We start from the raw sequence: 223,030 nt of genomic DNA, 5'->3' as shown, positions 1-223,030 counted from the left end.
GAAACGGAAGTCTCTTCCTTTTAAAGGCACTGGTCTGAATCCAGCCCAAGCTAATAATGACAAGCAGTTGGTCAATGGGAAGTTAGTCAGTAGGGTCAGCCCTGTTCTTAGTGGAGAAAAATTCAGATCACAAGAGCCATCACACTTAGCTCCATTGTCAGCTATCTCTAAACAGGCATGGAGATTTACCTTCCTTGACCTTTCTAGAGGTGATCGCATGAGCTGAGCTTTGACCCCCTACTCGTGTAGCTATATCCATGCTAACTCACTAAAACATAGCAGGATAGCTGGGGGAGCACAGGCGGTGACTCAGGCTTGACACTCAAGTACACACCCACCCAGACACTCTGGGTATGTCATGAGGTGGCTAGCCTGAGGCACCATCCGTGTTACCCCTGCTACATCTATGCATGCACACCTACCAGCTAAAATGCAGAGGTACCCAGAGTGAGGATGGCAGTCTGCATTGTTTTTATGCACAAGGAACTCCAGTATCTTTTGACGATTGTTTCTTACACAAAAGCAAGTGATTTCTATTCTCGTTTATGTTTAACAAAGAGCTAGGAAAGAGCTGTACAAAGATGACCAGAAAAGCAATGGGGTTAATCACCACACAGTTGTCAGATGAAGCCAAACATGCTCATAATTTACACAAATACCATAAAGCTAATCTTAAAGTCAAGTATTTTGCAGCTGCATGAAGTCTATGAAACAAGATAATCAAATATGTCTCACTCTCAAGTGAATCGGCAGCTTTTGCCTCTAACTGAGGCCTTGTGAAATAATCAACCATGCATTATACGCTCAGTCATTAAACATTTTACAAAATGCCCATGCTTCTCATTCAGTTTTTCAGCAAAACTGCAGACTAGCACTTCATGGCACTATGCTGCCTGCAAATAAAAGCCGCAGGCATCATTTTTAGCATGCGCTACCTAGCCACACTCATCCTTAGATGCCAACTGTACTGCCACTCACAAATCTATTCTTACTTACACACCTCACAACTGCAGCAAGGGGGAATAGAATCGAGGAGCTTGTCTTTGATGTTGTGCCCTTTGTGTGAGGGCTCCCCAACCCAGGTTTGAAATACTCTGACCCAACATTTGATTTCAGTTGCAATTTATTTGTTTGGACTTCACTTCGGAATAACATCAGGCCTTCCAGTACCTTAAAGTGTGCTTTCTATCCAGCTGTAAGACCTGGAGGGATTCCAGCTTTAGGTAGCTTCACAAGTGCATCAAAGCTATTTACATTAAATCAAGAATAATTAGCTGAGATGCAGTAATGCAGATTTATTTAGTATTCATATTACAAAATAATTGGTACAGCTTTACATACCAGAGAATGCTCCAAGAATGAAACAAGTCTGTAAAATACACATTCCATAGGAATAAATATACACCTTGAAAAACCAGATACCAGCATTACAGGAGTTAGAGAAACAATTCAGATGGGTGCTGACAATTTAAGATGAAGGCAATGACTGCTGCTAGCTCCTCTCTGAAGATGTCTGGTAATACTAATCTATCAAGGCACAGTACCACCTTTTAGCGTTTATCCTAGCAACAACCCACAGATTCTAAGGTCAGAAGGGACCATTGTGATCATCTGATTTCCTGTATAACACGGCTGGAGAATTTCACCTAGTAATTCTGGCATTAAGCCAAATAATTTGCGGTTGGCCAAGAGCACATATTTTAGAAAGACATCCAGGTCCAGATTCTTAGCTGGTGCAAACTGTCTTAGTTCCATTGATTTCAGAGCTATAATAATTTACACCAGCTGAGAATCTGTCTCTTAAATCTTGATTTAAAGACTTCAAGTGATGGGGTCTCCATCACATCCCTTGGAAAGTTGTTCTAATAGCTAATTACCCTCACTTAAAAAAGTGTGTCACTTCCAGTTTGAATTTGTCCAGCTTCAACTTCCAGCCATTGGACCTTGTTATGCTCCTATCCGCCAAATTTAAGAGTCCTCCACAATCAGACATCTTCTCCCATGTTGAAGGAAAAACTAATCAAAATCTGGAAGGAGAAAAAAACAAAACAAAAGACAACATACGAGACGTATTAAGATGACTGAATAACCTCCTAAGGAGGCAGCATTAACCATGTCACTTAAGGCAGAAGGAGAAGCTTTCCCAAAATAGGCCTTCTAAATGACTGCTGGCTTCCATCCAGACACAGGTGTTCTCCTTGTCCTAGGCTCGAATGATGCCACTCACCACTAACAGCTTTACATCCTAAGGAGTCTTTCATCCAGATCTACTTTCTTGCACCATCCGTGTATTCTTTAGTCCACAGCAATCAAGAACCTGGCCCAGAACATATTCCAGCTGGTAAGCAGTCATCAGAGTCCATAACACTTCCCTACCTCCCCAGGATTCATCTTTGTGAGGGGCTCAGATTGCTCTGGCAATGGGGGCCTGGGGAAGAACAGTACCTAGGTCATTGTGTTGCTTGCTTTATGACTCTGCAGGATGGAGCAAGCCTGCTGGTTTACTATTGAATTGGATGCTGAGCACAATAAGATTCTGTGTTCACTATAGGGGATGGCACACGACTGGCAAAGACAGCCACAGAAACATCTAAAAAAGAACAAATACACAGCAATTAGCTACCAGGTTACCAACAACAGAGGAGATGAACTTGCTGAGTTTTGCTTAATAAAAACGTCAGCGGGTGGCTGTAGCCCAAGCATCTTTCTCAGGAATCCAAAGCTTGTTGCTTGCTTAAATATTTATAAAGCAGAAGAAGAGGCAGAAGCAACCTGAGTTTTTTAAAACCAGCTGTCACTATGAGTAATCTTTAAACACGTCCCTCTGTATTTAAGACACCATTTCCATTACAAGATCTATTGAGCTCTAGGAAGTTTCACCAGCCCAGAGTTTTTGCACATGTGCTCGCTGCAGAAGAGACAGTTCAGTGCATCTTTACACAAGATAATGAGGGCCCGCCCCCCTACAGACTGAAACCTGCATTTGAAAATAATGGATGAGGTTCCCACTGGAGCTAGAATGGGTTTTTACTTGTTAACCATGGCAGTCCCACAGAAGACTAATAACACTGCCATTCAGGTTTATTTGGTAGAAGAATGGTACTGTTAGAACATTTGCTTACTTATTGATTTAAGTGCCCGAACCATTCCTTTGGGCAGGAAGATTATTTGAATAAAGCAAAACCAATTCTCCCCTCTGGACTGGCTAATGAAAGTTTGGCTCACTGTCAGAATAGCCAATGTAAAAGAACACCAGCAAATTTAAAACAAGCCGTGCTTCTCTCTGAAAACGGCTTGCTCACTTCTCTTACATCACCACCCAAGGCTAATATCTCCTGAGCTACGTCGGTATTTTCTTTATAGCCTCAATTTACTTTGTGCATTTGACAGCACAAAACCAAATTCATCCTCACACAAGTGCAGCACTGAAGGACGGTGGTTTGTGCCCTTCCTGTTTAGGAGATGGTGCAGCCCCCCGCATAGGCTAAGCTCAACCCCAAAGGCTACCCTAACTTGTATTCCCGGTAATATAGCAGGAAGGAATTGCCAGCGTGTACAACCACCCCAGCTCTTCCCACCTCTGACCTGCCCCAGATCCACCCCAGAATGTCCCTGGACTGGGAACTTCTTCCAGGGAAGCCCAAAGGCTCCTGTGCTGGTGCTGTTTACCAGGGGCAAGAGGTACAGCCCCTTTGGGCAAGCATAGCAGCTGCAAAAGACTGTAGGACAACACTGACTGTGGCCCTTTATGGCTAGGAAGTGTCACTGTATACTCAGTTAGCTTCCCCTTTTGGTTCATGAGGGGGTCTCTGCAGAGCAAGAGGGAAGGAAAAAACCCATTTTGATGAGCAGGAAAATGACAGTAAGGCCACAAACCCTGGCAGGAGGCTGAGAAACAGGGATAATACCCAAAGCTACTCCTTTATTCTTTAATTGACTAGATTACAAGCTTCCCGTAATTGCTAAAGAGCAGGCTGGATTCATTCTCGCTTTAAATGCAATAAATGCTCTGTTGAGCACATGACTCTCTGGGTCGGTATTTGGACTAAATTTGTGTTAGGAATTTAGAGAATGTCAAAATAATTTTACTTTTTAGATTTCTCTTCACAGTTCTTCACAGGGATATTTTACTCTATTACTCTAGAATGACAAGGATGTGATCAACAATATGGGATTAGGTTACTGAGAAAGCATATTTATAACCAACAGATGGAGGGGGATCTCTTTTCTAAAAATCTATCCCCTGAAGTGGCTCAATTTTTTTTTTAATAGCACCTCCTCATCATTGTAATATTTGAGTACTTCACACATATTAACAAATTTACCCCCACACTACCCTCCATGGTAAGGTAAGACCAACACCACTTTGCAGATGGGAAAACCGAGATACACAGAGGTCCTAGGCATTACAATAATACAAATAATAATGATAAATAAGTTACCCAGGGTCATACAGGGAGTCTATGGCAGAGCAGGGGATTAACTCCAGATCTCACGAATCTCAGAACAGTGCCTTAACTGCAAGAGTCTCCTTCCTCCCTGATTGAGCACACTAAGAGTATGTCTTCACTACCCATCTAGACATGATAAATCGACCCCCCTGAGCGCTTCTCCCGTTGACTCCTGTACTCCAGTGCCGCGAGAGGCGCAGGCAGAGTCAACAGGGAGCGGCTGCAGTCGACTCAGGGTAGTGGAGACACCACGGTAAGTCGATCTAAGTATGTCGACTTCAGCTACGGTATTCACATAGCTGAAGTTGCCTAACTTAGATCAACCCCCCCGTGTAGACCAGGGTTAAGGCGCTAGGTATTTTTGTTACCAATGGTACCAAATATTTAGTGCCAGTCAATCTACAGTAACTGTTGCTATTTCATCTGAATTGTCCACTGCTAATTCAAAGCACCAGTACACAATGTCGCTTGAGGGCATCAAATGATGCTGTTTTAAAAGACTGCATTTTGTGGACACGCAGCACGAATCTCAAATCCAAGAGACAGTCACTAACCAAGGCTACTAAGGAAACAATTACAGCTTGCAACTGGTTAACAATCTTTTTTCCATCCCATTTCTGTCACCATCCAGTCAGACGAGGAGCCTGGATTAAAGGGCTCTAGAATGCTACAAGCAAACAAATCCAGGTTACACAACATACAAAAGGCCAATAGTGTAAATTTAACAACGTGTAATGTGACAGGCTTAAAACACAATGCCACTGGTGAAAGGTAAATGGAATTTTAAAATTCCTTCTGTTTTAACAAGATAATTAGTTCTTACAGACACACACAAGGGCACTTTCTTTACAATACTTGATGTTTTACTTGGCAGCATCGCTTTAACTGCCATAAGAATTTCCAAAATAAAGTGAACAGTCACTGTTGGTAGCTTAAGTAGGTCCTGACTCCATCTCCGAGACAGGCCCTGTTCTTCTACCATTTGATTTAGGAGGATAGTATCAGTAGAGTCAACATGACTTCACTGGCTCTACTTTCTTAGTCCTCCCAGTGAACATCAGTAAAACTCCTCAGAGCAAATCCAGGAATTGAATCCAGCTCTCCTGCATCAGAGGCCAGCGCCATAACTCACTTGCCTTCCACACTCCCCTTGGGAGCTGCTGCTTAACCCTCCTTTTTTCTATAAAAGAATCAATAGGTTTGAAGCCCATAGGCATTTTTATACTCACTTGATCAATAATATTTACCTCTGATAACCATATTACAGTATTATGCTTTGGAGAGATATATTAAAACAGACATAAACTGTGCAGAAGGCACCATAGTAATGGAACAAACTCTTATTTAATATTCAGATTTAACCCATAGTCTGCATCCCACTAACAGCTGACCACATAAATTTCACTGAACTGGTTTCACGGTCATTGGAAAGGCCCCGTCTACACAGAAGTTTTTGCCCTCTTACAGTTGAATTAACACTAGCGTAGCTCCACTGGTGCTAGAAGGAGTGTATACAGGGCTCAGGTGTTTTCCCTACTGCATCACCAACACATGCTGTAGGAGTTATAGCCATGGTTATGGTGGTTAAACCTCCACTGGCCGGTTTTTACTAGTGCACTGCATTGCTACCACAAGTGGAGCTGGAATGGAGCTAGTCCTATAGCATGAGAGTTTCACAAAAGCCTGTGTGGACACAAGCGTGAACTTAGTGTGAACTGTAACACCTGAGACGGTGCAGTGATGGCTGCATGGACACCAAGCCAGTCTGAGCGTCCCCTTGACATTGCTTCGGTCTTTATGAGTGCTTTTCTGGACCAATGCACCCCCAACAGCAAGAACCCAATAGACATTATGAAGAATAATTGGCTCCTGCAGCACTTACCTTTCCAATTTGAGAAAACAGTGAGGTCAGAGAAGCTTCTATACTAGCTGGCAAGGGGCCCAGTGCAGCCACTGTTGGAAGCAATGCAGAGACATTGAAGTGACAGAAGGGATTTCTCCAGCGTGTCTACAAGTCATATGGGCAGATCGCATCAATTGATGCGCCTAGAATGAATGTATACCATAAAGACAGACAGTTACAAATAAGAAGGTATTCTAAGTCTTACTATACAGCAAACTTAACAATCACACAATCACACACAGCCTCTTTACCACACAAGAGGGTGCTAGAGACTGAGCAGCAGTCACCATCTGTCTCAAGATGAATGCAGTTTTATTGCTATTAAAAGGCCAAACCTTTAAGCAAAATTAATTTGACTTACAAAGCGTGGTTCTTTTTCAAGCTCTTTTATGGTGGTAGACCGACTTGCAAAACTGCATTTATTTCTGTAGCTCATACAGGGATTAGTTTTGCTAGCAGAGAGTGATGGGTGGATAAGTTCAAAAGAGGCATATTCATCCCTGTGCTGGAAGGGACAGAATGAGATGGTTTGCACCACCCTTATTCTATAGCTGGGGGGCTGGTCCATCTCTCAGTTGAGCTCCTCCTTCAATGGTCCCTCTGTGACTTTGCAAGGTGCAGAATTGTTGAGGTGCAGGCCCCGCCCATGCCTCTTCCTTCCTCTAATCTGCCCATAATTCACTTCTGCCTGGGAAAAATGAAGAGAGCCCACAATTTTTACTGTGTTGCTGTGCGCCTGCTATTACTTTCCTGTGGACCTTCCCCAGGTGACAGAAGTTGCTCGGCAGAAGATTCAAGGCTGCTTCTTGTCATCACTATCTTTAAGGTCATTTTATTTCTAGCCAGTTTCAGTCATGCTTAAGGAAAACATACACATTTTGTTGGTTTTTGATAGAAAGAAGAGTTTAAAAAAAAAATCCTGACCAAGTTTATTTTTCCCTGTACCAGGATAAGACAGTAATTACTGGGATGATCCTCTATGTGCCTTGCTGCCCTATTAATTTTCTAGTAAAATTAGCACAAAATGTTTCCTATGATCAGTTTATGCCCAGGTTGCTGAGACTACCCCCATAATTAAACCCACTCCATGCCTGATAAATCCTACACGTTTTTGTTATGGATAGGCAATCACCTGGAACAAGAGATTACGCCACCTCTGCAGAGTTAAGACAGATGCTGTTGTGACATAAGGTAACATTTTCTGTGATTTAGGAGCATAAGTCTTACTGAAAGTCAGTGGGACTCAGGCTCCCAAGTGACATCTGAAAATACGAATTAGGCACCTAAGTCACTTAGGCACTTCTCAAAATTATACTCTTTGGCCGGAACACACAATTTCTTAAATATGCGCCTTTAATAGGACAAACAGAACTACATATTAGAATATAGATGCACCTATGCATGCTAGATAGCCATACACTGCCATCATCAGACTTGTGGTGAAGCAGAGCCCAGTCTTTTCATTGCTTATTTCAAAATCTAAAAAAACAACAACAAAGAACACCCACACATTTCTGGACCTTCTGGTTGCGTGCATGACTTCATTCAAACCCTAACTCAAGACAGTGTCTGGCTGCAGATTACAAAGACTGGCTCAAACAGGAACACTTATTCACACTTTCACTCAGCACTTTTCAGCTGAGATTCCATGCTGGTCTTTCCAGGAGTCGCAGTCCAGGGGGCCTCCAGGATTGTGAGCTGCTGTACCAGAGCGCCCACCTTTATACTACGTCCAGTGTCCACTGACGGTAAATTCTAGGGAAGAAAACCCCAGTGAAGACAAGGCCTGAGTGTCACTGTGAAACTAAGAGCATGGACAAAAAAAAATTTAAAAAATAAGACAAGACCCCGTGAAAGCTACACACAGAACTACCACGATCCAGGTAGATTTCCCGCCTCCCTAGCAACTGTCTACACCGTCAAATTAACCGTTTCAAGGGCCCACATTAAGCAATACTGCCCTGACCTCTGCGAGCACAACACCAGCTAGAACCACGCTACTGAACGGCGCGCAGCCACGGGAGGGCCAGGCCGCCCCAGCCCGCTCACATGGCCGCCCCCCAAGGCGAGAAGGCTCCGTTACGCCAGGGCCGAGCTGCAAGGGCCAGGCGGCTCCTCCAGCCAGCCGGCCGGCGGCCTCCGAGCTCACCCAGCGAAGGGGGCAGCTGCTCTCCAGCGGATAAAATACCAGCGACCTAACGCCCAGCACATGCGAGGCCAAAAATACCCCCCTGCGCAGAGGTGGGGCCACGCTTTCGCCCCCGTCGGTGTCGATCTCCGGGGCAGCCCCCCGGCCGGTCCCTCCCGTACCTCGATCCCGCCTGGCCTCGGGTCTGCGGGAGCCTGGGGCCCGAGGCCTCCCCTCGTGGCCAGGGGCAGAGGCGAGGCCTTTGTGGAGCTGCGCAGAGCGGGAGGCCCAGGACTGAGCTGCAGCGCGGCCTGGCACCCGGGGAGCGGGGGGGGGGTCCGGAGCCACCGCCACGGGCGCTCCGCGGGGGCGGGGGGGGTGGCTCCCGTGCCGGGGCGGAGACGCGCAGCCCCGCGGATCCAGAGCGCGGCCGGGCCGGAGCCCGTCCCTGCTGCCGCCGCCCCGTCACCGCCGCCGGTGGGGGAGACGCGGGGGCGAGGAGGCCGCGGGGGCCCTTACGGGGGCCGGCTCCGCTCGCTCCTGCACGCGCGGCCGGTTGCAAAGGCGCCGCGCGCTGCAGCGACTTCCGGCTTCCCGCCGCCGGGCCTCGCGCGCTCGCCCGGCAGCCGCCCCCCAGCAGCGGCGGAGCCCAGGCGGGAGCCGCACGCGGCCGCTCCCGGGGCGGGGAGGGGGGATGCGAGAGAGCCTTGACTCGGGGCGTGACCCATTCCCCACCCCTGCCTGCAACAGCCTGGTCCGCCAAGCCGCGACTGGCCCTCGGGAGGGGGGTGGGGAACGTCTTTTGTGAACCCCCCCGCAGCAGCCTGTTGCCTGCCGGAGCGCTAGGGCCCGTGGGAATTTGGTCCCTAAAGCCCCCCAGGGCCGAGGCCGCGTGCGGGGCGCTGTTTGGGTTGGCGCGTTAGCCGTGATCCCGGGTGTGGGGGGAGCTGTTTTTGTTCGTTTTACACACTGTGGTGACTTTAAAAAGTGCAGCTTCTCGGGGTTGTGTTCGGGTTAGCTGTAAATCACTGTAAATGCCTGCACCGCCGCCAAGATTTCTAAACTTGAGTGCCGCCGGAAATTTTTCAAAGGTGCTGACCACACACAGCTGTGATTAACTTCCAGGGGAACTGCATACGCAGCCCTTTGAGAAACGGGCCCTTGGTCTAGGTTCCTCAGGCCCGGATGCGACAAACCCCGAAAACACACGTTTAATTTTATGCAAGTGCAAAATAAACAGGCTAGAGGAGACTTAAATACGGATTGAGGGCACATTTTTCAAAACGCACCTAGGGATTTAGGATGTTACAATTAGAGAGCCACATGGGCCTTGTTAAGGACCCACCCTCTGCAAATCAGCATCTTTTGAGGTGTTTCAGGTTAGACACCCAACATCACTACTCACCTTTGAAAATGTTGGCCTAGGAGCCTAATTTTAGGGACCCAGGTTTGACATTTTTGCTCTAGATAAATAGAGCTGGGTGGGAAGGGTGCTCAGATGGACAGCAGTAGATGGACCTGGGTAGCTAGATCGTTTTCATTCTCACCTTTGCTGCTGCAGTTTGTCTGGCCAGGGCAAAGGTAGAACAGTTTACACTGAGCATTTGATTAAACTTAATACAGGAGCTTAGATTTTGTCAGAAGAGCCTATCTTTTTGGCAGCCACAATTTCCTTGTATGGTTCTTTTGGTGTTTTAGCCCTTTGTCTACAAACCTCACAGGGGCTTAACCGTAGTTAATGAGATCCTGTCGTGGGAAGGAACATTACAACTGCTGCTCACATGTATTTTCAGAGAAAGGCATCCGTACGGCCCCATAACTAAAGTAAAACATTCCCCAAGACAGGATAATTATACATTTCATGCCAATTCTCAATGGTGGCACCGTCACTGGCTTTCTGATAAGCATCTGCTTAGATCTCACTCCTTCCTCCTTTATCACATTCTGTGGGAGGCTGCCAGGGCCCACGTAACAAATTGCTACTGTTCAGACACCACAACCAGTAATTAGAAAAGTTGATTTACAGTGGAGCACAGCGGCAATCTCTGACTGCAAAGGAAGAGGCAGCTAAGTTTAGAATTTGGAGAAAGCCAAAGGGCAGTCACACAGACAGTTCTTCAAGGATAGTGCAGGTTCGAGCAGAGAGGGAACTATGAGTTAGACAAATCCAGATTCTTATTTCTGCACCTACTGGTAGAGTTCCTGATCTTCGTTTCCCTGGCAGGCCAAGCTTTTTGTTGCTTCAAAACCAGTAACTACAGCGTCCAAGACTGCTGACAGTTTCAGGTGGATTGGGTGCTAAAGACCATTTTGATTTTGTTTTTAAACTTTGGGTAACTTTTCTTTTGTGAATACACCCACAAACCTTTCTTTTCAAGATACTTTTAGATCCCTAGAGAATAATTCCCTTATTTTATTTACAGTATTTTCTTTGTCATAAAATTGCAGAGAGTCACTTTAAATCTTTGCTTTGATGCTGAACTGCACGTAGATGGCAGCAATAAATCCATTCATATATTGTGCTGGTGCAGAGTCAGAAATATTTCATGATTTCCTATGTTATAAAACTCTTGTTCAAATAAATATGTCCCATAAGCATTGTGCTTGTCTATTTATAGTCTGGATTTGTAAAACTTCCTTTTAGTAGGGGTCAGTAGCAGAGCTGCTCTTCCCAGTTCTCCTGTGCTGTTTTATTCTGCCACCAGCTCCACTACAAAGAGAAATTCATGAACACAGAAAGTTTCATTTTGAAATCCGCTGGGCAGTGCAGAGCCAACTGAAGCAAACAGTGAAAGGGAGGAGGGCGTAGTGCTTAGATAAATCTGAACAGACTGAGCCTTGGGGGTACGTCTTCACTAGCTGGCCCAGGTGGGAATACGGGTTAGAACCCCAGTTCTGCTTTCATTTGGGCTAGTAACTTGCCCACCTTGGAATGAGGATGCAGGCTAAATCACTTGAGTGCTGATACTCCTTCAGTGTCTTCCCACAATTCCCTGTGTGCCCAGAGGACAAACAAGTGCTCCCACAGTTCACTAGAAAAGAATCAAAGGGCAGGTCAGCTTAATGAGCACAAAACACTATGAGATATACCCAGTGGTGAGCTGGAGCTGGTTGTTAAATTTAGAAGCCCTTTTAGAACCTGTTGTCCTGCGAGGGACAACCTGTTCTAAAAAGGCTTCTAAATTTAACAACCGTCCAAAAGTGGCGCCTTAGGCCCCACCTCCGTGGGTGCTCCGGGGCTGGAGCACCCACGGGGAGAATTTGGTGGGTGCAGAGCACCCACCGACAGCTCCTCGCCTGGCCCCAGCTCACCTCCGCTCCGCCTCTGCCTTCTCCCCTGAACGCACCACCCCACTCTGCTTCTCTGCCTGCCGCCCCCCCCCCCACTTCCTGTGAATCAGCTGTTTGTGCGGAAAGTCTGGGAGGGCTGAGAAGCAAGCGGCAGCTTCACACTCAGGCCCAGGGAGGAGGAGGCAGAGCAGAGGGGGGCGAGGGGGCGCGAGGAGGGCCGTCTGCGCCGGAGCAGGTAACCAGGGGGGTGCGCAGGGCAACCGCTCTGTGCCCTAGCTCACCTCCGCCGCCCTGGGCCTAAGCGCGAAGCCACCACTTGCTTCTCAGCCCTCGCAGGCTTCCCGCCAAACAGCTGATTTGCGAGAAACTGGGGGGGTCGGGGCAGGCGCGTTCAGGGGAGGAGGTGGAGCAGAGGTGAGCTGGGGCCAGGCACAGGGCGGGGAACTGCCGGTGGGTGCTCTGTTTAATCAAATTTTCCCTGTGGGTGCTCCATCCCTGGAGCGCCCACGGAGTTGGTGCCTAAGGTGCCACTTTTGATGTGATCGGTGGGGGGAGCGGCTGCTCCCCCACCCCTAGGAGCCAGAGGGTCCTGCCGGATGTTTCCTGGGAGCCACCCCAGGTAAGCACCGCTGGGACTCCCCACCTCGCCCCCCGACAGGTCCCTCTGGCTCTTAGGGGTAGGGCGTGATGGGCACCCACTACGGTGGCCCACGAGACCCTCCTGCCTGGTTCTGGGGGCAGTAAGGAGACAGGGGTGGGAGTGGATGTGGCAGAGGTCCCAGGGGGTGGGCCACGACCCCCTCCTGGGGTGAAGAGGGAACCGGTTGTTAAGATTTTGACAGCTCATCACTGGATATACCCCCTGAAGTCCTACTGACACACACAGGTGAGTGCAGCACCAGTGTGTACAGAGTAACTTCAGTGAGCTAGGCTAACTTAGGTTCTGTGCCGATTGCCCCAGTCCCTGGTATAAGCAAATTGCACCTGCAGAAAAGGAGAATTGGCCATCAGCCTTCTGGAAAATGACTATTGCTCCAAATGCTGCTGAAACCTGATACAATAAACACTTTGCTTCCCACCCCACATGCTAGGCTATCAAAGAGCAAAGGCTCTTTCAAGCCTGTGCTAACTATTGACTGTTCTATTATTAACTTGCGGCAATTTGAGGGGGGTGGGCAGGGGCTTTGACTGCTCTGATATTAAAGCTTTAAAGAAGAGAAAGAGGCCACAGTATTGACCGGTGATGACGCTGCTTGCAGATAAAATCTGTCCGTTTTGTCTGCAGACCCTCAATGTAACTTCAGTGGCCTGACTTCACTGAAGCTTAAGTCTGATTTATGAGTTACAGCTTTTTCCACTCTGATCCCTCAGAGCTTGAACTTTGTTCTTCAGCAACACCCCCTCATGAGCATGGGGGAAAAGGTCACTTCTCTCCCATTCCCTTACATGGAAGTGCAGGGCCTACAATGATTTTTATGCCAATTCCACTAAGCCCCAATCTTCTGAGCATGCTCAGAGAGCTCACTCACATCGACACATGAGAAAGGGCTCTCAGATGCAGTCTAACTTCCTTACAGTCCATCAGTCTTAGAAGAAAACTTGTTTCTGGCTCATGTCTACCAGAATTTTACAAGCACCATTTTCTAGACCTAGCATCGTGATGGCTGCAACCTGCTCTCTTGCTCTGCAGGCATCTCTATATTAACCCTCGATTTAATACATATTCTTAAATATGCCCATCAGGCAAAAGGGGCACCCCCTCATATAGATCAATCTATTTTATCTAGCAATAGATGTAGACTTTTTAGCTTTTTCCATGTGTGACAAAGGCATCACACACCCGATTTCTGAGGCTGTTATGTCTCTTTGATTGGTTGCCTTCTTTATGATGCCAGTATGTCTTGAGTGAAACTGTGTAACTGACTTGGGATTCAGATCTTCCCAGTGCCTTGACATGACTTTACTCCAGTGTCCAAGGCCAGTGTTTGGATCCCTAACATAATAGCCTTTTCGGTTATGGGTGAAATAATAGCTGTATTTCAAGCTCTCGTAGAAGGCTCTAACTGCTGTCACCTTTATTTGTAGCAAGAGCAAAGAGTTAAACTTGTATATACACATGTACTTTTATAGACAATTTTGGAGAAAAACGATACCTTATTATTTATATACCGTAGCACCTAGAAGCCCTAGTCATAAGCCCTGTTGCTGCCCCTTTGTTTTGTTTGTTGATATTAATTATTGCCACATAACATGCATTTTAAATGGCTCACCAAAGGTAACATGCATTAGACAGAACGGTTCCAGAAGATGGGGGCGGCAGATCGGGGAGCATTTAAACATTAACTGGATGGGAGCCAATAGAAAAATGAAAAGGTCAGATTGTGCATGGTAAAAGGCCTTAGGTGAGAAGAAGGAAGATTAATATTAATTGGAGGACTGGCCTAACCTTTGGACAGTCAAAAGCAAGCATTGCATGGGGGTAATAACAGCATGAAAAGTACATTCCTAGGTAGAAACTTTCCTGGTTCTGAGACAGTCTCTCGAGCACTGTGGTCTACCCCTGTTTGGGGTACAAAAAACTTGACAACTAGTTTATTGTGGAAAATAGTGTCTTGTTGATGTGAAACCATCTCAAAATTTCCATAGTCTCAGGGATGTGTTATAACACACAGATGATATGATCACAGTGCCCTTTTTGTATGATAAGAAGTGAGGAGCTAATTCTCAAATGAAAAGCAAACACAAAAACCAACCAACAAAATAAGGCACCTTTTGTAAAAGGACCTTATCTGCCATAGGAAAAGTTAGACCAATATTTCACAATTGGTGCAGCTCCACCAGCAATATCAGTGTTGGAAGTGCCAGAGTAGAAAGAGCACAGGTGTTTGTACCATTGTAACGCTGCAGGGTTAGACCAACAGCAGTAAATACACTTCTGGCCTGTCTGTGCTTGGTCTCACACCATTGCTATCACCAGAGGAGCTGCACCAATGGTTAAAAAAGGTCCACTAGCTGCTAGTGTAGACATACCACAGAGGCAACTGACAGTCAAGTAAAGCTACACATATCCTAGGTACTTTGTTTTTGAAGGTGAAGCCATTGTCTTAGAAAATCTGCATAATTTCAGCTAGACCAGGCTTCATAGTTCCTTTATGGCCTTTCTTCTCTAGAAAGTGTCCCACAGTTCTGAGACCAGGTATGTGCAAGACACACCTAATGAGTTCCCAATAGGACTGATTCGAGAAACACCAATTCTGAAATCTGGGAACACAAACCTTAAGACATAGAAGTTAACTGGAATGTATGGGATGGGTCTGAACTTTACTCAGCCTTGACATTTGCAGGCTCAGGACAGAGCTATGTAAATGTAGAGTCTGTGTGTCAGAGATCCGTCTAATGGCAGATTTACCCTAGGAAGCCAAAAAGACCGAAGAGATGGATCTGTTAGTAAGTAACAATGCCCATTGAATCAGATTCTGAGCTCAGCTAAAATCGCTGTAAAAGTGGAGGCCATGTTAGTCTGTATCCGCAAAAAGAAAAGGAGGACTTGTGGCACCTTAGAGACTAACAAATTTATTTGAGCATAAGCTTTCGTGAGTGAAAGGTGCCACAGGTCCTCCTTTTCTTTTTGTAAAAGTGGAGTATCTATGTTAAAATCAGTGGAGTTAACCCCCAAGTGACTGAGCTCAGAATATGGTCTGATATAATTGGAAAGGTATTTTGCTTAGGGAAATTGGGGATTGTATGTGTACTTCTAAGGTTGATCTAACTTTTTCAACCCCTCAGCTAGGAACACAACAGCCTCTGGTTTCAGCAGGGGCAACACAAATATTACATTGTTAAGATTTACTGAGCCAGCATTAAATATGTCACTGATGTTTAACTAACTAAACACAGTTAGACATATACTCTGATGATACTCTGATGTGGTTCAAAGAACATTTGCTATTAAACAGCTTATTTTAAAATACATACATGTTTTTTTCCTTTCTGCCTGTGATGATAGAGTGGGGAGAGCTTTCTGAATTTGGCTTGTCAGATTTTTGTCATAACACAGGACAGTACATTCACACTGATAGTGCCAGTGATTTTGTGGTGAGCAAAATTTCAATCGGTAGTGATATTTCACAGGAAACTTTCTATTCGGACACATGGATTTTTCTTTCTCTGAAAGTAACATCAAAAGCCAGTTCTTCTGATGTACTGTACTTCACAGAAATACCGTCTAGGTTGAGCTGCCTGCTTCTGTTCCTGATATCTGTACTCACAGGTACATTATTACAGTCTCGTTTTCTCATAAATTTAAAGCCAGAAGGGAACACTATCATCTCCTGCATCACACAGGCCAGAGAATTTCACCAAATGAATCTTGCAGCATGTCCACATCTGCTGTTTGAGCTACAGCATAACTTAAACAACACAAAAAAAACAACGAAAACATTTGTAAACAGAATACTTAAAGGCACTCCCTCCGCAGTTAAGGTTATCTCCATGCTAAATTTCAGCATTCAATCCCAGCTGTTTTAGCTATTGAACTGTTTAAACATAGTTACAAGAACTTTTTCATTACCAAAGCATTCCTGTCCCCCACCTTAAGGTAAAAAATGGTTAAAACATTTTTTCTCAATACTTCCCCCCAAAAAATCAACAAACAAAGGTAAATAGCTTGTTTGAAAACCTGGAAGGGATATAAAACCTCATGCTTCAGGGCATATACCAGACTCTTTTTGATGGGGTCAGGAAGAAATTTTCCCAAGGGTCAGGCTGATCAATAATTGTAAATTTTGGGCTTTCTTTCATCTCATTCTGAAATAGCTGGTGCTGCCCACTGCTGCAGATAAGATACAGGGCTAGATGGGCCCCTTATGGGTTTTGGGGAGGCAATTCTGATGCTTCCAAAATTCTTGTTGTAGATAATATTGGCTGCAGGAAGGACCATTTGTTTCTCTGCAGCTTTTACCATAGCTTTGTAATGCTGTTGTGACAAACAATATGAAATTAATGGTCTTATAAAACTCTTCTCCCTCTTTCTTCATGAGGCAACATGGCTTGGTGAAGAACACACTGGGCTGTCTCTGCCGTTAACTCACTGTGTGAATTCAGGCAAGACACTTCACTTCTCTGTTTCTCCATTTCCCCATCTGTAAAATGGGGATAACACTGCTTACCCACCTGAAGATTGCTATATAATTGCTAACGCTCAGAACAATCTGCAGAAGGCAGAGCCATGTGTTTCTAGGCATATAATACTTTCCCAGCTGCAGTAAGAGACTGATATTCCGAGTGCATTTTATGCTTTTACCAATAAGGAAAGCCAGTCTGACAGATTTTTATGGCTGAAGACACAATATGCCACCTTCTAGGAGCTAGAAAACTGTGTGAGGACTAGGATGACATCATTCCACTTGTACTCCAGGCTGAAACTTGGCATTCAGCGTATTGGACAAGTAGCAAGCTGAGCTGAGAACAGTTTATGTAATGAACACCATTGAAAGATTTACATGAAATACCATTTTGGAATATTAAAGCGAGACCAGACCAAATTCTCACTTGAACATTTACTAAGCTCCCTCTTTGGTTTCCAATGGAGGTGGCAAACTTTTTCATTTCTTGTCCTTAACTGTTCAATATCATTGTTGAGAGATGATGCAGTCCATTCCAGAAGAAATGTGTTTGATTGGTGGTCGAAGTGATGCCTGTTAATTACTGTGGAATGAAAGCTAAATTATCTTATTACTAGCAGTAATAGTTACATTGAGCCTTCCCCTTATAAAGCTAGTGGGGAAGAGAGGAAATCAAACTACGACAGAATCAGACTTCAGCAAGTGTCCATGGTTCACAATATTTGTTAATATTCCCCATTATCCCCTCAATCACATTATCATAAAGGATCAGTATACACAACTCACTCAGATTTACCTCCATGAATCCAATACACAAGGATAGTTTAAAAGACTCTCCCACTCTCCACCCCAACATACACACGGACCAATGACAATAAACTGCTCATGAGTTGCCCTTCCCCCCCAGATTCCAGGTTTAAGGGTCCCACCCAGTACATGGCATTTCTCCATCCTTACTATAGCTTGGACATAAAAACCAAAAACCCAACACACTTGTGCCAGCCTATTTGGTAACTGACTTCCCCAGACACACAGCAGGGTGTGCCACATACTGGATGGCAGGATTCAGACCCAAGATAACGCCAGGGTATTTGAGCTTTGACTAGCTCCCATTGGAGTTAATGGGAGTCTTTCCCCAGAGTTGAATCAGGTCATATAAGCAAAAATAGCAAGCAGAGAAGCTGAGGGAGAAATTTGTTCCTGAGGCACAGGTTGGAAAGTCAGAAGACCTGGGTTCTGTCTCTGGCTCCGCCTGAGTCACTCGGCCCACTCACTCAAAGATATTTAGGTGCTATCTCCCACTGAAATCCACTTTCTGTATCCCAGATGCTCCACTTGTAAACTAGGGAAATAATACATATCTACCTGATAAGGGTGCTGACAGGCTAAATTCAGTAAGGTTTACCAGCCGTTTTGAACGTCTCAGATGGAAGATGATAAATAAGGGCAAAATATTCATATTAATTTGATGGAGATGCTTTGTACTTATAACATTCAGTACAGGTAGCTGCAGATACCAATCAGTGGAGTTACACCAGGGATGTGTTTGGCCCACAGCTTCAGCAAGACAAAACCATCTGAAACCCTCTGAAATCCTTTTTCCAACAGCATAGGCCACACAGAAGCGCAGCACCAACGTAAAAGCTTGTTTTCTGCCCCCAAACGTTGTCAGAATGAAATGCAATAGTTCCTGGGATCGTTTAACAGGAGCCCCTGGGATCGCCATACCTGGGAGGCATGATGTCACACATCAGCAAAGAGATTATTTGTTTTCAGTTTGTCACTAGCTCTGAGACTTTGTTTCACAGTGCACCTCACAGAATGAATCAAACCCTCCGACCCTCAAAAGAAGAGCATGACTGGCTGCAGATTCTCTTGCAGATTTCTTTCTCTGCCACCCCCCCTCCCCCAAATGCATTGGTGGATTAGTAGATAGAAGAAAACATAATAATTAACTTTTTCTTATAGAAGAGCAGCATCATTTTTGCTTGAATTCCTTCTTGCTCACGCTACGTCTCCCCGAACGTAGTAACACTGATGTCTATTAAGACAAGTAGAACATACACAGAAAGGCAATGGAGCAAAACCAGGCATCCATTCCATTTCAGGTGATTTTTATTTTATGTTCAACCACTGAAAAATTGTTGCACGAAGGACTGTTTTGTCCATAATGAAGAGTTTGGTTGGACAGCTTCTGCCTTGTTTCTTTTGTTGTAAGAAACAAATTTACTTCTCACTGTACTACATCTGTCTACTGATAAGTCTGAGATTTTCCTCTAGGCTGGCTCATTGATGGATACAATATTTTTGCTACGTAAGATGGAAGATCATAATAGTTTCTCCTGTTCTGCCTTATTATCCTCCGGTATCTTAAGTGGCTCGTCAAAGTTAACACAGGCGTAAGCAGCCGTGTTGTTAGACTGGAAAGCTGCATCCTGCAAGCTGAGCAAATCATTCTTAAGGGGTGAGTTATTCACTGAATTTTTGTGCTGCATCCTGTTTAAAGACATGAAACCCTGAAGATATAAAAAGAACCCTTCATTGTTCTGTCTACATTAACATTTAGTTGTGTTTATTAACATGTGCTAAACCATGGATAAAAATTCAATGTAGACAGACTCTGCATTATTTAAACTTGCTCAGAGCAGGCCTAGCCATAGTTGGGAATAATTTCAAACAAGTTCTTGAATTTATTCCAATGTAGATACATGCCCGTGGCAGATAAAAACACCAACAGTCAGCTGGAGCCTTGCCACACCAGCATCTTTCCTGCCACCAGTGGAGAAGCATCAGTGCAAGCATCAATGGCAAAGTACTCAGGAAAGAGAATGGTGGCGTCACAGCCGAAAAGGTGTCCAGAAGCCAGGGAGTTTGCAATGACGTTGTATAATCTGGGAAATCCACAAAAGCAACTGGATGGCTCAGGAACTGGCATTGGGATGCAGAGCTTTTCACCTGTAGGTCACTGGTTCTAGACCAGTTGAGTGTGACTGGAAGTTATCACCCGCTGGAGATTTCACATGGAGGACTTCCAACTGCATGTCAGCCTGGAGTCTCCCCAGCACAAAATCCCATCTTTTTCTTCCAATAAGGAATAAGACACGGACATTTGTCAGAAAGCGCTTTACACAATGTATGTTTCACACATCCCTCTGAGCCTCAACCTGCTTCCCCAGCAGCAAACACATGATGTAACTCTCAGAAGTCTTTTCTGTGAAAGTTTGTCCCTGGATGCAGAGGCTTATGGGACAGTAGGTTTGTCTTTGGTTTTCTGATAGGAACGTATTGTTTGTTTGAGTGGAACTGAAGTTAAAGTTGTCTGGATTTAATTGTTTTTTCCCTTTGTGAAAGGAGTTTGGCATTGTGTGGCTTAAACTGCAGAACCAGAAAGAAATGGAGATAGTGGGAAAAGTGAAGCACTACAAGGAGATGCCAAAAAGACAGAGGCTGAGACTAGGAAGATGCTGATTTTACCCCAACTCTTTTAAAAATTAAAATAAAATTGGCCCCGTGGCCCCTTCTGAATCCAGGTTTTTTTATTCAACAAAAAAAAACCAACAACACCTTCCTCTGTGCCCCTCCAGAGCTAACCAATCGCTATCTTCTGCCCTGCATTTACAAAACTGCTATAGAATCAGTTAGGATCATCTATTCTTTTCTAATACAACTAAGGGCCCCATCTCTGATCTTGGGCTTTCCTGATCACTTAGCTGCAGACAAGGGAGAAAATCCCTGGGTGGAGGTTGAAGAGGGAAGGGGCAGAGAGCTGGCAGCAATGGGCTGAAAGATAGAAATAGTCTCAATTCATAGGCCCCGATTCTTGGGTCTGGCTGAGTTGTGCTTGCCACAAGTTCTGAAAGGAGGTGTGGGACGTGGTGGATAAATGCAGCTTTGTGCTATCTTCGCATCTCTTTGATCCTGGGGCTCCTGGCACAACTTTAGAGCAGCCTCAGGACGGCATTAAGTTTTGCTGAGCTTCATATGGCTCCAAGAGATCATTCCAGAAGCTGGGGATTGCTGGAGTGCAGTAGCATTCTAGCTGCATCCCCCTGCACTGAAGGAAGCTTTCGACATCTGGTCTTTAGGACTGAGATGGCTGTAGGGCTAGGGAGGAAAGAGGAGTGGGTACTGCAGAAACAGAGTGAAAGAGAATCTTGCGGTTGACGGAGAGAAGGCGTGAACTGCCAGGCTGGCGAGGAAAGGAGACTATATTCAGTGGGTGCCTGGGGTGGGAAGATGTTTTAGGAGAGGGGTCAGACACAGTGGTGGCTGTGGGTCACATTTAGCTGTAACCTACTCCTGGTGACAGTAAGTCTTAGATGGGAAAAGGCAGGAACAGACCTGCATTCAGTGGCTGCAAATTAGGTGATTATGAAGGATTGTTTTATATCAGATTAAATTATTGTACATCAGTATGGCTGTAAATCTGTCTGGTCCGGTAGGCTGGTTAGCATGGCTCCATGCACGATGGTAATGGTGTTAATGACTCAGTGTGAATTTCAGGGAATTAAATGTATTGATCAGATCATTTCAGTGATGATGCCTCATACATTTATAACAGGAAAGCAAATTAATCATTTTTACCAAACGTTAATACAACTCAGTGCCTTAACTATGCTTATGAAGAAATACTGACCCTTAGATGTTAAGATGCTGTTGACCCAGGTGTTGTTCTTGTTATTACACTGCAATTACTCCCTCCACATCGTATGCTTTCCACTGCAGACGATCTGATGAAGCCATTATCAATCTTTTTGCTCATGTAGTCAGCATGAACCTTTTTGCTGAATCACCCACATGAGCCCCTATGTAATGGGAGGGCCGTGAACAAACCACAACAGAATCAAAAGAAACCTTTATATGAAAAAAAAGACACAATATTACCAGGAAAACAAGTAATCTGGCAGCTGAATGGCCGCCTTCTCTTCCAGGCCTTCTATGCAAAAGTAGATGATGAATGGGGTTGCAGATGTCTTGGTTCCTGACAAAAATAAGAGGCACAACTCCTGATCCCTCTGCAGGAAGCATCCCTGTCCCTTAAACTGGAATCATCAGCAAGTTTTACAAGGACCGGAATCACTCAACACTATTATTATTAGCATCTAGGAACCCCAGTCAAGATTCAGGGCCCTCCTGGTACTAGGCACTGTACAAGCATATAACAAAGAAGACAATCCCTGCACCAGACAGCTCACAATCTACACATGCAACGGGTGGACAACACACATAGGCAGGGGTAGGCTGGGAGGAAGATGTGACAATGATGCAGAGTTTAGCAGCAAAGCAGAAGTCACAGCTCTTCCTTGGCCTAGCCAGTGCCTGAGGGTAGTGACCTGTAGGCATCACAGCAAAGGCAGGTTTTAAGGTGGAATTTAACAAAGAACAAGGTGGAGGCGCTATGAATGTTCATGGGAGTTTTCCTCATGCATGTGGGATGGCACAGGAGAATGTGGGCCATCAAGGACAATGGCTCGATAAGTTAATATGTCTTAGGTAGGATGGAGCTAGCTGGCAAAGGGCCTTAAAGGCAAAGACCAGGAACTTGTGTTTGATTCGGGGGGGGGGGGGGCAGGGGGGAGCAGCAGCAACATACAAATGGGTGCGTGATGTGGTTGGAGCAGCGAGCCAGATCCCTCCTTTATACTTCTCTGCAGCTCAAAATATCCCACCTCAAAAGCATATGTGAACAGGAGCCTTTCCCAACCTGTTCCAAAATAGAGTCCACCCACACTGTGGGCAGGGTCAAATCTCACCCCCTCCCTGGGCAGTGACTGTAGTAACTAAAACACAAAGTCACCAATAACATAACAAAATTCAGCTCAAACCCCTCCCTCTCAGGGCTGGCTGCTCCCAGGATGCCACCCTCAGGACTGCTCAGCCCACGCTCTCCAGCATCACTCCTGCCTCCATTACCTCAGGCAGGGTAGGAGCTGCCTCAGTCAGCAGAACCTGATTAACTCTTGCCTGCCAAATGAACACCTGCTAACGGAGTGTTCCAGGCCAATTCTACCCACCTCTTACCCTTCCTCACCTGAAATAGGCAACTACAGCATCTTAAACCAACCATCAACAGCAATAGCCAATTAGCAATATATCCTATATCCGGCACCAGGATCAAAAGGCACCCCGCCACCCTCGCCCGCAGACTGAACACATGTACACCAAGCATTTCTGGTTTGGGCTACGTGCCCACTGCAGACTGTATTGATGTAAGTCACAGCCTCCGGTACCAAAGCTTGGCTGTCTGCCTGGGCATAAATTGCTGCAACTCCTGCTATCTCCTTTCTCCATGGCATATTCAACACCTCACCCCTGCTTTCACCGATAATATCCACACTATTGCTCATAGCATCCCAACAGACAGCACCTTGTCACCTTCAGCCACTCGAAACAAACCCGAGCAGAATTGAACCTGGATCTTCTATTGCCCAAGTGAGCACCCAGAACAGGGGACAATCCGTCCTCTGCAGGGACAGAGCAACTGATGTGCACAACATGTGTTCTCAGAAAGCTGTGATGGGCACAGCTCAGTCACACAGTTCTCGATGGCAAATTCTGACTCTAGATGGCAAGCCAAAAACAAAACAAAACAAAACAAAACAAAACACGCCCCCCCAAACCCAGCAAGTGATACTTTTAAAAGAAATTGTTTAGTTTCACATATCTACCTGATAGTGTGCAAATTAAAAAGAAAGAAAGAAAGAAAATATTTCAAATAAAATTGCTAGAACTTTGACACTTCTTAAAATATACATTTTATTATTTTCTGGTGTTTGCTGTGAATGTTTCATTCAAATGGTGAAGGTATACAACCTTTACAAACTTCTGGAGTTAAAGTTTTGGGTTTTTTTTTCACCGCAGAGGAAAATATATTGGCTATAAAAGGTTTAAATTCATTAAATATTTAGTTTTACCCCCCTCATCTATGCTGTGGAATGCTTTGTAGAAATACTGTATAAAATAAGGCAGACTTTTGATAGGGATTTTAATTAGAAAATTACAGGGAAGAAAAAAAAATTAACATCCCAACTTATTATTATTATTATTATTATTATTATTATTATTTTACCAAGAATAGCAACTTTGGGAAGATCTTGTGGTCACTAGTAGGGAGTGAGAGAGAACTGCTGGAGTTCTGGTGCTTATACAGTATGCATTTCTTGTTTATTTTACTACTCTCCAGTGAGACCTTTTAATAAAACTTATTTTAATTAACATAAAATCAGACAATATTTAAACATACACATCTATCCTTACAGTGCAATAAAAATGTGTCATTGTATAGTATTTTGTATTTGAATTATGAAAATAAAAGGTCTGTACATCAATTAAATGTATATTGATGAGTATGAATCATGTAAATTTGTAATGCATCTAAAGTTGGCTTTGGCTTTTAAGTATTTATAAATTCATAGAAAATATTGAACATCTAACAAAATAAATAAAACATATTTTAATAATAGATGCTAACGATCAACTTCAAAAATTCTTGTGTTATTTTTTACATTTGCTACTAAATTTCTTTAAGAGAACTCACTTTCAGTAGTGCTCAGAAGTGAATGATTGCACCTTCTGTGATGTGAAAAAATAGAGTACATCTATTTTTCATAGATCAAAAACTCCTTCATGAAGAGTTGCATTTTAAATGTCCGACTGGTATATGTAACTGTTCTTAAGTGCTTATAAAAAGCATGGAGCTTTCTCATAAAAGCTGTGAGTCACTATTAACAGATACTTCTCCTTCACTTGCAGATTTGAGGACTAAGCAAAATCTTCTATAGGACACCCCTTTTCATGAGGATATCTTCAAGCTTCACGTACTGGTATGAAGATAATGCAAAAATATGTTCACTAGTAGACCCTCTTCAGTACAGGTACTGCAGCAATCCAGTGTAATTCAGCTTGATAAGTTCATTTCATTTGAGTCCATACACGGCAGTTTGCAGGAGTCAGCTGCTGACCTCATGTTCTCTTGAATGTGAAAGGTCCATAAGCACATGGGTTAGCCTTACTGTAATACTGAAGGGATCAAAACTAATTTGAAATCACATGAACAAAAGTGAGCTTGAGTAAATAGGCATCTGGACAGGTAAGTTACACTCTGTGGTCTAATTGCTCTTCAGGTGGTGGTCGAACGCTCCGTAGCTTTTTGTCATCTAGACCTTTCCAGTATTTAAAGTTATTGTCCAGATGCTGCAGCAAATTTGGTAGGTCTGCAAATGCTAGGAAAGAAAAGACACAATGTAGTCAGCCAGCAGAACTGAAATGGTTCCATGATTCTACTTGCTTAAATATAATTTGAAATATGTGAGGAACTGTATTAAGTGGGATGGTTTAAATCTGTTACATTGATATTGAAATGGTTCTTGTCTTAAGCTCTCATCATTACTTCTGCATCTTCCCAGGAGAGTTACAACAATACTATAAGTATATTTAGCAATTGTATTGCAATCAGGAAAGCACCAATTTTCTATCAAGGACATAGTTACTGTGACTGTAACTATTATGCTTAATAAAATTCCAGTTACATGCACAGCTGATTTGCCATTTATGAGGCCTGATCTACGCCGGGGGGGGGGGGAAGGGGGAATCGATCTAAGTTACACAATTTCAGCTACATGAATAACGTAGCTGAAGTCGAAGTACTTAGATCTACTTACCACGGTGTCTTCACTGTGGTAAGTTGACTGCTGACGCTCCCCCGTTGATTCCACCAGCGCCTCTCGCTCCGGTGGGGTACTGGAGTCAACGGGAGAGCGCTCGGCAGTTGATTTATCGTGTCTTCACTAGTCGCGATAAATTGACCCCTGCTGGATCGATCGCTCCGGAGGTAAGTGTAGACATGCCCTGAGTGTGTCATAATTCTGACTACTTTTAATCACTAATGACAGCAATGGAGAAGAAATGGTTGATATACTGTAAGCAGTTCTCAAAAGGAATTCAACCTGTTTTTTCTATAGCATTTTCAAGCATTAGAAAATTGTTAAAAATAATTCAAAAAAATATGTGGGTCAGGTGAATATGCATAGTGTGGTAACAAAGTGAGCTCACTTAACATGCCCTGTTCCTTTATGGAAAGCAAGCTAGCCATTTAATAACTGAGAAGAAACTAAATTTTGCCTGAAGTTCACCTATTAAATGAAGTCATAAGAATTATTCATAGCAATGTCAAAATACATGTTAGCATTAATTAAGCTATTGGGTTTACTTGAAATGTAGCAAATTTCCATATTTTTTTTCCATTGGAGTCACAATGCAGCAGTTTTATCTCATAGTACTCTCAAAGGCTTATGATACAAAATATATTGTAGAAGCTTGCTTACCATCCCAAGCATCAAACATATCTGTGATGAAGTAATCAATGAAGGATATTTGGGATTTGGGGATGCTACAAGTATTTCTGTCAAAAACAGGCATCACCACAGGTAAACTCTGTCTTTTTTCTTCATCAGTCTGCAAAGAAAAGATTTTGTGATTATTTGGCTGACAAGTTATACAAGTGAACTCCTGCTAGCAGCAGACTGCTGGCCACCAACTAGTGCATGCAGCTGCTTAATAAAAGGAGTAGCATCGTATGAACAGACTCAATCTAACCACGTATATGTTCAGGAGCAACAGAACACTGAACAATGCCTCCTATTGGCTCCCACAAAGTGACACAGTTACCACCTTCCAGATCTATACACAAAGCTAGTTTTGTGGCACTTTGAAACTTTTTTTTAAAACTATGACTGTTTTGGAGCCAAAGATGCTCCATAATTGCCAGTCTCCACCAGAAATGGAGTTTCAAACTTACCATAAGGCAGGAAAATATCTTACAAAACATTTCTTTTACTTCTGAGGAACACAGGCCTCAATTCTGTAATGACAGAAGACCAGACAATCCCCACCAAAACCTCAGCCTCCTAAGGGCTTGCTCCAACATGACTTTATTCCTTGCTGTCTCCTTATGTGCTCCCTCACTAACACTTGTACTCTATCATAATATCCATGAGATAGAGCCCCGCATAAGGCCCTTTTCCTCCACAAGCCACGAATGGAGTGCATTTTTAGGCAAAACAAATTGCAAATTGAAGAATCTAGAAACTTAATTTTTTTCAGATTATACTGCAGTGCAGTCAGCTTCCATATGTTCACAGATATGGGGCCCTGCGTTAATGTATATTGGTGAGCAACTAATATAAAATATAAACAAATTAATAGTGTAGCCTTAAGATCTTGTTTGGATATAAGTAGAGTCAGTTTACTGATTCCTCCCATCCTATCAAAAGAAGTGCTCAGGTAGAATTTCTAGCCTTCTCCAGCTATCTTACCTGTGCAAAGTACTCCTCAGAGATGCGACCAGCCCACTCAATGCACTGCTCTAGAGGTCTGCATGGATTGGAAATGTCAGCGCACTTTATCAACATACGTTTGATAAGTATGCGATTTTCAGGAGACGTGAGAACGTTTTTGACTGAATCTCCATCACCATTATTACTCTGCAACATTTCAAAATAAAAAACAACAAATCAGCATTTTCTGTAAACAGACATTAAAACATTTTCTACTTCACGAATGTTTCCAGTGTATACCACAGGGACCCAGTCCTGCATTCCTTTCATGCTTCACTGAAGACAATTCCGGGTGCTCAAATGCATCAAATCAAGAGGAAGGATGGTTGTGTGGTTAAGGCACTGGACTGGGACTCTGGAGCTCTAGGTTCCATTCCTGGCACTGTCACAGACCTAGTATGTGAGCTTGGATAAGTCACTGAGTCTCTCTGTGGCTCCAGTCCCATCTCAGGAGTGCTGTGAGGATAAATTCATTAATGTGCAGATAGTACAAAGGCCATGTAACTACATAGACAGATGTATATCATTTTCCATTGCAGGATTAAGATGATAATTGAAAAAACCTCCACAAAAACACACAGAGTTACATGTTAGCAGTGGAGCAACCAACTGTTTAGGAAAAGGCGAGGATTAGATGCATGCCCGTTCAGTGCTAGCAGGTCTCATTATCATGAGTACAAACTACGGTGACAGCAGTACTGAGCCCAGGGGCCAGCTCCCACTTCCCATCCCATGCACCTTCCGCCTCCCTCCAGTCAGCCCTCCAGTCCCTGGCTTGCTTGGCCAATAATGCAAATTATCTGCTTTTTGATTTCATCGCTATCAGATAAATTAATTAAGAAATGCTGCTTTTGATTAGCTTTTTCCTACCCTGCAGTTACGGCAAGAGTGGCTAAGGGACACTTGCTTGGAATATGTGCATAGCCTGCACTATGTATGTTTCTGTCCTGTGGGACAGTTCACACAATTGACAGCTGCAAGACTGGTTCGGCCTTTTATGAGCTGGGGCTGAAGCTACCTTTACTGTGGAGCTCTGATTAAAATTGTTTCTAGGAGTAGGGTATCAAGGCTGAGATGCCTAAAAATCCACCTAAAAGAGCACAGCATAGCTTGAGCTGTTGCCTGGTGGTAAGTCTACACTGCAAAAAAAAAAAAAAATACTCGCAGCAGTGAATCTCAGAGCCCAGGTCAACTGACTTGGGCTGGCACTGCTGGGCTAAAAATAGCAGTGTAGACCTTCAGGCTTTGTCTGGAGCCCAAACGTCTACATTGCAATGTTTAGCCCTGTAACGCTAGCCCATGTCAGTTAACTCAGGTTCTGAGACTCACCGTTGTGGGTCTTTTTTATTTTTTGCAGTGTAGACGTACCCTGGGTTAGCTGCGGATAATGGATTAAAATGTCGTGCCATCAATAATAATAATAATATTTAGCTATCACTTCCCATGCATAAATCTCCAAGTGCTTCACAAAGGAAGGGACGTCACAGTATTTTCCATTGATAGCTGGGGAAATTAAGGCTCAGAAAGGTGAAGTGACTTGCCCAAGGTGACACAGCAGAACTGGGAATAGAACCAAGTTATCATAGGTCCTAGGCCAGAGTCAGATTCACTTGTCCACCATGTCTCCCAAGAAACAAGCTTTTGTTCTGTTTTCCTAATTTTGTACCTTGCCCTCATTTGATCTCCATTGATCTTTAAACACAAAGTGTGGCTGCTGCATATGGAGTAGTCACTTCAGCTGTTCCTTCACTGATCTAACTCTACTTTGGGCCCACTCCAACCCCTGCTGAAGTGAGTGGAAAAACTGCCATTGACTTCAGCTGGAGTTGGATGAGGCCCTTTGTGAGGAATGCAAATGTGAAGCATGGTAGCACATCTTCCTTCACATCCCTCTTTAATTCTCTCCTTTGCTGAGATGCCTACAAAATACTTGACAATGGCTAGGCTGCTAGTGTGCTAAGACGATAGCCTATCATGTTGACCAACATTGTTTCCTTCTACTTCTCTGTCTATCTGCATCCATCTGTTATATCTTACCTTATATTTTGATTGTAAGCTCTCTGGAGCAGGGACCATCTTTTTTTCTATGTTTGCACAGTGCCTAACACAATGGGGTTCTGGTCCACTCCTGGGGCTTCTAGCATTATGGTAATTGTGACAATTAAACACTAATAATTCAGCCAGCTCCTACATCTATTTGTACAAGAGGTACCAACTAGGCAGAATTCCACACTCCATTGCACAAAAGTAAACACCATGTTGAGGTCAGCCAGGGTGAAATCTGAATTTCCCACTGTTCTGATCTTTTACTAGTGCACATTGTTAATTACAGGGAAGAAAGTTCTTCCTGCAGGGCCACACTGATAAACCACAACAAAACCAAATTAGACACTGGTGCTTTTAAAAAAATGTTAACTCCTGAAAACGATTAGAGATCATTCAGTAAATGACAGCAGAGATCAATAGGTACATCTCCAGGAGCTGAGAAAGGATTTTTGCTTCTATGATCTGGAACCTGTCCAAACCAAAGCTATGGTTCTACTCAGAGGATGCGGCTGTCTTGGGAATAGATTCTGCTAACAGAGCTCAGTTCCAGCGTCCTGCTGAGAGAACAGAGGTGTCTCTGCAGGCTAGATCTAGGCTTCCTGTCACAAGCTTAAGTGACATCATAAAGGGAAATAGGAGGATAAAGGATGCTGGAGCTGAGATGGATTTTGTCAGTTTATGACACAAAAGAAGACAGGAAGCAAACCTAACAAGTTCTCATCATGGCCCATTGAACAAACACGTACAGAAAGGACTACAAAAGGGGAACTGTCCCATATGGAACAAACAGTTGGCAGCTCGCCAACAAACATTCCCTTGAGTCACAGCTGTGATCCAAAGCCAAGCTCAGAGAATCACGCTGCCATTGCTACCAAATACAGGACCAAACTCAAGAGAAGATCTGCTGGAGTGTAGTGTCCTGCCAATAACAAGCCCTGCACATGAGTGGTTTTACCCACTCAAACATCGCAAATGTTTTTACAGGAGTCTGCAGGATGGAGAAATGCACAGCTTGAATGAGGGAAACACTTTGATTTGATTATTTAAGTAAAACAGCTGATTAAGCCCTATTTTTCTCCAGAAAATGTGCATGCAGGTCAAACTGCTAGGAATGAGACCAGACCCTTTGGCACAGGTTTTGCCCCTGAAATCAATGAGGCTGCACAGGATGTAAGCTAGGGCAGCATTTAGACTTGGTTTGACCTCAGTCTAACCTATATGTGTGTAGGGCTTGTCACTGCTGCCATTTGATCTCACAGAGGTGTGTGATATTGTAAGCCCCTTCCCCCCACCCAGACAACTTTCTTCCCAGCTCAGACTGTGACTGTCGCTGCAGAAGCGGTGAGTGAAGTGGAGCCCTAGCTCTGCCCTCCTTGCTGCTGGGCGAGGCTCACAGGAAGGAATAAGCTGCTCCATGCAGAGGTGTGAAGTACTTTACTCCTCCTCAGAGCAAAGGAGCAGCAGCCTGGGAGGAATTGTGACTGTCGAGTCCGTTCGTACTCTGCTCTGCTCCCGGGACCGTGCAGCTGTGCGCTACACTTTCCTTTCTCAGAGCAGCTTGAAAACCTCAGACTAGCCCTTAACCTCATTACATTTCTGTTGCATTCGTGGATGCTAAGCTAATATAACACCTGGACATTGTGTAGCCTAACAGATAAAGGGCCTGGCTTATATTTCACAGGTGTTTATTTAACATCCACTTGGGGGTTGTGTTATTATTTTAAAAATTCTTTATCTTTTTATTTGTAGTGTCAAAAGGATCCTATGTTCCAAGCACTACTTATAATTACCTTTATTATCCAAAAATACTCCGCAATTACCCAAAACATGTTAATAATCCCTTTATTGGAGGAACAAAATAATATTCAGTATCTAGTCTGTGCTGTACAACAATTTGCAGAAGTGTGTTTTTGCAGCTTGATGCTTCTTTTATCAAAAGTTTTGACTGTTTTGACTTCTGTAACTCTGCCAGAGGTTCTGGGTATATTACAGGAGTGGGTGGGCAAGTTTCTCTGGCCTGCAATGTGCAAGAACTAAGACTAGATGATCACGATGGTCCCTTCTGGCCATAAAGTCTATGGAAGTTATTTTTTCATGTTCATTAAATTCCTGGAATTGAATAGATTGGGTTTTAGCCTAAAAATTCTCTATCGGTTTTACTGGCCATATATGTCTATTAAAGTATCTATCAGCATTTTCCAAATAAAAACAATTAAAGAGAGTTTGATTATTTCTTACCACAGTTCCTAAGTAAAATATAAGTTCTGATAAAAAACACTGTGCAAAACATAAATTACTAAATAAATTACAAAAAAGGCAAAATGGAAGAGAGACTGTTTGATAGTTTAAAGATATAATTTTAGCCTGGGCTGGTACTGCTGCCCATTATTAAGATTGCCTGACGCTATCTATTATAAGACCCTGTGTTTTCAGTTGCTTGTAACTTTGCCAAACTTTAATCGTTTGGTCTGAAATATTTCCTAGCTGGTGTATGGTTCAGGCTGAAATGTTTTGGAAAATTCCAGCCATTTCTAAAAACAAGGTAAAGGAAAAAAATGTTGGTTTTGCCAGTATTCAAAAATTCTGGCAACCTTTTCTTTGAGAAGCTCTAGTTCCCCCATGCTTTGGAGCAGGGATTTGAAATTTGGCAAGAGGTGGCCTTTGAGTCAAGGATATGCCTTTGCCATCCCTGTGAAAATCCGCCCAAATTTGGCCAAGTTGTAAGCATTTGAAAAAAATCACTGTTCACACAAGCTCAGTAGAGACTTGCTAGAGCTTCACAGCTTAATTCCTCACAGACTCTGTCTACGCTGATCTTGCTCCAGCCTAGGGCTGAGCAGGTCTTTCCTTGTAATTGAAGTTCCTGGCTGCTCTGGGCCATGCCAAGTCCAAGTCCAGAGCTGACAGCAGGGAGCCTGCCTCTCCCCTGCTATCAATGACACCCCAACTCCTCACCCCTGCTGGGCCGTGCAGAGGAGAAAGCTGCATGATTTAAATGCAGAGTGGACAAGAGCCAGGTCTGGGATCGGGTAGGCAGGTTATGCTTGGACAAGATCCAGGGTGTTTATGCTTGGGACTGCAGGTTGAGGGAGAGGGAAACTGGGACAGGGAGTTTATGGGGGAGACTGGGACTCGCTGAACAAGGCGATTGGACTGGGAGCTACGGTAGGGCAGAGGAGATTGGAACTGGTTGGGCAAGGAAACTGGGACTGAGAACCAGTGATGGAGTGAAAACAAGTGAGCAGCGAGGGAAGATAAATCTTATGAGGAGACAGGATGCGGGGTGAGGGAAGAATTGAGACTGGCTGGGCAAAGAGGCTAGGACCAGGAGCCCGGTGGTGGAGGAACACTAATTGGATGAAAAAACCCCACCAGTATGTGATTATGTAAATAAAGACCATATCACAGCGTAAAAGGGTCGCATGTGTGAATTCAGGTTGTACATGTCATGGCATTCTGGTAGTTCTTAACTTTTGAATACTTGACTTTGCAACCTTAATAATGTTCTTCTAATGCAGTTTGTGTGTGTGATATATCTATAGAAGCAGCCATATTACAAAATATTTAGTTACTGAAATGATCAAACTAAATACACAAAATTATGTGAACTTGGCCCCCTTGAGATACATCTGTGAGCTAGTTTTGTTCTTTTCTTGGGTCTGGTAGCAGGAGACAGGCATCTTGATACACATGGCTCATGGACAGTCAACTTGTTAAGTACATAAGGCCTGATCCAATGCCCACTGAAATCACTAGGTGTCTTTCTATGACTTCAGTAGGAAACGGATCAAGCCCACCATTGATCGGAGTAAGCTGGCTGGGAATAATACCGATTTACCAGCATTTCTCCTGCTTTATTCAGGACAGCAGTATACTACAGAGACTTTGGCTTCACACTAAAAATTCACCCAGTTCCATTTGCATCATTAGGATGCCAAGAGCAGAGCTAACTCCCACATGACAAAGCTTGCTCTCTTCCCCCTTGCTCCAAATACCTTGAGAGAGAGCATGACTGTACAGATAGCATATGGGTGAATACCAGACCTGTGTCTCCCCTAATCATAGAATATCAGGGTTGGAAGGGACCTCAGGAGGTCATCTAGTCCAACCCCCTGCTCAAAAGCAGGACCCACCCCCAATTATATCATCCCAGCCAAGGCTTTGTCAAGCCTGACCTTAAAAACTTCTAAGGAAGGAGATTCCACCACCTCCCTAGGCAACGCATTCCAGTGTTTCACCACCCTCCTAGTGAAAAAGTTTTTCCTAATATCCAACCTAAACCTCCCCCACTGCAACTTGAGACCATTACTCCTTGTCCTGTCCTCTTCCACCACTGAGAATAGTCTAGAACCATCCTCTCTGGAACTACCTCTCAGGTAGTTGAAAGCAGCTATCAAATCCCCCCTCATTCTTCTCTTCTGCAGACTAATCTCTTATGCCACAGAAGCACTGCACCCACTGTTCAGCACAGAGGTCACAGCTACGGCTTTATAAAAACTGCTCTGACTACATCAGGAAAACATGTTTAAAACCATTTCAGCTACTGTAATGGGGCTTTGCCAGCTGTGCTGTTGGGGTATAAACTTTGATATAAGAGCTTTTGAAACTCTTCTCTTTGCAAAAACCATTCCAACAAAATTGCACTCCGCACACCCTGGCAACAGAACGACTAGCTGCAGCTGTTATTCAGACTGGTTTGTTTGTTTTTGTTTTTTAAAGAATGATTTCCTAACAGGCAATTTTGTAGAGTCCACAGGATTCTAGTTGGCTACTGATTGTGCCTATATGATACTCAATGCCACAATCGTATCTTCTGCCCACTTTCTTTTAAAAAAAAATCTTTAAAAGACTCAACACTGCTGCCAGACTGACAGCACTGAAAACGGCTGTCTTTTATCTACAGAGCACGTGCCATGTGGTCAGCTCAGCATACACATCCCCACACTGCTCCACAATGGGCCCACATCCTGACCCTGAGCATCCAACTCTTAAGAATGTAATTCAATCTCTGTTCCCACTCAGTCCTTGGCAGGGCCAGATTTACACCTTGGGCGCCCCTAGGTGCAGGGGCTCAGAGCCCCACCCCACCGCCTGCGGCAGCTCGGAGCAGCAGGGTTACCTTGCTGCCCACAGCAACTTGGAGCTCTGGGGGTCCCTGCTGCCCACAGCGTCTCAGAGCTCCTAACCGCTGCAGGCAGTGGTGGTACCCCGACACTTTTAACTTTTAGGTACTCCGCTGCTCACAGAACCCCAACTGCCCAGCACCCTCACACAGCCCCACTACAACTTCCCAGTGCCCCACACAGATCCCCCACTGCCCAGCACCCCGCACCCCCTCACTGCCTGGAGTCCCCCCCCGCCAAGCCCCCCCCAGAGACCCACTCTCCCAAGTCATGCCCCCGGGCCGCACTCAATTGGCCCCACTCTGTCCGTCGGGCTGAGTGAGGAGCACTTCAGCTGGGCTACATGGGGCTGTCTCCCCCTCAACAGGCCCCACCCACTGCTGGGACCCGGGAGCAGCAAAATTTGAAATTTTAGGTGCCCCTAGAATGCTGGCGCCCCATGGCACATGCCCACTGTGCCTAATGGGAAATCCGGCCCTGGTCCTTGGCCCCTTTGCAGAAAAGGCCAACAGTGATACCAGTCACTGCCAACTGTGATGATGGGACACTTGCCATCTTTTCAGAAGGGACACTTGCCATCTCCTCTGGGTGCTGGAGGGGGACCCACACTATATCTCATAAAGCAGGGGCTCCAGGCCGGGGGGGTGTGGAAGGGGATCCTGGGGCATAGGCATAGTTTTACTTCTATTTTGGGCGGGGCAAGGGCTGTCAGGGCTCGAGCCACCTCCGCACAGCAGGGTCCAGGGAAGCAGTGCCACCTACACCCCCTGACTCACTCAGGAGGCCACCCAGCCTGTCTGGGCTACGGGGGGACACAACCAAAAAATACTCAAAGCGGGGACTCAGTTCAAAAAGTTTGAAAACGGCTCAGGGTGCAGGGAGGGGGTAGCTAGGGGCTGTGTACAGGCAGGGGGGCTCCCACTGTAGCTCCCACCTTCAGCAGGCAGGTGGGGGTGCTGGGGGTCCCGGCTTCAGTCCCCTGCTGCTCCTAGCTTGGGGAAGGGAGGTTTGCCGGCTTCAGCCCCACGTCACTCCTGGCTTTGGGGGCTTGGGGATGGGGGTCCGCCTTCAGCCCCACACCACTCCCGGCTGGGGAAGGGGGAGGTGCCGGCTTCAGCCCCGCGCCGCTCTCGGCCTCAGAGCACCGGATTTCAGCTGCAGGGCTCTGCGGCCCCCCCGAAAGGGCTTGCAGACCCCCAGGGGGCCACAGACCCCTGGCTGAGAACCGCTGTCATAAAGGTTACTACGCAATCATCAAATGTTAGTAGCCAAAAGGTGTTTGGATTACCACCCATTTCACTTTTTCTGGAATCATCCCATTTTTAACAAGAAAATCTGTTTCCTATAAGCACTCTGATGCATTAATGGGTCCCAAACACACTGCTGGCTCTGAGAAAACATCACCATATTGCAGTGTAAGTGATGTCCAAATTAGTCCCATTAACCTGCAAAAATGTGATGACTGGGCTAGACTTTTGTGCATTCAGACCAGTGACTTAGAGGTGAAAGACTCTCTCTGTATTTCCAGTGGGCCAATCACCATACTGTCTAGGTCAGAGGTGGGCAAACTTTTTGGCCCAAGGGCCACATCGGGGTTGCAAAAATGTATGTAGGGCTGGGTAGGGAAAACTGTGCCTCCCCAAACAGCCTGGCCCCCGCCCCCTATCTGCCCTCTGACTGCCCCCCTCAGAATGCCCGACCCATCCAACCGCCCTGCTCCTTGTCCCCTGATTGCCCCCTCCCGGGACCCCCCCGCCCCTAACCACTCCCTCGGGACCTCACCCCCTATCCAACCCCCCCTGCTCCCTGTCCCCTGACTGCCCCGACCCCTATCCACACCCCTGCCCCCTGACAGGCCTCCTGGGACTCCCATGTCTATCCAACCCCCCTGCTCCCGTCCCCTGACCAACCCCCCCCGAACCTTTGCCCCATCCAACCACCCCGTCCCCTGACTGCCCCTGGGACCCCCTGCCCCTTATCCAACCCCCCACCCCCACCCCGCTCTCTTACCATGCCGCTCAGAGCAGCAGGAGCTCACAGCCCCGCTGGAGCCAGCCACGCTGCCGCGCTGCCTGGCAGAAGCGGTGGGCCAGAGTGCCGGTGGCGTAGTGCGGTGAGGCGAGGCTGCGGAGGAGGGGGGCAGGGGTTAGCCTCCCCGGCCGGGAGCTCAAGGGCCGGGCAGGACGGTCCCGCAGGCCGGATGTGGCCCGCTGGCCGTAGTTTGCCCACCTCTGGTCTAGGTACATCCTGTTACCAGTAGCTCGAGTGCCTCAAATCCCTTTTGTCTGCCTGTTAATTAAAGGAGAATTTGTCGTTTTACTTACCCCATTTTCTTCTAGTGCTGCCAAGGGTTTATTAATGCTGTTGACAAATTTGTTGACATGCTCAAAGTGCTTTGTCATTTCTGTTGCTAGGACCATGTCAATAATGGCTTGACGTAGGGTTCGATATTCATTCCTGTTTAAAAAAGGAAACAATTAGACATGAGGACTCATTCACTAAGGGCTGCTTGCTTAAACTAACCGAATCCCTCTGAAAAAAATACTATAGAGCAAATATACCAGAGACGGGTAGGGGAAGGGAGAGACAGAGAGAAGGGGCTGGTAAGCTGAATCTGTGCTATACAAATGCATTCCTTTTGTACAGTGGTGCGCAGTGAATTATATACCATAGGGGACAGTTTTGTCTCTCTAAGAGCTGCACATGCTGGATGGGAGAGGAGAAGCCAACTCCTCAGCAGCGCTGCCAGGAGACACTATGTCTGCACATGCCTCCCATGGTGTTCTGGCAGCACACTTAGCAGAGGGTCTTGCTTCAGCCAAGCTTCCCCCATCACTTTCTTGCTAACACAGCTAGATGAGTAGGAAGAGTGGAGCTATGGCCATGCTCCCACCCCAAAATGCAGCAGCCTCTACATTTAGCCATCAGCCAGCCATATTACACCTGCCAACTGGTCTGGTGTGCTGAGGGGAAGGGGCTCCCCTTTCCACCCAGCTACGAGCACAGGTCAGCCATTGCTTGACCCTAGATGTAGAATGACATAAAATGGGTTTTAAAAGGGGCACTGACACCAATTTACAAGCAACCAGATTCGCCCTTATTTTAAGGCTATAAAAACAACGAAAAGTGTTCATATTGAGAGTGACATTGTAAGCTCCTTGTTCTGTGTTTGGGCAGTGCCTCGGACAGTGAGGTCTTGGTCCATGCCTAGGGCTCCTAGGTTCTGTGGCAATACAAATCATCATCAACAACATTATCATTTAGATTTTGGCATTCTCTGCGGTATGAGAGAGATCGGTATTGTTTCATGAGCAAACCGATCAAGGGGCTAACTCCACCCTCCAGAAGCTGTGATTTTCCTCTGGCATTTTTTTATGTTGCCGTAAGATATGTAGAATAAGAATATTGTGGTTAATGGACTGATAAATGTCCCATATTTTCAACTCACCTCTCCATGTTTTTAAAGATATTGCATTTATCATCCCGTGTGGTGAGCTGGAAAGCCAATGCGGCATGATGGCTCTCTAGCACCGCGGTGTCATTGTACAGGATTGCTAGTTCACTCCCCGCATTGCACAGGAAGGAGTTTGTTCTTCCTGGGTGATCCACGTCATGGACAGTGGCAGCAATGAGAGCAGCAACCTCATCAATTGGATCCAGAGTTTGCTGAAAAGAGAAGCCGGGGACATTTAGGTTTCCTGGAAGAATCACTAGAAATCCTGCACTGGTCCTTAAAGGTTAAACTGAACTGCTTAGAGACAAAAGGCAGGATTCTGCAGATTGCTTAGGGATAGATGTTCTAAAGAGCCATGGAAAGTTCATTGTATGCTTCATGCAACTTTGCATGACATTTTTGGACATTTTGTGCCCTCCAGATCTTACTTTATTCACAATTTGGACAAAATGCATCAAACTTGGAAAACTGAGATTCCATGTTCTGCCATGGCAGAAACCACCTTCACTAAAAAATGAGTATTCTGACCTGGAAAAAGGTCTGTTGCTGCTCAAAAATAGTTCGGTTTTGACAAAAAACAGGCCCATTTTTGGCAAACAAACAAACAAACAAATAATCATGTACTATAGGCCCATTTTTGCTGAGTTCAGAATCAGCTATGGCAGATGGGTTCTGCAGGATGAGTGAAGATGTACTTTCCTGTCTAAGAGAAGTCTCAGTCCCATGGCCGGGCCAGCAGCCTGACTAAGTGGCAGGCTATGCAGTGCAATAGTTATCTCTGTTAATTTTGACTACTGGAGATAATTACTTTCTCAATGATGCTTTGAGCCCATTCCCATGGCCCAGGTGCAAGACATTCCTTATTTTCTGGTGGAGCCTCAATCCTTCTCACTGGCTCTGGGGCTGAATTTTCTGGAGTTAATATGTTCTGATCTTTTTCCTACTGTAAGGCTGGGGGGTTTGGGTCTCTTTACATCTGCAAGCTTCTTGGGATGCACCATCCACTGTGCTTTATGTCTAAAATTGTGCAGCTTTTGTTTCAGCCTTAGAAGGTCTTTAGTAGCAGAGAGCAGGAAATCTGCATGTTCTCAGCACTGCCCTCTTTCATATGGTACAGCAGTCACTTTGACCCATTTTGGGCATTTATGGGAAGTGTGAGTATCTACAATTCACTCAGTTCTCTTACTTCAATGGAAGTTCAGCCTGAATAGAGACTTCAGGATTTGGTCCTAAAAATTAGCCATCAAAGCAATGCATTGAATTATCCACCAATATACAACAGTCCTCCATAAAAAAGCCACAATTTCCCAAAGAAATATGCACTCCATTAAATGTGGTTCTATTGACAGCTACACAAGCATGTGTTAACTTGGGGTTTGTCTATATGGCCCTGGTGTGCAGACTACAGGAGTGAGAGCTGCAGTGTGCAATAAAGTTTTGTGCTGTAAACTGCCCTGCATGGACACGGTTTCAAACAGGACTATGTTAGCATGAATTAGGTGCTAGCAGGGTCTACAGGGGTAGTTACAGCGCAACACTCTAGTGTGAGCTGCAACTTACACTGTAGGGCCATATAGACAAGCCCTCAGTTGTAGCAGGTCCACTTGCATTGCTAGCGTTAACGGGTCCTTCTACGACACACACCAATTGTAGAGGTTAATTAGTACTTGCATCAGCAACCTATGGAAACCAACAAACCAACCACATTGGGGCCATCAGGAACAGCTTATAAACTCCAGCTTTATTTGGATTATCAAAATTTCAGATCAACAAACCAGCACCTGCTTGCAATACTTCTTTCATGATACCTGGACATACAGCGAGAAGAAGAACAGTGTAGCCAGGGCTGACACAGTCCAGGTGGAAATCCAGGATGCTTTCTTTATCTATGTACTGTCCCTTATAGACACTATGGGGCAACAGCAATGTGTCCCAGGCTTATTCCCTTTGTTTGATGAGATCGCTATGCTCTGTCCAGTTTTGGATGAATTTACAGTCCATCATACATTGATGTCACATTGCTAATCTTAGTTCTATCATGCTAAACCCTACTGCACACCAATGAAAACACAGTTCTACAAACACTGTTTCATTATTTTGGGGCTCAGATATGACTTTTCTTAATGCTCAATCAAGAATCTGGCCCAGAAATACTGCAGTAAAGTGACAACCCTTATTCACACATGACTTGGCATGTAGACCCAATAGGTCTATTCAAGGAGTAAGATATTACTCAGTGTGAGTACGGGTGTCAGAATCCGGCATTCTTCTACTAGGTTAAGCTTGAATTGCTGTTAACAAAACTGGGCAGCCTGTAACTGCTCAGATACATGCAGTATCTCCTTTGCTTTTGTTTATTACAATTTTTCTTTTCCTGTGCATCCTGCAGATGAATAAAAAACTTTTTCAAAAAGGGAAGGGCAGTCACACTTCTTTGTCATTGGAACGATTCCAGATCACATCTGTTTGTCACAGATATTCACGGGAAGGCAACCAAACCTTTGGCAACTTGAGGATTGAAAACTTCCAGTGAAATTCTCTCTCCTCCTTGGGGTATATTGCCTCAGAGTTGGCCTCTGGAGAGCAGGTTAATGAACTACAGCTCCAGGTTATAATACATGCACCAGTTTTAATGAGAGGTTAGAAATTTGTTTACCATCACAAATGATGCCCCTTTGAGCAAGGTTCCACCGCTAACAATAGGCTCAGGGAGACCAATTCAGGATAGGAAGTTTGGTCCAAAGCTGTGGCAGAGAAGCACCCAAAGCCACAGGGCATGTGTATGTAAGTGTGGCTGTAGTTTACCTTTGCACTCCCCAGATCCCAGGCCAGCTGTATGCCAGTCTGTTCCCCCAGTATATTTTAGAGCAGTTCTAAAATATTGCACTAGCAGCCAATGGTCTTGTAAAGGATTCTCTCACCGCAGGAGCACCTCTGCTGGCTGGACATGGCACAGCGGCTGTCTCCCTGTAAGGTGCACCCTGCTGATAGTTGCTCTGTTGTTGTGGTGGTCTCTCTTCCCGCAACTTGTCCCTCCAGCCAGGTTATACTTTAGTCCACCCCTTCTGGTGTAACAAAGAGTCCAACCCAGCTGCAGTCCAGTGACCTTGCAGCAGGTCTTCCGCCTGTCTCTGGGCTTCACAGTCCTTACACCCATTACTTCAGGAGGTTTCACCTCATCTTATTCAGTGGCTAGTAGGGGAATCCAGGCCCACCCTCTACTCTGGGCTCCAGCCCAGGGACCCTGTAACTGGAAGTCAAGGTCTTCTCCCTCAGACTTCTTGCTGCCTCCTTGTACTGCTGCCTACCTCTTCTGTTCCCCCAGAGAGTGACTGCAGACTCTCTCTCCACAGCCCCTTTCTGCTGCAAACATCCTGGCTTCATAGTCACTAGCTCCTGCCCAGCTGATCTTCACGTTCAGTTAAGCCTGGCTTTCCCTCCACATGCAGCCAGGCTCGTCTAAGGCCCACACAAACCCTGTCAGACATACCCAATCACAGGCCCCAGTGGATCAATATGATCACAGGGCATAAAGAAACCCCAGACATGTTTCCTTTTTTGCTGCCACACCACTCATGTTCGCAATAGCAAAGGGCCAGGTTTGGCATTGGAGCTGCTATGCTTTCTCCATGACACCTGGGTATCCCCTAGATGGGGGTGATCCTCCTGGGAAAGGACAGACAGGGAACAAGGCTGCTTTGTTCTGATGGTGTGGTGCAAAGCAGCCTTAAATGGGCTTATATTTTAAAGACCTATTGGAGAGTGTATTCCCAATGGGAAAATGTTGCTCACCCATTTGACTTTCACACTGCTGGGGTGACTGTAACGGATGGTTTTCTTTTAAAAGAAGGCTCTCTCTACCTCCTTCCAAGTACAGCCCAGCTCTGTGGTGCTAGAAACTACTACCAGACATAATTTCTCATCTAATATAATACAGGTCAGCTCCTCAGCTGGTGTAAATCCACATAGCTTCCTTGACTTCACAAGTGCTATGCTGATTTACATCAGCTGAAGACCTGGCCCTGTATATCAGTTATTAGGGTTGATTTCTGCTAATGTTCCCACCACTCATGTATTTTCCACCTCTACTGTATTTCTTATAACCCTAAACTTACCTTTACCCTTTCTTTGGATAAGAAATAGGCAGTGGCATGCAGGACATCTGCAGAATGAGTAGAATTATGATAGGAGTTGGAGGAATGGTAGTTGGCTTCAATAACTTGTAACCACGACCTCAGAGTTGATTCTGAACAGTTTAGGAATTCACAGATTCCAAAGCGAGCAAACATTTTGAGACCAAGATAAACCAAAGGCCTGGAGAGAAAAACAAACAGAAAGTTTTAAAACAAATGAGTTAGATAGAAGGAAAACTAGACAGAGCAAATGAGACTAGCAGAGAAAGCATTTTTAAACTGTTGATATGTCAGATTAAGTATAAAAGTTCAACTGTTCATAAAAATATACTCAAGATTTGTAGAAAGCTTCCGCCTAACCACAATGTTTGGGACTGATACTTCTGGAAGTTCCTGAGAATTATTAAAATACTGAACAGGTTCTATCCTCCTGGTAAATCCATTTGCAATTTTTGTTTCAGGGGGTCTTCTGCCTCTCTCAGGGCTCTGTACCCCCCCGCCAGCCTACCCTCAAGATTCCATGGCTCATCAAACTTCCTGCAGTAGAGAGAGACTAGAGGTGATGCAGTGCTTGCTGCTCAGGGAGAAGAGGCGCTACTCATGCCCCTCCAGTCTATTCACATTGTTCTTCAAATATCCCACCGTTGCTGTATCAGGGTTACAGCTCCACCAGAAGGAGTGCTAGAGCCCGCCAGTCAGTGGTACCTGGCTTCTGTTAGAGCTCCCACTCTTGCTAATGTTGGGGGAGCTGCAGCAGTGGTAGTGCAAAGGTGGGACATTTGGAAGATCGAGATTAAAACTAACACCACAGTGCAGACAAGGTCAGAGTGTCAGCACGCTCTCTCCAGCACTCCTTGCTCATGCCAGCTCAGGAAGCAACAGCTGGAATGCAGGAATCAAGCCCCACATTGTACTAGAGAACAAAAATCACAGGGCAATTAAAGCAGCCTGGAATAATGTCTAATCCCAAAGCAGAGAGCAAGCAGTATTTTCGATCCAAGAGAGAGGAAATATTGGTATAGAGGTGTACAGCCTGTTCAGGAAGGCCAGACAGAGAATGAAGGGAGGAGGTGTTGCATTATACATCAAGAATATATATACAGGGCTGTCCCTACCCATACGCAAAGTACGCAGCTGCGTGCTGCTCCAGACCCCTGCTCTGCCTCTTCCCCATGGCCCGCACCCCTGCTCCACCCCCACCCTGCCTCTCCCCACCCCTGCTCCGCCCCAGCCCTGCCCCCACCCCCCTGAGGACTGCAGCAGGGTCGGGCTGCACTCACTGGCTGTGGGAAGTGCAGCGACCCGGACCTGGCCCCAGCCCCCTCTGCGCCACCGGTGAGTGCTGGGGGGCGGTTTACCCTTGCCCCCCCAGTCTCAAGGCTGGGAGCCAGGGGAGTAGAGTGGAGCAGGTTGGGGCCGGGTCGCTCCACTTCCCGCTGCCCCGTGAGTGCAGGGACCCTGCACTCATGGGGCGGTGGGAAGTGGAGCGACCCGGCCCCAACCTACTCCACTCTGCCAGCTCATGCTGGGGGGCGGTTTCCCCCTGCCTCCAAAGCCTGCTCCTGCCCCCCGCAGAGGCTGGGGGCTGCGTAGGGCACCAAAATGGCTAGGGATGGCCCTGAATATATACACATGTTCTGAGGTCCAAAAGAAGGTGAGAGGCAAACCAGCTGAAATTCTCTAGGTAAAGATAAAAAGGGAAACAAAATAGGGGTGATGTCATGGGTAGGGTCTATTACAGACTACCAAATCAAGAAGAGGAGGTGGATGAAGCCTTTCTAGAACAAAAAGAAAGAGCCAAAACACAAGACCTGATAGTAATGGGGGCCATTATCTATACTGATATCTGTTGGAAAAATAATATGGCAAAACACGAAATTTCCAATACGTTCTTGGAATGTATCAGGGACAAATTTTTTTTTCAGAAAATGGAGGAAGTAACCGGGGGGGGGGGCGGGGGGGAGACTTTTGAGACTTGATTCTAACCAACAGAGAGGAATTGGTTCCGAATTTCAAGGTGGAAGGCACTTTGGGTAAAAGTGACCATGAAATGATAGATTTCATGATTCTAAGCAAAGGAAGGAATCGGAGAATCAGAATACAAAGAATAGCAGACTTCAAAAAACAGACTTCAATGAACTCAGAGAACTGGCAGGTAAGGTCCTCTGGGAAGAAAATCTCAGCGATAAAGAAGTTCAGGAGAACTGGCAATTTCCCAAGGACATAATATTAAAGGCAGAACTACACACTATCATGATCTGAAAGAAAGACAGGAAGAACAGTAAGAGGCCAATATGGCTCAATCAGGTGCTCTTTAATGACCTGAAAATCAAAAAGGAATCCTACAAAAAGGGGAAACATGGATGAATTGCTAAGGAGGCATATAAAAGAATAGCACAAGCGTGTAGGGACAAAATCAGAAAGGCTAAGCCACAAAATGGCAAGGGACATAAAAGGCAATAAGAAGAGGTTCTTTAAATACATTAGGAGCAGGAGGAAGATGAAGAAAAGTGCAGGTCCACTGCTTAGCAGGGAAGGAGAGCTAATAACTGATGACATCAAGAAGGCTGAGGTGTTTAATGCCTATTTTGCTTTAGTCTTCACTAAAAAGGTTAATGATGACCGGATACTCAGTAGAATTAACATTAACAAGGGGAAGGAACACAAACCAAAATAGAGAAAGAACAAATTAAAGACTATTTAGATAAATTAGACGTATTCCAGTTGGCAGGGCCTTATGAAATTCATCCTAAGATACTTAAGGAACAGGCTGAAGCAATCTTGGAACTATTAGCAACTATATTCACAAACTTATGGAGGAATGGTGAAGTCCCAGAGGACTGGAGAAGGGCAAACATTGTACCTGCAGCATTAAAAAGGGGAACAAAGAGGACCCGGAGAATTATAGACCTGTCAGCCTAACTTTAATACCCGGAGAAATACTGGAAACACTCATCTGTGACAGGTTTCAGAGTAGCAGCCGTGTTAGTCTGTATCTGCAAAAGGAAAAGGAGGACTTGTGGCACCTTAGAGACTAACAAATTTATTTGAGCATAAGCTTTCATGAGCAACAGCTCACTTCCTGTAGCTCACGAAAGCTTATACTCAAATAAATTGTTAGTCTCTAAGGTGCCACAAGTCCTCCTTTTCTTTTTACTCATTTGTGAGTACCTAGATCAGTGGTTCTCAACCTATTTACCATTGTGGGCTGCATATGCAGCTCTCTGTGTGTTATGTGGGCCGCATCCACACAATATATATACTACCTGCACATCTACAAAAAAACCCCAACATTTAATATTTGTCATATGACAATAATATGGTTCAAATCGATATAGCACCTTTCATTTCAACACTGGCAAATGTCTACCACAAGCATTTTAAATGAGCAAAATAAGTCAAAACGTTACCTGTTAAAATGAATTAGTTTATTGTGAGGGTGGTATGGCATATTGCCACCCTCGCTTCTGCGCTGCTGTTGGGCTGAGTGCCTGGAGAGCACAGCTTCAGAACCCGCCTGCCAAGTGGGGGTACTCTCCCAGCCAGAGACTGACCCTGCGCACCCAGTCCCCACCATGCATCCAGCTCCCCATGAACCCAGGGACTGTTCCCCACCTCCACCCCAACCCCCCCCTCCCCCTCCAGCCAGGGAATTCCCCCAATCACGCAACCTCACTGGGACTGTCCCCCCGGCATCCAGACCGGCCCCAACACTGGGCTGGCACACTTGCCTTTCCTGCAGAAATAGGGTGCTCTGACCAAGGCAGAATGGCTCCCTCAGAGACTGTCCCCTCCAGCATCCAGTCCGCCACCTAGGAATTGCTCCCCATGCACCCAGTATCCCCCTCAAGGACTGCCCCCCAGCACTCAATGCCCCCATCCAGGGAGTGTGCCCCAGTTTCTAACCCCCTATCCAAATCCCTTGCATTTGCTGTGATGCTGGGAGCATCTTTCCCAGACCTGAAGAAGAGCTCTGTATGGCTCGAAAGCTTGTCTCTCTCACCAACGGTAGGCATGTTTGAAAGTTTTGGTCTACTTAAATACTATCACCATAACATGCTACAACATCTGGCCTTTAAATCAAACTATCCTCACATGTGTGGAAGCTAGGAGAGTTATTACTATATAGCATTAGTAGGCAGAGAGCTCACTATGCTTCTGTATCAGGGAACTGTCACTCTTACAGCACTGAGTTTAGATTTAATGAGCTTTTTGTCTTGGCACCACTTCCATATGACTACTTGGACTTGAAAAAGAGCACTAATAACTTATTCACAGCTGTGATTCACAGAACGCTCACTTGAATTTTCTTAACAAATGGTTAGCTTTTATTTAAACGTAGAAAGGATATGAAAGAACATGTGAGCAATCTAAATTATAATTCTTTTAATTAGAGAAAGCTGCAACAATCTATCACCTTTTGCCTTTTCCCAGTAGAAACACAGAAACTACCTAAAAAGAAAAGGAGTACTTGTGGCACCTTAGAGACTAATACATTTGTTAGTTTCTAAGGTGCCACAAGTACTCCTTTTCTTTTTGCGGATACAGAGTAACACGGCTGCTACTCTGAAACCAGAAACTACCTAGTTAGCCTATACATATTGACGGTGACATAATTAACTCTTCATTAACTGCAAAGTTCACATGTAACACATTAATTCACATCGACTGACTACCATTTGTTTAAAAGTATTTGTATCTGTAACCTCTTTACTTATGGAAACATAAGGCAAAGGAAAAGGCATAACATTTTGGACATAAGTTTCTCCATTTGCAATAAAATATAAAGTTACAATGTCATTTTAAGGAATAATAAAACATCAGATTTTTTCCAAATGCATATGTTTGTTTTTTGGTGTTGTTTTTTTTTTGGGGAGGAGGTGGATTTTGTTGTGATGTGTTTTGGGGGATTTTTTTGTGTGTGGCTTATGCAGAAAAGAGCTCAAATAAACCTGGGTAAAGATAAAGGGCTTCAACCTGAAAGTAAGATAATCAGTACTTTGCAGGATCTAGCCCCTAAATTATAATCTTTTGGAATCTCAAATCACATCAGAAGAAACATAGAACAGATGTAATAGATTTCCAAAAGTATATTTCACCTTTAGGCCAAGACAAAGCATAGAAAATTTCAGCCCCACAGGGAAATTTTAACAGGTATCAACAAGTAAAAACAGAGATTTATAATGAAGTTATAGGGTTAATTATTGCATTTGCTGCTACTGAAGTATATTAGAATCTGTTACAACTCTTGCAATGACAGATAAGGAGTCTGTACGTTGCAGTATGAACAAAAGTGTAGTTTGTTGAGTTTATAGAATTGGGGCCCTTCTTCTACTCCCAGTTGAAGTCAACGTTTTTAGAAATAGATACACTCTGGCTACAAGGAACAGAAATAAGGTGTGATCTATCAACCCTTTCTGTAAGCTCAGTAAACTGACACTGCACGTAGTTTGTAGTTCAAATGGATATAATTTGGATCCCCAGACTCCAACAGCCAGATCTGTCAAGATTTTTTCTAATAATGTGAAAAGAAAGGGACGTTGCCTTTTTTCAAAGCCTCATCAAAAGATATATGAGGGCTTCAGATCCAGCCAGTATTTCTCTGTAGAAATCTTCAGAAAATAAATTTGTGATAATGCACAAGGTACTTAAAAGTATGGGAAGCAAGTAAGAAGGCAAGAGACATGCGCAAATGAGGAAGTTACACACGTTCTCCTTTTGAAAAAAGGGATCCCAATTTGAAAAGTAGAGAAAAAGAAATTAAAATGCTGAGTATGATGATGAAGCAGCAGCTAATTCTTGGTAGCTTTAACTGGCAATTCTTTTGCCTTACTAACCTTTTATGGGTTGCAGCCTCCAGTTCAAAGATATCAAAGTCCCAGTATTCTTCATTTTCCATTGCTTGTGCTATCCGTGGTGGGATGTCATTAAGGGAGATAGGGGAGATCAAACTGCCAGGAACCTGATGAGTTTCTGTTAAGGAATATATTTGGGGAATAAAATTAATTTACTATGATACAACTTTTACTAAACACTGTGGCTTCTCTTCTCTGAAAAACCTTAAACATTCTGAGCAATTCCGCTGCTGCTGTTTGTAATGCAGTAGAAAATTGCGTATAAATAAAAAAATAAAAAGTCCTTGGAACATTTGATCAAACCATTTGCTATGTTTCTGAAATCTGTTAGATCACAATTTTTAGCATCCCCAAAACTGCAAAGAGAAAACTTACGTTTTGCTGACAATATGTATTCATTCCCTGATAATCTTCGTAAACCATCCTGTTAAATAAAAATTGATTAATCAAAAAAGTTCTCATGTACTCTCTGTTCCAAATGTAAAGTACTGTTATCTAACATGGCACTAAGTAATAGTGCAACGATTCTACATAAGCTTGACTATGTCCTGTTTCAGCCTTAGAAGCTATCTTATCTGTCTTTGTCTAGATCAAAATGTTTTAGATATGCCTATACAAATACTTCGCCACCTTGGTAGATCATAATGGAAGGAAGATAGCAAGATGCAGATCACAAAATTAACTAGGTTCTATCTGAGCAGTAATTTCTTAAGCCCGGTATTGTGGTTTCAGACAATATGCCCAAAGCAAAAAATCTGCTTCCATCTTTTTGTATGTGCTATCTGGACCTTGGGTCTGGATGTGTCCACGCACTTCCTGTAGAGCAAGTGGGTGAGCAGTAGTAGGAAACAGGCAGAGGGTTGGCTCCACCCACCTCTCCTGGAAGCCCAGTACAGTGGCTCTTGTGACTTGCTGCTAGTTCAGGCCAGCAACATTTTACTGTGGGCAAGGAGAAAGCAGGAAGGAAATGTGCCTCAGAGATATATACCTGAGTGTCAGTGCCTCCCTTGTTTAATTCTGGGGTGGTATTTAAAGACACAATCTTGCCCTTAGTGGTTAAAATAAACAGAATTATGTATTTGATATTTACCCTTAAACTCATCAGTTTAACAATATTGGATCAATTCCTGCTTGCTTCACAGATGCAAGCAGGATTTAGCCCAACATCTTTTAGATGTAGTGAATTAATGTTGGCCCTGTATGTATAAACTAGTTGTTAAAAAAAACCCTTTATAAACACACCTTTCTAACTTACTAATAACATTATATGACTAGTGTACAACAGAGGCAAATCTAGATGCCATATCTGACCTGTGTAATGTCTGCACTTATAAGAATTATTACATCTAGTTTCTATTTTAAGGTTTGTAAGTAAATTAGTCTGGAGTTTTGTGACTTATGGGGAAGGCTGTCCTGCTGTTAAAGCAAGTTAAACATTTCTTCAATAGCACTGCTGTGACACAAATATTCAAGACACCAGACTCAGAGTGTCCTTGAGAATAAAGGGCTAGATTTTGTTACAGTTGAGATACCAGATCCGATTACAGCTGGCAAATCTATGTTCTGATTTTGAATGCCATTCCCACATTGAGTTTAATAACATCCAAATAATAATAGCCTAAATGACACACAGAGACAGTCTCTTGTACATGAGATCATCATCATATTCCTATTATGCCTCTGGCATTTAGGGCAGTGACGAAGCTCCTCCACTCCTGTCTGTTTCTGGCAAGTCTTTCAATGGTTCCCCAGCTGTGCCCCAGGTTTTTCAGCTCGGCTTCCACAGCTCTTTGCCATGTCGTTTTCCGGCAGCCTCGTTTTTCACTTGCCTTCAGGTGTCCATCTTATTGCTACTCTAGTGATGGAATCAGTTTCCATCCGAAGCACATGACCAATCCATCTCCAATGACTCCTGGCAACGATGGTGCTCAGATCCTCTTGGCTGCACTGTGTCAATAGATCTAGGTTTGAGATTGTTCTGGTCCAAAAGATACGGAGGATTTTTCGGAGGCAGGTTGTATGGAATGAAGACAGTTTGGACATGTCATATTTTCTCATTCCCCAGCATTCTGCACTATAACGTAGTGTTGAAAGTACGCAGCTCTGATAAATCTTGAGTTTGGTTCTGGTGTTGTATTTTGCTGATTTCCAGACTGTATTTAAACTCCTGAAGGCATTCCTGGCTTTACTGATTTTGTTCCGGATGTCCTAGCTTATTCCACCTTCCTGGCTGATGGTGCTGCCCAAGTATGTGAATGTTTCTACATTGGTGAGAACATAGTTCTCTATCTGTACTGGTGATAGTGAGGCAATATTAAAGGTCATGATATCTGTCTTATTGCGATTGATGTTCAGTCCAATTTGCTGGCTGAATGGGTTGAGTCAAGGTGTTTTTTCTTGTATATCATGTTGGGTATGTGATAGAAGAGCAAAGTCCAGGTCTTCAAGGGATGAGAAGAGTGTCCATTTAATGCCTCTTGCCATGTCTTCTGTTGTACACCGCATTACCCAGTCGATGGCAATATTGAAAGGATTGCAGACATGACACACCCCTGACGTACTCCTGTTTTGACTTCAAAACTGAGCTCACTGCGATCAACACTGCATGTAAAGTTGAAATAGAAGCTTTTGATGACATTGATTATATGGAAAGGAATTCCGTATGCCTGCAGAATGAACCATAGGCTGGTCCTGTGAATGCTATCAAAAGCCTTCTCGAAGTCTATGAAATGTATGTAGAGTTGCTGTTGCCATTCTAAGCACTGTTCTATTTATGCTTCGTAGAGTGAAGATCTTGTCTGTGCATCCACGCCCTTTCTGAAAACCAGCTTGCTCTTTTCTGAGAACACTATCAACTGCCTATAATATATGCTGGACTACGATCTTACACCAGGGATCGGCAACCTTTGGCATGCGGCCCATCCGGAAAATCCGCTGGCAGGCCGGGATGGTTTGTTTACCTGCAGCGTCTGCAGGTTTGGCCAATCGCAGCTCCCACTGGCTGTGATTCACCGTACCAAGCCAATGGGGGCTGCGGGAAGTGGCGTGGGCTGAGGGATATGCTGGCTACCACTTCCCGCATGGCCAGTGGGAGCTGTGATCGGCCGAACCTGCGGACGCTGCGGGTAAACAAACCGGCCCAGCCCGCCAGTGGATTTCCCTGACAGGCTGCGTGCCAAAGGTTGCCGATCCATCTTACAACCATACTTCGCTTGGCAGAGATAAAAGTGTGATACCACGCTAGTTATTACAATCACTGAGAGTTCCTTTCTTTGGCATTTTCACTATAACCCCATTGGTCCACTCATCTGGCACTTTTTCCCTTTCCCAGACTGATGTAAATAGAGGGACCAGGATAGATACTGCTAATTTAGGATTTACCTTGAACAATTCTGCATTCAAGTTATCCTTGCCAGGAGCTTTCCTATTTTTTAAGGATCTGATGGCTTGAATAATCTCTTTCTTAGTTGGGGTGTCTGTGTTGATATCAAGATCTTCTTCTGCCTCCTGGATGTTTGCTTCCTCTTTAGGCGACTCCCTGTTCAGCAATTCTTTGAAATGCTCTGTCCAGCACATTTCTTGTTCTTCTTTGGTTATTAGTAGGTGTCCTTGTTTGTTCCTGATGAGAGAGTTTGTTGGTGTCTGCCATTTACCATGGATAAGCCGTGTCATTTTGTAGATGGTTCCTTGTTCACCATGAGCAGCTGCATCCTCTGCTTGTGTTGCCAGATTATCAATATAATGCCGTTTGTACATGAGATGGAATAATTTAATCTTTCATCTTCAACTCCTTTGCTGAACAAATGTTTCTTGTAGATCATTTTCAAAATCAATATATACTATACATTCATCCTCTGAAACATCCCTTCTCTGACGCTCCCTTTGCCTTGTAAAAGTTTTTGTTCTATATCCAGTGAGGATTTTGTATATTATGGTACACTAACTTTCTGTGAATCCTTATGCCATATGATCATGGACTGACGTTGAGGGTTGTGTGGGATCAGAACACACATTTGCAGAGGTTGGTTCAGATGGAATGAAGTGAGCAATGAGTCAGTGATATGTACCAATTCAAAGAGTAGATGCAAAGGCCACTTAAGCTGTAGGCAAACTAGACAACTGCCTCAGGGTGGCAGATTTCTGGGAGAAGCAATTTTACATGGGGATGCAGACTGGTCTACAGGGGCACGAAGTGCAGAGAGCACTAACGTGTGGTGCTCTAATGCCCCATATAGATCCTGCTGGTGCGAGCTACACTGATGTAGTCTGTTCAGGTCAGGCAGGCCGCAGGGCAGCTGGGCTCAGAGAGACCTCTGTGCGTGTGCACTACAGGAGAGCCAGACTTGACAGTGGAAAGCAGCCTCCTGTCTCACTGGGCTTGGCAGGGAAGATGTGGGGTTGACTGGGCACCAGCCATCTGGCCCCGACAGGGAGTGAGAGTGAACTGGGGGCACCCCTGCCTTCCAACCTCCTGCAGGCAGCCACTACTCCTCCCCAACCTCCCTCACAACCCCCCTCCCCCGACCTCTGTAGGCACCTGCACCCACCCTATGCCTCCCCCAGAAGCCTGCCCCCTCCACCTCCTGCACAATCTCCCCTGCCTCCCATGCGTGCATCATATGATAAAGTTTGGGCTCCCAACTTACGCACAGAACTTTAATACGTATACTTGAGTAGTCCATTAATAAAAAGAATCAAGGGACCTGATCCTCCTTTCACTTGTAACAGTGTAAATCAGGAGTGATTCCATTCAAATCAATGGAGTTACACTGATGTAAACTGAAGTAAGTGCACGGAGAATCCAGGCCCCAGCATTTATGTCAGCAATTGTTTGCCATCATATGTACTCACTGTCATTAATCCTCCAACGAGATCATTCGTATGTGGATCTTCATCTTTTGTCCCAAGTTGTGGAGAGTATAACTCAGTGGTTCTTAGAATCTCCAACACTCGATCTAAAGCTTCTGCGACAGGCATGGGACTGCTTTCTTGTGCAGCATTGATAATATTTATTACCTAGGTTAATATAAGAAACTCTTGAAATTTAGAAGTGATTGAAGAAAAGAGAGATTCTCAGTGACTAATATGAGAAGTCATCGCTACTAAACATAGCAGTATTTAATCCAGATCGTGTAGAACTACTGTGAAATCTCTAGGGGATCAATAGTGAAACACTGAGTTTTTTTATTGACTTTGGGAGCAGGATCAAGGTTTTAAAGAGGCCATTCTTATTAGGCAACTTCCTGTCTTAAGATACTGGCCCAAAGTATCTCCAAACAGACCCAGTACAATCCTCTTCTATCTTTATCAGAAAGTCACTTTATTAAGCAACTGATATTTGTTGGTCTCTTGAGTGGTTTCTTGAGATACAGAGTCAGTGCCTGTGTTGTAATGTGGGTGCTCCGGGGCTCGAACATCCACAGGAAAAAAATAGTGGGTGCTCAGCACCAATCAGCTGTTTGGTGGCTGGGGGAGGGCAGAGAGCAGGGAGTGTCAGGCAGGTGAGGGCCTCAGGGGAGGGGTTGGAGTGGAGTGGGAAGAGGCAGAGTGAGAGTGGGGCCTCGGGAGAGGGGGCAGAGTGGGGGCAGGACCTGAGGCAGAGCACCCCCAGGGAAAAATAAAAGTCAGCCCCTATGCATTACAATGAATATGTATGTAAGGGAAATCCAGTCCCTTCCTTTGCATGGGCAGAGTGCTTCCAGGCAACAGAACCAGTGTGACTGTGCTAAAGTGGGAGCTGAATGTGGAGAGAGATGCAGAGGGTGCACACCCCTATGTGGCAGGCAGAGGGGACAGGCAGGGGACAGTATGGGCAGGCAAGGGTGGATTGGGAACAGAGCATTTGCCACTTCCTGGATCTTCCCAGTCACTCACTGTGGGAGATGGGAGGAAGGGAAGACATGGTGTAAGGGCCAGCATAAGCTTCTACAGCCATTGCATGTGGCCCAGCTACTCAGGCCAGGTGTTGTGCAGAGGGTTTCTGCCATAGTATTTCAGAAAAAAAATCCAAGTAAATTCTGATTGTCTGACTTCATGAACACCAGCAATGGTGCATTACCTTGGTGATGGGTGCTTCAATAGTCATGGAATGTATCCTGGCCATTGAGGAGTGTCGCCTCTGTGAACTGCCTGTGCAGAAAACAAAGCAAAATGAGCACCCTGATTGAAATGACAATGCATGACATCCAGAGTTAGCCAAGAATTCCTCATTTGCCATGACCTTCAGGACCACCTATAACAGCATGCATATGCACACATGCCCTGCTATGCTGATTAGGATGCCCACATAGATGCACGCTGAATCACCAACAAAACAGAACAGAGATAAGTAGCCATAATGGCCTGGCAAGATAGTTGCTGTTTTTATATTTTAAATATTTTATAAAATGTTCAGCCACAAGCGCCATATGTACGTTGCTTTTGGGGGGGCGAGGAGGGGCCTGTAATACTACAAGGGTGTAATACATGACAAGACACAATGAGTCAGATCATCAACTGGTGTAAATCAGTGTAGGTTCTTTGAACTTAATGCAGTGATGAGGAGCTATGCCAACTGAGATTCTAGCCCGTAACAACCGATGTTATTAATCAGGGACTGGAAAACATACATCTTTTGTGTCAATTAGCAATTTTTGGCAGCAAAGGCCAATCTAGGCTACTTCCTGTTTTGTAACCTGTAAGATGTGGCTACTTCTCTGCTACTCTTTGTGCTGAGCACATCTTCAGCATCAGAATCCAGGCTATTTTTGTAGCAATGGTCAAAGTCTGGTGAAAATTAGAAGTAAATCTGTTACTTCAAATTTTCACCAGACTTTGACCGTTGCCTAGAATGTACTGATACACGTTTTAACAGAAGCTTTATAAACACCAGCAAAACCCTGCAGTATGTGAAGGGTAAAATGCCATGATGAAGTGTAACTCCCTGATGTATGACACAACACAGTGCAAATAAAGCAAACAAAAAATAAGAAGAAATTTAACTTTGACTTTCATGGGAAGAATAAGTAGGGAAACTAGAACAAACCCCAATACTTGTGGGGGCCCCAGAATCTGCTACCTTTACTAATGATGAAGAGTAACTTACTTTGTGAGTAGCTCTATGAATTCTATGGGATTACTCATGACAGTAAGTGCTACCCAACGTTAGTAAGGGTGGCGGAATCTGGCCTTTCGTTTCTAAAGGTTTCAAAAAAGTAGTATAAAAAATATTGTTCAGAGGCAAAACACATGGGGTAGTTGCATAAATATGAAATATTCATGGCTTGGGGGTTTTTAAAAGCCATGTGAAAAATATACAAACATCCACTTATCTAACATACCATCACTTCCTCTTGAGGTTGTGGATCTGACATCGAGCGATCCTTTCCTCCTATCTTTGTGTCGGCAAGTCTGAATATCTGTGGAGACATCAATGTTATACAATGACTGCAACAAAGGCTCTTCCCAGATTATATGTTAAAGGAAACTAAAGACAGGTAAAAGCTTGGTAGCAGCGGAACAACATGCATAATGCTACAGTTGGTTGGAAAACAGCTTCTTAGAACTGTATTCACACTGGTCTTGCCATGGATACTCCCACGTCATAGTCTCTGAATGCTGCTCTTGCCTCAAGCAAAGACGCAAAAGTATATGGCCTTTGTGTAGAGGATCAAAGAGCACCGAGAGTCCTCTCTTAACCCACTGCATTGGTGCAGAATGGTGTTCAGCCACAGCACTGCCAGTAATAGAGCTGCAGAAGTCAGAGGGACCCTGAAAATCCATTACGGATCTAGAGAGACAAGGTGGGTGAGGTAATACATTCTACCGGACCAACTTCTGTTGGTGAGAGAGACAAGCTTCCGAACTACACAGAGCTCCTCCTTAGGTCCTATGGGTTTACACAGTGGTGAAGCTGATGATCATTTCCCTATCCCACCCCTACCAACCCCTCAAACTCCGGGCGGAGTCTGCATTGTCTTTAAGGCTACCCCCTGAACTAGATGTGTTTCATGCCAGAGGCAGAAAGCATTTGGCTCTAAGGCAAGATAGAAACTTCAGTAGACAAGAGTTCTCTGATGTCTGAATATTCCACATCTTAGAAAATCACCACTAAATGGCTTCATGCAAGAGTTGTTGGACTGTACAAATAATAATACTTAGTAAGCCAACCTTGACATATGTATAGACATTACCTACTTAATCCTCAGAACAGCCTATGGGAGGGAGTCTGTTCTCCCTGTTTTACAGATGGGGGAACTGAAAGGCAGATACAGTGACGTAAGTCAATAGGGCAATTTCTGAGCTCATTTAGGCCCACACAGTCCCATTGCATGTGGGTTAATTAGCACAGTCCCATTGCATGTGGGTTAATTAGCACAGAAAGTGGTTACACAAGGATAACTGAGGACAGGGTTTGGCCCATTGCTTGTTTTTTAGTTTTAATTGACTCATACCAGTTAAATGTTTGTCTGTGAGCTGAGATTGCCTAAGGCAGGGGATGGGGGCATTACTGCTGAGTACAACAAGGAGCAGACAGAGAGTTGCAGTTTAGGACTCTAAGTGTGGGTGGACATACTCCTTCATCCCTTCAAAGGAACTAGTTTAGGCTGGGAAGATCAAAAGGGGAGCTGAATTATAAGCAGAGCCCAAGGGCTTGGCAGAGAGGAGAGGATGAACAAAGGATTTATTTTAAGTCCTCTAAAGTGCCAATACTGGAGGGGCAAATCCCAGCACTGATGGGGTATGTGTGTCTGAAGACCGCCAGGCAGGAGAGAGTAGAGTTAGACAGCAAAATCCCCTGTGGCTGCTTGTACAGAACGCCCTGGAGTGCTAGGGTGTTGCTTTCTTCTGATTTACTCCCTAAGCTACCTCATTGTTCCCCCACACCCTCCAATGGAAGATGGCTTCCACCAGAGGCACATGAGGAATGTGGGTTTGATCCCTCTGCTTTTCTGTTTGTAGCAGAAAGTGGAATAGCATAACTTGGTCCCACACACCTCCTGCTTCAGGTGGAAAGGAGGCTAGAGGCACACGGGCTATATGGGTACCTTTGTTAAAATGTACTGCTGTCTCCTGCAGCACTGCCCCAGATCCTGAAGTGGCATTACTGGAAGCTGTAATGTTTGGGGCAAATCCTGCTAGAATACTTCAGTATTTTTTTTAAAGGGGAGGAGGCAGTTATCTGGGTTTTAATTTAAATTAAATAAAAAACCAACTGGGAGTTTCCTAATCATAATTGTTCAGAATATAAACAGATTGATTTGGGATTGAAACCACCCTGTAAACTCTGGAACTCTAAGGCCCATAGAAGCCCAGGCGAGTTTTGCCATGAACTTCAATGGGAGCAGGACCAAGCCCTAAATGATGTGCATTCATCATCATATCCATCCATGTGCAATATCCCAAAATAGCAAAAGCAACAGATCTTTAATAAAGAAGCAAAAGGTGCATGCCATGAATTATATTAGCCATGACGTAATTCCATCTCGATGGTGTCCTTGACATTTCTAATCTAGTCATAGAGATTGCATCAACTACACTACCTACGATTGGAATGTGAAATAGAGCCAAATGTGGTACCCACTCTTGGTTCTAACACAGACACATTACATTTTCAAGGTTTGTTTGATTTATGTTACTGCTGAAACAAATTTGCCTGGCATAGATAACTCGCATTTATTTTGTCTCCCCCAGGAATACATTTTATTGCTATCTAAATATTATTGTTTTCACTGCGCTTTGTAACCCGTGTTTGAGTCTGATCTTAGCGAATCTATCTAATCTTTTCCTGCATACATCCCATGCTTCTTGTGACAAAAATGCAATCACGTACCTGTCTGAGATTCAGCCTGAACACGTTCACATATTCTTTCTGCCTACAAATCAATATAAGAAAATCCAGTTAATCAATTTCCTGATCACGCTGTGATATTTTCTGCTTAAACTAAAATGGACAAGTCACCTTTTTTCTTACCTTATTGTTGTCATTGCACAGTCTACTAATTGACACATAGTGTCTAATCTTTCTGTAGGCAAAAAACAATGCGTTATTGTCGCACCAATTCCCAGCTCTGATTCACATCTAGCGGCATTTTAAATTTACAAGATCCATACTAGCAATAAATCCATCCAGAACAAATCGTACTCTGTGAGGGCATGGAACCAATGCAGTTCAGCTGCACGGGAGGGCAGGAGGGAGGGAGGGTGGGTGGGATGTGTGTGCTGTATAGCCATGCTATGTGGGCTCATTCTCTGCTGCTGCTGGGGGAAGTTTAGGTGTATGATGTGGCTGGTGCATCTGCAATGATGTAGGTCCAGACAGACAGATTATAGGGATTAGGGGTGGAGCAGTCACCTAGGCTAGTACCATCCTAAATGCCTCCAGATCGGCATGACACTCCCTGTGCCAACCACATTTGCTTTGTACTCAGGTAATGTATACATGAGTATGGGTCCATCTCCTTTGCTTTGTATCACAAGCTGCCAGATGCTTTTGCTCCACTGATGGAGAATAGAGAGTATGAATTACTACCGAGGGATGCCAGCAATTTAAAACATCCCACTTCTTCTGCCTATAAAGAGTGGAGTTTCCACTGCTCACTTAATTAACCTATAATGTTTGTTGGATAGGAAAGAAGTTGCATATAACCTTTCCTTCATGGTAAGACAGATCAACTGAGAAGGGAGGGACATACAAAACTGGGGGTTTCCGGAGGAACGTGTACTCTTATATCATCAAGCCCATATTATTTTAATAACTCTGCATGTTTTCCACTGGCATCACCTAGGAAGAAGCATCACAACTAGCAAGTGATGATAATCAATGGAGGAACTGGACTGCCTGATGCTTCAGTAGAATAGGAGGAACTAAGGCATAAGGTAAGGTGCATGTTTGGAAAATTCCCAGAGAGTTTGGGGATTGCTACAATATGTGCCAGCTGGTCCCCCTTTCTTTATTGAAATTGCATAGGTGGACTTACCATAAATGTTCTAATAATCAATATTTACCATTCTGCTCTAAACGTCTCAGTCAATGGCCGAATGGAAGTGCTGGAAAACGGGAATTTTGCCTGAGTAAGGAATGTTAGCTCCCTTTGGGCCAAGTTCACCTGGGATGTAAGTGTAAAGGACCTACACAGATCCAGTCGCTGCACCACAGAACCAGTCTGCACACCAGCCTTGCATAGGCCAGCATGGATGGAGATGATGGGAGGGAACACAGGCTCTAGGTTTATGTGGCCCCTCCAGTGGCCTCAACACAAGGCATAATGGGAGCACGCACCACTCTATCCCGCAGGCTGGAATAATAGTCACAGGGAGTTTGGCCCAAACCCTGGCTCTGCACTGGGGCTTGGATTTCACTTCCCTTGCATACAGTGCAATTAGCAGAGCATTATGTGAGTAAAGTGGATTTTACCCTGAGAACTTAAGTGGTGGATCTGTCCCACTGCAAGCTTCCAGCTCTGCAGGGATGAATTTCACTTAGAAAGCAATAAAGACTGATGCAAGACCCACTGAAGCCAATGGGAGTTTCTGACTTCATTGAGCATTGTATCATACCTCAAATACATATTGACAAGGTACTTAACTTTTGCACTTACCCTCCCTGTCCGATGACAGGTATTATCTTCACATTTTGTTGTATGCTATCTCCATTTTTCTTTTTGGCGTAATACATTCCTTGCCATTCCTGCAAAAGTAGTCCAAGGATAATTACATTCAATTAAGTAATTAACAAACATAAGGCTATTTTTTACAAATTCCTCTTCATTTATTACTGCCAAGAGAGTCAGGAAAAAAATAAAAACAAATCTAAATTTGATATATTTTCATTTAAATCTGCTTTGCAATCCCAGACCTAGACATTCATTCTTGGGGGTCGTAGAGGCAATGCATGTGTCAGAGAAACATGGACGCAAAAAGAAGAAATATGAAAGAAGAGGAACTGAAGATGCAACTGGGGCTGAGGGTTCTCACTCCACTTACAAATGACTCATTCTTTTAGCTCATTGGAGAAATTATCCACCTCTCCAGAAAACTCAGACAGCCTCTCCCTTTGCCCAAGTATGTTATTTATAAAAACAAATTTAAGAAAATTAAACTCCAAAATAATTTCACACAATTTTGAAGCTGAATTCCAAAGACAGAAAACATGAGACATTTTTTGTATATATAATAGCACACTGACCAGTGAACTGGTTGATGGGCTCCAGAGGAGTCCAACTCTGGAGGGGTTGAAACATGCTTACTTCTTGATCTCTGAAGTTAGCATTGTAGTTATAATAGATCCACACTCTTGGGTTTCAGGCTAATGGGTGAGTAGAGCTTCTCAGAAAATGCCTGGGTTTTTTTCTGCCAAACATTTCAACTTTTTGTCAAAAATCCAAAAAATGGAAAGCTTTTGGTTTTCAGGATTTGTTGTTGTTTTTTTTAAATAATAGTCAAAAATTTCTATGGAAAGCAGAAACTTCTAGTGAAGGTTGCAGTTACTTGAAAACCCAATTTTCTGTCAAAAAATAGCTTAGATGTAAAATTTTTGGTCAGCCCTGGATACAATTTTCAGAAACTGACTATTTGCCCTCCTGTTTTAAACCTATATTTTTAAAGGACATCCTGTTAAAAAAATCTTTTTTTATTCATTGATTCTAAAGACAGAAGGGACCATTATCTGATCTCCTGTATAACAGGTGGCAGATTTCACCCAGTTACTCCTATTATTATTATTTTCATATATCTAACTCAGCAACTTCTACTTAAAGCAGAGGCTGTTCTATGTATTGGGGAATAGAAGAAACTCCACAAGTGAGACTGGCACAAACAGATGTTGTACATCCCATATTTGTCCAGTAGAATTCTTTTTCTTTCTCTGTAGCTTTCATCAGTCTTCTCCCACAATCCTGTCCCCATTCTGTCTGCTTTCTGTTCCACTGTTCACTTGACTTCTCTCCCACTCTCCTCTTTTAGTTCCTTTTTCCATAGCGTAATGCAAAACCAGTAACATTCAGTATGAAGCAGTCTGTGGACCCATGATATCTGAGTGGATTCAAAGTCATAACGACAAGTTTGTCCATCCTAGCATAAATTTAAAGAGAAAAAGAGTCTAGAAAATCTGGGTCCAAGAGCGTCCAACAATGAACTGATCATAATGGTCCCTTCTGACCTAAATATCTATGAATCTATGAACAACAATTTGACTGCTTACTGTATATGGGCGTCATCCAAAGCCCAGTGAAGTCACAGGGAGTCTTTTAATTGATCAGGTTTTCTATGCATATGTGTATCCATGTTAGGGTGACCAGATAGCAAGTGTGAAAAATTTGGACCGGGGGGGGGGTAATAGGAGCTATATAAGAAAAAGACCTAAAAATCGGGACTGTCCCTATAAAATCGGGACACCTGGTCACCCTAATCCATGTGCACATACACACAGTACAGAATACTGTATATACACACCTACATTTATCCTTATATCGGAGAGAAACCAATAGACAGATGGGCCAAGACTGCACAGGCATAACTGAGGGTAGAATTTGCCCTACATTTTAATGCACTTTGCACTGGGGAGGGAGAACCAACAAGTAACGAATCCAGCATGCATAAGGACTGCATAATGACAAGCAGTGTGGGGAGGAAGTTGAGGAATGAAAAAAAAACAAAACAAAAACCAAACCTGAAAGGTTTTTCCATGCCTCTCTCTGAGAAAAGAACCGTGCACAACAAATTGGGAATCAAGCATAATATCTTCTCCCATATGTTGCATGAGGAATATAAATGAGGACTAAGCAAACATTACACAGTTCTATGCTCTTGGAATTAAAATGATACATAGCAATAGTTCCCTGACAACCAGGATAAGGGAGAGAAGAGTAATCAATCTCTAAACCCAGATAATAAGGTCAGAATATGCATAAAGGGATGAAGTCATAATGCATGGATTGAATAATTGTAGAGTTGCAAGTGCCTTCCCCTCATGTCAGAATAGAAGTAGTCACTAATGGATTTTGCTTCATATTTAAGAGGCAAAATTCACAGTTGTAATGTCTGAAAAAAACAAGAAAACCTTGAAAGGTAACATGTGGAGGAGAAGGGTCAGAAGAATTCAGTTCTGGTCTAAGACAAACACCAGCCATTAGGTAAAGTTCTTATAAGGATATTACATAAACATATTTTAAGAACTCCATATGCTTTCTCCAAGAACCTCTGTCAGCCAGCTAAATAGAGAATATGTACCTCTCGACATATGCCTTCAACTGAGCTCATCCTTATGAATGAATTACTGTCCTAGAAATACGGTGTCACAGTCACTTCAGCGTGGCCTAATGTTCTGGTGTTAAAATAAAGACTAAGAATGTCTGGTGTAAGTAGAAAAGAAAGGATCAATAACATCCTTGATATGATAATCTGCTGCTCTACTGATACCTTTGGAAGGCAATGCTTCATTACCCAGTAAGACACCAAAGCTCATTGTAAACCAAAGCTCAATGTCAAGCACAAAATCTTCCACAATGTGATCTGAGTCCAGGGAAGGGCCACTGAGTTTGGTTCATTTTTCATATAAAATTGCACACAGTGTGCACCCTTACAAACTACTCACTTGCCTTAGACAACTAAATAACTTCCCCTATAGTTTGCAGGATATATATTCCTCTGTGGAGTAACTTCCAAGCAGTGAGAGAAATTGGGTGCCTTGTCTGAATTATCAAAAGGTATCTCATGAGGGCTGGTCTACACTACCGCTTAAGTCAATGTAACTTACGTCACTCAGGGGTGTGAAAAAGACATCCCTCTGAGCAACGTAAGTTACATCAATCTAAGCGCTGTCCACAGGGACACTATGTCGGTGGGAAATACTCTCGCTGTGGTGTAGATTTGTCCTCACTTTATGAAAAGTGAAACTATCTCAAATAAAGATTTTTTTGTCCCAGATCATAGGGATCAGATGCAGCAAAACTTCTAGTCAGATGTGATCAGCTGGTTCAGATTTCACCTCAGTGAATCTAATTTGATTCATTCAACGAGTTAAGAATATGCAAGTGTTGTGTCTTAATTTCTTAAATTCGAACAGAAGGAAAATGCCCTTTGATAGCGCTGGTCTCTTGTGAGTACAGCCAGCATATGTTAATCAAAGACATCTTTTTACTTGGCTCTACAATATCCTTCCTGATCATTGTATACTACATGGATTGTCCAAGTCCATTCGCTAAAACATCCCTTGCTTTACTGTGTAAAATGCCAATCAAATACTGTTTGAAGATGCTAAACTTGGCCACAGATTAATGTTTCTCAACAAAGGAGTTAAAATGCTACAGGTGTGGATGAACAGGCATAGATCCATCTTGGATCCCATTGTACAACTAGAAACATTTTCCCCAAATCTCTGGCGCAGCTCTATCAAAAATTCTGGTTTGTTACTGTGTTTGTTATGATACCATACCACGTAGTCTCAAACTGGGAAGGGTTCGTCTCATCATGAGATAAGAACTCCTACTGTGTGCTGGATGATCAGAAAACATCAGAGCACGGGTTTTTGTCTGGGCTAGAGAAATTGCTTGGTATATTGTAAGCTAGTGTAATCAAGTTACAGTGCTCACATATTTGGTTGCTAACGGGAAGCAGTCTTTTTTCATATGTACAAAGAAATCACAAACATGGAGGGAGACAGATAAATCAAATCAGATTTATCTTGACACAACCAAAACTTTTTGGAGAATGTTATTCCTTCCGGACACAAGTTTGTTTCAAATTCTCCTGGAACAATTCAGTATAAAAACACTTTCAAAGTATTGTGATCTTTCAAACGTTGAACCACACAGTAAAATTGCATCCGCAAATGTTGTCTGGAAGAACTCTTTTTGTGTTAATAGGTAAAATTCTACATTTTTACAATCTCTATAGATTACAATCTGTTAAGTGTCCCAATGGCAAAGAAGAAGACATATGTAACAAATACAGATCTACATCGAGGAGAGTTCAAGACCTTCCAGAAATGCAGGCTTTAAAGTTTAATATCTCATTAATATTCACAGAGGGGTGTCCTGAAATCAGTATACTAAAACATGAAAATCTTGACAGCTCCATACTTAGAGGAAAATATTACTCAGTATTAGTTGTTGTTTTTTTACCATGAGTAGTCTAAAAATACATTTCTGTTAGAGGCATTTTTGTTATTACATTAAAAATAATTGAAAATGTGATAATTGGATATCTTGAATAGTAGATGCTGTAGTCATGCGGCCCAATAGAACTAACTGATCTGTATTCTTAACTTAATGACCACCACATAATGGTATCAGACCTGTACCACGTGCCTTTATTTGGATGCACCTTCACAGAGGCAACGGAACTGTGAAGTACCATCATTTTAGCCCTTGGATGTCTCTTGGATCCGTTCCAGCACTCCAGTCAATATCCAGACACTTGACAGTTTCATGTTCAGATGCACATTCCATCTGCACAGAGACACATCATTGCCTTTCTAGACAAATACTCATGTTACTACCTTGATGTACACAGTGTGACTAATCACATCTTTGTGCTGGTGTCTTGATGCATCAATGCCTAGATGTAAATAACACTAGTAATTCATTTTAACATCTCACCACACTGTCAATAATGTGGTGTTTCCCAGCAGACAGCTAGTGTGACCCAATTAGCTACCCTGACTCAGCCTTGTGTATATGCCATGGCACATCTTTGCAAATGCATCTGATTCAGAAAATTCCTCATGTTATCACCATGAACAGTGTCTCCTTAGACAGGGTACCATGACATATCTTTTCACTGGCCTCAGAAGGCATTTAGGCTTTGCTGTCAAGATGCAAATGTCAGCTCCGAGACATGCTAGGATGCACACTCACATAGTGCCACAACAATAATACAGTCAAAGGAACACCATAATGCTATGAGGCAGTCTGCAAAATCTCTGGTATCAACCTCCATATCTGGACTTTGAAGCCATCTGACTTCCCTGCACTTCCTTGGTGCAACAAATATTTCTAATGGAAATCCACTAGCGAGTTCCTTAGTCATTAGAGAACTACCTCTCTTGGGTAAGAAAAGAGCCTAGCAGTTGGAAGCTGATATGTCCCTTTAGGGTGATAGCAATTACATGCCTCTCTCCCAAGGTTTCTAAATTCTGAGCTTGCTAATCAGCTACAATGTATCATGTTGAAAATGGAGTGTGGTTCTGTTCTAATCTACCGGCCACTGGACAACTTGTTCTTTCATATCAAGTTACCTGATTTTCCTTATTCTCCACCTCCCTTTTAGGTTTTCACACCTTTTGGTGCATGCAGCATATGCCCCAAATATGTAAAGCGAGTAATACACATACATGTAACACACGCTACATAGAAACAACACAGGAGAGTGTTTTACTCTCTTACTTTTCCATGCAACTTAACTGAAAGTAACCTTTACAAAAAGGAAAATGTAATTCTTGATGAGATCCAAACCTCTTTAAACTCAGTTCAGTTCCCATTCTAGAAATGCATTACTCCATCTTATCACTTTCTTACACTATACATTACACAGCTTTATGTTTTGACAATGTCAAAAACATTTTTTTACTGCTGATAAGAATTTTCCCACCAACATAGAATATTTATTGTTCTCAGAGATTTCTTTTAATTGTTTTTCACCATTATTAAGCATACCAAATATGGGATACAATGAAGGGGCGCATGGGCACATATGTACTCGCACAAACACACCTACACAAATTGAATGAGAAGATTTAAATCATGTGGGATTCATTTCTTTAGCATCAGTAAGATTGTCCACACCCTCAGACCCACAATTTAAAGCATTTGGAGTTACAACAATGAGAGTGAGATAACACACAAGATTGGTTTTCAACGCAAGTAAAATAGAATCTACAGTAAGGAGCAGCGCTCCAAGACCCAGTGCAGCAAAGTACCAATGGGAGTTGAGGAGTATGTGGCTCTCCTCTGTACCTTGCAGGATTGAGCCCATAATTATTGCAGTTGAGAGGACTAGACTAAGCCTGCTCCCACTGAAGTCAATAAGATGAATGCGATTGACTTCAGTGGGAAGAGGATTGGACCCCAGGTTAGTATGTTAGTGCCAAATCCTGCTAGTCACAACTAGTCTCATTGACTTCAACGGGATTACTTGCGTGAGTAAGCAAACAACACAGGTTACATACCTGTAAACTCCTTGTTGTGTTTTATGCATGGACAATTATCACTCATACAGGCAGTGTGTAATAATATCATGGAATGATAAATGATATTATACGGCTACTTACCTTTCCTATCTTTATGCAGGAATTAATAGTATCTAGGAAATCAGCTTTTTTTTCATTTATAGGCACTTCAGTTAATTCCTTTCCTATTAATTCACCTATCTGATAGCCCATCGCTGTTTCAAATGCAGGATTTACGTACTGTGAAATAAAACCAAAGCTCATTAAACACAATACTTAAAGGAAGAAAGTCAAGACAGACCTGCATTTTGACCTACCTTGTTAATACCTAGTGGTATGTTTACTAAGCTGAAATAAACGTCTTTGTATGTATTATTCATAAAACATACACTTCAATTTTTTTAGCACAACAAAACAAAAATCCAGTCCAGAAGCCTGGCGCTCTTACAAAACAAGCCTGTGTGCGCACATGAGCAGAGAGAGGGGGAAATATATTTTGTTATGGAAATACAACATAGTTTTGCATTTCTAAGAAGTTATTATAGACAACAAATACTCTTGAAAAATTAATCCTTTCAAACTGAGACCAATCTCAGTGTTGTGAAAGACACAAACAGGATGACGAGATTTTGTAGGGCAGAGGAGTATTAACCAGTAATGTTGCTAAATTCTGTCTTTTCTTTATATGAACCAGCTAAGGACTGGGGGGGGGGTCTCTGGGCCCCACACAAAGCTCAAGAAAATGGGCTGTGTGAAGGGGAATCTAAGAGTGCTGGGAGGCAGGAATCCTTCTCCATAAACTGAAGGTGCTTGATGATGGGCGGGGGGCACAATTTAAAGGTTTGGCCCCATCCAACAGCTTGAGTCATGTCTCCCCAAGCACCCACCCCCTCTTACCCTCAGCGGCCCTTCCCTGCAGCTCCCAGATATTAGCTCTGCATGGAGAGGTACTGGCAAACAGCTGGGAGCTGCAGGGCAGGGCTGCTGCTTTAGCTCTACAGGGAGAGGCAAAAGCAGCGGCTCTCCCTGCAGCTCCCAACTTGCTGGTTTGAGCCCCAGTGTGTACAGAGGGATGGATTCAAGTCTTCAAGGACAATGAGCTTCAAGGAAATGAGTTTTGTGATTTTATTCTAGTCACTTGGGGACATTTGCTGAAACTTGACTAAAACTTACACTCAGGGGCCTTGCTGCACTTGGAATTAGCTTCGCTTGCCGTTAGGTTTTAAAGAAAAATTAAATTAATTTACAACACTTTAGGAAAAGAAAGTTTATAAAACCGTGGCTGTGTTCACCAGCAGTTATCAGCAGCATATGAAATGAGCATCACAAAAAGACTGAGAGCCAGATCTGCAGCATAACCGCAAAGATTACTTATTTTTTAAAATGTACTTGGTTTATACAGGATATTTTAAACTGAGGAAATTGTACATGAGAGCTGAATTCGTCTCATCTGTTTAGAACTATTAGGTCATATGCTTGAACCTCTTTTAAAGAAAGGGTACATATCATTGTGGATGAAATAAAATTTAGTGAACCCACAGAACAATATTTTATGCTTATAAAAATAACTAGAACAAACCTGTATCACATGGTCTTCACTTGTGATCTCAATGGCTTCTTGACTTTTTTCGAGTGCTGTAAATATTGAATTACAAGCCCTTGTAGACAGAAAAAAACCCAATGAATTAGATTTAATTTACGTGTCTCTTATAATCTATATAAAATATCATACAAAGAAAAAACACAAATTCTGGCAGGAGTTTGTGCTTTAGGGATTAATAGGGACATACTTCTTTGGCTAACTAACTTTCTGTAATGAGCATCCATACAGTAAGAAGAAATCTTCTTTTTTGGATGAGAATAAATTTGGCCTTTTTTATTGTTGATGTTTTCTCGAAATTGGTACAATTACCTTAGTTTAAATTGTGCCCGCACTTCTCCAAATTCCAGCTGAATTAGCTCATTGTAACAGGCCATGATATTGGAATTTTCTACATATCTCTGTAAATGAAAAGTTAGAAAGTTGACTTTTCTGTCAATAAAGATATGCTGTTTTAAAGAAAAAAGAAATTATGAATGACAGCAGGGATGCATAAAATTAACACATTCACAAGTAAAGAGCTCTAGAAACTTTTATCAGGGATTTAACACTAACATTAACATTTCCTCCAGGTGTTACAGTTTGAAAAAAGCAATAGAAAATAAAATGTAACAACAAGATAAAAACAGCATGCTGTGTCAATGTGACTATCAACAAAGTTAATAAACAGGATCAAACTAATTTCTGTTAAAATTATTTGTCTTCATGCTGTTTAATTTAAATAACAATTAAATCATATTGTTAATAAAAAAAAGTCAAATTTCAACACTAAGTTTACATGGTGTTTAGCTTTCTAGGTCATAATTTCCTGGATAGAAACAAACAATGTTACAAACAAACAAACAAACTGTTACATGACAAGATATTAGCCCTTGCCTAGTGTGTATTCATTTTGGGCCTGAAGCAAGGCCTAAGGAAGTCAACAGAAAGACTCCCATTGACTTTGGTGGGTTTTGATTCAGACTCTTTATGTGTTTGGCCAAAGGGCTTTTCTACACATGAAGCTGTTCCTGATTAACTGTTCCCAGATAACTCCATGGGTGGACACATATTCTGTAATAAAAGTGCCATCTTCCTATTTAATTTAACCAAAGTGGGTTAAACTAAACAGGTACAAGGAACTCTTATTCCAGAATAAGCCTGTCCATGCATGGAGTTATGGCACTTCAAATACATCCCCTACGTTAATCAGAAACAACTTCCAAGTGCAGACAAGCCCTTTGAATCTTCATTCGTGCTAAAGTGCCATGGACTTCAAGGGGAGTTGATGAGGAGTAAGAATTGCAGGAATGGGTTCTAGAAAGATAATGCCAAGGCTGTCAAGCCCCTAATCCTGAAAATACTTAAGCACTCTGCATAACTTTACTTATCTGAGTAGTCCCTCTGAAGTCACTGGATCTACTCAGATGCATAAAATTACTCCCATCCTTTAGCATTTGCAGCATTGAGGTCTAACTACAAATAAGGACAGGGATGCAAAAGCGCTATGACAGAGTAGTAAACAAACTAGTGAACATGCACCATGCATCTTACTATAAATCATGCACTTTTTGTTCCATTGTCAGCTTAATGTACTGAAGAATCCACCTAACTTACACACTAATAAGCACCAAGCCTGCTTAATTGGGATAGTTGCCAGGGAACAGATTCAGTGTAATGCATTCCAGATGACTCTAAACCAGTGGTTCCCAAACTTGTTCTGCCGCTTGTGCAGGGAAAGCCCCTGGCAGGCCGGGCCAGTTTGTTTACCTGCCGCATCCACAGGTTCGGCCGATCGCAGCTTCCACTGGCCGCGGTTCGCTGCTCCAGGCCAATGGGAGCTGCTGGAAGCGGCGGCCAGTACGTCCCTCAGCCCGTGCTGCTTCCAGCAGCTCCCATTGGCCTGGAGCAGCAAACTACTGCTCTAAACAATAGATAAGAGCACCTGACAATGTTTGAACCCAGTTTACAGGTGAGAATTTGTATTTGATAGCATCAATTTCCCATAGGATGTTCTATGTTCACTACAAGTTACTTCCCTGCTCTGTTACCGTATGGCTACTAATGGGTCAGTCTGGCCCATATATACTTATGAAATGAAGTGTAATGCTTTTAAATTTCTTTTAAAATCAGCATATAAAAAGTCTCTGATAGTTAGGATGATCTTGGAAGTGGTCATGTTTCTGTTTCCATTGGGATATGCTAGCTCAGGAGGAGACAATATAGAACAATGGACTAGAGAAGGTGAGGCTTTGCAGACTGGACTACTGACAAACTGGACCACTGAAAACCAAACCGCAACACAGCTTCTCATATTACATCATAGTTCACACATTACAGAACGATCCAGGGGATGACAATACATACGCACCCTTGTGAAGCCTGCTGCAATCAGTGGCAATATTGATGACTCCTCCCGATCACTATGTCTGTCAAAACAGAATGACAAAGTCAGAAATGCTTCTTTTGCTGATTCAGTCTTGGTCCCACAAAGAATCCTTAGCAGGATTGGGGCCTAAAACACACACTATGTAGCCAAGCATTACAGTTTTGTTATTGTAAATCAAATACACTTCTTGTGCTTTGATAAACATCTTGAATGTTAAGTTTAATTTTCAGTAAATGTTACATCAAAATTATCATTTCCATTTTCAAGTATGCTCCCTAACTTTTTTGCAACACAAAAATCAATGCTTCATGCCAACAGACTTAAGAAATCGCTTGACTAGTCCATGTTTTTCTATACTCGACTCTTTACTGTTGTTGCTACCCTTGGCTAATGGAAAATATGGGGAAATTGAAAGTTGACATGGCCAACTGGTTTCAAAAGGTGACTAGTGATTTTGGGTGCCTCAAATCTTGGATGTCTAACTTGGGACATTCAGTAGGGCCTGGTTTTCCAAAGTCAGGTGCTCAGCACTTTCTGAATATCAGGACTCTTTAAGGTGTGACAAGGTGGATACCCATAAAAAGAGGCACCAAAATCACTCATTATTTTTGAAAATCTTGGCCATATTATCTTTCAATATTTAAAAAAATATGTGTATATCTTGGGATGGGAGAAGTTGGAGGAATGGCAATTGTTTTAGGTTTGGTTAAAAAGTATATCAGAGGTAAGGGAGGCTGGTGAAGCAGGTGATGTAATTGCTTGCATTTAAATAGTTCTTCTGATTTGAAAACCTCAGGGCACTCTAAGTGGGTATAATTCCTCTCTTTTACAGATGGGAAAACTGAGGCATAGCAAAATTAAGGGACTTGCCCAAGGTGAGACAGAGTCAGTGGCAGATTAGAGAATAGATCTAGGTATCTTAGCTTCCAGTGAGACAGCTGCTGGAATAATGTGCTCAGTTCTGGTGCCCAGAATTCAAGAAGGATGCTGATAAATTGGAGGGGGTTCATTGGCACAAAAATGGTTTTTCTACAGTAAGATAATTGACACATGATCAATAGCTCCCAGTAAAATCCTAAATGGACATAAGGCATTTGCATTTACCGTCAGGTTGCTAGGCGAAGTCAAGCACTATACTCCCTGCCTGTGGCTGGCTCACTTTGTTTATCTTGCGCTAAAAGTCCAGTGCCTTGTCTTGCCACGTTCTTACGGTGGGATAGCTAACATGTGTTAGTTATACCATGGTAAAAACACACCTTTATCTTTGGTCAGTGAAGACACAGCCGTACAATGTACTATTCAGTAGAAAATCGGTCCCATGGCATGTCTACACTGCAATAGGAGGTGATCCGCAGCTTGGGAAGGCATATCCACGCTTGCTTTCATCTAGCTAGCATGGCTAAAAATAGCAGTGAAGACCTGGCAGCACAGGCTTCAGCATGGTCTGTATAAGCCTGCCCCACACCCTGGATATGTATTTTGCATTGCTAGCCTGTGCAAGGGTCCATGCTGCTGCAACATCCCTGCTAGTTTTAGCTGGGCTTCCTAGATTAAACCTTGCACAGGTACATAGGCACCGACTCCAGGCATGCTCCGGGGCTGGAGCACCCATGGGGAAAAAATTAGTGGGTGCTCTACACCCACTGGCACCCAAGCTCCCCTCCCCACCCTGCCCCACCTCACCTCCTCCTCCGCCACCTCCTCCCCTGAGCGCTCCGCATCCCCGCTCCTTCACCTACCTCCCAGCGCTTGCCGCCGCCAAACAGCTATAGCAAGCCCCAGGAGGGACGGGGGAGGAGCAGGAAAGAGGCGGGGCTGGAGTGGGGATTTGGGGAAGGAGTCGGAATAGGGGCAGGGAGGGGTCGGAGTTGGGGCGGGGACTTTGAGGAAGGGGTTAGAATGGGGGTGGGAGGAGCTGGGGCAGGGGTGGAGTCGGGGTGGGGCCAGGGGCAGAGAGGGGTCGAGCACCTCTCTCTCTCTCTCTCTCCCTCCCTTATTTTCTTTTTTCCCCTTTAAATTACTCGCATAAAAGCCAATCCAGCTTTAAGGACTGCCATGGCTGTGTATGTGACCTAGTTGTCACAGTCATAAGATTTGCCAGCAGCTTCCTTTGCCGTGGCCTAAAGTGCCACCTGCCAGCTTATTTTTCTTTTGGCCAATGCTTCTTTCTGCTAAGATTGTACTCCAAACACAGTGCAGTGGAATCAAACAAGAGAAAAAGAGGAGGAAGTAGTCAAGATCAAGACTGTCTAAGTGGGGGGGTGATTCATTAGGCCGGGACAGAGGCAGCCATTGGGCCTGACTTCAGCAGAAAGGTAAGGAATACTAACAGAGCTGGATCTGTAGTGGAGAGGAGGAGTTGGAGAGACTAGAACAGAGGGTGGGTAAAGGTGGCTGGACAACCCTCCCAGAGGCTTTCACTGAAACAGCAACAAAACTAGTTTCAGGAGAACAAGCAAGACTAGCAGGACAGGACTTCAGTACAGGGGTAATCCTAGCAAACTAGGACAAATGGTCTCCCTAGACAGCAGTGAACAAAGCATCCACTCAAAGAGGTCATGGAGAAGGGATGAGAGGTGACAGGCCTACTGGGCAGTTTAGTATCTAGGGATACTGACAGCTACAAGGAGGGTCTTCCATGAGTTGTAAAACATTCAGCCTTGAGAAGGATCCACAGCTTGGCACACAGTGCTATGTTTTTTGGTCAAATCATGTTCTTAAAAGTTTCAGTGATATGGGGGTGGGGGGAGGGAATATCTCGTGCAATGCAGAAATCAAAAGGCAAGGCTACACCCCTCCTGCAGCAGAGGATGGTGAACACAGTACCCAGTAGAAATATAGTGTCACCAACACAATAAAGTGTTCTAATTTAGAGCTATTGTTCTAGTATTTACAATGATTAGATTCACATTCATTTGATTGTTTATGTTGGAAAATAAAGATATTTGCAATTTACCTTCGTACTACACCAATTATGACTGTATTTTCTGAGGCTTTAGTTGTTCTGATAGACCTTAAAATAAAGAAACAAGATCACTTAACATTTCTGTAGTTCATCTTCAATAAATCCTACAGTGTCTTTAGAAAATCCCTTTCTTAAATGCTTAATTCTAAAAAAACCAAAACCAAATCAAAACTGAGTCCCCAGCTTGTTTGGTAATTACAAAAGAAGACTATGTTGAGCAGTTTATGAGTATCAGTGGAAAAAACAACATGCAAATTGTAGATTAGTCCAGATTTTGGCCAAGCCCTGGTGAGGAAATAGCAAATATATTCCCCTCACAAATGACATGAAACCCATATCGACACTACATTCACAATGCTCCATTCCAAAAGAAGCCATGCAGTTATGCATGTTTCAGACTTGTCCTCGATCAGTTATTGAGCATTTTACTCTGCTGAAGAATTGAGTGGTAAAAATTTAACCAAGGGAACATCAGTGCTCTCCTGCCTTCTCCTGACAGATCTTAAACTAATTCCTTTATTTTAACAAGAAGTAAAGCATTTGTCCCAGTGCCCTGACCCCACTGCACTCACCTGCAGTCAGAACTCTGACCCCTGCACCCCCATCCCTATCAGATATTTAGTCTAGACATGCTCCCAGGGAGTATTTCACTAGAAAGTCAGTGAAAACAAGACACTGCTGCATTTTCAGACCTTGAAGAGCTATGAAAGAATATTTCTCCCCCTATTCATGTGCTATAGTAGTTGGTGGGGGTTGTTTTGGAGTAAATTTGTAATACAAGACTTTTGAGAAAGATTATGTATTTCAGGCCAGATTTGCAAACACTGTAGGTGTGCAATTGTGCACACAAAATATTGCCTCATTTGCACATGTAGTTGCATGGGAAATTTCAAGAAATTGAGCATACAAACAGAGGTGCTGGAACAATTTTTATAGAGGGGGTGCAGAGAGCCATTGAATCAAACTGAACATCCAGTATATAATGGAAATCACTTTAAGCCAAGGGGTGTGGCAGCACCGCCAGTTCCAGCACCTAGGCATATAAATGGCTAATTAAATGAATTTATGTATGGAATTCCCAGATTTCTGTGTACAAATTAGGCATGCAACTGTGGGTCTAAGCGTTTGAAACTCCAGCACTTCAGCCTCACTTTGTCTATAAAGTCTCAGCAGTTGTTTATTGCTTTGCAAATGACAAATCAATTGTGTACACCCCTCAGGTATCATTGCTTTTTGCACCTTTCTAAATTTTTATCAAAAAGCTAATATATAAATGACAAATTTGTGGTGACAGATTCACTATAATTTTATACATTCTTCCTGCCTAAAATCACATTCTGAGTTTTCCATCTATTCCTTTATAATAAAAACACTATTTTTCAAATTCCATTGTTATGGAACTTACCTGCATAGAGCTTCTGCATCAAAATATCTGGAATGTCTATGGTCGATAATAATAATTTCATGCTGTTTATCCAGAAAACATTCCAGTGCAGATTCAGGTGTCCTGGCAATATTACACCGAAACCCAGCCTTCTCACAGGCCCAACAGAACCCGTTACTCTGGTTATCTTCTTTGGCAAACACTAAAAGTACCTGAGTCAAAGAAACAGAGTGAATCACGTTTAAAAGATCTTTAAATATACAGTACAGCTGCTATTTCTACAAGTCCTAAACCACTTTATGAAAACTTTAGTGAAGTCCATTTAGAAGATTTATGTACAATATTTAATAAGATTGTTTTTGATAGAGCCAAAGGAATATTTTAATGGGAACACTATTAAAACTAGAATACAGTTTGTGTAATAAGACTAAACATATGGTTTATCATAGAAATAGTCTGTGATATGCCCTTTTACAGATATACAAGTAACTTTCATTCATTTTGCTTGCTTTGACCCCGTTCCAGCAAAGTAGTTAAAATGGGTGTCATTGTAAGCATGTGAGCAGTCCCAGGCACATGCTTAAGGGCTTTGCTGGACTGGGCCTTAGTACAGGATGTCCACTTGCTAACACTGCTGGAATCACAGACTAAATAATTTGTGGGGAAATCTGCACAGATGCTGCAGTGGCATGATGGAAAACAAGCTGTGCCTTCCATCTCATCCTGACTCCCCTAAAATATTGTGACTAGCAAGAACTATGGGAGTCCTGGTGAGCTCATGGGGTTCTGAGGTCAAGGACGGTATTCCTATGCATGCAGCTTGCCCCAGCTATGACTCTTAGGCAGCATCTGCCTTGCAATTCATTCCAAAGGGAGTGTGCTGTGGTTAAAATAAAAATCTGAGAGTCAGGAATTCTGGGACCTAGGGCTGGCTTGGTCACAAACTCATGCCGTAACCTTTGGCAAGGTTAGTGTCTCTGTGCTTCAGTTTCTTTTTTCTTTGAAATGGGGATAAGAATGCTTACCCACTTCATATGGGTGTGGGGAGGCTTAATTCCTTCATGTTTGTATGGTGTTCGGATAACCACGATGGAAGGTGCTATAGAAGTTGAAGAGGGCCAGATCCAAAGGTCATTAAAGTCTACAGAAAAACTGCCATTGACTGAAACAGGCTTTGCATCAGGATGACACTGTGTAGGGAGTGAGGAAGAGGCTTTATTTGGGCTGTTTGCAGACAGAATACAGGCCTTTAATTAATGCTGCTTTTGCAGATAATACAACGTGTGTGTCCATTTTTGGAAAGGGGCAATAAAGTCACTTTCAGAATTTGGCTATTGTCACACAACACCAAAACTTTCAGTAATTTAATCAAACTACAGTAAGATATGTATACTCTGGTCAAACAATAATGTATAGCTTCTGTAACTCACACCACATCCTGCTGAACTTTATACTTCTGGGCTATTTTAAGAATTCCAGCAGTAGTTACACTTTGGACCCAGTTGGCGGAATGTCTATCAATAAATCTTAACAGTTACATGTAGTGCATATTTTTGTAAGAGTGAAGGACTTTGTGTTCATTTAACTCAGATTCCTTTTATAGCAACCAATAGTAGTTTATGCTAAACTCTCTGTAAAAACATGTAATAGTTTGGGCTATTTTTAGTGAAAGTTAATTTATAACAATCTTAAGAAAGGAAGGATCATTTTGTAGCAAAAAGCACAGAACAGCCATCAGCAGATCTGGGTTGTATTCCTGGCTCTGCCATAGATTTGAAGTCGTTTAACCTCTCTATACCTCAGTATCCCTATCTGTAAAATGCGGATAATAATATTTAGCTACCTCCCCTGGGTATTATGAGGCTTGATTTATTGAACCATTACTAGATGGAAATGGTAGAATTGTCAACAATAATGCAGAAAAGATGGACGTGTGCAAGAAATATTTCTGCCCTCGTTTGGGGCAAAAGCAGGATGATGTATTCAGTCATATGATGATGAAATACTCTCCAGTCCAACTGTAACCAGCAAGGGTGTTAAACAGCAGCTACTGAACATTAGACATTTTAAAATCTGCACGTCCAGCTAACTTGCATCCAAGCATTTTAAAAGAGATGGCTGAAGAGCTCTCTGGACCATTAATGCAGATTTGCAACAAGTCTTGGAACAGTGAGGAAGTTGCAGGGGACTGGAAGAAAGCTAACGTAGTGCCAATATTTAAGAGAGATCAATGGGACAACCTGGGCAGTAGTTCTGTCAGCGTGACATTGATCCTGCGCAAAATAATAAGACAGCTGATATAGGATTTGATCAATAAAGAATTAAAGGAGTGTAATATAATTATTGCCTATTAGCATGAGTTTGTAGAAAACAGATCATGTCAAACTAACTTGATAACTTTTTTTGGTGAGATTATTAATTGGATTGAAAAAGGTAATAGTGTTGATGTAATATATTTCGATTTCTGTAAAGCATTTGACTTCATACCACACAGCATTTTAATTAAGAAACTAGGAAGATACAAAATCAACATGACACATATTAAATTAATTAAAAACTAGCTAACTGATAGGTCTCAAAATGTTATCGGAAATGAAGAATCATTATCAAGAGTATGTATTTCTAGTGGGATCTCAAAGGAAGCACTTTTTGGCCCCACACACTAACATATCTATCAATGACTCTGGAAGAAACTAGAACATCATTACTGATAAAAACTGCAGATATACAAAGATTGAGGGAGTGGTGAATAATGAAGAGGACAGGTCACTGATACCGATCGATCTGGATCACTTTGTAAGAGGGACACAAGCAAACAATATGTGTTTTAATAAAGCTAAATGTACGTGTATACATCTAAGAACTAAGAATGCAGGTAATACTTACAGGATGGGGGACTCTATCCTGGAAAATGGTGACCCACAAGTCTTTTTCAGACTCATGATGGCTTGACGGCTAATCAGTTGAACATGAGCTCCCATTGCAATGCCGTGGCCAAAACAGCTACTGTGATCCATTGGATATATAACAACAGGGGAATACTGACTAGAAGTAGAGAGGTTACATTACCTCTGTATTTGGCACTGATGTGACCAGTACGGGAATAATGTGTCCAGTTGTGGAATCATAGTTCAAGAAATACTGGAGAGTTTTAGAGAAGAGCCATGGCAATGATTAAAGGATAGAAGAACATGACATCCAAGATACGGTTACGGGGAACTTGATCAAAGTCTATAAGTACCTATGCGGGAAACAGAAATCTGATAATGGAGGGCTCTTCACTCTAGAAGATAAAACTATAACAGGATTCAATGGCTGTAAATTGAAGCTAAGCAAATTCAAACTTGAAACAAGGTGTAAAATTTTAAAATGAGGGTAATTAACCAATGCTGTGGTGGATTGCCCATCACTGGAAATTTTTCAGTCAAGATTGGATTTTTTTTTTTCTAAAAGAGATGATCTCATTCAAAGAGTAATTAATACAGGGAAGTCCTATAAGAGTCCTGGGTTATGCAAGAGGTCAGATTAGATGATCACAATGGTCCTTTCTGGCCTTATGAGCTATGAATGAATCTATAAATGAATCTGTGCAGCAAGAGAGGTAGTGGACTCCAGGATGACACTAGGTTATAGGCTTGAGTTACAAGGAGAACTGTGGTGTTGTCAATGGTGACAGAGAAATAGGGAGTAGGAAGGACTTGGGAAGATGAGTTCAGCCTTTGCCATATTATTAAGTATAAACTGATACCATCTGAATGGATAATATTACTTAGAGATGGGGTGTAGAGGGAGAAGATGCGTGGAGCATTGATGGACCCCTATGGGATACCCATGGAAAGGGTGAGGGGGTGAAGAGGTGGATTCACCAAGAGAAGTACTGATGGAACAACCAGAGCAGCAGGAGGAGAACCAAGGGAGGATGGAGTTGCAGAAGCTGAGAGAGGATGAGGCATCAGGAAGGAGGCTATGCTCAGCAGTATTAAGTGCAGTCGAAAGCTCAAAGAGGATGAAGGATGGGGCAGAGGGTCTGAGATTTGTCCATTTGGATTATTAAAGAGCAACCTTGTTCAGAGCAGTTTCAGGAGAGTGAAGTGTAGTGGTTGAGAACCAGATTGGACTGGAATATAGGTGGAAGTGGAGAACAGAAACGAGGAGAAATAGTTGTAGATATCATGTCAGTAAGTTGAGAGATGCCGGGGAGAAGGGAGAGAGGCTGGAAATAGGGTGGGGATTTATTTTAGGATGGGAAAACTTACAGAGTGCTGTATCTGTTAGATAACATGCTTGTTGCCTGGCACGCCAAAATGCCCTGGGGAAGGGTTGTGCGCACAAAATGGATCCAGTCACAAACATTACCCTGCTGAAAATTTGGTCTTTGGTTTGAGCTGTGAAATATTTATTTGAACATCAATGTGCATACCATAAATTACAGGACAAATGCAGTGTGATAATCATGAAACTTCACCTTAGTTTCAGCATTTCCTAAAGTGTTACCTGAAGTTGATCTTGGTGGAGTCTCATAGGGCCAAACTGCACATCTGTCACTGCTGCCTACAAAAAAGAAGAGAATTTTTTAACACGTACCTGCTCATGGAGGAAGGAAAATCAGCTCTCTAAAAGAAGAGCTCTCTTATTTACCACTGGGTCACAAATATATTGCTATCATTATCAGCCCATCTGTCTATAAGGGTTTTGTGTTGCTTTTAGAAATTCCTATTCAGTGTAACAACAACAAGGTTACAAATCAACGAGCAGGTTACAGTCACTTTCTTATTGTCATCTGAAACATAAAGCTGTGTATTAGTCTTGTGCGTATGCTAGACAGCTCATTAATTTTCTGTATTCTCAGTATTATTTAAGCTGTTCCACAACACAGGCAAATGTTTAGAAAAAGCTTTCTTTTAAAAATGTAAATAAGCATTTAATTCACAAAAGAAAAGTAAAAGTATGTAACTGGGTGATGGGTGTCCACCCCACACAGGACTGGAAGGGGTTCAGAAGACCAGGCAGGCCAATTAACTGCACAGACTGCACCTGGAGGGAGAGCTAGAGGGCAGGGAACTGATAGAAAGCAGGCTCAGCTGGGCAGGAACAGGCAGGGCCTATAAAGCCAGGAAGCTGGCAACAGACAAGGGCTGCTGAGAAAGAGCAATCACTCCTTGGGTAGAGGGAAGAAGGTTTGGAGCAAGTACACCCAGAGATCGTGGTGGGAAATGAGTGGTAGGAAGCAGTCCAGGGAAGGAGCAATGAGGGCTGGGAGAATAAAGCCCAGAACTGCTCAGTTGAGGCAGTGAATGGGAATACTGCATAGGGCTGCTGAAGGAAAGACTTTGATATATCCCAGTAAGGGGAAAAAATGCTGAGCGACCTGCCCAGAGGGCTGAGTCATGAGGAGGACGCTGTGCTTCCTGGGACAAGAGAGGAGCTGCAGACCTGAGAGAGAGGGAGTGTGACTGGGTACGACCGTGGTGATGGGCATTGACCTGATGAGCTAATCCCCAGAGCACCCAGGAGGAGGTGCCAGACTAGTGGTGAGTGGTGTGGCCCATCACACTCTGCTTTAGAAACCTTATCAGTAATGGATTTCACTACAAAATGAGGAGAGCTTGAAAGCTGTACAAATAAATATGCACACTTCACTTCCCAAAGTATGCTCTGATGCATTATTTCCCAAGGCCATGCTGGTGGAGACCATGAGAGCCTTCAGAAACTGAAGGCTGCAGAACTCTGAGATAAGTATTTAAAGGCACGTATGTTTAAAATTCACTTCTACTCTGAAAAGTGATTGTAAAATGCCACTGCGGTGTGCTATGTACACTGTGTGTCAGTGATTTCCATATTGAGTGTACATGGATTACACATGAAAAGAATAATTTTCTAAGTGCCAATTTAGCTTGGGATCCGAGAGTCAAGCTAGGATCTTTCCTTCTCTTGCATCATTACAAGTAATGATGATCAGGTGTGTCTGCTGCTCTTACTAGCTCTACCTACTAACTAACTGTCTTTGATACTATAGACTATTAGCAAAAAGAAAAGGAGAACTTGTGGCACCTTAGAGACTAACCAATTTATTTGAGCATGAGCTTTCGTGAGCTACAGCTCACTTCATCGGATGCATACCGTGCAGTTTCCACGGCATGCATCCGATGAAGTGAGCTGTAGCTCACGAAAGCTCATGCTCAAATAAATTGGTTAGTCTCTAAGGTGCCACAAGTTCTCCTTTTCTTTTTGCGAATACAGACTAACACGGCTGCTACTCTGAAACCTGTCATTATGCAAGGCACTGCATTTAGCCGTATGGAGTGGAAATCTATCAACTGCATGAAAAAACTTGTACAGATACAGACAGACATCATCTTCCTTTCCAAAGGCAGTTTCCACGGCATGCATCCGATGAAGTGAGCTGTAGCTCACGAAAGCTCATGCTCAAATAAATTGGTTAGTCTCTAAGGTGCCACAAGTACTCCTTTTCTTTTTGCGAATACAGACTAACACGGCTGTTACTCTGAAACCTATAGACTATTAGGCATTATTGCCTGAAGACGGGAACAGGAGTAAATGGAATGGCTCTTAAGTGGCTTTGGGCTAGATTTTCAAAGGTATTTAGGTGCCTAAAGATGTACATAGGTGCCTAGTGGGATTTTCAGATGTGCTTATGCACCTATCTGCATCTTGAAGGGCCAAAATACCTTTAAAAATCTGGCCTTTTGTATTTTTGGTCTCTGAGGGTGCATCTACACAGCAAAACCAAAACATAGCAGCAGCAAGTCTCAGCGCCGGGGTGAACTGACTCGGGCTCTCGCTGAGGGACTAAAAACAGCAGTGTAGATGTTTGGGCTCAGGCTGGAACCTGGTCTGCAAGACCCATCCTCTCCCCCTCCTGCAGTTTCAGAGCCTGGTCTCCAGCCTGAGCCATTTTTAGCTCTGCAGTGCAAGCCCAAGTCAGTTCACCCAGGCTCTGAGACTTACTGTCGCACGGTTGTTGTTGGGCTTTTTTTGGCTGTTGATGATGTATCCTGAGAGAGAGAACACAAACAATTAATAAAGAATTCTCTTGATATAAAAGGGGAACTAAAGTCCAGCTGGTTCTTGCTTAGCTGCCGAGCTAACTGGGGTAAAAAAGCAGAAGAAACTTATTTTTGGCAATGTAGTAAACAAAGAGGACTTGGGATCATATACACCCAAGGAACAGATCTGTTGAGTACAGAGGTGGCATTTTTACATTGTTTTTTTTTTTTCAGAGTAAAACCACACTTTAAGATCAGATTTAATCCTTTGCAGTCTAGAATTTTTCCAATAAGTAATTTTAAAGAACCATCATTACATCCCATATACCACATAAAAACCTTTTAAAATTACATGCTCTTTTCTCTCTATGACCTTATTGCTCCATTGCATAGCCTGTAAGGCTCTTCATGTGTGCTTTTATTTATCAATTTGGAAATCACCAATATAAATGTAAATGAGAGAGAAATATGAGGCGAGGAAAATGCCAGTGCAACACCTGAGAAAACAATACAGGAACAGTTTATGCCTTTGTTATTAAAGTGGGGCTTTAACAGTGACTGTAAAATCGACATAGAGAGGGTTCCAGATTTACTTTCTCAATAACTTCCAGATCAGATTTATTCACTTTAAACACTCCCGAAAGGTGATTCTTCTCATTGCAAACACTGAAAATTCTTCCTGGGATGTGAAAAATCAAGCTGGTTTGTTCTGCTTCTCACCTCATCACCACTTAACGATTTTACACTAAGAAATTAGCTGGTACTGTAGTTGTTAATGCATGAGGCAGATGCAAATCCATCTTTCTGTGCCATCGTTTTATTGGCTTTGTGGTGCTAACAGCCGTAACTGTGGTGCTAATCAGTAAACTCAGCAGAAATGCCTGGAGGACATACAGGGAGAATATCTATAGAGGAAGAGTTGCCATATTTACAGTCACTTTTCTGAGCATAACCACACTTTACATTACATTTTGAAAGATTTATTTTTGTGCATTCAGGCTGCCAGCAGAAAGTGTTTTCAATTTTAACTAACAACGGCTTTGAGCTGTAAGGTTCAGACCAGAGCTGAACTTTCCCAAAGTTTACAGGTATTTAGAACCCATGCCAAGTCTAATATTAAACAGTAAGATACAATTACTGCTGCCAGCTATTGCTTTCATTTGCTCCTTTCTTCTACAAGTTTGAGTAAATTTAATGCTCATAGAAGCATTAAAAGACCAACAGTCTGATCCTGCATGGAATCAGGCACACTCAACTTCCGTTGACTTCTGTGGGGGTTAAAGAAGCCCAGCATCTCTCAGGAGGTGTTCTGCACTTAGCAGGATTGGGTCCTAATAGCAATGGTTGGAGCCCGGCACAGTCAGAACTGTGTTGGCAGGCTCTGTGCAGTTTTTCCCATACAGATCTCCCAATCCATCACCTCAATTTCACCTGAAACTCCTGATTATTTCAGGCCAGAACTTCCCTTAAGTAGACACTATCAACCACGATCAGTTATGTCCTATTTCACCGTAGTTTTGAAATGGGCATGCATGGAACGAATTCCTGTTCACTCTGCTCGAACAGATAGTCTCATGAGAACAATGGAACTAGTCACTACAATAAGCCAAGCAGGAGTTGTCCAACAGGGAGTTAGCGGAGTCTACAAAATACCTTTTTTGCCAAACTGATGTTTAAGCTCCACTTACAGACACCACCTGCATGTGATAAACTATCTTGTTACATGTTAACTTTCTGTCCCAGGTGGAAGAAAAATCCTCTTCTGCATCTCAGCTGGAAAATTTTGGCGCAGCCTGGTTAATTCTTAATCTGGTTGAAATCTGTTCAAATAACTTGATTAATCATTTCAATTCATTAAAACCAGTGAGAGTCTTTCAATCGACTTTAGTGGGAACTAGACTGAGGGCTCTGTGCCTTACAAAGCACTATGCTTGCTATGGAGGGTTTGCAAAATCTGGACCCTAAATTGCTGTCACTGAAATTGCTGGTAAAATAATTCAGAAATAAGTGAATGTTCGGTAAACACACAACTGAAATAAGCTTAAAACAGACTGGCCCAAACAACTGTGACTGCTCTGATTAAAGTACAACCAACTAGATGGTGACCTGATGTAACCTATTAAAACATTTCAGATTTCTTCTTACTATGAGTCCTCCTTCACAACTCTGCCAGAGCAGAATCTACAGGGAAGACCTACTCATGTTTTTTCATTCCTACAGAGAGAAAACCCTAATATGAACTTGCTCATGGAATACTTCTCGTAAAGAACAAAGAGCAGAAATGGCAGGATAACTCTATGTGCTAGTTATGGTGATATACTACTTGGTTAGAATGTAGGACACATCAAAAGTGCCTACATGCCGTAGGGTTCCTGCTTACCAGATTTCTCATATCTTGGCTGAGTCTAAAATACCTCTGTTGCCATTCCTAATTGGAGGGCAGAGCTAACCCTCAAAAGAGGCAGAGTCAGCTGGAATAAAAGCCTTTGGCTATTAACTACCAAACAGTATTCACGTTAAAGAGACGCAACTATATTATTTCTGCAGGCTGATTTTTTTTTAAAATATTTTCTGAAGTTTTTGTGTGATGCTTTAATCCAGGCCCCTGGCTCGCCCAATGTATCCATGGCCTTCAGAGGCATGGCTGCCGCCTCTGCTACAGACCAACCTGTTCAGGAGAGGGAATATTGGAGCAGCGGAGTAGTAGGGAGAAAAAGTGCTCATAAAAATGAATCCGCCACAATCTGCAACTACTCTATCACTTCCTTTCAGACTCTCCACCAACAACTGGCTGCACATTCAATGGAAGTTACTTTTTGCCCCCACACAGTCCCTGTGGACCACATAGGCCCACCAGTAATCTCTCCTCCCTACTCATCTCTGCAGGAGTCTCCAGACTGCTGCTGATCTCCCCCTCCTCAAAGGTCACAGCTTTCATGAGGACACATGGGAAGCCGCAGGGTTTGGTACTAGATGATTACCTTTATTGAGAATTTTGCTGTCTACTTACGTGAATAAAGAAGTGAGACACACTTGCTCGATATTATCAACCGTGCAGCCACTTTTATTAAATGGACTACATATGGGCAGTGCTTACAGGGAACCTAGGGTTTAGGATTCAGCCAATAATGAGGATATTTCTGATAACAGTTTAGCACTAAGTAACTGTTGGTTCATCTAAGCTTTACTACAAGTCTCAAGCCTAACATTTGTTCCCATTAAAATGTCTGATAGTGATACAATAATGAGTGGTATTTTAGTACTAAACCATAATATATTAATTGTATAATATGCCCAACTAACAAGTAGTCTTTCCTAAATACAGCACTATGACAAATTAGAACCATAGAATCATAGAATAACAGAGTTGGAAGGGACCTCTGGAGGCCATCTAGTCCAACCTGCTGCCCAGAGCAGGACCAATCCCAACTAAATCATCCCAGCCAGGGCTTTGTCAAGCCTAACCTTAAAAACTTCTAAGGAAGGGGATTCCACCTTAAAAGACCAACAGTCTTTTGAATGGTAACGCATTCCAGTGTTTCACCACCCTCCTAGTGAAAAAGTTTTTCCTAATATCCAACCTAAATCTCCCCCACTGTAACTTGAGACCATTCATTATTCCTTGTACTGTCATCTGCTATCACTGAGAATAGTCTAGATCCATCCACTTTGGATCCACCTTTCAGGTAGTTAAAAGCAGCTATCAAATCCCCCCTCCTTCTTCTCTTCCATAGACTAAACAGTTCCCTCAGCCTCTCTTCATAAGTCATGTGTTCCAGACCCCTAATCATTTTTGTTGCCCTTCGCTGGACTCTCTCCAATTTCTCCACATCCTTCTTGTAGTGTGGGGCCCAAAACTGGACACAGTACTGCAGATGAGGCCTCACCAGTGTCGAATAGAGGGGAACAATCACGTCCCTTGATCTGCTGGCAATGCCCCTACTTATACACCCCAAAATGCCATTGGCCTTCTTGGCAACAAGGGCACACTGCTGACTCATATCCAGCTTCTCGTCCACTGTCACCCCTAGGTCCTTCTCTGCAGAACTGCTGCCTAGCCATTCGGTCCCTAGTCTGTAGCGGTGCATTGGATTCTTCCGTCCTAAGTGCAGAACTCTGCACTTGTCCTTGTTGAACCTCATCAGATTTCTTTTGGCTCAATCCTCCAATTTGTCTAGGTCCCTCTGTATCCTATCCCTACCCTCCAGGGTATCTACCACTCCTTCCAGTTTAGTGTCATCCGCAAACTTGCTGAGGGTGCAATCCACACCATCCTCCATATCATTAATGAAGAAATTGAACAAAACCGGCCCCAGGACCGACCCTTGGGGCACTCCGCTAGATACCGGCTGCCAACTAGACATGGAGCCATTGATCACTACCCGTTGAGCCCGACAATCTAACCAACTTTCTACCCACCTTGTAGTGCATCCATCCAGCCCATACTACTTTAACTTGCTGACAAGAATACTGTGGGAGACTGTGTCAAAAGCTTTGCTAAAGTCGCAGAATAACAACTCCACTGCTTTCCCTTCATCCGCAGAACCAGTTATCTCATCATAGAAGGCAATTAGATTAGTCAGGCATGAATTTCCCTTGGTGAATCCATGCTGACTGTTCCTGATCACTTTCCTCTCCTATAAGTGCTTCAGGATTGATTCCTTAAGGACATGCTCCACGATTTTTCCAGGTACTGAGGTGAGGCTGACTGGCCTGTAGTTCCCAGGATCCTCCTTCTTCCATTTTTTAAAGATTGGAACTACATTAGCCTTTTTCCAGTCTTCTGGGACTTCCCCTGATCGCCATGAGTTTTCAAAGATAATGGCCAATGGCTCTGCAATCACATCTGCCAACTCCTTTAGCACTCTCGGATGCAACGCATCCGGCCCCATGGACTTGTGCAGGTCCAGTTTTTCTAAATAGTCCCAAACCACTTCTTTCTCCACAGAGGGCTGGCCACCTCCTCCCCATGCTGTGCTGCCCAGTGCAGTAGTCTGGGAGCTGACCTTGTTTGTGAAGACAGAGGCAAAAAAAGCATTGAGTACATTAGCTTTTTCCACATCCTCTGTCACTAGGTTGCCTCCCTCATTCAGTAAGGGGCTCACACTTTCCTTGGCTTTCTTCTTATTGCTAACATACCTGAAAAAACCCTTCTTGTTACTCCTAACATCTCTTGCTAGCTGCAGCTCCAGGTGTGATTTGGCCTTCCTGGTTTCACTCCTGCAAGCCCAAGCAATATTTTTATACCCATCCCTGGTCATTTGTCCAATCTTCCACTTCCTGTAAGCCTCTTTTTTGTGTTTAAGATCAGCAAGGATTTCACTGTTAAGCCAAGCTGGTCGCCTGCCATATTTACTATTCTTCCTACACATCGGAATGGTTTGTCCCTGTAACCTCAATAAGGATTCTTTAAAATACAGCCAGCTCTCCTGGACTCTATTCTCCCAGGGGATCTTGCCCATCAGTTCCCTGAGGGAGTCAAAGTCTGCTTTTCTGAAGTCCAGGGTCCGTATTCTGCTGCTTTCCTTTCTTCCTTGTTCCAATTATTCCAATGCTTAAAAGCAAGTATGTTCTGAATATAAATACTTCATCATGCATGTGTTGTTTTTACCAGACTTGCTCTAGCAAAATTGAAATATAGTTTATTAATGGAGCACAATAGGCTATACTACCTCATACACAAACATAGCAATGCTGTGAGTAAACTTACCAAACTGGATGTACAGGGTTACTAGTGGAGAGTTTTAAAATGTATCCAAAATGACTGTATATTAAGTCAGTGGGCTTGCAATATCAGAACTTATTCATCACATATAACATTTCTTCTTTATAGTCTTAATAGTCTATTGCCAGCAATATTAATCATTTTACTGATATTTTAAAATTGTATAAATATATTTTAATTTAATTTTGAAATATACTCTTGAATATTGCCTCTGTGTATATGTACATTATTAATCATCACAAATAAGAATTGACTAATTTCATCTAAATTTATAAATATTCAATCCCAAAATTAAGATGTAAGCATATGGGCCAGTTCAAATGTTCCAAATTTGGTTTTTCGATTTAAAAACCTGGATTAATTTTACATGAACTCTTTACATTTTATTTTAAACCGGCTTTAGTAAGCTTAAACATACCCATCCCATCAAGCAAAAGCCCAAGTGAACAGACAGACTTCAGGTCACACCCTGACAGCCAACTGATCCAGGATCAATCAACTCAAGAGGGTGAAATGAATTCCAAAGACAAGAGCTGTCCCCCCAAAAATCTCAGCCAACACTTTCAGCATCATGGGTCTGTTCACATGAGTAGCCCTCCTGGATCTCAACTGACAAGACAGTATATTAGAGAGCTCTCGAGACAGCTAAGATCCACACTACATAGGACACCAGTATATGGATTTTACCTGCAAGTGGAAAAGGCGTTATGCTGTCTGTGGCTAACACCTCCAGGCAAGCAGTTCTCCATGGTCAATACCAGCTGTAGCTTCTGACTACTGGATTTTAATCCATTTTTTTCCTGTATAACATAACCTTCTCACCTTCTGAAACCTATGTACACTGCTCGTATCCTGAACTCTGCACATTTACACATTCCTTGCAAAATTCCCATTGAACTTGAATGTGTAGGGACTTTAAGATTTGTCCTATTATTTTCTGTACTCATTCTAAGTATTTAACATCAATATTGTGCATTGTAGTACATGATATCTTTTTAATATAACAATACAAAATATTAGTAAAAGCTGCACGCCAACTCTGGCGGAGTTGATGTTCTCAAACACCATCATTAGTGCTTAACAACATAAAAGGAGCCTTACAATACATTGGCTGAATTCTGCAGTGTAAATCCAGAATAACTTCATGGACTAAAATGAAATCACTCTAGAGTACAGTGTAAATCTAGATTTACACCACTGTAAAAATGAGGTCAGAATCTGGCCCCCATGCACATATTCTCTTTGTTATTTTGAGGCAACAGTATTCATAAGAGAGAACAAAAAGGGAACAAAAAGTCCCAGGTTGTTTTACCTTAGCTCAACAGATTCAAGGACCAAGATAAGAAGAACCCTTGGAGTTAAGATGAATGCTGTCAGTTATTCTTAATAGAATTCCAGAGACACAGCCCTGAGAGGCAATTAGTTTACAGAAAACTTCTGTTCAATGTAGATCAAGTGTGTTAATTTCAGCACTTAATTTAACTTTCTTACATGTATCTTTCACAAAAGACCTAGACAAATGATAAAGAATCTCAAATATTCAGACTGTATATTTTTGACCCAATACAATTTGCTTTGATAAAATCTAGAATTTACATTAGCTTGGTCAGTTCCCTATCTGGTCTATGTTGGCGCTGCTCCATCAAAAGAACAATGACAATTAAAACCAGCTGAATATCTGAGGATCAGCTGAGGATCTGGTCCAATGTCTTTTCACTTTAATATACCATATATTTTAAATCTTTCTTAATTTAACATTCTGATACTAGTGTTTAGCAACATAAACGACAATGTAGGCAGGGTGATGCATGAGCCAACTGAATAATATGGGCCTAGATGAGGAGTTATTCCCAATTAACTATTCCTGATTAACTGTGTGTGTGGACATTCAGCGTGGATTAAGCTAATTTGGAATAAGGCACTCTTATTCTGGAATAAGAGTGTCCACACATGGAGTTAATCAGAAATAATTAATCCACTTTAAAATAATACATACCTTATTCCAGATTAATTTTCATGTGTAGACAAGCCCTTGATTTAATTTTCACTACTGTTCACTTACTCCATTTTTAAAATGTTATGTACAATTCAGAGACCCTTTTAGTTTTGTATAGATCAAGAGGGCCAAAGTCTGGCCTCAGATCAACACACTAGTACATCATTAACAGTAAGTGATATGGCAAACAGAAACAGAGCTTTGTTGAATGTCCCAAGAGGGAATACTGAGTGGGAGTCATGTGCATGGATATGAGGCAAGAATTTGGCCCTAAATGATTTAAGAAGCCTATTTAACAGATATTTATTAATAAATTGTGGACAGTCCAATTGAAAGTCTTTAGTAAGTCAATGCTTGTACATCACATTCCATATGTAAAGCATTTTATGCATTCTAACTATTATAAGTTTTCTGTTTGTTTTTAAATATTCTGTGACTGATTCCAGGTTGCACTACTCCAGTTTAACACCAGTGTCACTCCAATGAGATCAGCAGTGTTACAGTAGCCCAAAGTTGGAGTCATGCAATGGTAAATCAGGGTCTTGTACACTTCTTGTACACTTTTGGGAAACTGAGAATGCTGAATTTGTTCCTTATACATTTCCTCCGTGTGGATTCAGGAACTTTCTCTTTATAGCATTGTAAGCTTGGAGCTAATAGAAATGAATCATTCCATTTTTGTCAGGAAAAGTTAATTATGCTATCCAAACTGACTTATTATTTGTAATGTGATAGCACTTAGGGTCCCAGTCATGGATCAATGGCTCATTATGCTAGGTGCTGACCAGACACGCTTCATAAAGACAGTCAAAGTTTATTATTTAAAGGTAAGAACTGTTTCACAAAGCAGGCTAGAAGGTTTCTAGAAAGCCAATTACTTGTAAAGTTGTGCAGCAGAATACTTCATAAAATAAAATGCAACAAAAGAACACTTAGCACCTCTACAGCACTCTTTATCCATAGATGTCACAGATGATATTTATGTGTCTATACACAGCATCACCAAAATGTTTCTGTTGTAACTAGGTATTTGTCCTGTAGCAAGGTGACTAGGTCTCTTTCATGCTAATGTACCCCATGGATGGAATAATTATTCATAATGTACAAGCCAGAAAAAATCATCCATTAATAAATCTAAGTGAAAATCTGACAGGCACTTGTCTGATCAACTGCACCTCCCTTTCCACCACAACCCTTTATTGGAGAGGTTATTCAAATGGAAACCCCACCTTTGCGTTATTATTCACCTTAGCCATATTCTTAAACTCCACAGAAAGTCTGAGAAGATAGTTGCTGTATCACTGTGCTTTCAAACTCGAAGGGTTACGAAAGCTCATGCTCAAATAAATTGGTTAGTCTCTAAGGTGCCACAAGTACTCCTTTTCTTTTTGTGAATACAGACTAACACGGCTGTTCCTCTGAAAACTGTGCTTTTAGCCTCAGCCTTGCCCAAGGGGGTGGTGCACAGAATGCTCTGGGGAAGCACAGTTCCCTCCCTGTTAGTCTTTAAGGTGCCATCAGACTCCTAGTTCCCTCCCGGTTTCCCCCTTGGAATGGTGCTGCTGACCTATACCACAAATTATGACATCCCCTGCACGGACTCAGCTCAGGAGTCTAGTAAATTGAGGGCGTGCAGCCATGGACCTGCTCCTTTCCACATTTCTGCTCCAGTGACGGTTAAGCAGGCACACAGCACTGCTTACTCCTGTGCTCCAGGACCCAAGATTCAGGTAGCCCACACAACACTGGTGGGAACTCTGACTCTCCCTTACTATATGTGGGCATGTAGCCAAAGCCACAAGGTAGCCCTAAGGAATAACACTGATTTTCTCTCTATATAACAGCAAGGATGTTGAGCAGCGAATAGCATGCTCGCAAAAAGCAGCGTTCAAATCAAATGTTGGATTTGCTTCAACATCTGCCCAACCTGGAAGCCCTTTACTGATCTGTATACAACACTCCACTAAACATTAGCACTTTGCATTTAAAGCAAGAGAAACATGAAACAAAAGCTAGCTCACACTTCTAGAGATCTGACCATCTTTTGGGCTGCCTTCTTAGGCAAGTTAACATTGTTGCATTTAAAGTAGAAACAGGCCTGACATGCAACATTCAGATCTGGATCTGAACAACCCAAAAGTTTGGGGTCTTAATTCAGGATCCCACTGAGAAGTGTGTGTGTGTGTGAGAGACAGAGAGAGAGAGACACACACACACACACACACAGGGGTGTGAACTTTGTACATTCTGGATCCCTGGAATACTTAGTACACTGTGGCCACATATTTCTATGTGGTCAGGCCACGCTGAAAAGCATTTGGAGTTAAATCCTGCACTAAAGAGAGAAACAGCAGCTCAATGACCTGTCTTGTATTTTAGAAGAAAATTTAAAACCCTATAATAATGGTTTTCTATACATAGGCTGCAGAAATAGCTGTCACTATCAATGCAAAAACAGCCTTAAGGACACTTTTAGCTCTACAGAGTTCTGCAAAGTCAAGTACACTTCAGGGTATAACTTCTGAAGAAATATCTCTGAAGACTCTAGAAAGCTGTAAGGGCAACATGAACAAACAATGCACACTACATAGAAATGTAATTATTTTAAATGAGAAAAGGACATTTATGGGAAGGAGTGCCTGCCCCTTATTTAGATCACATTGAAAGAATGCCAGATAGGAATGCGCCAGATTAGTTCTATTTTATAATCGTGCTCATCTCCATAGCATCTAGGCATCTTTGGTGAATAGGGGCTGCTTGCAGGAGCAAATCATAGCTGTTGACCGTTATCATGAGGTCATCTTTTACAAGCTGCATACCAGTGTCTCGCTGGAAAACCTGCCTAGCTCTCTGAGAACTCTATTCTCTTATTTTCCCGGAACTCAGAGCCCTTCTCTGTTTTTTTCTTTGCATGCTGGATCAAGAGCTCTCCAGCTGTCTGAGTGTCACACAATGCTTCAGAGGCAGCTGGATAACGGTGTGTGGCTAGAAATTCCCATAGGCATCTAAGGCCTACTTCCTTCTCTCTTTTTCCTCCTCATCTGACAAGGCTAGAGCTGCTCAAGGCTCCCACTAGGTGAAGGCACACATAACTGAGCTCTGGAAGCTAGCAAACCCTTATATATGGAGGATGACATCACTAAAAAGTTTCAAAATACTGTCCTTCTGTCTCCATCTGCTGGCGAGGAGGAACTATACCCAACTATCTGGACAGGAATAGAAGACTGAAGAGAGATTAGTGTTTAGTTTTGGCTGGTGATGAACCAAGAAACCTTTAAATATAGGGTATTAAAGATGTTTGGGACCATGGCATTCTGAACAGTGGAGAATAAATCCAGTGAGAGTTTTCTCAACTTTTGTCTAACTGGAACAGTACTTTTCATTCACCTTCCACTGCCTTAGGTGTATTAATTTTACAGGCAGATTGAGAACTGCCCTTTCCTTCTTCTTTTGCAGACCCTCAGTACAAACAGTACATTCTTTTGGCCCTGAGGAAAATTCTTGCTGCTTGCATTTTAACAGTTGCACTGCACTGCACTCTGGAAGATTTAAATATGTCACAGTAGTTCTATTGTTTAATAGTATTAAAACTGTTTATCCTCTTGTAATTCTGCAGATGCCTAAAGATCCTGGAGTACAACAACAAGCTCTAATTTGTTTCAGATCCACCTACTATATTTCTTCTTTCTACTGGGGACCACTTGCTAGCTCTGTTTTGAAGGTGATCACAGAGTTGCCAGGATGCAAAAGACCTCTGCTACCATCCTGGTGAGTTTTAAGGTATTCATTTATTATTTTTTATATGCATTTCTATGGCATTCACTGTCATAGCACTTGTACTTGAATGGGCTTCACTGACTACAAAAGACATTTTCAAGTCTATGAGGGAAATTTACAGTTATTTTTCTATGCCAGGTATATTTTTCATGCCTTAATGCATCAATAGTGCAATAATCATAAATGAACCAGGAAAAAGAAAGAAAGATAGACATAGCTCCTACGCAGAAATAGCAAATACTGGTCAAAGCTGACTGTGAGTCAGCCAGGCTCTTTTGCTGTTTTTTAGTTTGTCCTAAACTAGGAAGCTTTTCTTATTTAAGGAACAAACCTGATTCCCAAGGTGCTGAGTACCCATTGAAGTAAATGGGTACTTGGCATATCTGAAAAGCAGGTAAACAGTACATTTAAAAAAAAACATAGGTATGTCCATATATAGAAAAAACAGGTCTAACACAAACTGCCCCAGGTGGGGGACTATTGGGGCCAGAGCTCTTTTGGGGCTTGCAGGCCGCTGATCAGATGGCACTGGTGGCCAGGGGATCTGTACACCCCTGACAATACTTCATGGGGAATCACCATGAGGAAATCTTTGAAAATTTCTTCATAAAAATTCACCTCCTGAGGCTTTGACTGTGGGAGGACACAATCCGGGCCAATGTCTAAACCTGAATGTTTTCTACATGATGGTATATGGCACCATAAGGCCACAGCTTTGGGAACAGAATTCATTTTCTGACCAATTGGTAAAGGCCTGCTGCAAACTGTAATCTGCTAATAGCCAGGCAGGTGGCTTGCTGAGATCGCTGGTCCTGACTGGCTGAGAACAGCACAAAACCTATGATTATTGTTACCTCCTCGCTGGCTCACTTGTTTTGTCTCACCCACCTATACCTTGACTTTTAAACTGTAAGCTCCTTAGGGCAGGGATTGTCAGCTGTGCATGTAAAACACCTAACCAAACAGAGCCCAGATCTCCTTGGCCTCTAGGTACTACCACAATGCAAATGTTAAATAGCGATAATAAACACTTCAAACTTCAGGATTTTTGTTTAATTAAACCCTACCTTTTCTGTCCTAAGCACAACATATAATTGCTTATTTACTTTGGAAAATAAAGAATACTTTAAAGAGTAGATTTATTATCCTCTAGAACTACGGCTTTTTAAAGAAGCATATAATAAAAAGTTGAGAATTATTTGTACTTCTGAATTGTCCTTTCATTCAAAAATAGGCAGATCTTTTCTGTTTGCAGCAGTGTTGTTCTACCACAGGCAAATCCAGATGGGGCATTGTTGTTAGAAAGAAGATAGACAGGGATCTCTTCCTCCCTTGAATGGCTAGAGGCTCATTCTCTAACCAGGGGAAAGAGGTCAGATTTTTAAAGGTATTTAGGCATTGCCAAACTCAGTATGGCAATGCCTTACTGATGTAGCAGGCTACATCAGTTCAGCATTACAATGTTGAGCACAGCAATGCCTAAATACCTTTAAAAATCTGTGTCTGAGTTACTAGCTTCACCTTATGCAGATGCTTGTTCATTTCTGTGGACTACAGGGGAGTTTGAAACAGGACACTGGTCTTGTACTCAAGTCTGATACAGTAGCACACAATGCCTCTGCCAGCCCACAGAGCTGGTTAAATATTACATTCTGAATAAATGGGATCAAAACCTTCAGTAAAGTATAATGATACCATTTTCAGTTATGTCAATCCTCCTGCACTCTAAGGGAAGGTTCACTATAATTAGAATTGCAGTCAGCATAGTTCAATACATTAAAGCAACTTGAGATTTTCCTTCTACTGCTCTTATAAACAGAATTTTACTCTATTTGAGTTTGTCGTAGGCATACTCTACTTTTAAACTAAAAAAGCCTTTGCTGAAGAAATGCTTTAGCTATGTAGCTTTTGACTCTTAACTAGTTTATGTACATTCTGTATACAAGAGATGTTCTGGTACAAAAAAATTGCTGGCTCCGCAGAAGAAGTGGCTATTCATGTAAGATGATGCATTATTCAGCATGTTTCTTTCTAATAAACAGAAATTCCTACCTGGCCAATATGTTACCATCCTCCTGGTGAAGCCTCACAGAAGGACTTGTATCTATAACAACTCAGCTCTCAGCAGACTTAGTTTCCCTCTAGACCTCTCCTTCTACTAAACAAGTCATCAGCAACTTAAAACACTACATACTGGTACTCCGAAAAACAAGTTCAGCTAATAAGATTGAATAGTACCAAATAGACATCAGTAAAGATTATGGGTGAAATACTGGCACCATTGATTAATAGCAAAACTTCCATTGACTGCAATAGGACCAGGATTTCCCCATACGTGTTACTGCTGTGTTTTCCGTGGTAAATACATGCAATAAGTGTATAAATAATATAGATATGCTGAACGCTACTGATATAACTTATCAGCTACACCATTATATAACATCACATTGAGGCATGAAGGAAAGAGAGGTCAGTTTTCCAGCCTGAATAATTTGGAGGTATCTTTACTGATGAGATGCTTATATAACCACCCATTATACTTTCAGGACTGCCTCTAGTGTGGGGCCAGAACCTTCATAAAGACTCTTGGTGCAGGTGGGAAGATCCCATTCAAAAATGTTAAAGGAAATAAAATAAAACAAGAGGGTGCAGAAACCTGCCACAGGCCCTGCACATGAAGAAGTGTAGAGCATCTTCACTGGGATGAACTGATTGTATGGATTACTGAATTTAGAGATTTTTAGTTGCATCCATGTAAACTGCACAGGTATACAGGTGTGCAAAATATCTAGCATGTGTTTGTGTGCAGGGTAGCCAGGTAAATGCAGGATCCATTTGTGTAATTTACACAGCTACATTTGAAATGGTTCCTTCAGGTACTTTATCAGCTTTTCCAAGCTGTGAGTCCACCTGAACCATCCAGAGGTTCTTTTCAAAACAAACTGGCTGAGTTAAATCCTACACACTGTTCATTTTTATAAAATGGGCCTTTTCTGTCCCCGTGGGAGGGCTGTAATATTTGTACTTAACTAGACTAAACTTGTGCAGCAAGGCAGCTTTTTAAAGTTATTACTACCTACTGCTTTCAGCACAATCTTCCACGGCATGCATCCGATGAAGTGAGCTGTAGCTCACGAAAGCCTATGCTCAGATAAATGTGTTAGTCTCTAAGGTGCCACAAATCCGCCTGTTCTTTTTGCGGATACAGACTGACAGTGCTGCTACTCTGAAACCAGCACAATTTTGTCAATCTTGTCCATAAGATCATTTGCTGAGAAACAAGAATTCTGTTCTGTGAAAAAGTTCAAGGTTTTGGAATTTGTTTTCATTCCACATCAGGATGAAAGTGAGACCTTTTGAATTTTTTTTGCAACAAAACAAGAAAGAGAAAGCTATTTGCCCCAGAATAACAAACGGCCCAGTGCTTAGGGCACTCACCTGGGAGGTGGAACCACATTCATTTCTTTACTCTGCCTGATTCGGAGTGGGGAATACAACCCTCATTCCAAGTGAGTGCCCTAAACAACTGGCCATTCTGAGTTCAAGCTCTCTCTCTGACCAGAAACTGCCTCCTGGACCTGAGAAACCTTCCCTACTAAAGTTTAGTCAAAACCAATGTGTCTGTGAAAAGTTTCAGTTTTGACAAATCAGCATTTTCTAACTAAAACTATAACATTTTGACAAAAAATTCATGACCACTTTTACTAAATTTGCAAAGTTGGGTCTTATGCTGTTTTTACATAATAGGAGACTTTGGAAGCAAGCTCCTGTGCATGCAATAGCTAAAAAACCTGAAGAACTCACACACTGCAGAGTTCACACTGCAGATTTAACAATGTGCTAGGAAAAGTCTATGCAATTCTGTCATGTCCTAAAGAACTCCGTACTACCATGTAGCCTAACAATGAAGTTTTAATTAGCACAAATAATGGTAAATGAGGAGGAGAAGAAGCCATTAGAGAGAGAGAGAGGCTTCAGCACACAGAGTATCATAAAATGGTGCTAACATAACACATGCAATGCATGTCTAGCTTCGGCGACAGAGGGCCACTGCCCAGCAACCATCTCCTTTGAGGCACATATTCTGATAAGATGGAAGAACTTTGAATCAGTTGTGAGACAATCCAAAATATTTTTCCAAACTGATCATTACTGTCTCACTTTGCTGATTTTTTTCAAAGTCAGGATGCAGTGGGTCTAAGAATACTACTGGAAGTGGGAAAGAATGACACCAAAGTATGAGAATAAACAAGAGAAAATAGACTTTAAAGTCCCGTCTGGTGACACCATTAACAAGTTCACAGGCACCATTTCCTCCTTCCTCTCCTGCACCAAGTGTTTCTTCCTAGACAGTGATCCAGACTGCTGATAGCTTTGGAAGGGAGCTTTTACCAGAAATTTTAGCAGGAAACGTTTCACTGTAAGCCTCAGTGTCTTCCCTTGGGCAAGACAGAAGTTATATCTGCCCAACTGAACATAGGAGACTCAAAGCAGCTCACATCTGCCTGCAACAAAAGGAGAAACTTTCAGATCTCTCTCTAGCAATGCTGAGTAAGATAACAGCTGTACTGATTTCTGTCTTTTAAAGCAATGGTATATTACAGCAATGTGTAGAGCACCCAGCAATTCTGTTCCCAAAATATCCAGGCTATTGGAGTTCTCTTGGGTAATGAAGAATTAGACCTGATTTCACATACTGCTGTTATAACCATACAGCTAAGGGTAGCCTACAATTCCTCCTTACCTGTAAGGGGTTAAGAAGCTCAAATAATCTGGCTGGCACCTGACCAAAAGGACCAATGGGGAAAGAAGATACTTTCAAATCTTGGGGGGAGGTTTTGTTGTGTGTGTTCTCTTGGGAAGCAGAGAAGCATCAGGTCAGAAAACTTCTTCTCCTATAAACCATCCTAAAAGTCTCTCATATTACAAAAATTGTAAGTAAAAGCCAGGCAAGGCGTGTGAGATTATCTTTTGTTCTGCTTGTGAATTTTTTCTCTGCTGGAGGGAGGTTTATTCCTGGTTTTTGAAATTTTGAAACTAAGCCTAGAGGAAGTTCTGCTGTGTTTTTGAATCTTTTGTTACCCTATAAAGTTATTTTCCACCCTGATTTTACAGAGGTGATTTTTACCTTTTTTTTTAAATTAAATAAAATCCTTCTTTTAAGAACCTGACTGATTTCTCTATTGTCCTAAGACCCAGGGGTTTGGGTATGTGATCACTTTGTAACCCATTGGTTAGGATATTATTCTCAAGCCTCCCCAGGAAAGGGGGTGTAAAGGCTTGGGGGGATATTTTGGGGGAATAGGAACTCCAAGTGGTCCTTTCCCTGATTCTTTGTTAAATCACTTGGTGGTGGCAGCGTACCCTCCAAGGGCAAAGAATTTGTGCCTTGGGGAAGTTTTAACCTAAGCTGCTAGAAATAAGCTTAGGGGGTCTTTCATGCGGGTCCCCACATCTGTACCCTAGAGTTCAGAGTGGGGAGGGAACCCTGACAACGGCAAAACCTAATGTGACATTTCTTCAGCTGGATATAGAAAAGGAAGCCCATTAGTGTACATTAGTTTTAGTAAAAATATTACTGCATTCCTATAAGCCAATTTAATGGGAAAAGAAGCCTGCGGGAAACGGTAATTATAACATGAAAGAACTACCCAGATATTAGGGAGAAATAAAGAGTTTTCTTTCTTGAATGAAGTCCAATGTCACAAGTCAAGGAACAGAAAAACTGGGACAGACTAAGGAGTCTATCACCAGTTCCAATAAGGGTTGAGGCTGCCCAGCTCCCGTGCTGTTTTGAAGAATTAAAAGAAAAATGTATCTACAAACCTGTTGAGGAATTACCTAGATTAGACTCTTAGGAAGTTATTCTGCTTAGATGGGTCACCAGCTCATCTCTTTTTCTTCTGCTGCTAGGAGTTTTAAACATAAGGCTGTAATAGTTATCACAGCCAGAGGAGAGAAACAGTGTTTTGGTTGTGAAAGTTTTTTTTTTTTCAATCACAGGAAATTTCATTTAATATGTTTTATGCACTTGTATGTTTCTTTGAGCCAGGAGAAATGTCCTGACCCCAATGATATTGGCAGTTTTTTCTTGATCTCTCTGTCCTTCTTACCCAAGACAAAACAGATGGTGTTCTGCTGAACGGTTTTGTTTTCCGTTCTGTAGTGCTACATTGCATCAGTCAGATATTTTGACTAACTATTAGAATCAGTAATGTGTATGGTCTACACAGCTGCCCTGAAACTTTAGGAACAACAGACATTTGCATTGAGCACAAATTGACTGAGAGTTTGGGATTTGGACGTTCTCTGCACTTTTACTACTTTTTCATTTTTCCTGTTTAATTAGAGCCAATATGTCATACTCTGGGTGACTTCAAAATATGTTATGAAATGCATCATTTCATCCAGTTATTCTCTGTAACGTAAATTTGTTAAAAAGCAATGAATGGCTTGTTTAAATACACTACCTCCTGTAAGATTGTAGAAAAAATTAGGGGTGGCACCAAATAACCACCCATTACACACAACTTGCTCACATGGTGTTCTTAACAAAACAAATCAACAAAATCTGCAGGCCATATAATAAGGGTGTCTGCAGAAATACTTTCTGGCTGAAGCAAGTATGGTTTTCTGTGGTTTTGCCATATGTTCAACCATTTCATTCTTTTGCATGGCTACTTAGCAGCCATGGACCAGAGAGATTATCAAGAGCACTTCGTGCACTAATTCTGTCTCCATGTGTTCATCCTCCTTTTCCTTAGCTTAGTCAAAATAAAAAATGTTGAAAAAGACCCTAAGCGAATTTGGCTGCACATTTCCTTCCATCACCACTCTGAGTTTATAGTCTCCATTCTGTAAAACTGGTTTTGAATGCTGAATCAACAAGCCATAAATGGGTAATTTTTTCAGGTAACTGGAAGTACTAAAACATGAAATGTATTTTGGATACCAGGTGTGTTAGGTATTTCCATCTCACGGACCCTTCTCATTATGCAATCCTGCTACCATGGAATAAGGTATTACGCAATGTGAGGGGGGCAGAGATGGGTCCTAAATTAATATAGTTTATGCCAGTTAAGACTGATTTTTATATTTTAAAAAATCACATCCTAAGTTTGAGAATATTTTTGATACCATAATATAGACATATAGGATCTCTATTCATATACCAAAAACTTAATTTTACATTTAAACAAAAAGTAAAACATAGCAATGTTTTTATATGTCCACTATGTACAGTGTATGACATTACAATTTCTCATGTTATGATCAATTAATAATTTGAACAATCAAAGATTCTGTTTTTTATTTTCAGACCATCCTTCTGATAAAATATTGGATTAGTGAGTATAGGATTTATGGCTTCATGATTTTTTAAATTAAGAATTAAAGTAGAATTAGCATTGTAAAAAATAAGCACCATAAAACTAAAAATAAATCCGTCTGAAACTAATGAAAAAATGTGTTTTGTTGCTCAGAATTTGACAACTAAATTCTCATCTAGATTTTTAGATAATTAACTCTATTCAAGGTAAAGTACTCCAACTCAGAAGAAGTACAGGAAACCAAACTCTAAAAAGTACAGACCCATTTTTTAAAAGTACATTATTCTACATTTTTCATTATGACACGATCCATTATTTCTAACATAAGATGTGAGTATATTTTTACTCTTTCTAACTTAGTTCTCCCTGTCCCCTCACACTGCAATATGAATGAACTATTTTCTTGACAGATGACTCCCACGGTCTATATTTTACCAGGTTGGGCAAAAACAGGCCTACTCTTTCAACTGTGTTCCTTTGACTGCTGATTACCAGTGGTGGTGGTATTCTTCATTTTAGTCTCTACTCTGTCGTCTAGCACAAGATTGAACAACTATAGCCTCAAGCGTTATTTGGCAGCTCCAGTATACAGAGGACAACATTTAGAATGTATTTGTCAGAAATAAAATAAACCATCTCTTTTTAACAATTTTAGTATGCACTTGTGTATATATGAATCTCTTCCATGAGGTCAGGTTGTGAATAAATTTAATTATAAGGGCTAAATTGAGCATTTAGGCAATGGGGTCCCCGTAGGGACTGTACCTCAAAAGACACAGTCCAGAGCACCCCTTTGCCAATGGAGGAGGGAAGTACGTTGTCTCAGCCCTTGTGGGGCTCAGCATTTTGTACAGCCAGCTCTGCTGACCAGTGGAGGGTGGGGTAAAATAGCTCTGGCTCAGCTCACTTCCCATCCCCTCACTCATGGGGAGTTGTGAGACAACTTTTGACCCCCATGTCCCTTGTCTGGTGGGGTGAAGAGGGAGCTTTATCCTCCACGCTGACACACAGGGGCAAAATCTAGCCATAAGTTCTTTTTAAAAAAATACAAAAGTGCAATACTCAAATACTCAAGCTACAGCAGAAGAGGTGGAACAAGAACAGAAATGGGGAATCACAGCAGACAAAAGGGGAGAGCTGTCCAGCACAGGAAAAAAGAATCCCCTCCCACCCCACCCTATTATCTGATGGGAGAAGCCACAGGGAAGAAGAAGAAGAAAAATATGGAGAAGGGAAAAAAATACCGCAATCTCTCCAAAATGCAAGGCAAAAGGTAAGGTTCTGTGGTACAGACAGATATCCACTAGGAACTAGGGTTAGATCATCCAGCATATTTTCACTTGTGACCTATGCAAGGTATCCTAGTATAATTTTAATTAATTACACTAAGTTGAATTTCTCTGAAGAACCAAGCTTTAGCCAGGCAGCCTATATCAGAGAGCATTCCATGTAGGGATTGATCCAAAGCTTATTGAAATCAGTGGACATACTCCTTGATATCAATGGGCTTTGTATAAGGCCCTTAATGAAGAGAGTCTACTGAATGATAGTTATGAAACAACACCATATTTACTTGTGCATAGAGGCATAGATGAAGATCAAAAGCAACAGAAAATGAGGAGCAATAAAGTTTTCCCATTTTTGTTCTGATTTGACTTGGCCATGTGTTTCTCTGTGGCCTATGGATGCCTGTGATCACTTGGATATTGTGCCAAGTACATTCTTGTGTGCTTGCCAAATTGGGTGCAAGTAGTCCAGGAAGCCTAAAGGGGAAGGGGGCCAGTTAATTTATTTTCTTCCCTTGGGAGGGTGCTAGTCAAAGGGAATCAACGTTTTCTGTCTCTGCCTCATCCAAATGAAAGGGTTAGTCCATCATTACAATGAGGTGAACACCACAAGATTTTAGAGAGGCAGTGTGGGTGAGGTAATATCTTCTGTGGGTGAAAGAGATGACCTTTGAGCTTACACAGCACTCTTCCTCAGATCTGGGAAAGGTACTCAGGGGATTTTAGAACATACTTCAGGCTCAGTCTGTAATTCACTAATGCTGAAAATCCCACTCACTAAAACCACTACTGAGTCAATGTGACATAGTTGTAAGTCTAGAAGAAGTAGGCAAAGAAGAGGAGAAGAAAACCAACATGTTAGTTTTCCATGAGCTGCTCTTTCTATTCCTTAACACAGAATTAAGCAAAACAAGAAAAAACAAACGTGACTAATGTACAGTCTCTAAAATGCTGAAGACGGTTCAACTCCCTCATGCCACTTAAAGTAGCGTTGGCCTAATCCTCATCTGCACTCCAATTACTTTCTTACTGCAACTCAGGGCAACTTCACGTATTTCAAACATTTTTTTGGTCTTTTTTTCTTTTTATAGAAAGGGCTTTAAAATACTCCTCACAAAAACTGCTTTCATGAAGTGATGAGCTGCTCTGAGCAGAATACAGAAGCTGTTTTGGAGGAAGGAAAAAACAGGATATGGGAGGGCAGAGTAACGGTGGGGGAAGAGCTGGCTTGAGCAAAAGACATGTGCAGCAGAGACAGGGACGCATGAACCAGATCCACAGTCGAGTCTATTGAGTGCTTTATTTTTGCAGAGGGGTATTTTTCCAAAAGGAACTGCCTTTCATGGTGGATTTCAGAGGGCTAATACGATGACATTGTTAATATTACTGATGTGGGGTTGCTGCCACATTCTCTTTTGGAGAACACGTTGAACCAAAGTCTGTTCTGCTCATTCCTGGTTGCTAACCAAGAGGAAGTTAATAATCGCATGGCATTGGCCAAAAAAAAGAGAGGGGGATAAGACCCCAGGCAATGTTCCAGCGTTCCCACTCTCAGTACGACAGGCTCTATTGTTCAAGTCAGTGCGTGAGATATTGATTACTGCAATATGGCTGTTCCACTGTCAACAAAATCCCATTGTCTACAAAACTATGGCACTTCCAGTATTTCTGTAATGCCTTGATATAGGTGGCATTATACAAAACCAAACTGTAATGTATTCCAAATTATATTAGAAAGAAATCTGCTGACAAGATTTAAAGAGAAACTTCATTAATAAAAGAAAAACAGAAGCAGTTTATATTTCTGATTTACAAAAAAATCAATGAAACAAACGTGGGTTTTTTATGACCCGGTTCAATGTTTAAAGCTGTCAGTTTTATCCTCATGGTAAGCAGACAACTATAGTTCACATCTGAACACCTACTTTATTTACTTAGCTATGCTGCATTTAACCTTACATCCTGTCTGCTGGGTGCATCCGGCTCCATGGATCTCCATGCAGCGAAGCCTTCGCATAAGGTGGGGGAGCTACTTTCCACAGGCCAAAAAACAGGAAATTTGATGACATTGTTCAGTGAGCAGACGTCAGCAGAGAGTGATACAAAGAGTAAACAACTTCCTAGCAGCAGCAGACAAATGGCCCGGAACTACTGGAATCCTGTGATGTCTGGTGCGTTTTGCATGAAAATTTGTGTCTCAGTGATATAAGGCTAGATCCTGAGCCTGTGTACACTGGAGCAGCTCCACTGAAATCAGTGAAGCTATGCTGATTTACACTGCTGGAGGAGCCAGCCCCAAATATTTAAATTTAAACAAATACATTTCATTTGACTAGAAAGTGATTTAATTGTAAATTCCAATCAGTGCACGTATAGCAATGCCAGGAATGTAGGTTTCATTTCAATATGATCACATCATATAGTGTCAATCTTAAAAAATATGACAGTAAAATATTTTAATATCAAACAAGACCAGCACTGTGACTGTGCGATAGTGCAGCAGGTCAGAACGATTTCTCTCTGGATTCCAATGTTTGTTTTGTAAAATCTGCTTTAATATCTTTCAGCTGTAGGCAAATGACAGATAGGCCCTGAAAAAATAACCTGTTAACTAGACGTTGGGATGACTCAAATCCAGGTTCTGCTAGGCAGGCAGAGGCAATATGTAGCACAGAATTTTTGTTCCAATGGAACGCCAGGCTGCACTTGTCAAAGCAGCTTAGACAACGTGTAACTGTAAAGAGTAAAAATTGAGCATAAAGACAGAGCTTTATTCCCGCTTCCCAAGCGTCATGTTTCAATAAAAGGCGCCCCCCTTTGAACAAAGGCATCCTCCTCCTATCTCTTCCTTTGCCCTGCAAAACAAGCTAATGGTCGGTAAAGAGGTTGCTGGATCTAGTCCTTTCTTCTGCCTTGTTAGCTACCACTGAGCTATATCTGCCCAACAAATATAGAGAAGTGATTGACTATTTGTTATAAGATTTAATCTGTCAAACTGATACAGACCTGGAAGCTATGATCTCTTTGGGAATCTCAGAGCAAACACCTAGGGACCTTTCCCAAAAGGCTAAGGATTCAATGAGTACAATTTCAGGCCTCTCCTGTCATCTAGGTATTCCTTTTAGCCAGTGCTGACAAGAATGAGGAAAGGGACCTCCCGCACAAACATCTGTAACTGCGGTGAAATGTAGGGGCAGTGAACACGATATACCAGGGCCTTAAATTTCTCTCGACAGGCCTGCTCATAGCCACAGTCTAAGGAGAACAAACGCTTAATTAAGACAAAAATCAGCAGCTAAATTTGGAACAGTCCAGAAAATCATCTTACTTTTAATAAAAGAAAAGGGAACAACAGGAAAGAGCCAGATGCTCTTCAGATCTCCTGGCCAAACTCTTCCTCCACTGAGAGAGGAAAAATGTAATATAAGATCTAGGGAGAAAAACAGTCCAACAGCCATGTTAACACTGCATTCAAGCAACAAGGCAAACACATTGGGCCCAAAGCATCTTTGATGTAACTCTAGTGACTTCAATTGACTTTGTTCTTCTTAATGCTGGCAAGCAGCTACAGGACAACAAATAGCTAGACAATAAGAACACCCAAAGACCAACATATGCCTGCCCCTTCACGAATAAATAAATACAAATTGCCACTCATCCCTTACCCCCCCCCCCCTTGGAATTATCTTATTTCCATTAATTTGTGGTTTCAATGGAGTTACACCACCAATAAAAATAGATGTTTTGCCAGATTAAGAGGGAGGGAAGATTATGCCCCCCCATCCACTTCTACAATCCAACACACCAGCATAGGAAGATATACTATGAGTTCATGGCTCCATCTGAATTTGGAGGCTGGGGCAGGATGTGGGGGAAGCTGTGGAAGATTGCTCTCCTGCAGACCATTTGGATACCTATTTGGCATTCAGACCTAGGGTGACCGGATGTCCTGTTTTTTATAGGGACAATCCAGTTTTTTGGGACTTTTTCTTATATAGGCACCTGTTTCCCCCCCACCCCCTGTCCCGTTTTTTCACAGTTGCTATCTGGTCACCCTATTCAGATCTGGAGTTAACACAATAGTTCAAGCACAATTCAGTCTTGCTAGCTCTCCTCCCTAGATGCTATGTAGCTATTAGGGGAAGCAACCAACAGTAAGGAGAGTGGGGGCACCAGGGAAGCTTCACAGAAGTATTTGGAAATGTGCTGGCTTGGGAGCCAAGTTAGAAGACCTCTGACAACATGGTATGTTCTAACCAGATTGCAGATGTTTAAGCTTCCTCACACCATCCAACCTGCTCTGGAGGTAGTTTAATTTCTATACTCATTCAAGTCTTAGGTCTTGTCTACACTACACAGTTTTGTTGACAAAACAGTAGAGGTGTACATACTAAAATGCTACTTCTGCCGACAAAACTGTCCTGCTTTGTCAACAAAATAAAACCACCTCGACAAGAGGTGTAGAGTTTTTGCAGCAAAGTTATATCGACAAAGTGTCAGTGTAGGCACCGTGCTTGGTTATGTCCCTGCAAATGGCCTCCAGGAGGTGTCCCACAATGCCCATCCTGAACACTCTGGTCAGCAGTTTGAACTCTGCTGCCCTGCACCCAGGTACACAAGCATCTACCCCTCCACCATTAAAGGCCCGTGAATTTTTGAAATTCCACTTCCTGTTTGCTCGGCATGGACAGCTCACATCGCATCTCCCCAGCTGACCACGGCAGCTCCATGCAGCAAGCACTCTCTGCTTGGAGCACACCTGAGTTGTCGTATCTGCTGGCGCCGGGGAGAGGAGGCTGTGCAGTCTCAGCTCCGCTCCAGCTGTAGGAACTGAGATACCTACGGTCAGATTTCTCGTGGCACGCTGGAGAAGGGCTACGAATGGGGGACACATCAGTGCTGTGCAAAGATAAAGGAGCTGAGATAGGCATACCAGAAGGCAGGGGAGGCAAACCGTTGCTCTGGTGCTGCGCCGAAGACGTGCCGCTTCTATAAGGAGCTGGACACTATCCACAGCGGCGACCCCACCTGTACCGCCAAGAACTCCGTGGATACTTCTGCAGGGCTGGAGACGACAGACAGTGGACTCAAGCCTGAGGACAAAGTCATGGACGAGGAGGTCAAGTTGGAGGATGATGTGGAGCACACGGCAGGGTCATCCGGTGGCACAGAGAGTCAGGACCTATTTTCCATTCCAAAGGGATCTAGCCAGTCTCTGGCACACATGATGCAGGAGAGGAGAGCCCTGGTAAGCGAACTTTTTTAGTTGATGCTGCTCGGTCATGAGGCAGAGCTGTCCTTTGCTCTGTATATTGCAGAAGTGGGTGAAGGGATAGAAAGGTACAAGACCAGCTGTGTTTGTGTGTGCTCCACATTGCCCTGTGCAGCTAAGCGGTGCAGCGGAACAGTGTGTTACTGCACACCAAGATTTCACAGGAATCCTTCAGAGAGATTTTTAGGAAACTTTCCTGCAGGTACAGTACTCGCAAATCCTCTGCCGAAGGTTCCTTTGAAAAGCTGCTTTGTTCCTTCCCGCATTGTAGGAAACTTTCCTTCACCAGTTGTCCACCGTTTGTCATCCCAGACCTGCAGAACAATGCGATCCTACCACTCAGAGCTCAAAAGCAACGGTCCACCGTGTCCAGCTGCTCTATGAATGCCAAAAGTAATCTGGTGTTGTTTCTTTCCAGGATGCTCAGCAGGTCAGGCAACTCTGATTTCTGTTCAGATTGGGATTTCATGATATACTGCATGACCAGCTATCACATGCTCATAACAGTGGCCACAACAGTAGAGAACAGTGAGGGATCCACCCTTTCAGATGATGGGCACACAGTAAACACGGGCCATAGAAAAATGCCAAGAAACACAGTCAGAAGCCCATGGAATGATGGGGTAGAAAAAACTGCATCATGGGATGTTGAGCCTGCACCCAGGATGCACTGCAATCTACTCTGTCTTCCCAAAACTCCTAGCTGCAGAAGGTAGCGAGTAGCACAGTGGGATAACTACCCACAATGACGACGTCAATGCTAGAGCAGCGTTTCTCAAATGCAGCCACTGTGCCCGCATGCAGCCACCAGGGGCTTTTCTTGCGGCCACAGCCTCCTAGGCGGTGATGGGGTGGGGGGGGCAAAGCAGCAGCCCCTCCCCAGGGGCAACCAGGAGTGGTTGGACCTTGACCCCCTCTGGAGAGAGACAAGCTGGAGGAACAGGCAGCCAGTGAGTTCCCTACCTTTCTGGGGGCAGTGGGATCAGGCTTCAGCCCTTGGGTGACAGGCTCCAGCCACGGGGCTTTGGGCTCTGTCCCCTGGGTGTGGGGCTTCAAGCTCCATTCCCTGGCTCCATGGTGACGGGCTCTGGCCCCAAGCCCACCCCGCCATCACCTCTGCCCCCTACTGTCTCCCCCAGTGCCCTATCACCACTGGCCCCTGCTGTCTCTGTATCTACCTCCCCATCCAGGGCTTAATTTGTCTCTGGGGCTTGCCAGGACTGAGTAAGTCTGTGGTGAAAAGTGATACTTGTATGTTTGTTAATATCACTTTTCACAGCAAACTTACTAGCTAGCAAGTCTTTAAAAAAACAACCAGAAACATCAAAAGAAACCATAAGAAAAATGAAAAGCACTTTATTTGTGTTTCTATTCTGTTTAGGTCCAATAAACAATAGAGACAACTGTACACTATATATATTACTGAGTCTGGAAAAAATCCCTACATAGATAGATTACAATGTATCTGTGCATATTTATTTGTTTTTCCTAAATTTAATTAAGTATTTTAGGAAAAATTGTCAGAGCGGCCACCAGCAAGTGTTGGTGGCCGCACTCTGAGGCCACCAAAAATTTGTCGTGAGAACCCCTGTGCTAGAGCACAAACTGTGGACGTGTCCTGCTGACAGAAGACGTGTTATGTGAACATGCACAAGCGATGTAATTATACCAGTTTTTGATTGTGGGCATAACTTGCACTGACAATACTCAGTAGCGCAGACAAGGCCTTAGCTTCTCTGCCGAGTCTGCTAACAAGGGTGCTGGCTGTTTCATGCAAACCAAGGTAGAAGTTTGATGGTACAGCGGGGCAATAATTTACTATGAATCAGAACAAGAACCCCCAACGCATTTTATATTGAGCACTGAATAGTCAAACAGAAAAAAGTTTTGGCTACTACTGAGCTGGGTCAGATCTGAAGAGGACCTAGACATGTAAGTGGGAGACGATTCAGGCTCTGTTTTCATATTTTCTCTCAGTCATACCCAGGTGTTAGTTTCTAACAGCAATAATAGCATCACTGATTTTTAAAAAATCCCTGAATTTAACACAGGCCTCATATATAAAGCTGGAAATGCCAGGCATGTTGTTCTTGTGTTGATGTTTTTTCCAATTTTATTAAAAATGCAAGAATTCTCCCATATTTGAGGGTGGGTAATAAAGTCTGTGTGGGCTATGTAACAAAAAGCCCATATTAGTTTCATTGGTGGAGCTAAATCTTAAGTATGACATGGACATCTGTATGTATAAACATAACATTCTCAAGGCCAAAATCCTCTGATGGTATAAATCAGTGATTCTCAAACTGTGGGTCGTGACCACATTTTAATGGGGTCGCCAGGGCCAGCATTAGACTTGCTGGGACCCAGGGCTGAGCCTGAGCTTCGCCCCCACCTGGGGTAATGGGGATCAGACTGCAGCACCCTCCCCGCCCCCTCCCAGGGCAGCAGGGCTCAGGCTATGACCCTCCCCAAACACACACACACCCCAGGGGTCATGTAGTAACTTTATTGTCAGAAGGGGAGTCACAGTGCAATGAAGTTTAAGAACCCCTGGTATAAATTAACATAGCTCCACTAAAGTCTTCTGAGTTCTATCAGTTTACATCAAATGTGGAGTTAGCTCTCATTTATCTTTTTGAGTATAACAAAGAAAGAGCACTCTAAATTAAGGGCATGCTCTCATGACATGTTGAGTGCCCTAAACCCTCCTTTCACTTTGGAGACATCATAAAATTCCACAAAATATTGCTAGCTGATCTTCCAATAATAAGCAGATTATCCTGGAGAAACTCCAAAATATTTACCAGAGAATAATATTAATGTGGGTGTGTCAACCAGTCTAATAAATTAATCTGTTTTATCAGAAGTCTGACTTTTTGCAAAACTTTTGTATCTGCCATCTTATCACCATTCTTTGCTAGCATAGTCCTTTTATTTTCAGGCTTTTAAGCTCTGGTGTTTTAATATATGGATAGTGAAAGAAGTTGTGCTCTGATCTGATGGCTTTATAAAACTACTGGATTTTAGATGACCATAGATCTCTTATCTATTTTTGTGTATTTATTTAGGGCCTTCCATTGTCTCTTAGCAACCACCAAACTCTAATTTATTTCAATGGCCGTTGCACATGGTGACTATGGCCAGGCAGTGTATCACCTTAAATATGAGGGAAGCTGCTGAATCCTATTGTTTGACAGCACAAAGGCCAGCATAGCAAAGGAAGGGTGGGTGGCTGGGTTGACCAATCTGTTGATAAGAGTTTACTCTTTTATTTTTAATATTTCTTGTCAGAACTATTATGAGGGACCTTCCTTCCCCCACCTCCCCTCTTTAAATTTCTGCAAACTGAACCCTTATAGAAGCATCTCAGTTGAAGGAGTGGAGATAGCTATAATCGGAGGAAAGTTCCTGGAAAACGGCTTTCAAATTTTCCCTTCCACTTAAGAAAAAAAAAAAAACATCCTTTTTCTTGTGCGCTGGTATTGCAGATGTTGTGATCCAGTGGTGGGAGAAGAGGAAACTGTGCCAAGGTTCTATTCCTAGACAGGCTCTGACAGTTACTTGTTTTGTGACCTTGAGCATGTCACTCGATCATTTTTAGCCTCAGACTAAGATCTGTAAAATGGTGGGAACACACACCTACCCACGTACAGCGGTGTTGTGAGGCTGATTTAACGTTTCTAAGGCACTTTGAAATCCTTGGCTGGAAGATGCGATATAAAATGAAAAGCACATGGTCAAGCATTTTCCAATTTTCTGTACAGTAGCAGAGCAGTGAGATACACGTTGTAAACAAGATTGCTATATCTCCCCACATCTTATTTCCAAATAGGCTATTATGGATTCCTCTTTTCTAATTTATTATATATAGATGTTTGTCATTCTCACTTATATTATTTTGAAAATTTTATATACAAATATTTTATTTCATTGATTATTCTGAAATCTTTACAGGTTTCATTGCTTGTCCATGTAATGGATTTAAATAATCAGAGAGAATCTAAGATGAAGTTTCATAAAGCCATCCACCAATCTGGAGGAAAATGAATATTTTGTGTTTTTTTTTTTTAAATTACACATTCTTAGATCATATTACATTAGATTAGCCAACTGGCCAAAACCAAAAATCTCAGCTTTACCATCGTAAAAACAAATTAAAAAGGAAAAGAATGTTTTCTGATGTTAAAAAAAAAAAAGTACTTGTCTGGAAAAAAATAAATCTAAAGCTCCAAAGATTAGATGCACCTACTACTAGCCCATCTACAAAGGGGAATGTGTTTCTTATGGGATCACTACACAGTAGTAAGCTTTGTTTCCATAGAGATTTTGACATATGGCCGAAGTTAGACCTTAAATTAGAATATTCCTCTTTGAATTGAGAAATGATCTTTTTGTGTAAATGAATAGTGTATTCAATGTGAATAAAGCTTCTGCTATTGCATAGTTCATCTTATCTACTGATGTCATTTCCTCTTTCTTGCTTCTGTAATGATTAATAATCACCGTATAGCCAAAGAGGTCATAAAATAAGAATGTATACTTTGAAATTCTTCATTTCAGAAGTGCTTGGAAATGTTGAAAACAATGCAGTGTATTTCTACTGGCTGGGTGGATAGAATTGCCTATTAGGAAATAATTGTAGGTTATCTGAAGGTGGGGATGGAAACATCTAGATAAATGGGGAGAATTACCCCAGATTATGAGAGGAATGCAGAAAACTGAAGAAGGAAAGGAGGGAATGGAAAATCATTAATGAAACAACGAAACTTATGAAACTTACATTTCATAATCAGCAAAGAATCATGAACCAAGTAACAGTGTTAACGTAATCAAAGGATCACACAAAATAATGCACACTTGTTTTTACGGGTGTTAAGGAGAGACCCGATGCAATTCTCGATAAGATTCTTCTTGGTCTAAACTGATTCTTAAGAGTGACTACTTTGTTCCTTCCAGTGCAAGAATGCTGCCTAGGTAGCAAAATTTCAAACAGCCAAATATGGAAGGCAAAGACATCTTCTAAAGAGAAGCAGAACTTCTAAAATATTGGGAAGTCTGTCTTGTGATGAGTACTATGAGTGACAGGTCTGCAGCTGTCTCCATTTCCTACGAGGAAAGACCACTGCACACGCGCGTGTGAGAAAATGTATTCCCATTTCTTGAGATGTTTTATACGCAATTCATGGATTTAACAAGCTTTTACTTATTAAATTATTGTTAATGAATCCAAAGAAGATCTTAAGGGCTGGAGAGCAGTTTTAATCCCTCAAAACATATAGGCCAAATCTTCAAATCTGTCCCAAATTTAGGGCTTGTCTACACTACCACATGGGGTCGATCTAAGATACGCAACTTCAGTTACGTGAATAGCGTAATTTACTGCGGTGTCTTTACTGAGGTAAGTCAAGAGCTAACGTTCTCCCTTCAACTCCGCTTGCACTCCTCATTCTGGTGGAGTACCAGAGTCGACGGGACAGCAATCGGCGGTCAATTTATCGCGTCTACACTACCCCGCGGGATCGATCGCTGCCCGCCAATCCAGTGGGTAGTGTAGACAAGCTCTTAGGCACACACATATCCTGATGTGTGTGTCCACGTTGGAATTTTTGCATACACATAGCACTGTGTGCACATATAATTCAGTTGCCATGCAGCAGGGTATGGTTATAAACTACTTGTGAGGTGCTTACAGAATACTGCGTGTGTGTGATATAAACTCCCAGATAAATGAATGAGAAAATACCAAGATCTGTAAAAAGTTAAAAGTTAAGTATATGCTTAAGTGCTTTTCTCAGTTGGAGCTTATGTGCCACAAGGATGATACTACATATTCATATTTAGTAAAATCAGCTCAGGTTTATAGGAGTACATCTCGCCTTTAAGACAACAATAGGACTGGCTTTGACAGACAGCCTTTAAAAGAGAATTGAAATATAGGTTTAGTTCGTATTAACTAAGTACTGTATTAGAGACACCAGAGATCTGAGGACGAGAGGGTTTCTGTATAATTATATTCCACATGGATAGGAGAGCATGAAATACAAGTCAAAACCAACCCTTAGTGATACCTCTAGAGAATATAAGCTTGTTAAAGAAGTTTGCAAAGATTAGCAAAAGAAAAAAAATGTTTACTTCAGAACTGAAAAGAAAACAATAAACTAGCTGCACTTATTTTATTTAACTTGAATGAGGCTCTGGCAGACCAAAAAGCAAAAAGGAAATTGTTGTGTAATGCCTAATGATTGCTTAGAATGGAAAACTGCTTCTCCTTTTATCTTGGCTTGTTACAGGGGCATGGCTCATAGTATGACACAGCTTAAATAGCAAATTAGGCCCATAGTCAACTAAACATTTTAAAAGCTTTGTGCACATACTGTACAATATCAGCTAAGCCGTTAACCATTCTGAAAACAGAATTTCCTTTTTTGGTGGAAACATTGTGGCACAAAAGTAATTAACTGTGTATTAAATCTTGTTTACTTTCAAGTAAGTCAAGGGAATCAGAGTCAGTGTCCTAATGGGACTAGGAAACTAACAGAGCAAAAGCAACTCTGATAACTGCAAATTCATATGCCATCTCCTTTCTCTCTTGCTTTCCATGCAATAGCAAATCTGTTGCATTAATAAGGAAATAGGGATTATAGTAAACACAATCATGGCAACTTTGTTGTTTTTAAAATTCACACTATAAAATTCCATACAGAAAAAAAGTTATTTTCTTAATTGTTGTTTAAACAAACCATTTGTTAATTTCACTTTGAACACACAATAAGACCATGAAACAAAAATTCCTACCCAATGGCTCAAGATGCCCTAAGAGATGGGACTGAAATCACAGCCCATAAAAACAGTAGCAACAACAGACCAGAGACCAAACCTCACCAGCAAAACAACTAGTGTCTGGTCTTATAACCAAAACCACCCAATCTCAGATACCACAGAACTACTAAACCCCACTGAGACCCTAAATTGAAATTTAAAATAAATAAATAAAAGCTTCCCATCTCACTTATCACAACCCCATCCCCCTCAACTGCTGAAATACATGGGCCTTTTCGCACATCCTGAAGGCCAGCAAACATGGGCTATTTCCTACCAAGTGAAATCTAAAGTTGAGAGATCCTCCTGGGCAATATTTTGCCAGCACCTTCCTCTCTTATAAAGGCAGCTCAAAATTCTGCCCTAACTCAACAAAAGTGTATTGGTTGGAGGAGTGTGGGGAAGATGCCATGGTAAGCATCTTTTAAATCACCTCAAGTTTCTGCACATACATGTGCATGAATATATGGAACATGAAAGTCTGTGGAGAAGGGGCTTATTAGCCTCAACCTCACTCAGGAGATTTGGTACATAGATTGTTTCTCTTGGCAGCTTCTTCAGGTGTTCAAATGGATAATTTGAACAAAACAAAAGAAACAAAGAGCCACATTCAGTCCTGGCATCAACAGGCACCACTCCCACAAACTTCAGTGACAGATGCACTCTTTCCACCAATGATGAATTTGCACTATAGTCTATACTGTTAAAAACAGACCATTTATTTGGAAAAACGATGCTAATTTTTCCATTTTAACATTATACCATGTATTAAGGAACCAGTTATTAAAGGTGGAAGGTAGTGGGTTACGTCCAGGCTCTTAAAATTGTATATTTGCCTCCCAAGAACACCATCTTAAGGGGCTTTTAAATCTTGTTATCTTGAATTTCTGGATAATTTAATCTCAGTGTCATCTCTTACAGATAGTAAACTGTAGATACACCAGAAGTTACTTTCTGTTATTACCTTAATCCAAATGGCCAGTATCCGGAGCCAGTATCACGTTATGGACCAGATCCTCAGCTGGTGGAAACCAGCGTTGCTCCTCTGGAATGGATCTAAGCCAGTTGGCACCAACTGAAAAGCTGGCCCTTTATGTTCTATTCCATAGAGAGTTACAATTTTCCCAGCAGTGCTTATTTGAATAAATTCCATTGCCCACATCTCTGTAGGTGTATTAGAAAACCAAATAAATTCCTATCCAATAGTTCAAGGTTCTCATAGAAGGAATTAAAACAACACCCATCTCAATAGATTTCCCAAGCATTTCCCACAAACTGTTGACAATGTCTGGCGGAACTAGGCAAACAACTTATACTAGGAATCAGATTCTTAGTGTAGAGGCACTGAAGTCAATCAAGCTGCACTGATTTACACCAGCAGAGGTTCTGCCCTTATGTATTTAGCATCCTTTTCTGTTCATCGAAGATGTCTGTGGGCACATTTTCTTATTTTCATAGAATCATAGAATATCAGGGTTGGAAGGGACCCCAGAAGGTCATCTAGTCCAACCCCCTGCTCGAAGCAGGACCAATTCCCAGTTAAATCATCCCAGCCAGGGCTTTGTCAAGCCTGACGTTAAAAACCTCTAAGGAAGGAGATTCTACCACCTCCCTAGGTAACGCATTCCAGTGTTTCACCACCCTCTTAGTGAAAAAGTTTTTCCTAATATCCAATCTAAACCTTCCCCACTGCAACTTGAGACCATTACTCCTCGTTCTGTCATCTGCTACCATTGAGAACAGTCTAGAGCCATCCTCTTTGGAACCCCCTTTCAGGTAGTTGAAAGCAGCTATCAAATCCCCCCTCATTCTTCTCTTCTGCAGGCTAAACAATCCCAGCTCCCTCAGCCTCTCCTCATAAGTCATGTGTTCTAGACCGCTAATCATTTTTGTTGCCCTTCGCTGGACTCTCTCCAATTTATCCACATCCTTCTTGTAGTGTGGGGCCCAAAACTGGACACAGTACTCCAGATGAGGCCTCACCAATGTCGAATAGAGGGGAACGATCACGTCCCTCGATCTGCTCGCTATGCCCCTACTTATACATCCCAAAATGCCATTGGCCTTCTTGGCAACAAGGGCACACTGCTGACTCATATCCAGCTTCTCATCCACTGTCACCCCTAGGTCCTTTTCCGCAGAACTGCTGCCTAGCCATTCGGCCCCTAGTCTGTAGCGGTGCATTGGATTCTTTCGTCCTAAGTGCAGGACCCTGCACTTATCCTTATTGAACCTCATCAGATTTCTTTTGGCCCAATCCTCCAATTTGTCTAGGTCCTTCTGTATCCTATCCCTCCCCTCCAACGTATCTACCACTCCTCCCAGTTTAGTATCATCCGCAAATTTGCTGAGAGTGCAATCCACACCATCCTCCATATCATTAATGAAGATATTGAACAACACCGGCCCCAGGACCGACCCCTGGGGCACTCCACTTGACACCGGCTGCCAACTAGACATGGAGCCATTGATCACTACCCGTTGAGCCCGACAATCTAGCCAGCTTTCTACCCACCTTATAGTGCATTCATCCAGCCCATACTTCCTTAACTTGCTGACAAGAATACTGTGGGAGACCGTGTCAAAAGCTTTGCTAAAGTCAAGAAACAATACATCCACTGCTTTCCCTTCATCCACAGAACCAGTAATCTCATCATAAAAGGCGATTAGATTAGTCAGGCATGACCTTCCCTTGGTGAATCCATGCTGGCTGTTCCTGATCACTTTCCTCTCATGCAAGTGCTTCAGGATGGATTCTTTGAGGACCTGCTCCATGATTTTTCCAGGGACTGAGGTGAGGCTGACTGGCCTGTAGTTCCCAGGATCCTCCTTCTTCCCTTTTTTAAAGATTGGCACTACATTAGCCTTTTTCCAGTCATCCGGGACTTCCCCCGTTCGCCACGAGTTTTCAAAGATAATGGCCAATGGCTCTGCAATCACAGCCGCCAATTCGTTCAGCACTCTCGGATGCAACTCGTCCGGCCCCATGGACTTGTGCATGTCCAGCTTTTCTAAATAGTCCCTAACCACCTCTATCTCCACAGAGGGCTGGCCATCTCTTCCCCATTTTGTGATGCCCAGCGCAGCAGTCTGGGAGCTGACCTGGGAGAAGACAGAGGCAAAAAAAGCATTGAGTACATTAGCTTTTTCCACATCCTCTGTCACTAGGTTGCCTCCCTCATTCAGTAAGGGGCCCACATTTTCCTTGGCTTTCTTCTTGTTGCCAACATACCTGAAGAAACCCTTCTTGTTACTCTTGACATCTCTTGCTAGCTGCAGCTCCAGGTGCGATTTGGCCCTCCTGATATCATTCCTACATGCCCGAGCAATATTTTTATACTCTTCCCTGGTCATATGTCCAACCTTCCACTTCTTGTAAGCTTCTTTTTTATGTTTAAGATCCGCTAGGATTTCACCATTAAGCCAAGCTGGTCGCCTGCCATATTTACTATTCTTTCAACTCATTGGGATGGTTTGTCCCTGTAACCTCAACAGGGATTCCTTGAAATACAGCCAGCTCTCCTGGACTCCTTTCCCCTTCATGTTAGTCCCCCAGGGGATCCTGGCCATCCGTTCCCTGAGGGAGTCGAAGTCTGCTTTCCTGAAGTCCAGGGTCCGTATCCTGCTGCTTACCTTTCTTCCCTGCGTCAGGATCCTGAACTCAACCAACTCATGGTCACTGTCTCCCAGATTCCCATCCACTTTTGCTTCCCCCACTAATTCTACCTGGTTTGTGAGCAGCAGGTCAAGAAAAGCGCCCCCCCCAGTTGGCTCCTCTAGCACTCACTCCATAAGGTGTTCTTTTTTAAACTCTTATTATTTAACATTTATATTGCAGAGGCCAAACAGGTTGAGGTCCCATTGTGTGAGGCACTGTACAAACTGTACACTGTATAAATGAAAGTCCCTGCCCCAAAGTGCTTACTCTGTGGATTGATTGTGAATGTGTGAGTATTAGAGAGTTCACCAGTAGTGAACTGTATGGTTTGACTGTGATTAGTCTCATTGTATTGTTTCTGGTCTTGGTTGGAGGAGTGTAACAACCTCAGAATGAGAGCTTGAAAAAGCTACTGGGGCACTGAATCTCTAAGGGCAGTGGAGCAGCGAGGGAAATTAATCAGGTAAACAGAATTAGGGAGTTAAATTCCCGCAAAAATTTCACAGAAGACAAACAATTCCTAGTGAAAGGCTGCTTGTTGGGCAAAGAAGCTCAGACTACAAAAGAGGCTAATTCTGATCACTTCTGGGTCTTTATTCCAAAATTTTGCATAGTTCTTTGCAAGGCCCCAATGCTTTTACACAGGATACATGAGACTAAGGCTGCCACTGAGGTGATCCATCCTCTTGCTCATGCGGTATATCTCTTCCTGGACATTGTTCTGTGAAAGAAGGAATCCCTCCCTTTCTTTTGTTTCAACAACAAACTTACACAGAGTCAAAATGTGTTCTCTGTAACAATTCCTTATGGTTATTGCTCATTTATACTGTTTATATTTTTGTTGCCATAGTAATAATGCAGACAGTTAAAAAGGAACTTGCATGAAATAAATCAATGAAGTCTGTTGACTTGAAAAAGTACTTACTCAATTAAACAATGGTTTGTGTGGAGGGGAGAAGGGTGGAAACCAAACTTGTAACTGCATGATGATTGGACAGTTTTTAATCATTACTAGCTAGCTGGTAACTGATGAGAAAATTGACTGGTCTGGTACAACGTAAAACACATACAGGAAAGATGACCTGAACAAGGTGACTATTATTATTCATTACTCTTGTAACATATTCATTTGTTAAGTGCTGACGCTGTGTACAAACTACAGAAAACCCAGTCCCTGTCACAAAGATTCTGCAGTCTACAGTCCTGCAATCCTTATTCACCCAAGTAGTCCCACTGAAACTACAAGTAAGGATCACAAGATCAAGCCCCAAAGAGACAGTTAACACAGAAGATCCAGAAGAAGATTCTGTCTTAATGGTAATCAGCAAAGGATTTTCCAAGATTGGTATTGTGCTCTTTATTCCTGTTTCCAATATATAAAGAAGACCTGGTAGGTTTTTTCAAATATCAGGAATGTCAAACCTGGTCTTCCCTCATTTTACTAGAAGTTTCAAAGCATATTTAATTGAATGTTTAACCTTAATTGAAAGGATGGGGCAATTAAAATGATAACAAAGAAGTTTGCTCTCCAAACTGTTAATTGGACACTGAAGTTAAATGCGTGTTAACAAAAATACAACAAAACCAAAGTGTTTTAAACAATCTATCTAAAAATCCCTCCATTCCTTAGCTGTCCAGCTTTGTCACTTCTCTCTTGTGATGTCATCATTCCTCTAGTGCTCCTGTCATCTAATGCCTTGTCCACAGTCGGCTTTACTCTGAAAATATAGTGCAACCACATCATTGGTATCAACACTGGGAACACTAGCTCTCCTAGAGTCAGCAGCCACTGGCTTTCGTATCACCATAGCATGTAGACTTCCTCTGAGCACCTTGTCCACACCAGCTCGCACACCACTGGTATTTATTATTATTATTATTTATTATTTGTATTGCAGTAGCACCTAACAGCACCTGCCACGGACCAGGACCCGACTGAGGTAGGCGTTGTACAAATAAAAAGATGATTCCTGCCCACAAAGCTTCTAAACTAAGCGTAAGACAAGAGATGGAGAAAGACAGATGGGGATACAAGAAAACAATGGGAAGATACCGGTCAGTATGATAGGCAGGGGACTCAGCACACTAGCTGCCTCACCACTGTCAAGTTTGTCTAGCATTCCTACCACCAGTGGAACTGCACCAATAATAGCATCACTGGGGAAAAAAAATCAGAAAAAAAAATTGTCTAGGGTGGATAAAACCACTCCTAGCATGGAGTCCCCAGTGGCAATCCAAATGTGAATTTCTAATTTGAAAAAATAACTCTTGTCTGGGGAGAGAAGGTATTAAAAAAAGAGGGGAAAAACTTTCAGATCTTCTTTATATATCATAAAGAAGCAAAAAAAGCCCATTTTGTTTTTCCTTTGCATGAGTGTGTGTCTTCAGCTTCTTCTTTTCTATAATTAGCCAGTGGGGTAGTCGGATAGACTTCATGAAAAAGTATTAGTACACTAAAAAAAGTATTTAATAAAAAAATCTAGAAGTCAGGATATCAAAACTAATGTGCAGTTTAACTTTCTTATTCTACCATTTCTAACTCAGAATCAAAACAAATGCAAGAGTGATTGAAGAATCAAGTCTTCTGGTTTCATGTTTGGCATTAAACAGGTCATAAAAGTTATTGACTTTGGCTCTTTAGGCCTTTAATACGTTAAAAATAATTACAAACATGCCTGGACTGAAAGGCAGTCTCAAAAGTCTACATGTGAGTTTTGGGCCTTGAAAAAAGTGACTACTTTCCCCAGAAAAGGTGCATACCTTGAAGCACAGCATGGTACTATAGTTTCTCTCCTCTCTCACACGTCTGCATTCTGTACAGAAAAGCAAAGAGTTTGCAATCACAAGGTTGGGGGGGGGTTGATTTTCAGTAAAATAGGAGACAAGTGTCAGCCGGCACTATGGTCTCAGAGTTGTATGTGCAAAAATGTAGGGAAAGGACAAATCACCTACAGTTTTTACAGAACTGAGTTTTTTACAGTTCTGCTTTTTCTAATTCTCTTTCCCTAACAAATGCAGAGTTCAGGGCTATACTGAAAGGTGAGCTTAGAACAGAGGTGGGCAAACTATGGCCCGCGGGCCCCATCCAGCCTCCAGGACTGTCCTGCCTGGCCCCTGAGCTCCCGCCAGGGAGGCTAGCCCCCATCCCTCCCCCACTGTTCCCCCTCCCCTGCAATCACACCACCAAGCGGGAAGCGCTCTGGCCCACTGCTCCTGTCGGGCAGTGCGGCAGTGTAGTTGGCTCTGGTATGGTAAGGGGGCCCTGAAGGGCAGTCAGGGAACAGGGGGAGCTGGACAGGGGGTGGGGTCCTGGGTGGCGGTTAGGGGCGGGGGTGTGGATGGGGTCGTGGCAGTCGAGGGACAGGGAGCGGGGGGCGTTGGATAGGGGGTGGGATCCTTGGGGGTGGTTAGGGACCAGGGTCCCGGGAAGGTTGGGCCGGGGACAAGGAGCATTGGATGGGTTGGGGGTTCTGAGAGGGGGGGCGGGAAGTGGGAAGGGGTGTATACGGGGTGGGGGCCAGGCTGTTTGGTGAGGCACAGCCTTCCCTACCTGGCCCTCCATACAGTTGCGCAACCCAGATGTGGTCCTTGGCCCAAAAAGTTTGCCCACCAGTGGCTTAGAAGAACGGAAGTGATTAGTTAGGCATTAGGGGACACATTTTTGAAGATGACCTTTAATTCTTGGTCCCTTGGTGTTTGGGTACCCAACGTGCACAATTAAAGCTTGATTTTCAAAGATGTTGTGCACCTACTGTTTGCTGCTCACCCACACAACAGACTAAAATTGTTGTGATCCTTGTAAATGTCCCTGTCTCCGGGGTACTCAACAGCTGCAGTGAAAGTGGACAAGAATCTGGTCACTTTTCACGGTGCTGCATCATGGGATTTAGATTCTGCAGAAGTTGATGACTTTGGGCCTTTCATTTACCACGGAAAGCTTCCTGTTTATAACTAGCAAGTGAGTATTATATAACATTTCAAACCCAAGTGCCCAAAGTTAGGCTCCAAAATCCATATTTAGGCACTCAACTAAGAGTGAGTTGATTTTCAAAGGTGATAAGTACCCAGGTTTCCATTGATGTCAGTGGGAATGTGGGTACTCAGCACCTCTGAAAATCAGACCAAATTATTTATGGGTAAAATTTTCAGAAAAGTGCCTTAGTCCCATTTTCAAAAGCACCTAATTCACTCAGCAGCCTAAGTCTTGACTTAGTGTGCTTTAAAAATGTGTACCTATGCAACTAAATATGCAATTAGGAGCTTTCCTGTGGGCATCCAGTTTTGAAAATTTTGGTCTTTTTTTAAAAAAACACTGTCGTTTATCTAGCAACCCTCTTTGGATGTGTCACATACACAGGGCCATGCAACTCTCTGCTCCGGTTCAGGGATTTGTGATCTCCTCTTGTGCAAGAGAACTTGGACTTTTGGCAGGTAAGGGGAAAAGGAACTGATTTTCAAATACTTTAAAATCCAAATACATTTCTGACCTTCAGCCTACATGTAGTTCCCAATTTAGTTTGTGATTTGGGATTTTAAAGGTGTTTTCTATTAAATTTAATTTAACTTTAATTATGAAAAAAATCACTCTTTACCTTGAATGTTATTTTCTTGTGTCTTTCTGGGCGTTATTACCCAGACTATAAAATGACTAAGCAAATGAAGCAATACATTTGGCAACGATACCCATCCATGCAATTCTTTCTTTGTAACTGTATAAATATAATTACATTAACCTTATCACAGTGTTACCACATCAAAGGCATTCATTTATTATCAACATAGAAAAGCACTGAAACATTTGGTTTTTACTAAGCACAGATATAAACAAACATTCATATGAATTAATAATCAACATTTCAGTGCAATAAGTTGAAGTAGTGGAACTACCGATAACAGTGCTTTGCTGAGGAGAATATGGACAATTAAGATTGTGGACATTTTTTTTGTCATGCACCCTCACGTTTGGAACATGTGCATGATCATACCACAGCCAAGCAGAGCTCCATCTAGTCTGGTATCCTGTCTCCAGTGGTAGCAAATACCTGACATTTCAGAGAAGGGTGAAAAACCCCTCAGTGCACATTATGCCTTGCATAGCATATTTAAATTATGGCTAAATGAAGACAAGATATCTTATGCACCTCCCTAATACTACAGCCAGCTCTTAGCACCTCAGGCTAGGAATGAAGGGAGAGGAATCCTTTCTAAACGAAATTATTGGTTCCTCAGAAACTGTACTTCAAGAAAATCTTGAACTGGGACGCACTACACGTGGGTTCAATTCCAGACTCTGTCACAAACTCCCAGTGGGACTCTGACTGAGGTACTAAATCTCTGGTTTCAGAGGAACAGCCGTGTTAGTCTGTATTCGCAAAAAGAAAAGGAGTACTTGTGGCACCTTAGAGACTAACCAATTTATTTGAGCATGAGCTTTCGTGAGCTACAGCTCACTTCATCAGATGTTTACCGTGGAAACTGCAGCAGACTTTATATACACACAGAAATCATGAAACAATACCTCCTCCCACCCCACTGTCCTGCTGGTAATAGCTTATCTAAAGTGATCAACAGGTGGGCCATTTCCAGTCTTGGGAGACAGGCCAGTCCTTGCCTACAGACAGCCCCGCAACCTGAAGCAAATACTCACCAACAACCACATACCACACAACAGAACCACTAACCCAGGAACTTATCCTTGCAACAAAGCCCGTTGCCAATTGTGCCCACATATCTATTCAGGGGACACCATCACAGGGCCTAATAACATCAGCCACACTATCAGAGGCTCGTTCACCTGCACATCCACCAATGTGATCTATGCCATCATGTGCCAGCAATGCCCCTCTGCCATGTACATTGGTCAAACTGGACAGTCTCTACGTAAAAGAATAAATGGACACAAATCAGATGTCAAGAATTATAACATTCATAAACCAGTCGGAGAACACTTCAATCTCTCTGGTCACGCAATCACAGACATGAAGGTCGCTATCTTAAAACAAAAAAACTTCAAATCCAGACTCCAGCGAGAAACTGCTGAATTGGAATTCATTTGCAAATTGGATACTATTAATTTAGGCTTAAATAGAGACTGGGAGTGGCTAAGTCATTATGCAAGGTAGCCTGTTTCCTCTTGCTTTTTCCTACCCCCCCCCCCCAGATGTTCTGGTTTAACTTGGATTTAAACCTGGAGAATGGTCAGTTTAGATGAGCTATTACCAGCAGGAGAGTGAGTTTGTGTGTGTATGGGGGTGGGGGGGATGTGAGAAAACCTTGATCTATGCAGGAAATAGCCCGACTTGATTATGTAAAGAGTTGTCACTTTGGATGGGCTAGCACCAGCAGGAGAGTGAATTTGTGTGGGGGGGTGGAGGGTGAGAAAACCTGGATTTGTGCTGGAAATGGCCCACCTGTTGATCACTTTAGATAAGCTATTACCAGCAGGACAGTGGGGTGGGAGGAGGTATTGTTTCATGATTTCTGTGTGTATATAAAGTCTGCTGCAGTTTCCACGGTAAACATCTGATGAAGTGAGCTGTAGCTCACGAAAGCTCATGCTCAAATAAATTGGTTAGTCTCTAAGGTGCCACAAGTACTCCTTTTCTTTTTACTAAATCTCTGTGACTCACTTCTCAACCTTCTTCTTCTCTGTCATATACCCTTCGTCTGTCTTGTATATATCTAGGTTGTAAGATCTTCAGGGAAGGAGCTGTTTCTTACTATATAGGCTATGTCTACACTACGAAATTAGATCAAATTTACAGAAGTCGGTTTTGTAGAAAGCGTTTTTATACTGTCAATTGTGTGTGTTCCCACAGAAATGCTCTAAGTGCATTTAGTCGGCGGAGTGCATCCACAGTACCGAGGCAACCGCTGACTTCCGGAGCGTTGCACTGTGGGTAGCTATCCCACAGTTCCCGCAGTCTCCGCCACCCATTTAAATTCTGGGTAGAAATCCCAATGCCTGATGGGGCAAAAACATTATCACGGGTGGTTCTGGGTACATATCATCAGGCACCCCCTTCCCTCCCTTTCTCCATGAAAGCAATGGCAGACAATCGTTTCATGCCTTTTTTCCTGGGTTACCCGTGCACACGCTATACCACGGCAAGCATGGAGCCCGCTCAGCTCACCGTCACCGTATGTCTCCTGGGTGCTGGCAGATGCAGTATTGCATTGTCTTTTGGCAGCAGACAGTGCAGTATGACTGGTAGCCATCGTTGACATACTCCAGGGTGCTCTTTTAACCAACCTCGGTGAGGTCGGTCAGGGGCGCCTGGGCAAACATGGGAGTGACTCAACCAGGTCATTTCCCTTTTAAGTTTCGTCTCATGGCGATTCAGTCCTGCCAGCAGTCCTACTGCACCGTCTTCTAATGAGAAGCCAGGAGACGACGATGGCCAGCAGTCATACCGTCTTCTGCCGAGCACCCTGAAGATGACAATGGTCAGCAGTCGTAATGCACCGTCTGCTGCCAGCAAGATGTATAAAGATAGATAAAGTGGATCAAAACAAGAAATAGACCAGAGTTGTTTTGTATTCATTTTCTCCTCCCTTCCTCCGTGAAATCAATGGCCTGCTAAACCTAGGGTTTTGAGTTCTATCCTTGAGGGGGCCATTCTGTTTCTCCTTGACGCAAAGCCACCCCCTATCTTGATTTTAATTCACTGTAAGCCAACCCTGTAAGCCATGTTGTCAGTCACCCCTCCCTCCATCAGAGCAACGGCAGACAATCGTTTCGTGCCTTTTTTCAGTGCAGATGCCATAGCACTGGGAACATGGAGCCCACTCAGATCACCGCGGCAATTATGAGCATTATAAACACTGCGTGCATTATCCAGCAGGATATGCAGAACCATAACCTGCAAGAAAAGTGAAACCAGGCGAGGAGGAGGCAACTGCAGTGTGGTGACGAGAGTGATGAGGACGTGGACATAGACTTCTCACAAAGTACAGGCCCCTGCAATGTGCACATCATGGTGTCAATTGGGCAGGTTCATGGCGTGGAACGCCAATTCTGGGCCCGGGAAACAAGCACAGACTGGTGGGACCGCATAGTGCTGCAGGTCTGGGACGATTCCTAGTGGCTACGAAACTTTCACATGCGTAAGGACAATTTCATGGAACTTTGTGACTTGCTTTCCCCTGCCCTGAAGCACAAGAATACCAAGATGAGAGCAGCCCTCACAGTTCAGAAGCGAGTGGCAATAGCCCTGTGGAAGCTTGCAATGCCAGACAGCTACCGGTCAGTCGGGAATCAATTTGGAGTGGGCAAATCTACTTTGGGGGCTGCTGTGATCCAAGCAGCCAGCGCGATCACCGAGCTACTGATATCAAGGGTAGTGACTCTGGAAAATGTGCAGGTCATAGTGGATGGCTTTGCTGCAATGGGATTCCCTAACTGTGGTGGAGCGATAGACGGAACCCATATCCCTATCTTGGCACCGGAGCACCAAGCTGGCGAGTACATAAACCGCAAGGGGTACTTTTCAATGGTGCTGCAAGCACTGGTGGATCACAAGGGACGTTTCACTAACATCGACGTGGGATGGCCGGGAAAGGTACATGACACTTGCATCTTCAGGATCTCTCGTCTGTTTGAACAGCTGCAGCAAGGGACTTACTTTCCAGACCAGAAAATAACCTGTTGGGGATGTTGAAATGCCTATAGTTATCCTTGGGGACCCAGGTGCTGGCAGATGCCTTGGCTCATGAAGCCGTACCCAGGAACCCTGGACAGGAGCTGTTCACCTATAGGCTGAGCAAGTGCAGAATGGTGATAGAATGTGCATTTGGGTGCTTAAAAGCACGCTGCGCAGTTTACTGATTCGGTTAGACCTCAGCAAAACCAATATTCCCATTGTTATTCCTGCTTGCTGTGCGCTCCACAATATCTGTGAGAGTAAGGGAGACACGTTTATGGTGGGGTATGAGGTTGAGGAAAATCACCTGGCCGCTGATTACGTGCAGCCAGACACCAGGGCGGTTAGAAGAGCACAGGAGGGCATGGTATGCATCAGAGAAGCTTTGAAAACCAGTTTCAGGAATGGCCAGGCTATGGTGTGAAAGTTCTGTTTGTTTCTCCTTGATGGAAACTCCCCTCCCTGCCGGTTTCACTCTACTTTCCTGTTAGCTAAGCACCCTCCCCTCCCCCCTTCAATCACTACTTGCAGAGGCAACAAAGTCATTGTTGCTTCACATTCATGCATTCTTTATTTATTCATCACACAAATAGGGGGATAACTGCCAACGTAGCCCGGTAGGGGTGGAGGAGGAGGAAAGGACAAGGCCAGACAGCACTTTAAAACTTATTGAATGCCAGCCTTCTGTTGCTCTGGGGTGGAGTGGCTGGGTGGCCAGAGGCCCCCACACTGCGTTCTTGGGCGTCTGGGTGAGGAGGCTATGGAACTTGGGGAGGAGGGTGGTTGGTTACACAGGGGCTGTAGCGGCGGTCTGTGCTCCTGCTGCCTTTCCTACAGCTCAACCTTACAGTGGAGCATATGAGTTTGATCCTCCAGCAGCCCGAGCACTGACTCCTGCCTTCTTTCAGCAAGCTGACGCCACCTTCCATCTTCAGCCCGCCACCTCTCCGCACAATCATATTGTGTTTTCCTGCACTCTGAGATTGTCTGCCTCCACGTATTTTACTGTGCTCTGTCAGTGTGGGAGGACAGCATGAGGTTAGAGAACATTTCATCACGAGTGCATTTTTTTCGCCTTCTAATCTCCTTTGCTCTGGGAAGGAGAAACATATGCAGTTGGTGGAGGGAAAAGAAAGGGAGAGTGGTAGTTAAAAAGACACATTTTATAGAACAATGGGTACACTCTTTCACGGTAAACCTTACTGTTAACATTACATAGCACAGGTGCTTTCATTACAAGGTTGCATTTTGCCTCTTATTGAGGGTATGCTGGTTTGGTGTGAGAGATCACTCACGCAAGGCCAGGCAGCAGAATTTGGCTTGCAGGCAGCCATGGTAAGCCAGTCTTTTGGCTTCTTTAACCTTCATAACATGTGGGAATGGTTTCAAACAGCAGCGCCATCATTTCCTATACAAAGTAGCCGTTGGGTTGGCCATTAAAAATGGGTTGGCAATTTAAAAGGAGGGGCTGCAGTTTCCGGGTTCACGTGCAGCAGAAACCCAAATACTGCCCCCCCCCCACGTGCACACACACAATTCCCTGGGATGATGGCTTCACCCCTTCCCCTCCCCGTGTGGCTAACAGCGGGGAAGATTTCTGTTCAGCCGCAAGCAAACAGCCCAGCAGGAATGGACACCTCTGAATGCTTACTAAAACCACCCTATTTCAACCAGGGGACCATGAATGATATCACTCTCCTGAGGGTAACACAGAGAGATAAAGAACAGATGTTGTTTGAATGCCAGCAAACACCGGGACCATACGCTGCAATGCTTCGTTCTGCAATGCTTCCCAACTATTTGCTCCTGGCCTGGCGTGGTAAAAAGTGTCCTATCATGGAGGACAGAATAAGGCTGCCCTCCCCAGAAACCTTTTGCAAAGGCTTTGGGAGTACATCCAGGAGAGCTTTATGGAGATGTCCCTGGAGGATTTCCGCTCCATCCCCAGACACATTAACAGACTTTTCCAGTAGCTGTACTGGCCGCAAATGCCAGGGCAAATTAATCATTAAACATGCTTGCTTTTAAACCATGTATAAGATTTACAAAGGTACACTCACCAGAGGTCCCTTCTCCGCCTTCAGGGTCCGGGAGCCCACCTTGGGTGGGTTCGGGGGGTACTGGGTCCAGGTCCAGGGTGATAAACAGATCCTGGCTGTTGGGAAAACCGGTTTCTCCACTTCCTTGATGTGAGCTATCATCATCTTCCTTGCCCCCAAAACCCGCTTCCGTGTTGCCTCCCACTCCTTGGACGGAGTCAAAGCACAGGGTTGGGGTAGTGGTGGCTGCACCCCCTAGAATGACATGCAGCTCATCATAGAAGCAGCATGTCTGGGCTCTAAACGAGAGCGGCTGTTTGCCTCTCTGGTTTTTTGGTAGGCTTGCCTGAGCTCCTTAATTTTCATGCGGCACTGCTGCGGGTCCCTGTTATAGCCTCTGTCCTTCATGCCATTGGAGATTTTTTCAAATATTTTGGCATTTCATCTTTTTGAACGGAGTTCTGCCAGCACGGATTCGTCTCCCCATGCAGCGATCAGATCCCGTACCTCCCGTTCAGTCCATGCTGGAGCTCTTCAGTGATTCTGGGACTGCATGGTCTCCTGTGATGATGAGCTCTGCACGGTGACCTGTGCTGGTGAGCTTGCCATGCTGGCCAAACAGGAAATGAGATTCAAAAGTTTGCGGGCCTTTTCCTGTCTACCTGGCCAGTGCATCTGAGTTGAGAGTGCTGTCCAGAGCGGTCACAATGGAGCACTCTGGGATAGCTCCCGGAGGCCAATACCATCGAATTGTGTCCACAGTACCCCAAATTCGACCCGGCAAGGCCGATTTCAGCGCTAATCCCCTCGTCAGTGGTGGAGTAAAGACATCGATTTTAAGAGTCCTTTAAGTCGAAAAAAGGGCTTTGTCGTGTGGACGGGTGCAGGGTTAAATCGAGAGAACGCTGCTAAATTCGACCTAAACTCGTAGTGTAGACCAGGCCTACGTGTATGTGCAACACCTAGCACAATGGGGCTCTGATGTTGGTAGGGGCCCCCAAGCGCTACTGCAACACAAATAATAATAAAAATTAATATTCTCTCTTTTGATTCTCCAAATCTACTAATGTCTCTCCTGTAGGCCATTGCACTCTTATGTGTGTATAGTTTGTGTTGCTTTAAACTCCTCTAGTCCTAGCAGCACTCTGACCCCAAGCCATTAAAAACAAGGTCCCCCAGACCCATTGCTTCTTTTCTCCCACTCTAGCTTTGGAGAAGTTTCACTCAGCATCCAATCTACCACAGCGGAACTCTCCCTATTAGCCCTTTAAATGCTTCCCTCCCCACCCAATCCACCTAGACAGCCCCAAAGGGCTTACCTTCCTCTTGATTTTGTCCCACCTGAAAACTGATTTTCTGCTAATTCTGCTAAAGGGTTAAAGATTCCTTGCCAGCAGAGGAGAGATGACTCAGAGGCTTAGGTACAGTTTGTGCTGCTTTTTCACCCTTTCTTGGGTCTGAATAACTCCGTATCTCTATTCACTTTAATCAAGTTGACTCAAAGCTGGTTATCTTTACCCTCTTGCATTATTAATTATTATTAGTAGTATTTAAAACGAGGAACTGTTCCCCAGGTCAGCAGCATACAGTCCAAATACTGTGTCCCTACAGAAAGCGTGTTCCTAGTTTAGTGCTGGAAACTAATTTACAGTGGAGGATGAAATTCCCTTTACTGCAGCATAAGTTAAACACTGAAGTCTCTAGAATCTAAAGAAAACCTGATTGTGTGATACAAACAGCAGGCCATACAGATAACGCCATACAGGACTCTCCTACTTCCTCACTGGTCAGAAACAGACACCCAATTAATAGTCTCTGGCAAAGTATGGACAGAGCGCCACGTTGCAGTTTTACATAGATTATGTTATTGTTTAGCCAAGCTTTCAATGGACTATTAGATTATTTTTAATGAGCAGGAAGCAAGGGGCAGTTTGTTATTGGATTTTATTTTGAAAGACTTTTTTGTTAAACACAGTGGTAGTTTTAATTGGCAAAAGGCACTCAAGTGCCCAGGCACTGAGCATAGTGCTAGTTACACCTCTTTAACTAACTAACATGAAGGTTTGGTGTTCGAAGGGTCACATTTTCAAGACGTGCACGTGGAGTCCTTTCCCTGGAGGCTGCAGAGCTAATAAGGTATCAGAAATAAGAACAACCGTGTATTCTGAGGTCAAGACAAGCCCATGGGAGACACAGGCATGTGCTGTGGGGTCCAGCTTTGAAAAGTTAATGATGAAAGGTCGTCAGTCAGAGCCATGGTCCTGCAAGCCCCACTGACAATGGGAAACCAGTGTGTTGAAATATGGGGGAAGGAGGAGGAATTCTCCAGAGCCAGCCAGGGTAAGGAGAAGAGCCAATAGCAATCCCAGCAAAGTCCATGCTGCCAGAACCTTTCCCAAGGCCAAAAGACAAATGGGAGGAAACTGACATAAGCATACAGGGAGGTTGGGAACTTTCTAATGCCTATGGACTCTAAAACCTCTTGCAAAATCTTTTAAAGCCATGGAAACCAGTTTCAATATTTGAAAAGCAAGTTCTTTGGATCCAATTCACACCTAACTCCAGTGCACTCAAGGGGGTCACAGCAGGGATGAGCGTGGCCTTTTGTATGTATGTGCTTGTTTACTGAGCATGATGCTCTACAGACTATATATTTGACACATATATAGTCCCCCGGATCATTTTTCAGCAACCTAAGCCACACCTATCATTTCTATTTTATGAAAAAACAAACAACCTAAGCTTTAATCCAAAGGATTTGACCATTTTTAAATTGTAGAACACAGGAAACTGACACATGAGAAATCCTAAGGCACTGTCACGAGGTGAGAGGTTGGTTCTTTAAGAAAGAAAAAGGAAGTATGCGGCCATGGAATGCTGACTGTCTTGGCAGCCCTCACACCCCTGCACATACTGAGACAGAGGGAGTGGAATAGTCAAAGTGAGAAGGCAGATATCTTGTGCTCATTTTTGTCCTCGGTTCATTGGGAGCAGATCATTGGGAGCTGTTTTGATGGGGGTCAGAGAGGACTTTTTTAGCAGGCCCAAGGAGTGAAATCAGAATGACCACTCCTCCCTCTCATTGTGGTCTATACTTAAGTTTCCTCTTTTCCTCACTGCCTCTGACCTTTTCTCCCTTTTCCTGCCTCGTGCTTCAATCTTCTTCCTCCTTTCATCTTCCCTCCCTTGCTCTCACCTTCTTATCTCCCCCTGAGGCTCTCTGCCTCACTTATTCATTCCTCATAGTTCTTCATTTCCACTCTTTGCTCCCTTTTGTTCCCATACTCCCTCTCTGCCCTACTGCAGTCAGCACCCACCTGGGGCAGATGAGAGCTGGACAGAAGGATGGATGAAAGTCCAAGCTGGACCGGTAGCTAGTAGTGGTCCAGCTGAGTAGCCTGCAGGCTTTCCGCTCACAGGACTGCCAAGAGTTTCTGACTACCCACGGGGGTGGTCCTTAAAGTTATTCTATAACATCGACAGTCACCTTTGCCCCCAATCCCTGATGGCTGTGGAGCTCACCAGCGCATACTGAGGAGAATGTAGTCAGCTTGAAGAATCAGGAAGAGCTGGCCTTCACGGCATGCTCCCTTCAAAGCCTGTTGTGACTTACAATGCATTTTAGTTATCCATCCACAGAGACTTGTAAGACTTCCATTATTTAGCATGGTGCATTACATTACCACAACTTAGGAGTAGTCCTAACTCCCGCTCCATGCATGTCCCCATGCCCCCACTCCCCATATTGCAGAGGGAACGCCTGCAATCAGGGGAGTTCAGATGAGACAAGAGAAGTGCCACAGGGCAGGGCAGAGGTTAGAAGTGCACAGGTGGGGTCTGACTGTTTGCAAAGCCAGACAGAGTTCACCGGGGATTCCCCCTGTCTGATCGGCAGCAGACTGCCACTGACACGATAGCTATCTAACTGCCCCCATTTTCTGTTCCTTTCAGCATGATTTGGCCCTCTATTTATAATCCCTCTGCTTGAGAGCTAAACAGCATCTCTGCCTCTGGGAATAACAAACAATACCATTTCGCGTATATACCCAAACTGGTGTAAAGCTTACATCTCTACCTCAAAACTTTTAATACATTATAAATCATTTTTAACAGCCTATACATTATTATTGATATTTGTACAGTCCCCAGGCTCCACAATCACAGAAATGTTTCATAGCTCTTCAATTGACTCTTTGGCCTTTTTCTTTAACAGGAATGAACACAGGATAATGTGAACGAAACATTGCTCCTATCATTATAACTAAATTTTCAATAAAAAATATTTTCTGCAACCTACCAAAGCAAAGGGTTGTGTTTTTTCCTCCTTGAAAGATATGAATGCTGGGATTTGTTATGGAAGAATTAAACACAAGCAACAACATTTTCACCTTGTATCTTGGATGCTGTGGACTACACTGAAATCCTAAAAGATTTGAGGCTAATAATAGAAAATGGATCTAGATTGAGAACTCTCTCTGTTTAGGTTAAACATGAAATTCCAGTCTGGCTGAATGCTACAGCTTTCCAGTTTTCTCCATATCTAGATCACATTTGTTCTGGGGGCCCTCAATTCAAGTCACTGAGACAAAGGGAGCTTTGCTCTGGTGGCACAAAGTACTTGTGGTGTCACAGTGGTAAATAACCACTATGAAGTCAGACTAAGCTGTGACTTAGCACACTGGGTCTTTTTTCACTGCCTAGCACTTTCACAAATTGCCACATGATAACCTGATTTCACTTAGCTAACTTTGCCTCGCTGTTTATGGATTTATTTAGAAAATCATAAACAGCAATAATTATCTATAAACCCTGGGTATGTGAAGAAAGCTGCATCAGAAATGCATGGCCTATTTTCACACATTCAGACTGTCTCTGCTCCCTAGCATATGGATTCTGAAAACCTCTGCCATTCGGTTTAATTTGTCCAGCAGAACCTGTTTCGTTGACCCTCAGGGCAGGTTGCAGGGCCTGTTTTCTCAGACTCTCTGAGGGGTGGGGTAGGCAGGGTGGAGTGGAGAATGTCTTATTTTCTGTGCCTTGGGAAGAAGGAGGGGAGGGGGTTACTTATTGCAGACATGAGGTCAACTTGAAATCTATAATAAATGCAGTTTTGCGAACAGCATTATTCATGTTTTTTGTCTGAAGTGGTCACAATGTAGCAGCTGGGCAAAAGAGAGAGAGAGCAGACTGCGAGGTCACATAAAACTGGATTATGACAGTGAATCAACCAGCATTAGGAATAAGCTAATTAGAAAGGAAGAAGCTGCTTGTACACGCGTCTTGCTAATCAGTGATTATGGGAATGAAAATGTGGAGAAAATACATGACAGCTAAATGGGGTTTTAATAAAATATTAAAGAGACTAATCATCCCTTCCGCCAAGGAGCACAGGATCAAATGAGTACAAATACTGGCCAGATATAGCTAGTGAGCACAGTCCCCATGCCTGCAGAGGGTCCTTTGTGAGAACATAGCACGGTGGGCTCCTGTGGGGTCTGGGTGGGACTGATGGGCTAGACCGTCAGAGCCAGGGAACAGCCACTTAACGTGTCACTGCTCCCTGGGAAATCTGCACTATTCTGGGTGCAGTTCCCATCAGAGGACATTGACAGAAAGAGCAGCAATGACTTCCAGTCCATAACGGATGTCCCTGGGGAGGGCTAGCGATCCACCAGCAAATTCCAGAGAGCCAATGGGAGCCCAGCCTGAGAGAGCCATCCTGTCAAATTTAAGGAGAGGAGCAGGGGGATTAGTTCTCTGCACAGATGTCCCAACCACAGGGAGGATGGATCCAGATTTCCCCGAGTCTTGGGACATTTATGCAATTGTTATTTTGGCCTCTATCCTTTCAATATGGCTACAAACCTCTCCCCTAAGGGAATGATGCCTTAGAAACAGCATGCAGTAAATTGTAAAAATGTCCCCTTCATGAGTGTGTTTTTCAGTGGAAGGGCGTGGGAGGACCTAAAGTGATATTCTAAAGTGAGGTCCTGTTTCTTTAAAGATTTCTCCCAAGCTGTAATACAAAGGATAGATCTAATGCCATGTCCGTGGATATGACAGTATTTGACCACCTAACAAGAACAGAATTCAAACCTCTATTAAATATAATCCAGTAATAACATGTTGTTGGCATCAGCAAAGGTAGTAAAACTTACAGTGAAAATTAAATGGTTCAAGTTAATTTTAAAGTTGAGCATTCAAAGCTAGATGTCTGAGAGTTCAGTTTGTATACCCTTTCTCACCAATAACAAGCACTGGCCACGGAGAGAACTCATGCCGGCAGTTCTGATGCTGTTCACAAACCACTTTAGCCACACTCATAGTTTACAACGTCAGCCCAGGCCCATGAGTGTATCCACTCCAGGGGACATCTGTTATCCTTTGTGTAACAGCCATTGTTAACTCATTGTCACTGGGAAATCATTTACTTAATAATATCTTTAGCTGGCTATCATCACTGGGCAAAAAGAAAATTGGTCCTTAAACATAAGAGTGTTTCCAAAGATTGATTACTCTACCCCTTGCCTTCCAATCTATTCTATTTATGATTTAAAAAGAGGGGTGAAATCTGTTTCTAGTCCTCAATAGGCTTGTTTATGGCTTTTTAATAGTCTTAGCAAAAACAAAATACTCTGGATTGGTAAAAGTATAAAATCAGTCTTTCCTGAACTCTGATCACAGTGGCCAGGAAAGTTAAAAACACAGCCACACTATATACATATTTGGAATAAGTGCTCTCTTATTTACTGTACATCTTCATTACCCCACTGAAAAACGTTCAAGATTATTGTAACCATTCTGATCTTGGCATACTTGATTATATTCGATGGCCCTGATCCTGCAAACACTTACATATGTGAGCAGCCCTATTTGTTTTAGTACAACTACCTCACACGCAGGACCAGAGACATAGATATAAGATGCCTTTGGAATATATAAGTTGCGAAAATGAGAAGTCACAGGGTCAACAAAAGCTCAAGTTCGATTGACTCCTGTCAGTTATTGGTTGAACTATATGTCACTAAAGGAGTATGAGATGATGCACAAACTACATTTCCACTAACATACAGAAGTGTTTGCAAATAAAAAGGTACAACAGCAATATCTGGTTAAAATGTAACTGAGATTCCCCAGCACCCATCAAAAACAAACAAACAAACAGACAAAACAAAGCAAAATATTAATTTAAGCTGACCTTGCAGTATTCGACTTGCTTTCAAAACCATTTTGTGTTTTTAGAAAATACTGCGGGTTCTGTACTTTCTGTGGTATTTCCAGCGGACACAGTTCTTCCTGTGGTATTAGACCTGGCACTGCCACAAGAACATTGCCCCTGATTGTCTCAAGGAAAACACCACAAAAAGGAACACTTTCCACAACTGACTGAAAACATCTAAAAGAAAAAAAGGATCAGAATGAAAAGGAGAGAAAGAAAGCCTAGAAAAACTGGAAATAAAGAAAGGGGTGGTTAAAAAAAAATAAAAAGAATTTTGGGAAGGATTTTTGTTTGTTTGTTTTTTTAAGAGAGATTCCAGTCAGACTCAAAAGCTTTGCTCATTTTTAGCTAGTGGATTCAAGCCAGAGCCTGGCCTTGGCTCTGGCTCAATTCTTCTCTATAGCTTTGATTCATTAAAATCTCATTCGAAACGGGGAGGAGTGAAATGTTGACATTGCTGCCGGAGGGGTGATGAGGAGAAGAAGGGTTGGTCATGCCCACCTCTTCCCTCTCATCCATTTTTTGGGTGGAGGGTCTCTTGTTCTTGGAATCCATTCAGATTTCTTTCTTCCCAGAGAGAGTTATCAGCTCCTGCAGCCTTTTCAGTTTTGGGGATTTTTTTTTTTTGATGTACAAATGTAGAGTCAAGGGGGAAAAACTAGATCATATATAGATTATGTATACTACAAATAATACATAGACATCATAAATGTTCATAGATAACGTTCCATCAGAATCTAATGTTCAGACATGGATATATTCTGTTCATTTAAAGGAAATTAAGTACTCATTTACATTTCCAGTTTGACAGAAGAGAGACTGACATTTTCTATCGATCCACACAGCCAGTACAGTATGAGTGTTGGCAGTGCACGCTTCCCAGCACTGCTCTGGCAATGTGCCGCAACCCAGCCCCATAGGGGCCACCTCTAGAGATGAGAGGGTTGCTCAGTTCCCAAACAGTCAACCATGGACCTCTATGCGGAGACTCAACAGAGCTAATGCTGATGGTGGATGACCTGCCTTATAGGAACTGGTCTGATTTATTGCACATATGCTATACGAATCAGGCGATAATGTGCTCCTAAACTGAGCTAGATCTAAAGCAATGATCTAAAGACAGCACCTTCCATTAATCAAATTAATTACCTGAGTTCCCCAACCCCTCTGACTAGGAATTAAAAAAAAAAAAAAAAGAGGCAGAATTTTTGCACACAAAGGGTGGGTCTCAAGAAGACCACATTCAGAGTGGCAGGGGAAACGAGACAGCTAGGAAAGATGGATAACGTGAGCTGCTGTGATCATTTTACTAATACAAAACAAGTGTTCTCAAGCAACATACTTCTGGGAAACCTATATTGATTTCCCGAACAATGCTAGAAGGTCTTGTGGCTAAAAGTTGTCAGTATAGTACTGGCAGGATGGAGTGGAACTTGCCATAATCCACTAGCTGCACCCAGTGACAAGAATATTGCTGCGCCCGTTAAGTTAGAGACTGTGGGTTAGAGCCCCAGATAGGCTCATATCTGCTTGGCAGGCCTGAAAGAGGGAAAAGTCCCCAACTTTCCACCCCTTCGATCAAGAAGCAATGGAAAGCCAGTTTGGCCAGTGCAACCATAGGGCTGCTCTAATTCGCACTACCCTGAGCATTGGCCCAGATTACCACAATGTAGCATGCTCTGGCTATCTCTCTCTCTCCCCCTCCCCCCACCTCTGGCACATTACTTCCACAGGAAGCCAGAGGTGGGAATGGATGACACAGAATCATCTATACTGACCATATACATCTGGGGATTTCCCCATGCAAGGAAATTCCCTGTTAGAGCAGCTTTCCTTCTGCCTTTATGCTGTGGGTGCAGTGCAAAACGGGTAGAGCTAGGAGCCACACACATGGAGGATGTCTTCTCTTCCCTTAAGACAAATGATTTATAAATCTTTTCAGCCTCATTCCTCACCACATGAATAAATAAACTGACCTGTATTTTGCTGCTCTCTGGAGTAAGCGTCATTGCCGTTCAAAATCTGGTAAAGCTCCTTCCGCTCATGTCAGTCTTGGGCTTCCCAAACTAAATGTCTTGCAGAGGATTGGTGTTTGTCATTTGCTTTTCCTCCTCTTTATACTGGTTCAAAGGAGTTGACTTCTGACACCATGTCGCAGGACAATGGCGAAGAACCACAGAAAACAACTTTCACACTGAGCAAGGGATTTTATCAGAATAATACCATTATCCCTAAACCTATGGCAACCCATTGCTCTGCTTCACTGTACAGCTTCTATATAAAACTTTCCACAGCCCCTCTCTGACCTGCCTTCCTGCTATATTTTTAAAGAAACAGTACTCATATTCCCCACTCCTGGAGAGTAAAATATTCCAAGAGTGTCTGTATAAAAGACTAGTGAGTAAAAATAACAAATGCAACGATCAGATTACAGAGTAGCAAAATGGTGAGAAACTACCACACTGAAGAGGTAACTAAGCGACAACCTTTTTGTTTTGAAATCTATGAGGAATAAAAATATCACAAACCAATAAATGAGTATAAAGTCAACCTAGACAAAAATTAATTATCTAGTTTGAAGGAGAGCTAGGGCACACTCAACCCGGAAAGAAGTTTTCAAACACCATTTAGACAAAAGTTGATTCACACTTCAAACTTATATTACAAGTAGCAGCCCTTTGTAAAGATGTGTTAGGAACCCCATATTATTACCCTGCTAATCTCCTGAATGAAAAAAAAAGGTCTGAGGTTGGCAACAGATGCCAGCATACCACTGTATGTTACAACGATAGTGTGTGCATTAGTATGACTTTGAAGCTGCAGTCCTGCACCAATAGAGAAACACTGAGAAAGGTATTCAGCCAGCCATTTAAACAGCTTCTTTGGAGATACAGTAGCTCAAGCTACCAGGGTCAAAAGAAACAAAGCTAGATGCACCTCCAGAGCCGGTGCTAGCCCATTGGAGACCCTAAGTAGGAATATTTGCCCTCTCCCCATCTAAAATAGGCAAGTGCTGATAATAAAAAGCGAATAGGGAGCCCCCCTTGAGCTGCTTGGGGACCTAAGCAATTGCTTAGTTGGTTTATGCCTAGCACCGGCTTCAGGGTAGATAAAAATCAATGATTTAAAAAAAATTGATTTTTTTAATTTAAATTGGATTTTTTTATAAAATGCTTTTTGAGGAAAAAACCTATCTAAACCATAGTTTTAATTAAGATACTTTATAGCTCAAAGATATCTCATTATGGAATAGGGATTATAAATTCTAATTCTATAGTATGAGACAATATATTCATGTAATGTTTAAGAAAAGTTTTGTAAATAAGTTGCAATAGTTCATGGATTAGGGACCCAGTTTTATAGGGTTCCAGGGGCTTCTGTATAGATTATTTAGGTTAATCTTTCTATCTACCCACTGGGACTCAGTGCTCAGTCTAGACGATACCATCAGAGATGTTTAGTTTCGCAGTTCTCAAACTGTGGATTTGTGTCTCCAGAGGTAACATGCTTGTTAACAGCAAAAATGTTTTAAATAAATAATTATATAGAGGTAAGACACAACACAGACCTCTACTCTATTGTCCCTCTGCAAATTTGTGTACACAGAGTCAATACCTTACCTCTCTCTAAAAGTGCAAAGTTTCAAAAAGTTCAATGAATAGGAGATTGTTGGGGGCGGAACAGATCTGGACAAGGAGAAGAAGTCTGGAGATAAATGTAAGAAGCGAAGGACATATGCTTGTTTTGTTAAAATATTATATGTTTGCCGTTGAAGAAAAAAATCCAAAATACTTAACGTTGTTGTTTTAATTAAATAAAACAATTTAAATGTCTGTCTGGTGATGCTCTCCTCCTAATACAGCATGGCAAGAAAATCCTCCAAATATTAATTATTAACCTGTTGAATTGGAGATAGTTCACCTCCCAATGACTTCATAAATATCTGCTTCAATTACCTTTGGTAAATGAAATAACCAATCATTCATTTTCTGATATAGCTGTAAAACTAATCTGAAAAGTTTTCAAAATAAATCACTGTTTAAAAATATATAGTGTGTACCTTCTAAAAATGAAACCTACATCTATCTCTGAGTTGAGAAGAACATGTATTAAGGTTATAACAACAAGAATGTAGTTTTATGTGGAAAACCATGATTAAATCGAGTCTCCTTGACTAGTGATTTAAAAACTAGCTCTGCACCTCCTAAGGAGAACTGTACAAATAATAAGTTTTTTGGTTTAGTGGCCCAACCAATATAATCAGGGGAAAAACCGACCATTCATTTAAGGGGTTTTTTTAATTTATTTTTTTTAAAAAACAACATTTAAGGAAATTTCTAAACAAAACCTCTTTCTGAAATTAAGTGTAAATGTTTCATTTCAGTAATGCCAAAGCAAACAATTTCAACATTAGCAATTTAAAAAAATTATTATTTGACCAAAGTCGCAAACTGTTTCAGTCAACCAAAATCTGCATTTTTCAGTTAAAAAATTATTTGCATGAAAATTTTGCATAGTTCTATTCTTAAGATCCTCCAACTGCTTTGTCAAAAAGCCAAAGGATCAAAAATTTACAAGATGATTAATTAAATAAGGCGGAATCCAGACAGCATGTTTATGCAGAATAGGAAGTTTTCTTAGGTAGGGTGACCACCCCACCCTCAAAAAACCTCAATGTAGGGTTAATTAACCTTAGAGCCTTGAGCTCATTCACTCCCAGAAACACCTTCCATGGAAGAAATCTGAGGTTAACAGGACGTTTTTATCAACTTCATTAGTTCTACATTAACATCCTATTAAACTAGGGGCTTCTTCATGAAGAGGAAAGGGATCGCTTTCGTTAACCTGATTTTCAGGGTTGAGCAGAAGCCAGTCTACCTTCATGTTCCTGAGAAGCCAAGATAAATTAGCAGCCAAATGAATTCTGAAGGATGACGTTAGTAAGACAGACAGAGATAGGAGAAGAAGGTAGTTATGATGTTCGTGTATGGAACAAGTGAAAGGAGCTACTTGGGCAACAGACAACAAACCTTTAACATTTACAGTTATATATCTTTCCTGAACATCTAGGAAGACTCGGAATACTACATACTTCTGTAGTGCAGAATGTCACAGCTACCACCACCACCACCTCTTGATCATTACTGGAGTTTGAAAAAGGTTTCAGGAGATTGTTCATAATTATTTTTCTTATATTCATTGAAATTTCATTTGGATGGAAATGTTCTGACCAGATCTGCTATTGCAGAAGCCATTCTGAAAGCAAACAATTCCCAAGATCTGGGCCTAAAGGTGCTCCGGAGCTGTATGATGCAAATGCAATGAGACCCTCAGTGTTGGATTTAGCCACTGCCACCTCCAACAAGAGTCAGATATGCCTCAGGCAATAAGAGACTCTTAGGATCAAGGATAGCAGAGGGAATGAGGGAAAGGTATGCACAAAAGTCCTTCCTTGGGGAAATGGAGAAGGCATCAGTCATCACCACAGCTTGAGTGCAGTTTATTATGAACTTTGTATTCAGAGGTGTGTCAAAGACGGCCATATGGAACATGTCCCCATTCAAAACATTAGTGACTCTGCATCACCATCTGCTTCCTACTCTGCTCCAGGGACAACACACCACCACAATACCCTTGCTCAGGGCTCATTGTAAAACCACGGAGGGTAAATTAAGGCTTCATGAATCACTGAATCCAACCTGTATTATGTGACAGCAGACTACTGCTTCAAAAACAAACAAACAAAACCGCAAACACACACACACACACCCACAGCCTGACACGGCTGAAGGTAGAAAAGGTAAAAGAGGAAAAGCTTGAGAAAACCAGCCAGTAGCTGGATATGGACTTTGAGTGACACACAGGAGTGCTAGGCAGAGACGAGCTCCACCTAACGAAGAGAGGGAAGAGCATCTTCGCAAGCAGGCTGGCTAACCTAGTGAGGAGGGCTTTAAACTAGGTTCACCGGGGGAAGGAGACCAAAGCCCTGAGGTAAGTGGGGAAGTGGGATACCGGGAGGAGGCACAAGCAGGAGCGCATGAGAGGGGAGGGCTCCTGCCTCATATTGAGAAAGAGGGGCGATCAGTGCCTATATACAAATGCACGAAGCCTGGGAAACAAGCAGGGAGAACTGGAAGTCCTGGCACAGTCAAGGAATTATGATGTGATTGGAATAACAGAGACTTGGTGGGATAACTCACATGACTGGAGTACTGTCATGGATGGATATAAGCTGTTCAGGAAGGACAGGAAGGGCAGAAAAGGTGGGGGAGTTGCACTGTATGTAAGAGAGCAGTATGACTGCTCAGAGCTCAAGTATGAAACTGCAAAAAAACCTGAGAGTCTCTGGATTAAGTTTAGAAGTGTGAGAAACAAGGGTGATGTGGTGGTGGGAGTCTACTATAGACCACCAGACCAGGGGGATGAGGTGGACGAGGCTTTCTTCCGGCAACTCACAGAAGTTACTAGATCGCAAGCCCTGGTTCTCACGGGAGACTTCAATCACCCTGATATCTGCTGGGAAAGCAATACAGCAGTGCAAAGGCAATCCAGGAAGTGTTTGGAAAATGTAGGGGACAATTTCCTGGTGCAAGTGCTGGAGGAACCAACTAGGGGCAGACCTGCTGCTTGACCTGCTGCTCACAAACCGGGAAGAATTAGTAGGAGAAGCAAAAGTGGATGGGAACCTGGGAGGCAGTGACCATGAAATGGTCGAGTTCAGGATCCTAACACAAGGAAGAAAGGAGAGCAGCAGAATACAGACCCTGGACTTCAGAAAAGCAGACTTAGACTCCCTCAGGGAACTGATGGGCAAGATCCCCTGGGAGAATAACATGAGGGGGAAAGGAGTCCAGGAGAGCTGGCTGTATTTTAAAGAATCCTTATTGAGGTTACAGGGACAAACCATCCCGATGTGTAGAAAGAATAGTAAATATGGCAGGCGACCAGCTTGGCTTAACAGTGAAATCCTTGCTGCTCTTAAATACAAAAAAGAAGCTTACAAGAAGTGGAAGATTGGACAAATGACCAGGGATGAGTATAAAAATATTGCTCGGGCTTGCAGGAGTGAAATCAGGAAGGCCAAATTGCACCTGGAGTTGCAGCTAGCAAGAGATGTTAAGAGTAACAAGAAGGGTTTCTTCAGGTATGTTAGCAACAAGAAGAAAGTCAAGGAAAGTGTGGGCCCCTTACTGAATGAGGGAGGCAACCTAGTGACAGAGGATGTGGAAAAAGCTAATGTACTCAATGCTTTTTTTGCCTCTGTCTTCTCCCAGGTCAGCTCCCAGACTGCTGCGCTGGGCATCACAAAATGGGGAAGAGATGGCCAGCCCTCTGTGGAGATAGAGGTGGTTAGGGACTATTTAGAAAAGCTGGACATGCACAAGTCCATGGGGCCGGACGAGTTGCATCCGAGAGTGCTGAACGAATTGGCGGCTGTGATTGCAGAGCCATTGGCCATTATCTTTGAAAACTCGTGGCGAACGGGGGAAGTCCCGGATGACTGGAAAAAGGCTAATGTAGTGCCCATCTTTAAAAAAGGGAAGAAGGAGGATCCTGGGAACTACAGACCAGTCAGCCTCACCTCAGTACCTGGAAAAATCATGGAGCATGTCCTCAAGGAGTCAATTCTGAAGCACTTATAGGAGAGGAAAGTGATCAGGAACAGTCAGCATGGATTCACCAAGGGCAAGTCATGCCTGACTAATCTAATTGCCTTCTATGACGAGATAACTGGTTCTGTGGATGAAGGAAAAGCAGTGGACATGTTGTTTCTTGACTTTAGCAAAGCTTTTGACACGGTCTCCCACAGTATTCTTGCCAGCAAGTTAAAGAAGTATGGGCTGGATGAATGGACTATAAGGTGGATAGAAAGCTGGCTAGATTGTCGGGCTCAACGGGTAGTGATCAATGGCTCCAGGTCTAGTTGGCAGCCGGTATCAAGTGGAGTGCCCCAAGGGTCGGGCCTGGGGCCGGTTTTGTTCAATATCTTCATAAATGATCTGGAGGATGGTGTGGATTGCACCCTCAGCAAGTTTGCGGATGACACTAAACTGGAAGGAGTGGTAGATATGCTGGAGGGTAGGGATAGGATACAGAGGGACCTAGACAAATTGGAGGATTGGGCCAAAAGAAATCTGATGAGGTTCAACAAGGACAAGTGCAGCGTCCTGCACTTAGGATGAAAGAATCCCATGCACCGCTACAGACTAGGGACTGAATGGCTAGGCAGCAGTTCTGCAGAAAAGGACCTAGGGGTTACAGTGGACGAGAAGTTGGATATGAGTCAACAGTGTGCCCTTGTTGCCAAGAAGGCCAATAGCATTTTGGGATGTATAAGTAGGGGCATTGCCAGCAGATCGAGGGACGTGATCATTCCCCTACATTCAGCATTGGTGAGGCCTCATCTGGAATACTGTGTCCAGTTTTGGGCCCCACACTACAAGAAGGATGTGGAAAAATTGGAAAGAGTCCAGCGGAGGGCAACAAAAATGATTAGGGGACTGGAACACATGACTTATGAGGAGAGGCTGAGGGAACTGGGGATGTTTAGTCTACAGAAGAGAAGAATGAGGGGGGATTTGATAGCTGCTTTCAACTACCTGAAAGGGGGTTCCAAAGAGGATGGCTCTAGACTGTTCTCAGTGGTAGCAGATGACAGAACAAGGAGTAATGGTCTCAAGTTGCAGTTGGGGAGATTTAGGTTGGATATTAGGAAAAACTTTTTCACTAGGAGGGTGGTGAAACACTGGAATGCGTTACCTAGGGAGGTGGTGGAATCTCCTTCCCTAGAAGTTTTTAAGATCAGGCTTGACAAAGCCCTGGCTGGGATGATTTAGTTGGGGATCGGTCCTGCTTTGAGCAGGGGTTTGGACTAGATGACCTCCTGAGGTCCCTTCCAACCCTGATATTCTATGATTCTATGATTCACAGGCAGTGATGAACTGGAAATCCTCCCTGATATTTGGAGTGAAAAAGTGACATGACAAAACAGATGGTAAAGGCTGCTATACTCAGTTTGACGGTGAAGTGCTTGGAACCTCTGAAGCCATGAAAGTTCCTTCCAGACACACAACAAAAACCCAGCAGTTGGAGCTCTTTTATAATGAGAAGAATGATTTTAACCTGGCCACAACAAATCCCAGGCTCTACCACTATTAACTAGCATCTAGACTTGGTGAAGAGACTCCACTTACTGTTTTTCAGAAGCCTGTACTCCAGCTATTGAACTACCTGTACCTCTTGACATCTTCACTTTGCAGTGACCGTGGCTATATATTCTGTACAAGCACCAATTGTATACAATCCCACCAATCCCCTTTGTGGATGAAGTGGAGTTATTTAATGATTAATGTCCTTGATAGCGTATAAGAAATATTAAGTGATTGTTACAGTTATTAAAAACACCACAAACTATTGCAAGAAAAAAATCAGTTGAAATTCCTATGTACCATGTATGACAATACAGAAGATGACTCAGTAAAACATAATACTCAAGAGAAAGAACTGTTTTTGTCCTACCAACGCCTGAATTGTCTTTGTTGTTTACTCAGAATTTGTACTGATGTTAGCTTAGGATATGTCTCCACTGCAGCTGTACTGCACTGTACAGTGTACTGCACTACACTGCACTGTAGACACACACACATTAGCGTGCTAAAAAAATAGCAGTGGGGACCTCAGCAAGGGCAGGCCAGCTGCCTGAGCATGGGCACCAGGGGTTGGATGGGCTTGTATTCAGGCAGCTAGTCTGTACTATCCACACTGCTATTTTTAGCACACTAGCTTGATCAGAGCCACCATGTGTATACACGGGCTGGGAGGCTTGCTCCCAGCTGCAGTACAGACATGACGTTAGATTCAAGGCTTGGGTGAATTTAGGGCTGATTCAAAAGTGAATAACATCTAAGCCATATAACTGGAATGACCTAACTGAACATATATAGGGCCAGACTTTTAAAGGCATTTAAGCGTAGAAAGACATTTTAAAAAGTGCCTAAGCACCTAAATCCCATGGGCGGTGCCTATGTACCAGATAGGCACTTTTGAAAATCCTATTAGGTCTCCATCTGCATTTTAGGCATCTAAATACCTTTCAATATCTGGACCTTAGTGCCTCCAAGCATTAAAATGTAATTGGAGAAAGGATGTTTGATTTCTGTGTTTCAACTGACTGAAATCCTTTTCTTGTTCTCTGATGATGAAAATCCTAATTGAAACTTATACATTAAAAAACCCAAAGAAGGAATTCTATTGACATCAGTCAAACGAGAGGCGAATATGGCCTGGTATCTAGAGATAGAATTCTCTGCCTGTCATAAGAACAGCAATATCTTATGGCACACTTTGGTTAACATTTCTGAAATATGTTTAGTTCTATTTTAAAATCCATCAGAGAGTCCTTCCCATCAGCTCAAGAACACAAGAACGGCTATACTGGGTAAGACCAAAGGTCCATCTAGCCCAGTATCCTGTCTTCCAACAGATGGCCAATGCCAGTATCCTGTCTTCCAACAAAGTGGCCAATGCCAGGTGCCCCAGAGGGAATGAACAGAACAGGTAATCATCAAGTGATCCATCCCCTGTCGCCCACTCCCAGCTTCTGGGAAATAGGGACACCATCGTCACCCATCCTGGCTAATAGCCATTGATGGACCTATCCTCCATGAATTTATCTAATTCTTTTTTGAATCCTGTTACAGTCTTGGCCTTCACAACATCCTCTGGCAAAGAGTTCCACAGGTTGACTGTGCATTGTGTGAAAAAAATACTTCCTTTTGTTTGTTTTAAACCTGCTGCCTATTAATTTCATTTGGTGACCCCCTAGATCTTGTGTTATGAGAAGGAGTAAATAACACCTCCTTATTTACTTTCTCCAAACCAGTCATGATTTTATAGACCTCTATCATATCCCCCCTTAGTTGTCTTTTTTCCAAGCTGAAAAGTCCCAATCTTATTAATCTCTCCTCATATGGGAGACACTACATGCCACTAATCATTTTTGTTGCCCTTTTCTGAACCTTTTTCAATTCCAATAATCTTTTTGAGATGGGGTGACCACATCTGAACACAGTATTCAAGATGTGGGCATATCATGGATTTATACAGAGGCAACATGATATTTTCTTATTATCTATCCCTTTCCTAATGATTCCCAACATTCTGTTAACTTTTTTAACTGCTGCTACACATTGAGTGGATGTTTTCAGAGAACTATCCACAATGACTCCAAGATCTCTTTCTTGGGTAGTAACAGCTAATTTAGACCCCATCATTTCACATGTATAGTTGGGATTGTGTTTTCCCACGTGCATTACTTTGCATTTATCAACATTGAATTTCATCTGCCATTTTGTTGCCCAGTCACCCAGTTTTGAGAGAGCCTTTTGTAGCTCTTCGCAGTCTCCCTGGGACTTAACTATCTTGAGTAGTTTTGTATCATCTGCAAATTTTGCCACCTCACTGTTTACCCCTTTTTCCAGATCATTAATGAATATGTTGAATAGGACTGGTCCCAGTACAGACCCCTGGAGGACACAACTATTTACCTCTCTCCATTCTGAAAACTGACCATTTATTCCCATCTTTTAACCAGTTACCAATCCATGAAAGGACCTTCCCTCTTATCCCATGACTGCTTACTTTGCTTAAGAGCCTTTGGTGAAGGACCTTGTCAAAGGATTTCCGAAAATCTAAATATACTATATACACTGGATCCCCCTTGTCCACCTGCTTGTTGACCCTCCTCAAAGAACTCCATTGTACAAAGCAGGAGTTGTCTGATGGGCTGCGTGCCAAAGTTTGCCGATGCCTGCTGTACAGTGTGCTGGGGTTCTTCTCTTGACCAGCCCCAACAGTGAATATTAGAATCCTGCAGTGGTGCTGCCCAGTTCCTGATGACTCACTGCAACTGTCAAGACCCTTCAGAGTAGAATAGAAAAATATTAAGTTAATGAGGAGAAGCCATAGCCCTGGCTAATGTTCTAAAAGCATAATTCTTAGACCTGAGATCTAGGGTAGAAAACTGGGGGCAATGAGTAAAGATATATTTTTTAAAAAGAAGTCTATTTCTTTGTTTTGAATTCTCAGACAGCAGCCATTTCGGCTCTTTGGGTTACGACCTCTTCATTCCAACAGATGACATCACATCTCAGTCTCAAAATCTGAGAGTTGAGAGTTCCCCCCACTTTATTAAATGGAGTCCAAAAAACACACGCATTCTCAAGCAACTTGCTAGCAGAGAGAAGTATCATAAGGAAGGCAATTAGTTCAAAGTACACGAGTAGTTCTAGAACGGAAATTTACAGATAAATTAAAGATATATATTTCTGCCCTCATGTACATTACAATATTTCTAAACTAAGAAACAGTCTTGAGTGAGAAGCAATGGGCCAAGCAATCTTTCTACTTAACTTGTATCCAATTAATTTGAGTTTTACTTGTAACAATGGCCTGATGGCTGATACAGGAAAAAGTATGGATACCAGTTTTCAAAGGGGTCCACTGTTTGGGGTGCCTTTATTTTTGGAAGGTCTGGAGCCAAACTTTCAGAAGTGCTGAGTGCCCCTGACTCCAAAAGAAGTCAAAGTGGGTGCTCAGCACCTCTGAAAAACATGTCCTAGGTGACTTAGGTTGGACTTCCAAAATTGGCAGACACTTTTGAAAATTTGAGCCTCTCTAGTTTGGCAAATAATGGCAATTTTTTGTCTGCCCTGCTTACTTTGGTTTTCTAGTGAGCTCTAAAGGAGAAGGCACGTCTCTCAGTAGTGCAGAGCTCAGAAGACAAGATCTGGTTGGATCGAGTGGATTCTTGAACATAATGTCTACATTTTGAAATAACTGATCTTGGTTAATTTTTTAAAAACTGTATTTATTTATTTAGAGGTGCTGAGATATGTGCACAATCACTGGCATTTGGAGCGATTTGTGTCCCCCTATCAATGTGCATTCCAGGAAAGGCTAACCTAAATGTGTTCTGACTAGGGCCTCCATTCCAACAAGCTGCCATTTTTTACCCTCTATATACTCCCATCTCATAATGTTCTTTTTCTAGCAGGTGGTACCCTTTCCTCCCTCTGAACACAAGTGTTTCTACAGGATGAGAAACTTGAGTTGGTTCCTGTACTCAGCTTTACTGAGTCAACAAACATTACATTGTTGCCTAGTTGCTGGGCTGGCCATTTGAATCTCTAAATCTAGTACTATAGTGTTGCTTCTCTTCAGTCACTTGCACACAATTACATAACTGGAGGGAAATCTACAGAAACCATATGTGACTTTAGCTTACAATGTGAGAAATGGTTTCTTATAATTCTGAATATTTGCACAAATTTCCTGAAGACCTGTGTGCAGGACTGAAGTCTTTTGCATGATCTAGCTGGATTTCATTCAGCAATGTCCTAGACCATGACAGAAAATAAGCAAAGTTTCTTTTAAAACATATTGATTTTAACTCTTAAACCAGGCTTAACTTGGTCAGGCTGGGAATTTAGGGCTTCTTCAGAAGAAGTGAGATTTTACAATTTTGACACTAAAACCAAACAAGCTTTTGGTTAGATTAGAAGATGAAACTACAACCTTTGTGGTGTTTACCTTCTCTGTATTGCAAAGAATAATAGCGAAATTTACAGCTGACTGTTAATGACCTACTGTTCTACTGTCATCAAGCACATGAATCAGTAACCTCTAAAAATTGCCCTAAATAAAAAGATTTTGCAAGCAATTCCTTTGCTCTATGTATACCTCTGACCATCCTAGACTCATGAAATTGCTGTTATATCTAAGATATGATCAGTTCAAAGAGTTTGATCCACTTTTGACACTATCACACAGGTAAGCTACTTTAATTTTACACATCTAGGAAAAGAGACATTAGTATTTTACACAGTACTAAATTATGTGTATTTTAACTTGTTTTTTGTAAAACTGTAACCTCTCACTCCTGACACAATGCTATTTAGAATTGAAGGCTATTGCAGGGATTTGCTAATATAAGTGAATTTTCAAAAGCATATGACTAATTTCTCATACTACCCCTTTTCCTCCATTCTTTCAGGCCTCCTATCATCTCTGGGTACTTAATCACCCCCTCTTTTGCATTTCATTTCCCTGAGCCTTCAAACACATTTATGTATTTCCCCCTTCGCTTGAAGCCGCTTCTGTCTTTAACTCTTGTCCCCTTTTCCCTCCTCCCATTTGCCTCCAGCATACCAATTAGTATAGTTTATTCACACTGCTATCACTTCTTACCAGTGATGACCTCCATCCTCTCTACTCCATCAGAAACACCCTGACCTTCTCCAAGACAAATCAAAGGGACTTTTCTCTCTCCTTACTCTTCTTGATCAGTCCTCTGCCTTTGGTACTCTTGTGCATTCTCCCTCTCTCTTATCTTGGCTTCTGTAATTGTGCTCACTTGGGACCTGATCCACTCCCATTGAAGTCAATAGCTAAAGTTCCACTGACTTCATTGTTGCAATTAGGGTTTTCAGCTGCCTTCCTGACTGCTTCTCCGATTTCTGCTTTAGTTGTGACTCATCCTTCAATCTGTTGACACTGCTCAGGATTCTCTCCTCTGTACTCTCCCTCTTGGCAACCTCATCTGCTCCCATGGTTCAGCTACTTCCTCTAAGCAGATAATCCCCTAATCTGTTTCTGTCCCCTACTCTACCATCTCTACCTCTGTCCAATTGCCTCGCTGACATTTTCTTTTAGACATCCCACTGCCATTTCTCACTCAGTCCTTCCAAAATTCAATTTCTTGTCTCTTCTCCACCTCCTTTCTATATCTCCATGAACAGCAACAGAATCCTTAAAGCCTCTTTAAGTTGCAATCTTTCCCTCCTTTCTTCTTTCCCCATATCCAATCTCCAACTGTGTCCTGTCACTTCTTCCTCTTTAATGTCTTTATCTTTAATGTCACTTCTACGCTTTCCTCACAGCTAAAACCCTTCTCCATTGGCCCACTGTCTCTCATCTCAATTACTTTAAACCTTTGTGGTCTGATTTCCCTGTTTCTCAACTGTTTCTCCTTCATTCAGTTCAAAAAGCAGCTGCTAAAATCATCTTCTTCTCCCCCATATTACTTCAGTCCCTGAATACCTCAATTGATTTCCAGTCACTTACCACTTCACATTCTGGTCCCTTTCCTACAGTTATAAATCCTGCAATCCCTTGGCCTCACCTACGTCTCTGTACCCCCTTCACTCTTCCCCGTCCTCTCTGCTTACTGCCACATTCTCAGCTTTGTGCTTCCCATCATGCTGTGGCCTGCTCTTGGAAACAGTCTCTTGAGTTCTTCTTCATCAAGCATCCTCTCTCTCAAACTCATCTTAAGTCCATTCCCTGCAGGAAACCTTACTTCCTTCACCTCCTCACTCACAAGCTGCTCCAGCTCCCTTTCCTTAACTACTTTCTCTTGTCTTGGTTCTGTTTGTCTTGTCTATATTAAGTTTTAACTCTTCAAGGAAAGGGACAGATCTTACTTGATTCTTCTAGAGTGCCATGTTAGTGTAGTCTTTTAATAATACATACAGTTTGAAAGATCTTTGGGGTGTATTCTCCGACTGAGGCATGGAAAATTTACCAGCATAAGTCTAATTATACATACAAGAGAGAAAGGCTGGTCCTGGGGTTAGGGCACTAGCCTAGACTTGGGAGACCTGGGTTTAAGTCCCTGCTCTGACACAGCCTTGCTACGTGAGCTTGGGCAAGATTCTTGGCGCCTCAGATCCCCATCTGTAAAATGGGGACTACAATACTTCCCTGCTTCACAGGGGTGTCACAAAGACAAATACATTAAAGATTCTGAGGCCCAGGCCCTCAGATCCTAAAGCGATGGAGTCCATATAAGTACCTTAGATAGAGTCAGTTACTTGTGTAGAGGCAAGACTCACATAGTATGGGAAGAAGGGGAATTGCATGTGGATGTATTTTTATTAGGGCTGTCGATTAATCACAGTTAACTCATGTGATTAAATAAAAAAAATCAATCACAATTAATCACCATTTTAATCGCACTGTTAAACAATAAAATACCAATTGAAATTTATTAAATATTTTGGATTATTTTCTTCATTTTCATATATATACTGTATTCAGTGTTGTAACTGAAATCAAAGTGTATATTTTTATTACAAATATTTGCATTGTAAAAATGATGAACAAGAAAAGCAGTATTTGTCAATTCATCTCATACAATTACTGTAGTGCAATCTCTTTGTCATGAAAGTGCAACTTACAAATGTAGATTTTTTTGTTATATAACTGCACTCAAAAACAAAACAATGTAAAACTTCAGAGCCTACAAGTCCACTCAGTCCTACTACTTGTTCAGCCAATCGCTAAGACAAACAAGTTTGTTTACATTTACAGGGGATAATGCTGCCCTCTTCTTATTTACGTCACCAGAAAGTGAGAACAGGCATCTGCATGGCACTTTTGTAGCCAGCATTGAAAGTTGTTTATGTGCCAGATATGCTAAACATTCACATGCCCCTTCATGCCTTCCAAAATCTGAGAGGGACGAGGTGTGGAGAATGCTTTCAGAAGTCCTAAAAGAGCAACACTCTGATGTGGAAACTACAGAACCCGAACCACCAAAAAAAGAAAATCAACCTTCTGCTGGTGGCATCTGACTCAGATGATGAAAATCAACATGCATCAGTCCGCTCTGCTTTGGATTGTTATCGAACAGAACCAGCAATCAGAATGGACGCATGTCCCCTGGAATGATGACTGAAGCATGAAGGGACATATGAATCTTTAGCACATCTGATACGTAAATATCTTGCAACACCTGCTACAACAGTGCCAAGAGAATGCTTGTTCTCACTTCCAGGTGACATCGTAAACAAGAAGCAGGCAGCATTATCTCCTGCAAATGTAAAAAAACTTGTTTGTCTGAGTGATTGGCTGAATGGACTTGCAGGCTCTAAAATTTTACATTGTTTTATTTTTGAATTCAGTTTTTTGGTACATAATTCTACATTTGTAAGTTCGACTTTCATGATAAAGACTGCATTACATTGCTGCTCCAGGCCAATGGAGTCTGTGGGAAGTGGCGCAGGTCGAGGGATGTGCTGGCCGCCCTTCCCGCAGCCCCCATTGGCCTGAGAAGGCAAACCGCGGCCAGTGGGAGCTGTGATTGGCCGAACCTGCAGACATTGCAGGTAAACAAACCGGCCCAGCCCACCAGGGGCTTTCCCTGGCAGGCCATGTGCCAAAGGTTGCCGATCCCTGCATTATACAATCTCATTGTGAACGAGAGATGCTATAAATTCTGATATTCCTAGTTTCAAATTAGCTCTTCATTGTCAATCTACAAAACTCAAGGGTCTTTCACTGGATAAATTATACCAACTTTGATGCTCCATTGTTTGAAGTGATCAAAATTACCATACAGGCCCAAAGCAAAGCAGAAGATTCCAAAAATGCTTCATCAGTCATATGAAGAAATCAGAATAGTCTGGAAACACAACAGACTATGTTACATTCCTTATTTGGTCCTAAGAAAGTGGAGGAGGTGGTTATTTTTTTAAGTATGTGAACAGTACAGGACTTTAGGCCTTAGAATTTATTATAGCACTATATCCCAACTGTAGAACAGCAGGGAAGAACAGTTTATCTGTAGGTGGGTTTTGCCACACTGTGGCTACCTCATAAAATGTCTCGTTCTCATCATCTGCTTTTCTGTTTTTAACAAGACTATTATTTCATTAGAAAATCCTACCTCCTTCTAAAGAGCTAGACAAAAATTCAAGCTGCAAAGGTTAGTAGCAGAGGAGCATTCTGCTCTGTCTTCCGAAAGGAGCAGATCTGCAGCTGGTGTAAACTGTTACAGTCCTATTAAAGTCAATGGAGCTGTGACAATTTACCACAGCTGAGAATTTCTAAGAGTATTTCTAGGGTTTTTCTGCAGCCTCCTCCGACATCAAAAACACATTGTGAATAAAGTAGAGTTGCTTGATACTAAGTTGCCCTATTTTAAATCTAAAGTAAATCACTAAAGGGAAAAAACAACCAGAAAAAACAATATAAAACAAACAGTAAAACCATACAATCAATCCACTGGCAAAGAGAGCCAATAAAGATTATCCACAAGGTTGTAAAATGACTGTAAAATAATAAGAATGATGCAGCATTTTGAACAACTGGCAGCTCATAAATAGGGAGGTTGTAATAAGCTAACATTAAAAAACCCTAGAAGAATTAATCATCATAGGCTTCATTTGATCATCCATGTATATAGAGACTAGAGAATATTTTAAGATTTTAAAAAAACTTTCAAAATATTTAAAAACTAACTTGGACAACAAGACTGTAACGAAACTATTGAATCACTAAGTATACCATGCTGTCACTCGCAAATGTATATTAAATCCACTGAAAACATTGACAGCATTCTAAAAAGGGATCCAGGAGATCAGAAACAGTACTTTGATTTTTACTCAATCTAAGAATAAACAGCCATCATTTCTTACATGTTAGAAACACACATTTCCAAAATTACCTTTGTTTTCTACATTTGTGAAATATCACATTGTTTTTGCAAAGGAAAGAATTCAAACCCAGAGAGAAACAACATTAAAATATTTCACTTGACCTCTCACCACTTGTAGTGTCAAAAGGATGAAAGAGAGACCTCCATCTATGTATCAGTCACTCAATGTATCAGAAGTCTTTGGTTTCCTAACATGGTGCAGAGTGGTAGTAAACGCATTTTAATACAATAATGTCAAGTTTATATATAAAACATTCCCTGTCAACAACACAGAATATTATGCAAATTTCTTCACATCCATTATAAAATTCAAGATCAAATTAGAGTGAGGATCAATGACTGGATGCCTTTCCAGAAGAGATTAGCAGTGGTTCAAACAAGATCTTTTCTAACTGAAACAATTTAAATAAAGAAAGAGTGTATATAAAATTATGTCATATAACTGCAGTAAAACCAGAGCAATAATCTTTGACTGAAGTCAAAGGAACTATGACAATCTATATCAGCTGAGGAACTGCCCTTCAGAGTATTGCTAAATTCTCTCTGCAGCCTAGTGTACTGAATCTTACATCTCAGAAATCATTTACTCCAAATTGCACCTCACCCACTCTCTTGAAATGGAAGGGGTAGAAAAGGTGACTGGTAATGGCAATGGATATGAAGCCAATCACTGGCTCATATTGAGCTCAAGCTGGTAGTGACTGAAGCTGACTGTTCACAGTAACTTTTCTAATTAAGTTGATGGTCATAGTTGAGCTCTTAGTAGATGCATGCTCCCATTATGAAATCTCCCAACATCACTGGAACCTTGTTGGCAATCTCAGATGAGAGACCAAGGACTGAACAGTCTCTGAGGCCGAAAGACCCTCTCATGCCTGGGTGTGGTCCCTTCTGGCCAGAGTTGAGGCACATTGTCCTGACAATGAGAAGAAGTTTGCGACGCTGCCAGCCATGTTGTGCCTGTTACAGGGATAAAGGACTTCAGTTTCCAGTGCTTCGTAAGCCAGTACAACTCTCCAGCACTCAGAAAATGTCCTGTGACAGTCTTCGAATGGGTAAGAAGGGATACCAACGAGAACAGCAACTTTATTATGAGTGGTTTCAGAGTAGCAGCCGTGTTAGTCTGTATTCGCAAAAAGAAAAGGAGTACTAGTGGCACCTTAGAGACTAACAAATTTATCTGAACATAAGCTTTCGTGAGCTATGGCTCACTTCATCGGATGCATTCAGTGGAAAATATAGTGGGGAGATTTAGATACATAGAGAACATGAAACAATGGGTGTTACCATACACACTGTAACCAGAGTTATCACTTAAGATGAGCTATTACCAGCAGGAGAGCAGGGAAGGGGAGGAGGGGGGGCTTTTGTAGTGATAATCAAGGTGGACCATTTCCAGCAGTTGACAAGAACCTCTGAGGAACAGTGGAAGGTGGAGGAGGAGAGCAAAGCACAAGAACAAATCCGCACAGACACACCCCTGGAACTCCGACGTGGGGTATTCTATCTGCTACCCAAGATCCACAAACCTGGAAATCCTGGGCACCTCATCATCTCAGGCACTGGCACCCTGACAGCAGTATTGTCTGGCTATGTAGACTCCCTCCTCAGGCCCTATGCTACCAGCACTCCCAGCTACCTTCGAGACACCACTGACTTCCTGAGGAAACTACAATCTATCAGTGATCTTCCTGAAAACACCATCTTGGCCACTATGGATGTAGAAGCCCTCTACACCAACATTCCACACAAAGATGGACTACAAGCCGTCAGGAACAGTATCCCCGATAATGTCATGGCAAACCTGGTGGCTCACCTTTGTGACGTTGTCCTCACCCATAAGTATTTCACATTTGGGGACAATGTATACCTTCAAACCAGCAGCACTGCTATGGGTACCCGCATGGCCCCACAGTATGCCAACATTTTTATGGCTGACTTAGAACAACGCTTCCTCAGCTCTCTTCCCCCAACGCCCCTACTCTACTTGCGCTATATTGATGACATCTTCATCATCTGGACCCATGGAAAAGAAGCCCTTGAGGAATTCCACCATGATTTCAACAATTTCCATCCCACATCAACCTCAGCCTGGACCAGTCCACACAAGAGATCCACTTCCTGGACACTACGGTGCTAATAAGCAATGGTCACATAAACACCACCCTATACCGGAAACCTACTGACCGCTATTCCTACCTACATGCCTCCAGCTTTCATCCAGACCACACCACACGATTCAGTGTCTACAGCCAAGCTCTATGACACAACCTCATTTGCTCCAACCCCTCAGACAGAGACAAACACCTACAAGATCTCTATCAAGCATTCTTACAACTACAATACCCACCTGCTGAAGTGAAGAAACAGATTGACAGAGCCAGAAGAGTACCCAGAAGTCACCTACTACAGGACAGGCCCAACAAAGAAAATAACAGAACGCCACTAGCCATCACCTTCAGCCCCCAACTGAAACCTCTCCAACGCATCATCAAGGATATACAACCTATCCTGAAGGACGACCCATCACTGTCACAGATCTTGGGAGACAGGCCAGTCCTTGCTTACAGACAGCCCGCCAACCTGAAGCAAATACTCACCAGCAACCACACACCACACAACAGAACCACTAACCCAGGAACCTATCCTTGCAACAAAGCCCATTGCCAGCTGTGTCCACATATCTATGCAGGGGACACCATCATAGGGCCTAATCACAGCAGCCACACTATCTGAGGCTCGGTCACCTGCACATCTACCAATGTGATATGTGCCATCATGTGCCAGCAATGCCCCCTCTGCCATGTACATTGGTCAAACTGGACAGTCTCTATGTAAAAGAATAAATGGACACAAATCAGATGTCAAGAATTATAACATTCAAAAAGCAGTCGGAGAACACTTCAATCTCTTTGGTCACTCGATTACAGACCTAAACGTTGCAATTCTTCAACAAAAAAACTTCAAAAAGAGATTCCAACGAGAGACTGCTGAATTGGAATTAATTTGCAAACTGGATACAATTAACTTAGGCTTGAATAAAGACTGGGAGTGGATGGGTCATTCCACAAAGTAAAACTATTTTCCCATGTTTATTCCCCCCCTCCCCCACCCCACACTGTTCCTCAGATGTTCTTCTCAACTTCTGGAAATGGCCCACCTTGATTATCACTGTAAAAGGTTCCCCCCCTCCCCCTGCTCTCCTACTGGTAATAGCTCACCTTAAGTGATAACTCTGGTTACAGTGTGTATGGTAACACCCATTGTTTCATGTTCTCTATGTATATAAATCTCCCCACTGTATTTTCCACTGAATGCATCCGATGAAGTGAGCTGTAGTGCACAAAAGCTTATGCTCAAATAAATTTTAGTCTCTAAGGTGCCATTAGTACTCCTTTTCTTTTTATTATGAGTGTATTTTTAACAGAGAAAATTAGCAGAACAAAAAGGAAGTCAGGAAGGAATATTAAAATGCTCCAAAATTCAATTTCCTGATTGTGTGACAAGGAAGGCTGGGTTTGTCAGTTAGCTCTTCATCCATTAACCAAAGTGATATGGAAATGATGAGGATTATGGGGTCTGCCTAAGGTACTCACACCACCTAGTGAAGAGTTAAATACATGATATGTAGGCTCCAGTGCTATGTTAATCCAGCCAGAATATATCCTAAATATTCATTTTTATAAAACAAATTCCTTCCCAATAACACAACATGCATTTAGTGACACTCATGTGATCTGATACATAGCAGTAATTAGAGGACGGTTGGCCCACCCAGTGATTAGGGTACTAGCCTAGGAGTTGGAAAACCAGGGATCAAGTCCTGCTCGATCCCAGACTTCCAGTGTAACTCTTGGCCAGGCACTTACTCTCTCAATTCCCCATCTGAAGAATGGAGATTATAGCACTTCCCTGCATCACTTGTGTGTTGTGAGGATAAGTACCTTTAAGATTATGAGGTGCTCAGGTTCTATGGTAATGGGAGATATAGAAGTAGCTAAAATATCTAGAACTAGCAAATTTATCAGATGCAGAAATAATTAAAAGGCAACAAATAAAACTGCAATAATGGCAAGATTAATACATTTATCTTAAGAGCAAAGGACAATGAACATTTAAGCAATGACAAAAATTAAGAAACATAAGGAGCTGTGGTAGAGCCAAGTATCTAGCCCTAGAACTTAAAATGGAATGTTCTTACAAATGTAAACCCCACTGCTTTATGGGAAATTTGGCTGTTTTTATGCCAATGGCACAAATGTGCTTGAATATATAAGGCATTGCATACAAGACCTGTAACAACTGGATGCTGCTGCAGAATAATCTAGTGGTCTTGTGTGGATACTGATCACATTAACAGATACATCCAAATTTATAAGAGAGAGAGAGAGAGTGAGAGTGTGTGTGTGTGTTTGTTTTATTAAATTCTTTTACCTTACCAGTACAACAACTCCTCCTTAAATACTTCCCATCAGTCAAATCCGATACATAAGATCACATTCACATTGGAATACTGTGAAAATTACCATTATGCTGAACACAGTTGAAATGAATAAGGGATAAATGTAGATTATCAAATATTGCTGTGAAACTAAATAGTACAAATCTAACTTGCTTGCTAATGAAAAGTATGAGGAGAATTGTATGACCTTATATCCAGCAATTTAACAAGAAATAGTCATTAGCATGGGGACAAGCTTAATTCACATTGCAGAACTTCACCTTAATAGCTCATCATGGGTCATTTGAGCTGAAAAAACAAGAAGCTTATATTTTATCAATACATATTAATGACTGCAACCATCTACAGCTTTCATTAAAAACATCGAAATAATGATTTCAGTTTAAATATCCAATAATTTAAAACGAGAAAAAGATTTTCCAGTTTAAATATTATAACTTTCCACAGTATAACTCACTTGCAAATATCTTTTTGCTTAAATAATTAATTTTAGCTGAAGAATGGAAAGTTTTTAAACTTGAAGAGCATTTCCCTCAATTCCTTTTATCTGTGTGATGTGCATGAGTAAGGGAAAGTCAGTACAGAGAAAAATGGTGTGAAAGTAGCTAGCATATTATAAAAATAGCTCTTTTGGGGAGGTATAATTTATGCTACAGTTCTAAAACACAGGGAAGTTTAATGACAGGTTTCAGAGTAGCAGCCCTGTTAGTCTGTTTCCTTGATATCTTCATCTTTGGTCGTAAGCCAAAAGAACACGGTGTTAAATTCCACGCAAATATCGCACAAACCACAGTCTCTCGTGGTGTTCTTGAACTGTTTCAATAAGCCTTAGAGCTATCACACATTATCCCATGATTCAAAGCTTTAACCTTGAGGGAAAAATAAACAAAACAGCTTCTGATTTTATCCTACTGAATATAGCATTGTAAATAGTAAAACACTTATTCGATCAACATGATAGAACGGCCCTTTAAAGTGAGTACGCCTCATTTGCCATATTTATAGTATAGTAAATGACCTCAGTGAAAACTATTTTAAGATGCAAAACACCACTAACTACGCTAATATTTTTATGGAATCTATCTGTAAGGGTTTTTTTTTGTTTTTGTTTTAAGACAATACAGGGATGGTAGTAGTTTTATGGAAAGGAATAACTTGTTTACTATGCAGGAGGTATAGAGTTTTTAAAACTAAAATATTTGTTTTGGGTCATCTATTGATATTAAGATTTTTTTTTAAATCAAAGAAACTTGCTAGGACTTAAAAATAACACTAGGAGTTTATAAAGTTCAGAAGGCGTGAAGTCTCCTCCTGTTTCACAAAGAAAACCTAGGTGTGTGTACAAAAACCCTCCCATCAACACTAAATGTAACCAGTACCGGATGGCATAGATTTACAGTATGTAGCAAACATTCCATAGGACACAAACTCTTTTCACAGCATTGAGCAAAAGATCTGGTTCATTGACAAAGATTCCAGTGTGTGAATATGCTGAGATACCTGCAAACTTCAGAATATTTTTAGCCAGAGTCCTCTGCCTCCTTTTTATAGGGAAAAGACTAGGGCAGGGGGGAGGCGGAAAAAATCTCACCATTTTTCTCCTCCTATTATGTTGCTTTTCAATAAATTTCATTTTAGGACAAAATACACCATAAGCTACAGGAATCAAAACCTCAGCTTTCCACTATGCCAGAAAGTACAAAATAGCAAATATCCCGAAAGATGACCTACAATAGTTATGATCAAGAAACATACATGTTTAAAGCATACAGGGATGAACATATTGCTAATCTGATAGCATCACTGTCAGGACAGTTCTATGGAACACAGAACTACTGACAAAGAAGAAAAGGAGTACTTGTGGCACCTTAGAGACTAACCAATTTATTTGAGCATAAGCTTTCGTGAGCTACAGCTCACTTCATCGGATGCATACTGTGGCGATGAAGAGAATCACATACTATTGTAGATATCTATTCTTCCTGAAAATCTTTAACCATTAGCCAAATCTTGAAGTCCTGACTCAGTCCATTGGGAAACTGTGGAGTCAAAACTGGCCGACAAGCCAACAGGACATAAGAGACACCTAGCTCTACACTTCCTTTACATCAAATGTTATCAGCACCATCTCCCACCTCTCTCCATGCCTAGCTGACATGGGCACCTAAATGAAGAACAGCTGGCTAAAGCTGAACCCAGGCAAAGCGGTGGTGATACTGGTTGGAAATTGTAGACATTTCAGAGAACTTGCCTCTTCTATAACACCCCTCACTACCACGGGCTTCTGTCTTCTGATGAAGTCAGCCTGCAGCCTTGGAGTCCTTTGGATTCCTCAATGCTACTAGACTGCCAGATACTCCCAGGCAGCAGAACACACCCAGTTCATCCCAGCTAGCCAGAGGAGTGAGCCCCCAACCTATCAGAGCCCAAAATGGCCCTGCTGATCCACACATTCATGACTTCAAGAGCTGGTTACTGCAATGCATAGACACAGCTAGGAATGAATCTACACACTCCAAAAGGCTCCAGCCACCACAAAAGGCAACAGCCAGTCTGCTTAGCAACACAGTCTCCATGACCACATCGCCTCAGTGCTCCATTGACACACAACCTGTCTATTAAATAAAGTCTCATACACGATCTCTGTCCTGATACCCAACTCCTTCCATGAGATTTGCCCTAACTATCTCAAAAATCACCTCTGCATCCACGACCTACCAGATCAGCTACTTTCCATTAGAATCTTAAATGTGAGAACCCATATATGAGGTGGCTTGGGAGTGCAAGAGAAGGAACTGTCACAGGAGGAGAGACACCTGGGACTGCAAGAAAAGCCCCCAGTGGTCACATTTGAGAAGCGCTGACCTACACTATGGCTATCACTCCTACAAGAAATAGAAATCACCCCGGCTCTCCCACTGTTAGAGCTAAATGACCTACTCATGTCTTTCCTCAATAAACTCTTTACATGGACACACAGCCATTAAACTATTTCTCCTGCCAGCTGGGAAAAGAGAAAGTATCTTTAAATATTTGGGAGCTGCTCATGTTATGGTGATGGGCTGAGATAAGTGCCTAGAAGAGGTATAGATAGATAGGACTTGATTATCCCTCCTAGCAATAAAACCCTGCAGGAGGGTGGTAAGGAGGAAGGAAAAATTCACAAGGTTCCCCCTCCTAGAAATTCCCCAACATCGTTCTGTTGATGGGCAGGGATTGGAACCACACAGTGGTGGGTCCCAGTCCCCAAAATTCCCAGAGGTGCCCCAAAGGAAGCCCGTGCTTCTGAACCAGCTCTGGGCCCTTCCTCCCCACGCACATCCTGACACAGGCTCTACCATGGCCTCTGCTGGACATAGCAATCTCTAAGGACCCCCTCTGATGGGGGAAGGGATAACTCATTCAAATCCAGCCTTTACTACCTTTCCAGTGAATTTCTGCAGAGCTAGTGAGGGTTGATGTGCTTGACCTACCCCCACCCTGCTCTGCCCCATCACGTGGATTCCAACCCAGCAGAAAACACTTCAGGCAGCTTTGGAAGGGAAGGAAAGGGATGCTAACAGGGTTGAGGAGGCATCTCAGAATCACTCTCTGCGTGGGAGACATGGGACCTGCATATAATTCAGTATAAGTTATCAGGCTTAGTCCACAACTTCTGGGGAAAGGATTGAGGAAGAAACTTGCATACATGCATTCCATTTCCTAGTAACCAAGACATTGGAGATCCATTACCACATCAGCCTCCTCCTCATAATATTAATAATGTCCCTGTTTTATTTTAAAAAGTACCAGTGGAGCTGCATGTCCATCCACTGCATTCCAAGTAGATTATAAGTATTCACACAGGTGTGTATTTTCCTTTGTAGCTTAGTTTAATCAACATTTCAGGGCCACTGCGTCGTCTAGATATCCCTGAAGAAAGCCACTGGGAATGAAACCCAGGATTGTACTACGCTACAAAGGAAAATCAACAATATTAAACCTTGTGTGAACATTTAGAAACTTTTTGAAGAGAGAAGAGAAATGTGCAGCTCTAGTGATGTGTTACAGGGTTAGGGTTCAGAAAGAGCATTCCAAAAGTGATGCAAAAAGTGAAACAGTGAATCTCAGGGCTTAGATAATCCACTTGCCCATTCACTGGGGACAAGTAGGAGCTTTCCTAGAGAGTGCCATCAACTACTGCAGAAACTAAGGTCTCTCTCTCTCTCTCTCTCTCGGGTCTAGCCCTTACGGTTATAAAGATAACCTTCCAAATGTAAACTGAGCATAGTCTGATGCAGTGCTGGCTTCCTAAATCTGTGAACAAAAATCTCCAGAGCCTCTGCTGCTTCTCATAGCTTTTCTCCCCACAAGTTGCAACAGAGTAAACAATGACCAGGATCTTGTCAGTTATCACTAGTAACACTGGTCACAGTGGTGAAACTCACAACCACCACTACGGATTTAATTTCATTGCTGGCTGGGAAAAGTTCTGAAGATCAGTAGCAGAAACAGGTATTGAAATCTATTCATTGGAGAGGAAAGCCCAAACATGGAGCCCAGAAGGGGGTATGGTAATTAAAACCCAATGCCACCATCTTCACAGCAGACAGGTGGGAAGTAGGGGCAGGAGAATACTCCTACTCCCATCTAGCAGCCAAGAAACAATGGAGGCTTCAAGTTTATCAGACACCTAACAGCCAGACTAAAAAAAAAAAAAAAAAAATTGAGCCCTCCACAGGGTTCAGCATCAGCATTTGGTGATGGTCCAAACACCCTCTCTTTCCCCCACAGCTGCCAAAAGTAAAAGGTGGTGGTGGTTTGGGAGGAAAGGGGGGACTTGTATACAACCTGATCTATTATAAGGAATGAAAAAACGGAAGAAAAAGGAGTGAAATGAAAAAATATAGCACAGGAACAGGTGCAAAAGTTACAATTTGACAGTGTTACAATGGAGTACACAATAAACACTGTACAACTGTTTAATTCCTTTAAACTGCAGGGCATGTGGCAGTACCACAACCTTAGAACCTGGCTACTAGGCTTAGTCCTCAGGATAGGTGGTGTTGAATGACCTTATCAAGTCCTGATGGTTATGACAAAAAGAAAAATAATTTGAATATTTATGCTAGTTTAAAATGTTTTAGGTAGTGAATTACTATTTCATTTTTTCACACTCTAGGAAGCATGTAAAGTAAGAGGAAATGGTTGGTGCTGCACATATTTTGCTAATGAATCTTACAAAGAAAGACTGTTAAAAGAGGAAATCATTTCCGATTCTGCACATTTTTATTTGTATCCATCATAGTCCAGTACTGAATTTAATGACGCACATTTTGTACAGAAGCTGGTGCAACAGTTAGTATCAATAGCATAGTATTTGCGGGGGGGGGGGGGGGGACTAAGGCTATTAGTATGTAATACTTTTTGGTATGAAATTTCATTAGCAACACTGGGAGCTCTAGTGTGAAGAGGCAGCTGATTTGTAATTGTAACCTTCAAGGTGAAATCCTGACCTCATTGAAGTCAATCACAGAACTCCTGCTTGACTTCAATGGGGCCAGAATTTTGCCCTTACTCCTGCTCTGAGCAGAATCTCAAGATAGTGTTAACACCTGTGACAGTGGATGCCCCTTCTAAACCAGTGCCCAACCCTGCCAACACCAGTGGAAATGGTATTAGCAATGCTGATAACATTTTAGAAAGTTACCCTATTGTAGACAGTGTAGGAAAGTTTACTAGTGTAGGAAAGATTTTTTTCCATTTGTGGGGGAGATTTTTCCTGAACTGACATCAGAATTGTCTCATTTGCAAATATATGCAGAAGTCTCTAGAAGGAAACTTAAACTTATCCTTAAATTCATGAAAGCTCATTATTTTCTCATGAAAAAAAAATATGGATGTGTTGGGATCCTTCTTGTTCCCATCTTCTAAAGTTGGAGTCATATTGACCGACAGAAAATCCTGGGAGTTCTCTAAAATGGGAGGTAAGGGAAAGTTTTGAAGCTGTTTCAGATTTTTGGCCAGGATTTTAGAGGTGTTTATCATAATCAGGTGATTCCGGACTTCTTGGGATAAAAAGGTGTCATGTCCACAAATTAGGTGGGAAAGCTTGAGGGGGTGGGAATAGATGCTCCCATGTTTTTCCAAGTGAAGATGGTACAGTACCTCATATTTCTTTCAAGTGTACTGCACTGTGGTTGACCAGTTACAAAAAGCTCAGTTAGGGAGGTGAACTCTCAGATTGCTTTTATTTCTTTGGAGTCTTAATAGTCTTAACATTGGGGGAGGGAGTTTTTTTGAGGGTGTAGGCCTTGCCAGAAAAATTAAGTATAGTTTTTCTATGCTTTGTAAAGTGTCTTGTATATTTAGGGCTTTATCTAAAGCTCATTAAAGTCAAATCAATGACAGGCTTTCCAGGTATAGGATCAGACCCATACATCACAATATATATATTTCATATCATTAATTACAGTTACATTCATGCAACCCCACTACAGTCTTCAGATGGGTGGAACCATAGGAATCTAGGTGTAGTGGGGCAGTTACCCCGCTCCTGTGAAAAGCTAGGCTGATTGGGGAAACAGCCACAGCTGGGGCCATGCCCCAATCAGGCCACAGCTGGCCCTATAAAAGGGCTGTGAGCCAGAAGCTGAGTCAGTCTCTCTCTAGTAGTGGAGAGAGAAGTACCTAGCTGCCTGGGAGCAGGGTACCAGGGGTAGAGGAGTGCTGGGGAAAGGCAAGAGGAGCTGGGGAACTCCAGCCTGGCAACTCCCCAGGCTGCAGGCCTTGTTCAAGGCCTAAAGAGAGGTACTTGGCTGCAGGTCCAAAACCCCCCTTGCCAGTGATGAGTGGTTTACAGACTGCAGTCTGCCCCAGTGAGCGGGGGCTAGATGATGACTGGCAGTAGCTACTGAGGCAAAGTGGGGATAGAGGGTTGGCGGGAGGGGAGACCCAGATTGTGTGGGGTCACTACCAGGGGGCAGCACCCTAAGGTAAAGGGGGATCAGGTCTGGGAGGGACACGGGAGCCAGTGGCAGGCAAGATACCAGCCTGCAGAGGGTGCTCTGTATGCTGGAAAAGAGCTAATTCCCAAGACAAACAGCAGGAGGTGCTGCGCTGGTGTGTCATCGCTTTGCTACACTAGCCCAATACATACAACATACCCAAGATAATGCTGCTGTAGGACTCTTAAGTGTTTGTTTTCCTGACAGCTGCATGGTTGTTTTCTCAACCAGAATATTGCATTTAAACGTCTCTCAAGATGAGCTGGGTAGGAAATGCAGAGAAAGTGACTGAATTATAAGCGTTTCAAGTAACCACTAAATCTGGTCATTGCAAAAGTTTTCTGCATTTTGGCCTGAACTACAAATGATATGCTAAGGAGTTAATAAGTGGCCGCTTTTATTAACTCCTTAATCAGCTCTGGCATCATCACTCTATTAGCATTCCACTGATGTCTGTGGAATTTCCACACAAAACGATACATCCACCTGCAGAGAAGGTGTGTTCTCCCTGGGGTACATGTGGAATGTTTGGCATCTTTCAAAGGTCAGTTCAAAATACAGATTCTACCAGAAAACTGGAGGCCAGGATTGAGAACACAGGTAATTGTCGTACCTCATCAGCAGACAGATGTGTGCCACCTATTCTTGAGACAATGTAATTAGTTTTTAATGCTACATGCAGGAGCTTCAAGCCAATAACATGGCCCTACCCAAGTATTTATCTTAAGAAAATGTGAGAAATTTGTATGGTAGCAAACATACTGAAAAATTATTTGTATATCACTGCATAGCAACATTCTTTTTGTAATGTGTTTGTACAACTTCTGGCACGTTGGGGTTCTGACCTATGACTGGGACTCCTAGGCATTGCTGCAATACAAATGATTTATGATAATATCAACATATAGACTACTGCCACATCTGGAAAATCAGCTGCAGCTTTTTTTTCCGATTCACTTTCATTACAAGAGAGGTCCATTTACATTGCGACACAGCATTAGAATGAGCAGGAGCAGTTTATGTAGGTGAGGAGATCTTACTTTAGTGATATTACAATTCATGGAAAATATGTAAATATATCAATTTACCATGTGCATACAAAACCAGTTCATGATTACATTAGATAATTATACACCCAATCTCTCGTACAACAAAAATAAATGATATAAGCTCAGAAAATTGCATGAAACAAGGCACTGCTTTTTTGCCAAATCAGTTGGTAAACTGACTCAACAAGTCTTATCTCACTCTTATCAGACCACCTGTCTTTGCCCCTTGAATGTAAGGCTTAAAAGGAAATGAGCACTTAACTGATCGGGCTTCTTCAAAGAAAAGATTTGCTTCAGTTACCTTTGCGTTTTTTTAATAAGATTGTTTAGTCAAAGCAATTCACGGTGTGCATGACGTCAGAGCTTCCAGGTTTTCAAAACACAAAGGTCAGGCCCTCAGTAGTTTGAGCCAGAACCAGTGAGACTGTTCCTGCTGGAATATAATTTTGGGGAAGACATTTACCCTGATTAGTTTGTCTGGGAAGAGAGGGAGTTAATGGAACGAGTTAAGTAACTGCTTTTACAATGTAGGAAAGAACTCACAGTGGTCGTAGCTGTTTAAAATGTACAGCAACCAAGAGTGCTCTGTAATTAGATATATTTTCCCACATTTATGTTCCATCCAAAATACTCCTTTCTTACTGTTTTTTCCCTCTACATTCTGATTGCTGTGACATCTTGTGAGGGCTGTTTGCAGGCAATTCTTTGCTATTCTGCCAAAACTAAAGTGATGAGGAGCAGAGTAGACTGCAAATACACTAGCATTTTAAACATGAATAGGGTGTCTTTGAAGTGGCCTTTGGGCACAGACGCTCCATAATTTATCATTATATCGCTGGACTGAAGAGATCAGCGAGACACTGTACTATGTGGCAATGCAACTTGTTTGGCTTTTGTTTGTTTAAAGAGCATTTCAAATATTTTTATTGGTATTTTCTATTCGTCTCTAGCTCTTAGATTGTTTTTATTACCTTGTCTCTGTGTTCAGCATACTCTTTTTTGACAATCAGAACATCTATCAAGTACAGCGTAAATAAAATTCCAACAGAACTGGCAACATTTTCTAACTTAAAAGAATTTTCTGACTTAAAGCTGCTTCCTCCACCACATGCTAATCTCCAGCTACCACTTAAAAAAAAAAAAGTTATGAGCCTAGACGCTATTATTTTTGAGTCCATATCTATGATCTTGTGATTGATTGCCTAAAAACACACTACTCAAGTGTTTTAGACCTCTAATCAAAATATGGTTCTTCCAAGTTCTCCCTTAAGGGACAGCCTGTTCCCATTTAAATCAATGGCAAAACTCCCACTCATTTATGAGGCCAGGATTATAACATGAAATAAGCAGTACTGACATTACCTTGTTGCAGGATGTAGAAGATATGCCAGTGCTGGTGTTTGGGTGGGAAAAGATGACAATAAATCCTACCGCCCTCCCCGAATGGGATCATATTGTATGATCCTCTTTGCCCATACCCATCCGATCCCCACTCCCTTCTTTCCCCAGAATTAGTGAGAACTTGGTGTCTGGAACAGCACCTATAGTCTGCCTTTTGTAACCTGGTGAAGATGAAACATAATCCTGTCTTCCAAAGCTATGGCACAAAATGAACAAAAAGGCATTTTCTCACTTATAAATTAACTACTCCAGGCAGGCAGTCCTAGCACCATTGCGGGTTTAATCCCTCTGGAAGAGATCTCAAAAGCAGAAAAAATTCAAACACTGAATGGCACCCTTCACATATTTTCTTCCCATTCAAGAAAGGAAAAAGTGTGAAGTAGAGCTCAGAGAAAATCAGTTTGAAGGAAGCAACACTTCCCTTTTGCTCTTATCAGTACATCAATCAGGGTGTTATCGTCCTACAAGTACAGCAGGCAGGAGAAAACAAAACAAGAATCACAGACTACAGAATGAAAGAGGAAACAGTTCCTGCAACAGACACAGGAGTGACCCATCAGGATGCTGAGTGCCTCTTTAAGAGGTGCTAGAGATGAGGTTACTTGGCACACCACAGGAGGCATTCAGCACTCTGCAGGATCCAGCACTTAAAGAGAAGAGATTTCTCAGACTCAAAATAGATTTGACCTTAGGATTCTCTTCCGAAAGTCCAGAACAAATGAAGTCATCATATATAAATTCTTCTGCCTCATGAATGTCTCTCTTGAACTCTGCACTGGGGCTAGGCGGCCTAACTATCCAGAGCAAACACTTATCCTTCCTTAACCTAAAATGTTGATTACAGATCAGACAAAGACTCCTAGTACAAAACCTGGAGCATTTCAGACACTGACATTTTACAACTCCTTGTTGAGTAAGAAGTGCTGTACTTGTGAAAGTCTCTAATTTTCTTGGAATAGAACGCAAATGGCCGTTTTGATTAGGAACAATACCCTCTCTAATTATCTAGTTTAATTCTCAGCGAGGGACTATGATGTCCAGATTATAATGGAATTTAGAGTTCACATTCAGCATGAATTTAGTGCCTATTTCTGTCAAAATGCATTCCACATTTAGAAGTGAATAGCATAATGTACCAACTTGGAAATTAATTATTTCAATGATCACAGGCTGCATTGGAACGGGGAAAAGGTTGCAACAGCATTCAGATACCACCAATGGCTTGTATTAATGCAGTTAGAAAGATCCCTAAGAAACATAACAATGTGTACAGGTTTCAGAGTAACAGCCGTGTTAGTCTGTATTTGCAAAAAGAAAAGGAATACTTGTGGCACCTTAGAGACTAACCAATTTATTTGAGCATAAGCTTTCGTGAGCTACAGCTCACTTCATCGGATGTATACTGTGGAAAGTACCAAAGACGTTTTTATACACACGAACCATGAAAAAATGGGTGATTATTACTACAAAAGGTTTTCTCTCTCCCACCCCACTCTCCTGCTGGTAATAGCTTATGTAAAGTGATCACTCTCCTTACAATGTGTAGGAAGCTCAGAACAACACAGCATCATTGCTTCCAAAGAGTTACAGGTTGTTGGCCCCACCATGCTTTTCAGTCTCTACTCCCTGGCATTCCATTCTGGCAGTGTTTTCCCCACATTTACCTAATCCTGCAATAATTCCAAAACAAGTAACTTGGAGGCCTTTTGTCTTTTAAAATGTCCAAACGTCTCTTAATTTTTAAGACAGGCACTCTAGACTTGCCCTTTTTCCCTTTCCCAAAGCTTGGGGCAAACTCTGCACTTAGTGTAAAAGCCTATCCTTAAGAAATACAGTTAAGTTTTCCCATACACAACCTGGGCATTAGTTTTATTATGTTTTTACACCAGTATCCTAGTCTGGGAAGGGAGGGAGAAGATATTGTTCGTAAAAAAGAAAAAAATCCATCTAGCAGTAGAACTTATTCTGAAATACTCTCAGATACGTGGGCCAAAAAATTCCTCCCTGGTTTAACTCCACTGGAGCAATATCCAGTAACCTAGAAAGCAGTATCAATTAACCTAGGGATTAAGGGCCTGATCCATAAACCACCGAAGTGAATAGAAATACTCCCATTTACTTCAGCAGGTTATAGATCAGGCAATAAATAAGAGGGAAAATAGATGGGCTAAAATAGATCTCAAATAGCTAAAAGTGTAAAAATAAACAAGAGATTCCCCAAATCATCATAAAGGCACATGGGGGAGAAAAAATAAATTATTCATATGCCTTACCAAGGGTCTAAAATAACTGTACTGATTCAAAAAAGGGATCCTGGCAGATAGCTTGGTGAAGACCTCTGCTTGATGTGCAGCTGCCTCCCAAAAAAAGAAAAAGTGTTAGGGTTGCATACAAATGGAATGACAAGTAATATGCGGACTGTTGTGCATTTATTTAAGTCAATGGCTTGGCCATCACCTGGAATAGGGAATGCAATACTTGTCACCTCATCTCAAAAAAGAAATGTGTGTGTGGGGGGAGGGGGTTTCAAATAAGGGCAACGAGAATGATCAAGGGCCTGGAAAAAAAACTGTCATATGAAGAGAGATTGAAAAGTTTGGCATTGTTCACCTTAGAAAGGTGATTAATATGAGGGGACATGATAAAAGCATATCAAATCACGTGTGGTCTATAGAGAAAGAAGACTTGAGAATTTCTATTCTCCTTGTCTCCTAACAAAAGAACTAGGGCAATGAAATTAAAAACTAATAAAAGGAAATACTTGTGCAGACACTGTGTGATTAGACTGTAGAACTCATTGCCACATGAAGCTGCTGAAGCCAAAAACAATCTGCTCCAAGAAGGGATTCAAATGACTATGAAGAATATCCAGGAGTATAATTAATGATGGATTTTATGGAAGGCATATTAAACCTCATGCTTCAGAGCATAATACAATCTCTAACTATTAAATATAAGAATAAAACCTAATGTGGGGGGCAGATTATTCCATATCTTCCTATTGCATGGTTCTTACAACCTCCCTCTGCAGCATCTGGTGCTGGCCACTGTCAGGGTACTGGACTAGATGGACCTTGGGTCTGACCCAGTATGGCAACTCCTATGTTCCCATGTAGACTATGGAGTTTATGTCAAGATACTTTCACCTGATCATCAATGCTTCTTTACCACAGAACTCCTAAATCTCTTTCATTTTGTATAACATGTATTGAGAGATTTAGTAAACTGCAGGGAACATAAAATCAGAGAGCTTTGCAGTTAAATAAGTTAGCACTCACCATGCAAACACTTAGTAGGTGCTTAACTTTAAGCACACGATTAACTACAAAGGACTACACATGTGCTACACAAATTAAGCACCTATTAAGTGTTTGCAGGCTCAGAGCATTCACCTGTAATAACAGGAACGCAAAATTGTTCTCCCTTGTACGAGCCCGGTTTTGGGGGGTATTTTGCACAGCTGAGCAAAATATGTCCTCATTTTTCATTCTTACCAGGCAGCATGTGCTTGGGTTAACATATGTTAAGTAGAGGTTTCAGAGTAACAGCCGTGTTAGTCTGTATTCGAAAAAAGAAAGGGAGTACTTGTGGCACCTTAGAGACTAACCAATTTATTTGAGCATGAGCTTTCGTGAGCTACAGCTCACTTCATCGGAGTTAAGTAGAGTTGTTCAAAAATACTGTAATAAAAGGTAGGTATAACCTTACAGGTGCCAGAAAAAGAAATAGTCAAAACCACGCAGATATACAGCATAGAAAAAGTTTTAAACCTGATGTCAGTCAGCAATGGATTTTTATTTAGGTTAGTGACAACCATGTCAATATTAACTTACGGGCACAGAGCCTGTAAACACCCTCACTTGTGCTTAGCTTTTGTAGGATCAAGACCTTAGATACTGTAAGCAACTGAAGTGGAATCCCTCAAGGAAAACAAAGGTATTTCATTTAGAAGCTTATGTCAAGGAAATTCCAACACTGAGATCCACAAAAGAGGAGTTGAGATCTCACAGGGCAACCAACCCACTCCATCACCACTTTATTAACTAGTCATTTGTTCTGTGGCAATGCCTATGGACTTCAGCCACAGCCCGGACGCTTTTGTGCTAGGCGCTGCACAAACACAGAACAGACAGCCTTTCCCCTGCGAAGCTTACAATCTAATCTTTGTTTAGTCAAAATATTCAGCCCAAGACACTTGCTTTAACATTCCTGGCAACACATTACTTATTTGTATCTCCTCCTAGGAGGATAGTGCTACCATGGAAATCATGAGCTCCTGGATTCTGATTTAGAAAAACAAAAGAAATTAAATGCTGCCTCCACCACCTGTAACTACAATAAAAACCTTCCTAAAAAATCTCACCCAGAATTGTGCACATATTGCAGCCTGGCAAAATCCTACTTTCCCACTCGCCTTGGGCGAGTTACTTTTTTGACATGAAAGGAAATCATCGATAGGTTTTTTTCGCCATTATCAATCACCACGGTAAAGAGCAGGAGTGTAGAATTTTTGCTCAGACCATATATTTTTATGAGACTTTTGAAGGCTGATATACCACTTGGTTGTAATTCTTCTCAAGACAATTCACATTAATCACTGATGCTTCATTTGGGCAGTTTATGATGTGATTAGAAACTTGCGATGTAATTGCACTTTTATTCTGTACTTGATTTGAAGCTGTTTCATTCCATCCACCTCTTAAACAGATTTCTTACTCCTACCCAGAAATATTTCTTGAACTTTTTTCCAACTGCTCTTATTAGATAACTCAGTTCTTCAACTTAGAATAACTTTCAGCCTTGGCAAAACAGAACAATATATCTCTGAATCAAGGAGTCTGTTTTACTATTATTCCACTCAAGCAGATTTAGAAGAATTAAAATAAATATCATCCATGTTTATAGGCATGTTTCCTAAGGTCTCAATCCATCTTAAAATGAATCTCCATAGCTGCCAACATGGAGGAAAGGGGCTGACCATGGCAAATCTTCAGAGAGAATGAGTGTGATCTGTAGCATTCAAAGGAAACAGGTTCTGAGGTCTCCTCCCTGACCAAAAGCCAGGAACACTCAGATTTATTTCTAGAAACAGACAAATCCTCATCTCGTTATGTATGTTTTAGAAGTCACAGTCTATAAAATATTAGTGTGTATATAATATTTACTCTCTCTCACACACACACACACACACACAGATTTTCCCCTACCTTCCTTTTTCTCTTACCAGTCCTCACTTTTCCTGCAGTATCCTAATTTTTTTTAAATCATTCTTGTCCAGTGTCCTGATTTATCCACTTTGACACTAATCTTTTCATTTTTCTTCTCTTTAGAACACTTTCTGGCTTTCCTGCAAGGCATTTTGCCTTTTTTGATTTTTTTTGCTCTGTTTATATCCACAACATTTTCCCCTCCCTCCTCCTTTCCTGTGTCTGTCCCAGGCTCTCTTCCCTCCATTTCTATCCACCACTTTATCTGGTAAACCCAAGTAACTTTCAAATGCAAGTGATAAGGGAATTTTGGCAAGCATTTTGTTGACGGAATGAATTTGAGGGGGTCACTATCCAAATGTGAGTGAGTTGACAGTCTGATGGATTAGGGCTTTTGGGCTTCTACAACTGGACAGTTTTCCCTACATAAATCAGCCTCCTATGGCACTAAGATCTGCAACCTTCCAGGGCTTCAACAGCCTGAAAGACCTCAAATATTTTCTGGTGGATAGAGCCCTCAGCAAGGGCTCTATTCACCTGAAATCTGATGCTGTGGGCTTCCACAATCCAGCGTCTGAGCAGACTACTATTGATAAATGCCTGTTTATCGTAGCTGCAAAAGTCAGCTCTGCTTTTCCAACCTCCCTCTCCCTAGAGATTAAGAAGGTAAAGGTCAACAGTAAAAAAAGACTGGCCTTTGAAACTATTTTTTTTTTAAGTGTTAGGGACTAATCTGTGTGAAAATATCCCATCCCCAGCTACACTAAATCCAAATAATTTAGTCTAAAACGCTAACACAATCCTGTCAATTACTTAATAACTATATAAGTATGGCAACTATCAGAAAAAAGCAACCCGTTTTTAAATAGACTGAAAAATACAGATGTGATAATTCCACCCCTGGATCCAGCTCAAACACTCACAATAATGCAAGTGATTTTTATAGTTTAAAATCTTTCATTAATTATATTTTAATTTTCAGAACTATTATGGTAGTCAGAATAGAGGGATTTTTAGTCTTTAGAGAACGTGTTAGTCTTTTCAACTGAGTACTCAGACATCATTCTCATTAAACTGAAACAACCATTGTCAACATTTCCCCCTCCCCCCTGCTTGCCAGCAGTTTTTGCATTCACCTTTAAAGAGATACAACAGTCCTATCCTGTGCCATCACAACTGGCACCCTTGCTCGACATCTCCTCAGAGAGGTCAGGTATGGAATGAGAAAGGAGGTGGAACTATTTTCTGGCCCTTAGAGATTAGTCACTCCAGAACAGAACTGAGGAACACTGATGGGCAGTAGAAGGGAAGCTTGCATTGCTGCCAGCGTAATGTCAATTCTGTGCATAAGAGGAGGACTTCAGTCTCCTTTACCATCTCACTCGCATCTTCCATTAACACCACATTTTAAAAAAAATTTAAAAGTTCTTGTGGACTTTCTTTGCTCTCAATTCTTTCCCAAAAACTCTGATAATAAAAATATTGTATTCATAAGTAAGAGGCAAATTAATAGTTTGTTAAAAAGTAAGGGTGAATTTAAGAACTGTAATAATGCCATATTATGATGCTCTCGCTCTCTTATCATAGAATCATAGAATATCAGGGTTGGAAGGGACCTCAGGAGGTCATCTAGTCCAACCCCCTGCTCAAAAGCAGGACCAATCCCCAATTAAATCATCCCAGCCAGGGCTTTGTCAAGCCTGACCTTAAAAACTTCTAAGGAAGGAGATTCCACCACCTCCCTAGGCAACGCATTCCAGTGTTTCACCACCCTCCTAGTGAAAAAGTTTTTCCTAATATCCAACCTAAACCTCCCCCACTGAAACTTGAGACCATTACTCCTTGTCCTGTCCTCTTCTACCACTGAGAATAGTCTAGAACCATCCTCTCTGGAACCACCTCTCAGGTAGTTGAAAGCAGCTATCAAATCCCCTTTCATTCTTCTCTTCTGCAGACTAAACAATCCCAGTTCCCTCAGCCTCTCCTCATAAGTCTTCCCCCCCTCCTCTTTCATTAAATTGCATCACTTCAGATGTTCTAGATGAAAATGTATTATCTGAAACTATCACTCTCCTCCCCGTGCCTTGGGCTCTGGCAAGGAGTAATTGATAGGAGATGAAATTCCGCATATTTATGCTGAAAAGACAACCATGCAGAATGATGTCAGCTCTTATGCTGACCAATCCACAGAGCAACTATTACTCCATTTTTCAATGGAGTTGCTGTCCCACCCAGACTGTAAGGTCTTCACTAAAATGTTCAAGTGATCTGAAGAAAGATATTAACAAGGAGGAGGGAAATATGAAAGAACCACCCTTCCCCACCTCACCACTCAGTCTGTTCTTTGAGTTCACTATGGCCCCAATCTTACATGCGATCCACTAGCATGAACTCCTGCGCTCGCTCAGAGCCCCACTGATTTGACTACCGCGAATGGACTACCTTACAGGGTTGTGGCCTACGAGCTGAATCCTGGAGTGTGGCCTGCTACATGTGGCATAAAGTTATAAGGGCCAAATGCTGTTCCTATTTAAGTATATGGCAAAACTGCAATGAGAGCAGGAATGCACCCAAATTCTTTTCAGCCTAACAGGTCTTAGAAATGTTACTGCTCTTTTCTCTCGGAGCACAAGCTCAGAAAACTTCTGAATTTGACTTTTTAAAAAGAAAGACACTGTAGTTAGTTCACAAGTTCATGGTAAACAGTGGATCCAGCCAAAAACAAGATACTACTCATTGTGACATGCTAGTCAGTTTATCCCCTCTAAATAAACTAACTATGATGTAAGGTATTTCATTTATCCTAGGCTGCAATGCTTTCTGTTACTGTTCCATAGTTCAATGCTTCACATATTGTAGCTTTCAGCAGAGGGGATGGGAGAGACAGATTCCTGAAAATACTGTATATATGAAGAATAGCTGATTATCTGGTTGAGTCATTGCTCAGTTTTCCATAATATAGTTAGCCAATTTAAGTTGAATGATATCTGGAATAGAGTCATAATATTTTTAATAAATCCAGTTGGTATTTTCTTAACCAGATGGGCATACTTTTGATAAAAGCAGTCCACAGATCCATGATGGTATCATGTATTATTATTATCAGCCTACATTTAAAATGACTTTCAGCCTTTCTATTACAAACTCAGGATTTTAGAAATTTATAACTCTTGGAAAAAAATCTAAGCATTTACCCTGAGTAAGGACTGAAGGGTCAGATCCTACACCAGCATTTTTAATTCTTCCAATTAAAATAAATTGGAAGCATTAGACAGCAAAATGTATAAGCCAGTAGCGTGGAGTGCAAAGCCAACTTCTTTTGGTAATTTTAAGCAATGAAAACATGGGACTTAGTAATGTTTAAAGATCACTTTCTGTTTAAAGGCAATTTTTAATGTACTTTGAAAATACAGTAGCACTAAATATCTCTAAATGCACATTTATATAATGCAACATGTAGTAGTACAGATTGCTTTATTAACTGCAATGCAAAGCTGAGCAAAATCATGGAAATTAGGTTAGACACTTATTATTTAAAATATTACCCTTTTGTAATTATATGGTGCACACCAGCTGCAGAGACTAGTGAAAACTGATATGAACTTGGTTTCTTTAAATTATTTTTTCCTTTTCTTCTTTCTACCCACGTACCGTTTGGGATTTCCTGAAATGTATAGTATGTAGCAACTTCCTCTTTAACAAAATAATCTAATTTAGCATTTCTCCTACTACTGCAGTACTTAACATTTCTTCCCCACCTTCCCTGCCCCCCATTTTCCAAGACACTTGTTAACATGAAGAGATGTGGAAAGATTTACATTTTTTAAAACTCTAACAAAGAGAACTACTCATCAAGATAAAATTATTCCTTAATATAACGTGAAATTGGACACTTACCATGGTCTTACTTCAGTATGAGTTTTAAAAGGACACAATCAAAGGCAACACAGCAAAGTAGAAAATGTGTATGCATTTTGCAGGCTAGTCGAATCCTTCTTGACTTGTACCCAACTCTTTTGTACCGTTCCCACAAAATAGTAAATAGAGAGTAAATAGATGTCCTATCGAAGCAGATACTGTTACAAGTATACAAGAAGTTATGTTAAAAGAACATTAAGTTTGCAAAGTAAAGTGCCTTTTAAAAGTTAGGACATGCCAGCATTTAAGCTGCCTGTGCAGCCTTAATTAGGCCCCCTTGTGCCTATGCATTTTGATACAACCTTTAATTACATGTTCACATTTTTTCCCCACAGGACCCCCAGCCTCATTCAACACATAGAACAGACAGTATTCTGGGGATGAATCAGGGTTGTACAGTGAAGGAGACTGTTCTTTAGGTCCCCTGCTTCATTTGCTGCAGAACTCAGAAGGTGCGTAGTGAATGAGGCAGGGGACTGCAGAAAAAGAACAGATAGTCTCAGCTCAAGGCAGCGGAATGCTGCCCCGGAGAACTAGATTCTGTCGCTGCCTCTGCAACAAGAGTTCTTACGTGATGGTGGGCAAGTCACTTAAACCAACATTTCGCAAGAGTCACTAGCTGTGTGTTCCTCATTTTTTGTGTGCCTGACTTGATACCATGGATTCAGATTTGCAGAAGTGCTGGGCATTCACAGCTGAAGTCAATGGGAGCTCTGCTTTGAACATATAAGGTTTGATACATTGCTCAGTACTCTGAAAAATCAGGTCCGAAGCTGCTTAAGTGGGACACCCAAAATTAGTGGATACTTTTTACTTTAGTCACTCTGTACTTCAGTTTCCCATAATAATACCATTTCACCTCACAGGGGTGTTGTTAAAATAAATTAATTAATGCTTGTGAAGCACTCAGATACTATAGTGATGAGCACCATAGAAAAGCCTGTGAGGAAATTAATAATTCTACATTCAAACCAGGGTGTGACTAAAGTGCAGAAAATAAGGTCGGGGGGGCACACATTGAACAAGAAAAAAGGAAAATATTGAAGAGCTGCTAATTAAGTGAGCACCGTGCATCTATGCACTGTATGAGACAGTGGTCCTGTGGGAAAAATATAATGTAACAAATGGCTATGATAATGCACATGCACAAGGGGACCGAATGAAGGTTGCACAGGCAATCTTAATTCTGGCACTTCCTAACTTTTGAGTGCTTGAGTTTGCAATCTTTAATGTTCTCTTAATGTAATTTTTGTGTGCGAGATTTCATAGGTTTTTTAAAAAGCAAACTGAAAAAAAACCAAATTCCATCTTGTGGTATGATCTTGTCCCTATATTGTTCATCAGCAAGATTGAAACTTTTAGATCCACTGCACAGACCTCCGCCACTTGAGCTAACGGAGTAATTGATAGCACTAGTAGGTTGTCACCCTCTGTGTGGACTAGCATTAGAGAGGGGATGGGACACTTCGCCAGTGGGGTTTCACAGATATCTGCTAACAGCAAAGCAATGGTGAGACTCAGGAGTGTTGCATTCCGTTCCAGACTCTGGACAGGAGCGTGCACTATTGGGCACAGACTCTTCTGCCCATCTCTTCCTACCTTCCCTCACCCACTCCTGCCTCTTTTCCACCCCTGGGCTGCTCACTCCCAGCTGCAATCTTCTCACCTCGACAGTCCTATGCTCCACTTCTCCTTACCCAACTAATTGCCCCCACCCTGGCCTCCTGTCAGCCCCCCTTCCCAAGTTCCCCATCCCCTCTGGCTCCCAGCTCCAATCTTCCTCCCCCAGCTCCTCACCCAATTGCTGTGTTGTGCCTCAGGCTCCTTGTGAGTATCTTTGCCCAGCCAGTCCCAGTTCTCCTCCCACACCCCAACCCCTGTCAGATCTATCTCCCCTCCCCCACACATCTCCTTCCCTTCACCCTACTGGCTCTCGGTGCCAGTCCTTTTGTCCTCCCAGTCCCGGTCTCCACCCTCATATCTTTATCCTATCTCAGTTCATCTCCGCTTTCCCTCCCTCAGCCCCAGCTCCCAGTCCCCTGGCCCAGCCAGTTGCAATCTCTCCCTCAGCTCCCACTCTAAGCATCCTTCTCCAGCTTCCAGTCCCCATGCCCAGCCAGTCCCCGTCTCCCACCCTCTCCTCTGGGATCCTATAATCCCAGATTCTCTTCCTCTCCCCAATTCATTGTGGAGACTGGTTCAGAATATTGGGAGGGGGGGAAAAAAGAGGATTCTTCATATTAGTGATATTGCAAACTGGGTATTTTAAAAAATAAAATTATATTTTTAGTTCACATGTAACAACTATAGTTCTGGCTCCTCTGTGAGATTCTTAGGTCAGAGTTAGAATATCATCAAGTGTCTACAAGTCAAACAGCACACTATGTTGACTTAACTTTGATATTTGCAATTTCAAAAATGTTTTGTTGTTGTTAAAAGAAAAAAGGGAGTTGTGGGTTTGCTATGAAGCACCCAAAAGCCCTATATTACAGAATCAACTGGATAAAAAAAAAAGAGAGAACAAGACAGAGTTAAATCCAGCCACTTAAACCCTCATTGAAAGCCCTTAAACCTTTTTTGGTGATAGTTCAGAAGATGAGTAAGAATCTATTTGTGCCACATTCCAGTGCCTTAAGAAAGCAAAGAGTTCAACCTATCTGATCTTTTTGTTAAAAAGGTGTTGAGATTGTATAGGAATATGTAAGAGTATAAAATAGAAAAAAAATGGAACAAAAGAAAAAAAACAAATCTTTAGATAGAAACAACAGGAAAACAAACTACAATTTAAAAATGTAATTTGCATGCAGGTAGCATTAGCTTCTGTTTCTAGTTTAATTTTTAAACTAACATTGCTATTTCACAATAAGAAGGGGAAAAATCAATTTTAAAAGGTCTGGTTTATGGATATACCTACAAGATAACTAGATGAAAGCTCCTCAGGGTAAAAGTGTCACAAATACTCAGTAACCTGTATAAAAATAAATTATTTGCACTCTCCCTAATTATTTAATCTTCATAAAATTTAAAGGTAATTGCTGCTGGAAACACTTCGAATGATCTCCAAGACCATACTGCTTCACTCTGTAGATAGACATTGATTCCCATGACTTGGTTCTTAGTTATAAAATTAAGGGTGTATATTTGCTAAATGACAGCCTGATCCTGAAAGGTGCTGATCGCCTCATAAGAAAGGTCATACTGGGTCAAACCAATGGTCCACCTAGCTCAGTATCCTGTCTCCAACAGTGGCCAATGCCAGGTGCTTCAGAAGGAATGAACAGAACAGGCAATCCTTTGAGGCATTGAGCACTTTCAGCTCCCACTGATTTCAAATTAGTTAAGCCAATCAGCACCTCACAAGCACCTCTTCCTGCACTGAGCTCCTACTCTGCAGAGTAAAAGCTCCACTCCAGTGGGCCCACTCCTCTGAAATCAAAGTCAAAACTCCTACTGATTTCACTGAGAGCAGGAAAGGGCCAAGAGTCAATTATTACATCTCAGTACTGCTGCATCATATTGCTCTAGCTAGACTATAGTTAAGACCAAGAAAGGATTATTGTTCAAAACTCCATTTTCAACCAGTTATTTTTCGCAAACGTATTGGTACTCCTCTCCAGTGAAGCTTTCCATTCTTGTTTTACAACAGAAAAAAATATTTCATCAAAATTAGATTGGTTCAACCACTTTACAACTTGAAGGGCTGTGAAAAACCCGATACTTTTTTTTAGTGTAAGATGCTTGTGTTATTCCAAACTCAGAAAATTTAAGAATGGCTTTGTTTCAAACCCCAGGGTTGGCATATTATGATGCCTTACTTCGCTTATTATTAGAAATATAATTTTGAAATGGATGGAGATTGTCATTTTTGAGGACAACTTACTGATTTTTCCAGGAGTTTATCATTTTAACATCTATAGTGTTATTTAGATCTAACTGCAACAAATAAAATGAATCCCCATCAATTTGGCCATGTTGAAATTGACGTTTTATATGTTTTAAAAGTCAATGACTAGGAAACATGTTTCTTATCTTGGAACAACTGAGCTTGGCTTTTCCAACTTTGCCTGTTTTCATACAAGTTAAATGTTTTCAATCAATCCTTGCTATACCATATGTTCTGACATTTTTCATCTCCTTTGTGTGTACACCAATACTTAACCAGACTGGAGTTACCTAAAGATTCCTTAATTTTTCTCAGTGACGTTTCTTTAAAAGTAGAATCCTTTTTCTCCAGGGCCCATTTTTGAAAAGCAAATTCACTTTTCTAGAAAACATACCACTCTTGCAAACCCTCTTTGTTCCCCTCCCTGTACATAAAGGAAAAGGGCCCTACTTGCCACAAAAGGGCTGTGGTTTTCATATAGCTGAAGGGTACATATCTTGGCTCCACACCCAGCCAAGTGACTCATCAGAAGCTGGACTTGGCTGCAGAATGTCATTTTTCTTTAGAGCCACATGTGCTTGACACAGACCGGCAATCATGGGTAGAGGGATCATGCTAATCAGCTCTATACACAAACCACAGAAGTTTGTCCACTTTAAAAGGGTCAGAAATTAGTTTTTCCATGTCCGGAATGTTGACTTTTTTAAAATGTAATCAGAAACCATGTTTATGTCCGTGACTAGAAACATGCAGGAAACTTCCATTTACAAAAAACAGCTTATTTTTATGCCCAGCATTCATCTCTGTTTGATCAAGAAAAACTGATTCCATAGTACAACTCACTCTATACTTTTCAGAGTAACAGCCGTGTTAGTCTGTATTCGCAAAAAGAAAAGGAGTACTTGTGGCACCTTAGAGACTAACCAATTTATTTGAGCATGAGCTTTCGTGAGCTACAGCTCACTTCATCGGATGCATACTGTGGAAACTGCAGAAGACATTATATACACAGAGACCATGAAACAATACCTCCTCCCACCCCACTCTCCTGCTGGTAATAGCTTATCTAAAGTGATCATCAAGCTGGGCCATTTCCAGCACAAATCCAGGTTTTCTCACCCTCTGCCCCCCCCCCAAACTCACTCTCCTGCTCGTAATAGCCCATCCAAAGTGACCACTCTCTTTAAAATGTGTATGATAATCAAGGTGGGCCATTTCCAGGACAAATCCAGGTTTTCTCACCCCCCCACCCCCCTCCAAAAACCACACACACAAACTCACTCTCCTGCTGGTAATAGCTTATCCAAAGTGACCACTCTCCTCACAATGTGTATGATAATCAAGGTGGGCCATCTCCAGCACAAATACAGGTTTTCTCACCCCCCCACCCCCTTTTTTCGTGTGTGTTTTTTTGAAAAAAGGGGGTGGGGGGGTGAGAAAACCTGTATTTGTGCTGGAAACCCCAGGAGAGTGGGGTGGGAGGAGGTATTGTTTCATGGTCTCTGTGTATATAATATCTTCTGCAGTTTCCACAGTATGCATCCGATGAAGTGAGCTGTAGCTCACGAAAGCTCATGCTCAAATAAATTGGTTAGTCTCTAAGGTGCCACAAGTACTCCTTTTCTTTTCACTCTATACTTCAGGTTTTAAGCAACTTTGAAGTCACCATGACTTCAGATCCTGAAAATGGCAGTCATCAGTTAGCTTTCTGTCAGTCAGCTGTAGAGGGCCTTAACTCCCCCAAGACACTTAAAACCATTTTAAGGGCAACCTCTGTACCCCTGGAAAGGCAGCTCTAAAGTATCCACACAAGCATATACATAAACTGGTCTGAAACACCAGACTGGCAGTTTGCTGCAGCTTTACACAGACAATTTTATCTCCTGAATCAGCATTAGGAGCTGCACATTTAATTCAATAAAAGTCAAATGACCTTGAGTGGACTGGTCCAGATCATGGTACACCCTATAAATTAGGATTTTGTTCTATTTCATAAGATGTGGGAGCCTGTGAAGCTTCTACAAGCATAAGCACTTTGTAATGATTTAGGAAGGGGGTAACGGGTGACTGTTTCTTTAACCACTGAAGAGTCTTACAGACAATGTCCCCTTCCTTTCAGGGGAGGGGCAGTCAGTCCAAGTGAGAGTCATGGAATGATTACGCACACAACAGTACAACACAGCCTGAGCCAGAGAGTTTCACTGAACTCCAGGCTTTAACTGAACTATGCCAGAAATATATGGGAATAAACAAACATATCAGAAGACTAAGAGTAACAGCCTTTACTGCGAAGCATGGAACAAATGTAAACTGAAAGCGACTGTGTGTAACAAACAGAGTCTCTAAAAGGAAGACTGTCTAGGGCAGAATCTGCTTTGTGCGGGCTTAAGAAAAATGTCACATTATCCATCCAGAAATATCATACTTGGTGCCTGCATGAATTTGGTCCAAGGGGAAATAAAAATCTCCCTCAGAACTCTAAAAATGGAGACTTTTCAACTGATATCTTAAAGAGAAGAAACTAGCAATGTTAGATCAGTGCAAATAATTTTCTTTCACCAAACTTGCAAAAATTGCCACGTTGAGTCGAAGAAATTACACACTTCTGACTGGTTAGGACATCGCCGTGGTAACAAAATCCCCTTGATTCACCGCTTGAGCCTATAAACCACAAGGGGAAAAACCACAAACTGCCAGCATCTCACTTGGTTTTTGTTTATGCTTCTGTATTCTCTATTGATCCAGACAGGGTTCAGGATCAACAGCAAACATTGATACACCGTCTCTAATAAAGACTTCATGGGCAAAATAATCTCAGGGTGATGCTTCTTCTTCCAAATTAAAAGAGACAGTTGGATCCAAGAGAGGGCAGTTGGGAAGTGGTTTCAAAGTCAGCTCAGAGCAAGTTCCTGTCACAGATAAGTGTCTATTGTAATTTATTTTCCTGACATAAGCAGTTGGACAGAGTAGTTATGATAGTCAAGCGGAATGTGCAGTGTTAGTAGATGTCACACATAAGCCTCGTAAAGAGGTGACGGGTTCTTAATGGAACAAACAGACTGTGGGGAGGAGGGTCAGGAAAAAGACACGTTTGAAATAATCCTTCAGGAGTTGCTTATCCCTCAATTGACTGTTACCATATCTCACTAATGAATTGATATGCTGCCTCCAAAACAATACACTGGTGCCTGCTCTCCAGTAAAGATGTAGAAGAGGTAGCTCAGATATGACAGATGCTTGGGGGCCAAACCAAAGGCCAGTTGGGGGGGGGGGTACTGTATCCCCCACCAAAAGAAGAGATCTAGAATCCCTCATTCTTAGACTCAGGGAGACTACAAAAGAATAGCATGGAGGTACTAATGGCTCTAGCAGGAACCTCAAATGGAGAACAAAACCCTGTTCCTGAAACTTCTACCCTTGCACCAAATTAACAACCAACTCCTTCATCACACACTTAATTTCAGTTACCTAGTGGATCCCCATGTACTCCGTTATAGACAGAAGTTATTGAGAGACACTATAGGCAGATGTTAGAAGACAACCCTTAAGCTAGGGCCATCAAAGGAGAAATAAGTTATGAAATGTAACCAATGAACGATACGTCACAATAGGCCTAATCAAGAGCCTTGACTCTTTCTTTCATAGATGGTGATCTTTCTTTCATATGTAGAGTAAGCCTTTAAGGTAGAGGCCACATCATCAAACCATGTCCAGACACCGGTGCCATGGAGCATGACATGCACAAAAAGTAATCATAAAACAATTGTTCGCACAATATATTGTACATCTTTTTTTTGCTAGTATGCCTACAACAGATTTCAACTTTGCACACAGACTTTCCATTACCTACAAATACCCTGCCTCTAAAAGTGAGATATTGTTATACCCAGGGACTCAACAATCAGCAAGTCAGAAGGTCTCAGAACTGTCTCATGCTCTTGAGACAAATCAAAGACACTAGATTAGACTTTTATTGAGATCCAAGAATAATCGTAGATCTTCATGTTTTCAGTCTAGAGATTTTGTCTGGTCCAAAAACCAGTTGATCTTGAACTAGCAATACATTGAATAAAGATTGACTAGAGAACACAAGACACAGTAAAAACTGTGGAGATCTACTGTAATCCTACTCCAACTCTTCCACACTGCAAGCTCAGAGATACGCAATTCAGAGTCATTGAGAAATAAAACAATGGCCTAGCCTTCTTCTCCAAAATTTACTACCATTGTTACTACCAATGTGTCAGGCTCTGGGTTCTAGACAGTCAGGCCTGGTGGCTGGAGTGGTCATCAGGAAGGAGTAGGTAAGGGGATCAAGGTTTGATATGGGGGACCATCATATGGCAACATACTTTGCATGAGTCGATGTATGATCTCATGGAGGTATGCAACCTGGGGCACAAGAAATGTCACATGATCAGTTTTATGGCCTTCAAATATCCCAACTGGCCAGCCAGAGGTGAATCATGGTACAGCTGGGGGTGGGGATTTGGGGGCATAAACACAGTCTTTGAACAGAAGAAATGAGAATGTCTTTCTCATTTCTGACAGAGAAGCCTGGGTCACGTTCAGCATTAAGTGACATCTGTTGAATCACAAATTGGTCGCTCGGTAGAGAGGATTTCATTAGGGCTAACAGGTCTGTTGTTCACTAGCCCATGGGCTTCGGGGTAGTGGAGGGTTCCAATGCTCCTTCTGGGCTATCAAAGCACCCCCTCTGGTGGAAGAGCATGTCAGGCCTGCTATTGCAGCTTCCAGGCCGACAATGTAGCATTAACTCAAGAAAAACACAGACTAGGGGATCTGGCGCTGGTTGAGGGCCCTTGCAGATAGCAGGTGATCTAAGTTTTTATGGTCGGTAAATACCTAGACAGGAAATACACGCCTTCCAAGTGGTGACACCATATAGGCAGCCAGGAGCTGGAATGGGGCTGCATAGGTGGAGATAGATTGTGAAGCCTCGGTGAGAAACTGTAGGGTTGCTCTGGCAGTGCTGATTCTGCTGAGGTCATCAAATGTTAACGAGAAGGAATGGATGAAGTCCTCAAAGCAGCCAAGCATTGAGTCAGCCTGTTCCAGGATTGGTGACGCTCCATCTAGGACTTCTCCAGATAACCAGTCCCACCTTCGTCTGACCATCTGGGTACAAGGATGGCTGCATCAGGAACAGCAAGCAGTGTTGGTTAATAAACCCTCAAAACTTGGGGTGGTCGCCATTAAACCACTCTGGCAAGGGGATTTTTGGACCATGCTGCAATGCTGCTGCTATAGGTGAGTCCAAGGGTCCCAGAGCGGACCAGACCTGCATTTGGAGGGAGGCATTCTCTAACTGCAGCTGGGCAATTTGGTTCTGGAGTAGAGATGCTGTCTCCAGGGCACACCTGCTATGCAACATACTGGTTAACATGCAAAGGGCTGGTCTGCACTAGCACTCCCCACACCATTGCTATCAATGGACCAGGAATATAAAGTGCCAAAGTCACTACTGAAGCAAATGCAACTCTGCCAACTTATTGCAGTTGCATCCCCTTACACTACTGATGAACTTTGTACTGAATCTTCAAATAACCAAGGTGTCAAATACTAAATGTTTGTATTTGATAGCAATCAATGACCGACTGTGTTTTATAGGAAAATACTTGCCTTGTAAATATTCACATTTGAAAGTTAATGGTGAAAAGAGAGAAGAAAACATGTTAATGTTAACAGGAGTGTTACAGAGTGGATTTTTAAATGATTTTCCCAGTTCAAAGGGCATTTGATACAACCTCCATAAAGGCCGGAAAATAAACAACAGGGGATTGGGAAGACAGAAGGTTAATTCTGATGACAGAATGCAAAGTAACAAACAAAGAAATACACAGATGCATTTTTCCTCCTTTAAAAGAAAGCCTTCGCTTTAATAAATAAACTACAACAGAAAACGTATAAGGTTCTCATAGTAAAGAAATAATGATAAAGAATGGACTATATCAGGCCATCTGTTTTAAACAAAATCTTTGCTGGCTACAATGGTGAATTCTGCATAAAAATTGACTGAGAAAAATTCCTGCTGATACTAAACTGGTTAACTGCAAAAAGGTTCAAGTTATGCTCCTGAAGCTAAGGAAGAAGAGGAAAGCTGTTTTAGGAATGACAGTAGGTTCACCAACAGTAAGAGTCGCCAACAGACCAAAGGTAATGATTAGAATAAAGCAGGGGTGGGCAAACTATGGCCCGAAAGCCATTTTAAGCCACTCTGTGAGCTCCCGCTGGGGAGCCGGGTTAGGGGCCACACCACACGGCTTGGCCTGCTCCAGCCGGGGCGCACTATGCAACTCGGCCCAGCTCTAGCGCTCCAGCCAGGGCACCGGGTTGGGGGCCATACCACGCGGCTCAGCCCTGCTTTGGCGCTCCAGCTGGGGCGCTGGGTCGGGGGCCACACCATGCAGCTTCTGGAAGCTACAACATGGCCCCACTCCGAGGGCCGTGTGTTGCTCCATGCCTAGGAGCCAGAGAAGGGACTTGCCATTGCTTCCGGTAGCTGCTTGAGGTAAGTGCCGCTCAGAGCCTGCACCCCTGAGCCTCTACCCCTGCCCGAGCCCTGATTCCCCTCCTGCTCTCTAAACCCCTCAATCCCAGCCTGGAGCACCCTCCTGCACCCCAAACCCCTTATGCCCAGACCCGCACCCCGAGCCGGAACCTGCAGCCCTTCCCGCATCCCTTCCAATGCCCCGCCCCAGCCCTGATCCCCCTTGGTCTCAACCCAGAACACCCTCTTACACCCCAAACTCCTCGCCCCCAGCCCCACCCCAGAGCCCACACCCCCAACCAGAGCCCTCACCCCCTCCCACACCCAAACCCCAATTTTGTGAGCATTCATGGCTTGGCATACAATTTCTATTCCCCGATATGGCCCTCAGGCCAAAAAGTATGCCCACCCCTGGAATAAAGCCTTACAAGTCTTCCCAAGGATGGGCTATACCCTTTAGCCAGGGAAGGGAATGCAGAGTGATGGAAGGTACAGCAGATGCTTGTTTGTTTCAACAGTGTGATATCAGCTGGGAGGCTCGCTAGAAAAAGAGCACTTTCCCATACATCTGCTGTCTGTGTTGTCTCTTTGAGACCTGTTTGCCACATGTAGTGACAAAAACCAGCTTTTACTATGGTTAGCCCCGCAACACCAATACAGCTATGGTTGCATGAGCTGGAATTTTTATTACTGGAAATGAAGTAAGATGCAGGCAGAAAGCAGCTTGATTCTGGTCCTGATGTGAGACACAGCAGTATTGGCTGTTAGGGGGGAAAAATCACCTTTTGACTTGTAAACTAAGCAAGTTTGACCTGAAAGTAGTTGAGAGAGAACAAATATGGAACCCCATGTTGTCATTTTTACAGAGTTACTTTTGGAAACTCCTCCACCATTAGGGGTAATGACTACCTGCTTTCGTTACAGAAGCAGGCAGTCCATGTGTAACAGATGCATGCATAACTGTGAGTGACAGGCAGACTAAGTTAAAAAGCTCTACAGAACTCCAGGCCTTAAATAAGATACAACAGAATCATATGGGAACAACCAAAGAGATCAGAAGATACAGGGCTCTGTCCAGAAGAAAAGGAAAGAAAAGGTATAAAGCTTTCTAGAATGCACAAACCTTGCATGGTCATGTACTCTGGATGTGCTGCTACCCTACTAATGATACATCGTGTACCCACCGTGCAAGACCAAAAATTTGCACATATACAGAGACTCCATCACAAAAAGTTGCTGAGCTCCTCAGTGTGTTCCCACCCCAAACCTAGATGATTCCAAGGGACCTATATGTATCTAGGGGAATATATGGGAGCGCTGTGCTCCCACACTAGCTCTGGCCTCTGGTGACCTACCTGCACTACCAGGGACTCCCCTAAACGGCAGCTGCCTCCAGGACACTGCATTTTGTTCAGGTACTTAGACTACACTCATAATCATGGTCTCTTTTCTAGCTAAGATACATGGAGCATGCAGGGGAAAGGTGTGCATTCTCACCAGCTTTGGTGCTCGTTTGCCTACTCCGTCCCCAACTAACCAGTCTCTGCCTCCCAACACACACATGGACTTCAGATCCATGAGGAGACTGCTGCAGGTCCCTGAGAAGATGGATGGTACTATAAATGCAACTTCGATTATGGAGAAGACCCAGTGTGTCCAAATCCAAGGCAAAAATCTCTCCCACAGCCAATGGTTCCCTGGTGGCAATGCCATTTGGTTCAACGATTTGTTTCATGTGCAGCATTTGACTGCGTTGAGTAGAGAACATTCAATTCACCACAGCCACTTACAAATCCAACTTAATCCCTGTGGATCAATCATAGCAAAAGTTTTTATCATACCAGGACATTAGGGCATCTTAAAGTCAGCTTTTACAAAGGAAATTGCCCAACATCTTTGGGGGCTACATTCTTTAGAACAGATGTTGACTTCGTACACTCAGCTGGGAAGAGAAAGATTCTTAAGAGAAGTTAAACATCTACTTTGTAAGTGTGGCAGTCATATTATTGGCTGCTATACCATCAGGATCTACTACCTTCTCCTTTATCTCCTTCTTGAACTTCTGATTTTAGAATCAGACTCTAGATCCAGAATCTTATCTAGGAAGTTGCAGGGAATTTAAAAGGTGGTTTATTTCCTAACTGCTAAAGCTGCCTCAGAAGCATTCAGATTTCTACAAAAATGTAAGAACTTCGATTATGAGAGTTCAGTTCTATGCTTCCAACTCTTGCTATCATCAGAATTACTGGAATAGAGGTTCTCTTAATCTTACCAGTGCTTCATATGTATTGCTTCCCTTTTTAAATAAAAATAATAGTTTAGCAACATAGAGAGTTTTTTGTTTCATTCATTGCTATCAAATTCCCCTTGCTCCTGAGTTTTAAGATTCTTGTCACTTCAACCTTCTCCCCAGAAAATCTGTAAATGTTCTTTTACATTCCTTCTGGCTCAGAGGATTTTTGAGAAGTAGGTAGCTCTTAGACCAGCCTATCTTGCTTGTTATATAGTTGGTAACAGTTAGCTCAAAATTGACCAAAGCATGGTCAAGTAAGATTAGGATTACTAAATCACAGTTTTAGTTATGGAAGTAAGACTTTCATCTACCCCAAAAAAACACACACACAAACGCCCAACAATTGATTCATAAGGGTGTCTACACTACGAAATTAGGTCAATATTATAGAAGTCGATTTTTAGAACAGTCAATTGCATATGTCCACACAAAGCGCATTAAGTCGGCGGAGTGCGTCCTCACTACAGTGGCTAGCGTCGATCTAAGGAGCGGTGCACTGTGGGTAGGTATGCCACAGTTCTCGCAGTCTCCACCGCCCATTGGAATTCTGGGTTAAGCTCCCAATGCCTGATGGGGCAAAAACATTGTCGTGGGTGGTTTTGAGTACATGTTGTCAGTTGCCCCTCACTCCGTGAAAGCAACGGCAGACCATCGTTTCGTGCTTTTTTCCTCACAGAGGCCATACCACAGCAAGTGTGCAGCCCGCTCGGCTCAGCTCACCGACACCGCCGCTGTTGTGTCCTGGGTGCTGCTGGCAGCAGACGGTGCAGTAGGTCTGCTAACCATCGTCATCCACCGCTTCCGCTTCAACTCTGCTCTCCTGCAGCTCAGGGGATCTGTTCTGGTCTTCCTGGGTGCTGCTAACCGTCATCATCCACCGCTTCCACTGCAGCTCTGCTCTGCTGCTATTGTCTCAATAGCGAATTTCTCCATGTTGTCTGTCATGAGATCCCGGGTATGTGTGTTCTTCCTCAGGAAACGTGCATGGTGCTAACTGTCGTCCTCCACCGCTTCTGCTGCAACTCTGCTCTCCTGCTCTGATGAATCCACCTCACAGGTCCTCTCGTCATTCTGTATAAATATCTATACTCGTGGCATCTATCTTTAGCCACCGCTTCCACTGCAACTCTGCTCTCCTGCAGTCGCCAGACCACAGCAAGCATGGAGCCCGCTCAGATCACCACGGCAGTTACGAGCATTCTAAACATCTCGCACATTATCCTGCAGTATGTGCAGAACCAGAAACTGCAAAAGCAGGCGAGGAAGCGACAGCAGCGTGGTGACGAGAGTGATGAGGACATGGAAACAGACTTCTCTCAAACCACGGGCAATTTGGACATCCTGGTGGCAATGGGGCAGGCTCATGCCATGGAATGCCGATTCTGGGCCTGGGAAACAAGCACAGACTGGTGGGACTGCATAGTGTTGCAGGTCTGGGATGATTCCAAGTGGCTGTAAAACTTTCGCATGCGCAAGGGCACTTTCATGGAACTTTGTGACTTGCTTTCCCCTGCCCTGAAGCACAAGAATACCAAGAAGAGAGCAGCCCTCACAGTTCACAAGTGAATGGGGACAGCCCTCTGGAAACTTGCAACGCCAGACAGCTACCGGTCAGTCGGGAATCAATTTGGAGTGGGCAAATCTACTGTGGGGGCTGCTGTGATCCAAGTAGCCAACGCAATCACTGAGCTGCTGCTATCAAGGGTAGTGAATTTGGGAAATGTGCAGGTCATAGTGGATGGCTTCGCTGCAATGGCACTCCCTAACTGCGGTGGGGTGATAGACGGAATGCATATCCCTATCTTGGGACCGGACCACCTTGGTAGCCAGTACATAAACCGCAAGGGGTACTTTTCAGTGGTGCCGCAAGCACTGGTGGATCACAAGGGTTGTTTCACCGACATCAACATGGGATGGCCGGGAAAGGTACATGATGCTCGCATCTTCAGGATCTCTGGTCTGTTTGAACAGCTGCAGCAAGGGACTTACTTCCCAGACCAGAAAATAACTGTTGGGGATATTGAAATGCCTATAGTTATCCTTGGGGACCCAGCCTACCCCTTAATGCCATGGCAGCCTGGACAGTAGTCAGGAGCTGTTCAACTATAGGCTGAGCAAGTGCAGAATGGTGGCAGAATGTGCATTTGGACATTTAAAAGCACGCTGGCGCAGTTTACTGACTCGGTTAGACCTCAGCAAAACCAATATTCCCATTGTTATTGCTGCTTGCTGTGTGCTCCACAATATCTGTGAGAGTAATGGGGAGACATTTATGGCGGGGTGGGAGGTTGAGGCAAATCACCCGGCTGCTGATTACGCGCAGCCAGCCACCAGGGCAATGAGCACAGCAGGGCGCACTGTGCATCAGAGAAGTTTTGAAAACCAGTTTCATGACTTGCCAGGCTATGGTGTGACAGTTCTGTTCATTTCTCCTTGATGAAAACCACCCCCTTGGTTCACTCTACTTCCCTGTAAGCCAAGCGCCCTCCCCCTTTCGTTCACCGCTTGGGCTGTCCTCTGGGGTGGACTGCTTGGGTGCTCGGAGCCTCCCCCAACCTGTGAGGGTGAGGAGGCTATGGAACTTGGGGAGGAGGGTGGGCGGTTACACAGAAGCTGCAGCGGCAGTCTGTGCTCCTGCTGCCTTTCCTGCAGCTCCACCAGACACCAGATCATATCAGTTTGATCCCCCAGTAGCCTCAGCATTGCATCCTGCCTCCTCTCATCGCGCTGCTACCACCTCTCATCTTGCTTGTCCCTCCTGTCCTCACGTTCAGTTTCTGCTTTCCTGGACTCTGACATTGTTTGCGTCCACACATTCTGCTGAGCTCTTTCAGTGCGGGAGGATTGCATGAGCTCAGAGAACATTTCATCACGAGTGCGTTTTTTTCACCTTCTTATCTGCGCTAGCCTCTGGGACGGAGATGATAGGGGGAGCGTTGAAACATTTGCAGCTGCGGGAGGAAAAAAAGGGAGAGTAGTATTTAAAGACACATTTTAGAGATCAGTGGGTAGACTCTTTCATGGTGAACCAAGCTGTTAACATTACATAGCACATGTGCTTTCAGTATAAGGTTGGATTTTGCCTCTTATATTGAGGGCCTGCCGGTTTGGTATGAGAGATCAAACATGCAGGGCTGGGCAACAGAATTCGGCTTGCAGGCAGCCACGGTAAGCCACAGTCTTTCGGCTTCTTCAACATAACATGTGTGAATGGTTTCAAACAGCAGCGCTCTCCTTTCCCATACCAAGCACCCGTTGGGTTGGCCATTTAAAAGGAGGAGCTGTACTGGCCGCTAATGTATCCCAAGTCTTCAGGGCAAATCATTGCTTTTAAACCACATATTATATTTACAAAGGTACACTCACCAGAGGTGCCTTCTCTGGCTTCACGGTCCGGGAGCCCGACTTGGGAGGGTTGGGAGGGCATTGACTCCAGGGTGATAAACAGTTCCTGGCTGTCGGGGAGAATGGTTTTTCCGCTTGTCTGCTGTGCACTATCCTCATCATCATCTTCCTCGTCCCCAAAATTCTCATGCTTGTTGCATGAGACTTCCCCCTTGCAGGCGTCCATGGACAGGGGTGGGGTAGTTGTAGAGGCACCCCCTAGAATTGCATGCAGCTCATCATAGAAGCAGCATGTCTGGGGCTCTGACCCAGAACAGCCGTTTGCCTCTTTGGTTTTTTGGTAGGCTTGCCTGAGCGCCTTAATTTTCACATGGCACTGCTGCGGGTCCCTGTTGTAGCCTCTGTCCATCATGCCCTTGGAGATTTTAGCAAATATATTGGCATTTCATCTTTTGGAATGGAGTTCTGATAGCACGGACTCATCTCCCCATATAGCAGTCAGATCCAGTACCTCCTGTTCGGTCCATGCTGGAGCTCTTTTGCGATTCTGGGACTGCATGGTCACCTGTGCTAATGAGCTTGCCATGCTGGCCAAACAGGAAATGAAATTCAAAAGTTCCCGGGGCTTTTCCTGTGTACCTGGCTAGTGCATCTGAGTTTAAAGTGCTGTCCAGAGTGGTCACAACTGAGCACTCTGGGATAGCTTCCAGAGGCCAATACCATCGAATTGCATCCACACTACCCCAAATTCGACCCAGCAAGGTCGATTTCAGCACTAATCCCCTTATTGGGGAAGAGTACAGAAATCGATTTAAGAGCCCTTTAAGTCGACAAAAATGGCTTGTCATATGGACAGGTGCAGGGTTAAATTGATCTAATGCTGCTAAATTCCACCTAAACTTGTAGCGTAGACCAGGGCTTAGACTTGTGTCTCTACAACAAGAAATATTTTTGCCATGTTGTGGGGTACAACATTCTCCCTAGATCCACCAGTCTTGCCTTGTTGCATTCTGTGAATCTGGCGTCCACTGTGGGAGTACTTCCTGAACTACATGCCCTAAAGGAGGAAGTGTATACTGAAATCTCCTACGACGACTTGAGCAGAAATCAAAGTAGAAAATATAAATAAGGGGAGGTTGCAATTTTGTTACAAACTTCAATATTAAGGGCTAAACTATGGCTAGGAACCATAGCCATAATGTGGACTAACAAAGCTTCTACAGTTGCATTAGACCTTCCCAGATTGTGGTTCCAGGCATGGGGCAAAGAAAGCAGGAGCTGTATGCCCAATACACCCCAATGGACAGAGAATCAGCAAAGCAATGGCTCCCCCCACATGTACTAACCAGCAGAGCTGGCTGATTGCATTGAGGAAGGGGGAGGATTAGGCTGTGCCCCACAAAGGGATGTAGCTGATTATGGGAAACCTGCTTCAGAAGCTGTGTCAAAAGAGCACAGTCTTACACTTTTTTCACTGTTTTGTTCCCCAGGTTTTGGTTTTTCAGGAAAATTAGTCAGCTTCTTCAACCCAGCCTTTGTTTAGCTTTTCATGCTGCCGCAGGAGACGTATGGGCCTCCTAAAGGAGCAAAAAAATCCAAAGCACCCCAGCTTTAGGACATGTCTACACTTACCGGGGATCAACACTGCAGTGATGGATGCAGAGGGGGTCGATTTAGTGAGTCTAGTGAAGACCCACTAAATTGACCGCAGATCACTATCCCGTTGACTCCACCGGAACAAGAAGAGTAAGATAAGTAGACAGGAGAGTGTCTTCCTTTGACCCAGCGTGGTGTAGACACCGCAGTAAGTCGACCTAAATTACATCGACACCAGCTACATTATTCACATAGCTGGAGTTGCATAACTTAGGTAGACTTACCCACATAGTGTAAACAAGGCCTTAGTTTCAGACGTCAGAATGTTTGTTTTAGTAGAGCTTTTCATTCCCCTGTGATTTAATGCCACAACGTCACAAATTCCCAACTATACAATAATAAAGGGATAAACTCATCTACCTAGAAGACCTTTGAGCTATCAGTTCTCTGTTAATAGAGTGGTTTATGTACAGGGTCCTACCAAATTCACGGTCATGAAAAAAGTGTCATGGACAGTGAAATCTGGTCTCCCACTGTGAAATCTGGTCTTTTGCATGCTTTTACCCTATACTATACAGATTTCATGGGGGAGGCCAGTGTTTCTCAAATTGGGGGTTCTGACCCAAAAGGGAGTTGCTGGGGGGGTGGGTCGCAAGGTTATTTTAGGGGGGCTCCGGTATGGCCACCCTTATTTCTGCACTGCTGCCTTCAGAGCTGGGTGCCCAGAGAGCATCAGCTGATGGCCGGGCACTCAGCTCTGAAGGCGGCGCCCCGCCAGCAGCAGCACAGAAGTAAGGGTGGCAATACCATGCCATGCCACCCTTATTTCTGCATTGCTGCCTTCAGAGCTGGCCGGCCAGAAACTGCTGACTGAGGACCCGACTCTGCATCCAGCAGCACAGAAATAAGGGTGGCAAGAGTATGCCATGGCATCCTTACTTCTGCGCTGTTGCTGGTGGCGGCTCTGCCTTTAGAGCTGGGATCCCGGCCAGCAGCCGCTGCGCTCCAGCTGCCCACTCTGAAGGCAGCGCCGCCGCCGCCAGCAGCAGCGCAAAAATAAGGGTAGCAGAACTGCAACATCCCCTACAATAAACGTTTATGACCCCTTTCCCTGCCCCCCCAACTCCTTTTTTGGGTCAGGACCCCTACAATTACAATACCCTTAAATTTCAGATTTAAATAGCTGAAATCGTGATATTTACTATTTTTAAAATCCTATGCCCATGAAATTGACCAAAATGGACCGTGAATTTATTAGGGCCCATTTATGTATCCTCAGTCGCAACTGTGTCAGCCTTACTCGCATTAAGTAATACACATTGATTTCAGATGGGACTGCTCACAGAGAAAAAGTACCACTTAGGTTTGAGAATCAGGTCCTCAAAATATAATACTCTTCAGTACATTTGGGGTGTCTTAATAATCTGGACTCTCACTTTAAGGCACCAGAAATTGAAAATTCATCAGTCAATCCAAACAAAGTCAAAAAAACACACACACACACACACACGATCAGTGAGAAAAGCATACTTTTGCAGCAAGCTGTCACCCTTCTCTTCTTTTTCCCTTCCCGTGTTGAATCTGGTGATTTTAATTTTAAATTCTCTTTTACCATCAGTAAAGGGGAAACTACTAATTAAATAATTAATCATGCCAATGGAGGAGCAAGTCATCTTTCACTGACCTAAATGACTTCTAACCACACATACAACTGTTAATTCTTATTTATCCATAAAGAGAATGTATTTTATAATATAGCTTAAAAGAAACAGAGGACATTAATTTCCTGGTAACATTATTGGGACTGGGTTTTGGGCTTTTTTACATTGTGTGTGTTCTGGTAGTTCCAACCTGTGCTAGACACAATACAAACATAGAGGAAAATATAGTCCCTGGCCCAATGAGGTGACAATCTAAAATGGTGTGGAGATTTCTTGTTAGCACTTTAGTGAAACAATATCTATTTACATCTTAGCACCATTAACTGGTCACTTCTGATCAAAGCAGGAAAGAAAGAAGAGGGACAATCATACCATTAAGTATGCTATCGCAAGTGTACTCCTTTTCTTTTTGCGGATACAGACGAACATGGCTGCTACTCTGAAAAAAGATACTGTGACAATTTTTTTCTCAGTCTGATCCCAGCTCAGGGATCCTCCACCAACCAGTCGCCACTGTCCTCCGTCCCCTCCAACAATGCTTTATACGTGTATAACAACAACATTTTGCACTAAATGTACAGTTAGTTCATTCTTGAACATTTCTACAGACATCTGAAATTCTCAAGCTACTGGAATGTGAAATGGTTTCCAGAACTTTTTTCCTAGTACATAGTCCTCATTTCTTTTAAATACTACATTAATTATGCTTTGAGTAGTACTTGTCAGAAACAAGATTGAAAATCCCCTGTACTCAGAATAAAAGGTAACACAAAAAACAAAAAAAACCCTGAGTAACTGTCTAGTCAAAGAAAAAAAGTTCATTTAATTTAGACAAAGCTAGACATGAATTTGCAAACTAACAAATGGAAGTAGTCCTTGCACTATAACTTATCTTTCACTGAGCAGACAAGCTATAGGATGGCCTTGACTAACCATTATACATCACTCAACAGTTAACATTGTTGTATTTTACATCTTATCTTTATGCCTGAACAATGTGAACCCACAAAGCACTAACAAAAAATACCACTTTATAGCAGTAACATTTCTATAGATGCAAAATGCAATCAATTTCAAGTTGTTTTAAGAGGAATTGGATGGTTGTAAAGGAATAGCTAAGAGCACTAAAGATATTTTCTGTACTTCATATAATAGGCAGGTCTCCTGGTTTATCTGTGCAATGTTTGCTGTTGTAACATAAATTTCTTTCTGCTGTGCAATTTCTAATCCTAGTGTGCTAGTTTCGGCCAGCAGAGGAACAGAAAAGTTTAGAAATAGCTAACCACGGCCCACATCGACAAAGCTGTGATTTTAATCAGGGCAGCTAGAATCAAGCAATTGCTTTTTCTTAGAAGAGAAGTATTTTTTTAAAAACAAAGAAGTGCTGAGCCACTGACGTACCCTGAGTGTAAGGCAACATCATGCGAGTGGCATGAAAACAGACTCTTGCTAGGATACTTGCATCATGTGAGTGGCATGAAAGCAGACTAGGGCATATGAGGACTGAGTGCACCACAGGGAGCAACCAGTTTCTAGTTGGACGGTGTTTGCCCTGCAATTCACAGATCCCCCTGCCAGCTAATCTGTGGGAAAACACTGATATTGGTGTCAGAGAGAACTGAACAATCTAATGCTCAAGGAAAATACCCCGACTAGATAAACGAAGAAGAAGGGGGCTTGAAGGAAGGTGTACAAATGTCATGGGAAACAAAAAGTAAATGGCCAATAATTTAGATTCACTTTATTTGGGATGAACAGGAAGATCTCAAAGTCGGAGTAGAATGTAAGCAGAGAACATAATATAGCAATAAAAATATTTAACAAAAAGAATAAGACAGGTGGATCAACAAAAGTCTCATCCACAAAACAAGTGACCGGATAAAAGGATTTCCAGTCTAAAGAGACAGATATTTTGTCAATACGTTGAAACATGTCCTTCTGTGCTAGTTTAGTATAGAGTTAACAGTTTTTACCAATCCATGCTGTAGTATGACTACAGGCTGAGCTGCAAAAGGCCAAAGAGTTACTACAGTTGTAAACATTTTATACTTCAACACACACACAGTATGGCACCAAAGCCCTGATTTACTCTAGCATTCCTGAAAGGCCCAGTAAAAAAGATCCCCACATGCATTCTTCTCAGAAACCAAAGGGAGATGGTTGATGACACAACATACAATAAAAACAACAAGGAGTCCGGTGGCACCTTAAAAACTAGCAGACATACGATACATACTGTGGGGCAGCACCTAGAAGCTCCCTGTGAATAAGTGGAAGATTGTAAACTGTTTTTCAATAATTGTATACATTACAGCTCTGTACAAGTGCATCAAAGAGGAGGAAGCCAGAGAGGTAATTTAAAGAGATGGAGAAACTATTAAGTTGATGAAAAAGGGCCTTGATGAGCATGGCCCTTTTCAAAAAAGAGAAGAGATTGAGAAGAGTGTTTGGGAAGAGGTGGTGGTGAGAGAGGTGTTTTAAATCTTAGATTCTATTCTCTACCTTTATATATTTTATCCCATTTCTACCTTTTGGTCCCTGTAATAGATGTAATTGCCAAAAAAATCCACCACACATACGAAGTGAGGCTTTAGGTGTTTTCCGGCAATGTCTACAAGAACCATAACATTCTGCAGACAAAGGAAATTCTAAATTCTATAAAACAAAGATCGATATGGGAGGAGTGTATGAGCTATTATCATTTTGCCAAGAAGAATTCAAAGCCATGCGCATATAATGGGCATTTGCCATTTCCCATCAATATTAAGAATTTTGATCAAAAATATATACACAATTATACTGGTTAGTGCAACAGGTATCCAGGGCTGCAAGACAGATGAATGTTACAAATTAATACTCTAAGCTTTCTTTACGAAATCTGTCAGCATCAGTTGTCTAATACAACACCAAGAGTCATGTTTAATGTCACTGATGACATAATTAAATCAAGTAAATGCCACATACACAAATGGTAATTAAGGAACACAAGGTTTACACACCATCTGATTATTTTTGTTTTACCCTATGCAAAAGATTTTCCTCAAAATATAGGTTCTTATTTTATTCTGGTAAAACAACACAAGAACAAATTACAGTCTGAAGGGTCAATAAGAAAAACTTAAAAACAAAAACTCTAGAAGTAAGGAAAAAACACTACAATTATGAAAACCAATGAAAAAATGTGTTCTAAAATGACAACACAGATAGAGCCTTGCACGGACACAAAATTTCTATCCACAGCCAATCCGCGATCAGCAAAAACTATCTGCGGATATCCTCAGATTTGCAGGGCTTTAGATATAAAATTTGGATCCACATCCATCCGCAATCCACAAAAATGGTCGACAGATATAAAACAGATATCCGTGGATTTGCGGGGCTTTAAACCGAGAAATAGATTTACTGTATTTAGCAGCCATTAGAGTGAAATGGACTTTTGGCTTCTATGATTTTTTTATATTTTTTACCAAAATAGTTTATTTTTTACTATTAGATTGATCTGTAACAACAGTGTTTTGAAGGCTATTGACTTTGGCATCAAATGCACTGTGCGCGCTAAATAAAGAATTAAAATGTAAGATATGTTTACCAGCTATGACTCTTCAGAAACAAAACATGGCATGTTAAGGATATATTGTTTTAAGCAAGTTGCTTTGGAGGAAGCTAGAGTTGATGGAGCTCTGTTTGAAGATGTTCCCTTTGCCCAAGAGAGGCACTTCCATTTAAAACAAAAAACAAAAACAAAAAATACAAAGATTTTAGTTGAGGGAAGGTGAGATGAAGGTTATCAAGACAGGCTGAGTGAAAGAGCAGGAAGAAACTATTTACCATGTTGAAAAATATGTACAGGAGGAGAAAAATGGTTGTTAAGGGTAAAAGATATTGGAAACAGGACAAGGGAGGTACCATAGACAAAAAAGAGCAGTGGCCTGATATTTTAATTGTAAAGGCTACATCTCAGAGGAGAGGGTTCAGAAAGGAAATGCAAAAGCAGAATCAAATACTAGAAGAATGGCTGCCAATGAAGTCTAACCAAGTACCAAGTCAAGGAGAAGGAACCAGCACCAGCCAAAAGGCCAATAGTTACAGAGGAGAGCAGTAACGCCACCATAACCAGTGTATAATTTTAAAATGTGAACAAAGTATTCCAACTCCGTGTTACCTGCACAGTGTCACAAAACCATATCTACTAGTATCTGTATTAACCATAGCCCCTACGAGCCCTAGGCGATGAATTTCTCACAACTGGTAATTTACTCTAGATTCAAATAAAGATTTAGACAAGTTTCATCTGATTATGAATTTTATATTGGATATTTAAAATGATGCAGCTCATCAACTGAGATGTCAACTTTGCTCTAATATTTTAAGTTATTTCACAGAACAATGAGTCAGGTTAGCACGGAAAAGTCTGAAAAGCAACTTTTCCTAAAGTGAAAGGCACAATAACACTTCAAGGGAGATTGAGAACAAAACCCTTTGTTTCTCCTAATTCAAGAACTATACAGTTGTGCCTAGCCTACACTAGAAAAGATATCCTTGTATAACTGTACTGGCAAAACTTCCTGGTGTAGAGACAGCTTATAATGAACAAAATAAGCTATACCAGTAAAGTGCTCTTCTGCTATTATAACTGCATCTACACCAGGATTTTGGTTGGTATTAAAAAAAGTTGTAAAAACCCACCCCTAACTGACATTACTTTCCCAGCACAGGTGTCTAGTGCAGACTTGGCCTTGATTTAGTACGGCCTTGTCTACACTAGGAGGTTTTGCAGAGATAGTTGCACCCTTCTAGCTAAACTGGCATAGCCTTTTAGTGTAGTTATCGCCATATGAAAGTGCTTATACCAGTTCTTGAGGCCAGCATAAGCTATACCAATAGAAACACAGTTATTCCAGTAAGACTTCATCTACATGAGGGCTTTTACCAGCATAGCCACATCCATAAGAAATCGAACCCCTAACTGACACAGCTACGGTTGCAAAACTGTAACATGTAGACGCAGGCCTTAATTATTCAGATGTTGGCATACATGACAACAGTTGAGTGCCTGATCCTATGAGGTGCTGAATCTCTTCTGAGAGATACTGAGCACCTGGGATCTCTCAGGACTGGGCTATTGAGCAGCACAGACTATTAAGCACAGTAAAAGTCTCATGTGTCTTTTGAAGTATTTGCTTTTCATCAAGCCTTGTAGAACCATAGAGCCAAATACAGCCTGCAAGCGCAGCTCCTACTGACTTCAGTGGGACTTGTACCAACAGTTGCCAAGGATTAATTTGCACCACAGAGAATAAAAGTGGGGAGAGGGAATGGACCAACATACAGGAGCATAAAAGGAGGATAGGGTAAGAAGGATATGTTTCAGAAACAAGATGATACACTGGAGAAAGGGAGGAAGACTAAAAAAGGATTAATTCATTTATAAGGGGAATAAAAGGAACTAGACTATGTTGTATTTTTTAAAAAATCTGAATAACGAGAAAGTGCACTTATAGGATCATTAAAACTAAAAAAAAAAAAAAAAGCCATGCACACACCCACACAGTGGACTCCGTATCAACGGCAGCAGCCACAGTCCATAAAATCAGGCTTGCAATTATCTCAGCCATTGTGATCAGATCTTTCAAACACCCCCTTTTGATTTAGCAGCATAATGGCCACATCCTTAATCTGTGAAGCGGTGTGTACATTTCTCCACAGCTGGAAAAATCCATCGACTTTCCAAAGGCAAAGAAATTCCCACTGAGTTAAAGACCAAGATATTTTCAAAATCTGTGATGGAGAGGAGGAGGACTAAGCTGGAGGAAATATTTAGGTTTCAGTAACAACACGACTTCAGTAATGAAAAGCAACAATCCTGATCTCACAAAGCCCAAGGTGGAACTTGCATCTGCCCATCAGTGGATTTCCTATACTGCATTGAGGGGCTTTGGCAGCAAAGAAGCTGTAGCCCACAATTAATGAATTGTTCAAATCAGCTGTGAAACTTGTCAGCTGAATTAAGCCAAAGTTCGTTAACAGTCATAGTTTGATAATTTTGTGCAAAGAAGCAGGCTCAGGACATGCACAGCTTTATTTCATGAACAAATCTGCTAGCTGCCATATAGCAGAGTGCACTGTCTATCTGTGAACTCAGAAATTAAATGCCCGTGCAATGAAAGATAGCGACAAAATGTGGCGACAAAGCATCTTATGAAATCTTGCTGGATATTCTGACATGTCTTGTGGCCTCACACTTTGTCTCTTTGTTATTAAATGGTTAAGTAGTATGTGCATTTCAAAATAATCAACATTGTGAAGGGCTACATAAAATATCTGGACATCTGGAATGATCCAACTAACCTGGAGAGAGCTTGGGTAGCCTGCGTAGGGAACTTTCCTATGAACCTACAAACTTCGGGCCAAATGGGGGCATTTGAGTAGCCAAGTAGAAGTGTTCTGAGGCATCACACACAGCAGATGCAGAGAGAAGACTTCACGGAGCAAGATGAGGAAATCTATGCTCCTTAAAATTGCTTCAGATAGAACAGCAACGTACCATCCCAGCCCTACGCTTCCTGCCAAGCATTCATGTATGACAGAGTGCAAATTACTTAGCCTCCCTTTTCCCCCCCCATTTTTAATTCCACCATTTTAGCACATGTTAAAGACGGTGTGCCTTGCCTAGACTTTAAAACATGTCCATTCCTTAGTACATATTAGCTAGCAAGTGCTATCATCAAACCTAAGAGTTTAGCCTAGATAAAGCCTGCGGGTATATGGATGGGGCTTTAAACTAAAAGTAATTGCTAGCTAATTCACCCTAACTGGCAAACATTTGTACTTGCTATACTGGACACTCTACAAACATTTGGTCCAGGACACAAGTACTTACAACAGTCAAACTGAGTTGCGGCAAACAACGAACCTGAGTTTAAGAACTCTAAAATAAGCAAACCCTTAACACTGGGACCAATTCATCCCTACACTAGAGTGGACCTCAGTGTAAATGCTTCCCTAACTTGACCCAGGCTGCCACAGCCCCTAGCAGCTGTTGAATCAGCCCACAATAGCAGACATGGTACTCCAGCCACGCCTTCTAGGCTGAAAATACCCCCTAGACTCCGCCATGCAAGATAGCTTAGAGACTTTATATTAACTCTGGACTTGCTGGAGGCAGCCCGTACTTGGGGGACTTTCTGAGGGCTGGATCTGCTGGCTTTATGGCCCCTTTATTCTGGCAGAGCCAATGCAAAAAGCCAAGAGGGCTGGAGTGAATTGGGCCTTCTGTTCCTCTGTAAAACATGAGTAATAATACAGAGCTACCTTGCAGACTGCTGGAACTCTTACAAAGAGATGCAAGGCTAAATGAATGTAGTCAAACACTTAGAGATCCTCAGATAATATTTCACATGTGTACATGGCATGGTTTGTTTGCAATGAAAAAAAAGCTTGGGTCTTGAGCCAGTCAGGCTGAACCTTTGCAGCCAAAGAGGCTGTTCTCTTTTGAGAAGGGCACGTATCCCCTTTGTGGTGAGATCTGATAAACAGACCATAACTTCTTAATGCATTTGTATTGATAGGGATGTCACCAGCACAGCGAGTCCTAACACGGCTGCTTCAAGGGTACTTCTCAGACCCTGTCAGCTGTAATGTAAGTCAGCTGGGGAAGAATTTTTAAGGGATCACATCCTGAAAGGATCAGGCTTTCCTGAGCAAATTCTGCAAGTAAGTCGTGGAGAGGCAGCAAGAGGCCAGATGGCCTGATCATTAAACACACAGACTTCCAAAAACAACTGACTGAGATAGTCTCCATCTCCATATCAGTCAAGGGAGATTTGAGGAGGTTTCTCAACATTTTAGGACAAATTAGGGCCACTCTTTCCTGGCTGGAAAGGAGCCCTGTAGCAAAGTTGGTGTGGTTCTGCTGCGTAGAGGGGACTGAATGCAATGGAGCAACACCGCTGGTGTTCTTGGGGCATGGGTGGGCCCAGGAAAAGGGTAAGACTGAGGGTACACTGCTGTGCAGATCTTCCTGGTGTCTCCCTTGCCTGGGGGCAATCGAGACTACTCTGCAAAATCATTCCCTATGTCAACACAGGGCCAGACGGCATGTGACCCTTCTGCATTACTTGAGCCCTGCACTGGTCTACAATGTTTGATCCACACAGGTTGGCTTAGAGAGCAATGACGGAGCAGTTCAGTAGATCAGAGGAGAGATCCACCTATATGTTGATCTATTAGTCCTAATATTCTATGCAAGGGGAGCAGAGAATTGAATTTACCTACCTTCCAGCACTGTAGTATCTGAAAGCCTATGGGCTGGAGTTGCAGCTGAAAGGCTGTAATAGTAGTAAATGAGGGAGAGAGCTGCACTGCAATCCCAGGCCTTGGCCCCATGTTGTGGTAATGTTGATTTTCTTTCCATAGTCATGGCAACTGTACCTGTTGCCTCAGGTTTATGCGGGTGAAATGAACTTCATCACCTGAGCACAGGGAACTGTGCCCCAGAACTCCAGTGAGGCATAGCAGCTGGCTGGCAGTGTACCATGACCCTAACAGGGCAGGGACAGAACCTTGCAACAGCTCCTAGAAGTCACAACAGCCAAGACCAAGTTAGGACTAGCCTTCAGGCTCCCCTAACCTCCAGTCAGGGCTAAACGGTCATTTGTCTGGCCCAGGACAGGGTGGTGTACAAAGATTTCACGTCCCACAACACTTCTCAGTCTTGTGCCAAAGATATCTCTTCCAACGGCTCACAGATCAGGGCCAGATTTTGAAAAGTGTATGCTCCACGCCAGTCACTGAAATACATGGCCAGATATCAGCATATGGGGTGTTGAGTTTTTTTGATAATCCAGCTGCAGATGTCACAGTGGGTGCTGCTGGTCTGGCCTCAATCATGAGCACTCGAAAGTCTGGCCCTGAGCGCCTTTGAAAATTTGGCATCATGTGACTGCAAATCCAGTGAGCGGCAAATCCAGGATTAGGACTCAAGCCTTCCATACTTCCTCATACCTTATTCTAACCACTAGACAATGCTTCTTCCCTTCAGCTTTCAATCTGTAACATCTAAATTTTGTGCTTTTATAAAGCAAAGGTAAAAAACCCATTACTTTCAACTATTGTAAACATGAACTGTGATAGCAGATTTATGGTGCTCAGTAAAAATCATGAGCTAATACATAAACATTTAGTCTTATGAACCAACATAAAAAAAACAGACTCTTTTAAAATGAAAAGGCCTATTTTACATTTGCTAGGTAGAGAATATGTTGTAGCTCATGACTGCCCTTCGGAGCAGTCACTGCCCTTCCTCTCCCACCCAAGCCAGGTGTGAGAAGGATGTGTCAACTTCAAAACAGAGAAGAGAGTTTCAGTTAATGCCAAAAGTCATTTGAAACTTCTTTTGCATGGAGAGAGTGACGTTCTCTTGACACTCAGCCAGTTTTTAAAAAGTTCGTTCTTTCTTTTTTATTATTATTAACAAGGTCCATAAAAACTAAATCCTTTCTTATCCCTTGAGAAGCTGGTCGTTGCTGGTCAATGCCAAGGCCAGCAGCAGTATACTGTGAGAAGGCTGCAGCACGCTCTTTTCTGGCTTATGAACGGAAAGCTCAGTTCCCAGCAAGCTAATCCTTTAGCATTCATTAGTACACATACACTGGTTTCAAAAATCTGTAACAAACCGTGATATTTATGAAAATGAAAATCGCTCATACAAAAGTAAATAACCTCTCCAAAATAGAGTGTTCCATTCTTTGATGAAGGCCAAATGCTAATAATTCATCAGGAAAGGGGGGAGAAACACAGGACTGATCCTATGGGGTTGGGGGCTCTGATTCACACTCCTTGCACCACTGATCAGCACTGAATTTGACCGGACTGTTTTAGTGACAGGTTTCAGATTCACAGCATAAAGAGGCAAAGAACTGTCTCATCATTTCTAGTACAGCTGGAGGGTGAAGAAGTACGATAACAAAACTAAGGAGGCTAGATAAGCAGGGCTGCCTATTATCTGCAACTCTGCAGAAAGAGTATCATTTCCACAGAGAAAATGAGATTGTGTGAAAACAGTGACCGGGGGATTGGGGAAGGGGGCGATGCGCTAATTAAATTAAAAGTTACAGAGTCATAAAAAATAGGTAGCAGGATCTGAGTTCATACTGTGACAGGGTCGGGCCGGATGGCTACAGGAGAGTAATAGAAGGCGGATATATTAGCCCCAGGTTAAGTAGGTCCCTTTTCTCTGGGTAAGGTAACAGGGAAGGTTCCAGAACAATCAGGAACCTTCTGGAGACAATTAAGACAGACAGGCTGATTAGAACACCTGCAGCCAATCAAGAAGCTGCTAGAATCAATTAACGCAGGCTAATCAGGGCACTTCGGTTTGTGGTGCGCATGTAAGGAGCTGGGAGCAAGAGGCACTCGGAGCTGACAGTGAGAACGCATACTGTTGGAAGACTGAGGAGTACAAGCATTACTAGACACCAGGAGGAAGGTCCTATAGTGAGGATAAAGAAGGTGTTGGGAGGAGGCCATGGGGAAGTAGCCCAGGGAGTTGTAGCTGTCGCCCAGCAGTTCCAGGAGGCACTCTAGACAGCTGCATTCCACAGGGCCCTGGGCTTGAACCCGGAGTAGAGGGCGGGCCTGGGTTCCCCCCAAACCTCCCAACTCCTGGTCAGACACAGGAGGAGTTGACCTGGACTGTGGGTTCACGAAAACGGCCAAACTGAGGGCTGCCGTGAAGCTCCAAGGCAAGCAAATCCGCCAATAAGCGCAAGACCCACCAAGGTAGAGGAGGAACTTTGTCACAATAACAGGTTTCAGAGTAACAGCCGTGTTAGTCTGTATTCGCAAAAAGAAAAGGAGTACTTGTGGCACCTTAGAGACGAACCAATTTATTTGAGCATGAGCTTTCGTGAGCTACAAGCTTATGCTCAAATAAATTGGTTAGTCTCTAAGGTGCCACAAGTACTCCTTTTCTTTTTGTCACAATACATAGTCACTTACAAAATTCTCATTGACTTCAGTGGGGCCTGATGCTGCACCACTAAAGTGAATGGGAGTTTTGAAAATGACTTATGTGGGAGCCAGACTACGCCCATACACTGTAAGATGAAAGCAGCTTGTCTTATTCTATTTTACGCATTACTAGTTTTTCTTGGACCCAAACAGACATATGGGAGATCAACAGCAGCATTTCAAAAGCAGCTCTTTGAATTTGCAAAGCCTACGTTGACAGGTTCACCAATTATTATTTTTTTGACTCCCTGACTATCAATGTTACCCTCAGCTTCTTTATACATAGTATATATTTCTTATACATAAAGTAAGTGTCTAGCCCTTTGGGCCATAAAGATCCTCTTTAACTGTAAATTGATTACTAGGATAGCAAATTTGTTCCACTAGTTTTCTTTTTAAAACTATCACGGGTTATTCTCGGCCACTGCCAACAGCGTTTGCAGAATTGGGGTCATCTACACATCCCCAATGCCTCCCCCAGCAGTAGATATTACTGCAAGCAATAACACCACTATTTGTAAACAATTTCTCCACTCAAAAAATTCCATTCAGTGTTGTCTTATTCTTGTATGGCATATATCTGTTCAGCACCCCCACTGTGTCTTGACAGAGATAGAGCTTTATTAATAAAATGATATTATATGCCAAAATTGTTAGACAAAGTTACCTTCAACTCTGTGATAAAGAAGAATTAAATGGATATGCCCACATTAAATCAATTAGACAAGCAATTAAGGAATAACAAACCTTTAACCTATACAATTTCCTGCCCCTTCCTCTAAAACAGGCAGTACTGGCCAACATGGGGACACAATACTGGACTCGGTGGACCCTGGGTCTGATCCAGCCTGGCATTTCCTCAGTTCCTAAACAGATTAATGCCCTTATCCTGTATTTACAGCCACAATTAATATTAAGCAATGAGTAGAGCAATGCAGTGACTTGTCGAAGGTGACACAGCAGGTCAGTGGCAGAACCAGGAACAAAACCCAGCTTTCCTGACATTAACCCTGTAAACTAGATTATGCTGCCTCCCACAATGACAGAGTTACAATATGGTCTTTTAAATGATCACAAACCACTGGGCAATGTAACACACAGTTTGACAAATAATAAAAACAGGTATAGCTTGAGGATTATGAATATCTGAACATCCAGAGGTAAAATTCCTCTGGTCTATTAGGAAGTAATAGTTTGCCTTTTAAAGGCAATTTTCTCTGGATTTGCAATAAATTCTTGGATGTAACCTGTGACCTGAAGTCACAACGTATCCATTCTTATATACCGACTGCTCAGATTAATACCTCTGCTAGCATAATATAATAGTATGAAAATACACATTCCCCCTCAATTCTACTCCTCCTGTAAGACTAATATTTTTTGTCTTCAGATTCAGCTTTATCAACGTAAGTACACAAATGTAGCATTTTGCACTATTAACAACATGTAATTCCTACAGCATATATAACATCAAAATTCAAACGCAGACCAAGTTCTGCCCTCAGCTACACCCAGACAGCTCAGTGACTTCCATGGGCTTCTACTGTAAACTGGGGGGTTGTAACTAGAGAGAGAATGTGGCACAGCAACAAAACTCTTCAGTATTTTAAAAGTATTATTTGTTTTGCAAAATCAAATAAAAACACAGGCATTGTTCAGAACCCAGGTCCAATCTGCTATCACAGAAGTGAGTGGTAGACCTTTGATGGACTTCAGTGACTTCAGAATTGGGCCCTCATGTTTATTCTAAGTACTGTGCTCATTTATGGTGAGCTTCTTGTTTGTGAAAAAGGGCAATTTTATCAGCCAATTAAACTATACAAGTGTAAAAGGGAATGTATTTCTGCTTCAAGTTACCAAAGTATCATGGGTGATGTTCCTCAGCCAGCTGTGCACTTTCTAACAACTTTTTTGGGGGGGAAAAAATACTGAATACTGAAAGGAAACTGCATACAAGCCTAGATGGACAGTTGTCTAGAAAAAAAAAGACTCACACATGAATACAAACTCTAAGTTCCTGAGGGGGATGCATATATATCAAGCACCAGTTAAACTATGCATTTAGAACAGGGGTGGACAAACTATGGCCTGTGGGCCACATCTGGTTCACCAGGTGATTTAATCTGGCCCTTGGGCTCCCACTGGGGAGCAGGGTCTGAGGCTTGCCCTGCTCCCATGCTCCAGCCAGGAAGCGGGGCCAGGCAGGGGTGGCAGGTTTGTAGAAATTTTGGTGGTGCCCAGAACCCGCTCCCCCAAACTCCACTCCCCACCTGCCTAAGGCTTTGGGTGGGGGGAGGAGGTCTGGGATGCAGGCCCTGGGCTGGGGCAGGGGATTGGGGTACAGGAGGGGTGCAGGCTCTGGGAGGGAGTTTGGGTGCAAAAGGGGTGAGAGGTTGGGCTCTGGGAGGGAGTTTGGGTGAGAGGGGGTCTGGGGTGCAGGCTCCGGGCTGGGGTAGGGAGTGGGGAGTGCAGGAGAGGGTGAGGGGTGCAGGCTCTGGGAAGGAGTTTGGAGGCAGGAGAGGGTGTGTGGGAAGGGGGTGGGGTGCAGGCTCTGGGACAGAGTTTGGGTGCAGGCTCTGGGCTGGGGGTGTGGGTGTAGGAGCGGGTGAGGGGTGCAGGCTCTGGGAGGGAGACTGGGGTTGGGAGGGGGTGCGGAGGGAGGGGGTGAGCGGTTTGGAGTGTCAGAGAGGCTCAGGGCTAGGGCAGAGGGTTGGGGTGCGGGGGTGAGGCTCTGGTTGGGAGTGCGGGCTCTGGGGTGGGGCAGGGTTGGGGATGAGTTTGGGGTGCAGGCAGTCTGACCCAGGGCTGGGGCCAGAGAGGAGGACTCGCCCCAGCCCTCTCCCCACCGGCAGCAGTGAGCTCTGGGGGAGGGGGCCCCCCTCTTCCCCCCAGAAGCACACCCACCCCGCACCATTGTCACTGCACATGCTCCCAGGGCCCCTCTCAGGTCCAGGAAGGCCCCTCACCTCCCCTGTGGTGGGTGCAGGGCAGAAGGGGGGCTGCCATCACATGTGTGCATCCTCCCCTGCTGCTGCCCCTCACAGTAGCCTCACAGGGGGTGAGGCTACCCCTTGTCCAGCGTGGGGCAGGAGCGGTGACTGCGGGCGGGGGGGCCCCCTGTGCTGGTGGAGGGTCCTGCCAGAAAATGAAAGGGTCTGAGGGGGAAGGGCAGAGTAAGGGCAGCCTGCCCTGCCACTAGTGTATAGGGAGCACTAGGACCTTGTGGCGGCAGTTGATGCTGGGAGCCAGTAGAGCGGAGTGGAGCTGCAGGGGAAAGGCAGGGATACGCCGGGGGCCAGGGAAGGTGCGCGGGGGGCAGCAAGTGGAGGTCGGGGGACACTCAGGAGAGGTGTATGGGGGTGGCAGGTAGGGCTGGCTGAGAGACCCGGCCCCAAACATTGGTGGAGCCGGGCCCCAGAGCCCTGAATATTGCTGGAGCTCGGGCACTACAGGCCCATACAACTCGTCGCCCCTGAGGTCGGGGGCCACTCTGCGTGGCTCTGCGCAGCTCCTGGAAGCAGTGGCATGTCCCACCACCGGCTTCTACGTTTAGAGGCAGCCAGAGGGCTCCGCGCGCTGCCCCCACAGCTCCCATTGGCTGGGAACTGCAGCCAATGGGAGCTGCAGGGGTGGCACATGCAGACAGGGCAGCGTGGAGAGCCACCTGGCCATGCCTCTGTGTAGGAGCCAGAGGGGGGACATGCTGCTGCTTCTGGGAGCTGCTTGAGGTAAGCGCCACCCAGAGCCTACCCCGCTTAGCCCCTCCTGTGCCCCAACCCCCTGCCCCAGCCCTGATCCCCGTCCCGCCCTCCGAACCCCTCATCCCCAGCCCCACCCCAGAGCCTGCACCACCAGCCGGAGTCCCCAACTCTCCCACCGCACCTCAACCCCATGCCCCATCCCGGAGGCCCCTCCCACTCCCTGAACTCCTCATTTCTGGCCCCACCCCAGAGCCCACACCCCCCGCCCGAGCCCTCACCTCCCCCCATGCCCCAACCCTCTGCCCCAACCCTGATCCCCCTCCCACCCTCTGAACTGCTCGGTCTCAGCCAGGACCACCCTCTTCTACCCCAAATCCCCAGCCGCACCCCAGAGACCTCACCCCCCCCACCGCACTCCAACCCCTCCCGTACCCTGAACTCCTCATTTTTGGCCCCACCCCAGAGCCTGCACCCCCAGTCAGAGCCCTCACCCCCTCCTGTACCCCAACCCCAATTTTGTGAGCATTCATGGCCTGCCATACAATTTCCATACCCAGGTGTGGCCCTCAGGCCAAAAAGTTTGCCCACCCCAATTTAGAAACTTAAAACTAAAGCCATACATTTGGAAATTCTGTGCTACTACTGAGAAGTGTCAGAAAAGGAGAGTATCTGGTACTTGGTACACGTAAAAACTGTGTTCTCAATGATGAGGCAACTCTCCTATCTGCTTCTTAATATAGGAAAGATGATATCCAAGGCAAATTGGAGTTCTTTTGTTTTGCTTTTTAAAAACAAAGCATAAGCATAGCTTTTCCCAAATAAAATTCTTATAAACTAGGTTTATGTTGCAATGTCCTTTTAAAGTCTATTTCTCTGATGGAATTTTATTAAGCATGATACAGCCCAAAGTTAAAGATAGAAAGTTATGGCAAATATGCAACATTAAAAATACATTGTCTTCTAGTGGCAAGTAAAATAGGGCCTCAAAGTTTCCACTGCCCCAGTAGGGAGTTAAAGGTCACTGCTAACTCAAAATTAAAAACAATGGGAAGTAGAGGATGTCATTCTTTTATATTTGCCCAGTGATTCTGTGTTTTCTTTGTATGAATTTATTTAGGAAACTGGGAACTCTAACAAACAATGAAGTGATTTCAAGGCTGCCTTGTTCCTCCTCCCCCCGACCCCTCATCAGAAATCAGTTCATTCCACTTTATAAAATGTTTTAATGTATAAAGAAAAATATTTGTTACTTCAAAAGGTTTGAACTTTTCAAGTATGTAAAAAACAAACATTTTCCAGAAAATTGTCACTTTCATTTTAAAGTTATTTTGTTTGTACTAAAAGAGTGAATTCCCCTCCTTATTAACAAAAGAACAGACAATAAAACTCAACTTAAATCAAAGCAGCTTAAAGTTATCCATTTATATATAGCTCAAAATACCAACAAACAAAAAACTTATTTGAAATGTACAACTGATAAATTCATACAGGAATGAAATATACATCTGAACAATTCGATGATTGCTATTAAGCCAGCAAAAATGTGTCACTCTCATTTTTAGGGGTCAAATTAAGCTGCCTCTGATACACATGTACACATGGGAAGAGGCGCACCCAGGCAGGGTGTAGGCTTGCAGACTGTTCCCCATACCTCCATAAACTCTGAAGTTTACACTTGTCCAGGTAGGGAGGGCAGGGCCTGGGACCAGAAGGCTTATTAACTCATATGCTGCCACACTACCCTAGCAGATTTTTTGCCCCATGTGCTGGGGCGGTGTGGGGACACTATAGTCTGGCTCCTCATGTAAGAGCTAATATTAACACTGCTTTTGTCCTCACATCCCACTATGTGAACAGGAGTTGAAAATGCTCTGCAGCTAACAGGAAATGCTTAGCACCTCAAAGTATCAGGTCCTGCAGCAATACAGGTGATCTGCAAAAGCAAAAATAGGCCCTTTCAACAGCTGAAAGTGAAAGTTGGAATGGGGAAAAGACTTTTACTCAGAGCGTTTAAATAATAACTTCATTCATTTTTGTTAACACCTATTTAATTTTGATCACTGACATTTTGAAGAAAAAAAATTTGTTAGAGATTCAGTACCCTCTACCCTTCCACTAAAATATGAAAGGAAACAAGCCATGGTCCAAAACACCCAGGAGTTCCTTCAATAAAAGTAGGGGAAAAGAAAGCAAATTTTATCTTCCTGATATTGCTAAAGAACAAACCAAGCAAATTCTCACATATGAAAAAGGGCACAAATCCAATTTAGGGGACAAGAATCATTTGCCGTTCATCTTTAAGGTGTTCTCTCACATGTACTCAAGAAACCAAAATCCAAATTCAGGGTCTAATAGCCAAATGACATCCATTAAAATTAATGGACCCAATCCTGATCCTACTGACATTAGTTACAGAACTCTCATTGGCTTTGATGGGATCAGGCCAAATAGGAGCTGAGTAGCTAAAACTCCACAAAGGATCCTTAAGATGTAGCAGCTAATGAATAAAAATTAATAAAAATTAACTAAAACAAATTCATATTTCCTCTGGGCCCAGTCCAACATTGAGATCCTCCAGTGCATCTCTTGGGTCCATACATGGAAGATATGGGGTTCTGTTATTGTTGTTTTTTAAATTGGCAACATCATTTTATCCCAAATACTGCCTTTAAATCTTGATAATCCTACAACAATTTGTTCCAAAATATTTTGCTTTGTTAAGGGCAGCTCATCACATTGTCAGTCTTTAGATGTTGAAAAGGTGCCAATACACAGACATACAATATTAAAAACATTATTTAAAAAGAAGAATTTCAAATTAATTTGTAAACCACACTGAAACAGGAGAGTAGTGAGCATGATGTAATTTCAATTCATTAAAAAAGTCACTTTCTAACACTTTTCCTTTCTCTGGAAAGGCATACATACATGTGGAAGCTGCAACTACTGGTTTATAAAACACTAAACTTTTATGGAATGTTGAGTGACATATTTACAGATTTTACAAGGAAAAGGAGAAAAGGGCCTGGGAGTTTGATTCAGGGTCAACAGTTCAGCCCACAGCAGAAGGGGATGAGCTGGAAGAATGCAGACATCAGAGACTTCACTGTTTAATTTCGTCCCCTTCTGTAATGACCCGATCAACATCATTTACTGTGCTTTCAGGCGGGCATTTTCAAAAGGATCCTAAGGCAGTTAGGTGCCCAGATCTCACTGAAAGTCAAGGGGATTTGAGTGTATAACCTCCTTGGGTGCCTTTAGAAAAAAAAAATCACAGCCTTTCTTGTTGAGTGGTCAGATTATTTAGAAAACATATTTAAAAATTCAGTATGCATCTTGTCATCCTTACCAGTTTCAGTTATGGTTAAACCATGATATCTAATTATTTTACAGCAGAGATAGTTACATACAGAATGTCATAGAGGCAAATTAATCCTTGGTCAAACTCCATTAAAGTTATGGATGAATTTGGCTTATAAAGCACTGGATGCAATTCATACAGAAAATTCAAAATTGGACAGATAACAAGAAATCACATTTAATGAAGACTCTTCTAAACTTTACTATCAACATTTTAACTCCACTTATATTTAATAAATATGTTTACAATTTGACTCTATTAAGTACATAGGACTAGATCATCTTCAAAAAATGGAGGATGGGGTGGGAGGGACAGATGACAAACTTATGAAAAATTTCTGTTGAAATAATTCTGTTTAGAACTCAATCTGCTCATCATATTTGCTTTAGGTTTCTTCCATTATTCTTTGGATGCAAACAAGGGCTTTGTGTTTCTCTATCCATTGTGTTTATTTCCTAGCCGAGGGCCAATTTTGAAGTCAATGGGATGTTTGAGCCCACGAAAAGTACCAATCCAGGCACTTAATTATTATTGTTAATGGGGCCAATTATACAGCCCTTACTCTGGTAAACAGTCCTTAGCACTGAAGACTAACATGGCCCCTTCTCCTCCCTGCCCTGGGCTGCACAATACTTTAGAAGTGTAAAGTATTATTATACTCCTGTTCGGAATATTATAAAAATTGCAGTCAGTAATGCTGTAAGGTTCTGACTTGGTTTTCTGAATATGGATAATTACTTGAACAAGAATGGCTATTAAAAACATAAGCAACGTATGAAAGTAAAATGGTTTCTAAATGGAATAGCTTCAAATAAGCTATGAGCAACGTTTAAAAAAAATATTTGGTTACATAAAAAGCTGGAAACAATATGCCCTTCATAGTCATATTGTTTATAAGCTTATAGTGTGAAATAATGTTGTCATTGAACATGATCCAGGAGCAAGTATCTACATCTGGTGGGACTGTTTCACAGCAATGATCATTATTTACTACTTGTGCTTATCACTTCAAATTTTAAAAACTGAACTGTTGACACCTTAAATACTAAGGAGACCGGTGCCTTGAACTATAATTTCATACCATACAATACTGGGGAGGGAGGGCGGGCGAGGGAAAGATACTATATAATGAACTTACTGATGAATTGGGGGTTTGGGGGAAGGTTAAAAAAAATGTGAGCAAGTGTATTGTATCACTAGGATGTTTCTTACTGTAGATTTATCCAAATATGTTTACACATCCCTCTGTTAACTAAGATTTTAAGAAAACAACAGGCACCGTGTGTTAAGCGAAATGACATACTGCAAAGAGAATGGAAATAAATGTTTATTTTCAACACTTTCCACATCAACACACACAGGTGTAAGGAGAGAAAGAGCTAAGAAACTTGCCACAAAGCCTGAAACCAGCAGGAGACGGACACACAGGAAGTTCCAGCCAGAGAGGATGAGGGACATGGCTGCAGGAGGCACAGAGAAAAGAGTGTTTCACTTCTGTCAGTAAGGTATAAGCTGAAAAGAATCATTATGGAGTTAACATTATCCACTCCAAACATTCGGGGCCAAATCCTGCTTGCCTCCGCCACACAAGAAGCTGCACTGAAGTTCAGAGATACAATTTTTGTATGTTCCTATTCTACGTCAAACTCCTCTGGCTAGTCTGAATGATTTAAAAAAAAAAAAAAAACACACCTCATGATATGTTCCCAGCAGAGCAATTTATACATTGTGAGTGGCCTCAGGACTGCTCTTTGAATTGCTGCTCTTCCACCTTCTATTCAAACCAAAATCAAATCAAATCATATCGATCAAAAAAAAAAACAAAACCAAAAAACCCCACTTCGATGTCAGCATGCAAGGCTGAAGTAAAACTGAACATACCTCTCATCGCATCAAAGGCCTAGTTATTTAAGTTTGCTTCATATCAACTCAAAAGGAATCCACAGTCCACGGGCAAAGAAAGGGTTTGTCCTTTGCAACAACAGAATCAAAAGGCAGCCTGGGAGTCTGGCAGCCGCAGGGAGTGAGAAAGGTTAGAGTGTCTCAGCGTGGGAAGGATCATCTCAGTGGGAGCAAGGATTTCTATACAGGAGGGCTGATGTCAGTGAAAGTGGGAGGGAAATGACAGTGGGGAGGGTTGTCACGGGAATGATTGAGAACTGGCTTTGGAAGGAGCAGAGAGGAATCAGAAGAGAGTTGGATGGACTCAGTGGGAGTGGGGACACTACATGTGGGAGTTTCAAAGAGAGGGAGAGCCCGCTGTGTGTTCCCAGGGGAGGGAATGCCCAGCCCAAGTAGGGCAGGAGCAGGAGAGCATGGTAGCCTCAATCATGTGTGATTAAATACATATAGATTATATCTGATTAAATGAGAAAGTCAGTGTATATTGTAGTATTACAGAGCCATTAATTAATGGACTATTATAGATGTTATTTCATGTTTGTTAAACTACCCAGGAAAGGACAGTTCAACAGGTTTTGAACTAAGAATGCTTAGTGTTTTTAAATGCCTTCGATTTCATCTGCTGTTCCCCAACCAGCAGATAAATCAAACAGCCTTTTACAAAGTGATCTGCTTCTATCTTAAAATGCCAGAACCTTTGGTTTACTGGCCGTTCCACAAACACACCCCTTGGCATGTGTATATTGTTGAAAATACATCTTGTCAAGAGCCATACAAGAAAAAGAAAATATTACACAAGTAAATTAACTGCGGCATGAAATACAGAGCGAATGATTGAGAGCATGGTGAAGTACAAGGGTTCGTTGACATGATGTTTGGACAGCATATTGCTCACAAACAGCAATGCCATGAGCAAGCTCTGCAAGTCATTCTTCACAAGTGCAAGTAAACATTTACACCATATCAACATTTGCTCTGCTTATGCCACATTTTTAACTGAGCAAATATATTAACAATGTTTTAGAGAGAGTTTTTTTAAACTTATGGGATTTTTAAAAATCCTCCTTTCTGTAAAGCCAGGTATTTTAGTACCATAAGTCCAATTATATAAACTTCTGAGGGAGAGAAAAAATACAGTTGGTACATTTAAAATGTATGTTTAAGTATCACATCCTTAAAGTCCAAGATCTTGGGACCTTTTGGGGCTAAAAAGCAAGTGCTATCCCATTGGTACCCTGTAAATCTGTGCTTTCCAATAGTACTCTATAAAGCTCCATTTGCTAGTTTGGATGGGTTGTGTGATAATCAGACCTTAAACTTGTCACTGTTCTAGGGCTAAATATTGCAGAGCCTGCCCACAGACCAATATAATTTTGGACTGAAAATTCTATATTTGGGGGGCAAAAAGGCAGGTTTTTTGTGGCAGGTTCTTTCTTTTTTTTTTTTTTTTTTAAAAGATGTGACACTTATTTGAAGCTGCTCAGAGATTAGCAATGTTAAATGGGGACAGGTGAAGCCACCAAATTCTATTTATGATACGATTTCTTGGCTTATTACATGGGTATCACCACAACCATATATGCCAGATACAAATATTGCTACATACATGTGTGCCTACACATACTACGCAAACAATTCTGCTAGATTACTTTGGAAAAGGTTTGATTTTTTTCCTTATTAAGAAAGAAATGTTAATCTTTGTAGCCATATTTCATGGATGATGGGAATCACAAAATACAGTGGGAAGACACTTTACATTTAGTGATTCCCTGCCATCTGCTCATAATGGATATCTGACAACACTCTAGAATAGATATAGAGTAAATCTCAGTATCAGCTAGCAGGAGAGAGAGTCTTCTTTTACAGCTTGGATTTGGTTGGTTTTTTGTATGATGCTTTTTGACTTGAAAATCTTATGTATTATAACCAACATACTGGTCCAAGGAAAGGGATTACATCATCATAAACGTTTTTACAAATGCTAGTGAAAACAGATGATGCACACACTGTGGGCCAAATTTTGTTCTTCTGTATAACTGTGATTTTCCTGACTTCCATATGTAACAGAGGAGAGTTTGGCCCAGGTGTGAATATTGCTGTGAGACGGAGAAAAAATGTCACTCAGGCAGGTAACTTTGCTATACACACAATGAGAGGTGTTCCAACTACAGTATCACATGATAATCATTGGCTCAAGCTCATGAGAAGCTGACCATCTTCTGCACAGTGCTGAGTGCCACTGAAGGTGTCCAAGCACTTCAGAGAAAGTTCTCAGCCCTTAGCAAATGTTTAATGGTTTGTGGTACCATGCTCATTCCCACAGTTCCTCCTCAAGTCAGAGTCCTACTAACTTCAAAGCTGTACAATTGTATGCCCTTGCAGCAAACCATACTCCCAAACAGAAGCAGGACTGGGCCCCTTAGTCTCAATTTTCCTGTACTTCGTTTCTTTGTAAAATAACTTTACTGTATCACTGAGAGTAGGTGACAAAGCAATAGTACAATTCACTTTCATACACAATACAATTTCAGTGACAATATAGTTGTAAACTAACATAGCAAGGGTAGTAAATGTGATAACATACAGGCTAATAATAAACAGCAGAGAAAGTACAGTTCTATGCTGTTTTACATATCTGAAGGATAGCACAGGATTTTAAACAGAAAAAACCATGGAGGTGAAATCACATTTAGTATTAAATTGATCTTTCAAAAAACCCACTCCCATTTAGGAAAAACAATCATTTTGCTGCAGTGTTGTCAGAGGGAACCTAGCATCACAGCTATGAAATACGACTTTTTGTGAGAAAAGCCTATATACAATTATCAACAAGATTAGAGGATGAATGTGAACTAAGATCAACTGCATGTCTAGCTGAGTTACCTCTGATGTCCCAGTCCCACTAATGAGCAATGTATTCACAAAAATAAATCTGTTTTCTTCTTCCCTGCATTCTCTAACAATAGGTATTATTTAACATAGTAAACACATAGAAGACTAAGGCATCTTTAATGTGAATATTATAGTATTTCCTTGTTTAAAATGCTGTGAGATCCTTCAAGCAGATACTTAAAAATCGGAAAGAAAAAAAAAGCTACACAAACAAATCTCAGAGTTCTGATGACAACATAAATAACCTGTATTTCTTTATTGTGGTTACCATGATTTCACCAGTATGCCTTGGTGTGTATGCAGCCCTATAGCTCAGTTTCTTGTGTCTTATTTATAACACAAATAAAAATGTTAATTTGGCATATAATTGCTTTAGTTATTCATCCTATTACCTATATAGTTTCTTCTTGCATCCCACATTTTTTCAACTCTATGAAGTGACATTGCTATATTTGGGGGAAAGTAATTTAAGAGAATCACCCACATCACAGAAACAATTTGCTGGAGTTCACAATCAATAACCTAGACACATTCTTAATATAGATTGTAAAAGGTTCAGAAAACTGTACAAATGATTATAGGTATTGCAAGCTGCAAAATGTTGTGACCTTTTGTTAGTTCCTTCCTGTATGTCATACCTATATCTTAGATTTACAGCATGTGTATCTCTTAACCGATATCACGGTAAGCCAGGGATCAGCCATGTTATATAATAGCTTCTGTGCATCCCATAACTTGTCTTTTCATTTGTAATTATTTATTTCTACAAAATGCAGAATGCTGCAAAAAAACAGAGAAAACACTCTACCACAAAAACTATATTAGCAACTTAACAAATATAAGCCACTCACAGAAAGTAAATATAAATGCAATTCTTCAGTTCTCCTAACTTATTTCACCTTTTTTAAAAATCACAATTTTTTTTATTTTTTCAGTATGTGTCTTTCTGTGAGGCATACTGGCATTATGCCATATGTAAGTATACACACACTAATACTCTACAAAATACCTTGTCTAGAAAAGCAAGCAAAGTCAACAAGTGGTTAATGTAAATCAGAACCCTATCCAAAAATTCCTGTCACTCTTGTTCCAGCTTTCTAATGGGAAGAAAGGGTTTAAAGTGACTAGCCCATCTACCAGATCGTTTTATATGGCATTGGTATTTTGCGCCCAAAAAGACAAGCACAAATAGCAATATCTGATAAGTCAATAACAACAGATGTAGATAAATACATGTTACTTGCAGTGCAGGCTCACACAAGCCTGTCCCACCATCGATGCCTCTCTGCTGCTGAATGCACAGGGCCTATCTGCTTGCCTTGCTCTAATGACTGACAAGGACATTTAAACAGCTCTCCTTTTCCACTACACCAAAAACTCTTCCTGGGGAATGAAGAAACAGGTTTGGGAACATCGACAAAGTAGTTTCATGAGACTGATTAGTTTGTAAACTAATTGCTCAAGCCATTAAAGCTTTCCAACAATCTATTACTCAGATAGCCTCCTTGGGTCAAATCACTGGAGACAACTTCTGTTCTGAGAGAAATAGTGCTAATACGTTTAGCACTCTTTTTACCTTCAAGCTGGATCTGCTGGTCTGGGTGTCTGGCTCCATGCTCTGGCTGTTCGCCCTCTTGTCTTTCTTGGAGGAATTAGTCCTCACCTTATAAGTGGATGTGTTGGAGGATTTAATGAATAATCCCGGGACGGAGTTGCCTTGCTGTTGCTGAGACATGGTTGTGTTGGTCTGGTGAGGGGAATTGGACTCCTCGGACTCTTTACTACTGTGATAAACCACCCTGCTGTCAGAGATGTGGATGCTTGGAGCACAGCCCATGCTTTGTGACCGCTTTGGGACGTTTTCTAATTTTTTTTCCTTCCAGTGGGTCTCTTCCCTTTGATTATGATTATTATAATTTTGTTTGTTTGTTTGTTAACAGGTTGAATCTCCTTCCTGCTTCTCTGCCACGCTCGGGAGCATTGTCATCGGTCCTTTCTACCCCCCGCCCCCCAGAACCGTGGGTTCTCTTCCTCCTCCAGGAAACAGGGCTCCTTGGAGCTCAAGCTCAGCAGCGGGGCGGGGAGGGGGTTCAAGAACTGGTCGAGTTCATGCTTTCACCGGTTCTCTCTTTCAGACGAGGCCATCTCAAAATCGCCGTAGGATTTTCCGTCAGCCCGGGGAAAGGGACCGGGGTGGATGGGGGGGGAGGGCAGCCACACTAGCGTCTCCTTGGACTAAGCGCTCAGAGCCCTGAACATTGGAACAGTTCCCTCTCTGCACTAGCCCACAGAACCGACTATTTTCCACTCGGGTTTGCGGAGTGTTACAAATTAACCTTGGGGGCCGGGAGGCGGGGGGAGGGGAGGAATTCTCCCCCCCACACACCTTGTCTCCCACAGCCCCCACGGGCGCTGCGTATCGATTTATCCCGCTCACCAAGATCAAGAACCGACCCTGTTAGTTGCCTGGCCTCTCTCCCTCTCTTTTTTTTTGTTTTTGTTGGGGCGGGGGGGAAATCACACTCCCCTCCCCTCCGGAGCCAGAGTATGTTCCTCGATCACGCTCCCGTCCGATTCATGTTCCTCTCCGTCCTCCTCCTTCCCAGCAGCCGCCGCCGCCGCCGCCGCCGCGCAGGCTGGCTATTGACATTCACAGGCTAGCCTCCTCTTGGCAAGGGCTTCGGAAGGAAGATTCCCCCCTTCGGAAACAGGGGGGCTCTATCCAGCAGAACATTCCATGCCGCGGGCACCGCTCCCGCCGCGGGGCGAGCCAGCCCGAGCTGCCGGCTGCACTGCACCAGCCCAGCAGCCGCCGTCGCCGCCGCCGCCGCCTGGCAAGGGGCGGCTGGGTGGGAGGCACGGGGGAAGCAAGCTCAGAGGTTGAGTCGGGCAAGGTGGGGGTGGGCAAGAAGAAGAGCCACCCTAACAAAAATACTGCATAACTCGGAGGGGGGCTGCTGAGACCCAGAGGAGGAGCCGGCTCAGCTGGCGGAGGCATCAAAGGGCCTCCTCCATGTTTTGTGGTCACAGAAAAGATGCAAAACGTTGCTCACACACATAAAAAAAAAAAAATTATCCTAGAGTCCCATCTCCATGGTATGCATTAAAATGGCGAGAGGTTTAATTCCCAGGCATTTGCTCTCCCTGCAGCTGAGGCTGGGCAGGAGGAATGCCTCTCCTCGGCGTCTCCTTTCCTTGCTCCGTGCCTGGGGATGCTGTTCTTATTGATGCTTCGCAGCAGCAGCAATCCCCCTCTTCCCCGCCCTCCAAAGCTGCCCGCTTGCCAGGCTTCCCCTTGCAATTCTGCCCCGGTGTTTGACAGCGGCGGCGGCGCGGCGGAGCCAATACAAGCACCCGCGAGCGGTGACCTCCAGCCTTTATTGGCGTCAATGCAAATGAGCCGGCGAGGGCCAATCTGCTGCGGCACGGCCGGAGCCAGGCGGCCCCGCCCGAGGGAGCGAATTTCAAACTCGTCCCGCCGCCGCCGCCGAGCCCCTGCGCACCCACCGCGGGCTGGTCCCGCTAGCGCACGCAGCGCGCTCGGGGCTGGCTCCCGGCTCTGCACGCCAGGGCCAGCGCACCAAGCAGGGGTAGCTTCAGGGGGGGAAGCTGCGGCGCCACCTGGTGCGAGCCCCTTTGAGGGCTAGAGTAAGGGGACCCTGGCATTTTCCCCTTGGTTGCACCTGGGGCGGCTGGGAGCTACGACTGGCTCCATTTCCAGCTCTGCAGCTGTCTGCCCATACCTGGGCTTCACCTAGCTGGGCCTCAATCTCCTCATCTGTAAACTGGAGATGGTGACGCTCACCTACCCCAAAGGGGGGGTTGTTTGGTTCAAGGTCCTAACCCAAGGCAGAGCTTTGCAACCTTTTTTCATGTGCAGACCCTTACAAAATTTCAAATGGTGGCATGGACCGCTTTAGAAATCTTGGACCTAGCCTGTGGACCCACCGGGGTGTGTGGATCACAGGTTGAGAACCACTGTCCTAAGGGCAGGGGCTAGGTAAATCGCAAGTACCCTTGTGGATGACACACCACCACCCCTATGGAAGCTGCTCTGTTATATACATTATTCTTTGCACCTGCTCTAATGTGGAGTTTTATTTTGTCAAGCTGAGAGTCCTTGATTTAAAAACAGTTTTGTTTGTTAATTGAGATTTCAGATGTCTCATTAAAACACACTAAACTCCTTAAGTAGCAACAAGGGGGATTCTTTAAACTAATCTGCCAAATAAGACAGACCTGGCCCAGGTCTGCTCCCTTCATTATGGAATGCTGGTAAACT

The 223,030-nt window shown here is 42.8% G+C and overlaps 1 protein-coding gene, 1 long non-coding RNA gene and 1 other non-coding gene across 6 annotated transcripts; all 3 read right to left on the bottom strand.

Moving 5' to 3' along the window:
- Positions 1 to 1,992: 1,992 nt before the first annotated feature.
- Positions 1,993 to 9,423, bottom strand: LOC140894986 (uncharacterized). The gene is made up of 4 exons (XR_012154016.1): positions 6,716 to 9,423; positions 6,334 to 6,497; positions 5,006 to 5,631; positions 1,993 to 2,590 (listed from the first exon to the last, which is right to left on the bottom strand). It is a non-coding gene; the product is annotated as an uncharacterized lncRNA (long non-coding RNA).
- On the bottom strand, positions 5,371 to 5,501 carry LOC140895217 (small Cajal body-specific RNA 15). Its single transcript, XR_012154152.1, has one exon.
- A 14,204-nt stretch (positions 9,424 to 23,627) lies between the features above and the next one.
- PDE8A (phosphodiesterase 8A) lies at positions 23,628 to 222,063 on the bottom strand. Of its 4 annotated transcripts, XM_073304040.1 has the most exons (23): positions 220,325 to 220,392; positions 127,874 to 128,859; positions 78,798 to 78,854; positions 74,325 to 74,515; positions 72,911 to 72,967; positions 69,937 to 69,994; positions 67,899 to 67,987; positions 67,566 to 67,644; positions 66,089 to 66,226; positions 59,421 to 59,509; positions 57,794 to 57,845; positions 57,653 to 57,695; positions 55,161 to 55,238; positions 53,900 to 53,970; positions 52,693 to 52,857; positions 48,217 to 48,265; positions 47,824 to 47,959; positions 41,969 to 42,167; positions 37,848 to 38,065; positions 36,724 to 36,856; positions 27,210 to 27,377; positions 26,220 to 26,349; positions 23,628 to 25,118 (listed from the first exon to the last, which is right to left on the bottom strand). In XM_073304040.1, exons 2-23 carry the CDS (start codon positions 128,015 to 128,017, stop codon positions 24,991 to 24,993), a joined length of 2,472 nt encoding a protein of 823 aa, XP_073160141.1. In that variant the 5' UTR covers positions 128,018 to 128,859; positions 220,325 to 220,392; the 3' UTR covers positions 23,628 to 24,990. The 4 variants fall into 4 exon arrangements, with proteins under 4 accessions (XP_073160141.1, XP_073160140.1, XP_073160143.1 ...); XM_073304039.1 differs by lacking the exon at positions 127,874 to 128,859 and having other exon boundaries at positions 220,325 to 222,063; XM_073304042.1 differs by lacking the exons at positions 127,874 to 128,859; positions 220,325 to 220,392 and adding an exon at positions 204,157 to 204,181.
- Between the last annotated feature and the right edge of the window lie 967 nt (positions 222,064 to 223,030).

Source organism: Lepidochelys kempii, chromosome 10 (genome assembly GCF_965140265.1).
Source record: "Lepidochelys kempii isolate rLepKem1 chromosome 10, rLepKem1.hap2, whole genome shotgun sequence".
Lineage (NCBI taxonomy): Eukaryota > Metazoa > Chordata > Testudines > Cheloniidae > Lepidochelys > Lepidochelys kempii.
This window is presented reverse-complemented; position numbering and strand designations above follow the sequence as displayed.

Bases quoted from the DNA above. Each gene is read 5' to 3' on its own strand.
- PDE8A (XM_073304039.1), bottom strand. From the start codon at position 220,585: ATGGGCTGTGCTCCAAGCATCCACATCTCTGACAGCAGGGTGGTTTAT. The intron at 74,516-78,797 runs GTAACACTTTAG...TCTTTGACTCAG, and splicing joins TCCACCAAGATCAACTTCAG to GTACTTTTAGTGTTTGCCAA. The intron at 36,857-37,847 runs GTGAGTTGAAAA...TTTTTTAAACAG, and splicing joins ATCTTTAAAAACATGGAGAG to GAATGAATATCGAACCCTAC.